We start from the raw sequence: 277,528 nt of genomic DNA on the forward strand, positions 1-277,528 counted from the left end.
GATGACTTTGCCAGGACTGTGCTCTTAGATTTTTATAGTTTGTTTTAAAGGAGTGAGGAAGAGGAGGCTTGGACTCCTGTACCTCCCCAGAGATGCACCCTTTTCCCTTACACCTGTGGCCTTAGGGCAGCCAGCACCACGTGCAAAGGTCCAGGATCCTGCCCTGCCGGCTTCTATTCCAGAGGGCTGCCTTCCCAGCTAGGGCAGAAGAAAGAGAATCTTCCTCAGGCACAACCTGTCCCACCTAACTTACTGAAGGGGTTTCTCAGTATTGGCTCACATTCTCCTTGAGCTTAAGGGACCTGGCTATATTTGGCCATCACAAGTGGGAAGATTTTTGTTAAATCCATCTCTTTCTTCACAACATTCTATCAGTGGGTGTTTTCTGATGACTCAATAAACCCCTGTATAAATTTGCTATGGAACTGAATAGAGATGCATCAAGGGTTTTGAAAGACGACTCAGAGATGCATTGATCTGAAGAAAGATGGAAGCAGAAAGAATCTTAGGGACCATTAGTTTAGTTCTTCAATTTCAGTTTACTTCCCAGAGAAGTAGGGTCTGATGCCCCTGATTCCCATAGGCAGAGTGAGAACTAGGATTCCTGGTGTCAGACCCTCTATTCACTATACCAGTGTTGGAATCCATGCTGCCACAGTGATCTACCACAGGACCTGGCAGGTCACAATGATTCCTGGCCCCTGGGGCTTCATCACTTCTATTTCCTACCTTAGATTAACCTTGCAAAGAATATCAGATGAAATAATGACTGTTCAGTGCCCTACAAATCGCCAAGCAATTTCCCAGTACAAAAAGTGAACTGCAGCTCAGTTATTAGAAAGACAAGCATTCTTAATTAGTCATCTACAGCAGCATTTCTCCAAGCACGATTGTCGCCTACCTGGATAAACATTTTTTGGAATCTGGAGAAGAAGCTTTGCATTTTTGTTTTGGTATGTCTTTTTAAGTTCCCTGGAAACTTGGTTATGGACTGAGTGTCCTATAATCTTAGGAGATTATTTTTAATTCAGTTAGGTATGATAATGGTGTTGTGGTTATGCCCAGGATGTCATTAATTTTAGAAAATGTGTGCTGAAGTATTTGTGGGCTATCCAGGGATTTTGTTTTGGTGTTATGTATCATGATGTCTATAATTTATTTTTAAGGGCTCAGCCATTATGAGTGCATGCATGCGTATGCCCACATATATATGGCAAAAGATTAACTACTTTTAAATGGAGGTGGTGGATATGTTATCGGTGTGGCAGTTGAGTAGATATAGTCTATCTTTCTGTATGTTTGAGAACTTTTATAATAAAACAACTAGTAAAACATTCTCGAGGTGATTCTGATTCTCTCTACTGGTTTGAGAACCATTATGGAGCTGTATTTACCAATGACGGTATGTGAGTGGAAAAGTCTTTTTAATTCCCTCCTTGGCATCTCATTAGAATTGGAGTCACTATTCCCCCTGCAATGCTGTCAAGGTTCTGTTTCCTTTTGCTTTGTTTTGCCTGTGTGAGTCATCTGCAGAGCCAAAATATTGATCTAGTAGGCCATCTTTGTCATTTCCAGGCAGGCCCAGACACATAATGAACTCAATTAGAATATATGGACTAGACCAGTGGTTCCCAAACTTGAGTGCCTAGAAACATCGCCCATGGAATCTCAGCAGGATAAGGGTGAGACACAGCTATTTGATTTAATGGCGATCAGATGTAATTCTTTTTTTTTTTTTTTTAAGATTCTTAAAAAAAGATTTTATTCATTCATGAGAGACACAGAGAGAGAAAGGCAGAGACATAGGCAGAAGGAGAAGCAGGATCCCTGAGGGGAGACTGATGCGGAACTCCATCCCAGGATCCCAGGATCCCGACCTGAGCCAAAGGCAGATGCTCAACCACTGAGTATCTGGGTGCTCAGATGCCCCCGGGTACCCCCAGATGTAATTCTAACATACATGTAGGCTTGAGACCTATATTCTAGATAATAATGACCACAAAGCCAAGGTCATAGATTTGCTTTCCAACTTAAGAGCTGCGGAGCTGCACACAAAGAAAAGTTTTGTCCTTTTATGATATCCTACACACCTTTCCTGTTCTACCATTTTTAAATGAAGGTTTTGATGGAATAAATGAAAAAAAAAAAAGAACCAGAATAAAGAAGGGAAATGGATCAGAGCAATTTATTGTTGCAAATACATATACTATTTCCCCCCTTCTTTTGAGGACCCACTGCATTCTATTGTAGAGGTGGTTGCATTTTATTGATCGGTGGAAAGGGACCTGTATTTGTTGTTCTCAGATTACCCAATGTATCAATGACTTCAGGAATCTTGGATGAAAAGGTAAAAATGTTTTGTCAGCATCGGTGAATTATCATCAAAATGAATGAGACTTTTAATAAAAAACACCTGATAAAAAGTTACCCAGCAAACCGAAAGGAGAAATTGAGTCTCAGGAGACAGAAAAATTAACCACTCCCTCCTCACCCAACTGTCTGTATCGTGAACACTTTCTGGGGGTTCTTTGGTCGCCATAGAGAAGATGGGGAGAACCCTGGATCCTGCAGCAGCTTCCCTTGTTCTTATGTAATACGTCTTTGCAGCTTAAACCTTTAATTAACCAGAGATGTCATCAAGAAAAGTTTGCCAAGGAAGAGGATGCCTGGTTTAATTAAAAAGATCTTTAATAGTTATTAAGGAAATCAATTTGGAAGTCAGGCCTGAGAGCCGTGATGGGGGAAGAAATCACTGAGAGGAACTTTGCCATCTCTCGGGGTAATGGATTTTAACCCTTGGATCCGCATTGCCTCAAAATCCCCGGGGCGGTGGTGCAGGGATGGAGAGGAATGCTTATCAGCACTCATCACTTTAAAATCTACATTCCGGATCCAAGAGGCAGGTCTGCCTTATGGACGAGGAGCCTAACCTTTCTGGAACGCAGTTATCCTGGCAATTGAGGGAAATAGGAAACCTTTATAAATTGAAAATCTCCTACCTCATAAGTATAAGCTATTTTTTTTCCCCAAAGAGATGCATTATTTCTCCCAGAGGATTTGTGCTTCGACTGTACATCAGGCTTCTTTCCATTACTGTGCAAACCCGCCTTCTTCGGATCAAGCTAGAAAAAGGGATTTGGCTCTTTGGAGCACAAGAGAAATATTATTTTCACTTGTCTCATGAAAATGATGACACAAAAGGTGAAATAGCCAGAGGATGGGCAAAATAAATTGTCTGTGTGGAAGAAAACTGCAAAAGGGAAGGAATTTTTATTTTAAAAAACAGCATTTTGCCAACAGGGGGATGATATTAATACTATCCTCTGATGCAGCCCAGTTGAGTTCAAATGCTGAAAGCACTTTTCAAACAGTCTATGTTTAATTAATATTTGTACAGCACTTAGAGAAATTGAAGACAGGTGCAGAGTATGGCTACAAAAATAATTTTCCTGTTGCAATGGATCTATTTCTCCAGTGGACCGAAGCACCTCTACCTGGGACTCCTGTTATTACTCACTGGAAACTCAACAGAGAGGAGGTACCAGGTCTTTGAACACTCGAGCCTGCACCCTAATGGTCAGCTTATACTTTCTTGAAGAGCTGGACATAGGTCTTATATCTATTTATATTCCTCATAGCAAATTGCCCAGAATCTGTGCTCACAATGTGTTTGTTGATTGCTCTGCTGATTACTTGGAGACCTCTGGGCTTAGCAGCACCCCCTTCCCCCAAAGTGTCTTCACTATTTCACTTGAGGGACATCACTTGGAGAACTGAGGGGTCTGGGTAGATACAGGAGAACCTAGGCTTTAGCAATGAACTCATTTTCTTGCTGTAGGCAGATCATGTAGCTTCTTGGGGCTCTACTTTCCTTAATTACAAAATAAGGAGCATTGAACCAGATGTTGTCCAAGGCCCCTTCTGACCCTAACGTAGCAAGATCTGTTATTTCCCTTTTGCCTGAGCTGGGTATATCTGTTCTAAGTCAATAGAACGATGATGATGCATGGGAAATATCAGTGCTTATTAAAACATTTATGGCTGAAGTACAGGTTGTAAACCGGCAAGCAGCAGGCTGGCTCCAGACTGCACACCTGTTTAGTTTAGCCCACCTGATTTTTATATTATTTTTATTTTTGGAAGGATGGAAATTGAATTCGTTAACAATAGTTATGATTCAGGAGATTTCACATAGTTGTCTGGACTTCTGTTTGTGTTGAGAAGTTGGAAGACTCTGGCACCACTTTACCCACGCTGGCAATGATCAGTTGGAACTGCCTCCTGATGAGTCTCACATGTACCCCTACCCGCCCCCCCCCACCGTGTCCTCAGAATGAAGGTTGAATGCCAGTTCCGCTGCTACCACTGTGCTTACACTGTTGTCTCCCTGACTCTATCCCGTTGTACTTGTTCATGTTTCTTTCATGGCCTGTGTAGGTATGTGGGCGAAAGGGAGAGACAGTTGGAGGGATAATTAGAGTCTGATGTCAGGGACCCATGCCCTCTGAAAGGACATCTGTGCCGGGAACCCGGCTGCTTTCTGGAATGTGTGAGCAGCTAGGTGGGTAAAATGCCTTCAGCTGGTAAATGGGATCAGACACTGACTGATGTGGGCAATAGAATTATTTCCTATTTAAAGCTAGCTCAATTTGTCCACCTTGTCTCATCTTTGGATAAATGTCTTGAATATCATTTACTCTGAAAAGTGCTCCACATGAACATTTAGATTATCCTGAGCTCAACACACATACAAAAGAACTTTTAATAGCAAAGACCCACGTGTTTAGTCACCTAAGAAAATCAATCTCATGTTTAGCAACATCACTGGAAGCCCTCCTATCCATTAGAGTGGTCATGTAATTCATTGTCTAAAATAGCAATTTCTTAAAAGCCAAAGGGGGGCTATTAATATTTATGCCAGGAAAATAGGAATAAACTGGGAATTTCTCACGTGAACTGGGGCACGTGGTCACCCTGCTCAATATGCAATAACCACTCATGACTCAATTACAGGACATGCCCCTGGACCCTGGAAGTTGTCCTGGAAATTAGGTTTGTCCCATTTATCCCCTGGGGCATGCTTGGTTCCTCTCACTGTTGACATTCCCAAAAGATTGGAAAGAACCCACCTCAGTTCTGCTCTTTCTGGGATTCCAGCTCTCCTACTCCCTTCTACCTTTCACAAATGCCTCGAAGCTTAAGCCTACCAAGGACTGTCTTTGACAGTCAGAGATGATGCAGGTGGCTGTCAGACCTGGCTGCCTGAAATTCTGGGGACCTGGGGGAGTAAACGACAACTGTCTGAATCCCTCCGTTTCTTCCTCTTGTGTCTTCCTTTTCAGAGACCCTTCTAGGTAATTCAGGTTGAAGAATTTTCCTCTACTTTTCTGTAAGCTGATCAGGTCTCCCCTTCATGCAACTAGAACTTAGCACTTTCTGGATGGGTGGGTGGAGGTGGTGGTTCATGGCTCAGGTCACTGCAAGACACTACCACTGAAGACCAAATCACTTTCTACAACCAGGGAAGACATATCATTGTGGCAAGAATAGTTTTCTATTTTGTATTTGGGTAAGGAACAAAGAAAGTTTGGGGGGGGGGGGCATTTCAAATAGTGAAAGAAGAAGCAGGCTTTTGAAATGCAAAGATACAAATCCCTTTCTAGGAAGCAAATCCTACCTAGGGAAAAAAAAAAGGGGGGGGGGGGGAGGAGGCGTTGAGGGAAGCGGGATGGCGAAAGGAGTTGTTTAATGGATAGAGAAAGATCCAGAAAGGTGATTCTCAGATCTCTTAGATAAAGCCACCCACCTACTCATCAAAGATAGGAGGAAAAGCCGGTTGGCTTTATCCTTCTGACAAAGATGCACCAATGTGGCAGAGAGAGGAGGTAGGGAGATTGGCAATTCTCATTTACCAAGCAGCCTCAACTACTCTATCACTCACTTTATCAAAAAGCCTTGCAAGAGGCTTGGGGCATGTGGTCGTGACCGAATCTATGGTGGCAGGAGAAAGGGAGAGGAACATAGAGGCAAAGGGGCTGATGCATTATTTACAGTTGGAGAATTTGAATGGAGCAGACTGCAGGAGTTGGCCCCAAGACCTGTGTCTGTATGACTATGGAATAAAGACAAGACATCTTTGAATTCTTGGTGTGCTACCTTCTGCTGCCAGGGACCCTGCCAGTGCTGGGCCAGCATGCGTGTGCCTCATCTCTCCACTGGGCTACAATCTGCCCTGCTACCAGTTACCTTTCCGTAAAGACCTCAGCAGAAAGCTGTCCAGGCCTCTGTGGGTAAAATCTCATTCGGTTGGCACAGAGGGCATCTCGCTGGTGGTGACAGGTCTAATAAGCATGCAGATGGAAGACACGCATGCACACACACTCTCTCACTTAAGTCACACAGTGGGCAGAGAGGAAGGATGCAGGGAATTGGATCCGAAAGAACAAAAGGCTGCAGGCTCTGCAGCAAGCTCAGTGAGAATGACGAGAGGACAGCTCAAGGAAGCCAGAAGCAAAGTGTGAAAACCCAAAGCAAAAGCCGCTGGAGAGCATGTGCATTGGACTTCACAGCTTCCCCCCTGCTTCCAGCTTACATTTGCTCCATATGCTGCTTTACACAGCTTTCCGGGGCCATAATGGGTTTTATTCCATAGTTTTTATACTAACATGAATGACTCACATCTGCTCCGATACCCAATTTCCTCTCTAATGTCTTCGGCTGTGAGGAGAGAACAGTTTGCACAGAACCTGCCAACGATAGGAGTGGCAGAAAGAGTCCTAATCCAGGGACAAGGAAGGCTAGGACCCTAGGTGTGTGAGCTGGAAGGGTCTCTGAGAGAGCATGATGTTATGGATGGGGAAACTGAGACCCAGAGAAATGAGGAACTTGCTCAGGAACATCAGGGCCAGAGAGGTAGATCCACTGTGGCGCACCCAGATATTCCTAATTCCTTATTCCTAATGAGTATACTTATTTAATTCATCTTATTTCCTGCCATGTTAAATCTTTTGCTAGGAGCTTTTCCTCCCCATATAAGTCTGTGATGAGAAAAAAGTAACTTGGATTAATCACCAGTGATAGCTAATCCCCCACTGGGATCAACTGTGCTCTGCATTACTTAAGCTGGTTATTAAAGTTTTAAATATCCGGCAGGGCATGGGGGACCCCGTGCTGGGTCCTGGGGGAGACCTACAGGGCTGGGTTCTGTGTGGGGACTCACCTGGCTTCCAGATGTTTGATGTCCCACCTGAAGTGGTTTTCAATCCTGATGAACAGTTACTGGTCCAACAACCCAGATTAATATGCCTTTTGGCTAGATCACGTAATGACACTTGGCAAACTGGATTCCCTTGACAGCTTCCATAGGCCCAGGGAATCTTCTCCACTTCAAAATAATGACCCGAGAAGCCAGCGCCTTGGAAAGCAATCTCTGCTCTCCTAGGCATTGCAGGTCCTGCGTGGAGCTGCCTCAGGATACCCAGGGCCTCGGTTTCCCCAGAAGTCAAACAGAATGAAGCACCTCAGCCCCTCGGCAGCAGGCAGTGTGGTGCCACCGCACCATCCCTAAAGCTTGGCGGTTGTGTAACTGTCTGCCATCTGGTACTCAGAAGCAGCACATCACAAAGCGCTGAGCAATGGACTACGGTGTGGTGCTGCAGCTCCTGCCTGGAGCCGACTGCATCTCAGCGGCTTGCCTGGGGGTCCCCTGCGGAGCCTGCCGCAGCACAGGCTGGAGCCCGCAGGTCCAGGCTGAGGCCCCTGGAAGAGATCCAGGGAGCTCAGGATGCTGCAGGGATGGGCTTTCGGTCTGCTCTCCTTAGTCCTCCCTGGATTTTTGCCTGGCCAAAGTGGCAGCTGGGGAGCCTACCCAACCTTTCAGCATACAGAGTTCTACTAAAAGTGAGCCCTGGACCCCCTTACCCCCAACCTCCTTGGCCCAGTTTCTGTATGATGGTCTGAGAGTTCAGCTGAATCTGAAAATGGGCTGCCAAGCGTACTCAGCTTTTCTGGGTTGACTGTCACCTCTGTTCCCAACCCAAAGCTTGTTACATACAGCCTGGCCAAGGAGTCTTTGGAGCCATGAAGCAGGACTGCCCTGTGGCTGAATGACAAGGCACCAAGCACAGGGAGCTTTCAGCAGATTCCTCCGTAACTGACCCCACTTCTTGGGGGGCTCCATTTTACTGGACAATGAATTCCAGAGCACTGCTTCACACCTGTCCCACCTGCAGATAGGGTATGGGGCTTCCCCTATGCTGAGCTCTGTGAGGAGAGGCAGAAGGATGGTGGCTACACAGTGGTGGGTTCATCCTCCTCACCTACCCCAGCAACTTAATGACCTAAGCACCCTCCGGGTACGGTTGTGTACATTGAAACGGCACAGTTCTGGCAGTCACCGTTCCCCAGGCAGGACAGAGTTTTTAATACCCCTCTTGGAGGGATCAAACGGTCAGAATAACACCAGCACCTTGAATTCAGCTTTCACAACTATTCACTCACTGTCAGAGGAGGTATTTCTACCATCCCCACCATTTACAGATGAAGGATCTAGGGCTAGGGAACGGTAAAGGACTTGCTCAATATTTGCACAGCTGGTTAGGTCTGACCCAGGCCTGGAACCCCCTAGTCCTGTGACAGCACCGTTATTCCCGCGGAGCTGAGGCCTACGTGGGAATCCAATTCCCAATTTGCTCTGCCTCCAGACCAAAACGGCTGGACTCTGCAAAAAGGAGAATGCACACTCCAAAGGCATTTGGGAAAGGCGTCTTTCCCGGGGCCCTTTTCCAAGTACCCCATAGGGTTGGCACACCTTTGGATCCCCGCTTCCTTACAAGCACGGAGCCCCGACGCTTTACAGGGACGGAAAACCCTTCAGGGAGATAATTGCGCCTTAATTTTTAAAAAGAGTTCTTTAAAGTTAAATTTAGACCAGCTCAGCGTTCCATTAAGCAGAAAAAGTTGCCTGGCACCTGCGGGCGGGCGGAGAACCACCCCGGGGAGTCGGCTGAACTCGGCCTGGCGGCTGAAGTGCCCTCGCGGAGGGCGGGAGGCGGGGCAGCGCGGCGCGGGCTCCGGGAGGGCGGGGGCCCTGGGGGCGGGCCCGGGACTGAGCGCCACGTGCAGCCCCCGCGGCGGGCGGGCGGGAAAGTCCTCCCGGGCCGGCCCGAGGGCCCAGCTTGCAGCCTCGGGTCCCGCCCGCCCCGCCCCGCCCCAGGCCGCCCCGGAGCCGCGCGGTGCGCCTCGGTCGGAGGGCGGCGGTAGCGCCCCCTTGCAGGGCCCCGCTCGCTGCCGCCCGGGCTCCCCGGAGTGGGTCTGCCGGGCCCAGGCTCTCGCCGCGCTCCCTCCCCCTCCTCCGTCGTGCTCCTCCCGGGGGGCCCGGCACAGCCTCGCCTTCCCCCCTCCCCGCAGCTCGAGTCCGTTTCCCCGCGGCGGCGGCGGGCGAGGCGGCGGCGGGCGAGGCAGCGGCGGCGGCGGCGGCGCGGGGAGCATCTCGGCCGCCACTGCGCTTCCCCGGCGCGCGCGGGTGTCCGGCTCGGCCGCCCTTCGCCGCCCCCCCCGCCCGCCCCGCCCCGCCTCGCCTCCGCGCCCCTGCTCGCCTCCCTCCCGAGCGCGGGGCGCCCAGCCGCTCCTCGCCGCCCGCGCGCCCGGACCCCGGGGCCGCCGCTCTCCCGCGCTCCTGCCCCGCAGACCCTGGCCGCCAGGGGGTGCCCCCGGGGCGCGGCGCCGCGGAGACGACCCGGCGAACGGGACCATGCGGCGCCTGACTCGCCGCTTGGCGCTGCCGATCTTCGGGGTGCTCTGGATCACCGTGCTGCTGTTCTTCTGGGTGACCAAGAAGAAGTTGGAGGTGCCGCCGGGACCCGAAGTGCAGACCCCCAAGGTACGGGCCCGGGCGGCGGCTTGCGGGAGTGCGCGCAGCCCCGGGAAGCCGGGGCGGGGGTCCGGGTGCCGCGAGCAGGTGGCGGGGCGCCGGGTGCGGCCACGGACCGACGCTTCTGGGTGCAGAGGGGCCCGGGGCACCCAGGGGACCCACGGAGCGGGGCGTGGGAGCGGGCGGAGCGGGGCGCCGAACTTGGGCAGGCGCGGGGGTCCCGGGGCGCAGGGGCGCCGCCCACCAGCCGCGCAGGGGTGTCGGCCGGCGGGTCGGGGCACGCCGCGGGCGGCGGGGGGGCGGGGGCCGGGGCTGGCGCCCGCGAGGAGTCCGGCCGCGGCGCTGACCTGCTTCCTCCCGCGGCTGCCAGGCCCGACCAGGGGAGGCCGGAGGCCCGGGGTGCGCCGCGCCTGTGCATCACGGGCGAGCGCGGTGCCGCCTCCCGCGCGCCTGCTGCCGGGGCGGGGGGGGGGGGGGTGGGCGCCGGCCTGTCGCCACCCCTGCTTCCCAGTTGTCCCCGAGCTCTTCAGCTGCGTGGGACGTTGAATGCGCCCTGAACGCCGCTGAGGAGCACCGGCTCCTCAAGCAGACGTCTTGGTGTCGGTGGGGAGTTGGGGCAAATGAGGATCTAAGCGGCTTTTCCAACTCCTGCCCAAGTGCAGCCACAAGGTTCTCCCTCCAGACTCACTCCTTCCTTTAATTCAGAGCCCCCATTCCTGCGTCTCCTCTTCCGCAGACCCGGCCCTGGGACCCAGAAGGAGGACAGCCAGGCAACATTTGTGAACTGGGAAAAAGCCCTTGGAGGAGGTTGTGGTTTGAAGCAGGAGGCCAAAAAAGGGGCAGAAGGGGGAGAGAGGGGAGTCTCCCCGGGAAGTGTAGCACAGAGGACCCGCTTTGTGCCAGGCACACAGTGGGTGCTTCTTCCTAAGTAATTTTATAAGTTGGGTGGTATCCTAATTTTGTAGATTAAGAAACAGGTTCAGTCTTTGTACCTTGCCTTAGATCCCTCTGGAACTCAGACCTCTGATATTCAGAATCTTTCCACTATATCAAGGTGTCTCTCAGATCCCCTTTTAGCTAAGTCTTCTGGAATCTTGCTAATGCCCAGTTGGGTTCCACAAGCAATGCGCTAGGTGCTGTGGGTCCAGAGATGCAGAATTGGCTCTCTGGAGGTAGGGGATTTGCTCAGGAATGGGCCAGGACCATGCAGTTCGCTGAGGGCCAACGGGGCTCAGTGCTCTGGGTGTCATGGGAGCCTGGCGACTTCCTGGAGGAGGAGGATGTAACAGAACTGAGTTGAGAAAGATGAACAGTAGTTTTGCCAGGAGGTAGGGAGGGCATTCCAGGTAGAGGTTAACTGTACCGAACAGGCTGAGAGGAATGACACAGCAGGTTGTGTGAGTTTGGCATAATTTGAGCGTAAACCACATGGCTGATGACAGGAATGAGGTTGAGGGCAGGTATATAAGGGTCAGATTGGCTAGGACCTTGTGGGTGCTAGGGGCCCTGAGGGGGCGGTTAGTAAGCAGGGGAGTGATGGGATCAGACTGGTGACTTCAAGCAGCCTTTGGAGCACTGGATCAATTTCCTCACCTCACACCTGCACCTGCAGGGAGATCTGGAGAGCTTTTCTTCTTTCTCCCTGGGGTGGTTCTGCTCCTTGTGATGCAGTTAATGATGCCTGCAGGGACGTGAACTCTCTCCATTTTGCCTTGAACCTCATTACCTTGAACCTCATTACCGTATGCTTATTCTTAGTTTACACCAGGGAGCTGGGACAAGAAATCTGTATCCCTCTTTGTGCACTTTGTCTCTCATCCTTACCTGGTGTGTGCTGGACACACAGTTATTGAGTACAGCTAGATGCCAGGCTCTGTGCTAGGTTTGGGGGCTGTTGTGATGAGGATACTGTGTCCTGTTGTGATGAGGATACTGTGTCCGTGCCCCTTTGCAGGGAGCTGGGAAGGCTTTCACGGATTCCTGGTTGAGTCAGAATTATAAATAAATGCATAGTGGATGGGATTGGGGGAGTGGTCTAATAGTGGAATTCTGGGCATAGTGGGTGCAGGCATGGAAGAGGGGGTCTTCTAGTTTTGACCCTTTGCTTTTTGTCTGAACATCTTATTTCTTCTTCCCATTTCCTGTATTCTTTCGAAGCACAATTAAAATCTTGATACCTTTTATTATCAGGCCCCCTTCTTAGTGTATTTCTCCTTTCTGTTTTTCACCCTGGGTGTATGACCTTGTGTGTCCACATCTATGTGTTGTGTGTATTTGTGTCTGGTACATGTATCTAGGAAAGAGATGGAGAGACAAAGAGTCCTTCTTGGCGCCAGAACAGTTTTATTGCTGGGACTGATCTATTTTGGAAATTTGCACATCCTGTCCAGAGGACTGCAGCTGGTTCCCAAACCTGACTGCACGTCAGGATCCCCTGGAGAGCTCATTTAACATACAAGTTTTGGGTTTATTGCAGTGATTATGATTCAGTGGGTTTGGGAGAAGGTTCTAGAATCACTGTCTTTACAAGTGTTGCATGTGAGTCTGAAGCGGCCTATTGATGGGTATCATTTGGAGCTAGATGAAGAATACCAAGTGTGTTGATTTTTTTGTGGTTTGGTTGGCCCCATGTAAATATGGCCGGATTATTTCATTCTTCTTGAGTTCTTCCAGGACCGAGCTCGTGTGAGCATGTGCACTCAGGTGAAATAACAGTAGCTAGCATTTGTGTAGTGCTTTACAAATTCACAAACTCTATTTCATGGCATATTGGCTCACTTGATATAGGGCAGATCATACTTTTATGCAGTTGAGACTGAATGATGAAGTTCTACAATTGGCCCAAGATAACAAGGTTATTACTAAGTGGCAGCATCAGGGATCAGAATGGAATAGGGTCATTTTGGGACAGGCTCCTTCCATGCCGCCATGCTATGTGGACTGCCTGGGTCTGCACTTGTGGCTGATGGGGTAAGGCTAGGGATATTTACAGCCTGTGCTTCCCAACCTACTCTCCAGCGTTTCCATGGCTCATCCCTAGACACTTTCCTTTGGAGAGCTCCAGGGAAGGCAGAGGATGTTGTAATTTGTGAGGGAACCACCTTGGAGGGAAATTGTGCTCTGCCCTTGGAGGAGGTCATCTGGGGCAGAGGAGGCTTCTTTGCACCCCGATGGGGAGGGTTGCATCCAGTGGTTGAAGCACCACTGATTTAGGAATCCTTGCCAGGGCTGATTGTTGCCTCAGTGGTAGGGATTCAGATGGAACATTTGTCTATTGTAGGGGAAAAAACTCAGTTGGAGTGAGTTCACTACCCCAGCTTTTCCTAGGAAATGTTCATTCCTTGTGCGGGGGGGCTGGTGGGGGGAGCTCCTGCCTTGGGCATGTCGAAGCCTTAGGGAAGTTTTTAATCTCGCCCAGGCACCTTCCCACTGTGATGGAGGGGGTGAGCTTATTTTCCAAAGCACGAGCAGTGGGCTCATCTTCCCTTAAAACCATTTAGAGAAGTCAGGGAATTGGTGGAGGGACTGGAGACTATGGCCGGGGTTCCTGGGCCAGGGAGCCCTCTGTATAGATTCCATGCAGCAAGTCACCTTCCCTGGGGTCTGCTACAGGCTCTAGTTCCTGGGTCCTTCCTTGCCTTCCCACCCAGCATTGAAAAGCATCCTCATTCACCTAGTGATGGGATCTCCAAAGTGGGCCTGATAATAAAATAAAACCTATGCCTTGTCACAATCCAACTGATATAGAGAAGGCATGCTGCACTCCTGGTTTAAGGAAATTAATTGGATTTTTTTTTTTTTTTTTTTTTTTTAGTTCCAAGAAGGGCTGGTTCTATTAATAGCTCAAGTAAAGATTTCTTTAAGTTTGACTTTTTAATGTTGATTGGATTCTTTTACCAGGTCCCCCACCCCCAAATTCTGCAGAGCTCTAATTCCTAATTGAAAATCATATAACAAGTTTGGTGTCTTAATTCAAACTGTATTTTAGTGATAAATACTGTACCACTATAAATACCTGAAAAATGTTTTCATTTCTTCTTTCCAATATCGTTTGTTTGCCATTTGGAGAATTATACAATAACTGACAGAATTAAAAAAAAAAAAAAGCAGCAAATTTGTCTCTTACTTCCAAGAAACTAAATTTAGTCCAGGGGCTTAGGGCTTAGTAAAAGAAAAAGAATTTGAGGCTTGAGGGTACTTTTTGAGGAAGGTATTGGAAATGTAAAGGCTTTGAATAAAGTGCCTCGGGCCCATGTAGATGTATTTGTGCTCTACTAGAAATATAGCAAACACTATCAGAAAAGAGCTTGTCTTTCTGTAATATTTGCATACCGCAAATACCTTGAGTATATGACACTGTTATTTTATTCCCCATTTAGTAGATCATTTCTCCCATTAGAAAAAAATCATGAATTTTAGAGAGACCCTATTAATCTGCTGATACTCAGTGCATGCATATTGGACTCTGTCCAGGGAATTTTGATTCTGGCAAGAACACAAGGAGCCCACTGTCAGATGAATGTTGGCCCATTCATCCACTCCTGTGTGCTGGTACCTGTGTCCTGCGCTGGGCTGTTTTTGCCTCTGCGGCGGTTCTCAGAGCAGGTGGAGGGTAGTGTTGCCTTGTGGTCCAGCAGGGGTTGCTGTAAGAGAATGGGAAATATGAAAGTAGTAGGTTGGAACGTCAGGTGTCCAAGAAATGGCATGTCTTTGTTTTGTGGATCACAAGAAGCTACATTTTTTTTTTAACCTTGAGCTCTCCCCCCACCCCCAAAACCTGGGCCTTTAGGTGGGTGAGAATCATCTCTCCATCTTGGTTGGTTTTTGGCCTGCCCTGGGTGGTACCCATGTCCCAGCTTGCTTTCCCAGCCAGCACACCCCTGCAGGGCCAGGCGGGAGGCCCTGTTCTCAGACCTATGGATCTGTTCTGAGGGACTCCCTTTGAGTCACTCTCGGGAGCTGTCTCCCTGAACCCTTGTTCCCCTGAGTGGCCTCCTCCTTTTAGAAACAAAGACCGGGAATCCCTGTCTCAGATGTTCTGGAGGCACAGAACGATCCTGCTCAAATCCGAGAAAACCAAGGGGCAAAATCAAGAAGGAAAGAGAAATTAACGTCCTTGTCAAGAGCCTCCCCAGCCTGTCAAGAGACTATCCTTTTTCAAGGTTGCTGCTGTGTTTGTATCATTTAAAAGTGTTAATTTCCGCAGGGCAGGTCGTTTGTAAACGGCCCAGGGACAGAATGAGGCTGCGGTGGCTGACGCCGAGGCCCCGGGTCTCCACACGGGCCTGGTTCCCGGCCCTCTCGTCTACCTCCTCTCCTGCATCCTCTCCCACAGCTTTCCATCCCAGATTTCCAGAACACTCTTATCCCTTATCAGGCACATTTGAAGAAACGTGTTGCCGTGTCCTTGTTTACTGTCCAACGTGTACGGTTTTGTCCCTCATCCAGAGCATCTCAAAGTCCCGGTGGCACTTCTGGAAAAGCATCTGAATTAGGGAGGAGGGGCACATCCCCGCTCGCCTCTCCGGGCCAGTCTGTGAACCCTGCACCCTGCCGTGGCTTTGGCACATTCCACCCCGGAGCCCCACGTCACGGACTCCCCATCTGCCGGGGGAGTGAGCGTGGCTGTGCCCGCCGTCGCCGTCCTCTCCGGTGGCTGCTGACTCTGCCACTGGTGGCTGCTGACTCTGCCACTGGCTGCGGTGCCCCCCAACTGCCTCAGAGACTCGCTCCCTCCCCTGGGAGCTCCCCAGCCTGCAGTGGGTGCAGCGTCACCCTCTGGCCTTCCTTGTTCACCTGCAGCCCGTTGGCAGAGCCAGAGGTAACTCAGGGGCCTTCCCCTGGGCCCCAGTCTCCCCAGCTGTGAGATGGGGGGTGGGGGCGTGCTGTGGCCCCGCGTCCGTCTCCCACTGGCCCCACCAGCAGTCTCCATCGATTTGGGTGACCCGCAGATCACGCCCAAGTGAGACCTCGTGGCTATAAATAATTATGCCACAGATACTCCGTGTCTCTTACTTATCTTTTAATTATTTTACCAGAAACGCTAGATTAACCAAAAAATAAATCAGTCTCTGAGTCCTCAGATGTTGAGCTGATTAAGAAAGAACCCCTCTGGGCTCTGGAGGAACACACACGGTACTCGGGTGCCCGGGGGAATTCTGCAGAAGCTCCTGAAATCTGCTGGCTCTGGTATTTTGGTATTTCAGAATAAATGGCCTGATGTGACCTTCTGGGGCAGCAGCCTTTGCATTTGGCAGCAGCTGCTGCCGTCACAGGACCTAATGAGCGCCAGGAAGCTGAGGGGGGAGAGGGGAGGGGGCCTCCTGCTGTGAGTGGGGGTCCTCTGTCCTCCTGCGCCTGTCTCCCCAGCAGCTCTTCCCTCCACCACGTTCTCCGTCCCCATCTTTGCGTCTCCTGGAGAGCTGGTGGGGTCTGGAGCACGGAGACCCGGGACCCTGGGCTGGGAGCCCCAGGGAGAGGTGGGGGCCTTGGGGGACAGGAGCCCGGGACTTCCCTGCAGGCTGCAGCCGGGGTCAGGAGCGGCCTGCGGGGTCCGTAAGGCCGGAGGGAAGGGGCTGCCCTGCCCATCGGGCTCGGATGCCCTGCTCCGCAGGGACCGGGGAGCCCGCTCCCCCACTGCCTCCTGCACGCTGCCGCTTCCAAGTACCGCGTCTCTCCCGCTTACCGTTCGCAGAGACAAGATTAGGCACTTAAAAAAATAATTAAATTCTCCTCATGTCACTTGTCTTCTTAACTGTAAGCACTACAGAGATCTTTCAAGGAAATGCAGGAGAGAGCGGCGCGCTCACATGTTCCTGCCATTGGGTTTGAATTCCCAGATGAAGAGAACAGCCACCCAGCTGCCTCCTTCCTAATGATCCCGGCTGTTTAAACCCAATTTGCATCTCATTCGGGGCCAGGAGAGCATCTATAGAAAGGGTGTGACCGCCCCATCTTGACAAGCTCTCTCCAAAGAGGGCTCCCTGCCTCTCTTCCTTGTCTCACTAAGGTTTAGAAATTAGGATTTTCTTCCCCGTGGTCGGGACTGAAGATTTATGTAGCTCCTCTTGTTCCTTGGAGAACACCCTAGTCATTCATTACTCCCCTAGCCCCCACCCCCGGCCCCGCCAAGCCACAGAGAGACTGGTCCAATCAATATTTATGCGCCCATCACTCGCAGCTGCAACACACAGGCATAATGCACGCCAAATTCCTTGATGGCCATTGAAAAATTAGCTGGCACCTATATATCAGGCTCATTGTTTTCTAGGATCTCGGGGAGATCGGAGCACGTGGTGCACAGATTAATTAAGCTGCCCAGATAATTGGCTGTTAATAGATGGCCAATTGATGGCTGCCAGCTGGGTGCTGAATTGACTGAGGTCCTTACCGTGGGGCTGGGGTCTTCATCGGCAGAGGAACTGCCTCAAAGACTTGATTAATTAACGGTGGATCAGGAACAGGACGTTAAGTGGTAGCTCCTTTCCTCCACCACTTCCTGTGATGTTTTATGGTTTACACAGCGTTTGTGTTCACACATACCTCATTTGATCTTTCCTGCAACCACATGAAGTGGAAGTTATTATTATTACTCTCACTTTCTCGAGTATGATGAAGACGAGATTGGAAGGGGGAAGAGACTCTGGCAAGCATCCCCGACCAGTAAATGGCCTTGAACTCACTCTTTTGACTCTAAAGCTCGTCCTCTTTCTATTCTGGCCATGCTCAAGTTCTGGTTAGCTTCCCTTTCTGGGGAGAAATGAAATCTGTTTTATGGATGTGTATATCATATGTATGGTTTCACATGGACAAAAAGTTAATGCTCTTGCTGAGAAATGACTCCTGACCTCTTAAACACCAGCGTTGCTTTTCTGCATGCAGTAGGGAACTGAGAAGTGGGCTTTAGGGGCACCAGAGAGCCCATCTCAAGAAGGCCACTGGAGGGCCAGGCCCTCCAGTGGCCTTCTGGTTTTCTTCCAGGATGGGCCAGGTGTAACACGCCCACAGGCCCTACAGGATTGTTCCACAGGATGCTGCCTTCTGCTGTGGGAAGTGGCTCCGTCCTCATACCGGTGAGCCCACACTCACCAGCCAGGCCCCTCCTGGTTTAGCTGGGGAGGTTGACAGCAAGAAATGAGGCTCTGCTGTCATTCACGAGGCTGCTGTCTCAGAAGTCAACAGGATTGTGCAATTAAGACAGACACCGTTGATTTGAATCCCTTTCATGATGAATGTGGTCCTTAAACAATCAGAAGCAATTCCCCTCTAAGAGGAAAAATGTCATTTGAAAGAACTGAAAACGTCCTACTTGAAATGTGAGGCAGGTACGTGGCGGGGGATGACTCCAGGGAAGTGCCTTTAGGAGATCGGTGGCATCACTGGAACCTTCATCTCAAAGACAGAGGGCGCCCTGCTGGTCATGCTGTTCAGCTGTGAAGACCCTGGATGACTGACCCTGACCTGTAGCTGGGCTGCTGGCTGGACCCAGCACAGGACTCAGCTTCTTTGTGGCTGCTTGGGAGGATGGGTGTGAGTTATAGTTGCTGCCCATGTGCATGTTTCAACTTAGGAAAGGATAAAATCAGGAACTGCTAATGTCTTCCTGGATATTTTAGCTGCAATTCGGATTAACTACCGCAGGGCTCATCGTGGTGCTCTTATGTGGCCTGAATGACAAAGTCAGTGTCTACTCCAAGATCCCAAGCAGACACATGACTTTTTCACTGCTGTCAATTTCCATAGAGCATGGCAACATTAAAGGGAACTGTATTTTTAAAGACCGTGTGTGGAGTAAGAGCAAAAAGAAGTGTAAGCCTAGTAACTCTTGGTATTTTCCCTCTCCACTCGGAGGCCCTAATGATTTTCTAATCATATTTGCTCAATTCTGGATGAGATCACTCCCTGTAATTTCTCCCAGCCTCTCTTAAAACTGACATTATGGTTTCCGCTCCAGGTTTCAGCTTTTCTCCTAAAACTGAGGGTATATTTTTGGAAGTCTTCTTGGTAGTGTCTGTTAAAGCTGAACATAGTACATACCTGTGTCCCTGCAGTTTCACTCCTAGCTATAAGCCCAAGAGAAGCGAATTTGTATTTCAATGAGCATTATGCACTAGAATAGGAGTCGGTAAACTTTTTCTGGAAAGGGCCAGATAGTATTATTATTTTTATTTTTATTATTATTATTATTATTATTATTTCTTCTTCTTCTTCTTCTTCTTCTTCTTCTTCTTCTTCTTCTTCTTCTTCTTCTTCTTCTTCAGGTTATACAGTTTCTGCTGTATCTACTCGATAGTGCTATTGTAGAGTGACAGTATATATAAATAAATGAGTGTGGCTGTGTCCCAATAAAACTTTATTTATAGACACTGAAATTTGAATTCCATATATTTTTCACATCTCGTGAAATATTCTCCCTTTAGGATTACGTATTTTCAAATATTTATACGTGTAAACTGCATTCTTAGTTTGCAGGGTGTGCTAAAATAGGTGGCGGGCAGGCCAGATTTGACAGTGGGATTCTATTTATATAAAGTACGAAAACAGGCAAAACTAATCTATGATGTTAGAAGTCAATTTCATGGGGACTCTTGGTTCGAGTCAGTCACAAGGAGGAGTCAGGGGAGGGGCACCTGAGTGGCTCAGTCTGTTAAGTGTCTGCTCAGGTCGTGATCTCCGGGCCCTGGGATGGAGCCCTGTGTGGGCTCCCTGCTCACCGGGGAGTCTGCTTCTCCCCCTCCCCTACCCCCTGTGCTTGCTCTCTCTCAAATAAATAAATAAGATCTTAATATCTTTTTTATTTATTCATGAGACATACACAGAGAGAGGCAGAGACACAGGCAGAAGGAGAAGCAGGCTCCATGCAGGGAGCCTGACGTGGGACTCGATCCCGGGACTCCAGGATCACGCCCTGGGCCAAAGGCAGGAGCTAAACTGCTGAGCCACCCAGGGATCTCCCTTAAAATCTTTTTTTTTTTTTTTTTTTTAAAGGAGGCAGGGGACATTTGGAAAGGACTGGTTCTGTTCAGTTTCTTGCTCAGGGTGTTAGTTACTCGATGTGTTCACTTTGTGAAAATTCATCCAATGCATACTCTTTTCTATGTGTGTATTTCACTTCAATGAAAAGTCAAAAAAAAAAAAATCTGAACTGCGTGTGTGGCTTCTGACTTAGATTTTAGCACCTCATTTGGGGGTCAGAACATAGTAGCTTTTGTTCTTTTTATAGCTACTGGTTCCTGTTTCCTGGATAAGACTGTCTCTGGAGAAAGGTCTTGATATGTCTTTCCAGTTTCCCAAATCTTACTCCCTTTTATCATCGGGGAAACATTTAACAACTGGCATGGTTGGGCACCAGCCAACCAAAGTATGTGCTGAGTGTTAACCCCTTAGTTCCTGGATCATAGGAAGATGGGAAGGATTCCTGGAGAGTGCTCGTGGTTGCGGGGCCTTCAGGACAGTGGGAACCTTGAGGAGGAGGTTGGCTGCTGTAGCTGTGAACTCTACCTATGCTTCCAGGTAAGAGATGGAGGCTTAAATCCAGAGAATGGAATTATGTGGCACAAGCTGTTAGCTTCAGGAAACAGCTCTTTTCTTTTTTTGTTTTGTTTTGTTTTGTTTTGTTTGGTATTTCGGATAAAAGCAAGGAACTAACAGTCTGAGCCTCTAGTACATGCCCGGTGCTTTGTGTGTCAAGTCACCCATTCCTCATAACAGCCCTGTGCAGTGGGGACTATTCGCTTTGTTTTTCAGATGAGAAACCTCAAGACTTAGAAAGTTAAGTGACTTTCCTCAAGTCCTGCAGCTCAGAAGTGAGGAGCTGGATTCCAGATGGGACCTGTCTGGACCCTGAGCCTACTCTTTTTCCCTTGTTGAGGCCATGCTTCCATCTCTCCCTACACAGTCACACTCACACCAGATGTGCTCTCTTGGAAGTGAAGACTCCAATAGATATTGACCTTAGCCAGTAGCCCTTTGAGCAGCCTTTGTTCTGCTTCTGGGCATTGTACACATCTTGTTTCGACCAGAAGCTATTGGTGCAGTAGTTTCATGTCAGAAGCTAGCTCTTCTAGGACAAGTCATTTTATAACAACATTCAAAGAGAAAACTTTACAGCATTTCCAAAGAGAAATATATTGTGCTTTTGCCACCATTTGACATCCTTATAAACACTTCCCTCCTGCAGATGACTGGGAGTGTTTCTGGTCCCAGGGTTGAACTTTAAAAAAGGATGTCTGCAAGGTATCACATTCATATGAATGGTACGGTGTGCTTTAGGCACACCTCAAGACTGATTGGAGAGGGGACAGTGAGAAGTGATCAACAGATGGGAAAATGCAGAGGCCCTGGTGGATAGCTAACCACTCCCAATATCATCCCTCGGAGAGGAGGAGTTTCTTATCCAGCATAATAGCACCAATTATTTGGTTGTTTGTGCTGAGGAGTTGAAAGCTATCGTGTGCCGGGAAAATACTCAGCATGGAGCAGTAATTATGGATCAGCTGATGATAAAGGATGCATTGGATTGACTGCTAATTAGATTATTAGCACCAAAAACAAATACCTGCTATTAGTACCGTGAATAAGCTGCACTTATATTTTCTACTGTAAATGCATATTCCTTTTTATAATGTGCAATTTCCTTTCTTCTCTTTTGGGGCCAAGACTTCCAATTTCCTCCAGTCATCTTAAACATATTTGTTTATTGAGCTGTAATCTGGTCATTTTCTTGTTTCCTTCCAGACTCAAAGGTAGGGGAGGGTCGGGAGAGCTGCTATGTAGTGAGTGCCACGTGTCATACCCTGAAGTGTGGGAGGTCTTTCCAGGGAAAAAGTCGGGCTATTCCGGAGCAACATCTAGATCTCTTCCAAGGGGACAGCATCTTATGAGGGATAAGGGATTGTAGAGCTTTCCCTGTGAGCTCAATGCTGGAGTTAATTGCCAAAGATATGACATGGTTGGTGGTGGTGGTGGTTGTTTTTTGTGGCACTTTAAGATTTGGTGCTTGTTATCCTGGGTTCAAGGAGGATGGGATGGACATTTGGGTGTTTCAGGTGCCAGCACCTCTTCTCCCCTCCCCACCTTGGCCATCTTTCTACTTTCTACAAGCAAGTTGAATGTGTGTCCCTAGCAGTGTGAGATTTCAGCTGTCTTCCCACCGAGGGTGGCTATGAGTTTCATGGGTAGGACCATCTGAAAGAGCCTTTGGGAGCTTCCTGAGTTGCCTGGAGAGAGATGCTGTCTCCAGCAAGAGCCAAGGGGCAGCTCTGGCTATAACCTCGGTAAGTGATGCAAGTGACTGTCAGGTGTCCTTTCTCAAGTGCTAGAGATTGACCACCATTTGACATCCTTATGACCATCATCATATGCCAGGAGTCTTTGCAGGAAGGAGAGTATTCTGAGGAGAGAGGGGTGTGTGACTATCTTTTGGGAGAAACGCTAAGTGCTTTATCTATAGTAAGTCATTCATTAATTACCACCCTATGAGGTCAGCAGGCTGAGATTTAGCTGGTGTCTGTCAGTACAGTCATGCTGGGAGTTTAAGGCTGGCACCCTTCTGATTACACAGTGCCTGAACCATACAGGTTGTGAAAATGTTCTCTTATAAATATTACCTGTGGATGACATTGATTAGCCTTATTTTGCTAATGAGGGTCTTGAGATTCAAGTTCCAATAACTTGCTCAAATCAGGAGAGCTAGTAAATGGCAGAGCTAAGACAGGTCTGGGTGATTCTGGAGCCCATGTTGGGGTGCCATCAGGATGGTTCACAAGGGACAGTGAGCCCCTTGAGGGAATTTCTCCTTTTGAATGCCTAGCTACCATGGGGTGCCTGACACTGGGCCAAACTCATTGGTTCATCCCTCAAGCCCCTGTGGGGCTGTATGTGAAGCCTGGTGCAGGAGATGTCCCCGCCAGGGTTCTGCCCTCCTTGCCCAGGGCAAATTTGGGGCAGCAGTAGGGTATGGAGCTGTGGCTGTCTGCTGGCCCCTGGCCACTCTTCTCTAGAACCGTCTCCTTCCTGGATTTTATACTGTGTTGTGTATTACTAGAAGGACGCAACTATGTCTCTAGGATGGCTTTTTCACAGTGAAAGGGACTGTAAGATGACGAGGAGTCTTTTCTCTCTTTTGAGTCAAAGTGGAACATGAGGCCAAGGGGATGGAGAGAATCTTTACTCAGGTTCACGGGATAAAGATTTAAGGCGATTGCTTTTGAATGTACTGGTTGTCTTGGTGAGGTTGACTTTCTACCCCTGGGCATGGGACTCTTCTATTCACTCAAAGGACTCTAGGGAAAGTCAGCCTCCTCCTGAAAAGCTGTTTCGCTGAAACAGAAACCTGTTACTCCACCAGGCCTCTTATTAGAAGAAGCAGCACTTAGGATGGTCTTAATTTTAAAGTCATTCCGGTGATCTTTGAAGAAGTACATCTGCTTAGGATCTGCTCATCCCCAAAGTGTTTGCTGTTTGAAAAGCACAACACTGGTGGAGGGAGGACAGGATGGGAAAACCAATTTCAAGATAGAAGATAGGGTGACTGAGCGACCCACATTGATTGAATTTGTCAGGGATGCCTGTTGTGGTTCTGTACTTTCTGGGCACCCAAGACAGGTCTGCCTGTGGGCCACATCTGGTCCCTTCTTCCTGCTATTTTTGTATGGCCTGGGAACTAAGAGTGGGTTTTTTTTTAATGGTTGGAAAAAACTCAAAAGAAAAATAATATTTTGTGACACATGAAAACTACATGAGATTTCAGATTTCAGTGTCCACAAATAAAGTTTTATGGGAACACAGTCACACGCTGGTTCCTTTATGTGTTCTTCGTGGTGGCCTTCACACTGCGGTGGCAGAGTTGTATAGTGAGGGAGAAAGGGTGGGTTACAAAGCCAACATTTTACGGGGTCCTGTAGAGAAAGGGTTCACTAATCCCTGCCCCAGACCTTTGCTTCTAAAAGTGTGATTCCTGGGCAGAGGTGTTGGTGCACCTGGAAGTTTGTTAGAAATGCCAAATCTCAGACCGCCCCTACCGATTTTATGATTTTACGTCTGCATCTAAGCAAAACCTCCACGTGGTTTCTGTGCAATTAAAGTTTGAGAAATGCTGTGTCAGATATCGGCTAACTCTTACAGAAAACTTGTGTGGGACAAACTGAGGTCTAGTTAGTGCCATATTTCCCTACGTATTGTGTATTCCATTGGATTAGACTATTCAAGACTAAACTCCGCCCCCAAGACTAAACTCCCCCCGCCCCCCCTTTGGACTTGGAATTCTACTTAGAGCTGCAGGGAGATTCAGGAGGCTTCCTCAATGCCCTGTAACATGAGAGGAGCCTTGAATCTTCCAGGCATTGTGGTTACAGCAGGAACATCATTGACCAAGCCCTCACCATTGTGCTGCTCCCAGGCTGGTGGGTTCCTTGTGAGGCCAGGACCCCTACACTCAAGAGTCTTGCCTCCCTAGGGGCAGCACCAAGCCATTCCTCTTGGATCCTGCTACCCTCTGGGTGCCCACCACTCTTAGGACTGGCTGCCTCCATTGTTTTTCCAAGTTGGAAGAATTCCCTTTTTTCCCTCACCCTCTGGGCTACTTATTCCTTCCAACAACATTGGCTTTTGCCTTCTACCTTCCTGGAAGCATCGAGTCCTGATTATGTGCTGAGATGAGGGGTTAGTGTAGGGCTGGGGTGGGAGTGAGCATGTGGAATGCAGTTGAGAAGAAATAAAATGAACATCCCAATACATTATCCTACCCTACCTGCAGTATATTATGATGCAGTTGATGGGTCAGCCCATGTAATCTAGGACAGTAGCAAATGTAGACTATCTTCTTGTAGAACAAGAGGTAACTCCTACAGGAATTTAGAGCAAAGGAGATTGTGTAGGTGGCAAAAGCAAGGGAGGTCTTCTGAGGTTCTGGGACTCCAGCAAGAGTGACTGGAGGTCATTGGAAACTAGAAACAGACCAGGTGTAGAAGAGTTTGAAAGTAAAGGCATTTGCTTATTTTTGTTCTAAGATGCATGTATGTCTGAAAGTGAACAGTTGGGAATATTACATCCTACTCAGTGGGGACTTTGTTCAGTAAATGTTTTGGGTTTAAGGGTTTTAATTGCTCAGGGTATGCTTATTGCTCTTAAAGTAGCAATTCTGTGAAATTTTAACTTGATGTTCCCTTTCTTTTATCCTTTTGGCCTAAATAAGAGTCACTGTGTATGTTCTACATTTCTCACCAAGGTCAATTCAGGTTTTTCTTGACCACCTCTTTTCATCTTTAATTTGTGGGGCTGCTCTTAGAGAAATGCTTTATGGAAAATCCATCTTCCCTTTCTATATTCCCTTGAATGAGGCCTTGGTAGGGCTGTGGCCACAAGTCACCTAGATTAGTCATGTCCTTTGAAGGGTCTGCTTGGGGTCCTGAGTCCTGAAAACCTGAGTCCATGCACATGACTCATGATGTACCAAGTTAAAAAAAAAAAAAAAGTAGGATTCAAAATTGTGTCCGTAGTAGGGCCTTGTTTTAACATAAGATGTACATTGAAAAAAACTCAGAACATCCAAACGGGTGATTTACCTAAATGGGGTATTGTCTAGGCTATATTTCTCATTGCTTATGAATTAATTATTTGATTGATTGATTTAGGCTTATCTGCTCCCTAGCTTGCTCTACTTCCTTCTCCCCCACTTAGAAGCAGTGTAGTAACCTAGATATGTAAACTTCTGTATCTTTCTCTGTGCACCTGTCATTAGCACAGAAACGTAGACACACATTTACAGATCTGTTAAGGTCATTCTTACAAAGGAGAGGAGAGATGGATCATGTTGTATATATGTATGTATCTTTGCACCTTAGTAGCCTAGAAATCCTCGGGTCAGCCAGCTTGTTTTTAATGACTGCCTAATATTCTGTGGTATGGATGTGCCTTATTTCATTCACTTGTTTCCATTTGGTGGGTGTCCAGCTTGTGTCTTATCCTTTGTTACTAAACACAGTGCTGCAGTAAGTATCTATGCACACATATTCTCACACATTGGGGCTTTTGCTTCTATGTGATGGATTTTGAGGAATGGGAATTCTGAGTCAAAGGGAATCTGATTTTTGTATTAATGGGTATTTAAGATTGCTTTTAGAAACAGTGTAATAATCCACATTTCCATCAGCAAAGTGTAGGTGCTCTTTCCCCAGCATCCCCTTTAGCATAAAGGTTATTTTCCTTTTGCTAATCTAAAGGGTGGGAAAGGAGATCCTATTGTAATGTTACATTCCCCTGACCATCAGAGGTTGAATATGTTCTATGTTCATTGCTCTTAAGGATCTGGTCTTCTGTAATGTATCTATTCGTATCCTCTGCCCATTTTCCAGGAGGCTGTTTATCTTTTTCTTGACAGTTATTAGAGCTCTTTGTATGTTGTAGACAATGCATATTGGTCATATGTATTACAGACTTTTTTTTCTAATCAATTGTTACACTGTTGATTTTGTTTATGGTACATATTGCCATGTAATTTTTTGCTTGTTTTCATATAGGTGAATATGTCTTTTTAATAATAACTAATGAGCATTCTGTCTTATTAAAAAGATCTTTCTGATATTATATGTAGGTTGTATATCCTAAATTTCCTCTTCTACATGACTTAAAACAATTTTAAATCTTAAGTCCATCTGGAATTAATTTTTACATCTAGTTTGAGGTAGGGATTAAACTCAAATTAAAAGGGCTTATTTTCCTCTAAATGGGAAGGCATTTATGTCAGTATCAATAATTAAAGAAACTATCATGTCCTCTGGTGACTGACATACTACTTTGTTTCCCATAAATACTGAGTTTTAGTTCTGGGAAATCCATTCTGTTCTCTTGACCTATTTATCTCTTACTGTGCCAATATGATACTTTTACTGGATTTTTTTTTTTTTATTAAATCCAGTGGTTACTTGAATAATCCATTGGATTCCCTAGGTATAAAATCATATCATTATCAAAATGAGTTAAATTTCTCTCTCTTTTTTGTATGTTTCTTGGTTATTTCCTTATCTTGTTTTGTCACATGAAAACATTCAAAATGCCATACCATGCTAATATAGGACTTTTTCTTGATTTTGGTACAAATGACTATAGTGTTTCATTATTTACTGTCCACTGTTATGAAATATTTTTATTGTATTTTTAGTCATTTCCTTTTCCTATTTTGCCTCATGTTTTTAAATTAGAAATGAGTTTTTGAAATTTTTCATATTTTGATTGAATTATATAATTTTTCTCTTTTTTGATGCAGTGAATTATTTTGATTCCCTTGTTTAAACCATCCTTGCATTCCTGGGATAAACCGTATATAGTAATGGTTTATTTTTATTTGTATGGCTGGATGATTTTATTTGTTGGTGTTTATTTGGAATTTTAACATTTGTATTCATGTTAAATTGATTTATAGTGTTTTTGGTACTCTATCAGAGTTTATATTTAAAAGTAAACTGTTGCAGAAAATGAATTGGGAAGATATTTTTTAAACATGTGGGGATAGTTAAATAATTTGTATGCATCTGTTCTTTAATGGCCACATGAAACTCAGTTCTGAAATGATCTGGTCCTATTGACTTCTCCCATGGTAGCTCTTGACTACCTGGCATACCTTTTTTTTTTTTTTTTAAGATTTTATTTATTTATTTGAGAGAGAGAGAGAGAGAGAGCACAGCAGGGGAAGGGACAGAGGGAGAAGCACACTCCCTGCTGGGCAGGGAGCCCAGGACTCTGGGCTCAACCCCAGGACCCTGAGATCACGACCTGAGGCGAAGGCAGACACTTAACCTACTGAGCCACCCGGGCACCCCCCTTGCATAGCTATTTTTATTTTTCAATCCAATCTGGTAGTGTTTGTATTTTAATAGGAATACTCAGCATATTATAATTCATGGAATAATTGATATATTGAATATTTACTGTTTAGTTTATTTTTATCTTTCTCCTTTATATTATTTTCACTAGTTTGGCCAATGACCATTTCAACTCCTCTGTCCTTTTTCTGTTTGGACACCTTTCTGTGCCATCAACCGAGTATTACTTTCCTTTTCAGTGCATTCAAATACCTATTTGTATGAAAGCAAGATATCAGCAAGTTTTCCCTGCCAAGCTGTTTTCCTCATTCAGTCATTATCACCCTGATGTGCTGAACTTTGTAGGACAATTTTTACTTCCTTACACTTGCTTCCATTGTAAACAGGTAAAACTTCAGAAGGCTTTTATTCACTTCATGATAGAAATCATCTAATTTCCAGGTTTTGCTAGGATAATTGAATACTTCTAGAACTAAATGTCAGGTTTTTCTTTGCAGAATGCTTCTTCTTTTTCAAGTACTATTATTTGTGACTTACATTACACATTTTAAGCCCTTTACTACTATAGATATAACAACTCAGAGGTTCACACTCACCACTGTGTTTCTCTTGACCTTGCCCATCTTGAGATTTCTGTTTAAATTCACTCATTTTTTGACTGGTGCATTTTCCTCAGATGGATTATCTTTTCTGTGAACCCTTGGTTATCCAGATATTCTGCAGATTGGATGAGTGGGTGAAATCTCGGCTACCTGCCAGTCTGGATGGCTTCCCACTGTTTTCCTGATTCCGGTTTTGCAAATGGCAGGTATACTTGAAGCCTAGTTATGTTTCCTTTGTAAGTTACCTGTTCTTTCTGATTGCAGCATGAGATTTTCCCCTTATTCTTGAAATCTAGGAACACAGCTTGGGGTATGTCCTTTTCCATGATTCCTACAAGAAGCTCAGTTTCATTTTTAGGCTTGGGTCTTTCTTCAAGGGAAATTCTCCGCTTTCTTTTCTTAAGATTTTGTATTTATTCATTTAAGACAGAGAGATACAGAGAGAGTGATAGAGAGCATGAGCAGGCGCAGAGGCAGAGAGAGAAGCAGGATCTCCACTGAGCCAGGAGCCTGACATGGGGGTCAATCCCAGGACCTGGAGATCATGACCCAAGCTTAAGGCAGATGCTTAACCATTTAAGCCACCCAGGTACCCCTAATTTAATTCTTGTCTATTCTATATGTGTTCCTTTTTCTCTTTCTGGGATTACTGTTAACCCCAAATTGGGTCTTTGGGCTGCATCTGTTCTCCCCAAATCTTTTTGCCCTGATTTTTAGGTCTTTGTGGTTTTGCACTAGTGGTGCTATCTTTTTCCATTTGATCTTCCAGGTCACTAATTCAGGTCTCTATAGCAGTGATCCCTTTTCTCAACTCACCCGATAAGATTTTTAGTATGAAAATCATAATTTTTGTTCCAGAAAGTCTTTGTATGTGTGTGCTGTGATTGAATATCATTAAATCCTGTTATTATTTTTGTTTGTGTTGTTCTTTGGCTCCTTTATCAGCTGTTTCATCAACAGCCCCCATTTCTAAGTGTTTCACTTCTTCTTCTCTCTGGCTTCTGGTCCCCTCTGTGGGTGGCTCATTCCCGTTGTCTACTGGATGAGGCTTAGGCCAGCTGTCTTGCTGTTTTCAGGTAAGATCATCAGAGAGTGGTGATGGTATTGTCATCTTGACTTGTATACCTTGGAGTGGTTTCAGTTGGCTGGTGTTGATTCCCTGAGACAACAGAAGGAACCACCTGAATTGCTCTAGCTCCAGGCTACTGAGGACTTGGTAGGTCTGTTCAGCTTCCAGCTCTTGCTCTGGACCAGGGAGATGGAAGGCCCCCTCAGGGTGCTCATGCCTGGGAGAGTTGCCTTTCTTCCTAGGCTTCATCTCACTCTTAGCTGAGCTGTCCATGAGGTTTGGGAGCTCTGCTCTTGCTCGGCACCTCTCTGCTTTTATTCTTCATGCTATCTTTCAGTCCTGCCTCAGTTTTTTCCATCCAGCTCTGCAGAACCTGCGGTCCCCCTCACAGACTCCACACCACACCTGCATCCTGGCCTCAGGGCTTTCAAGGCTCACAAGAACACCCTGTGGTTGGATTGGAGTTCAGAGAGACAGCTCCAGATATCAGCAGGTGCATGCTCAAGACCTCATCCCAAATTGCTTCATCAGTTTCTGAATTTTCAACAGTGAATTTTCAGAAAGTTCCAAGCAAATTCTGTTCTAAGATTTTGGTTTCTTTGAATATAATTAAGTTCTAGTAGGAACATGAGAAGGTGCAGTCTGTGTTAATTTTCGTATTCTTCTACATTCCAGGAGAGGGTTTTTGCTTTAGTTATTGGGAAATGTTACTGTGATTTTATAGCAGCTTCATATAATAGCACCATTGAATAGGCCTAACTCATCTTGACTGAAATGGCTTCATTATGGGGCCATTTGGGAACTTCTAGGCTTAATCTATCACAAAGTAAGAGTTCCAGAAGGAAATGGTGATGAGATTCTATAACCAGACAAAGGAGGATTTGATGTAGCATGGGCATCAAAGTGAAGAACCTGAGGATAGGAAGAATGAGAAGATTTGAAGTAAAATCAAGAACAAGCTTGATGGTGTTGTGGGCCGATCAGCATGGTATTCCATCTTGTTCCATAGAGTAGACAGAGTGCCACCTGGACCCTGGATTGCTAGGAAGCCAGTTGGCCAAGGTGTTATCAGATGTCCTTCCAAGTGAGAACTGGAATGAACAGTCATGAATAGGTCATAAATGTTGGCCATGTTTCTTTGAAGATTATGGCATATCACAAAGATTAGCTCATGGATAATTCAAGAGATCTTCACCTTTTTCAAAATTTATTAAACACCTCTTGCATACAAAATGGTATGCCGAGTGCTGTCCCATACATCCCATTTGATCTCTACCCAACACTCTGTGAGGCAGCATTTTTACAGTTTACATGAGGAATGAGACTAAGAAGTGAGTGACTTATTCAAGGTCATGTGTCAGTAAATGCCTATGGCATGCCTTTATGAGTGATTAGAGGGCCTGACTCAGATGGGACAGTGTTGTTGAAAAGCATAGGTTTTGGAGGCGCCTGGGTATCTCGGTGGGTGAAGCATTTGCCTTTGGTTCAGTTCATAATCCTGGGGTCCTGGTATTGAGCCCCTTGTTGGGCTCCCTGCTCAGCAGGCAGTCTGCTTCTCCCTCTGCCCTTCCCCCCTGCTCCTTCTCTTGCTTGCTTTCTCTTTCTCTCAAATAAAATCTTAAAAAAGAAAGAAAGAAAGAAAGAAAGAAAGAAAGAAAGAAAGAAAGAAAGAAAGAAAAGGAAAAAAAAAACCCCATAGATTTTGGTCCAGGCTTTGCTCAAACAGTGCTTAGAATAAAAAAACAAGGGCAGTATGTTTGCTGTCCTGCGCCTGGGGGCTGGCTCATTGCTCTCGGGAGGAGCATTTCGGGGAACACTTCTGCTGAGTGGGCAGGCGTGTGACTGTTGGCCTTCTCTAAAGGGCGATCTTTTATGGAGTTTGAGACTGAAATGGGAGCTCAGGTCCCCTGTGGAATAGGGAGGGTTACAAAGAAGGAAATACACAGAGCTCTGGGGAGAGGAGGCACCCAGCCCCATGGTTGGAGACAGCCCCCATCCTGTGGGACTGTCCTGTTGCTAAGGTGCTTCTGGTGGCTAGTCAACAAACTTAAAGATAAATAAGCTATGAGAAAGGAGCAAAATAGATGGAGGAGGAGGGGGCGGGAAGGATCAAATGGAAACTCATCTTGCCTAGAAAAAGTTACTGAAACCAGGTGAGGACGTCCATTTGGAGCAAGGCTGTAAGTAAGCCCCTGTTCACCTGCATCCATCTGCTTTGTGTGAAAAGGCGAAGGGCACTCCTGGTGCGCTCACGCTCACAGTGATGCAGCCAGGATTCCCCAGGGGGCTGAGCTCAGGGGTGAGCTCCACACGGCCTGCAGTATTTCGTTATGCTTTACTTGCTGTTTGATGGGTTGTAGTTTGAAGTCCTGGATGAAAGCCACACATGGGGCTTCCACGGGAGATGTCCCAGACAAATGAGTCTGGGGAACCAGCAGACAGTCCTCCTTGCCCAACCCCCCAACTCCCACCTTGGGCTTCTCTGCTGTTGATTCAGTAAACAAATTAAATTCTGCACATGTTTAGCGACTATCTACCGTGTGACCAGTGCTAAACTCCGCATTGTGGGAAGAAAAGTGTAAGCAGGCCCTTTGCCCTGGAGACTTGTGGCATCTTGCAGGGGAGCCACCCCGGGAGACTTCGTCCTGGTGTCCTTGGAGCTTGTTAACGTCAAACCCTGGTCTGCGTGCGGGGCGGCTCAGTTGTGGCATTTCCCCATCCACAATCCCGAAGGTTCCCCCAGGGCTTCAGAGCTGAAGCCAGAGGCAGCGTTGTGTTCTCTGCCTCCCTCTGGTTTGCTGTCTTTGAGGCTCTGGAGCGCCTGCTGTTTAAAATTCTCTGGCTCTGCTGGGAGACCAGAGGGGTGAGGGATAGTTTGTCTGACTCTGTCTTACAAAAAGGGTGTGCACTTGGTGGGTCAGGGATGGGGAGTTCTAGGCCAAGCTCCCATCTATACCTTGTATCCACCTGAGTCTAGTTGAGTTATATCTTTGAAAATCTGACGAAGAATATTTTTCTGCATGAATCTAGTGCCCATGTGAGTTGCTGTAAGTCTCACCGATTCAGTTTTACCCACTCAGAGAAAAAGACCAATCAGCTTGACATTAATTCCCCTGAATTTGAGAACAGATGGTTTTCTGAGCACTTAGGAAAAAAAATGGGGTGATTGCCACGACTAGCCTGGCTCCCCCAAGAACATAGCATGCTTTCTTTCTTGTGAGACTTCCACTGGGAGGTCAGGGGAAGGAGATAGCAAGAGATGGTCAACACTTAGCCCAGGGGCTGTCACTCCCTCCCCTCACACTCCAGCTCTGATTGTCCCATGCTAGCATATGTCCACAGTTTTCATGGAAGCCAGCACATGCTTGGCATCTCCTGGTACGCTTTGATTTTGCTCGTTAAAGATTGCCTTCTGGGTAAGAAACAGGGTTCTTTCTTTTTTGTGACTTTCAAAATCCCTGGCCTGTTCTGTCTCCAAGATGCCTAGTGTTTGAGAGACCTGTCCTCCAGAATCAGTACGAGTAGGACAGCCTTCGACTTGACGAGCCAGTGAGTGGAGTGCCTAGAAATGGAGCCAGGAGGAATCTGTGTGCTTCTTGCATTTATAGGGAATACAAGGATTTAGGAGGTAAGAAGGGGAGAAAGCAGGATCTCGTCTGGCTGTTCAGAGAATATTGTTTCAAAGAAAGGCAATACAAAAATTAAACCTTTTTTTTTTTTTAAAGATGAGACTCCAAGACAAGGAAAGAATGGATTTGTTTTTAATGATTTCAAGTAGAATTGAGGCTGTTCCTGCAATTGTTGGAAATAAAATTGGTTAGGAAATGATGTCAGCAGAGAGTGGGGACTGTGAACCAGGAAAATAAATGAGCTCTGAAATCACCTTCTATTTTATAAATATTGTTTCTGGAGCTGAGAAAATTGAGACAGATTATTCCTTTCTCTCTCTCCCAAGCTATGGGTAGAAGAAGCCTTGAGTATCCCATTTGGACCTTGTGAGGAGCATCTCATCTTGTCCTGGCGCGCTAAGTAGCTTTGTCTGCATTTAGACACACTCCATTTCCCCTTCAAGGACCACTATCAGCAGTAGCCAATTACAAACACACCTCATAACACATTATTGAGACACACTGCACGCAAATAAGCTGGAGAGACGTTTAATGATTGTACTGCATCGCGTCCATGACAATCTGTCCGCACTGCCGTAGGACAGAGGGGCTGGTTCCTCTGTGTGTGTCGCTGTGTATATGTGCTTGTGAGCATTGCATTTGCAGTGTGTCCTAATTAGACATAATTCGAGCCAAACCAGTTTACACTTTCAAGGAAGGAGAAAGGGCATCTTTTCACATTCTGACAGGCTCTTTTGAAGCCTTGGATTCCTTGTCTTTGGTTTTCCAAAGCTATCAGCGCTATTAGCAGCCTGAATTCATTTCAGAATGGGGAGTGATGCATTTTCAGACTCACTGGGTGGCTTCTTTCTGTTATCTGTTTCTCGTGGAGAGGCAAAAGGTGGGCAATTTCGAGAAATGTTACTTAGGCAGTCACTTCCTGGCTTGGTTGTGCAGTGAGAGTTTGCCGGGTTTTATTTTCTCTGCCATTTACCAGTGCTGTTGGTCTTGAAGTAATGACGGCAGTTTTGCCACCGTGACAGCTGCATTCCAGGTCGGGGTGGAGTGGCAGCTGATTCACAAAAGCACAAGGCCTTCCTTTAGGGTGTTTGGGGTCTGGGTTCTGGGAATGAGATCGCAGTCAGCCTCAGGGGACAGACCAGAGTCCTCATTTGTTGAGGCAGGAAGCTTTTGAATTTGTCAGACCTGCTTGCTCCCTAGGTCTGAAGATGTGGACCCTGGGAAAAGGAAGTGACTTTCTCAGGAGTACCCCGCTGGTTTGTGGCAGAGCTTATCTGGAACCTGGCCTCTTGGCCCCTATTCCAAATTCTTTGCATTCTGGTTCCAAGCTAGCTTCTTTTGTGTCATAAAATGCAAGGCTCAGTAGGGAGCCTGGAGCTGCCAGCAGGGAAGCTGGGTGCCTGCTGGACCCTCCAGCTGTGAAAACCATCACAGGAGCATGCAAATGGTAACACTTGTATAGTGCTTGTTCTGGGGAAACTGTTTCCATTCCAAAGAGCCTTCTGAAGGAGGACATGTGATTTCAAAGAATTATTTTGTCAAAGGATTGTTCTCATCCTCATTCTTTCGGAAAAACTGAATGCCCAGTTTTCCTACCAGTGTTGCCTTTCTTGAGTTTTGCTCTGGTAGTTCTGGGCCTTCTTTGAGGACGTAGCAGAGGGAAGAGAGAACAAGCCTTTGTGTTTGCCTGTAAGTCAGCCTGAAATGTTTTCAGCCAGATGGAAAACTAGGTTGGGTCTTCTAGAGCCTGTTTGTATAGTTGAGTGGGTGACGTGTCCAGCCTCCCAAACTTGGAAAAATTTACTGTTCACACTTCATTCATATGTTCCCTAGTCCTTGGCAAGCGAATTGCTTTTGAAGAATTTATGTTCCCATCTGCCACTTCTATTAGTAAGGGTGATATTTGTGACTGATGTGGTGATGGTGAAGTCCTGAGGCCTCGGTGATTTAATGTTGCCTGTCTGCAGCCTGAGACTTTGGGGTTCAGGTGGGGTCAGAGGCAGGAGTCTAGGTTTGGTATTTCCTAAAACACTCCCTGGCTGAGAGAGCCTGTGTTTGCTCACAGCCATGCGGACGGTGCCAAGTAGTGGCACATTCCTACTGTTACTTTTGCAGCCAGCGAGAGAAATGAGACAGGGCAGCCAGCAAATTGGTATTTTGAAGAATCTGCTATGTCTTTGGGTGTGATTGTGGGTGTTGGTGGGGAGGCGGTGAGAGTCTGAGGCATGGGGTACGAGTCTAGTCCTAAAGAACCAGCTGTTTCCTGGCTGATGGTTATGGAAGAGCAGATGCAAAGGGAGAAATAGGATGAGAGGTAAAATGATCAGCACCATGGAAAGCACCATGCTTCTTGGCATTGAGGAGAGCCTTCCGAGCAGCAGGGAGACTTGCCTCATGTTTGCACCTTCCGTACTCAGCGTTGATCATCTTCAGAAGGAGCTAGGGAGAGGGACAGCTGTTTCTTCTGGCAGTTCTGCTCATGGGAGGCTGAGGCTTAAGGGATGACTGGTTTGAGATGTTGTGGTGAGCCAGTAGAACCGGCATACCAGACTTGCAGAATGATATGGTTTGTGCAAAACAACCTCTTTTGCTTTTGCTCTTGGATATCAAACAAGAGCAACAAGGAGAATAATTTAAAAAAAAAAACCCAACCGTCATTTTCAGTGGAATTAAAGAATAGGTATAATCTATGGAATCTGAAATAGGGGCAAGGGCTTGCCCAAGCATCTGGGTTTGCGAGAGACCACTGAGAGAAAGTGTGTGTGTGTGAAGAGGCATAGAAGAGTGGCAGGAGGGCCTCTGGGCAGAGCAGACAACCGAGAGTGCCAGCAAAGTGCATGACCTGGAGGTGCAGGGACATCCTGATGAACTCCAGCTATATCCCTTATTTGCAAACACTGGGCAGGACTTGGTGTGAGCAGAAGTGAGGAAAGGTGCCTTCTGAGTCTCTTTTGCTTTGGAGAAGCAGAGGAAGTGGATTAATACAAAGAATCCTCCAGAGAGGTCTTTTTGCAGGAAGAAATGTCTGTGGCAGTAGAAAAAAAAGTTGTCCCCCTCCTCTCCTTCTTTCCTTTGTTCCTAACATTTTTCTTGATGTATAACATACATTCAGTAAAGTATATGAATATTTTTTTTAGCTTGCCAGAATTTACCCACATGTGTCCTCTTGTAACCAACACCCAGATAAAGATCTAGAGCATTTTTGGCACCCTGGAAGTCTTTCTGGGCCTCTTCCAGATCATAACCCCTCCCACAAAGAGAGCTTTCTTTTATTTTTTTAAAAAGATTTTATTTATTTAAACATGAGAGACAGAGAGAGAGAAAGAGAGAGAGAGAGAGGCAGAGGGAGAAGCAGGCTCCATGCAGGGAGCCCGATGTGGGACCGGATTCAGGTCTCCAGGGTCACACCCCAGGATGCAGGCAGGCATTAAACCGCTGAGCTACCCAGGGATCCCCGAGAGCATTCTTTTAATAATGAAAGTTTGCCCTGCTCCTTAATTCCATCTCACAGGAACTTCCTGCAAAAAACTGGTCCACTTGGTTTCTAAAAGTCCACCTCACATAGTGATAAGTAACAGAAGAGAAATTGGGAGCATTGGTAAAATAGAAGCAAAAATATTATTGTGAAAAATGTCAATGTGGCCACAAAAATTAAGGAACCTCCAAATAAGGAACATTCCCAGGAAAATGTTCTTAGAGAGCAGATGAAAATTGCAATCAAGGATTTCACGATAAATTTAAAGACCTCAATGAGGCAATCATTTCTATGAAGAAAAACTACTAAGCAGAAACAAGAATTCTGGAAGGGGGGACAGGATGGCGAGAGGTGCAGAAACGTGAGCTGTCAGTACTCGAGGAGGAGAAAGGAGGAAGGCAAAGCTAACTCAGAAATGAAGATCGAGTCCGAAGGATCTCAAGGGAATATAGATACTGGAAGATACAGTGTGGGACATAGGCAATAGACGTGAGAAAGGTGGATAAATGGATTGAAATAAGGAAGGCATTCACGAAGATTGGAAAAAAAGTGGTAGATATAGAAGACAAGCAATGGGAATTTGGCATATATGTAATTTTAGTCTCTGAAAGAAAATACAAAATAATTGACTAGAACAGATATTTAAAATATAAATTAGGAAAGCTTTCAGTATGTAAAAAAAAAAAAAAGACTTAAATCTAAATGTTAAAGAACACAAGTTTGAGTGTTGGGTGAGTTACCCAGAACAGTTAACACCAAGATATATAGCCTTCCAAAGTTTTGACATTAAAGATAGGAAATAATCCCCTCCTTCCCTCCCTCCCTTCCTCCCTCCTTCTTTCCCTCCCTTTCTTCCCTTCTTCCTTCTCATCTCCCTTCCCTCTGCTCCCCTTCCTTTACCAGCAGGGTAGAGGATACATGTAGAGGTGCCATGCCTAGAAGGTGGCTAAAATGATTGGAAGATTAGTTATGGGGGCAAATAGGTTAATTTATTGAGCAAGTAAATGAATATAGAGAGGTCAGTAGAACTCATGTTTCTCACTGTTTGAGATTTATAAACATGAAAAGAGGGAAGGCTGGAAAGAACCTGGGGTGCTGGACTGGAATTAGAAGTACTGGTATGTGTGAATTTACATACATACATTTCCTAACCCATTGTGTTGAAACGGTCTAGAAGCAGTAGAATTGCAGTAGCCCTGAGTGCCCACTGAGTACTCAGATCTTGATTTCTAAATAATATCCTCCACTAAAAATTACTGGTACTCCTCAGAGAGATGGCTGACTTAGGGAGCGAGGCAGGGAAAGTATGAAATGAACCTAAAAGGTTCTGTTTTGCAGAAAGTCAGGGAAAGATTAGGACATATCAGAAGGACACAGAAGCCACCTTGGAGTTTCCACAGGCCAAATTGAAGGCAACAAGAGCATGAGTATCAGATGGCAATCTATTGACTAAAATAGAAATCCATAGTTCATACTGTTATAAATGAATGAATGAATGAATGAATGAATGAATATATAGATAAATAGGTAAGTTATAAGTAAATAAGTAAATGGGGGAGAAGGGAAAACTCTTCCTTACTAGAGAGTGCCGACTGATTAATGGAGAAGGAATGGTGGAAATAGATATTCACCCCTTGGCAACTATCATAATGGCAGTTGAAATAGGCAGGAGTTGTCAATGGATGCTAACTCAGGTGGGTGGAGATTTCTTAGAAGGATCACATATTGCTACAATATTGGAAAAGCCTCCCACAAAGTTGTCATCAAATACAATGCAAAGATGGTAAAGTGTAGGTGGTGAGACCAGGCAGATACCACTTTGGCCAGATGACCAAAATCCATGTCACTGGTGGTAGGATGGTTTGACCTAGGGTGCCCTGGATGAGATACACTAACAGCATAACATCTGCTGTATTTCTAGCAAGAAAGCATGGTTTCTGTCTGGTCATGAGGAAATATAAGATGGGTCGAGGCCCTACTGAATGAAAGGTCTATAACTCATTTGAGACCTCTAAAGACTTGAGAAGCAGAGAAGAACTGAGGAAGTGTGCCACACTGGAGCAGACTGATGAGACATGGCAGCTAAATGGAGTATGTGTTGGTGAATAGGATTGTGGACCAAGAAGGAAAACGAGGCATTGTTTGAGCTGTTGGAGAAATTTGAGTGGGTCTGTGGATGGGGCTGTGCTGAACCAGTGTCGGTGTTTTGACTCAGAGGGCTGTATGGTAGTCATATGGGAGTAGGGTTCTTGTCTTTGGGAGGCATACAATGGAGTATTTAGAGATGATATACATCCTGCCAAAAGAGAAATCCCCTCTCTCCAAAGATGGGGAAAATAGACTTACATGTCACCATCTAGAGATGTGGCGTGAGGGGGTGTAAACATTTGTATTATTCTTGCGGGGTTTTTTTTTAGGTTTGGATTTACTTCAAAATTAATAAAAAAGACCACGAAAAAGAATAGTAAATAAAAGGAAAGAATTTACTGGGAATCTGGGCAAAGAAAGTGAGTTACTTGTGGGAAGAAAAATATCAGCTTGGTCCCAGTTTCCTTAGCAGCAACATCTAATGCCCCAAAGACAGCAAAACATCTGAAAGAAACGCAAGGAAAGAAAAGTGTGAGCCAAAATTTATATCCATCCTAGCCATCCATCTTTTAAGTATAAAGAGTTTTGAGCATGCGATAACTCAGAGAATATTGTTCCCATGAGCCCTTCCTGAGCAAACTAGTAGAGGATGAACTTCAGCCAGCAAAGAGGAGACTGAGGTTGAATGCTGAGTATTTCCAACCGTCAATCTACACTAAAACTAAGATGAAAACAAATATAAGCATTAGAGCACCAGAGAAGAATGTCAATGTTCTGTGCCCTGATGATGACGAAATGACACAACCAACAAATATGGGAAGGGCAGAGGGAAGAGTAAATTCTCCAAATGCTTCATTCTGTAATAATAGGGACTCAAAGGATGTAATTTAGAGCTGACAAAAGAAGTGATCTAAGCATAATTATATTTAACAATAAATGGTAAACATTAAGAAAGATATTATTATTGCCTGAAGTCAGGTGGTGGGAGAGAGAGGCAGCATAGCCAGAGGAAATGGTGCCCAAGGGCTATGTCATGCGTTTATCGTCTCCCTCCCCACGTGCAGCTGCCACCGTGTTAACATCTCCATACACTTTCATAACTGCTATCCAGGGGTCTGTGTGTCTCTCTGTCCCCACTCCAGTGATGCCTTTGCTTTGCCTCTGCAGAAAGAAGTGAGGGAGAAGAAGGAAAAATAGGCCAATTTTATCTTCGCTGGTAGTATAGGATTAATAAATCATGTCCAAAGACATAGGTTGAGATTATTATGTAATGTTGCAGTTATGAATGCAACCACTAGAAAAAAACATGAACCCTCTCAGAAGAATCACACAGGAGAAACAATCATAGAAAGACTAAAAATAATGCCAAGAAACCAGAGAACGTGATATAAAATGAGAACCAGGAACAAACCTATTTGTCATGTTGCTAAATATAAATGAGTTTAACTCACCTTTTAAAAAGATTTCCAGATTGGACCACAAATCACAGCCCAATTCTATAATGTCTGTAGAGATGCCCCTAAAATAAAGTGATGCAGGAAGGTTGGAAATACAGGAAGGATAAAGGAATGTGAGAGAAACACAAATAAAGAGTAGTAATGTTGAGCTCAAATGAAGCATAATTCAGGTAAAAATGCATTAAATGAAGTAAAGGAACTTTATAATGCTAAAGTGTACATTTCACAATGAAAAAAACACAAAGCAGCAATATTGAAAGAACCAATTTCAGGAGATGCATGGAGAAATAGACCAAAGCACAATAGTAACAGATCACTTTAATTTACATGTTTCAATCTCTAAATAACTGGACAAAAATAAAAATCAATATTGAGACCTAATTAACATAATAAAGAAGATCTGATTGATAAATAGCAAACCCTGTAGACTAAAGGAAGAGAATACATCTTTCAGGGGCCCATGACACATTCACAAATATTGACCATCTATTAGGGGACAAAGATAACTTCAGTAAATCCCAAAAGGTGGGAAAAAAATACAAGCAGTATTCTCTGATACAATTAAGGTAGAAATTTTTTTTTGGTAGAAATTAATAAATACTAAATTGGAAAAGCAAGAGACCATTACACTGAATGTAAAATCAAATCAAAACATAAGAACAAAATATTTAATGCATGGTTTAAAGAGGAAAATAAAAACTGATATTGCAGATTTTCTGGAAAACAGTGATTAATGAAAACACTATTAAAACAGATGTGCTATAGCTAAAGCAGTACTCAGAGGAAAAATGATGGTCTTAAATGTATTTATGCAAAAGAATAACATAAATTAATCATCTAAGTCAAAGAATTACAATAGAATAAAACAGATTACAGCAGAGGGAAAGCAGAAGGAAGACATAGATAAAAGTAGAATTAATGAGTTAGAAAACAAAACAGTTGAAATAAATTTCAAAGAAACAGTGAAATAGATAAACTACTAGTTAATCCAATAAAGAGAATGTGGGAGCAAGTATAGATACATAAAATAAGAAATGATATGTGGGAAATAATTACATAAATAGGAAATTAAAGGTGTCACAAAAGACTGCTTGACTCAGGTCCATACAAATACGTTTGAAAGCCCAAATGAACGAGATTTTCTTCCAAGAAAATAAAATGTACTCAACTGACCCCAGAAAAAGATCCAAAATTTCCAAAGTGGAAATTAGAATGCAACCTCCCCCCGAAAACTTTCAAACAGATACACTTTGCCTCAAAGAAGAAATCACCAGCCTAAATGGTTTTACAGGAAAAATTCTATCAAGGAACAGACAATTCTAATACGTTCCAGAGCATAGACAAAGAAAAACAGTTATAAGCCTGACAAAGAAGGCACAAAGAGAAAACCAAAGACTAATCCCATTATGAATATCAATTCAAAATTCCAAAAAAAAGAAAAATTTAGCAAGACAACTTCAGCAATACATTTGAGTATCTAGGTCATAATCAAGAGGGTTTTATTCCTAGAATGCAGAATGATTCTACATTAGTGAACATTAGCAGAAAAAATATTCATGGTTATCTTCATAGATTCTGAAAAGGCCTTTGAGAAATTTCATTGATCATGTTTTAATAAAAAAAATACACCCAAGACAACAGGACAGCTGGGCACTTTCTTAACATGCTAAAAATACATCCACCTCAGACTAAAAGCCATCATCAGGCTGAATGGGGAAACAACAAATGAATTCTCACAAAAGTATGATTCATCTTGTGCTAGTGATGCTTGCCAATGCACTAGACAAGAGAAATCAATTCTAAGAGAGAAGTTCAGAAGAGACGAGCGTCACTATGTGTGCAGGTATTGTGGTTGTATGGATGGACAACATAAGAGAAATCACTGCAAAACTAGTCCAAACAATAAAAGAATCCCATAAGCAATGTGCAAAAATCAGTAAACAGAAATTAATACCTTTCATATGCACAGACATCAAATGGAATATACATAGGAGGAAATGCTCTCAGTTACAATAACATCAAAAAACATTGAATGATGAAGAACTTGGCAGAATGTTATAGGCACATACACAATTAGTTAAAAAGGAACAGAATTAATAACCTATAAATAGATCCAAAAGCATATGATCATTTAGTATGTGTAAAGGTGGCATCTCAAATCACTGGAGGAAAATTTACATATGTGCTATTAGGATAACTGGCTGCCCTATGAGAGAGAAATAAAATTGGATCCATACCTCACACCGTATATACATCAGGATAAAATTCAAAACAAAAATGAGATGTGAATGTTAAAACTATAAAAGTACCAGAAGATAGCACAGAAGGGGCCTTTCTAACCAAGATTTAAATCCAGAAACCATAAAAGAAAAATCTGTCTTATGTGATTAGATAAAAATGGAAAGAAAAAAACCCACCAAAATCATCTAGCTAGCAAAAAAATCTACATAAAGTAAACTGAAAAGACAAATGACAAAAGACTAATCATCCTAATAGATTAAGAGCTCCAAAGAGTCAATAAGATAAAGCATTTCAGTCTAATAGAAAATAAAATAGGCAAAGTATATGACCAGATAATTCATGGAAAAAGAAATAGTATGGTTCTAAATGTGTTAAGAGATATGCTCAACCTCACCTCATAAACAATCTAATTAAATCTCTATATAAATACTTTATTTCACCTATCAGATTGCCAAAGGAAAAACAAGATGTAGAACAATGTGTATATAATACTAATTTTATATAAAAGGTGATGGAGTGGGAGTGGGGCAGAATTAGAATGTATTTATATTTGCATCTGTATGCATAAGAAATTCTGGAAGGATATATAACAAACTGAGAGTGGTTTGCCAATTGGGGTGGTGACGTGAACTAGGGATGGACCAGGGTAGAAGGGAAACTTTTCATTGTGTGCCCTCCCTCCCTTTTTTTAAACCATGTAAACACATTTTTAAAGAGGATTAGTAAACTAACAGGATTTTGACATATTCACTGATGTATTTGTCACGGGATGATGCATGCCCCCTTGTCTGCGCATAGAAAAGGGTACAAATGCTTCTACTCCAAGTAAATGTAATTTGCTCAAATTCACCCTCCTCCTCCCCACCCAGTAAGCCGTGAAGGATAGGGGCAGAGCTCCTCGGAGCCCACCATGAGTTTTTCAGGTAGAATCAGCATCATCTCGAATCACTAACTTTTATTAGGCACTAGAGTGTTTGTTTGTAGAATGCAGTGCATTTGCTGAGTTTGCAGTTTGCATTTCCCCTGACGATTTGGTATGGATCTGGATCGAGTGTTAGATGCTTGTTTTGCAGCTTTTTAATAGAAATGTAGGATGGTGATTGATACCAGCTTGAGAATGCTCAGCTCCCTATTATGATGTACATCTGAGCAGCTCCTACAAATGGAGCTTAGGACATAACATGATGGAAATGAATGGATCATAGAGATTGACTCATAAAACTCCCCCAGTTCACTGGTGAGGGGACACTCCAGCCCTTGAGAAGATTTTTGGCTAGCCAATGTGAGCTAGAGCTAGAACCTGAGGTTCCAGTCCTGGGCTCTTTCCCATCTGCCCATTTCCCATGATCACAAAGGTCTTGGCTTGGTCAGTGTGGTGTCCCTGTGTGGGCAGAGCAGTGTGGGAAAGGCTCACGGGGCATGGGGGTGAGTGCCACTTGTGTTAGAAGGCTTGGGTATGACCTACAGGAAACCTGACCCAAGGGGGCTTATACAAAGGAGGAATTAGCTAGCAAAGCTGGAAAGTCCAGTTAACACCTGTGGTTTCTCTCTGTAACAAAGACTCTTTTTTTTTGTTTTCTCATAGCCTGTAACATTCAAGTGTCTTCTTGGATTTGTTTATTTGGTAGCGCCATGACAGCAGGGGCCTCTTCTGGCTCATCTACTCTTTTATCTCCCATATCCAGAGTAGATTTTTATAAATACTTGTGGAAGGAGTTAATTCTCTGCCCTTGGGGTGCAAGGTGGAGGAGGGAGCATGTACATGGTCTGTGTCTGGAGAGAGATTGCTCTCATAAAACACTGATGTGACAGTGGATGCTAGGAGCCCAGAAAACCAAAGTCCACTGCATCTCAAAGACTTGCAGACCATCTTTAGCTCTCTTCTCTTTCCTTGTTTCCTAGAAAATGTCTTCACTGTTCATGTTTTCCCTTCCACTGGGTTTGACTCAGGAGGGCAGAGAGAAGCTTTTGTAACTGTAGTTGGTTGTCCTGTCTCACGGGAGCAGGAGGGTCTTGAGACCACTTAGCCCAATCCTTCCCCAGCTAGAGGCTCCAGACTGTTTCTCCTCATTTAGAACTGAGATTGTGCTAATGGTGTGTAGTCTCATAGCATGAAAGGAGGAACACGGTTTTAGGAGGATGCTTTCCCTGGAAAACATACAGAAAGAGGACAGGAATCCAAAGCAGGAGGTTCAGAGTCCTGACTTGTCTTCAGAGGCCATTGCCTACCATCGTCACAACTCTCCAGTTAGGTCAAGCTGTGCTCTGGCAAATGGTGGTGGTAGTGGCCATCTTCCCTGTGTGTATGTTTCCATGGTATTCAGACAGGTTTTCACATAGGGCATGTGTTATTAGCCGACTCTAATTTGAAACTACAATGGTCATTTGTTTGTTGTGTGATCTTAGGCAAATCATTTAACTTCCTACTTTCAGATTACACTCCTGCAAAGTGGGCATAATAGCACTCTTCCCTGTGTATTTCCCAGGATTGATGTGAGAATTAGACGAGACAAAGCATAGACAGGAGCTAATCTTTTAATGACCTTGTTTTATCCCCCCAAAGTAATAGATCTTAAAGATCTTCTTAGACTAAAGCCCTTGGTTTTAGAAGGAGGAAACAAAATGACAAGAGGTTTGGCCAGGGTCGTATGCTTAGGTAGTAGAGGAAGCTGTTTCTCAGTCTCTCTGAGACAGTACTGCGGTAAATAAAATAATGCTCTCTGTCCACCAGGCTCCCCCTGAAAAGATGTCCCCACCTAATTCCCAAAAATTGTATATGCCCATTACATTATAAAGGGGAATTGAGCTGCTAATCAGTTGACCTTAAAATAAAGATGGGATCCTGGATTAACCAGGTGAGTCCAGTGTAATCACAAGAGTCCTTAAAGTGGAAGAAGGATGGGGTACTTGGCCAGCTTGGTTGGTAGAGCATGCAACTCTTGACCTCAGGGTTATAAGTTTGAGCCTCATATTGCACGTAGAGATGACTTAAAAAATAAAATCTTGGGGCACCTGGGTGGTTCAGTGGTTGAGCATCTGCCTTTAGCTCAGGTCATGATCCCAGGGTTCTGGGATCGAGTCCCACATCAGGCTTTTGCAAGGAGCCTGCTTCTGCCTCTGCCTATGTCTCTACCTCTTTCTCTGTATCTCTCATGAATAAATAAATAAAATCTTTTTTTAAAAAAATACAATCTTAAAAAGAAAGTGGAAGAAGGAGGCAGAATAGGGGCTCAGAGTGATTCAGTGTAAGGACTCTACCCTCTGTTGCTGGCTTTGAAGGTGGAGAGGAAGGAAAGAGACCAAGGAATACAAGCAGCTTCTAGAAGCCGAATGAGGGAGGGAAACCAATGCTGTCCTTAAGCCTCCAGAAGGGATGCACCCTTGTTGACACCTTGATTTTAGCTTCACTGAGACTCCTGTTGGACTTCTGACCAATAGCACTGTAGGTAAATACATTTGCATTGTTTGATGCTACTAAGCTCGTGGTAATCTGTTAGAGCAGTCCTAGAGAATGGATACAGGTACTCCTTTATCCTATTTTACAAATGAGAAAACTAGGCAGAGAAAGGCAGAGACTTTTTCTAAGTCATAAATCTCAACTGCTTTGGGAACTTTTTCTAGAGAAAGAAGTTGATGTGTTGAGTATATTTAATAACAGTTATGAGAGATAGCCTGGAAGAGATTATTAACTAGATGGTCTTGGAAAGAAATCTTCCTCTCTTTCTAGCTAGCCGGTGTTCTAGCCGTGGAGGGTCAAGAGCTTTAAAATCTATTATTTTTCAGTGACCTGGTATAATCATTACTTGTCCTGATGAGTAGGGAGGTTGACTTTCTTTGTTTTTTTTTCAGGACCAAAGAACATTTTAGTGGGAAAGTAAAAAGTACGAAGTTAGAGCAGAAACCATTGTTGGTATAATTGGAAGTGGAGACTTTGGTGTCCATCCTTTTGAAGGATGATTTCCCCCGTGCCCAATTAGCACTGGGTAGGAAGGAGTAGCTTAATGCAGAGCCCGTGCTGTGTCAAATATTTTGATTGCAGTTGTTCTGTTGTTGGAGCTGATGCATATTTGTTAGCACATTTGGGGCAAGGTTGCAATTCCTAGACACTGAATGCCGGGTGGGGTCCTAGTGCTCACTCTCCCTTTTGGTATTTGTGTGCGTGGCATTAAGCTATTAAGGTGACAAATCTCTATCAAAATGAAGTCACCTCTGTGTTGTCTTGACTATGCTATTTATACCTCTTTAACTCAGCATGTTATTTGTACTGTTAGTGACTCAGCTAGAGTATTCTCATTGATTCTACTCCGGACTTGACATTTGCCTGGTGGTTCTTTTGTATCGGCTCTTGGCCTCTTCCTCATTTTGATCTTGATATTCCTATTCCATGGCTTTGACCTTGCTCCTGGTCCAGTCTGCTCACTGGAAAGACAAACCACTAAGGCTAGAAAGAAGAAATGGCCTGCCTGGGGCCCAGTATCTCTGTGGCAGCAGTGGGGCCCGAGCCCAGTTTCTCCTACTCCCTTGCTTGCCCCTACCCAGCACATTCCCTACAGCCAGTCTGTGTAGAATCATCATTGCTGGACCAGGCATGGCCTGTGCCTTCCAATCTCAAAGCCAGCCTCGTGTTCTTGGGGAAAATTAATCCTGAATTTCTATTCTTTCTATGCTAAATGCTGAGAGCAGAGTAGAAGCTGAGACACCTGGGGGATGGCAGTTTGGCATGTGGAATAAAATGGATCAAGGGAGACCCAAGGCCAGAGAGTGATTGAGGGCATCTGGCCACATAGTGCCAAATGTCCAGTTTCTATAGCTCTCTGATCACACAAATAGCTTTGGCCTACAAATGGAGCCAGGTCAAAGCCTGCAGTTGAGTAGATCTTATTGTACCAAAACAAATGTGAATTACCTGCATTCAGTGGGTTTCTAGCCAATCAATATGCTTGAGAAGGGTTTCTCAAGTCCTGCTTAGGGTAGTTGAGTGCAGGCCATGGACTAACCTGGCAGCTTTACTGTTCCGTGCTCACAGATGTTTTTCTTTGTAAGAGGCTTAAAGCCTGTAGAAGTTTTTCAGGCCATTTGCATTCAACACCTGCTGGATGCTACAGAAATAAAATGATGTATACATGATAGATAATAATAAGAGATGTAACACTTGTCATTCGTTAACAGTGCTATTCATTATTCTTTGCGGCAGCGTGGTGTGATAGACTCACGTTATCCTCTTCTTGAAGAGGAGAGACACAAGCAGAGTGTGTGGGAATCGATGTATGATGTCTTTTTACTCCCTCCTCAGGATGTGTGGTTCCAGACTCCCTAGACACTGCTTGGAGAGGTGGCACGGCCTCCCCTCTGGGTTAGCTAGTAGGATCTGAAGTCCCCAGTCCTTGCAGAGCCTGGCCAGGCCCTCATGCTTTGAGCCTCCCCTTACAGTGGTTTGAGCTGTTAAGTCAGAGAATCCATCTCAAGCCAGCTCCTGCAAAATGAGACTCTTGCAGCGGTCCGGAAGCGTGGTGCCAGACCCGAGGCCTCCTGAATGGTCAGGAGCCCAGGAGTGAAAGGCTGCTGGGAGCTCCTGAAATAGTTCTTCCTCTGTCTCATCCTTCTCCTCTCTGTATATCTGCTCTATTCCTCTTCCCGGCAGACCAACACTCTGCTCCTTAGCTCTGGGCAGAAAGGTTATACTGCCAGCCAAACGGAGCTCCCTTATCTTCTCTCTCCTCCCTGACCTGCTCTCAGGTTCTAAGGTAGAAGACCCCAGTGGGCCCAGCTCCAGACAGGAGCCATTTCTAGTCCCCCAAGCCATCGCCAAAGCAGGTTGCACAAACACGCATCCCAGAACATCCTGCCCTATGGTTGCTTGTAGTAAGGAGGTCTTTCCAAGCTGAGTCATCTTCTAAAAGGTGCTGGTCACTGATCGCTACATTTCATATTTATGATGTTGTACACTCACTACCTTGAATATATGTAGTGATAGGGAACTCGTTGCTTGAGACAGCTCAGATGATTCTTTATCCTGAGCTGGACTGGGTCTCCAGCCCTACATTTACTCCTTGCAGCCAGAGCAGAGTCCTTATCTTCTTTCTTCCTGACAGGTCTTGGATAGTTGAGGGCACCCCTTAATTAACTCTCTAACCATTCTTCCTCTGACACATACATGTCTGAATCTGAGCATATGCCTGTTTGCCCTCCTGAATATGATCCATTTTGTCTATAATCTCTCTTAAAGTGGAATTCCCAGCCCAACATCAAATCCCAGTTCATTCTAGATCTTTTTCTAGGAATAGCCTTAAGGCAGGTAGAAAGATGATCTATATCAGGAGTTGGCAAACTTTTTCATTAAAGGGCCAATTAGTTAAATAATTTGGGTTTACACGCCATATGGTCTTCGTCGCAGCTACTCAAGTAACTTTCTGGTGTAGCATGAAAGCAGCCACCGACAGTATGTAAACAAGTAAGTGTGGCTGTGTTTCAATACATTTTTATTTATGGATGCTGTGATTTGAATTTCAGGTAATTTTCATGTGTCACAAAATACTCTTCTTTTGACCTTTTTTCTAACCACTTAAAAATGTAAAAACTGTTCTTCATTCATCTGTCATACGAAAACAGGAGGTAGGTTAGATTTGGGTAGTGGGCCACATTTTGCTGACCTCTACTCTATGTTCTGTAAATAAGTGCCCCCGGTCAAAACAAAGACAGTTACTTTCACCCAACCTGAAATATCACCACTGTTTAAGGAGGAAAACATGCCGTCTGCGGAAGAAGAGAAGGGAGGTCAGAGGGTCTGTTTAAAAATATACCTGAGACAGGTGATGCAGTCTTTACAACTTTAGTATGAATTAGTATTAATTAATGCCTTACCTTTATAAGACACTTACCAGTTTCCAAAACATGCATTATTTGATTTTGTCCTCACAGCATCTGTGAAGTAGATACTTTAATATCTACCTTCACAGATGAGGAGATGGTGCCTTAAAGATTAAGTGACTATCGTGGGGGATGCCCGGGTGGCTTCGTCAGTTAAGCATCTGCCTTCAGCTCAGGTCATGATCTCAGGGTTCTGGAATCAAGTTCCATGTCCGGCTCCTTACTTTTCCCTCTCCTTCTGCCTGCTGCCCCTTTCCCCGCCCCCCCTCCCCACTGGTGCTCACTCTTTCGCTCTGATCTCTCTCCCTCAAATATATAAATAAAATCTTGGGGGAAAAAAGTGATTACCTTGGGCTCCATAGTTCAGACAGAGCTGAGGCTTGGGTCGTGTTCTCTTCCTACCTGTGTTAGCATACGACAAACCATTTCTTAGGCACCCACTTGTGCCTGGCACCCTGCTAACTAAGGAAATACAGATGGATAAGATACAGCCTCAGACTCAGATTGCTCAGATCCTAGTAGGGAAAATACCTGAGGACATTTCAGCCGTTGGTTAGAAGCTCAGAGTTGGGTGCTCCTGGAAGCTCAGGAAAGGGGACACCCCCCAGCCCAGCCATGGACTGGAGTGCTTCTTGAGGGACACTTTGCTCCAACAGAGGGGAAGGGATGGGTAAGCTTGAGTTTCTCATGTCTGGAAATGATGGGAACTCAAGAGGCTAGGTTGGAGGCCTTGAGTTGAGGGAAGGTGAGCATGCTTACCTGTCTTACGAGTTTGTTGGTGGCAGCCCTGTTGCCAAGCAAGTGTTCTCTAGACCAGACCTGTTTTCTCCACATATAACTGGTGGGTGTAAAAGATGGCAGCACAGGACCTTCTGAAACTGACAGGTTCCTTGAACTGAGGCTTCAAGGTACATTCAGCCATTCTGGCTCAGGCAGGGAAGGCCCTTGGGAGTAAGCTCCCTCTGTTCTCCTTCAGGTATAAATAAGATCCGCATGGCTAGGATGGAGGGAGCATGTCGGCTGCTTGTTATTTCTGGGACCCCTTGCATGAAATACAGACTCCCTAGCATCACCTGTCAGATCTGGCAGTTTTTGTTTCATTAAAAATAAAACAGAAAGCCCTCTAAGCAATGGCATTAAAGAACATCTGGAAAATAACCCTCTGCTTTCCCAGGGAAGATGTCAGTACATCCAAGGCAGGATTGATGAAAGAATTTTTGAAGCAGCCAAGAAAAGAAAATGGATCAGGCTTCAGGGAAGTTGGCATAAGAAGGGAGCCTTAAAAGAAAAAAAATAAAAAGCAAACCAGATAACATATCTGTCTTCAAAAACAATAGTTCTGGTGGCTAACTCTTAACAGCTGATCTTGCTTGATTTATTTTGGTCCAATCTGGCTGTCCTAGCAGACAGTAACAATACTTTTATTTCTTGAGCCAGTTAACAAGTAATTAAGCCTCCTTGGCATGAATGTCAGTGTGCCTTTGGTATTGTGCAGGGTTCAGAAGAAGCAGACTGCTTGCTGCCCCCCCCCCCCCCCCCCGGCCCCGTGGCAGAGGGAAGGGGCGAGTAAATCCTGCATCAGATAGTGAAAAGGCTAATCAGGTATTGGGCTGGAGTGTAGATTACAGATGCTGTAGGAAAAGGGAGGGGTCATGGTAGGCTAGAGTCCTTAGCAGAGGCTTTCAAGGAGAAAGTAGGACTTTGTAGAATTTAAATCAGTAAAGAAGAGGCGCCTGGGTGGCTCAGTTGGCAAAACATGTGCCTTTGGCTCTGGTCATGATCCCAGGGTCCTGGGATCCAGCCCGGTTTCGGGCTCCCTGCTCAGCTGGAAGTCTGCTTTGCTTCTCCTTCTCTCTACTCATGCTCTCTTTCTCTGTGTCTCTCTTAAATAAATAAATAAATAAATAAATAAATACTTAAAAAAAATAAGCCAGTGGAGAAAATTAAGAGGACATTTAAGGGAGAGCACACAGAAGGCAGCAAAGTACCCCCTCCCCACTTCCAACTACACTCCCCACCTGTGACCCTGGCTCATCATTCCTTGAGAAGATTGAGTCCATTTGATCTGTTCTTAACCATCCCAGGCTTTCAAACCTTCTGGCATCTGCATCCACCTTTTCTCCTCTTATAACAATAGAGGATGCACTTCCTTGCTTACCTAAGGTCAGCTCCTCCACTTGTCCTTGGGATCTCATCCCTTCTTGCTCTTCGTATAGATGTTGCCCTTCCAAAGCTAGCTCACCTTTCCCAGGCACCCGAATCCTCTTTCATTTCATAGATCATTTTCCCATTAGTATATAAATATATCTGGTATCACCTGTCTTAAAAATAACCCTAATTACACATTTCCCGCCCCCCCTTGTGTCAATCAGCTATATTCTCCATAATGCTAAGCAAAAAATAACCACAGCCTCACAGGGGCATACAAGAAGTATCTGTCTTTTTGCTCATAGGCCTGTGGGCTGGCTAGGGTTCCATGGATCTAGGCTGGGCTCCTAAGTTGTGGTTTGCATTCTAGTCTGCCACGTATCACTCATCTTCCATCATCCAGAGGCTACCCAAAGTATGTTCTTCTCATGGAGGAAGACAGGAGCCAAAGAGAACAAGTCCAATTGGGCAAGCACATCTCAAGTCTTTGTTGAAGGCATATCTACACACCTTGTTGGCCAAATCACATCAGATGTCCAAGCCCAACATCAGCGGGGTGGGAAATACATTCTTCTCATGGAGATTGAGAGAGGGAGCAAATACTTACTGAACAATAACATACCATGTCCTTCCTCTTCAGTGCCTTTGTTCTGGTTCTCTGGATAGCTTTTAGAAGGGGTTGCCCATACATGATGTCTCACTCACTTCAGTGGCTCTTCTACAACCACTCTACCTGGGCCTATCTCGTCAAGGTAAGCAACATCGTCCATACAGTCAAAGCCAACAGATGTGTTTCCATCCTTGTCTTAACTTCCTCCACCTTGTGTGTCACTCCCTCTTTCTGGAATTCCTCTTTCATGACTTAAGCAGCTCCTGGTTTTCCTCCTTCCTCCCTGACTCCTCATCTGGCCCCAGCTCAGTGGTGGCATTTCTAATAACTTGGTCTGGAGTTCCTCTTCTCTGCTTTCTTGAAACCCCATAGCTGTTTACAGAGTTTGTGTACCTTCTCTATGTTGGTGACTCCTGAATGTCTGCCTTTAACACAGGAATCTGATTTTTAGGCTCCTCTACTCTTAAGCCATCTTAACATTGACATTCGGATGTCACGGTCACCCCCTAACTTAGTACATCCAAATGGAATTGTTTTTCCCTGTATAATTTGCCGCTCAATGTCCTCACCTTCAGCTAGACAGAGCACATTGGCACCTGCCTCAGAGCCTTTGTAAAGGCTATTTCTCATGCCTGAGATGCCTTTTGTTTTTCTTCTGCCATCCCCCTGTTTTCCTTCCCATGACTGGTGTCTGGTCATTGTCCAGGTCATGAAGTCAAATGTCCCTAACCCAGAGAAGCCCCCCTTCACCATCCATGCTGCCTCATTTTTTTTTAATGTTTCCTACCAGTTAGCATAATTGGTCATTCTTTTATTTGTTCCCTTGGATGTTTTCTGTGTCCTTAAGTAGAACATAGACTTTTTAGCAGGCGCTCAGTAAATATTTGCTGAATTAATGAATTCGAAAGGCCCTTGGAGACTGGTTCACTGTTTGCCAGCCTGCAGGCTGTGGACCCCTGGAGGGCTGTGGAATTATTACCCTGGGTCCGAGGATCCATAGTACACCAATCATTGCTTTGCTGTTGGATAACTAAGTAATAAATCTCACTCCTAGGTGTACTACTGTTTTTCAAATGATGATATTGTAATGAATAAAGTACAGATTCATTTGAAGGTATTCCTACATTCATAGGGCTATTTTATCTCACCTGTGAACATAATTTGTATAACTTCTGTCTTTATAGCTGTAGAAGGATGAAGGTACTAGCTCAAGGTCACATTCTTCAGCAGTAGAAAGGCCTGGAGGGGGTTGGAAAAGAAAGGTCAGGGGACTGGGGAGCTGCAAAGCCTGGTGATTAAGAGCACGGCAGTGAGGCAGATACTCTGAAGGTACCTGGATCAGCGGGGTATCCCACGCCCATGGGCTTGAGCTGCTGTTTGTGATTGAAAGGCTGTGGCTGGCGCCGTAGTAGCAGGTGTCAGGGTCGAAGAGCTAGTGACTCCGTGGGCCTGAGAACCAAGGGTTAGCCTGGAATAGAGTGTGGTCCCAGTCCAGAGATCTTGGGATGCTTGATGGCCAGGGTTGGGTGTGGTGGTGGCAGAGCCAGTGTCACATGTGGGCAAGAAATGAACCCTTAACATTAGAGGAACAGAAAAAAAGCACAAAACAGCGAAGGGGTCGCAGTCATGTTCAGAGAGGCTGGGCAGTGGCTGCTAACAACCACAGGGGAAGGTGGAAGGGGAATGATGGCCTGGCGAAGAAGGAGGTGTGTCAGAGGTGGTGGGGTCTAGTGTGGGACTTGGGGTTCCCTGGTGAGTACATGGGCATCCTGACTGCCCTGCCTGGCCTGCTGTGCCCCCATGACCCCCGCTCCATTCCTGTTGCTTTCCTGGGAGTAACACTTCCTCGTCATCTTTTGGCTCAGAGTTGAATGGATCTGTGGCTGTTTGAAACTCTGAAGGTCATACTTGAGCACTGGCTCCGTCCTTTCCCTAGAAGTCTCTGTCCTGATCCTAGATCACCTTTCTGGATGCCTGGAAGGTAAGAAGCAAGAAATGGAGACTCCGAGCCAGGCTCCTCATCAGACAAGTCCATCTGGTGTGGCTAAATGCCATTAATGGGGGAGTGGGCTCTCCTTCTTGACTTGTGGGCCTGGCACCCTGGTGGGTTAGCAGATGTCTGCTTGAAGTTACGTTCCCCATGTATGGAGGGCTGTGCTGTGCCCCATGCAGTGCTAACGGTGACACATGCTGCCTTTAATGCTTGCTCACACCAGCTACGGGTGAGTCAGCTTGTAGATCAGAGGCTGAGGTTCAGCAAAGCTACTGTGTCATCAAGGAGCAGAGCCATCGTTCCAGGCCTGATATGTAGGGTGTCTGCACCAGTCTGCTCTTCCCCGCCTGAGCAGCGTTCCCAAGCAGGTCACCTCCACTACCTCCATGACATCAAAGCCCTTAATAAACATGGGGGAGCTGGACACATGCCCTGCAGGGGTTCAAATGCCACACTGGACGGCTGGCCCAAAGAGGACTCTCCTGGCCCTGAGGACTCTGCTTTGTCGCATCAACCATCATTATTAGTTCAGTGCACGTTCTGGATCCCCATCCAGATCCACACCTTTAGGATTCCAGAATCAACTATCTGAGCTTCAGCCAACACACTGAACCACCCAGCAGCTTCCTTGTCTTGATCAGCTCTCTTCTCTGAGACTAGTTTCTTAACCAAAAAAGGGAGGGAGTATAATGCTAGTTATTTTGGAATTTTTGGTTGAGGATTGGAGACAGAGTGTGAGGGGGTGCCTCTGGCCCTGGCTGTCCCAGGGCTCACTCGGCATCTGTGAGCTGAGGCTGAATTGGAGGTCTGGACCAGAACCCAGTGTGCCTTCCCCTCTGCCGTGCTGCATACCAGCAGCCCGTCGACACGGTGAGCCTCATCCATCCCCAAGCCCCTCGGTGAGCTCAGGGAGTGCTCAGCTGCTTCCACAGCAACAGTCTGTCACCAGGATTTTCCAGGCCTTCCTTGCCCCACCCCCCACCCCTCATTTGAAGATTCAGCAGCAGGAAGAGAGGAAGTAGGGACCCAGAGCTGAGTGACTGCCCTTTCCTCAGGTCACTCGTGGGGCTCACTGACAGGGGTGTGGGGGAAGGCCTTGGCCTGACATGGGGGGAGCAGGGCAGCCCGCAAAACCACGGCTTCCTGAGCTTATTCCCAGCCAAGTGCCCAGGCCTTTCCACAGAGGCACGTACAGGGAAGCAGCAGGAGGGAATCCCAGCCCAGCACTCCACTTGCTTACGTGACAGGCATGGGTCAAGTGCCAGTCACCTGCCAGCTCCTGCAGTGAGGTGCTGGGCAGAGGTTAGCACTCGGGGAAAGGTAGGGAGACCTGCTGGAAGTCCCTGATCCCGGCACAGCCAGACCCCACGTCCTCACTATTCCTTCCTTCCTCCTGTTCTGTTTTCTTTAACTGGAACCGTCAGGAGGAAATGATTAGACTGGGCAGCTCATTAACAGTTATCGATTCTCTTCATTCCCTTCACCAGGTGCCTTGAAGGGATAAGCTAGACGTGGTCCTCAAACAAGAAAACCCTGCTTTGCCCTTGAGCAGATGTGATGTCCGGCTTCCTGACTATACTGGCCCTTGATCCCCACAGCTAAAGGTTCTTGGGGCCACCTGCAGCTTCTGTCCCACCCCCAGACTCTGTGATCAGTCTGGGTCCTTCTCAGGGAGGGGTGGACCAGCCATCCCAGTTCGCCTGGGTCTTTCTGGCTTTGGCACTGGATGCCCCATGTCCTGGGAAACCCATCAGTCCTGGGCAAGCTGGATAGTTGGTTACACCAGCAGGGAACACTTCATCACCATCATCATGAGTAATTATTAATACTGAGCACTTCCCATGTACCTGGCTGACCTGTGTTCCACGTTCTAAATCTTTAGGAGGCCACTACTCCCTTCTAGGAAGCTGAGAGAGAAGTTGCAGTTAATTCATCTGGTTAACTACACCACTTCCCTGAACCCCTAACTCATGTGTTGAGCATCAGCTTCCTGTGGGGCCCTTCCAATCCCCTTGTTCTAAAAACTGGTTTCCTCCTAGCTCCTGCCTTGTCCTGGTCTGTGGCTGTCCACCCCTCCTATGGCGGAGGTCCAGGGAGGACAACAGTCCCCTGTGACTGAGACCAGCTTTCCTTCTGACATCCATCCCAGAATTCTACAAGAGTCTGGAGTGTCGCACATGCACTGCAGTCCCTAGGTGTGGCCTTTACACCTGCACTCTAGATCCTGTGTGGTTGTCTTCACCTGTGCTTGCTCATTGACATCTCATGTAATTTATGGAGCATTGAACTGACAGTGAAAAATGGAATGGTTGTCTGGGTACCAGCGTGTTGTAAGTCTGTGGGTGGTTCACCCTTGTGGTCACGTGGCTGAACACCGGCTGTGCTCACTGCCACTGCCCAGCATCACGAGAGCATCGTACTGTATATTGCTAGCCTGACAAAAGATCAAAGTTCCAAATATAAAGTATGGTCTCTACTCAATGCATATTGCTTTGCACCGTGGTGAAGTCAAAAAGGTGTAAGTTAAACCCTCGTAAATCAGGGACTGTCTGTAGTTGGTGTTTGGTTGGCCTTCCCAGGAATATCTGCTCTTTGTCCTGTTTGCAAGGCATGAAGGGAAAAGTCCTTTTCATATCAGCCTCAGCATCCTATAAGTAGGCCAGTAGACCACTGAAAATAACATCATGCACTCCAGAGGCATGTATAAATGACTTTTGGGTAGGTTGGGCTCGATTAAAATCGAATTGATTCAGATCATGATTTGAATCACTAGTCAGGAAGAGTCGATTAAATCAATATTTTCCCTTCAAAAATGCATTCGTTTTTGATATAATTTTAATGCACAGTCTTCACAACTCTGACAGAGATAGATGTGGTTTTCATTTTTAGAAGTTACATACCATGCATTTTTAAGCTCTGATTTATTTTGACATTTCGTTGAATCAATTTTGCAGCCACTTCTGAGTCTTGAGTGATGACTTGGTTATTTTATTTACCAAAGCTAATCAAACAAATGTGTATAATTTTCCCAACAAAATAAGCATGTGCACTTTTGAATGTTTTAACTATTTTTTGCTGTAAATGTAAAAATGTGTCTTTGCCGAGATAAATTAGACTATTGGGTCAGATCCAACCCAAAATACTTATCATATTGTATTTTGGAGTTAATTCAATCTTTACCTTTCCTTTCTGCTTATTTCCATATTAGAAGAGAAAGGGGAGTTTTCCTAGTTCCCAAATGATTTTTATTTTTATCTTTTAAAAGATTTTATTTATTTGAGAGAGAGAGAGAGTGCACAAGTGGGAGGAAGGGGCAGAGGGAGAGAGAGAAGCAGACTCCCCACTGAGCAGGGATCCCGACTTGGGGCTCGATCCCAGGACCCTGAGATCATGATCTGAGCCGAAGTCAGACACTTGACCAACTGAACCACCAAGGTACCCCCAAATTATTTTTAAATTTAGGTTTAATTCATCTTCTTTGGAAGAAATTCTTGGATATATAGAGAAGAAATGTTTGTGATCACACACTCTTAATTAATATTCCTCTTCATCATTGTTGAGAATCCACGTGCTTACCTGCCAACCATCGGCCTGGCTTTCAGGAAGCCTTACCAGCATCTTTTGTGATTAATTGAGCTTTACCTTCCCTGAAACAAATTCTCTTTACAGGGATCAGTGGATTTTATTTTAAGAAAGTATTGTCAGAATAACAAATCATTTTAAGATGCACATTTGGAGTCAGACACAGTCTTAGAGAGGGCTCTCTTATAGAAGGGCTACTTCTCTTCTATCAGCATCAGAATGTTTGAGATACATACAGCTTTAGAGCTCAGATAATGTACTTCGATTTATGAGTTTACCTCTGTCTTTTCTGATCCTGTTTCTGGCTTCAACCCGTGGCATCATCTCTTAGACCTTGGCCATATGCATTCTCTGTCTGCTGGGAAGTCAAGTGTCTGTTGATACATGAATGGATAAAGAAAAGGTAGTATAAATATACAATGGAACATTATTTAACCATAAAAAAGGAAATTCTGTCATTTGTGACAGCAAGAATGAACCTGGAGGATGTTATGCTAAGTGGAATAAGCCGGAGGCAGGAAGAGAAATCTATATGATCTTACTTATATGTGGAATCTAAAATAGTCAAATTCACAGAAGCAGAGAGTAGAATGGTGGCTGCCAGGGGTCTGGGAAAGGGAAATGGAGACGTGCTCCAGATACGAAGGATGAATGAATTCTGGGCACCTAATGTACAGCATGTGACTGTACTTAATAATGCTTTATTATATGCTTGAAATTTGCTGAGAGTAGATCTTAATTGCTCTCACCAAAAACAAACAAACAAAAAGTTAACTATGTCAAGTGAGGGTGTTTTATGTTAAAGAAAAGAAAAAAGTTCTATATTTTCCAAGCTCTTTAGTTTTATGGGTTTTTTTTGGAGGGGGCTTAAAATGTAAATGCATTTTTGTTTATTTACCCTTTTCATATAATCCTAATAGAATAGAATCATAATATTTTAGAGTTGGAAAGAAGACAGTGATTTCCTAGTCCCGTCCTCAAACTGACGCTTTAATGTAAAAATTCAATGACTTGAACTGGTAACAAGCCTGGGATGAGTAACCATGTCCCCTGAGTCTCCCAGAACAGGGTGTTTCCTGAAATAAACCATGCCTGGGCTTGGGGGAATTTCTTCACCTGGAAAGAAATGATTTTTTTTTTAAACTGTTCTCCATATACCAACATCTAACTTTTATTTACTCACAGCTGTCCTTTACTGGACTCTCATAGTGCTGCATGTAGAGGCTAAGTGTGGAATGGTTTCTTAGTAGGGACACCAGATTTAGGAAATAGAAATAGAGGACACCAGTTATATTTGAATTTCAGGTAAACAATGAATACTTTGTTTAGTATAAGTATGTCCCAAATATTGCATGGAACATACTTATACTAAAACCGAACCGAGCAGGGCATCCTATATTTTATCTTGTGATCCTATTCTCCCTGTTATGTGGGGTTCTTTTTTTTTTGGGGGGGGGGGTCCTGTGGTATTTGTAAGATGTCAGGTGACATACATAATCCACCTTACAGGTGGCCAGACACGCTTGAGTTGTATTTTCACCGTATACTTTACTCTTCTGTGTTGTTCATTAAAAAAAAAAAAAAAAACTTATTTTGGTCCACTCTGATTTTGCTACCTGTAACATATGCATGAACGTGCACCACTGCGTCACTTTGAGAAGGGATCCCGATGCTTGCAGAGCTCATCCCCTGCATAAACTAATTTGCTTGGCCCCTGGTTGCAGCCGCCTGGCACAATGCAGGAGGCTGGAGTGATGCCCTGAGCACAGGGCCTGGTCTTCCCTGGGAGCACCGGGAGGTTCAGTGTCCGGGTGACCACCAGAGGGAGCAGGTGAGATGGGGGCCAAGTGTCATGAACCTCACTATGCCCAGAATGGGAGATCTAGACCCCTGTGACTAAAGAAGCCTGTGGAAAGCTGGTGCTGCCTCGCTCCCTTAGCTGGTTGATGGGAACCTCACCAGGAAGCTGATTATTGTTAGATGCATTGCTTTCTATTTGGAGGAGCACCTCTTCTCCATCTGTCTTTCCTCCTGAGGTGGGGGCTTGGGCTGTGGCTCTGAGTTCATATAAGCTGTTTTCCCAAAGGTGTGGTCACCTAGCCAAATATCCTGGTATGCATTTCCATTTCTCCTTTGTGTCCTCAAATTGAAAGTGCTCCAGGGCTGAGGCCTGGGTCCAGCCATCTCACTCGGAAACCAACTCCAGCCCCCCTGGTATAGCTCACCTGGTCTCCCTCTGAGGCCCTGAGATGGGCTGGTTGCCACAGGGCCCCCTGTTTGCAGCCCTGTGCTCCTCTGGTCTGTGAGCCAACCCTTCTCTGCCCTGTTCTCTCTTCACAGCTCCATTCTCTCTGACCTGAATCTTGTCCCTGGCTTTGATTATATGTGTGAGTGCCGTTCCCTGCTGCTTCTCTTGGTGGTCTCACCATACTTTCTGATTTCTGGGTCTTTGCCATGAGCAAAGAGCCTGCCCTGAGTGGGCAACGTGGCCCCCAGGAGCCAGGTCCTATGACCTCCCTGGTTGGGGTGCTGTGCAGGGTTTGGGTGCTCTGCAGGGCTGGGCCCAGGGAAGCTCATGTCAACTCGTGGGGTGCAGGGTATGTGGGACTGATTCCATGAGAGGCCAGGGAGGCCAGATCCTTTCAGGATTGCTTTGATGAGAACTCGAGACGTAGGCCTTTAATACTAAAGTCATATAGTTGGCTTTGATTCTGGACACAGTTTTCAGATAACCTTTAAAATGACAGGGTTTCTTATCAATCTATGTTCCTTTAATGAGAGAAGAGCTGATTGAGACCGGAGTTAGGGGGCAGACCCGGTGAGCTTCTGATGACTAATGTTATCAAACCTAATTACTATTTTCAAAGCCTTGCTGGACCTTGGAAGGTTGTCGAGTAGGATCATTACTGTTCAAGTTTTCTCCTCCTGAGCCTGAGCATCTCCTGCTGGAGCCTGCGCCTGGCACGTTCCGCCTGTTGCTCCTGTTGACTGCAGCACATAATTGGTCCTGGTCTTTGCCCAGCTCTTGGTCTCAGACCCAGTGCGGTGTCCACTGGAGCCAGGCCCCTCCAGATAACCTCTGGTCCTTCCTTTTTCCCTCCTTGTCGCTTCTGCTGTGGCAGAGCGACAGCCCCAGCTCCTTCCAGGGCTGCCCCAGCCTCTGGGTGTTTGCTGGTCTGTCCTGTACCCAGGGTCCCCGTGGGCCTGGTGTGTGCCCTGCGGCCTCTCACCCTGGGCTGTGGCTAGACTGCATGTGCAATGGATGGAGGTTGTGGTAAGCTGCCAATTATGGACTGAAACCCACAGGTGAAGAAATGGAGTGAGAAGTGTGTGTGTTTTGCTGGTACTTAGGGAAAAGCCCGTTTAATTAAAGGCAGATAAGGAGGTAAATAAGGATTTCTGGGGATCGTGGAAGGGGACCTCTGGGCACTTTTGATGTCATTATTGGATGATAGAACTGTTTATTATTTTAAAGTTTATTTTACAACTTAGGCTTTCATTTGCCTTCATACAGAAACTCTTAGACATCAAACGAGATTAGCTGGTGTCTTTGGAGGTTTGTAACAGGAATGGAAATGGGGAAAGAAATATTTAGAGAGAAGGAAAAAGTATTTCCTGAGATAATTGAGGGGAAAAGAGGGACAGATGTTACAGAGGGAAGCAGATGTTAAAATGGAGAGAAGGAAACCACTCGAGATGGCAGGAGCTGAGCTGTGGATGGTAAGAGGTAGGCATGTATATTGGATTTCAGAGCTTCCTTGAGGAATACAGGAGAAAATAAGTAACAAGGGAGCCCACAGTTTGCAATTAAGATTAGGTCCTTTAAATGCAGAAAGTTCTTAAGGACTCATTTTTGTGGCCATCATCATGTCACTTAACCTAAACTCTTTGCACCCGTGTTTACTGTCTGTAAAATGGGCGTTCTAATAACACCCCCCCCCCCATCATTGCAAGATTCCAATGAGATGATGTTTATAATGGCTTAGCACAGTATCTGGCATATCTAATCAACAGAAGCTGCAATTATTATAAGGATTATTCCTGTAATAATACAAATAACAGTAATCATTAATGCATCTGTCATAAGGGATAGGGTGCCATTGTACAGAATTCACATTTGTATAGGACCTGGGAGAGCTGGGACTATGTAAGTTTGCTGGAGCTTGTGACTGCCTAGCTGCTTTAGCTGACCTTACGTCCTGGTTCACTTTGCCAGTCCCATTTATAAGGGTTGTCCCAGTGTAGTTGTTAGCAATGCCTCCTTTCACTTTTTTAAAACATTTTATTTATTTATTAGAGAGAGAGAGAGAGAGAGAGAGAGTGGGAGGAGCAGAGAGATAAAGACAGAGATAAGCAGATTCCTTACTGAGCACAGAGCCCAACTTGGGGCTCCATCCCAGGACCCTGAGATCACGACCTGAGCTGAACTCAGACACTTAACCAGCTGAGGCACCCAGACACCCCCTCCTTTCATTCCTAAGTGTTCCAGTTGGATGATAAGCTGTAGAGTTACTCTGCGTATGGTTCTTGCTGTCTGAATCAGTGAGACAGTATTATTGAATTATTCATTGTTTCCTGTTTTCTCAGAGAGATTTTGAGTTTTTTGAGGCCATTATCTATACATGTATGTGTAAATCTGTGTGTATGTACACACACACACACACACACACACACCTAGTATTGTTTTGCATCCGCACTGGTGCTTCTAAAGTGCCCATCCTATAGGGATGTTGGTGACCTCATCCTTCAGGAGTCATCTCTATGGACCGCCTTTCACTGCTCCATGGGCCTGTCACAGAGAGGGAGTCATCAGAGGATGGTGGGCTAAGAGGAGAGATGGGGAGAGGGTGTTCCTAGAAACAAAGTTGGTTCTAAAGTGTGGAGCCGTGGACAGACCACGGTTTGCTTCCTTTCCTACCACTTAGGAGCTCTATGCTCCTGGGCAGTCAGGCAACTTCTCAGAGTCTCTGTTTATAGAGACAATGTGAGTAACAAATTAGACCTTGAAGGTATGTTAGAAAGGTGCCATTGCATGGAACCTGACTGGGTGCCCAGCAGATGGGAATCCTTGAGTAGGATAGCCCTCTGGATAAATGTGGGCAGCCTTGCATCCCTACCTGCTCCTACTGAGCTCCTTTCTCCTGCCCTTCCAGCTGATCATTATTCACCATGGGTTCCAGGGCTGTGGGTGACCTGAGCATGCTTGAGTTCAGGCAGCTTCTGACCAGGTAGACAGGTGGGTCAGTTCATCCATTCAGTAAGTAGTTATGGAAGGTGCATGTGGGCACAGTCTTGGGCTTGAGGGATGCCCTGGTGAACTGCCGGATGCAATCCCTGGTCTTGCAGAAGTCGTGACTGTTGGGAGTTCTTTGCAGGGTGCTTTAGAAAGCTTTCTTTCCCTGACTCATGAATGTATAGAACTTTCCAGAGTCACAGAGCCCGGCATCTGGGAGGAGTTTTTCTACCATACAGTTTGAACTTCTTGCCTGCCTCGAAGTTAAATCATGTTATTCAAATGGGATATTTGTGATTCAATAATCAATTCAACAGTGAAAGGAAAAGGAGCAGCTTGCCAGTCCTGGCAGAGTAAATCATCCCGTAAGCACATGAGGAGCAGCAGCCCCTAATAGCTCTTGTAAACATGCTGTCACTCTCGGGGTTGGGCCTGGTCCAGCCCAACCTCGCTCTGACGTGCATCTCTGTTTCTCAGAAGTGCTGCTACTGCCCGCTGTGACATATATTCTGCATCCGTCAAGAAGCACTTTTCAAACCTATGTCTCTGGGCCCCAGAGATTGTTTCTGATTGTTCCCAGATCAGTCAGTAAGCCTTTTGGGATGGAGCAGCTTCTGGGCGGGTGGAAAGTAGAGGCTCAAAGATGAGTGAGACACATTTGCATGTGAAAGATGTGTGGGGACAGTGGAACCCCTGTCTTGTGCCAAGCCCTGGTTATACCATCCCTAATGCTCGCAGCAGCTGTCCCTTGTTAGCTTCATTTCTCAGGTGAGGAAGCTAAGACTCAGGAAGTTAGGTGACTTCTCCAAGGTCACAAAGCTGAGATTTGGGTCCGGATCTGACTCTGCTGTGTTCTCTGCTCAGCACACTGTGAACTGAAAATCTCCGTCAGACCCGTCTCTGTTAGCTCTGTTTGCCGTGTAAACCCCAACTGATTATAATTATGTGCAGAGAACTCAGGGCTCATATAATATACAGGAAGACAGGTCGTCTGGGGTAAGGCTGAGGGCCCCGCGTGGCAGTAGAAAGAGAGGGTTCCACCCGATTTTGCTCTTCCTTTCCTTTTGAGTCGCCAAATTTGCTTCTTTTTTTTTTTTTTTCATAGCAAAGACAATTTATCTGTGATTTGTCTATCTTCTGCCTAGAATGCAGGCTCCAGGAGGGCAAAGTCTGTCGGTTTTCTTGAGCAATGTATCCCCTGTACTTCAACCAATATCTGCACACATCCAGCATGAAACAAATATACATATATATATTTAAAGATTTACTTATTTATTTGAGGGGGGTAGGGAGCGGGCATGTGGGCAGGAGGGAGGGACAGAGGGAAAGGGAGAGAGAATCTCCAGTAGACTCTCTCCTGAGCACAGAGCCTGATCCAGGCCTGATCCATGACCCTGAGATCATGACCTGAGCTGAAATTAAGAGTCGGATGCTTAATAGGCTGAGTCACCCAGGCACCCCACAAATACATATTTAAAGTCTCATCTTTATAATGAACATGTCGTGAGTACATATAATATGCCAGGCACAGGGCAAAGTTATTTATGTTATCCAGATCTGACAATCCCCGTGGAGTGAGTCCTATAAATAGCCCCATTTGGCAGAGGAGGACTCTGGAGCATAAAGCGGTTAAACAGCTTGCCCAGAATCCTGCAGCTGGTTAGTGTGGGAGCCGGGGCTGTTTGACTCCAGATCAGAAGCCCTCAGATACTATTCCTGGGCCACCTCTTGCTGCCATTGCTGAAGCAACAGGGGGAGGAGTTTGCCTGGCAAAGGTGGCCTGACCCCCGGGGTTCCTGGTACTTCTTCTGACCTTGGGTGTTTCCCTTATGTCTTCCATGTACCCAACACTTAGCTGTTCTAGTGCAAAAGCCAGTTTCTCATTGTGTGTTGAGAACACGGGGCTCAGATGAGACCCACAGACAGTTGGCAAGCCCAGCGCAGGAAACGTGTGGTCACGGCAGGAGCACTGGGCTAGAGTCTGGTGGGGATGGCTTGTGTCACCCTGTCCCACACACCTCTGCGTGGTGTCCTAGGACGCAGAACATCCCTCACCTTCTTGCCCCATCTAGAGGGCTGAGGGGCAAGTCCCATGGTCCCTGTGTGCTGAGGTGAGCGTTCCTGTCGGAGGGACACACCTGCCTGACTTGTAGAGGGACCGGGTGTCCCTAGGTCTCCTTCAGCTCCGGGAATCTGAGTCCCGTGAGTTCAGTGAGGGGGGAAGCAAAGGCAGGCAGAATTTTCCAGGGAAACCAAAGCAGGGGGCTGTGACACAGAAGTGAGAAGGGAGAGCAAGAAGCAGGGCTGGAGGGGACAGAGAGGGGATGCGCCCCGACTCGGAGGCAGTGAGCATGGGAGAGAGGAAGGCAACAAAGAAACAAGACAAGGGGAGCAGGAAGAGGAAGTAGATGTGCATTTACTGTGTGTATATGAGAGAGAGAGAGAGAGAGAGAGAGAAAGAGAGAGAGAGAGCAGAAGTGAGAGAGAAACACAGTGGAGGAAGGAGCCTGGAAGGAGGTAAATGAGGAAGGGGAAGTGAGCTCTTTCCAGCCTGAGCCCACCACTCCCCCCCCCCCCCACCCCCCGGCATCCCCATGCCATCTGCACAGCTCAGGTTCAAGCCCAGGCCACAATCCTTGCATCCCGAAATGCCCTGCCTGCCCCGGTTCACCTGTTCTTCCATGTGTCTTTCTGGCCCCTCCCGATCCCCTCTGTCCTTTCTTCCCCACAAGGGTGGTCCCTACACAGCAGCCCTTTCTGTCCCCTGGTGATGTCTCCGCAGGGGACGCTAATCGGCACCTCCAGTCTGGACCCCTGTGTCCACGCCGCCCCCAGAACCCAGCTGGCCTCCTGGGATGTGACATGAAGGGACATGGGGTGGTGTGGTTGGTTTCATGCTCTGCTGTTGCCATTTCGAAATTCGTAATGAGCGTTGAACAAGGCACTCGCGTTTTCATTTGGGGGTTAGGCCCTGCCAATTTGGTAGCCAGCCCTGCCTCAGAGCCCAGAAACCCACTGTGGGGCCTGAAGAAACAGACAGACGTCACCCAGAACTCAGCAGTAAGAGGAAGGGAGGCCCAGACATGTCTGGTCAGGTGGGGAGAAAGCAGCAGGGAGTAGCTGGGAAGCTGTGGGCAAATCCCTGGGCCCAGGTGAGCCAGGAAATCCTGTAAGGCAGGAGGCACACCGAGTCTGAGCCTACAAGGCCTCTGAGGCAGCAGTGTGGCTTTGGGTTGTCTGAGTGGGTAAGGAAGGGAGCTGGAATGGCCATAATGACAGATGCAATGTCACTTGACACCAGTTTCTGAACAAAGCTGCTCTGTCCACCCTGGGTCTCATATCTGAGTTGGCTGCCCTCGGAGCTATTGGCTCTTCATTGTGCTCTGGTGTCCTCTGGACTTTGTTCAGAAAGTCAGGTGCCCAGACTTAGGATGATCATCCTTGGTTTGAGTCTATTTCTGCTCTTTTCCAAGTCCAAGGAGGTCATGAGATCTTTCTGCCAGTAAAAACAGCCCTTACCACTCCTGCAAGTGCAGGTCCAGCCCTGAGAAGAGCCTGCCTCTCCCAATCCCTCAAACATCAAATCACCCCAACTTGTAAATCTCCATTTTTGCAATTGGACAAATGATTTTGGATTGCCCGACCAACTCAGAGAGTTGGGCATTTGCCTCCACGCTGGAATTTGGATGCACCTGAGGAAAAAAAAAATATCAGAATTCGAGATGTAGGATTTCAAATTAAAATTAGAAGTGTGGTTCACAGCGCTGCTTGTTTTGGCTGCGCTGGCTCATGGCTGTCAGCCGCCTCCCCTAGAGCACACTTGATAAATCGCTGCTGAGCGTTTTCTTGGGTTGGTGGAAAATGGATGAATCACAGGGCTTTTGGAGCCTAGCTGCAAACTTGTTTAAGGTCAGTGTAAGGGGTGTCTGGGTAGCTCAGTGGTTGAATGTCTGCCTTTGGCTCAGGTTGTGATCCCGGGGTCTTGGGATCTAGACCCCCGTTGGGTTCCCTGTAGGGAGCCTGCTTCTCCCTCTGCCTGTGTCTCTGCCTCCTTCTCATGAATAAATAAAGAAAATCTTTTTTTTTTTTTTTTTAAAAGTCAATGTAAAATGGGCAGGTGGAAGAAGATGACCTTTGAATAGGGACCCCTGGGGGTGGGGGGTGGGGGGGTTGGCAGGCAGGGTACAAGCATCTCTGTTCCTGAAAACAGGACAGCCCGGGCAGGGCCAGCATGGTGTTGCCATTTCTGGCTTCCTTCTGTCATCAGAGCAACATGAGGACCTAACAGCCATCTCCTAGGTTTGTTTATGGGCTCCTTTCAAGACCAGGGGCAAGTGCTAAGCCCATCCTGGATTTATGACCGGTGCTTGGGCAACGAGCGTGTGTATGGAGCAGTTCTCAGTTAGCCTGGGGAAGAAGGCCTTGAACGTGGGTCAGAGTGTGTGTCCTGCCCAGTGGTGGTGGCAGGCCCCTCCTGGGCTTCACTCAGGCTGTGGCTTATGGTTTGTGTCTTTTCTCCTAGAGGTTCTTGGAGGATGCTTTGTGGAGCTTGGAGGGGAGGTACAGAAGGATGGAGTGAAGCTTGTGGCTTTGCTGTTGATTGACTGATTAAGCCAGAGCCTTTACTTCACCCAGGTTTGGGCCAGTGTTGATGGATTTCTCTCCTCCCTGTCACAGCGTCTACTTCTCACGGAGCAAGGCAGTTCATCACCCCATTGGGATGGGGAGACAAATGACAGCACTGATATGAACTGGGGAGGGTTAGATAAAACCAGGGAGCTATCACACACAACAGTGGACAGTCATTTAAAAGGAAATCCATCTCATCGTGGCCTGAGGCCTCTTGGGAAGAAAGAGACATCTTCCTATGGCGAGTTCAGTTTTTACTGCTGGGGGTCAGTCTCCACGAGCCTGGCCCCTCCCTGCTCCTGCAGGTTGGCACGACCATGGATTGCTTCCAGTGCACTCTCCTGGGGTCAGAGGGAAGAGGGAAGACTGGACACTGTGTGGGTTCAGGTCTAGCACCCGCATTCTGGGGCCGCCCTTCCTCGAGGGAGGGGTTACATTTCACTGCTTGGAGAGTCGTCTCATTTGTAAATTGGGGGTATTAGAAGCATTTACATCATAGGGTTGTCATGAAGAATAAGGGAGAGACTGCCAGCAAAGGGCTCAGGATGTGGCTAGGGTGCAGTGAGAGGTGTGATGTGCGTAGGGCAGATTTGAGCTGTCTAGCCTGTCCCAGGACAAGCACACCCTAATAAGCACTGGCCTCACCTTCCCTATGTTGCCTTGGGGTAGCTAACTAACAATGAGAAGGCTTAACGCTCTTTCTGAAATACTGACCTTCCTCCTGCCCGTCTCCAAAAAGGAAGATAAAGTGGGGGGTCATTCTAGCATCTTACTGTTTAAAAAAAAAATAGCTCTATTGAGATCTAATTTACATACCATAAGATTCATCCATATAAAGTATAGACCTCAGTGGTTTTAGTGTATTCATAGGGTTGTACAACCATCACCATAATAAAATTTTAGAGCATCTTCTTTCCCAGAGAGGAAGCTCAATACCCATTACCATTCACTCCCCATGACCCCCCGCCCCCCCGGCCCCTGGAGACTGCTAGTCTACTTTCCATCTCTGTGGATTTATCTATTCTGGACAGTTCATGTAAATGGAATCCTACAATCTGTGGCCTTTTATGACACACTTCCCTCAGTGTCATGCTTTCACAAGGTCCATTGAGGTTGTAGCATAATTTAGAACTTCATTCTTTTTAGTTAGCAAATAGTATTTCCTTGTATGGATGTACCTCATTTTGTTCACCCATTTATTAGCTGGTGGATGTTTGGGTTGTTTCCACTTTAGTATGCATAACCCAGCATCCACTTAATCACTCTGGGGCCCCATGGCTGTTCAGGGCTGCCAAGGGCTGGTGGTGAGCTGCTATGGCCCTGCTTCTAGTTTGTATCCCCAGGGGTTAGGAGGGGAACAGAGGTAGTAACTCAGCACTTCTTGTGACTATTTGAACCAAGTTTGCCATCGGTTACATACCTTTCTTGGGGTGCAGCCCTTGCTGTTCCTTTAGAAGCAACTTTAATATAGGTGCCTGCAGGGCTGGGTCCCTGATAATGGGACCAGTTTGGTTCCAGTTTGGGCAATGACTTGGAGTCCCTGTCTGGGTGGGGCTGGAACAGGATGGGAAGTAGAGGTGCTTGAGCTCTGTTGCTGCTACAGATGGGGAGAATCCACACCCACAAAAGAGAAGAGCAAATTTTGGGAGGGTGCATCCCCAGCCTTTCTGCCTGCATCTCCTCCCACCCCCCCACCCCCAGGTGATGGCACATGCAAACAGTAATACTGTACACTTCCAGACTGCCCGGATTTGGCTTAGCCACAGGGTGACATTGAGCAGGTCAGTGAGCACATCGGAGCCCCAGTCGTTGTCTGAAAAATGGGGAGAGGCATGCCCACCTCATAAAATGTTAATGAAAATTAAGGGAGCTGATGGTACTGGAAGCAGAGCAAGGCGTCCACACGAAAGGTCATTTTTATTGCACGAGTAGGCATGGATTCTTAAGCCCTCCATTTACAATAGGGATAGGCTCCTCTGTCTTTGAAGCTGGTAAACTGAGGCATGGAAAGCAACCTCAGTCTCAGAGCCACTAGGGACAGAGCTGGAGATGCTCCTGGTTTCACAGCAGATCCAGTGGCCTGCAGACCACCCTACTTTCCTGAGCAAATGTGTTGTCTGCCCGTCACAGAAGTCCCTGGAAGGAGGACCCTGGAGAAGCCACTGTCTATGCTTAGGATGTGGATGCAGAAAGCCTAGGTCTCCCTGATTCTGGTTGTGCTGCATCACTGCTGTTGCTGGGGTGGGTGTCCCTGCCCCCAGTGGGTTAGGGCCGGTGTCCCAGGACCTCAGCAGGGACATGGGTGAAGTGAGGGGTGGCCACTTCCCCTTCCAGTGTACCCCTTTCTCAGCCTCACCAGACCTAGGAATTGGATTTCCACAGCCACACAGGGGCTTCCCACTCTGACTCAATTTTCCTCTTCTGTTTCTGGAGAGTGGCCCAGCCTGGGGGAGCCGGTGTGGTGCGGCACCATGGGGGGGGGGGGCGGCAGGGTAGGCTGGCCTTTGGAGAACCAGACCACCAGAGCAGGTGTCCACGGCGACGGTGGGGACCCCGCCTGCAGCCGAACCAGCGGGCCGCACTGCTCTCCCACTCTCCGCAGACACCCGTATTTGCACCCGATTTTCATCTTTCCAGCAGGATCGTTGGCCAAGATGTAGCTGTTGTCCACCCGTGTCAGCATTTCCGAGGAGAAGAGCTCTAATTAAAGGCTTCCCCGCATGGCCCCCTCCCTGCGCGCTCAGCTGGAGTGACATAAATTAGCCCCTTGTTTCTCTTGCACAAGCAAACCGAGACCCCTAAAGGTGGCTGGCCACCGCCGCCTGCCCCCCCCCTCCGCCCCCCGCCCCAGCCAGTCTCCAGGCAGCCACCCGGCATCCCTGGGCAGAGCAGGTGAAAGATGGCCTTTGTCCAAGCCACAGCCGTGCTCCTCTGGCTTCTGACAGGCTCCCAGCTGCTTTACAGCAGGAGAGGGTGCTATGAATTCTCCCTCGGTCTCCCTCCACCGCTGCTGCTCTGGCCCCTGGGGTGGCCTGGAAACAGCCTAGCCGAGGAGCCGATGGAAAGCAGCTAACAGTGGGCACACACAGAATGCAGCCTCCACAGACTGATGAGAAGGGGAAACAGAGTCATGGGGAGGGGGCATATGTGGTGTCCGACTCGGGGCTAGGCCCCTGGCAGCTGTTAGCTCATCTCTCCTACGTATCAGTTGTGCTGGCAAGTTAAGGTAAGCAAGGCTCAGAAAGGTGGAGCCACCTGCCCTAGGTCACACAGCCAGGGAGATGCTGGGGGCAGGGATTCGGATCTTGAGTTGAAAGCCTGTGCTCTGGTCATTGTGCTCCACTGCCTTTCCGTGGGTTGCGTTTTCAGGCAGTTTGTGGGGATATTAGATAAGTCATAAGGCACATAAGGCACGTGTCACAGTTGGAACTCGAACCCAGGTCAGCCTCTGGCCTTTGGCCCTGCTACTCTCCTTTCCCTGGGCACCTGGAGAAGGTCTGGTGGACACTCAGGATTTGTTGAGCACCTAGAGAGGCTGTGCAGAAGGTTTGTTGTTGTCATTCTCAAAGCAGGAGGCTCCCCAGTGCACTTGGAGGGTGATTCACTTTGCAATGCTTCAATTCACATAATTTTTTAAATCCAATACAGTGAGCAGAATCTATAAAATCTGAGACCCGGGAGGGGCCATTACCAAGCTGATGGGGCTGGAAGGTGTGCAGGGGCATTCAGTCATCCAGGGCCTTCCTCCTGGCCCCTGACTGGTTCTGGCTAGCCCCAGCCAGCACTCTGCTGTTGGCACCCTCATCTTGTTCCCTGGGACTGGCCAGGCACGGAGCTGAATGTTTTACCTACGGTGTCTGCTTTGCCTTAATTCTTGTCACTCTGCTGTGAAGTACCCTCCCTATTTTTCAGTGCAAAAATGGAGCTCAGAGAGAGTCAAAGATTCATCTAAGTACACACAGCTATTAAAAAGAAGGGAAGGATTTGGACTGTCTCACAGCAGTACTTTCCCCGTGATCATCTTAGCCTTCTGTGGAGGGAGGAGAGAGGCCGGGGGAGGCTTGAAGACAGAGTGTGAGACATCAGACATCATCTCTGCCCTTAAGGCCCTAGGGACTTAGAGCATCCACCTAATAACAGTTAAAATAATAAAAGAGAGGATGATAAAGGACCAGGAGGGATGCACAGACTGCAAATTTTGTGGGAGTCCCGAGCGGGGTGGCCTTCACGGCTGATCTGGAAGGGAGAGGTCTGTTTGGGGCTTGCTTCCAGCCTCCTTCCTTGCCCCCACTTTTCATCCCTCTACTTGAAGCATAGCCAGCCTGGAAGTGTGAGCGCTTAATCTGCCGGCAATGAAGGAGGAGATGAATCTCTTTAACCGTGCTAACAGTTTTTCATGGCTCTCTCTCTCTCTCTCTCTCTCTCCTCGTCCCTGTTTATTCTGGAGATCGATACAGACAAAGGAAAAGTTGTTCCCTGGGAGGACCTGGCTGGGCAGTTTTTTAAAAATATCCTTAGTCCTTCTTGCCCAGACCCCTTGCCGTTCCCTCATTACATTTATTTAGAGCAGAGCCATTTCGGACAAGCGATATACCAGGTGGTGATATTGAACCGGGAGCTCTGATTGCTGCAGCCTGGCCGGTGGCTGGGCTAGGGGACCACCTGGATGCCAGGTGCATGGACATCTGACTCAAGGAGCTCCTCTCTTTCCCTCAGACAGGAAGGTTTACTTTGTGAGCCAGAAGCAGGAGAGGGCTGCCTTCCAGAGGCAGAGGACCCCCTGGGGGTAGGGAAGGAGACCCCCTGGTGGGTGGGGCAGAGGACTGCCCTCCCTTCTCCCCCCCCACGCCCCCCCCCCAAGGGTAGGTGTTCTTCTGGCTTCAGCTCTTAAGGTGTGGGGGTGTCTGGCAAGATCCAAAAATCCAAAAGATGATATAAAGTGTACCAATCCAACAAGAATCCGTATCCCCTGTATCATATATTTTAATGTGTAAACGTAGCCTCGGCTGTTCTGTAAGCTGGTTGAATGATCCTGAGAATTAGAATAGACATTAACTTGCAAATGTTTTCCCTAGTGGAATCCTTTTAGTTTGATGGAAGTCTATGCCAGGCTGCCAAGGTGAACTAGATAGAGGGGAGCTCTGGGTTTTGGGTAGACTCTACTGCCTCAGTTTCCTCTCTGTGCCCCCATAGCACCTGGGGCTCTGAGGGAGGTCAGGAGGAGTTGGCCCCAGAGGATTTTTCTAGCTCTAATGTTCTAGAAATTGACTATCTTATGTTCTTTTTCTCTTGGGTTTGTGCCTATATCTAGACTCTCTAGGGAGCCAGTGAAAGCTGCGGTGGCCAAGACATTGTCTTGCATTTGCTGTGTGTCCTCACACACAGTAGGAACATGAAAGCAGATTTGTACCCAGTGGAGTTTCAGTCTCCGTTCTCACTAAAATCAAATGTTTGCAGCAGGGGTTCTGGGGAAAGAGCCACTCCTCACCAGTGTGAATGTGACATTGTTCTGAGTTCCGGAGGAGCTGGCCTGAGCCTTGCCATTCCCCCTGCTGCCATCTGTGAGAAGGGGCTTGCTTCTCAGCCCTGTAGGGAGAAAATGAGAACAAAACCCTCATCCCAGACATTTCCTCCTGTAGAATTGTCTTTTCAAATCTTTTCCATCCAGGCAAAATTATTCGTGAGTACTACCAGTCGATGATTCAGTTCATCCTCAAGATCTTATTGAAACCGTTTGGTTTGGGCACTGCACTAAATGCTGAGGGTATGAATAACCCTAAACTGTGATCCTGTTCTCAGGACTGTTCAGTGTAGGTGGTGACAGGAAGCAAGGCGGGGCAGATGGCAGGGTTATAGGATGTAGTCATCAGTGCTCAGAAAAGAGACAGGTGCAGAGTAGGATGTAAGGCTTTACTCTGAGATGGCCAGGGGACTGGGCTTTAAAGTATAAGAAATATCAGAAAGGGAGACAGAACATGAGAGACTTCTAACTCTGGGAAACAAACTAGGGGTGGTGGAAGGGGAGGAGGGTGGGGGGTGGGGGTGACTGGGTGGCAGGCACTGAGGTGGGCACTTGACGGGATGAGCACTGGGTATTATTTTGTATGTTGGCAAATTGAACACCAATAAAAAATAAATATATTAAAAAAATATAAGGGATAATGTACAGAGCGTTCTAGGCAGGGGGGAAGCATGAGCAAACCCTCAATGCCTGTTCTCTTAGGGTTTCCCGGTCGTTTGGAGTTGTCGGGATATCAGGTCCGCTGGGGAGAGTTGCTGGAGGTGCACCTGGCCAGAAAGTTTGGGTTCCAAATGGAAAAGGTCGTATATGCCGCAGGGTGAAGAGTTTGTTTCCAGGAGGAGAAATTTATGGTCACTGCTATTTTAGGCACATGGCTCTTGTGTTTTAGAGGAGACATACTGGAGTGAGGAGGAAGGGGAACTCAGTTGTCCTTGGGGTTGCCCAGGTGGAGAGGGGATGCTTTCGTCTCAAATTTGAGAGAAGAGGATGGATGCCAGAGATATCTGGGAGTGGGATGGATGAGCCCGTCAATGGACATGAAGGTTGAGAAGACAAATGAAGAAAGAGGCCAGGGGTGCCTGGGTGGCTCAGTGGTTGAGCGTCTGTCTTTGGCTCAGGTCATGATCCCAGGGTCCTGGGATCCAGTCCCACATCAGGGTCTCCCCAAGGAGTCTGCGTCTCCCTCTGTCTCTGCCTCTCTCTGTGTGTCTCTCATGAATAAATAAAATCGTTAAAAAAGTAAAAAGAGGCCAGATATTTGGCCTAAGAAGCTGGGCAGAGGGAGGAAGTTGGTGTTGCTCAGAGTCAGGTGCAGAAAGAGCACTGTGGGAGTGGGCGGGGGTCATGAGGTGGCCTGAGTTTGTGGAGTGTATGGGACATCCCTGGGGTGCCCTGCAGGGGGTCTGGTGAAGCCTGGGGCCCTTGGCATCAGAGTGAAGGCCGACTACCCGGGTGCAGATGAGCCATCGGGGAGCACTTTTGGAGGATAGGAAGAGAAACACCAACACTTAAACCTGAAAGGGAGGGGATCCCTGGGTGGCTCAGCGGTTTGGCGCCTGCCTTTGGCCCAGGCGGAGTCCCGGGATCAAGTCCCACGTCGGGCTCCCTGCATGGAGCCTGCTTCTCCCTCTGCCTGTGTCTCTGCCTCTCTCTCTATGTCTATCATGAATGAATGAATGAATAAATAAATAAATAAATCTTTAAAAAAAAAAAAAACCTGAAAGGGAGAAGAGGCAGAGAAGAAATGCAGGGTCCAGAGGAGCGGCCTCCCGTGTTCCTCAGAGATGCGCCCAGGGCTTCTCTGGAAAAGTCCTGACCAGGGGGCGGGGGTGGGGGACGCGTCCAGAGAGGACTCAGGCCCCGGAGCAGAGCCAGGGGACTCCGTAGAACTGGCTCCTTCCGTGCCACACTGGCTTCCCTCGAAGAGAGGTGACCCGCTGGGCGCAGAGCACCGGGACGCGTGGAGAGAGGGCGGTGTAAGGGAGGCGTCACCCGCAGGCGCCCACAGCCCAGGCCCAGTAGAGGCGCGGCGCGGCTCCCCGGGGTGCAGGCTGTGGGGAGCCGCTATTAGCAGCCTTTGATAGCAGGACTGTAGTTAATGGTTAGCAAATGTTTTATGAACAGCTTCCTCGCGCTCCGTGAAGGCGGATCCAATTTATTGGGAACGGAGCTGCTCGGGAGTGCCTGCCCGGCCGCTGCCCCCGCTCCAGGGCTTTCTCTCAGGCGCCGCGGCCGGGTCTGGCGGCCTGTGCCGGTTGCTGGCCCAGCGGAGGCCCAGTGGCCAGCTTGTGGCGGCCGAAGACAGTCTAGACAAGCTCCGCGGTCCTGAGAGATTCTCTCCGGCCCAGGAGGAAAAAAAAAAAATCATGACCGGGGACCTCCTTGGTTCCAGTTCTGGCTGGGAGACCGGTTTCCCCGTCACTCTTGGGCAAGCCATTTAACCTTTCTGCCTCTGGTCTCTCCATCTGTGAAGTGCAGCTAATAACACCTCTCTTCCTCTCAAGTGTATTGTAGGAATTAATGGCCATGAAGCATTTCGAGGGTTGGGGAGAGGAAAGGCTCGGGATGGTGTCCACACTAAGCATTCAGGGAGAGTCAGGAATTCCCGGTGACAGGGAGAGGAAGTATAATTTGACGTTACCAATAAATCAGAGACTAAATTGAGTTTCTGAGGGTGTGTGTTCAGAACAAGTCACACTCTAGGATAAGGGCATAAAGCATTGAGCTGTTTCCGTTCAGAGTAGAAGTGGGCTGAGATTTCTGTTCTTTTTTTTTTTTTTTAATTTAATTTATTTATTTGACAGAGCACAAGCAGGGGGAGCAGCAGACAAAGGCAGAGGGAGAAGCCGACTCCGAGCTGAGCGAGGACACCTGCCCCCACGTGGGGCTCGATCCCAGGACCCTGGGATCATGCCCTGAGCTGAAGGCAGACACTTAACTGACTGAGCCACCCAGGTGCCCCTCTGTTTTTAATTCAAAGAAAATGAGCACTTTTCTCATGGATGCTGAACAGGTGCAGAGGGTAGAGCTGGCTGGCTCACCTCCCCTTTAAAACAAGGGTTTAAAAAAAATGGTGTCTTTTGGGAAATAAAGAGGTTAAGCTTTTTAGCCCTTCAACTTTTACCTAAATGTAAGAGGTTTCTGTGATCTTTCTGCTTTTCCTGGAATTGTTTTCTCTAAATTACACAATTAAACCAGAAACGCTCAATGGCCAGTAGATGGATGACTTCCATGCCTTTTCTGTTCTTCCGTGAAGGGCCTGTCTTTCCAGACAATTGCAGGGTTGTGGTGGTGAGGTTTGTTGAGTCATTTATATCTGCTATCTTAGATCTCTCTGTTGGGAAAGAAATTGAGACGTTTAGAAAATTGGAGAACTAGGTCTGGTTCTGGTACTTAGTGAATGTATGATTTTGGATGAGGCTCTTAATATCTCTGAACTTGGTCTCATCCAAAAGATAAGTGTTGCAAGGCCCACTTTGTGATGTATGGATCAAATGGGGCATCCTCTGTGAGAGCTCTGTGTGCTCTCAGGTGTGGGCATTTATTGCCAGGAGGAACGATGAAGGAAATGAAGAGGACATGTGGAGGGTCTCATCCCCCAACCAGGTGACTCCTCTGGGGGCAGCCTGACCTCCTCCTTTTGTCCTTTGAGAAGTGACCCCCTGGCTGCTGATGCTTGGCCTCTGAGCCCTCTGTGCCACCAAGATGACATCCCCCTTCCCCCACAGAAAGGTTCTGGCCATTCTTGAAAAGGTATATTCTTGACTTGTTAGCCAAGAACAAGCTGCAAGTAACCTGTCCTTGGAGTTCATGGCTAGTTCTAAAATGGAAGGTGACTCCCCTGGCTTCCATGGGCCAGGCATCCTGCTCCGTCCTTTAGGCACACGGCCCACTGAACCCTCACAGCCCCCTGATGATGAGGCAGGTGTTGTGGTTCCCCTTTCCTGGACCGGCAGGCCCAGATTGGTGGGCTACTTTGCTCAAGGTCATGTAGCTAGGGAGCAGTTTTAGCAGTGAGGTTCCAGCAAGCAACAGCTGGCACGCATAGAGACTATGGCCTAGGGGACATTAATGAAGGAGCTTCTTAACGACCTGGGGGCAGGGGAAAAAGGGAGCCAGCAGAGGGCAGAGAAGCCCTCTGGGACCAGGAAGCACAAGAAGCACTTACCCACTAGGGCTGGAGGGGCAGAGGATGGCTCTGTAGTAGTCAGCAGCTGGGTGGGGCACAGAGCAGGATGGAAAGTGTCAGAGACCATATATCCGGGGGCATAGGATGCAAACCCCAGACTCTGACACCAGAATCGGGCCCGTTCTGTTGCACTAAGCTGACCAGTATTTCCTACTCTCGGGTGGGGTGCAGTTGTCATGTGATGTCCTAAGGCTCAATGACAAAAAAGAGAAGCAGCTGGTGATCTTCCTGGTGTTATAAAGATGGTTGTTGTGGGGCGCCTGGCTGGCTCATTTGGTGGAACATGCACTCTTGAGTTCGAGCCCCACCTTGAAGGTAGAGTTTACTTTAAAAAATGAGTAAAATTTAGAAGTTAAAAAAAAAGAGGGGGGCACCTGGGTGGCTCAGTGGGTTAAGTGTCTGCCTGCAGCTCAGGTCATGATCCTGAGGTCTTGGGATTGAGCCTGGCATTGGGTTCCCAGCTCAGCATGGAGTCTGCCTCTCCTTCTCCCTCTGCTCTTTCCCCTACTTGTGCTCCCTCTCTCTGTCTCTCTCAAATAAATAAATAAAATCTTAAAAAGAAAAAAAAAAAAAAGAGGGCTGTTGCTTCTCCTGTGGTGTCCAAGCCAGACCCAGTGCCCTGTGGCTGAGTCGGTCCTCCTAACTGGCCCCAACTTTACATGTACACAGTATAGCTGCTACAGCTGTTTCAAAATGTTTTTTTCCATCTTTGTTACTACCTTGAAATTACAGCAATTATTAGTCTATTGTAGGATCTTGTTGTTGAAAGCATTAATAAAAAAATACATGTATTACTGCATTAAGTTTTAGAAAACATTTTGAAAAACCACATTTGAATATGATTCATTTCCTTTGTATCACTATGCACTTTAGTTTATGCATTTATAAGCATTATTCTGAGAAGGGCTTCCCATGGCATGCATACACACAGAAGTCCTGGGCTGCATGGGGTGACCCTGCATACATTGCTGCCTATGGAGGTACCGGATTGTGGTTGGTGATACCTTGAAGGTCTCAGTCATAGGACCTGACCTGAGTCCCAAGGTCAAGACCCCTGGACCAAGCTTTAGGGTGGTTCTGGCGCTTTCTGTCTCTGGATTCACTGAGCCAAACGCTGATCCTTTCTGAAAAAATCACACTTCTGAGACAGATTGCTTCCCCAGAGTGTGATCTCTTCATCCCCAGCCTTCCTCAGAACCACTGGGGGAGCTTATTAAAATGTAGACTTCCAAGACCCCACCTTAGACCTACTGATCCAGAACTGGGGGGCAGGGCCTAGTTATCTGCATTTGATAAGTTTCTTGGGTGATTTGGGGGCTGCACTGCTATTTGAGACCCAGAGCCACTCCTCTAGATTGCTTATGCTCTGGGGCTTTTAATTTGACCTCAAGTTCAGAATTGTGAATTGAATTTTCAAGAACCCATCCAAGTTTTAAACCAAACTACACTCTGTTGGGATAAAAAAAAAAGCATGCAAGCAAGGAGAATCATGGCTTTTGGCACTGTACATACATGTCTCTCCTCTCATCCAGTGTCACAAGTCTTCTTGTTAGGCCAGGCTGTGTCTCTTTGCTGTCCTCTCCATCTGGGCCACACTTCAGAAGAGAAATAAAGCGCCTAGTCACTGTACTATCAGGGTCCCTTCCGCTGTTGGAAGGTAGGAGAAGTAACAGATCCACTGTTCAGTCTTTCAGGTGGCCAGTGGTAGCCAGGGGCTAGCCAGTGGGGAGCCTGTCTCTTGGCAGTGAGCCTGCTTGAAGTCCTCCTGTTACAAGAGGAGACCCCTTCAATGACCAGGTGGCAGGAATGTGCCCGGGGCTCAGAGAGCAGATGATGGCATCATGGTCCCTTTGGCCTCCAGCAGCTGGAGTATTAGCTGACCTGGGCTCTTCTATCTCAACCTTGAAGTTTTGCATTGCAAAGACCAGGCGGCTAATCAAGTGAAATGACAAGGCTGTGGTTTATCCAGAACCTTTAGTCCTAGCGTTTAGAGCGCTACCCAAAGGTCAGCTTTCAAGGGATAACTGCCTGTGTCATTGACGCCTTTTGAAATATTAGAGTAAGTCAAAAGCAGTATGCTGGCACCTTGCTAATGGGTGTATACTTTCCAAATTTTCATTAGCCCTTCTGAGGATTGCCAGTGTTATACAGATGATCCATTTGATAGCAGTGAGCATGAAGATACATAGTGTCTGTGCTGTGAATAATAATTTCAGCTTTCATTTAAATTACTCCTTTTCGAGAGCATGATTTCTTTTATGGGCGGTATTTTCATGCCTGAATCCTCCTTTGCTCAGCTAGTTTGATGGGCAGAACTCTGGCTCAGAGTTTCCTGCTTCTGGTTCCTATGGACCACCCAGAAGATGGGCAGATAGATATTCCCAGCTGCTCCACCCTGAGGACCCGTTAGTACTTTAAATCTTGCTCAGTGGTTTCCTGTCTTGAAGGATGTTATCCACTAAATAAGTGGCTCTGATGTTATGGTGCTTTTGTTTTTCCACTTTCAGGAACCAAAATATATTTACTAATTAGAGTTTCTGATTGGCATGGGAGCCAGTAATACTGACTGCATTGATTTCATTCTAGTCAAAGGCAAAGAAATGTGACATCTTATTTCTCCTATGGGGCTTTATCAAGCAAATGAAGTCTACTAGGCTTTGGAATATATGCAGACAGCTCGCAGTGCCCTATTACTACATTCAAGGGCCCCTGGAGATTGGGAACCCCTGGGTTGTTGTTGTTCTTTCTGTTCATTCATTTGTTGATTCATTTACAAGAAACTTTTGTGGACCGGGCAAAGTACTGGGTGCTAGGGATGTAGCATGGAGTGAGACAGACCAGAGTCTGCTCTAGGCAGAGACAGGGAACAGATCAGGAGAGGTCAGGCAGTGAGAAATGCCATAATAACCATAAAACAGGATGATGGCCTGAAGAATCGCAGGGGCCAGTTCAGATTAGGCAGGTGGGAGAGCCTCTCAGAGGAGGGGATCTTGGAGACAGGAATGACAAGAAGGAGCCAGCCATGCCAAGATTATCCTTTGTCACGTTGATGGAATAGCCAGAGTAAGTCCACACAGATGTAAATGGGACGTCAGTCTTCTATCAAACCATGGGAAAAAAAAAAATCAGAACAGCCATTAAGGAGACAGCTCACCCCAGAGGACCAAAGCATTTGTCACACTTCCTCAAAGTGGCCAGCCTTTTTTTAAAACCTCTCTCCGTAAATCATGTATGATCTCTTTGAAGGTATTTGCTCTCCTCACATGCACAGAGCCTAACGCAGTGCCTGGCTCAGAGGAGGCCTGCAGTAAATTCTATGCGTGGATGAAGGATGAAGGAATGAATAAGGTTTTCAATCTCCTCGGGCTTTGCATAATGATGCTGTGGTGGGCTTCTGCCTCAGCAGTGACAGGGGCTCAAAAGTGGGCAGGAACTAGTAAAAGAGCTCTTCTTGGCCTTGATCTGACTTACTAGTCACTCGAACACAATGGTCTGAAGACCAGCATGAGAAGAAAAAGATTAGCTCCTAGTGAAGTATGAATGCCCTGCCGTGTCTCTTGTTAAGGAAGCACAGTAGCTAAGAAGCCAGTGTAATCAGAAGTATGATTATCTTTGGCTTCAGGCCACAGATGGAACAGGTGCCTCCAAGGGAAATGATGAAATATCCCGTGTGGGATGGTCCCTAGATGCATTTTTGTGGATCTTATTTTGAAGGGTGGTCCTGCTCGAGAACTACAGCTGGCTAAGATCTGATTCATGGCTGCATTGGAGATGAACAGACACAGGAGGGTGTGACAGAGGGTCCCAGGAAAGTCCTGGGCAGAACACCAGCACAGGCCTACAGGTACAAGAAGTAGAATGCAAGGCAAGGGCCTGGAGCCCAGGGAGGGCTGGTGGGGACCCCTGAGGCTCTGCTTTGGTGTGTGTATCAAACTCAGTCCCTCAGCTTGGGGTTGGGCCTGGGCCTGGGCTGAGTGAGGTGCATTTGTAGTTGATCTGAAATTAAAAATTAATTGGGCATCTGGTCTTTTTATTTGGTAAATTTGGCAATTCTGATTTGAAGGCAAAAGGCAGAAGCTCCCAAAAAGGACCAGATTTCTAAAGCATCTGCTGCTTGGCCGTCCTCTGCAGGCAAAGTTGATGGAGTTGGTGTGTTTCTTCCACCTCCTGAGCACATGTTCCTCTGAGTCAGCAGTTGAGCTGGGGGAGGGGGCCCGAGTGGCTTGGACTGATGCAGAGGGAAGAGGTGTCTTGGCCAAATGGAGGAAGGGAAAACTGATGTCTTCCAGGGGACCAGGCTTCTCCAGAGAGCAGGCTGCTGGTCTGTGCTACCCATCCTTGAACAAGTGAGTGAAGTGAAAATGCTCAACTTTCTACTTTGTTGTTTGACCTTGAGTATGTCTTCTGGCAGCCCCTAGAATGTGACATAGAAGATGTCATGCACCCAGCTGTATGGGTCAATGTTCCTCTCAGGTGAAGGTTCTCTCCTTCACAGAGAGGGGGGCCCAAAGCTCGCAGGAGCACAGAAAGATGAGTGGCTCAGTGTTATGTGGGGTACTGGGAATGCAGCCCAAGCTTGTGGACTCCTGGGTCAGCTTAGCATCCACAGGCCCTGGGCAGACTCGCAGATGCTACTTCTTTCCTCAACTCTGAGAGAATTGCAGGTGGGACAACTTAGAAGGGGTAGCGGCTGGCCCTGGTGAGGTGGATCTGTTGCGTGCTATTGGGTAACTCGACACCTCAGTGAGCACATCTCCCTGGCAGGTGGCATATTTGTTCTCCTCACTGAGGAAATTCTGTTAGCCTGAGGCACACATGACTAGGGGGGAGTAGAAAGTTGAGTGACGTGTTGTTATTTTTGAGTTGAAAATGAGAGGCAGGGGTGGAGAATGTCCACTGAGCTATTTCTGAAGCGTTTGTCACTGTCACTTTTGAGTTCAGAGAGAGACATCCTCCTAAGACAATCAATATGAACTCTTTATTTCAGTGACTGAACTATATAGCTGTGGAAGCACCTGTGATGGGGTGTCACAGTCTCTAAATCCACGGAGGGACGTCAACAGGATAGTGAAGGAAACAGGTGCCTCTGACCCTGCCAGTGATGTTCTGGACTCTCTGCTTCCCTTGTATTAGAGTTTTCCAGAGCAGCAGGCCTGGTGTGTGTGTGCATGTCTTCATATCCACATCTATCTATCTGCCTCTCTGAATGAGATTAATTTTAAGGCATCGGCTCACATGATTGTGCAGCCGGTGAGCCTGAAATCTACAGGGCTGGACATTCAGGTGAGAGCTGGTGTTGCAGCCTTGGTTTGAAATTCATATGGCTGGCCAGGCAGGATGGAAACATAGGGAGGGTTTCTGTGTTGGCCATCTTAAGGAGAATTCCTTCTTCTTTGGGAAACCTCAAAACCTTGGTCTTTGTTCTTTAATTCATTGGGTGAGGCCCACCCACATTAGGGAGGACAGTCTGCTTGACTCAAAGTCTGTTGAGCTAAATGTTAATCTTCATTCAAAGTCTACTGACTTCTATGTTAATTACATGTTTAAGATACCTTCTCAGCCACGTTTAGACTAGTGTTGGCCAAAAGACTGGGCCCCATTGCCTTGCCCAGCTGACACAGAGCATATGCATCACAGTGAGCTTGTCCAGATGTGCTGAGTGTGCCGAGCCAGCCATAGACACAGGTGGAATGTCGGGCACTTTTGGGAGAATATTTCTCTCCAGTAAGGGGCTGGGCCACTGGCTTTTCTACAGGTTTGCAAAGGTCAGTGTGTCCATCTTGATTTCCCCTTCTTTTCTTATTACCCTGTCACATTCTTTTTTTGCTTGGGAGAGATCAGTCTTTGTTCCTTTAAGGCCTTCAACTGATTGGATGAGGCCCACCCACATGGCAGAGGGTCATCTGCTTGACAAAGAGTCTACTGATTGTAAATAGGAATCACATCTAAAACATACTTTCCACAGCAACATCTAGACTGGTGTTTGACCAACTGGGCACTGTAACCTAGCCTGGTTTAAACACAGAATTAACTGTATACCTTCTCTCTGCTTCATCCTGATAATTGAGAAACTCTGCTGTTGCCTGAGATGAGAAGGGTGCACTGCCAGCCTTTCCCTCCCCGGCCAGGGATATTACTCTGCCTTCATGATGAGAATTCCAAACACACCAGCTGGGTAGAGGGTTTCTGTGAAACCCCTGAAGGCAGGTTCAAAAGGATTCCACCGTTGGGCTGCCTGATGTGAGCCCAGAGTATTTAACGTGGCTCAAGGTTTTCTACCCAGTTCATTTTACCCTCTATCCAGGGGTCTTTTCTTGGAATGGAGATGGTTTCTCTGCCCCATCTTCCTGCCTGATTCCTTGGATTGCCCCAGACCCCACTACTCATAGTATGAAGACCCTTAACTTCTAGAAGGGCTGCACATTCTTTTTGTTATTATTATTTATTAAGCTTTTTAGTTTGGAATAATCTCAGATTCACAGAAAAGTTGCAAAGCTAGTACAGAGAGTTTCTGCACACCCCTCACCTAGCTCCCCCTGACATTGTCATCTTATATCCTCTGGAACATTTGTCACAATCCAGAAATCTGCATGGGTGCATGACTATTAACTCCAGACTCTATTTGCCTTCCACTCATTTTTCGGTTCCAGGCTCGGGTCCAGGACGCCGCATCGCATTCAGTGCTCAGGCAGGCACCCGTCTGTGTGCCACTCCTCACCACACCCCACCCCGCTTCTCCCCTTCTCCCCGCTGCAGTCTGCATATCTCTGGTTGAGTGGCCACTGACTGGAAGCTCATGGTGATAGCTGTTGATCGTTGTTCAGAGGCCCAACCGGAGCTTTCTTCCCTCCTGCCCACTGGGAGGAAGGAAGTCACCCTGGCCACTTGGTAAATATTTTACGACATCTAATGGAATCAAATTGTTTACTCTGCAGAAAATAGAAAGGCATTAGTTAAAGAAAGTAACAAGCTGGCTGGTTGCTGACTCTTCAGGTTTAGTGAGAGGCCTGGGAGCCTGAATGATTTCCAGTTAAAGGGTTTTAGTGCTGGCCTGCAGCTAGACCATCCCAGAAGGGGTTGGCTCCTGCTGGTTCTCAAGGCTGTGCCCTAGCACCAGAGCCCCAGGGGCCAGGATTGGGAGCCAAGCTCCTGCCATCTCAGACTCACTAGGGACCCTGCTGGGTTCCTGCTCAGCTCTCTTTTTTTTTTTTTTTTAAGATTTATTTATTTATTCATGAGAGACACAGAGAGAGAGAGTCAGAGACCTAGGCAGAGGGAGAAGCAGGCTTCCTGTGGGAGCCTGATGGGGACTTGATCCCAGGACGCCGGGATCATGCACTGAGCTGAAGGCAGACACTCAAACACTGAGCCACCCAGGCACCCCAGCTCTGACCCCTAATGCCTCACCGTAGACCTCATTACCAAGTAGTTCTCCCCTTGGCTTCTTCCTCCCCAGCTGGACTCTTTGGCCCGTGCCCCGTGGAGGTGACCTGCAAGGCCGTGGACCTCATCCTGAAACTGTCATGTCTCTGCCCTCCTAGGATCCTGGTGAGCTGTGCCCGTCAGCACAGCCCCTCGCCCACAAGACCCAGCCTTCTCATCTGGAAGGAGAAGCCTGGGGCTCAGTACTGGGCCCCGAGACAGAGTGAGACAGCGCAGCTGGTGGTGGCTGGAGAGTGCGAAGGCCTGTGTCCTCACAGGGCTGTGGGTCTGGTACATTTCCTGCTCCTTCGAGCCCCCCACCCCATCTCCAGGTCCTGTGTCTCCTTTTTCATACTTTGCCCCCCAAGAGTTTCATTTCACAGAAGAGTGAGATAAAAATGTTTATTATTTAAACCAAGGCGTATAAAGGCTGTAGTAAATTGTTTTGATGCCATTTACAAGCTGTGCATTGTAGTAAAGTTTAATGTGAAGTCAGAAGGGAATCAGTGAGGGAGGTCTGAGCAGAATCTGGAATGAGGAGGAACTGGGCTTTATAGACCCTCAGGTCTGCAGTTTGCTCTCCTCTTGGCACGCCACCCTGAGAAGGGCATTGTCTGCTTTGGTCCTCCCTGTTTGCCCTGGGGCTTCCTCTGCGCCCCCTCAGCCTGCAGACTCCTCTGCCCTGCACCTCCTCACCCCCCATCGAGGTCCTCCTCACCCCCTGGGCCCCTGCCACATAGGCGCCACAGCTCAGGGATTCTCCGTGACCATGGGCCAGAGAGTGAGCTGCCAGCTTGGTTACAGGGTGCCTCTACCTAGGGCCGTGCTGGCCTGCTGTCCCCTGGTCACCATGGAGCCAGGGCCCGGAGATGGCTCAGCCCTGCCCTGGGGCGTTAAGGACAATTTGGCTGGACTTTGGAGATTTCTGAGGAACCTCGGGTCATCTTTCTTGGTCCTCTTGAACAATAATCATTCCCACTTGGAGCATTTAATAAGTTTTGTGTATGATACCTGAATGACACAGACCCTAACCTGAGAAGGTGGGATCTGAGGCAGATGACACCTGTGTGGGTGGTCAGATGCCCGGAGTAAGACAAACGAGGACTGTCAGGGAAGCAAGCGAGTGGCTCTCTGTAGTTCCGCTACAGAGAGCTGGCTGGATAAAATATACTTTATGAGAACATGCAGCGTTTGCAAGGACAACACAGGATATTTGTAATGGCTGTGCTCCTCCCTTCTCATTTGTGAGGGAGGGCTGGCCAGGCAGGGTAAGGGGAAGAGAAGGGAAGGGAGTGTGGGGTGCTGTGGGCTGGAGGGGTCCTGGTGGGAATGAACAGGTCAGGGGAAGGGCCTAGTCTTCTGTTGAGTAGTAGGGGTCGAGTTCAGCCCTGATCGTGAGGACGGGAGGAGCCTCTTGGGTTGGGGGCAGGGCATTGACCTGGCCCAAGATGGAGAGAGGAATAGCAGGAGCACCGAGTGAAGGAGTCAGCTCAGAGACCTTGTACTTTGAGAAGAGGAAGAGACTGTGGTTCATAGTGGGCCCTTCAGCACGGGAGGGCAATATCAGAACTCCATGGAAGGATGCAGATGTTGGTGTGGGAAGACAAACGAGGCAGGAGCTGGCCTGGGAGGCTGTCCCAGAGCCTGGTCGTCTCTGGCACTCCCACTCTTTTATTTCTGCTCCTGAGGACCTGACCGTTCACTTCATTAGTTTCCAAAGGCTGGTGAGTAATAATTGGATGGAGAGATGGAATTGGGTGGGGGCAGGGAGAGCTCCTCCCTCAGCCTTGGTCTTCCAGAGCAGCTTTTACCCTCCAGTTGCCATTAGTGGTTATCAGCTAACAAAGAAGTAGAGCCCTGACTTCCCTAGTCAGGGTCCTCGTAGGGCAGATTGGCTGGTTGGGGGCACATTGGCCATTCCTGTGTCCCCTAGCCAGCAGGGCCCAGGGTTCCTGATAGAAAGCAGGAAAAACAGAGCACTACGGGTTTCCTGACCCCCACCCTCCCGCCTGGTGTGGACAGCATGTACACCCAGAAGTCCTCCTTGGGTGGTGATGAGGCTACTCGGAGCCTGATCCGGGGCCTGCCCCTCTGGGCCCTGGCCAAGTGGCTTTAAGGCCCTCATGTCTGGGCTGTTTCTCCCAGAGGGCTGGGAGCTATTTCTCGGGTGTTTGGAGGCATCCCACGTGCTCAGCAGCTTTGGATTAAAATGTTCTGAATCTACCTATTATAGACCTTAAGCTGGAGCCCCGAGGGACTGGTGCTTGGCTGCAAGCCTGCACTCCCAGAATAGGTCGGGTACTGGAACTGGAAGCCAGCCTGGAGATGGGGTGGGTGGACAACCTCGGGCTCCCACAGCTCAACCGTGGTTGTACGTGTCCTCTTCCCAGTCTTGGCTAGTAGGAAGCTTCTGTCACAACTGGGTCCCCTTACGCTCTGCAACTCATCTGTGGAGATGGTCCACATGCAGATTCTGAGGCCTGCTTGCCGAGTTTGTGATGTGTTGTGGCCCTGGGATCTGCATTCTGGAAACACTCTCCTGAGTGATCCTGACCTGCAGCCAGACTTGGGGCCCCTTACCCTAGTCCTCCTCTGCTCGAGAAAGGAATCCTTCGAGGTCATTAGGCCAGGCTCTCGAGAATTTGGACATGAAAGGGAGATGGGGAATCCTTGGGGATCCTGGCCTTGTTTTGAGTTCTACCAAGGTAAGACCTGCTACCCGTGATGCCCAGTGGATCTCAGAGAAATGGTTCTCAGGAAGAGCCCGTTCCAAAGCTGTTGGAGCCCAGTGAGTGGCTACAAATGGGAGCCCAGCCCCTGGGACTCCCTGTCTTAGAAAGACATGGTAAGGTAAGGAGCAGCGTAAGGAAGATGAGGGGCTCTAGGGTTGCAGTGACATAGGGTTACCCTAGCAGGTTCACCTCCTTCCGCAGGAGTGATGTCATGCTACAGAAAAGCCTCTAACAGCCCACATGCTGACTTCATGTGAGATGTTCTCCTCGTGCCTTCCTTTCTTGCCTTGCTGGGTCTCGCTGGAGGTGTGGGGGAGGTGGGCTGGCAAGGCGGGCCTTCTCCATGCTCCTCTCAGCAGCCTGAGGCCTGCAGCTCAGCCTCCTGCCTGGCAGGCCCTGCCCTGTTCTCTCCTGGAGGAGTGCTCATTGCCCCAGCTGATGGCTGCCACTGGGCACCCTCTGGTGATCTGTGCTGTGAGATTAGCCCTGCACAGTGGGGAAGACTCATGGACGCCTGGGTGGCTCAGCAGGTTAAACGTCTGCCTTCGGCTCAGGTCATGATCCTGGGGTCCTGGGATGGAGCCTCCCATCGGGCTCCCTGCTCTGTGGGGAGCCTGCCTCTCCCTCTCCCTCTGCCTGCTGCTCCCTCTGCTTGTGCTCTCTCTCTGTGTAGGATAAATACATAAAATCTTTAAAAACCTAACAAAACACCGGGGGACAGACCTGAATGGAGTCTGTTTCCAGCCACACCCCCTCCCAGCATCTGAGCCCAGGTGAGGGGCTCAGCCGCCTTGAGCTTGAGGTTCTCCACTCGCAAAAGAGGATTTAAAAAAAAAAAATTCTCTGTCTGAGATCTGCATCAGGCCTGGAGGAAAAAGTTTCTGTTGTGTGTTTTCGTAAAGAATAAATATGCAAACCCATAAAAAAGAAAAAAGGATTTTAATGTCTATCCTGCCTCCCTTATAGAAACGTTTTAAAGACAAGTGAGCTGAGGGATGGGAGACTGTCTTGAAGATTCTAAAGTAAGGCCTGTGAACTTGAAATGTATGACATACATGAGTGGGCCGAGCAATGAAGAGTGGTGGGAGCAGTGGACTGGAGAGCAAAATCAGATTCGATTAGAAAAAATAGGTACCGTAGGCTCCAGATAATGCAAATTTAAGGACCAAATTTGTCTTGTAGGGCAACAATAAACTACTGTAAAGTGTCATTCGAAAGCCAGGTGGCCATCATGAATTTCCATACCACACTTCTGACGTTTTCCAAACAATGCCCTACAAAGTAGTTTATGGCTGGATATGTTTGTGTTTAGGGGCCATGAGGTATGGGCTCCCGGGTCAGCCTGCTTCAATCCAAAGCGGTCTCTGGTTGCTTGGGCACATTATTTCAACTTGCTCTGCTTTCTCTCTGTCTCTGTCTCTCTGTCTCTGTCTCTGTCTCTCTCTCTTTGTCTCTCCATGTAAAATGTGAATGATAATAGCATGTACTTTCAGTAAGGATTAAATGACATACTCCATGAAAAGCTTAGCCCAATGACTACTTGTAACTTAATCTACCCCCAAAGAGTATATTATTATTTATTATTATTACCGCTATTGTATTGTAATATTATCCCTGCTTTGTTGCACAAAGGATTGGAGTGGTGTGTGCAACAAGAACAGTGTGATGACTCCAAACTCTGGGAAACGAATAAGGGGTAGTGGAAAGGGAGGTGGGCGGGGGATGGGGTGACTGGGTGACAGGCACTGAGGGGGGCACTTGACGGGATGAACACTGGCTGTTATGCTATAAGTTGGCAAATTGAACTCCAATTTAAAATATTTAAAAAAATATTTTAAAAAAGAGATGGAAATAGAGAGTAGGAAGCTAAGAGCAGAAAAAGGTCACCACAGTGGCCGATCCAGGCCAGAGATGATGGTGGTGCCTTTGTCCCTGGGTGCTGGGACATAGAAATGCCCCCCTCATGGCTATAGCTTTAGAGTTCAAGGTGTGGGCCAGTGTTCTCATCCTCTCATGTGTCCCAGATCCTGGGCGATGTTCATAGATTTCAGTGGTCCCATCCTTGGCCTGCACCTGTATCTAAACCTCTCCCTGCACATCCTGGTCATGCTTCTAATCCCAGCATGCAAATAGCTCCTGACGTCTGCATCCTTGAAGCCCTTTCTGAAGGTTTTCTAGATGCTGATTTTCTACGACCATGTTGGTTTGAATGTCCAATGCCTTTGATGGATCAGACACCCCATACTTAGTAACTACCAAGTGCACTTGAGATAGAGTGTAGCCAGAATGTCATTTCTTGAAGCCTCCTTTCTGGTTTATGCATTGTTAATGTAGAGTATTGAAGGAAAAGCTTCTAGAATACAGAAATCATACCCCTCTTTATCTTGCTCTGAATTGCATCCTAGGCACAGAAAGATACTTAATAAATCAATGTCTTGATGAAAATGGTGGTGTTGTCAGTAAATGATAATAATCAGGAATGCAAAAGAGAAAGCATTACTTGATTTGAATGTGAACCTTGGGTTTTGGGGGAAAGCACACTCTATGCAAGTTCCGAGGGGTGCATATTTTAAGGGGCAGTGTGTTGAGTTTGCAACGCCTGTTGCTGGATGAAATGAGCCCTGCGCTATTCTGTTGCTGAGGCTTTGCAAGTATTACTGCAAACTCCAATGCATCAGGACAAAAGGCCTGTCTTTTCCCAACACTGTGTGGCTTTCAAGGGTTTACTAATGGGAACATGAAGAAACAATTCCATGCAGAAATTGATCTCTGAATTGATCTTGGAGTAAGCTGCTAGTCCTTTGCTGTGTTGTTATAGAGGCCAGTATATGAAGTCTGCCGCCAGGAAACTTGACAGCATTCACAGAGGGCGGATCCTCCTGGTACTGCTCTCCAAGACGCAGGGAGGCATCCTACAGCCAGGCAGGCCCATTCCCTCCTCATCCTTTACCTTTGCCCACCCCACCGCTGATTTCATCACTGTTGTGTCTGATTTCACAACACCTTGTAGAGACTTCTTTGTTTACGGGTTGGTCTCTCTGGACTGTGGGAAGAGACTGCTGTGGTGTGATGTTTTATTAATCTTTATATGCACAGGACACCCCCCCCCCACACACACACACATAGTGAGTCTTCAATATGTATCCATTGAATGAATTAAATAATTTTGGGAAAGCACTAAAAATCACATGGTCCCTCCCTTCCTGGTGAGGTGGAGGACCCCAGCAAATTTTAACCCCTTGTCTGGAGTCCCATGGGCAGACTAACCATGCAGGAACTGGATCCTTTGCCTTCTGTCTCCAAGTGCAGCATTTTACACTGAAGTGGTTGAGCTGTGCTTTTTCTCCTCTTGTTTGTCTACATGTTTTTTTTTTTTTTTCTTCTTCATTCATCCATTCATTGACTCATTCCTACGTTTATTTCTCGAACAGCTTCCTTTGAGCTAGGTACAAAACAACACAGATAAAGAACACTAACAGCTTTTATTTTAGCAAGGGAAGATAGCCAGTAAATAATAAGCATGTTCAAGGAGGAAAGTATATGGTGTGTCAGAAGGAAAGAAGTGCTGTGTAAAAAGAAATAGGAGAGCAAAGCAGGGGATTGGAAATACCAAGGAGGGGCAGATGGTAGGCTGCAGCATTTCATGGGGTGAAAGTGACAAAGTGAGGCTTGAACAAAGACTTGAAGGAGGTGAAAGATTGTCTTGCCAATATCTGGGGGAGTGTGTTCCAGGCAGAGGAAAGAACCAAAGCAATGGCTCTAGCATAAGAGTGTGCAGGAGTGCTGGAAGAACAGCAAGGGGCTGGTGGAGCTGCAGTGGATGGGCCAGGTGAGGATAGGGGGAGCAGGAGGGGATGATATGAGACAGGTGACAGGAACTATGTCAAGGAGGGCCTTATAAGCCAGAAAAAGGACTTAGGCTTACACATGGGGGAAATAAGAAGCTACTGGTGGTTTGGAGGAAAGGAATGATATGACTTGACTTGTATTTGAAAAGGACCATCCTGGCTCTTGCAATAAAATAGGCTTCAGGAGAGGATGGTAGAAGCAGTGAGACCCATTAGGAGACTGTTAAAATAATCCAGGTCAAAGTAGTAGAGGCTTAGTTCAAGATGGCAGCAGCAGTGGAAGTGGTGAGAAGGGCAGAGGCTGGGTGTGCTTGTCAAAGAAAGCCTGCAGGGGTTCCTGCTGGATTGGATACAGGGTGCAAGAAAGAAAAGGGTATTTCAAAGTATTTCGACTGGATAGATGGGTGGAGTTGCCCATCTTGCAGCCCCCGCTCCTACCCCTACTAGTTCCATGCCTAAGGTGGAATTCGAGTGGGGAGATACAGTAGGCTATCTATCCTAGTGAGACTACGGTCCACCCCTATTTTTTGTGCCTTCAGTCTTTCTTCCTCACCAATTCAAACACCACTCTTTTAATAATCCCTTTGAAATCCATCACCTCCTTCACAACATCTACCTGGACTAATTTTACCTGGCTGAAGTCTCCCAGTTCATTCCATAGTCATACACGGATATGCTTTACTTTAACACAGTAGATGGGTTTTTGAAAAGAGAGGTGTAAGTCACCTTTCCAAAAAAATATTAAAGCCTATTTTATATTCACCAGGGGAGCTAACTATTTAAAGTACCCTATTATTAATGCTTTTGTAAGGTGAAGAATCCTTTTGTTAGACGACTATGGATCTCCACTAATTTATCAGTTATGAAAGATCAGGGTATAAACGTATAAAACTGAGCACACACTTGTATAATATGTCTCTAGACATGAGGTACCTGCTAAGCATCTCATCGGAGGGCCTCTTGGGACCTCAGGCTCAGAGTACTCTCACCTGAGCTCATCATTTTCCTCCTAAATCATCTTCCTCTTGTACTCCCTGTTTCTTGAAGGCCTGAAGCCCCAGAGTCATCTCTTGATGTCTGCTCTCCTCATTCTCTTCCTGTTCCCAGTTCACCCTCTCCACATTTGTGAACCCCCTGCATCTCCTGCATTCTCTCCATGACCCTCTACTTCTGTTATGGTTCAAGTGCCCAAGACATTTTCATGGACTTCTTAATACTTTGCCCCGTAACTGCTTCATCCGTGTGGTCTCAGAGCACATCCCACATTCAGCTATTCAAGTCAACTGCCCAAAGCATCCTTCTTACCATGACCCTTCTCTGTTTAAACATCTGTAACCTCCCCATCACCTTGCTGTGGCTTACAGTCTAAATCCCTGAGCATAGTGTCCAAAACCCTGCCTGTGAGCAACCTGTGTGCACTTTTCTGATTCCCTCACCACCACTTATCCCATTCATCCTCATGTACTGTGAGGGGCATCTGTGAAGAAGCATGTCCTACACCCCTGCAGCCCTGAGCATGAGCAGGTGGGGGCCTGCACCTGCACCACCCCTGGCCTGCAGTGCCCCTCCGGCCACCTTATTCTGCTCAGATCCTTCCATTTCAGCTTGAACAACCCTTCTTCTTTGTAGCCTTTTCACTCCTCAGACAGAAGTGACCCCTTCTTTCATAGCACTTTATGCAAGTCACTTGTATAACACATATCCCTCTTCTAGTGTTTTGTTATTCTTCCTGTCATGTCTTCTTCACCAACTTACATCCTTCCTGCCCACTGGGTGCTATCATAATCCTCACCTTTTTCTTTCATGCCTTATGTGTAGTGAGCACATAATAAGGATATGTAGCATGACACTATGGCTGTCCTTGTTCTTAGCGTGTTTTATCATTGACATAAGAGGCCCACATTAAATTGTAAGTCTTGAGAAGTCTGGAACTGTCTTTGGCTTTTTTTTTTTTTTTTTTTTTTTTTACCTTCAGTCCTTACCATACAGTCTCCACAGATGGCATTTATTGTGCTAAGTGCCAAATTCTCCCGTTAGCCCTTGTGTTTTAAGGTTGCATGATCCTAATGGTGGAAACTACAGCAAATTGGGAATTCATCCAGGCACTCTGGCCTCTGGTTTGTTTATTTATTCATTCATTTATTTATATCTCATGTAGCAGGAATGAATTTCAGGCCACAACAGTAGGGTGCAAGAAATGTCACATTTCTTTATATCTCTAAATCAAATTGAATCAGTGCCAAGCTTCCACCTGCTGAGCTGGCAGGAAATTTAATTTGTCTTTTGAGAGACCACCACTCCCAACCACTCCCCGAGGATTGTATAAAAGCCTTAGGTTTCTCACCAGTTCTGAAGATCCATACTGGTTGTGTCCTACCCCACATGGTCTGCAGGCCATTGGCTCCTCTACTTCCATATTAAGAGAGCTTGAGGGCCTAAACTGGAAGCATTGGTTTTTTTCTGAGATGCACTCCTGTAGTCCCAGGGACACAGTAAGGAGAGAAGCTCCAGTGTCCACCACTCATGGTACCTTCACAAACCAGGTCTATCTCAGCATCAGAGGACATTCTCAACTTCCTCCAGATGAGAGAGGGAAAATATCTCTTGTTCCCTTTATCCTTTTAGTATGGTCAAAAAAATTAATTACACAATGATTTTCCTATCACACATCTTAATAAAAGGATTTAGGCTCAGGACACATCCTAAATCCATGACAGTAGAAAAATAGAAAGAATTGGGACCAGGGAAAGAATTCAAAACTTCAGTAACTATAATTGCTATAATTAAGCTTCACATTTGACTCTAAGCTTCCTGGTTGCCAAAGTGAAAAGGGAGACATGGTTTCATGATTCTGTTATCAGAAAGGGGAAAACAATGAGTTTCTTAAGCGAAGCAAAGCCTTTTCTATTGCTTCGTTCAAAAATAAATTTCTTATGTGAACAGAAAGTCAAGCAGAGGTATTGCATACAGACCTGTGTATCTTGTAGCCTAAAGCTCTTGATAACCCCTTGCAAGGATAAGTATTCATGGGAGCCTGCACATAGGAGCACTGACCACACACATTGATCTGTACTTTTGCTACCTTTATTTCCTGTTCCAACTTTTAAATATGGCCAGATATTACTGACATCACCAGTGCACCATAGTCTTAAGTAGAACAAAGATTGAAGTAAACATCTGCTAAAGATCATAACTTAAGTGACAGAGAAGTGTGATTAATGTGAACAAGTAGGTTTTGCTCTTGATGTTTCCTTGGTCTGTTGATGGCTTTGGCCGTTACTTTCTCCTGCTGAAATCTCTTTGAGCAAAGGGACTGGGACTCTATATTCATCATTGAATTGCCAATGCCAAGCATGGTACCTGACTTCACAGATGTTAAATAAATCATTGTTGAATTAATATGCTGGTTTATTGCCTCTATTTCATATCTGTAACATGATATTTTAAGTTACTCTCTTGTGTTTCAAGAATAATATGGAGCTAAATGCGAAAAGATTTCCTCCCGAGGCGGACCCTTCCCACCTCATATATGACAGAACTAAGGAAATAGGCTTAATGATCCATCAGTGATTTAGGGAACATGGGAGGAAAAGCATGTATACTGTTAGTGAGGACAGTGAAAACTGGTGGGCTGCTGGGTAGAAAACATGAAGTTGTGGTCTATAAAGGAATAATTATTATATCAAAAAGCATAGGGGATCCCTGGGTGGCGCAGCGGTTTGGCGCCTGCCTTTGGCCCAGGGCGCGATCCTGGAGACCCAGGATCGAATCCCACATCAGGCTCCCAGTGCATGGAGCCTGCTTCTCCCTCTGCCTGTGTCTCTGCCTCTCTCTCTCTCTCTCTCTGTGACTATCATAAATAAATAAAAATTTTAAAAAAATCATAAAACTGGATTCAAGTCTTAGAGTATATCTTTACTTGCTGTGAGACCTTCGTCATATCATTTCATTTTCTCATCTGTAAAATGAGGAGAATAGCATCTATTTCTGGTGGTTCCTTTCTGCAATAAAAAGTCTCTCTATAAACTGAGAATTACTAAGGGGATGTTTCTTATTATCCTTGTTGTTACTTGTTGTAAGTGAGAGATAGGCATCTCAGAGAAATTGTATGAGAGGAATCTCACTGACCAGAATGAACATGATATATTCAAAAGTCAATGATTAAGTTAGAATAAATGAATCCAGCAAAGTTACAGAATACAAAATCAACACACAGAAATGAGTTGTGTTTCTATACATTAACAATAAACACTTTGAAGAGGAAATTAGGAAAACAACTTTATTTATAATAGTATCAAAAAGTATAAAAAACTTAGGATTAAACCTAACTGGGGTGAAAGATTTGTACACTGAGAACTACAAAACATGCTGCCAAAAATAAGGAAGGCAAAAGTAAATGGAAAGACATCCCATGTTCATGGACTGGAAGACTTAATATTGTTAACATATCAGTACTACCCAAAGTGGTCTGTGAATCTGTTGTGTTGGATCTTTCACAATTCCCATCAAAATCCCCGTAACATTGTTTGCAGAAGCAGACAAATCCATCCTAAAAAATTTCATTGGAATCTCAAGGAACCCTGAATAGCCAAAACAATTTGAAAGAGTAGAACAGAATTGGATGAATCATGGTGTTTGAGTTCAAAACATGTTCTAAAGCACAATAATAAAAACCGTGTGATACTGGCATAAAAGACACATATAGGCGAACAGAATAGAATAGTGGGTTCAGAAATAAACCCTTCTGTGTGTGGTCATACGATCTTCAGCAGTGGTGTCAAGACCTCTCAATGTTGAAAGGACAATCTCTTCAACAAATGGTATTGGGAAAACTGTACACCTGCTCACAAAAGAATTCATTTGGACTCTTACCTTACATCACAGACAAAAATGGACCCAACATGGATTAAAGACATAAGATCCTAAACTATGAAACTCCTAGAAGAAAACAGGGAAAATCTTTATTGTGTTGGACTTGGTAATGAGTTCTTGAATGGGGCATGAAAAATACAGGCAACAACAACAAAAATAGACAAAACTAAATCAGCCTTAAAAACTGGTACATAAAAGGACACAACAGAGTGATAAGGAAACCTACAGAATGGGAGAATATTTGCAAATCCTTTATCTCTTAAGGACTTAATATCTAGCATATACAAAGAACTCTTACAGCTTCACACACACACACAAAATCAAATAACCTGATTTAAAAATAGGCAAAACACTTGGATAGACACTGCTCCCAAAATAATATACAAATGGTCAACAAGCATATGAAAAGATACTCAAAATCACTAATCATCAAAGAAGTTAAAATAAAAACCATAGTGAGGTATCACCTCACACCCAGGGGATGGCTACCATAAAAAAAAAAAAAAAAGAGCTCTTACAAAAACAGAAAATAACAAACATGGTTAAGGATGGAGAAGTTGGTAACCTTTTGAGCTGTTGGTGGAATTGTAAAATGGTGCAATCACTATGGAAAACAGTATAGTATTTCCTAAAAAATTAAAAATAGATCATACAATAATATGACCCAGCAATCCCATTTCTGGATACATATCCAAAAGAATTAAAAGCAGGGTCTTGAAGAAATACTTTTGCACCCATGCTCTTGGCAAGCAGTATTCACAATAGCCAAGAGGTAGAAGCAACCCAAATGTCCATCAACATGTGAGTAAAAAAGCAAAATGTACACAATGAAATATATGTATCAGAATACCATAGAGTCTTGAAAAGAAATCCTGTCACATGCTACAATATGGTTGACATTGTGGACATTATGCTAAGGGAAATAAGCCAACATGAAAAGGACTAATAACTTATGATTCCACTTATGTGAGGTATCTACAGTAGTCAAATTCATAGAAATAGAAAGTAGAGGGGAAAGGAGAGTTATTTAATGGGCATATGATACAGAGTTTCAGTTCTGCAAGGTGAAAAAGTTCAGGATCTATTTCACAACAAGGTAAAAATTCTGTTTTTTAACAATTAAAAAATTCTGTTGTTTAACAATTAAAAATTGTTAAGATGATAAATTGTACATGTATAATCTTTATCATGATTAAAATAGCAACAACAACAACAACAACAACAACAAAAAAAAAACCTCAGCTGTTGAAGCACTTCCAAAGGGCAGAGTAGTTATCTCCAAAAATTGCTCTGTCATAAAAACAATGAGAATGCTGGCAAAAATTGCCCAAACCAACTTTTCTAGAATTCTAAAAATTGACGACTTACAATGTTTTTTCAAGAAAAGTGGCTGAACCTTAGTAAGAACAGTGAATTTTGTGACATTTTAACTTGCCCTGTTTCCATTTGCTTCAGCTCTGCAATATTATCAACAACCAACAGTCTAAAAACTACAATAGCTATGAAAACCGGCATACTAGCAGCTCTGGAGGAGGCAGAATGGAGTTGGAACCCCCTCCCTCCTTTCCCCCTGCCGAAGCCCCATCTTTTGAGAATTATCACTATTTGACCTGTCTGGTGGTTCCCTGAAAATGCCCCATTCTTGGGGCTTATGTTTATTTGACCTAACTCAGAGAGCACTCACTGCAAACATCCCTATCATTAGGGCATTTGTAAAAAAAAAAAAAAAAAAAAAAAATAGTGGCAAATTAGTGGCAATTATTTAGTATCATTGTGGCATGAAACAGTGATAAACAGGGAAAATAAGAAGCTGACCCAAATACTTAAAAATCTAGGGAATAAGATATCAATTGGAGGCTGCCATATTCTTGCTAACCTAGAAAGCCACAAACATGTGGCACAGCCACAGAGCTGTGTTCATGGCCAAGAAATACCAGAAGAGGCCTTAATTTCTCACCCTTCATTGATTTTGAGGCTTTATGCAGGCAGGAATGAAGGATGAAGCAGAGTTGTAATGTTAAAGGCATGCCCTAACACACACATACACAATCTCTCAGGAAAGTCACTAAACACACAAATAGCCCTAACAGCGGCAATAACAAACCCTGAAGAGGAGAAGTTATCTGATTTCCAGAGCTGCCACATTGTATTATTTAAATATCCAATTTTCAGTAACACCAAAAATTGTAAGAAATGCAAAGAAATAGGAAAACATGGCTCATACACAGGGGCACAAAAGGAATCAATAGAAACTGTTTGTGAGGAGCTCAGACTTTGGACTTACCGAAGACTTTAAACCAGCAGTTATAAATATGTTCAAAGAACTAAAAGAAATTGTGCCTAAATAATTAAAGGAAAGTATGCAAACATTGTTTCATTAAATAGAGAATATCATAAAGAGATAGAAATGATCTAAAAACTGAATAACCATTCTGGAGTTGGAAAATGTAATAACGGAAAAAATTCACTAGAGAAGCTCAACAGTAGATTTGAGTTGTTATAAGAAAGAATCAGAAAGCTTAAAAATAAGCCAGTTGGGACTATGCAGTCTGAGGAACAGGGTGAAAAAAGAGTTAAGAAGAATGGACAAAATATCGGAGACCTGTGGGACACTGTAAAGCATACTAATATATGAATTATAGGAATCCCAGAAGAAGAGAAAAGAATGTGTCAGAAAATTGAAAGAAGTGATGTCCCAAAATTCCAAATTTATGAAAAACATTAATCTGCACATCCAAGAAATTCAACAAATTCAAGTAGAATGAACTTAAAGAATTCTATACCTAGACACATCATAATCACACTGTCAAAAGTCAAAGACAAAGCGAGCATCTTGAAGGCAGCAAGAGAAAAGAAGAGACTTGTCACATGGATGAGATCCTAGTAAGATTAACAGCTGACTTCTCATAAGAAATCTTGGAGGTTAGAAATCTGTGGTATGAAATATTCAAAGTGTTGAAGAAGAAAGACTGTCACCCAAGCATTGTATATTCAGTAAAAGCCATCATTCAAATATGAAAGAGAAATTAAGATATTCTCAGACAAAAACTGAAGGAGTTGGTTATTAGACTACCTTCTCTATGAGAAATATTAAAGAGGGTCTTTCAGGGTGAGATGAAAGCACACTTGATGTGATTTAAATCCACATGAAAAAATAAAAAGTAGTAAAAGCTGCTATAGTATAAATATATTTTTATCCATTACCCTTTTAGTTTTCTTATTTCCTTTTAAAGACAACTATACCAAGCAATAATTATAAAACCTTGTTGATAGGCTTATAATGCATATAATATAATATATAATTTGTATGGCAAAATTAGCAGCAAGTGTGGGGGGAGGGTGGAACTATATTGGAGCAAAGATTTTATATACTATTAAAAATAAATTAATATTAATCTGAATATGGCTGTTATAAATTAAGACATTAATTGTAATCTCTAGGGAACCCACTAAAAAATAACCTTAAAAAAACAGAAATGAAAGAAAGAAGTGGAGAATAAAAACTACACTAGGAAACATCCATTTAACATAAAAGAAGGCAGAAATGCAAAAATAAAGGAATAAAGACATAAGACATATGGAAAACAAATAGCAAAATGGAGTCATAAATCCTACCTTAACATTAATTACATTAAATTTAAATGGACCAAACACTCCAATAAAAATGGCAAAATGGATTTTTTAAAAATTATTTAACTATATGCTATGTATAGGAAGAACTCAAAGAATTTGGAAGTAAAAGAATGGTTAAAAATGTGACACAAACAAGAACCAAAAGGAGGCATATTAATATTAGGCATAATAGATTTTAAAACAGTGTTATTTAATAGAGACCAAGAAGAACATTTTATAGTAAGAGAGTCAGTTTATCAGGAAGACATAACAGATGTAAGCATATAATCAGAGCCCCCAAATACATGAAGCAATAACAGAATTGAAAGAAAAAACAGTTTGACAATATTTGGAGACTTCACTACTCCACTTTCAGTAATGTCTAGAGAAAGTCAGCACATGACCAAAAAGGAATAGAAGGTTTGAACACTATAAGATCTAACATAGTTTTAGAACGCTTTATCTAACAATAGCAGATTACATGTTCTTCTCAAATGCACATGGGACATTCTCCATGATAGACCAGAAGTCAGGCCATGAAACAACTTCAGTGTGTTTAAAAAGATTGAAATCATACAAAGTAGTTGCCCCAACCACAGTGAAGTGAAATTGGAAATCAATTACAGAAGGAAATCTGGGAAACTATACTCCTCCAAAACCAGTGGGATTAGAGAAGAAATCCCAGAGAAGGTGGAAAATACTTTGGGAAGCATGAAAATGAAAACACAACGTATCTCTGGTGCAGCCACTCTGGAGAACAATATGGAGATCCATATTGTTAAAAAGAAGTTAAAAATAGAGCTACCCTACAATCCAGAAGTTGTACTACTGGGTATTTACCCAAAGAATGCAAATTATGAATTCAAAGGGATATATGCACCTTGATGTTTATAGTAGCATTGTCTATAATAGCCAAATTATAGAAACAGCCCAAGTGCCCATCGACTGATGAAATGGATAAAGAAGAGGTAGTATGTATTGTGTGTGTGTATATATACTTAAATATATATATTCATATATTTTTATATATAAAGGAATATTACTCAGCCATAAAAAGAATGAAATCTTTCCATTTGCAATGACATGGATCAATCTAGACAGTATTTATGCTAAGCAAAATAAGTCAGAGAAAGACAAATACCATATGATTTCATTCATGTGGAATTTAAGAAACAAAATGGATGAACAAAAGGAAGAAAAAGAGAGAGAGAGAGAGAGAGAGAGAGGCAAACCAAGAAATAGACTATTAACTATAGAGAATGAACTGATGGTTACTGGAGGGGAGGTGGGTAGGGCGATGGGCTAAGCAGGTGATGAGGATTAAGGAGTACACTGGCTGTGATGAGCCCCAGGTGATGTGTGGAAGTGTTGAATCACTGTATCTAACACCTGAAACTAGTATAACACTGTATGTTAACTAACTGGAATTTAAATAAGAACTTTTTAAAAATGTGTGAATCCACCTAAAAAAAAAAAAGAAGAAGAAAAAGAAAATACAACATACCAAAACTTAAGAGATGCTGCCAAACCATTGCTTAGAGGGAAATTTCTGGCTTTAGGTGCTTATATTTAAAAAGAAGAAAGATCTCAAACCTCTACCTTAAGAAATTAGAAAAAAAACCAGATCAAACAGAAGGAAGGAAATTAGTAAAGATTAGAGCAGAAATGAATCATGTAGAGATTACAGAAACAACCACAAAGATCAAAAGTCAGTACCTGGAATAGCTATTGGAGCTCAGGGGAGCTCTCCAGGCAGAGCTGCAAAGGACAGTGGGGCCGTTTTGCAGGGCCCTGGTGCTGGACTAAAGCACTATATTTTGACATGCGGGCTGGTAAGAGTCCTTGAAACTTTCTCCTAGAAGAGTAACAACATGAAGTAAGTGCTCTAAAGGATTATTGGGTGTCGGTGTTCATTACTTGGAGGCAGTGTTTGGTACATTATAAGGGCTAAGGAGTGAGATCAGCAAGGTGAAGCAAGCAGCCACTGTGCTAATCCGGGCAGCTAGAGACAAAAGCCTAAGAGCAGAGTCATCGCCATGGAAGAGCATGTTCAGTATAAAAGGGTTTAGGGAGGAAAGTAGACTTCAGAGGATTTTTTTTTTTTTTCAGATTGTATTTTAAGTAATCTCTACACCCAGTTGACCTGACATGGGGCTCGAACTCACAACCCTGAGATCAAGAGTCACATGCTCTACTGACTAAACCAGCCAGGAGTCCTGACCTCATAGGTTTTGGTGGCTGTTTGGGTCTTTGATCTGAGAAGTAAGAAAGGAGAAAAACTGAGTGTATTCTTGGCTCTGTAATTTACTAGCTGTTTGATCTTAGGCAGTTCTTCTGAGCCCTGGTCCCTTTACCTATGAGATAAGAATAGCAATGCTTGTCTGGCCTACATTTCAGGACTTTGTGTATGATTGAAATGGGATAATGGGTATAAAATAGGTGTAGAAGCTACTTGTGAATGCTCAAACTCTTGACAAGTGTGAGGGTTTGTTTGCTATTATCAAATAATGAGTTCAGTTTCTGATGTGCATTTTCAATAATGAGAAACTCTCAGTGGAAAAGTTGTAAGGATGGTTGGAAACGTGGGAGGGAATTCTGCGAGAAATTAGTGCCAGAACTAACATTTGGGCATCACCTGCCTATCTTGGGGAGGGTAGTGGGATGTGGGTGGCTTGGGCAAGCATTCAGCCAGTGGAGAAATCCAAATGGCTAGGGCCAGAGACAGGCCGGGGTGGAGCCAGGAACACAGAACCAGGTTCCCTGAGTTGCAGCTTGCCATTACCCCTGAGGCGTGACGGAGAGGATAGCAGGTCTGGATGAGTGGATGTCTGTGATCTGTACATGGGAGTTTCCTTAGAAAATTAAGCAGGCGAAATAGTATGACCGGAATTTGGCTGGAGAATCACAAGTAAGGAATGGTAGGCAACAGGGATAGCCTGTTCACCCTAAACGATTGGCTTTGGAAGAAAGAATTGGGACAGTTTCAAAGTCTTGTATTGAAATGTCATGGCTTCTGAATTTGAAATAGAAACTCTGTTGTGGTTCTGCTGTTGGAAGTGTCAGGGTTATGAAGGAGGCCACCGGGAAAGATGGGAACCCCATCTTTTCCCTGCTGCTGGTGCATTGCATTTTGCAAGTAGGAGCCATGCTACACAAGATAGGTCAATGGGAACCCCTCTCCATGGAGGCAGGAAGGAAATGCCTGGCAAATCAGAGGTACCCCAGAACCTCAAGACCTCATTCTCTTTTCAGTGACTCAGCCTGAGCACCTGCAGAAACAGCCCACCCGAGCCAGCAGAGCTCATTTCAGAGACCTGATTCTTTTACTGCCATCTGTCCCTTTACGTGCAACACCAGCTAGATTATGCCCAATCTGCTCCCCAACCCAAGGATGTTCACTGATGACAGTGTGGCACTAAGCTTGGGGTGAAGTGTGACTCCAGGCCCCTCCCAATTCAGGACTACTCTGGGGGCTGACTGATCCAGTGGTCCCTTAGGGGTTGGGATGCAGCCTTCCCTGGCACCTTATCCCACAGAGCCCAGCTGTTTTTCCAGCATGAGCTAAGTACAGCTCAAGGCAGGGCTTCCTGGCTCCCAAGTGTGGGACACATCTTCTGCTCTTGACAGCAGATCTGTGGGAGGTTGATATGGCCTTAATCAGCTCAGCTGTGCTGCTGAGCTGTGCTGAGGAGGGGCTTCCTGTCCTGGGAAAGAGAAAGGATCTCGGGGTGGTGACGGCAGCAAGAATATTCTCAACAGCTACCCTGGCAGGAAGATTGCAGAATCCAGTTGTGCACTTGCTTGCACAGACCTCGGGCTACTTCACTTACTTCCTGGCCCCAAGATACTTCTTAATATGCTTGACCTCAGAAGGCACCAGAAAAGTAAAAGGAAGAAAAGTCAAGCCCAGCTACCCAGAACTGCCAAATTCATCGGTTTCTTGCAGCCTGAAATGAAAATTACCCTGCCTTTGGTTGCTGTTTAGGATACCCAGGAGCCCGGTGCTTCCGTCCTTGCACATGTGGTCACTCTTGCTCTCCCTCCACACCGTCCTGATTTTCTCAGCCCCACCCCTGAGTACAGGTGAGGATAATCATTCTGGGATGTCAGTGGCTGAGGGTATCTTGAGTAGGTGACTCCTCAACAGCCATCCCCACCAGTTCGCTGGGGATCACAAGCACAGAAGGCTTCCTGAGAAAAAGCACTCTTACACAGGTTAGGGCTTTGGGCCTGGGCCCCTGATGGGTCACCCACCTCTGGGAGCTGGCCTCATCACCAGGGGCTTCAGGGACTCCTTTGTATCCATGAATCTGGCCCCTGGGTATTCCTCCCAAAATCCCACCATGATTTCAGCATGATCTTCCTGAAGGGCAAAGATGCCATGTTCCAAATGAAGGAAGGTCCCTGGAAGGTGGTATGGCAGGTACAAGGACTTCCTAAACGTACAGGCAGCAGGATCAGGGCACAGCGCAGCAGTGCCAGAGACAGAGCCCCAAACGGGAAAATGCTTACTGGAGAGAGAACATATTGTATCTGATCCATGCTCTGTGACTCCATGAGGGTGCAGAGGGGAAGGAGAAAGCCTCTGTCTGTCCCCCAAGTTGAAATATAGAGCCAAGATCCTCCACCCAAAGCCACATTTCCTTATGGAAGTCTAAGGTTGGTAGCCATTCTCAAGGCTTGGGCAGGACATTCAGAGACTTCCTTTTTCTCCATATAATGTTGTCTGGATGGATTCAAATGTTGCAAATGTGTGCCAACAAGCCTAACTGTTTGGGAACTTGGTTTCCTTAATTTGGTGAATAACATGGGGAGGAGGAAGTGGTGAGCCCAGTAGGGGAAGGTGCAGTGACATTGGTAGATGAGCAGCTAATCCAAGAATCTGCAGGGCCATATGCAAAGGTAGACTGGTTCAAAGTAGTATTAATACTTTAGTGAACCTAAATAGAGTTGTTTCCTCATCACCAGTTGTGATGATGGCTTCATACCTAAATCCAGTCGTTTGAAAACAATGGTCTGGTGAACTCAAAATGAAAGTGTATCCAAGTCAAATGCTTTATTTTGTTATTATTTAGAAATATTTATTATTTTTATGTATTTCCTTTTTTATATATAAATTTATTTTTTATTGGTGTTCAATTTGTCAACATATAGAATAACACCCAGTGCTCATCCTGTCAAGTGCCCACCTCAGTGCCCGTCACCCAGTTACCCCCCCTTATGAGCATTTCCAGTTACCCATGCGAGGCAGTGGTAAGCAGGAAATAATGGAACTTGCTCCCTAGCCCTGGGGCTGCTTATACTTTGGGGCCACATGATGGGACTCCTAAGACCATCCAGACATTCACCCCTAAAGTGACCTCCGGGTGTCAGGACAGGACTTGGATGTCTACAATTTTGAGAAAGGGCCTGGAGTTTCATAACCTGCTTAAAGGCTATAATGTTACATTCTCTGAACTCAGAGTGATCTCCATTATAGGAAACTACGTTCTCATCTTAGCATTGTATAATTTGAGCTCGCTGGCTTGGAGTGTGAGGTTTTGCCAATGTTTCTGGACATCCTCCTGCTAATGGAGACAGAAGTGTCACCTACTCTCTGCTGTAGGCAGCTGAGATCATTGGTGGCAGTTTCCTATAATTACTGCATTTTCTGAACAATAGTAGTGACTTCTTTAACTTTTGTTTTCTAAGCCTTTTCAACAACTTTATAACTTGCTAAATACCTCTGTTAAATCCCTCTTGTTTAAAATACCTGGAATGGGGGCACCTGGGTGGTTCAGTAGGTTAAGCATCTGCCTTCAGCTCAGGTCACGATCCTGGGTCCTGGAATCGCGTCCTGCATCAGGTTCCCTGCTTGGCAGGGAGTCTGCTTCTCCTTTTACCCCTCATCCCACCCATGTTCTCTCTCTCTCTCTCTCTCTCTCTCTCTCTCTCTCAAATAAATAAATAAATACATAAATAAATAATAAATTTAAAAAAATACCTGAAGTGGTCTCTGATACAAACCCTTTGTTTTTCTCTTCTTCTGTCCCACTCTGGTGTCCAGGCTGTGTGATTTCTAGAACTGGGGGAGCAGTATTACTGACAGGAGCAGTATTTCTGACACAGACTATTATGTGTGGGAGACACTGGGGGGAGGGAGTAGGTAATTGCTGCCATGTCAGGGAGCCTCTCCCACATTGGTCACCAGGAATGGCAGCGGTTTCCACAGATCTCCTTAGCTTCATTCCCAGCACGTCAGTTAGGTGCTGGAGACCCCACTGCTTCCTCCTGTGCTGTTCTGAAAACTCAGAATGGGCAGGCCAGTCCGTACATAATTGATTTCTGATATGCTTCTGCAGTGGTGAGGACCCTTGAAGTTGTCTGGTGGGGAATTTATTTGTTCATTTAGCTGTTTTCCAACTGCTCAACGTCTAGAAAACACACATGTGATAAGTGCATTTGTATGATATGTTCTCATAGAGATGATGTGCTGTGGCCGCAGAGAGCAGAGGGCTCACTCTTTTCTGAAAGGACAGTGGGAGGCGTATTAGTTAGCATGTGGACTGCAGCAAAGACACCAAAAATTGTAGTGGTTCAACCAAGATGGAAGCTGCTTCATTTCTCTCTGTATGGTCCAGAGGTGGTCCGGGTTGGTGGCACTCTGCAATCTGAGGTCACATGGAAAGCCAAGCTCTGTCTCGTTGCTCCTCCATGCCTCAGAGTGTTGTCCTTGTCGTTACACTCACATCCCAGTCCAGGGGGCAGAGGGAGGATTGAGGGATAGTCAATATCCTCTTTAAAGGTCAAGACCTGTATGTAGCCCACACCACTTCCACTCACCTTTCATTTGTTATGTGGTTCCATCTGGCTGTGGGGTAGACAGGGAAGTACAGTCACTAGCTGGAATCCAGGGTCTCTGTTACCAAATGGATGACGTGGGGCAGGATTCAAGGCCAGGGGGCTTCACTGGGAGAGGACGCAAGAGCTGCTGCTGCCCTGCGTGAGGCTGGCTCCATGGAGGGCCCGTGGCCAGTGCTACTGGTGGAGGCAGTGGGCTGATGCTGGTGGCCGAGGCAGTGCAAGGGTATCAGTTTGTGTAAGAGCCTCAGAGCTTGTCTGTCCCTTCATTTTACAAATGACAAGATGGTTGCAGAGACCTGATGTGACTTGCCCAGGTCCCCCTGCCCAGTGGGTTACTGGAGAGGAACCGTGATCCCACCGTACGCGCTTCTGGGCCTGTGGTCTCTGCAGCCTGCACGGTAGCATTTTTTGTGGGTGGGGCATTTCGATTAGTGGGGGTCCAGGAGAGCTGAGGGGAGCACGTAAGAATGAGCAGGGCCCTCATTCCTGGCCCTCCGCCTTTGTTCTGGAAAGCAGCATTTCTGTTTCTGATTTTGTTTTTTTTGGTTTTTAACCTGGCCAGTCTGTCCACCCCAGGCCCCTCCCGGCCATGGCTGTCCTGGCCTGCGAGCTGTCCTTCCCTCCTCCCACCTCCCCTTCCCCGCCAGATAGCGCCGCAGTGAAATACCACCTTGGCTGAGTCAGGGCGTTTGTCATTTTTACACCGCCACGTCCTAGTGTCTTCTGCTCCCGGTGACAAATAAATCCCTGGGCTGATGGCTGGCCCCGGCCATTCATTAAGCAAATAAAGCCCCAGTGTGTGAGTCGGAGACTCGTAAATAATCCCTGGTGTTTTATCCCAGTCGCCTGCTGCCTCCCTGGCTTTGCATATTTATAATACAGGAGCAGTATTTCTGACACAGACTATTATGTGTGGGAGACACTGGGGGGAAGGACGGGCCCCAGCTCTAACCTGGATGGAGCTGGCCTGTTAGCAGCCTGGGTGTGGGCAGTGGCCCCAGAGCCCTGAATCTGCCGTGGTCCGCCCATAGCTGGTCCCGGATGGACTACGTTCTCATCTGGCTCTGAGTTGAGGTGAGGACAAGTGGGGAGACCTGGGACAGGTGGCAGGTCCAGCCTGTTGTGTCGTGGGGTAGGGGACCATCATCTTGGATGTGGCTGTAGAGAACATCAGAGGCCTCCTTAGGCGAGGTAAGTGGTCAGTGAAGGACCCATAGGGATGTGTCCCCTCAGAGGGGCCAGGTACCCTCATGCCTGTCCCTCTGGGCAGGCTCCTATGTCAGGAAGTCAGGCTTCTGGCACCGAGGAGCCGAAGAAGGATGAGGAAAAGTTCACGCTAGTGACAAGGAGCATGGTGAGAATCGTTAACAGGACCATTTAACATTAAAGGTGGGGTTCACGTGTACAAGCATATTCGTATGCGCTATGCACCTGACTGCATATGGCCATGAGCAGCAATCCTCATTCACCTGAGGAAGATGCCACAGATGCAGCCAGCTTGCCCCCAACATGCATGCGTGTGCTCACGCACACATGCACACACACACCATGGCTCTCTTGGCATGTCATACTCCTCAGGCAGCAGTTGTTACCCAAAGCCTTCCAGAGGCAAAGATTGGTATTTATAGAAGTGTACGTACGGCCTACATGGCTACGTGATGGGGGATGTGAGTTTCATTTCGACTCCCATTTCACCGCGTAGGGAGGGCATGTGAAATTGTGGTGATAAATAGAAACATAGATCATGGGCATCTAATACTTCATCCCAGTCCCGAAAGGAATACTGTTAACCCACTGGTATCTGTGTGCCAGGTTTCTTCCTAAATTTGCCAAGGGTTGGGCAATCCCACTCGTCAGCACTTTTGCCTGGGATCTGTGTGCCCTGTGCTAGGACCTCTGAGGCCTGACTGAGCCCCATAACTTCTTAGATAAGAAAATACTGAAAGCAGAACCTATCTTTAAGCCCCAGTGTGGGGGTCTGGTTCTCCACCAGGCTTAGGTAGTGTCAAGTGGACCAGAGTGTTTTTTTTTTAATAAGGATTATGGTGCATCAGTGAATTGTACATTTTTAGGTGCCAGACAGAATGAGAATGTATTACAAACAGAAAGGGCGAGTGTCATTCATAAAAGGTGAGTCTCTCTTGTATTTATAGGTGTAGATGCTGTGTAGGTGTCCTGGTCTCAGTGCAAAATGTATTTCTCACCTTAGGTTGCACTGGAAAAAGTGGACAGCATGGGGAAGACAGGAGAGGATAGGGCTCTGGACTCAAGAGTTGTGGGTCCTGGGTTCGATTCCCACAGAGACAGGACTGGAGCCTGTTGTGATTCTTGGGGCAGGCTCCCTTCTGATAAATGATAGGCACAAAGGCCTTAGGAATCTCCTTAGAAGCAAACATCTCCATGCGGCAGCCAAGATGACCTGGTGTCACCTCATTCTAGGCCCCATTCATCTCTGAGCCAGGGCAGGGTGGCCACTTCAGCCATCACGGGCCACACTCCAGCATCTGTCTGGAGAGAGAAGACAAGATACTCTGCATCCAATTAAAAGCAACAGGAGGGTGTCAGGGAGACAGAAGTAGCTCTCCTTCTTGGAAGCCAGCCAAGGCATCCTCGTGCCAAGATTAAGAAGGATAATAACAACAGCCATAATAGTGGGACGAAAACACTTCTACAAGGCCTCAGGGACTGGCAAAGTAATAGGAGATGGGAAATCAAGATGGACACTCTGACCCTTGCAAACATCCTACAGAAAAGCCAGTGGCCTAGCCCCTTCCTGGAGGGAAGGGTCCTCCTGAAAGTGCCTGATATTCCACCGGGATGTCTGGCCAGCTCTGCACACTTGGCACATCTAAGGACAAGCTCACAGCAATGGTTAATGCTATGTGTCAGCTGGGGGAACCTGTTGGCCCCAAGTGTTTGATCAACACCAGTCTAGGTATTTCTGTGAAGGTATTTTGAACATGCGATAGGCATTTAAATCAGTAGACTTTGGGATCCCTGGGTGGCGCAGCGGTTTTGTGCCTGCCTTTGGCCCAGGGCGCGATCCTGGAGACCTGGAGACCTGGAGACCTGGATTGAATCCTACGTCGGGCTCCTGGTGCATGGAGCCTGCTTCTCCCTCTCCCTGTGTCTCTGCTTTCTCTCTTTCTCTCTCTCTCTCTGTGTGACTATCATAAATAAATAAAAATTTAAAAAAATAAAATAAAATAAATCAGTAGACTTTGAGTCAGGCAGATTACCATATATCATGTGGTTGGGCCTCCTCCAGTTGGTTAAAAGCCTTAAGAGCAAAGAGTGAGGTTTACTAAAGAATTCATCTCAAGATGGGAATGTAGAAACCTTATCTGAGTTTCTGGTCTTTGGATTCCAGACTGCACCATCAACTCTTGCTGGAGCCAGTTCCTTAAAATCTCCCATCTCTGTCTCCTATTGTAGAATGTTAGTGATGGGAGGGCTCCCTGCAGATCCTGATGCCAGCCCCTCTCACAGAGTAGCAGAATAAGGTGGGGAGGGACGCCAGCTCTGGAATCAGACTTCCTGTGTGGGGATCTAGGCTTGTCAGCTTCTTAGCATTATAATAAATCTGCCTCAGTTTTTTCACCTTTGCAATAGGTATGATAGTGAGTTGTGAGAAGGATTAAATGTATTTAGCCTAAGTACTTCAACACTATTAATTTTATTATTATCATGCAATTTTTAAAAGTTGCCCCAAATGGATGAAGTGTCTGGCCTGCTGCACATGGAGTGTCTGTGGCATAGCTGAGCCACATGTTATGTATTTTGACTTCCAGTCTAGGAACTCCTGTACTGCTCTAGGAGCCTGTCATCACTGCCGGGAAGATGGTCCCAGAACCTTCTGTGTGGGATCACTCTCCTCAGAGGTTTTCAGTGGCTCCCCACTGCTTCTCCAAATAAAATCCATATTTTTGGGCTTGGTGCTTACTCAGAAAATGTTTATTGATAGAATAATGTACCAGACTCTGGACTGGGTGCCTGGGATACCCAATGAAGCTCCTGCCCTCATGGGGCTCACATTCTAGTGAGAGAAGATGGAAAGCAAAGGGATACATAATCTGTATGAATGAATATGTAGAAAAACAGAAAAGAATAAGGGGAAGGGTGGTCTAGATGAGACCTCTAAAGAGGTGAGGTAAGATCTGGACAGAAGGGAGTGAGCTGGGCAGATACCTGAGGGAAATGCATTCCAACTGGAAGGAACAGCAGGTGGAAGGATCCTGAGGTGGGAGCTTGATGGACACCAGAAAGGAACAGTGAGGAGCCCAGTATGATTGGAGTAGAGTGAATAAGAAGAGAGGAAAGAACACAGGGATCTTTGGACCACTGTAAGGACTTTATTCCTGAGTGAGATGTGCAGCCAGGAGAAAGTTTTGGGCAGAAGTGCAATGTAATCTGACTCATGTGCTTAATGGATGACTCTTTTGGTTGCTGTGTGGAGGATACCCTCCGAGGAGAAAGGGAAGAAACAGGGGAGACCAGTTAGAATTCAAGTGAGAGGCTCAAGTGAGCATGGGCACAGAGGTAGTGATGGAATCACCATAATCACATGGGTTATATTGCAAGTTTATGACAGAAAGGAAGTGAAGAGTGAGACGGAGGAGGATAGGATTTATGTTGAAGGCTGCAGAAGCGAGATGAATGAATTTGCCTCTTACCAAGTGGAGAAAGCTCAAAGGAGCAGGTTTGGAGAGGAAATCAAGACCTGTGTTGGGGACTTATGTCAGGAAATATTTTAGACCTTCCAGTGGAGGTGCTGTGTAAGCAGTTGGACATGAAAAGGGAGAGAAGTTGGAGGTAAAGATAAAAATGTAGGAGTCATCTTTATGGTGAAATCCTTGATGCTAGATGAGATCATGAAAGGAGTGTGTGTGGATACAGTGGAGAAGATGGCAGGGTGCTTTGGCATTTAGCAGGGAGGAGACTGAAAAGGGGTGGCCAGAGAGGTGGGAGGGAACCCAGAACAGAGCAGTGTCCCAAGGCAAAGTAGAAGAGCACCCCAGTGGGAGGGCTGGAACTACCATGCAATGATGCTGCTGGGTCAAGCATGAGAGAACTGAGAATTATGGATTGACTTTAACCATGTGGAAGTCATGGATGACCTTCATAAGGGCCATTCATAAATCATGGATGACCTCCATAAGAATCATTCATAAATCATGGATGACCTCCATAAGGATCATTCATAAATCATGGATGATCTCCATAAGGATCATTCATAAATCATGGATGATCTCCATAAGGATCATTCATAAATCATGGATGACCTCCATAAGGATCATTCATAAATCATGGATGATCTCCATAAGGATCATTCATAAATCATGGATGACCTCCATAAGGATCATTCATAAATCATGGATGACCTCCATAAAGGCCATTTCAGTGGAGACATGGGGAAAGAGCCTGATGGGCTGGAGCTCAGCAGAGAAGAGGAAGAGACAATGAAGGCAGGACTCTTTCTATAAAGACAAGCCAAGAAAGGGGGGGTATTTGTTGGAGAGGGATTTGGGGTCAAAGGAGGGTTTTTAAAAATAATTTTATTACTTAAGTGCAGTTGACATACAACATTATATTAGCTTCAGATGTACAACACGGCAGTTCAGTTCTATACATTATGTAATGCTCATCACAGTAAGTGTAATCACCATCTGTCACTGCACAACATATTACAATATTATGAACTATTATTTCCAATGCTGTACTTTTCATCTCCCCATGACTTATTTATTTTATAACTGGGAGTTTGTACCTCTTAATCCCCTTCACCTCTTTCGTCCATCTTCCCAACCACCGCCCCTCTGGCAACTATTAGTTTGTTCTCTGTATTTATGAGTCTGTTTCCATTTTTTCATTTGTTTTGTTTTTTTAGATTCCACGTATAAGTGAAATCATGGTATTTGTCTTTCTTTGTCTGACTTATTTCACTTAGCATTACACCCTCTGAGTCCATCCATGTTGTTGGCAAGATACTATTTTTTTAATGTCTGAGTAATATTCCATCATGTATCTCTCTCTCTCTCTCTCTCTCTCTCTCTCTCTCTCACACACACACACACACACACACACACACCCCATATCTTCTTTATCCATTCATCTATTGATGGACACTTGGGTTGCTTTCATATCTTGGCCATTGTAAATATGCTGCAATAAACATTGGGGTGCATAGGCCTTTTCAAATTAGTGTTTCCATTTTCTCTGGGTAAATACCCAGTAGTGCAATTACTAGATCATATGGCATTTCTATTTTTAATTTTTTGAGGAACCTCCTTACTGTTGTCCACAATGGTTGCACAAATTTATGTTCCCACCAGGAGTGCGCAGGGGTTCCCTTTTCTCCACATCCTTACTAACATATGTAATTTCTTGTCTTTTTGATACTAGCCATTCTGACAGGTGTGAGGTGATACCTCCTTATAGTTTTGATTTGCATTTTCCTGATGATTAGTGTGATGTTGAGCATCTTTCCATATGTCTGTTGGCCATCAGTATGTCTTTGGAAAAACATCTATTCAGGCCCCCTGCCCGTTTTTAACCAGATTATTTGGTCCCTTTTTTTTGGGTGTTGAGTTATAGAAGTTCATTACATACTTTGGATATTAGCCCTTATATCATTTGCAAGTATCTTTTCCCATTCAGTAGGCTGCCTTTTGTTTTGTTGATAGCACAAGAAAGATCTTTGAAAGATGGGAAATACTGTTCTAGGTTTGTGTGCTGATTGATACAAATGATCCAACAGAGAGGGGAAATGTGATGATGTAAGACAAAAATTATAGGAAAGAATTCCTTGAGGAAGCAAGAGGGGATGAGATCTAAATAGTATACTTGGTAGCTAAGGCCTCCCATACTCTACCTCACTAACATTATTTTTCAGCCACCAGAACCTTTTCCAGGCAAGGTTTAGAATTTTACCATTCCTTCAATCATGTCTTTTTTTGTTTTCCCTCCATAGTTTGGCCAGACCCTTAGAAAACTGTCTCCCACATCTCAATCTGTTGAAATTATCCTGTTCTTCAAAGCCTGACACAAATGTGCCTCTGCCATAGCATCCACAAGTCCCCTTTCAGAAGTGGTCCCTCTTGACCATCTGTGCCCTTTGCTAGGGCTCTCTAGAGCACTTAGCATCATTATTGACCTCTCTGCTAAGTGGACAGCTGCATAGCAGGGCCACCGGTGGCAGAGGAGTGGGAGGAAGAGGTCAGCTCCCATAAGCTTACCTAGAACTCTGCCATTAGAAAAGCCACAGGGAACCTCTGTCCATTTCAGCATCCATGACCCCAAGCCAGGTAGTATGAGAGGGCTGGGGCCCAGCATCCCATCATCCCCCACTGAGGGGACCCCTGGGGGCTCAGTGGCCATATTTTGGACCTGGCAATGTCCACATTATAAAAGAAAGCAGACTTTGATTTGCCAGCTGTATCAGTATTTCACTTGGTAAAATCAAGTCGGTGACAAAGAACAGCTCTCCCTTCATCCCTCCTCCCCTTCCCTTTCTAACCCACACCTCACGCTTATACACATATTTGCAAAACACATGCAGGGTCTCTGAAGATACCCCAGTCTCCAAGAACCAGAGGGCGAGAACACCTACTTACTTGCTGACGCACCTGCTCTTAAGGCCTTCACTGTACACACAGCCTATCCAATTTTTACTAATTGTGGCAACAACCCTGTAAAGTAGATACTATATCCCCATTTGATGGATGAGAAAATCAGCTACTGATTTGCAGAGGAGTGCAGAAAGCTCCCAAGTGCACATAGCCAGAGCAGGACAGAGCACACATTTTATCTCAAGTCTTCCACTTCCAGGCTCAGGCTCCCGTGCCTTTTCAACTACACCAGGGGTTGGCAGACTTTTTCTCTAAAGGGCTTGGTAGTAAATATTTTAGGCTTTGCCGGCCATATGGTCTCAGCTCTGCTGTTGTAGTGAGAAAGCCATGGACAGCGTGTTAACGAGTGGATGTGGCTGTGTCTCCATAAAACTTTATTTATCGGAGCAGGTGGCAGGCTGGATTTGGCCCACAGGTGTAAGGGAGAGGACGTCTGACCTCCTCCAAAGCTGCCCCTCACCTTGATGCCCTTTTGTGGCCACCGCTTCATACGACCCCTGGAGTTGTTCCTCCCTCGCCTGCACACCAGCTCATCTGTGCCATGCCTGCATGTTTTTCTAGCTCTCGCATGAATCTCTCTTGGCTCCGGGACGGGCATTCATGCTCCTGCCTTCCCTCCAGGCCCATTGGCAGGTGATTAAGAGCCCGGCTATACATTTCTGACAGCAGTGGCTGGCAGGAGGGACCGTGCGGCTGAGATAAGCAAGTGTGTGCTGGGGAAGGGGCCAGCCATGTGGGACGTGGGTTTCATTCCTGGAGAGGAGTAATAAGCATGTAATTGGCTTTTCAGAAACACTCAGGCTGCTGGAAAGCCTGTTTCTCCTGCACACCATGCACTCTTTAGAGTGGCAGAGACTGGCTCACCCAGAGCAGGGATGAATTCTGGATCAGCAGGTGGGGCTGCCTTGTCCCAGATGAGCACTATAAGCTGTATGATGTTTGGGAGCCAAGAGGCAGAGTAGGACAAGACAGAGAATGTAGGCTGGTCCTGCTGGGAGCACACTTCCCCTCCCCAGCGGGGGCTGAAATGCATCTCCGGAGGGCTAGTCCTAGACCCAAGGCGAGGAGTGGAGAATTCACCAGAGGCCGCACTGCCTGCAATGTGTAGATGAACCCATCCTCATATGATGCCAAGGTCACCTTGAAGTCCAGGCACAGGTGGGAATGGTCCAGCCTCCAGCCTTGTGCTGCCCAGAGGGGTGTTCTGATGGTCTCCAAGCCAAGGAGAGCAGGGGCTTCTGGTGGCCCCCTGCTTCTTTCTAAACCCCTCTGTTCCCTGCAGTGTAACTGATCACATGGAGGTATTAAAACCGGTAGCCAGGTTTTAGACAGAAGGGAGACAGAAAACTCAGCTTCTACTTTAGGTTTAGTCCCCTTTTAACACACACAAATGAAATGCACAGGTCTGCAGATTGAGTCTGTCTTCACGTCGGCGGTAATGACCCAGCACTGCTTTGCTGTGTGGTAGTAGCAAGACACATCCCTGTGGCACGCGTGTTCCTGGGTCCCTGGCCGTTTCGCTCGTCCGTTCCGCAGCGATGCTGCTCGTGGGGTGGACTGCCTGAGCACCTCCGCTCCCTGCGCCAGCCCAGCGCCGTACTGCAGTTCTGGCGCAGAGTGTCCTGTGTACTGCTCGGTTGCCAAGGTACCTTTCCACGCGTCCTTCGACGTCATTCCCATAGTGACCCTGTGCCCTAGGCGGGTCAGGTGTCATGCTTTCTGTTTTACCGAGGAGGAGGGAACGGAGATCACAAGCTCAGGATTCGTGGAGTCACACAGGAAGCCGGGGCAGAGACGGGCCAGGACTCCAGCACTCTTTCCTCTGCCCCAGGCTGCCATTGTCACCACGGTCGGTCTGGGCTCCAGGCTGGGGTGCGCGCTCCTGGACAGAGAGCAGTAGCCACGGAGGCAAGGAACCCTTGCATCCCCTGGACCCACCCAATCGTGACTGTCATGATGTGTTGCTGACTGCAGGCTCCCGACACTGGACTGGGCTGTGTGGTCGTGTGAGGAACCCTGCAGCCTCTGGCCTAGCCCAGACCTACGGGGCAGAGTCCCCATGAGCGGTCATTATATGAGCGAATGACAAGTGACCCGGGCCCTCACAAATGACGGCAACGATGGGAGCTAGTGGCGTGTGTTAGGCTGGGGAGTGTGTCAGGCGTCAGATGCTGGGCACCGCAGGTCCTGGAGGAAGGGTTCTTTACCATGAAAATCAAAGCCACTCAAAATAAGCCAACGGATTCTCAGCCTGGGTCCCTTTCTGAATTCAGGCCACACGGTCTTGTGTTGACCCAGAGCGTCAGCTGAAGGGAGGCCTGGCAGTCTCCGCCTCTCCTATCCCTCTGTCCTTCCCCGGTGCCAGAGACAGGCGGCCCCTCCATCAGCAGAGTGTCCCCTGGGGCTGCCGGGCCACCCGCACCCCACACCCTGGCCATGCTCCTGAGGCCACTGCTCCCCGCCCATGGGCATCCAGAGTCGTGCCGCCCCCCCGGGGCCCAGGGCCGCAGGCAGGGTAACCTCACCCTTGTCGCTGTAACTACAGCTGCCCTTATCACTCACCCAGACGGCTCACCGTTGTTTAACAACATATTAAACCATTAGTCTCTATGCCAGCGGGTTCAGCTAGTTCACAGTGGCAAGAGCTGATCATTAAATCCCCTTTGCCCTGCTTAATCTCTTTTAAATTGGTTGCTTTTTAATTTCATCAAGTGCCCTCTTTCTCAACCATTCTGTCACCCACCCGGTACAGCAGCGCTGGCATAGTCCTGGTGGGAGGGGGAGGCCTCAGCGTCTTCCCAAGGCAGGTGGGATCTCCGTGGCTGTGGGGTCACCGGAACAGAGCCTGAGCAGGATCCTCTCCTTGCAGAACGGGCCTCCACAGCAGGTGCCACGAACAGGTTATTGGTCCCACATCCCTTACGCTCACCTCTGACTCACTCATCAGGATTCTGATCTTTGAGCCTTTGCTTCATCAAGAACCTGGGTCCCCTGCAGGTAGAAACAAAAATCTTGTGTCTTCTCAGGAGGAAATTTGAATATTTATAAGAATGGAGAGTGTGTTATGGATGTTACCCCAGTAACTTCACGTGTGGTTGAGGCTGTCCGGGAGTCCGGAGAATCCGTATTGCTGGGCCTGTCAGAAATGCTGGCGGCAGGTGGGGAAGGGAGGTGCAGGAGGCTGAGGGTCCGGTGTTACTCCTAGCAGGCCCTGTGGACCATGGGAGAGTGAGGTCCAGCTCTGGAGGTCCCAGGGCTCAGGGCATGGGGATGGAGGGACCTAGAATTTTAGGAACTCACTGAAAATGTGGAGCCAGAATTGATATGTTGAGATATCAATTGGAAGTGCCATTAGCAGGATGACCATGGGGCCAGACAGTTTGGGGTTCAAACGAAATGCCTGCCATGGTTAGCTTTGAGTCTTTGCTCATCCAGGAAGTGGTCATCAAGTTACTTGCTTGCCTGGTTGCTAGGAGGGGTCAGAGCATAATGCACATAGTGCTCCTAGCCCGGAGCCTGGCACTTTCCAGTGCCGATGGCTGATGTCCAGGGAGCATTTACTGCATGCCAGGCACTATTCTAAATGAGACAGGTATTACCCGTGTCTTGGGTCAGGATCCACAATGCAGAGCCTCGTCAAAGTGATGTGAGTGAGAGCACTCCGAGGAGCAGGGGCATGAGGGAAGTGGTAGGGCGGAGGAAGGGTAATTGGCCTTGCCATGCAAGGCTGAGGCCTTGGAAGCTAGCTTTGGCCTGGCCCCCTGGGGAGCCCCAGAGCAAAGTCAGCTCCGCCTTGGCACTGGCTGCTCCCTGGAGCTGGGGATGTAAGCTCCAGGAGAGGCAGGTCCTGCTCAGCAGAAGGCAGTTCTCTGAGGAAGTCTGGCAGCCAGTGCTCTCAGCTGCTGGGGGATGGGGGGACCGGTACAGTGAATGGGATCTGGGAGGGGCCCCAGTGGCACCCACCACAGTCCACCATTCCCTGGGGTACAATCCATACACCATCCAGGAGTCTCTGGGATTCATTCCGGTTGGGTGGTTTCTAGGGAAACCTGTGAGGGGAGGGCTAGCAGAACAAAACGTGGCTCCCGATGCTACAGTTGTTCCCAGGGCTGGACCCGATCCTCACCAGCCATCCTGGATCACCACCCCCCAACCCAACCTGCCCCGAGGGCCTGTCTAGGTGGCCTGCCAGGCAAGGTGATCCAGACTCTCCTCCCCAGTGCCCTGCTTACTGTACCTCTGGCAATCAGGACTTGCAGTACCTGCTTATTATCCAGTCGTGATTGAGCCAAGACATGCTCCAGGGAGTCCCCTGAATGCCAAGCATATGCCTCCCGCCTCCATTACACAGTGGGCCCACCTCCTCCCTACACCTCAGTCATCCTTCTGTTAGCGGTCTTCTGGGCCTGCTGCTCTACTGGTACGAAGAGTCAAAACTAAAGCAGTGGCAGCCATAGCTTCAGGTCTAAGGGGACTCTGTCCTAGTAGGTGGGTCCAAGAGGTAGAAGTGTCCCCTCTGTGGGGCCCAGGAGGAAAAAAAGCACAGACTCCCTGAATGTGGGAGTAGTGAATAGGTCCACTCCTACATTTACTCCCTGGTACTCAGGCCCATGAATCTCCCCTGCTGTCAAGCACCATATCCTGGCCACCAGCGCATGGCAGCTCCCAGAGGGATGCTGCACTCTCGGGGCATTATCACTAGGCTGCTATCGTAGCAACATGCCACCGGGCTGGCAGATTCTGGGTGGCATAGTGTGTTTTAGGACTGGTGGATCTATACTCTTGTACCTACTACTTTTCCCCCTGTCTGACATAAGATGGGTCCCCTGGTACCAGACAGTGTTATGGAGAATTCCCGATGATGGGTCGGACTCCCCGTGAGCTGCCTCTACTGGCATCTTTTGCCTTGCGAGGCAACCCTCGGCAACGGACCTGCTATTAACGAAACTACGGTTTCAAACTTCACCAGTGTTTCCACTAATGCACTTTGTCTCTTCTGGGACCCAATTCCAGGTCCCACGTTGCATTCGATTGTTCTATCTCCTTGGTCTCTTTCCATCTGTGACAGTTTCTCTGTCTTTCCTTGTCTTTCATGACCTTGATAACTTCGCAGAGTGCTAGTCAGTTATTTTGTACAATGTCTCTCAATTGGGTTTGTCTGCTGTTTTCTCCTGATTAGATTGAGCTTATGTGCTTTTGGCAAGAAGGCCGTGGAGGTGATGCTGAGCCCTCCTGAGCACATCATTTGGGGGGGGATTTGCAATATTGATGTCTTATTACTGTGGTATTCACCTCAACCGCTTGGCTAAGGTGATGCCTGCCAGATTTCTCCATTTAAAATTGTCATTTGTTCCCTTTATAGTTAAGGAAAGTCTTGGTGAAATGTACTTTGAAACTGTGCAAAAATCCTGTTTCTTTTCAAACTTTAGCCCACCTCTTTTAAGATAGATGGATGCAGCTTTTTTTTTTTTTTTTTGGATGCAGTTTTTATGCTGTTTTATGGACTCTTTTTAAAAATTTATTCATGAGAGACACAGAGGAAGAGGCATAGACACAGGCAGAGGGAGAAGCAGGCTCCATGCAGGGAGGTCTCTAGGATCACATCCTGGGCTGAAGGGGAACGTTAAACCGCTGAGCCACCTGGGCTGCCCTATGGGCTCTTTCATAGGTGGTGTTGACTTCTTTCTACAGTGCTCCTGTTGAGAGTGGAATTTGGGACACCCCATGCAGGGGGAGGCAGCTACCTCTCTGCTTTCATTGGCAGGGAATACCCTTCCACCCTGCCCAGGCTTTGCTTCCTGAGTTCTTTTCTTACTCGTTCACTTGCTAATTTACACTCAATCTCCTGTTTCTCTTGCTTTTCTCCCTCTTTCCTTCATTTGCTTGTTGAATTAATTGTGGTCCAAAGACTTCATGCTAGGGATGCAGTCACCTCTGAACTCTGCACTCTTGGGGTGTCTGGGATCGACCCCCATATCAGGCTCCCTGCTCAGAAGAGAGTGCTTCTCCCTACCCCCATAACTCATTCTCTCTTTCTCTCTTTCTCTCCCTCTCTCAAATAAATAAATAAAATCAGGGCACCTGGGTGGCCCAGTCAGTTAAGCATCTGCCTTTGGCTCAGGTCATGATCCTGGGGTCCTAGGATGGAGCCCCATGTTGGGCTCTCTGCTCAGAAGAGAGTCTGCTTCTCCCTCTCCCTCTGCCCCTCCCCCTGCTTGTGTTTTTTTTCTGTCTCTCAAATAAATAAGATCTTTTAAAAATAAATAAATAGGTAGATAAAATGTTTTTAAAAAAACACAAACTCTGCACTCTAGGCATGTGGTAGACCCAGAGAACTTGGGAGACCAGTGACCCCATCCCCATATTTCCCTGATAAGGAAATAGACCCTGATTTGTGAAGAGGAGCAGGTGGGTCCAGAGGAAACCAGTGCCAGATCTAGAACTCGGCCTCCTGACCTGTGTGTGCTGTGTTCCCCATGGTGCCCCATTCCTCAGGGCTGGTCAGATGGAGACTCCCTCCAGGCCCCCAGCTCCTCGTAGGAGGTAAAGTCTTACTTCCCATTTAGTCTTGAGCTTCTCAACCTCTGTCCTGAGGAGAGGGGTTGCTCTATGCAGGGTTGGAATTTGGGAGCCCCACACCCTCCCTGGGGAACGCTTCTCTCTGCTCTGACTTGTAGCATTGGGACAGTGACCTTCATGAGAGCCCAGATATCCCCTGAGCTCTCTAGACCCGAACGGTGGATCCTTTTGCCTTTTTCCTGGTGGGGGGAGTTGGGGTCCTTACTTCCATTCTTGTTTTTACCCTCATCTTTGTGAAATGTTTACCTTTCTTTACCATCTTTACCTTCACCTCTTAGTGAAATGTTATGTGCAAGGCACTGCTTTTTGCAGGGGTGTTTTCATTTAATCCTTAAACCCTAGAAGATGGGCACGATTCTCCTGCGTTACAGGTGATGAGGCTCAAGTAGGTTAAGTAGCTTACTCCAGATACATAAATGGTAAGTTTAGTGACCATTCCCATAGTTTTTTGGGTTTGTTTTCATAATTAAATAGATTCGGTGCTCTACTGGTTCTTCTACTTCATTCCCAGACTTTTCGTTTTGAACCATCCTTTCACTGGCCGGCAGCAATCATCTAGCAGATTCTTCCAAACAGCTTAGGTGCACTGTCATCCCGGAGTTCTCTGATGGTGAGAACGTCAGCCTCTCGCCTTCACCCCTGAACAACACCCTCACGGGGTAAGATGCTCTCAGGTCACATGTGGCCTTAGCCTCTGTGGCATCCATTCATTGTCCTCCAACGGTGAGTGTTGCTCTGAGCAAGTCTGAGGTCAGCCAGTGTTTTCCCTTTTGTAGGTGACTTATTAGGTCGGCCCGGATGCTTGCTGACTTCTGTCTTGATTTTCCGAGTTCAATACCTAAGCCAGGAAAGATCGCTGCGCCCATTGTCCTGTATCAGTGTTCCATGGAACGTGGCCCGCTCTTTTGTTGCACACGTCCAATTCTTGATTCATTTCAGGAGTGTCATTTAAGAAAAAGATGAATGCCTTTTGTGTGTTCTACCTATGTCTCTGCTTCATGTCCACCAGCTTTCTGATGTTGGCTCACCTTTGCTGTTTCTACATGGCTTTTTTCTGCTCCGGTGGCTTTCATCATGGAAGCCTTTCTCCTGTGCCATCACAGCCGGTCACCCGGGGACCTGCTGCTAGCAGGTGGCAGACCAGAACCGAGACCCTTTAGTTGATATAATTAGATTCTCTGCTGTGTCTGCTCTGCTTCTTGGAATTTCGACATTTCTTTTTGTTGGTTCTGCAAAAGTGTGTTGTGGTTTTCAACAGTATAACCCTTCGTATCATGTCTTTGTTTTATTATCTAATCTTTTGGCTCTTGTTTTAGTGAATTCACGTTCTTAGATTGTTCTAGAACCCGAAGCATTTTCGAGTAATTTATTTTTGTTCCTTAGATCATGCTTTCTTTCACACTGGGGTTTCTGGTGTGTGTGTGTGTGGGGGGGTATATGTTGTTGGTGGTTTATTATTATTATTATTTTTTTTCATGCTCTGCTCCCTTTCTTTGTTTTTGTTTTCTCCTTCCCAGCAACGTGACTGCATTATGGCCATTCAGTTGATCTTCATCTTGCCTGACCTCCTGACCCCAATTTAGGGCAGGGCAGTTTTATTTTTATTTTTTATTTTTAAAGATTTTATGGAGACTGAGACAGAAGCAGGTTCCCTGGTTCCCTGTGGGGAGCCTGATGTGGGACTTGATCCCAGAACCCTGGAATCACGACCTGAGCCGAAGGCAGACGTTCAACCACTGAGCCACCCAGGCGCCCCAAGGCAGGGCAGTTCTTGACCTCTTTCTTAGCATGTCTGAGCCTGTCCACTTCCCCCCACAAGGCGTAGTTTGAGGGCTGGGAGTTCTGCGTTCCACTTCCTGCAGTCTGAGCATGTTGGCCGGGGGAGGATGGAGAGGCAGAGCTGGTCTAGGGCTGTGAGCCATCTCCAATAAGGCACGCCACCTCTATGAGATACCAGAATCCACAGAAAAAAACCACTCTCCTACCTCTAGGGCATGTGCAGTTTGGACAGGAAGGCCTAATAAGCAGATAATTATAGTAAGTGCTATGAACTGAAGGGGACATTTTTAGATGCTGGGTCATAATTTTCAACTTTCTTCTATTACAGGTGGTGGCAGTTTAAGGATAAAGATACCAGTAAGGATACTAGAGTGGAGGGACCAGGATCAACCAATGCAGCTCAATGCAGCTGAAGTTCAGGGAAGGACTTGCAGCCCGTGGGAAGGGATGGGACTCAGTTGTATTTTAGCAGTCATTTCAGCAGCAGAGTGGAAAATTAAATGCAGATCTAAAGACTTATATCCCCAGAGCACATCTTTGGTCAGCTCTGCAAAGAGGCCAAGGAAATATATTTCTTACTCGAAACTGAAGCAGCAAGGAGTAGAAGAGTTCCTGAACCTGGCTGACATCCCCCCCTCCTTATCCTGCACCGTTTCAAATACCCTCAGCTTCTGGGCAACAGCTGGAAGACACCCCGCTTTCTCTCTTGGGCTGTCTCATGGACCTCTGGAGAGGTTTTCCAGGGCTGCCCAGATGGCAGCCGGGGCTGGGGGCTGTACATCTGGATAATCTATCTCAAAGTTGCTGTCTTTTTACGGCATAGCACAGGAAAGGGACCAATTATGGGGTCCCTCTGCACAGCAGGCCTCATTACTGTGCTCAGCATGAAATGGGCAGAGGCTGGCAGAGCTGGGAAACTGGCTTCTGCCCCCGAAAGGGTAGCTAGGAAGGGAGGCAGAAGGGCATCATTGATTTCTTCTCCTTCAGGCCATGTGAGCTCATCTTTTCAGGGAGGCACCCACGTTTCTACACTGGACTTGTCAGCCAGGTGCCTTCTGGGGCTCTGGGTAGCACTGGCTCTTAGATACTGGAAGCAGAGGTTTGCATCTGTGAATACAAGGATGTTGTTCTGGGGAGGAGGGCCATGGCTTCCATCACACTGCAAAGGGGGCCGTGCCTCATCAGAATAGTTAAGAATACCCTCTCTCTCTCTCAGCCCTACATTTGATGGGTGGGGGAACGAGCCAGAGACCCAGAGAGCAGAAGTGACTTCCCCAAGGACCCAAGATGTGGTGGCGGAGGCAGATCTAAAAAGCCAGATCTCCTGGCTCCCTCTAGGACATTCCTCATTGCCTCCTTGGTGACATCACTTCCTGCCCTGCAGACACTGAGTGTTTTCTTCACTTTACTAACAAATAAACATGGGGCTGCTATTTATTGAGTGCCTGGTGTATGCACAGTGCAGCACTTAATATTTTATAGTATTCCATTAGTTCATAAACCAGCATCATGGTTTCACAGAGTGGGCAGCTGTGATGTTCTCCATTGCCAAGGAAAGGTCAAATCACTTGCCCAAGGTCTCAGAGATAGAAACTGGGGGAGAAAGATGGCAAACCCAGCCCTGCTGGGCATATACTCTTCCCATTTCCCCTGGCTCCCTCTGTATGAGACTCCTATCAGCCTGGCCCATCCCTACAGGTCCAAGCTGGGACTTGCATGCTTCCCAAAGCATTCTGACAGGCCTGGCCCCAGGTGGCCTTCCCTTCTCTGGCCTTTTTTGTAGGCAGATGACCCTGATTCCCCAACCAGTCCTGCTCCTTCCTTGCTGGCTACCTTTGGGCATATCTCCTTCTCTTCCTCTAGCCTCTGCTTGTGTCTGACATAGGAATCATAGTATCCCAATCCTGGGGCTCTCAATGAGATAATTCATGTCCATAGAGTCATTTATTCAACAAATATTGGAGAATCTACCATGGGCTAGGAGCTACCCACACAGGGTATCACCTGCACAGTTTGCAAGGGTGAGTGAGAAGACATGGCTCTGGCTTTCAGGACTGCCAAGGCCTGGTCAGAGAGGCAGACAGGAAATAAAATACTTAAGAGTTAGCTGGTGCAGGCTGGGGTGTCCAGATGCTTTGAAGGAGAGGTACAAAGTTCTAGGAGAATATAAGGAGAGGGACACTTGGGTAGCTAAATGGTTGAACATCTGTCTTCGGCTCAGGTCATGATCCTGGAGTCCTGGGACCGAGTCCCGCATCGGGCTCCCCATGGGGAGCCCACTTCTCCCTCTGCCTGTGTTTCTGCCTCACTCTGTGTGTCTCTCATGAATTAAAAATGTATATATACAAGGACAGACTGATTCAACCTGACGTCCATGGAAGGCCTCTTTAAAGAAGCAACACTATGTTTGAGGCTGATGGCAGAGTAGAAGTGAGTCAGATGAAGACTGTTCCAGGGAGAGAGCCCAACAGGCATGGAGGCCTGTTTGCTAGGGCTGCCATAAGAAAATACCACACACTGGGGGTGGGAGGGGCTTAAACAACAGAAATTCCTTTTCTTGCAGTTCTGGAAGCCTGGAGTCCAAGGTCAAAGTGTTTACAGTGTCATTTTCTCTTGAGGCCTCTCTCCTTGGCTTGCAGATGACTGCCTTCCTGCTGTATCCTCTCATGGCCTTTTCTCTGTGTGAGAACACCCCTGCTATCTCTGTCTTTTTTTTATAAGGACACCAATTGTGAGGGATTAGGGCTTCACTCTGACGGCTATTTCACCTAACCACCTCTTTGAAGGCCCTATCTCCAAATACAGTCCCATGGATTACACCCTGCGCTCCCCACCAGATGACGTTATTTAACCCTAGTTACTTCTTTAGAGGCGCTATCTCCAGATACGGTCATATTTGAATCTTGAAGGGAAGAGAGAACTCGGCCTATAAACAGACAGGAAAGATCTGATCTTGATTTAGAAGCTGAAGAGGTCAGCGTGGCTGGAGTATCATGAACAAAGAGGAAAGGAGAATGGGATGACACTGGAGAGTTGGCAGGGGTGAGGGAGCCAGAGCGGAGAGGGGACATTATTCTGAGTGCAGGGGGAGCCACTGGAGAGGTTTGGATCTAGAATGGGAGAGAGAGGATCAGGTGTGACTTTCAAAAGATGATTCTGGAAAATGGGTGGTTGGGGCCAAGAGTACAAGTGCAGAGTGGGGCTAATTGCCATTAGTGGTGATGGGGCACAGCTGTAGAGATAGGGGAGGGCAGGGGGATGGATGGAGACATGTTTTAGGACATGGTGATGGGTTAGATATGTGGGGCGAGGGGTTCAGGCTAAAGGCAAAGGTGAGAGAGAAACATCAGAAAGAAAGACTGTCAGATTCCTCTGTGAGTCACTTACCCAATTCCTTCACGCGGGAAAGTTAGGAGGGGATGCTAGTTGGGACGGGAAGGTCAAGCATTCCATCTGGAACCTACTCGGGGTGAGACACCCAAGTGAGCATGTCAGGTAGGCCTCTGCTCAGTGTAGAGGTGGAGCTCAGCAAGGAGATCCAGGCCGGAAAGCTAGGTGGGGAGTTAGCCACCTGTGAGAGGGGGTGGAGGCACAGGAATAGAGGTCACCAGTGGTAAGCAGGTAAGGAGACGAGAAGAGGAATCAGGATGCAGCCCCTGAGAATGCCAACATTTCAAAGCCAGGGAGGAGAGGAAGCCAGCAAAGGAGATGGAGACGAGGCCAGAGCGTGAGGAGGAGCCTGAGAGAGGGGGGTGCTCCTAGAAGCCAGCAGACATTGGCTGGTAGGCACCCAGTCACTGTGGATCCCTTTCCTTGCCACTCTCCTTCTTACTGAATTTTGTCTGTTTCTGAATATCTATTGGCCCTTTCCCTCAGGTGACAGAAACTCAAGAAATAATGAGTTAATGGATGAGCACACACATGCGCAGAGTGAAGGAAGAAGGGCAGCTCTTATGGGTGGGCCTTGGTGGTTGGGGGAGCAGAGGGTGCGGGGGGACATGTGTAACTACCCTCTCTCGCTCCTGCAGCCCTGGGCATTGATTCTATCCGAGGGTCTAGGCTGGGTGCAAGTTTCCTGGAAACCCATGGCCCTGTGGAGCCGCAGGCCCTCTGGGGAGCCACTTCTCATGCTCGGCAGGCATCCTGGCCTGGTCGGGACTGAGCCAGTCCCCTTGGCTGCCCATGCAGGGAGCCGCCTCCCCCAGCAGGTCGCCAGAGTCCCTGTCGCCTTTCCTCCCCTAGCAGTGTCGACTGCACTGTAATCACACAATTATGATGCCATTAAAATGTCACATTTGGAGAAATCCATATAAACAAAGCATTAACAACCACTTGAAAATTGCAGTCTTTACCACTAATGACCTACTTTCTCTACACACCGCGCCCTCCCGCCACCCCCACTCGTCTGCCTCTTTTCCCAGCCCTCCTTTCAGAGGCACACCAGAAGGTACAGTCTGTCTGTCGTCTCTGCTGCCTGGAAATCCTTGATGTCTAATGTGCTGGAAGAAGCTTTTTGATGGGGCCCAAGACATCGAGACCAGGGGAGCCCATCGCTGAGCCACTGAGTGAATCAGGCAAGAGGAAGCTACACCTATGTAGAGCTAAGGTCCTGATGGACGGGCCCCCAGACAGAGGCTGGCTGGCCCTTGGAAAGTTGAAGAAAGAAGATGGTGCTGAAAAGTCTGAAAGGTGGCTTAATGCCTTGGCTGTGACCTTTCTTCGCCATCTTAGGAAGCAGAGCTGGAACCAGAGATGTAGTGGTCACATGCTCACAACATAACACAAGTTATGAGTTAGACAAGTGTCCTGCTTGGGGACTGTGGGCCAGGGGGCTCTGGATCCCTGCTGCTGTGAGTCCAGGAGAAGCAGGTGGGCTGAGCAGAGAGGCACAGGCCAAGAGAGCCTTGATAGTTTTAACTTCGTTTCCCAGAAGAGCGCTCTGGGAAATCTCAGATACTGAATTTTCTTTGTCACCAGAATCTGATTTTAATGCATGAAGAAAATGGATTACTTAAAGGAATTTTATATATGAGTGCTCTTATAAAATAAAGTGAATGAGTGCTCTTATAAAGTAAAACATAAACCAAAACAGCTCTGGCAAGTAATTAATCTCTTCCAATGTATCTGAATTGCAAATCTGGATTCCCATAGAGGTCCCGGATGTGATTAAAGCGAGAGTATGCCTAATTCTGAAAAAGCGAAGAGGAGGCCACCGTGGATAAAAGAAGTTGAGTTGGTGTGTAGGCGGTATTTTAAATAGCGCTTCTGGTACTTCCCACCCCCTCACAGTTCACAACTCACCTGCAGAAGGGATCATGCCACAAGCACTCTGATGAATGGGCAAGAAAGGTTGGTGACCAGCACGTCATTTGGGGGAGCAATTATTGGTGTTTCCTAAAGTGAGGGAAATGGGGGTCTTGTTTATGAGCAAGTGCATCCTAAGCCCCTTTTAATAGTTGCGTGACATGGTATGGACCACATTCCCACTGTGTCATAAAGATGGCCAGTGTGTAGGACAGGCTCTGGAGGATCTCTCTCTGTTTTTCAGCCCACTGCCATTATCACTCGCTGTGCCACCTACAGTGCTAAATTTGCCCTTGGCCGAGGCAGGCCTCCCACCCTCACCCGGATTCAGCAGGCAAGCCGTCCGGGTACTCTGGGTCTGCTTTTGACATAAAAAGAGCCAGCCAGCGGCCCCCATGGGGTCCTGCCAGATAAAGTCATTTCAAAGTCATTCACTCCAACCCACACCTACATATTCAGCAGCTGACCTAGTTTTCAGGGAGCTGGAGGGTATCTGGATGTCACCTTATTTACAGAGAAGATAGAGAACGCGCTAAGCTCCGGCCTGCGCTGCACACGGTATCTGGGGAGATCTGGCCTCCACCTCGGAGGTGTGGAAAGGAAGGGAACAAATTCTCAGCTGAGAGCTTAAGGCTGCTTGCTAATGTCACCTTCGGGGAGTGAATGACAGGGCTTAGGGGACACTTGAGTCTGAAACTTCTTTTCTAGCCAGAATCTAGTTTAGTGTGTGGATTAGGAAAGGTGTTTCCAGGTAATGTAGTAGAAGGTGTATGACTGCATCTGGCCGTATTGCCTCCCTTCTTCCTCATCCTGCTCTAGGCAGGTGCTGGCACAGGGGCCCCTCTGCCCGTGACCCCCTGCCACTGCGGGTCCTGCCTAAGGACCCAGCAGAGCCTACCTGTTTGGGTTTAATCCCAGCACTTCCACTTACTTGGCTAAATCCCTTTAGACTCTCAATCCTCAGTTTCCCTTCAGTAACATAGGGTTCGTCATAGCACCTACTTCTGTCTTGTCCTGAAGATGTGATGAGTAACATTTTTATTTTTATTTTTTTTAAGGATTTTATTTATTTATTCATGAGAGACACAGAGAGGGAGAGAGAGACAGAGAGAGAGACACAGGCAGAAGGAGAAGCAGGCTCCATGTAGGGAGCCCGACATGGGACTCGATCCCCGGGTCTCCAGGATCACGCTCTGGGCTCATGTGTTCAGTGGAAGAGAGGGGTCCACCTCAAGCAGGGAGTCCTGACGTCCAGGTTCCTTGGCTGATGGGAAACCTGAAGTCTCAAGCAGGGTCAGGCTTCTGACCTCACCCCTGAGATTCCTCAGGTCTCTCCCCAGAATCACCGGCACAGCTTCTGTGCTGGCCTGTGTTCCCACCTCCACGCTGTACAAAGGGACTTAGCTCAGAGGCCCTGCAAAGCTCAATTTATACCACCCTAAGCTAGAAGTAACCCTTAGCTATTATGCTTTTTTTTTTTTAATTTTCGCAATGAATCATTTTATTAACTCAGAATTTTTGCTGTATCATAATTTGGAGGCTGTACGTGTGTCCTGATAGGGTTTTAGAAGAGATAGTGGGTTGGAATCATCTATATCCATGGTTCTCAATGCTTTCCAGGGAACACTGTCAATGTTTGGATGTATTTTTAATTTTTATGACTAGAGAGATGAGTGGTGCTTGCGTTTGTGCTACTGGTATTTAGTGGGTAGCGGGTAGAGGGCTAAAAATTCTATAGTGCACGGAGCTATTACACGTAAGATAGTTTTACATCGTATCATTTGCACGGCCCTGAGCTCAAACCCATGTTTGAGATATGAACTTTTGCGTAGGTCCGCCCTGCTGAGGGTCCCAGGACACATCTGGTTAGTAATGACCTGTGCTTTTATCACAGCAGACAGTCAGGTGATGCAAACAGTCACCTGTGGATGCTGTCAGAGACCGCATTTCTGCCACAGGAAGGAAGAAGCTAAACATAAATTGGCTGGCTGTAAATTGCCTTTTCTCTCCATTAGCATTCAGTCCCCAAAAGAAATAATAGTGACTGTAGCAGTGTTGACCATAATAATACGTTACATATGCATTATGTTTTGCCAAGAAATTTTTCAGGCTGTGTCTCATTTCTGAGATCTAATGTGGGCCTGTAAAGTGATGTGGGGTAAAGATTAGTACTGCCCTTGAGACGAAGGGAAAAAACTGACCACAAGTAGTTGAAAGGGCACATGAAGTAGACCGAGGCTCGGACCCAGCTTTTCCTGACTTGCGTTCTCTTCACGACATCAAAGGAAACTTGGAGAAGGATTACAGGGTCATCCCTGGTGCAGTGCTCCCCCCTCTCTGCCCATCTCCACCTTCTCACACGCAAACACTCTGGCAGCTGTAATTCTGCTGAAATTCTACTGATTTCCAGTGAAATCAGGCTGAAATGGATAAGGGGCTCCCTGAAGGAGAAAAGTCACAAAAATGGAACTTGCGGTGTGAGCACTGTTCCCTTCCCATCAGCCTTCCTCCTTTATCTTTCTTTACCATTCTCCTTTTATTCCCCTACTGCCCCCAGGGTCACAGTTTGGTGGCCTTCAGGCCAAATGCAGGCCTGTGGGCATATTTTGCCTCACCCAAAGGGGAGATCTAAAGAGTGGTAAGTAGTAGGCAGGTGTTGTGCGATACTTAAATGATACTTACTGGCATTTCTGTTCTCAGTGACCCTAAAGGCATGTCCAGTTGTGACCCCTGCTAGATACCTGGGTTCAGTAGTGCCCCTGGACAGTTGCTTGGCTCCATACCTATTCCTTGAGGCAAAATTGCTTTCTGATGATCCCTAAAGATACTTCCCAGCTCTGCGCAGGCAAGGAGGGAGGAGGAGTCTGACTTTGGGGGAGAGATTTCTTCTGTCTCTGAGAAATGCAAATCTTGTTTTTAGTGCTTTATTCTTTCCTTCTCGAAGTCGCTTCCTGTGAGGCGTGGGGCAAGACCCTAACCTTGAGGCCCCCTCTCAGTCCTGCCAGAGGCCACTGTGGCCCAGTTGAAAGATGTCTGCAGCAATCCCTTGCAGGTGCACCCCCAGTCTGAGGAGGTGACCGCTCACGCAGGGTGGCTCACTGTCCACACCAGAGATGGGCTGTTGCAGCGTCCTGCTCTGTCCAGCTGGAGGCTTCCCCTCCTGAGCCCACTTCTGACTGTTCTCTTCCGAAGTACAGATTCTCTGCTTCGTCTCTCTTGGGCACCGATTCCATCCCTTAGAGCATGTTCTCTTTCCAGCATCCGCCTCCTGGTTGGGGGCAAATGCATCTGCCTGTGTCACCATGTGGTCCACCAAATCCTCTTTCTCCTGAGCCCCGTAGGGGTACCTGGCTCCCTGCCCTCCCCAATCTCTTGCTCCCTGGATTCCAGACCTGGGAGGGACGAGGCTTCTGGTGTTCGAGCAGTTGGCTTCCTGCTCCAGTCTTTGAACACAAGAGGATGCAGAAATGAATGCTGTGGGTAGAGCTAGCTCTCACCGTCCTCATGCCTACCAGCAATCAGGGGGTGTTCTTTATGCCAGCTGTAGCAATTTGAGATGCCACTCCAACTAAAGGGGGGGGCTCTGGGTTTCGTCTTTAGTGAATTTAGTGAACTTAGGAATTTGTAGGACTTTGAGTAGGAAGGGAGCAGACACATCGGCATTAGTGCTCAGGCACCCTGGCACCTGCGGGGGAGCCGGGCCCTCTTCCCCATTCTCACGCAGACTTAAAAACTTCCCCGGTACCTCCCTGTCATGCTAATTAGTAAGCAAATTAATCTTCATATAAGGTCCAAATTGTGTGTGTTTCTTCTTTTCTATTCCAGAAACAAAAGCTGGGCTTCTGTCCATTCTATTAATCATATTATATTTCACAGTTGGGGTTTTTAGGCAATTAGAATAATGATCAGAACTTCTCCTCTTCCAGAAAGCTCAAAGCCTCTCCCAAAGCTGTATTTGTGTGATGTGTTGTTGGGATACAAGGTGGTGTGTGTCTGTTTGGGGCAGTGGCAGGGAGGGGAGAGCTGGGCAGTGGAGGCTCTTGCTGTCAGAGCCTCAGTGAGATTGACTGGAGGACTGGAGAAAAGCCAGTGTTAGGGTTTTAGGCTTGGCCTCCAAGCTGGCAGACTTTCCCGGGGCTCAGAGAAGCCGCAGCAAGCAGCTCCCAGCAGACCCATTTTGTAGGTGCCTGGCTCTAGGGTGGGATAGGGGGTGAAAAGTAGGGAAGAAATGGAAGGAGCTAGAATAGAAGAATAAACTCATCCCTGCTGATGACATGCTACCTCATTTGGCCCAAGAAATAGCCCTTTCCTCCTCCATTATATGTCCATTCCATCCTCTACATTCTTTAAGGAGTGACTTTCGTATAATTAATACTAACCATTAAACTACAGCATTAAAGGAGCAATTGCCTAATTCTGAGGAAAATTTAAATTTATTACCAGCACCCGAGATAAAATGAATACTGAAGAGAAGGAGAGAAAACCCTGCAGAAGATAAATAGAAAGCCAAGTGGGATATTGACTTGATCCTTCTCCAGTGCAGGGTAATTTGGCTTCTAAAGTGAGTTAGATCATAATAAATTAAATTTAGATTTCTGCACATCAGTTAAATAACTCCCAAGACAGAATTCCAGTGAGAGGAAGAGGTGATAATACATGGTGGAAATATTAAAATGAAGATCTTATCTAATAATCCATAATTGATGTGCTGTCCCTAGATGAGGGAAAAGGATTTTCCAGCTCTTTCCTTTGCTATGAGCCCAAGTGAGCTGGCTGGCCCTTCCTTCTTTGTTGGAGTTTGTCTTGCACGCTGGGGCAGAGGGGGCCAGGGGTGGAGGGAATCCATTCTCAGGGTCCTTCCTTTTCCAGACCTTTCATCCTGGGCAGGACTTACATAGAGATTGTGCCGTCCTCTTCACTCCCTGGACTGGCCCTTGGAAAAATAAGATCAGTTCCCAGCTGGGCAGACATTAGAATAATAGTAATGTCATTGGGTGAGCAGATACTTCTCCATTTTTATGACTGCCCAACAAGGGGCTAAAAAGTGGCCCTGGATGAATGAAACATTCAGTGATGTTGAAGGAACACAAGCTTTGAAGCCAAAAGTCCTGAGTTAGTCTCCATAGCGAACTTTTGATCTTTGTGGTCTGAAGCAGGCTCCTGTTGTTTCCTTAACTCTCAGTGTTCTCATGTGTGAAATGGGAACAACACAGCTGGCTTGCCTACGTCACAGGGGTAATACAAATGCAGCATTGTAGTGAAAAAGCTTTGGAGGTAATAATAAGCTTTTCTGTTTGGCCTGTTTGATACTGACCTTCAATCCTTATTATACTTTTTCATTTCTAAAAGTTATACTCAGTTCTTTTTCAGTGAACTTTTGTTCTTTGCTAATTTTTTATTTCCTGTTTTAACTGTTTTATCTACGGTTATGCTTTATTTTGTATCTGTAATTCCTGCCTCTGAAGTCTCTGGAAGATCTAAATCTGTTGTTTGTAGTTTCCACTAACTGTCACTCCCATGTGTCTGATTTTTTTTTTTTTTAAGATTTATTTTACTTATTTTAGAGAGAGCACGCAGTGGGGGAGAACCAGAGGGAACGGGAGAGAGAAGCATAAACAGACTCTGTGCTGAGTACAGAACCTGACGCAGGGCTCAATCTCATGACCCTGATATCAGACCTGAGTTGAAACCAAGGGTTGGACGCTTACCCGACTGAGGCACCTGGGCACTTCTGATATATATATATATTTTTTTTACATTTTATTTTATTTCTTTTAATAAATTTATTTTTTATTGGTGTTCAATTTACCAACATACAGAACACCCAGTGCTCATCCCGTCAAGTGCCCCCCTCAGTGCCCGTCACCCAGTCACCCCCACCCCCCGCCCTCCTCCCCTTCCACCACCCCTAGTTCGTTTCCCAGAGTTAGGAGTCTTTATGTTCTGTCTCCCTTTCTGATATTTCCCACACATTTCTTCTCCCTTCCCTTATATTCCCTTTCACTATTATTTATATTCCCCAAATGAATGAGAACATATAATGTTTGTCCTTCTCCGATTGACTTACTTCACTCGGCATAATACCCTCCAGTTCCATCCACGTTGAAGCAAATGGTGGGTATTTGTCGTTCCTAATGGCTGAGTAATATTCCATTATATACATAGACCACATCTTCTTTATCCATTCATCTTTCGATGGACACCGAGGCTCCTTCCACAGTTTGGCTATTGTGGCGATTGCTGCTATAAACATCGGGGTGCAGGTGTCCCGGCGTTTCATTGCATCTGTATCTTTGGGGTAAATCCCCAGCAGTGCAATTGCTGGGTCATAGGGCAGGCATTTTTTATTGTGATTTCACCTTTTGGTGAGCTTTGTAGGAATCCTGGAGATCTGAGTTGGAGATGCTTTTCTCTAAATAGGATTTACATTTGCTTCTGACAGGCAACAGGTTCTGCTTCAATATTAGAAGGAAATTTCTAGAAGTTGCAGGCCTTTGAAGCTTGGAGTGGGCTCCTTGGGACCTCTGTGTGCCTGGATGGACCCAGGAGGGACATCCCACTGGACACTAGAATGTTTTGCTGGGATTTCAAGTATTGGATGGATGGATGAATTCTATCATCTTTAATAAGTTGTATCATTGCTTTCAATTCTGATCTCCTGTGTGTTAACCTGGTGTATTCCAGCCTTCCTGCAGGAATCTGCCTCTGGACTTGCACCCTTCCTACCCTGGCTGGGGGGAGACTGGGTACCCAGAAAGGAGAGTCATGGGCTGGTGGGGTGATAGTGAAGGGGGCACAGAGATCCTCTGAGGGAAGAAGATCCCGAGAAAGAAGTTGGCTGAGAAAAATGATGGGAAACATGTAGATAGTCTTTGAAGATGACCCAAGGAAATAGCAGGAAGGCTCTGGGAAGACAGTGTCATCCAATGGTCGGGAGCATGGGAGCTGGAGCCAGACTCCATGGGTTTAAATCCTACGTCGAGCACATAGTACCTGTGTGACATTGAGCAAGGCACTTACTCTCTCTATGCCTTGGTTTCCCCACTTGTAAAATGGGATTGGTAAAATTAGCATCTGTGATTGTGAGGATTAGATAGATGCAGATGTTTATGACACATGATAGGTACCCCCGACGTGTTACTTCTTTTATCACAGGGTAAGTTTGAGAAGTTTTATTAAGGATAAGCACAGTTCAGAATAGGATAGAAGCCTCCTCGTGGGATAGAGACTTTCTCATTCTAATGGGGCAGGTTGTAGGTCAGGGAAGAAGAGACCTAGGGCAATGAGAGAGCTAGTAGCTGGAGAAAGAAGACAGGGAGCCAAACACATTGAAATCATAGAGAGTCACATAATCAGCTCTAATAGTATTAGAGCTAAAGAGCCTGAAAGTGGAATGAGAGGAACAGGCCAGGGAAGGTCAGAGGAAAGGGGACTCAGGGTATCTCCCAAAAGCATGGTGGGAGGAAAGAAATGAAACCACTTAGATGTGCTTCTAAGCGTTCATTTTTGGTGCCAAACTATTTCAATATTTAGTGCCCAGGTTTGGCTGACTTAATCAGATATATTCCATGGAAAAGATGGTCTTTGTTTTCTGTGCGTGGCATCGTACTTAGGGTTGGAAACACACGTGCTCTAGATTGAGCAAATTCTGGTCAGAGATGGGACACCTGGGTGGCTCTGCGGTTGAGCATCTGCCTTTCACTCAGGATGATGGTGGTGGGGTCCTGGGATTGAGTCCCATATCGAGCTCCCTGCAGGGAACCTGCTTTTCCCTTTGTCTATGCCTCTGTGTGTGTGTGTGTCTCTCATGAATAAATAAATAAAATCTTAAAAAAAAAAATTCTGGTCAGAGAGTCAAGTGAGATCTTGCTTGGGGGCCACGGGTGGTGGGGGCCCTCCTGTGTGGAGGGGGCACAGTCTTGAGGTGGGTTTAGGTCTCCCTTCCCACCAGGTTCGATTACAGGTCACCTTCCAGCTGGGCTCCTTGTGGCAGTCTCTTCCTTCCACTTTGTTGTGCACATGTGGCCAGAGACCACCTCCACCTGACCTGTTTCATATAGACCCAGCCGTGTTCCAGAGTTTTCTTTCACTCATGTGCTCTTTGCAGTCCACACTCTGGCCTCCCCATTCCTGAGCTAGCTATGCCCTGAACACATTCTCCCTCCTCCAGGTCTTCCTGCCTTTTGTCTGGGTTTTTCACTACACGTGTATACTCCTCTCATTTCATTCCTAAGCAAAGCAAACTGTGTTCATCATTCAAGCACGAACTCATTTGACACTCCTTCCGGGAAGCCTTCCCCACTTCCCTCATTCCTCTGGTATAGGTGTTAGAGATGTGTTCGTGCATGCCTCTCTGCAACTTTGCAGCCTCCTCGAGGCCTGGGGCCTTCGATCTTTGCATCTCCCCTCCATAGCACCAGAGTGCTCTAGGGGTCACCACTGATTTAGAGGATTGCAATGAATCTAATTGGGAATGAGCCAGAGGGAGATGATACAGGGCCGTATGGCCCTTCCCTGGACAGTGAGATGTCAGGGTCACCCTGTGGTGATATTCCAAGTATGGGTGACAGGTGTCAGGCTGTGACATTGCACAGCACACGCAGGGATCTCACACCACACCCCCTGTGTAGCAGCAGTATTCCAGGACATTAATAAAATCAATTATTGGATAAAAATCACTGGTTTCCAAAGCTTCATTTTGTGCTATTAGCAGGAGAATGCTGTTTCAAAGGGAGATAACAGAGAGAGAGAGAGATCAATTACCAGATTAGATCAAGTGGTGCGTGATCTAACTGCACACTGGCAGCTGCCCCCTGTGGGTAGAGCACCTGCCCTGCCATCTGTAGGGCCTGCCCTGGGCCTTCCTGTCAGGTTCCCCACGTACAGAGGGCATCCTGGTCAGCGATGGGATGGGCGGTACTCAGGCAGCTTTTCATACTTGCACAGTGACTAGAGTCAGTAGCACATGAGTGAGCATCTCATCCTTGGGGATATTGCCAGCCCCGGAGCCCCAGTCCTCACCTTCCAGGGCAGAGCCTGGTCAATAGGTTCTTCCCAGAGATACAGAGTTCTTTGTGCTTTGATGAACTTGAAAGGTCTGAGTGGCTCTCCCTGGGGGTGAAAATGTCAGCATCCATTCACTGGGCAGTGGCCACTGAGGGAAGCGTCCAGCGTGGGGAGGCTCTGAAGCCCACAGCCTCCTCTGGCTGTGCGGAGAGTCTCTGCTTGGGTGCTGAGCTGGTGTGGGCGGAGTGATGAGGCAGCCTGGCTCTGGGCAGGAGCCACCCCCTCCTGCCTTGTCAGTGGCCTCACCTTCTCTGCTGTGTGAATGCCCTGGAGGGCCTGGGAGACTGAGCTCTCCTTTGGGCTCTGCCACTGGCCCACCTGTGCAGACAAGCACATAACTTCTGTGAGAACGTGTCTTCCCAGCTTGGCACAGAGTCTGGGGAGGATGAAACAAGATCGTGAATCCAGAAGCTACCTTATACATTCTAAAGTGCCATGTCCAGGTACAGTGAGGGTATTACTTGTTCCCGCATTGATGCTTTGGAAAAATAATAGCAGATTTAGGGGCACCTGGGTGGCTCAGTCAGTTAAGTGTCCGACTCTTGATTGTGGCTCAGGTCATGATCTCAAAGATGGAACCCCGTTCCATCTGCACTCAGATGCACTCCATCAGGCTCTGCACTCAGCACGGAGTCTGCTTGGGATTCCCTCTATCTCCCTCTCCCTCTGCCCCTTCCCTCTGCCTACTCTTTCTCTCTCAAATAAATAAAGAAACCCTAAAAAAAATAATCACAGATTCCTGGGTTGGAGGAAGAAGCGAACACACAGGCGTCCATCTGGTGGGTCGCACACTATCATAGATGGATCGCCTACTTCCCATCTCTTCCTGTGGCATAGGGGGAATGACAGTCATTTGGTACCTGTTCTGCACCAGCTACTGTGTCAGCACTTTTCAGCCAGGTGTTCTCAAATTGCCCTGCTGAGGTGGTCCATGGGGTCAGGACACTAGAACGCAAGTCCCAGCCCTGCCACTTCCTGATGGTGGGATCCTGAGCAAGGTATGTAGCCTGCGGAGGCTGTTTTCTTGTCTGTGTAGTGGGCCTATGATCCCTGCCCACCTTCTAGAACTACCAGGAGCAGCGAGTAAAGATTCTCACATGGGACCCCGTACAGAGCGCTCAGTAAGCAGCAGCTGTCTTCATTGCATTGTTCTGTTTGTTACTATCGTTGCTGGTGGTTTTCTTAACATCCTACCTCTGGCTCCGTCTTTGGGCTGAACTTTGCTAGACAGACCTGTTCTCTGCAGTTGGGCGGTGACACGCAGAGGAGGCTGGTGGAGGGCTGGGAGCCATTCTCACTGACTTCCCATTTGTGCCACACAGACTTTGGAGGCTGACTGGGAGGACCTGTGGGACCAGTTTGATGAGCGGCAGTATCTGAATGCCAAAAAGTGGCGCGTTGGTGACGATCCCTATAAGCTGTATGCTTTCAACCAGCGGGAGAGCGAGCGGATCTCCAGCAGTCGGGCAGTCCCGGACACTCGCCATCTGAGGTACTTCGCCCCTACTCCCCCTTGTCACTCTCCCCCCTCCCCGGTGGTCATGACCGAGCAGCAGCAGGCTGGGTTCGTGCGGTGCCCACGCCAGGAATCGGGCAGATGTGCCATCTGCTGCCGGCTGGACGCTGAAGGGTCTGTGATGTGTAGCTCACACGCTCTGTGCCGCTCACTGCTGGGGCCATCCCCAGGCACTTCCAGGGAGAAATGTGTGGGCACCTCCTTCACCTGCACCTGGCCCCCCCCCCCCCCCGCACCCAGTGGCCACCCTGAAATCCTGGAGCACTGAAGACCCGATGGCCTGGGCCTGTGTTCCTGGCAGATCCCCATGGCATGGCCTGGCTTGGCTTTCAAACGGAGGGAGGGCAGGATGGCCAGACCCCTGGGAAGGCGGGTTGGTGGCCTGTTCAGTCACTGGTCGTTGGAAGGTCATTTCCTCTTGCAGCCCGAGCACGTTTTGTTGTGCGAGATGAACAACCAGAGGGGCTTCTTCACACGCCTCTGCTGTCTGCTTCGGAGCAGCCCGTTCACACAGGCTCGTTCTGCTATCTGCCACCCAGCCATGCCTTCCAGTGGGCTGCAGAGGTCAGGGCTGAAACACTGCAGAGAGCTTTATTTCTCAGCGGAAAGGGTCTTTCTGAAGTCTTTCTCGTTGCCTCATTACCAGTCCTTCCTAGAGTCAAAGCCACAGGCTACTTTGAGGTCTGAGTGAGCAGGTCTGTCTCCACCCCACCTCCTCCATGCTGGCTTCCCTGACTATACCTGCGTAGTCCAGCTGTGCCAAAGGCCCCCTGGGGGGTGGGTGTCTTTCTGCCTACTGTGGGAAATCACTCAGCACCAGCTCCCAAGAGCAGCCTGGCACGTTTGGCATGGAGAAGCTCAAAGGCATTGTTAAATTGAGAGGCTAGGGGACTGGTGTTAGCTTCCTAGCTTTCTGTCTCCATCTGGGTCTGTGGGTACCCGCTCGTGGACACTGGGGTTTATGAGCAGGGTGGTAAGAATTTTGATGACTTTTGAGGCTGGTCAATCTGAAGGTACTTTAAGCAGGCAGTCTGTGAAGGCCGATGGACTCTGTTTCCCCAACTAGGCTGTATAGCTTAGAAACCTTGATGCACATAATGTGTCCTGTGGAGGGGCTGAAGCCGTCCTTGTTAGTCACCACCATTCATGAAAGGAACTGGAGTCCTGGTTTCCCCATAGAAATAATGCCAGGGCAGTGAGCTGGCTGTAAGGCATCTGTGGCTTCACAGGTCTTCAGAAGAAGACTCCAAGAGTCTGCAAACTTAACCCTCCCCTTGAAATACCCATGAGACTCTTCTTAGCAGCACAGAGTCCCCCACACAGAGATCCAGGGCATTGGTTGTACCTCGAACATTCCCTGCTACTGACCTGAAGGCTTCTTAAAGTCAGAGTCTTGTATTACAACTATCAAAATTCTCCAGCACTAATCCTGGTCCTTGGCATCTGATAGAATTTTCTTTAAAAATTAGGTAATTTGGGGCACCTGAGTGGCTTCAGTGGCTTGGTTAAGCTTCTACCTTCAGCTCAGGCCATGATCCCAGGGTCCTGGGATGGAGCCCTACACTGGGCTCCCTGCTCAGCGGGGAGCCTGCTTCTCTCTCTTCCTCTGCTCCTCACCCTGCTCATGCTTGCTTTCTCTCTCACTCAAATAAATAAATAAAATATTAAAGAAAAAAAAAACAATAGGTAATTTTATTTCCTTGAGTGGAGACTACAGGTAGAACAGGGAAGAAGGAGAGAGAAGAAGGCTGAGAAGCCCCCCTGATCTCAGGTGGGGTGGTCCTTCCCCTGTCCAGAGTCCAGACCGTGAGACCCTCCAGAAGACAAAGGACAGCCTCCTGCCCAGGAAAGGAGCCAGTGCATCTGGGCAAGAGCTCTGCCCCCACCTGTAGAAGGGAGGCAGGAAGTGGGGGCTTCACTGAGCTGGCAGGTGCAAAGGGACATCCTGAGCCGGACAGATTTCTGTGGTCAACCTGGTCTGTGATCTGAGAGGCAGAAATGAAAGCAATTTACAAGGGCCAGAAATACATGCTGGTTGTGAGTGAAGAACTGACACAGTCCCCGAGGATCCGAGTTTCCCAGGTCCTGTTTGGGGCTCTCACGCAGTCTGCTGTATCTGTTAAGTAAGTGTGGTCCGCTGGCATGGCAGCAAGAGGGAAAGGAGGACTTAGACCAAATCCAAGGCACCCTTGGGGAATCCAGAGAGGAAAAGTCTATCTGCCATATGTCTGCCTCCGGGCACTGACCTTGCCCAGTAGGAGCTGGGATTGTGTTACTCGGAGGATTTCAGATTTGTGGATCCTGATTCAAAAGAGCAGCAAGTGGAGAGGACAGGATATTGGGAACGAAGGCAAGCACATGGGACCAGGCAGCCGTGGTAGGTCTGTTGAGCACTGACTGTGTATAAGGCCGTGGGCTAGTGCCAGCAGAGGCCAACAATTGAATTGGCCATCTCCAGGCTGACTTTGATATGGGGCTGACCCTGTGCACACATCACTCTTGTACTAATGAGCATTCCAGAGACTGCCAGCAAAGCCCAGTGTTCCTCTCTCAGATGGGCCCCACTGGGGTTGACCTGTCTACTACTGCCAGCCCTCATCTCCCAGGGAATCTGTGTCTGTGAGGTGAAAACCACCAGCTAAGTCCCTTAATCCTAGGATCCCAGCCTCCTTGTATCCCGACTTCATCCTGACATAATGCCTGACTTCAGCCAGCCAGTGTGCCTGGGCTGCTGAAGCCCTAAAGCCCTTCTTGGGCCCTGCCTACCCCAGCTCTGAGCAGCTGGGGCTGCTGGTGACCTGTCTCCTATAACACATCAGCAGGATTCTGTCAATGGCTGGCATTTGGACCTGGATCATACTTTGCCCTGGGGGCTCACCTGTACATTGCAAGCCGCTGGCCAGCATCTTTGGCCTCTACCCACTAGATGCCAGTAGTACCCCCCCCCCATGTTGTAACATTGCCAGATGTCTCCTGAGGGGCAAAGCTGCAGTGAGAATGAGCCACTGCTGTAGAGTCAGCCCCACTTGTTACCTGAGTTCTCGAGAGTGAAGTATCAACATGAATTATCAGCCCCAGCAACAGAACGAAGCCTTCTGCCCTCTAAGGGGAGCCGTCTTTGCTAGCATCTACTACAGTGCCTGGTGTGTGATAGACGTTCAAGAAACATTTGTTGAACAAATGTGAGGGAAAGTAAATCTGCAGACACTTGACTACTTTCTCCCATCTGTCTTCTGTGCAAAGAGGGAAAGAGGCCTGAGAGGCAGCCCCCTTACACCTCTCCCTCCATCTTCAGTGGCTTTAGATGAGGAGGCAGGAGAACAGACTCAGTGAAAGGGGAAAAAAGCATTTTCCCTTAAAGAGTTCTCATTACTGGGAAGAGAAGAGTGAAGAAACAGCATGGGGGAGTGGCCTGTGCTTATTAAATTTGCTTCCAATTTTCTTACCACAGTAATTGGATTCTGATTTATAGGACATGTGTGGACAAGCGCCTGAGACAGAACTATTAGCTGAGCATTAGAGCACACGCTGCTGGGCGGCTAGCATTGGGGACATCGCTCAGGAATCCAGAGATGCTGTGAGGCTGGAGGAGGCAGCAGGTGGAGGGAGGAGGATGAGGCTGTGGAGGTTTTCACCCAAAAGGCAGCTGGGCTGATGGAAAAGCCAAACTGCACTGGCAGTATAGAACCCCTCGCAAGCCTGTCGTGGTCCGGCGTCGTATGAAAGCAGCCCCAGAGAGGCCAGGGATTTTGTTTCCCCATATGGAATAGAACAGTCACATTGTTTTCTCAGTCCTCCTGGGTGCCCGGGGAGGTGGCTGGATTGCCCTAGAGAGTGGAATGACCAAGGCAAGGAGGCAGGCTGGGAACTCCCCATTCCCAGGCTTTATGGGGGGTGGGGTTTAGTGAGTGATGTCCTCATCTCGGCTACTTTAGAAAGTATCTGTGGTTTCAGATAGATACCCTGTACATTCACCCTTTGGAGTTGACAAGCGAGCCTTCCCATGCCCACCCACCCCTGGCCTAACATGTAACATTTTCACATGAGATTGAAGATTGAGATTGAAACCTGCTGTCATCAGCCATTAGACACATCTTGGCCATGACTCAGTTTCCTCATCCCTGATCCGGGGCCTGTGGGAGGCGTGGGGATCAGGTGAGAAGCCATGGCCTTCCACGTGTCCCCGCTCCTTTCTCAGCTTTGTTCTCTCATTGCAGTTGGACTTGATAGCCTTGAAGCTTCCTCGGTACATGAGTCACTGCAGTTTGCACATTAGTGCACGCTTCTGTGGTTGGTTTTCTCATTCTAGATGTATCCACATCCATGCACTCAGCTCTCCTGCCTGCCTCCCTGGGAATCTCATGACTGCACTTGCATTGGGGCAACCTAGTTCCACATTTTCCCCTGAGATCCATAATCCTGTTAACATCTACGAGAGCCTGAACTCCCAGGGCACCACCAGGGTCCTCTGGGGTCACGAAGATGAAGACGTGGCTGTCTGTATCACGGTGGCGGTAGCATGCCATAAATAACTGTTGAAATGTAAGGAAGAGACCACATCTAGCTGGGGTGAGTGTGAGATTTCCCAGGGGAGTTCTCCTGTTTATCCAGCACTGGCTGGTCCAACAAATCGTCCTCATTTTCCAATTGTGCCACCCCCACCACTGTCGCCACACATTTTGGTGACAACAGCTGGATTTGTCATCATCCAAGTAGCCCATAGAACATCTGGCAGACAAGAAGCCATTAAACGGAGGCACACCCCTCGAGCAGGGAGGAAATATTTTGATAAAGCAAATGTATATTTTTGCTGTTGCCTAGCAATACTTATTATGGGATTGCTTTGATTGCAGGGGAGCAGGTGGCAGGGTGGACCGCGCCCGTGAGCCGCGAGCTGGAAGGCGTTGCATCTGGGAAGCCTCATTAGGTCACTTCCTCCTGGCTGGCTGGGTTTGATTGTTCCCCTCAGAGTACCGTCCCAGCCTTTGTCCAGTGCAGTGCTAAATGGTTCAAACAGTGGGATACCCATCGCTTGCCTGAAGGGAAAATTCTACACTTCGATACATCTCACCGGGAAGACATTTTTCCTTTGCTCCTTTTCATCCTGGGAAATGAAGGGGCAGTGGCCCAGTCTGGGATTGCATGTCTCCCTCCTTGTATTTACTCGGTTGGAATGGCTGCCAAAGATCATCATCATTTCTCTCCTTGTACTCGTCACTTAGCAGTAATAGGATAAAAATCTTTACGGCTGGAACGGCTAAGCATAAAAAATGTTCATATTCCCTCAGAGTCAAGGCTCTTCCACTAGCTTAGCACAGAGTTGGTGATTCCACATCAAGGCAGAGGGGAGGAGAGAGGAAACCCATCACAGACACTTAGCTTTTGCAAACATGCTCTCCCCATCTGCTACGTTCTGGGCCCTCCTGTGCACCATTTTTCAAGACAAGAGTTTGTGAGCCTATTGATAGTAGCTCTGAGTGCGCTTCACTCCAGAGCATCGTGGAGTCTCAGGGATCCTTGGCAGGAGCCAGGGGGCAGCAAGCTGAGTTTCTGAACATCCTAGAAGCGGCTCTGTAGAAGAACAGTGTCTGCTGGCCTGGGGGTGGCTCTCTGAGTACCAGGTACATGGCATAGAAGTGGGTTCTCACTGGGGCATGAGGGCAAGGGAAACCACAGAGGCTGAGATGGGAGGTACCTCTTAGGCCGGATTCCTTCCACTCCTGGTCCCCTGGGTCCCTGCGTGCTGCCCCTGTCCCTCTGCCACTGCCTGCTCTGTGAGTTTCAGGCAGATTTCCCAGAGTGGTTGCATCTCAGCCTTTGAAAGGGGACCAGTCAAGAAAATTGCTGATGAGAATTCATCTGAACAAAGCACCCTAATTGATGTTTTCACACACCTTATTTAAGCTTTGACATTATGTGTCTCATTCATTCGTTTTCCCATTCTTTCACTCATTCATCCACTCAACACATTTATCAAGCACTAACCACATGCCAAGCTCTGTGTTAGAAATTGGTCTCCACTCTCCAGGAGCTCATGGTCTATGGAGAAAATGGGACTGACTCCTGATACTCTACTGTGGGTTGCTCTGAGGCCATATTTTTGATTCTGGAGCTAATGCATGGGACTTCCTGTCCCCGATTCCCAGGAACCCATCTCCCGCCCCGTCCTGGTTTTGGTGTCGCTATTTCTGTCTTGGCCACGGAGCAAGCCATACGAGTTACGAGCTTTCCTGTAAAAAAGTCAGAACGGCATTAAGCTGGCCTACCCAGGAGAAGGCATTTATACTTGGAGGGGAGGCAGAGGCTTTCTGAAGGAAATGGCATTTGAGCTGGAATTGGGGGCGACAGGTAGGATTTTAGCAGGTGGCAAGCATCCCAGATTGAGGGAGCAGCATACGCAAAGACGAGGTGGGAGAGCCACATTGTTTTGCAGGAGTCAGTCCAATTTCCTTGGAGTGTGGGTGATGGAGGGGAGAATAATTCTGGATGCAAAACTGGGGGTCGTGTCATAACAAAGTCTTGAATTGAGGATAAGGAGCTTAGAGTTAGTTCAGTCAATGTTGGAATGCTTGGACTTTCATTCTGTCATGGCCTCATCATCTCAGCGACCCCAGATGTCCTAAGCAACATGTCCCTGCCCAATGCTGGGTCAGCGGAGCTCCTGCTGGTGGGGAGTGAGTGGAGGGCATAAGGTAGGACTGAGCAGAACTGTGCCAGGCAGCAGTGATGCACTTCCCGCCCCCCCCGCCCCCCAAGGAAGGATAGACAATGGTAGGCAACCTCTAAAAGCAAGCTTAGCCTGAACTGGGGCGGACCCAAGGGGGTAGAGTATGGTATGGGATCCTGGCCTTAAGGCACTGGCCTCCTCAGGGTGGGGGTGTTGGGTCTTACACTGGGGAGTTTATTCTGGGGTGAGGTGGGAGAGATAAGCAAGAACTGGTCTGGAGGGAAAAGGAGCTGGTGGGGACCTGCAAAAGGAGTCTGTCCTTGACCCGCGCCTGACTGTTGAGTTTAGGATTGAGCACCAGTACTGGCTATAAAAAGACTTGGACAGAGAAGCAAGACTAGCAGATTGAGCACATACCTAGATAGAGAGATCCAGGCTCAGAGAGGTTAAGGGACATGTCCAAGATCACACAGCTAGTCAATGCTTAGCCAAAACTCAAAATCAAGTTTTCAGATTCTAGGTTTATAGATATATAAATATATTCTGTCCCCAACATAAAGCCCATATTATGTCCAAGTTCACTGCTGTGTGTATGTGTGTGTGTGTATGTGTGTGTTTTACTGCAGCTTATAGGGCAAAGAGAAGAAATGCTGCATGAGGATTTTGTTTCCCAGTTAAGGTAGTTTGATATTTCTATTTCAGCTTTGCTTGGAGGCATGGGTGTAGCATAGTTCAGTCAGCTAACAGAGTCAGTTGTTTCTTGTAGTGTTCTCTCAGCAAGACCAAAGAGAACCCATGTGCCTTTGAAAGGCACTAAATGGCTTTAGTTCTGGAGGCGTGTTTCTCTCCCCCCGCCCCCGCCACGCATCCCCACCCTGGTTTGCCTCCTTTATTACACATTGCCCGAGGAAGGAGACAATGCAAAGAAATGTGGAAAGACACGGAGAAGTGTGTTCAGTGCCTAGGATTGGGAATTTGATCTGGAACGAACTATTTCCCCCACAAAATTTATCCTGCTGATTATTGAGTATTATGTTACTAGGTGTCAACCTTCAAAATTAAACAATAAAGGTGGTTGAGCAGCAAATGAGTTTGGCCAGAAAGAACAGAGAAATTGCATTTTGGGACATACAAACTATGGGGGATTGTGGGCAAGTCCGAAGAACAAAAGGTAAAGCATCCTTCGTAGGTGAAAGGAGGGGTTTGGAGAGGTCGTTCTGAACAAACATTCATTGGACAAAAATGCAGTGGTGGCGGCTTCTCATTGGCTGCAGGCCAGGGCAGCTTCCCGTTGCTGGGCTGAGAGGAAATCTTCCTTCTTCCTTCTGGACTGTGTATTTTGTTGTTGGGTTTTTTAATATTTATTTATTTATTTATTTATTTGAGAGAGAGCGCGCGTAAGCACACAGGAGTCGGGAGAGAGGGGTGGAGGGAGAAGCAGACTCCGCAGGACCCGAGATTATGACCTGAGCCAAAGGCAGATGCTTCACCGACGGAGCTACCCAGGCGCCCTTGGACTGTGTGTATTGAATAAGGCTTCCTTTATTCATTTTCATGTAGGGATATATCAGTAAACAAGCAGTCCAAACACTTGCTCTCATGGAGCTTATTGGATTCAGGTAGGCTGCCTGGCTGGGATCTCCTTGCTGCCCACCGCAGGTTGCCAGTACCTTCTCAACAGTGGGCCACTCACCCTAAGAGGAAGGTTCCCATAAGCTAGCCTTGAAAACAAGCCCTAGCGCATGCACTTGGAGCTGGTAACACCACAAAGGGAAGGTGGCATCATTTCTCTTTCCTCTAATTATCCTTTTTTTTTTTTTTTTGTTCATTGATTTTTGGGACCCCACAGTGTTTTGGGACACATTTAAGAAGGCAGAAGGCTAAAGAGGAGACCCTGGATTTGCATTCTGCACTGGGTGTTCTCTTTAGTGCTGTTGGGGTCATCAGGACAGCTGACATGCTCAAGAGAAGAGATGGGATTGGTGAGTTTGGCTGTGGCTCTTGCCCATGTTATGGGAGGTATTGAATTCTTCCACTTTGGTGGCTCTTGAAATATCCCTGCAAGACCAAAATATGCCCGAAGACTCAGAGCCTCTCTTCATCTTAAGTAAACTTTGAATCAGAGTACCATATACGTACAGAAGAGTTGACACTTCATTCATGTACACTTGAAGAAATTTCCAGGGAGAGCCCACCCCCATTCCTACATCAAGCACCTCCATCAAGGACAAGATGACTCTTGGTGCAGAGCCACCCTAATGTCCCTGCCCCTTCCTCCCCACCGTGGAACACTCTCCTGACTTCAAATGCCATAGACTAATATTGCTTGTTTTTGAACTTTTATAAATGGATTTAATACAGTATGCTCTTGTGTGTCTGGCTTCCCTCAAAATTAAGGGTATGAAATCCAGCCACACTTTCAAGATGCGGTGTGTTCATTCTCACGGCTGTAGAGTATTCCTTTGTATGAGTATATTGCCAATGATATATATGTTCTACTGTGAATGCTCCTTTTTGGGGTTTTTCCTTTAATGAATCTTGTACTTGTCTTGGTGAACATGGGTCTCCACCCCACCGGCTGTGGATGCGTCTGGGAGTTCCAGGGGCTCTTCGCCTTTGTCATCAGTGACTGGCTTTCGTGTGTTTCACTTGAGCCTTCGAGAGCCTGAGTCATGTTATCTTCCTGTGGTTTAGGTTTGCCTTTCTTTGGTGATCAGTGAGGTGGAGCACCTTTCAGAAGCTCACGGGCCACTCTGGTACCCCATTGAGTGTTTTATACCTGCTCTCTTCACCTTCCTAGGCCATTTGTCCAACAACCAAAGCACAAAGCCTGATTTTTAGTCTGCCCTCTATAACCTTCTGAGTGTTTTGTACATTTTCTCCCACATAATGGCAGTGCAGTGAAGGAGAGGGAAGCTACTGGACAGAGCACGAGAAGCCGTGGGTCCTAAGATAGTGCCCAACCCTTCAGCTGTCAGGGTGTTGTCTCCTCACAGGTAAGAAGAGGGAAGTAGCTCAGGGATGCTTAATAAGGTCGCTTTCGAGCCCTGTCTGCTAGATGAAAATACCTCTGCTGGGAAGAATGTGCAGGAATGATTTATGGAGTGAATCTGATTGGAGGCGATTTCCATTAGCAGGACTCCCTCCAGCTCAGGGGCACCTCCCCTCCCCTGTGGCCCCGGAGGATTCCTTCCCCTCATACACTTCTCTTCCTGAGGGGACTCAAGAGGCCATGCGTGCTGTCCTTATCACCACCTTGTCCATTTCTGTGGGGCCCACGTGCCTTCCCCTGGGTGGAGGTCACCAGACCCCCCTTCCCAGCTGGAGACGCCAACGTCAGCTGCTTTAATGGCATCTTTGCACTTCTCTGAAGGCCCCTGGGATCTCTTCAACAGCAAAGCAGTTTGGCACATCACACAAATGGCAGCTTGAGTGAAGACTGGTAACCTGCCCAGTTTTTGGTGTAGAATAAAGAGTTGTAACATAGGAACCTTACCCCTTTGTAACCCGGAGCACTGTCATGTTGGGTTACCATTCCCCCCTAGCTCTGCAAAGAATGATGGGCTGGTGTGATGTGCCACATGCGTCTCTAATGACAGAAAGGAACGGAGCTAACAGAACAGGCCTGGGGACATCCTGAGAGGCTTGGGCACCTGGCATAATTCCTAAGTAAAATCTGAATGTCAGCAGTCCTCAGAATAAGAGCAACCACACCCTCCAGCTCTACGAGACATCACAGAGGCTCTCACATCCCCTTCCCGGGACTTTCTTAGCGACCCTTCAGGTGAAGGGATCACTGCCACCTGATAGGGGAGGAAAAGGAGCCCGGGCACTGTAACTGATTAACTGTGAGCTTTGAGATAGGGCATGTCTGCCAGTTATCTGCTGCTCCTCGGGTGAGTCATTCAAACTCCTCGAGCCTCGATTCCTCATCCTGAAATGGGAATGATCATGGTAGCCAGGGTTGCTGTCAGGGTGAGGCGAAATACTCCATGCTGAGCACTGAGCGCAGTCTTGAACCCCCAGTAAGCACTGTTTGAGCTGTGGTGAGGTGCTGATGAATCGTCAGATGGGTTTTAGTTCCAGGATTAGCATGAGCTCCCCGCCAGGCCCTATGATCTTTCCACGGCTCCGCAGCAGGTGGAGGAGGCAGGGCCGAGAGGGGGCCGACCCCGCAGGAGCAAGGAGCCATGTGAATGGGTTTGCAGAGGTCCTGGCTCTGTGCCCGCTCCCCCACCTCTGAGTTGGGGCACGTTCCAGGAACAAGGTGGTGCGGGGGTGGAGAGGGTGCGGGCAGAGAAGTTCTGCACAGAGCTTCCTGCCTCAGCCTTGGCTCCTGGCGCCCAAACACTTAACTTGCCTGAATGTCAAACTTAACTTTAAAAACCGGAGCGCAAAATAAGCAATGAGGCAATCGCGATGCCACGTCTGGTGGAATGTGTACTTTTAAAATAGTGGGGATGGAAGCCAAGGCCAGCAGAGGGAGTGATTTCGGGGCCGGGCGCCAGGAAGTGGAACTGAGTCTGATAGCAGATGAAAAGAGCAGAGGAGGTGACAGCTGTGGGCGGGCGGCTGTGGAAAGCCGGTGCTGGCCAGGGTGACAGACAGTGGGATGGAGTGACGTGAGCAGTGGGCCTGGGGGCGGCTGGAAAAGCAGCTGAAGAAGACACCATGTGACCGAGGAAGGGGGACCCGTGGAGTCACGTAGCAGCCTCGCAGCCAGGGCTTCGGTGTGGGCTAGCAGGATCGGCCAGTGCCCCTGTGGTCATCCTCGGTGTCCCTAAGGCCGCAGGAGCGACCCTTCTATGTGACAGAAGCCCACGGGTCCAGCTCTCACCTTCTGCCCCCACCCAGCCCCCACCATGACCTTGATCCCAGCCAGAGCAGACATCGTTCCATCTGCTCTCCTGCTTTCCTGCTTCTCCACATTTCCCCCTGGTTCGTCATATGAACACATCATTTTTAAAAAAGATTTTTTTTATTTATTAGAAAGAGCACTCGTACAGAGGAAGGGACAAAGGGAGACGGAGAATCTCCAGCAGATTCTGTGCTGAGCATGGAGCCCGATGACGAGGCTCAGTCCCATGACCCTGAGATCATGACCCGAGCCAAAATCAAGAGTCGGATGTTCAATGGACTGAGCCACCCAGGTGCCCCACTGGACGCATCTATCATTTATCCCTTACCCCGAGCCTCACTGAACCTGCCTATACTACCTCTCGAGAGAGCAGGCCGCCTGCTTTGCTCTCACCTGCTCCATCTCAGGACAGGTCCTACTGTTCACCTTGGAGCCAAGCCCAAACCTTTGGAGTCCCACATGGCCCACCCTTATTCTGTTGAGTCTGCCTCCTAGAGAGCCCGTGGTCCCTGGCCTTGCTTGCCATCCTCAGTGACTATCCCCTGTGGCCTGGGTGACTATGGCAGCCTCTACCACCCTCCAGTATGGTTCTGGCCCCTTACCAGTCCATCCCCCACTCTTTCTCCATGGAGAGTTTTCCAAATGCAGACGCTTCGCTTCCCATCTAAAACCTTTCAGATGGGATCCCTAGGTGGCGCAGCGGTTTGGCGCCTGCCTTCGGCCTAGGGCGCGATCCTGGAGACCCGGGATCGAATCCCACATCGGGCTCCCAGTGCATGGAGCCTGCTTCTCCCTCTGCCTGTGTCTCTGCCTCTCTCTCTCTCTCTGTGACTATCATAAATAAATAAAAATTAAAAAAAAAATAAAAAAAAATAAAACCTTTCAGATGTTGGCTCATCATTGGCTCACATCTTCCAGAAGGCAGGTCCACCCAGCCAGTTGGGGCTGTGGCTGCCTGACTGTGCTCGAGACTTCATGCCTCTTTATCTTTGCTGCTCTGTCTTCTCAGGGCACTCCTTCATCTTTCAGAAACCTGGGGCAGTTGTGTGGGGGGGGGGGGAGGAGGGAGGCTGTCCTCCATGAAGACATCTCACCCCCTCGGGCTAAGGTCAGCAGCTCCTCCTCACTCCTGAGCTCACTTGTGAGCCCTCATTACCCTGAGGGGCACACATCAGTCTCCCCGCTGAGACCTGGAGCAAGCTGGGGCCGGTGAGGTGTGCCAGCAGAGTGCCTGACACTGAGCCCCTCATCGGTACCGGCTGAGAGACTGTGCACCCGAAGAGCACTCACTGGATTCACTGTCAGAACCGTCTACTGAAGACATGAGGGTTTGGGAGTGCAGGTGTGGGAAAGCATCCTTGAAACAGAGAGAGAAATCAAATCATGGGAAATTTAAAACCACCTTCACTCAACAAAGAATTCTCTGTTAGCACATAAATCCGGGACCACAATCAGCCAGTGTTTATTGATCAAACAGTTCTCCTGACGTGTGGTAGGCACCTTGTCTATGTTTTCCCAGCTAAGCCTCCCAACATCTTCTCTGTGATTCCGATTTAGAGATGAGGACGTTGACTCACTTGCCCTTATGAGCATCAAGAAGTAGAAAAGTGGGCCCTGGCCCATGGAGAAAACAGCACAGCTTTGCAGGCAGGGGAGTAAGTCCCATGAGAAGCGTGGTGGCGGAGTCTGCTGTGAGTGGCACAAGGGCTATGATTCAGGCAGCCCTGGATGGGAAGGTGGAGGCATGGGGGTGGGGAGGCATGTGGAGGTCGTGTTGGAGGGAAGTGAGTGGACTGGGGTAGTAGAGCTGGAAGGCAGGGGAACTGCGGGGCAGGGCTGGGGGTCAGGGTGATGAGGAGGCCTTGGGTTATAGTCTGGTTTAGCTTCAAGGAACCAGGCGAGGGTAGGGAGAGTGGTGTGTGAGCGTGTGTGGAAAGCAGCGGGGAAGGAGATGGAGGGACAGTTCTGCAGGCTTAGAACAGTCAGGGGGCTCTTGTAGGGTGTGGCCCTGGCTTGGGGGGGGGTGGAGGTGAGAATAAAGGAGGCATGAGGCAGAAGGTGGTTCAGGACTGACTTGGAATGGACGGATTGGACTGATGAGACGTGCACGGGTAGGTATGAGAAGACCTGGCTTTTTACCTCTCCACTTGAGGGACAGTTGGCCCTCAAGCAGGCCATTTCTGAGCTCAGCGGGCTGGGCCTGGCTGCATCCCTGGACTCACTAGGGCTACAGGTCTTATCTCAGCTGCTTCAATCTGAGGATTGATGGCAAAAGGTAAAAGGAAGCCCTGACTATTCTCTAATCCTTTAGCTGGAAAGTCTGAGAAATATCTGGAAATAGCTCAGAGAGCATCAAAGGGAGACACCAGTCTTTAGCAGTGAGGGACAGCCCAGACTTGTGGTTTTCCATCTTTCCAGAACCTTCCAGCATGTGCCAGGGCCAGTGTGAAATAAAGGCCGAGAGCCAGCCAATTGGATGACCATCCAGGGGCACCCCAGGGGAGCGAGTAAGAGCACAGAGTCAGGAGCCAGCTCATCTGGTTTTATCTGGAGGCTCTGCTGCTTACTGACCTGCCCTCAAAGTCCCCTCCACAACGAGAGGGGAGGAGCCCCAGCACTACCTCAGAGAATCTTTGCGCAGATCTAAAGCTCTTGGAAGAAGACCTGAGCCAGAGCCAGGGGTCAGTAGGTGTTGTCTGTTATTACTATTGTGTAATGTGATTCACGCAGGGCTAAAATAAGACTCGAAGGAGCCCTTGTCCCAGACACCGAGGCATCTTTTTCAGAAACATTGCAAAAATAGGCCTTGGCCCACCTCCGCACTTCCTGGTCCCAGCTACGCTCTGCATTTGCCTTTTGAGAACATTCTCCCCTGTGTTGTGTGCACGCACACGTACACGCGTGCACACACACGCACATGGTTGCCATCTGGGTGGTGCTCTGTACCAGCGCACACAGATCCTGGCGGCATCCCAAGAGAAGCCTTTTTGCTGCCTGCTGAGAGCAGTTGCTCTTCCTGGAGGGAAGGTACTGCTGCCTATCTGTGGTTTCCCCAAACCACAGGGTCCCACTCATTTCAAAGGAGCTGATAAGCAAAACAGCAAAATCGGTTCTCCGGGAAAGCAAGAGGGTCCTGTACAGAGGGGAGCAGTGGTGGGTTCTAGGAGGCCTGAGCTCAGCCCGAGCTATCTGCCTTCCCCAGTCAGGTGCATTCTGGGTCAGGTTGCACGGACAGCCAAAGGCGTGAGGAGATAAATTGGGACCAGGGATCAGAAAAACCATACCAATGTGTTAGGTTCAGCAGCACCAAGAATGGACCTGAGGCTGCTGGTTCCAGAGCAAAGAGTGGAGATGTCCTGTCCTCCACGCTTGGTGTCCATGGTGTGGGGGGTGGGCAGTCAAATACAGGCTCATCATAGTGGATAGACCTTTGAGCTGTACTTTCATGTGTGAATTAGTGCAAATCTGATCCTTGGTGTCGGAAGAGAGGATACCATGAGAAAGATGTTCTTAAAGCTTAATTTTACAATTTAAAGGGTTTTTAATGATTCTGAAATTGCAGCCTTTTCTAATGTTTACACACCATTTTATGAAAGGATGATGTTAGATGGTGGGATTTTTAAAATATGTTCTCTCTCCCACAAAATAAGATGTTGCAATCCTAATAATGGTCTTTATAATTTTTTAAGTTTTATTTTACTCATACAAAAGAACCCTGCATCTAGAAATGATTGTCTGGCACTAATGCTGATATTTGAAATTGGGCTGTATACAAGCTAAGGTTGAGTAATATCTAGGATGTCAATGTCCAATAAAAATAGATGTAAGCCATGTAGGTAATGTAAAATCTTCTGGTAGACACGTTTGAAAAAGCAAAAGAAACAAGTGAAATTCTTTTTAATAATATGTTTTATTTAATTCAGTTTACCCAAATTTTGTCACTTTGACATACAGTGAGTGTGATGAGCTATTTTACATTGTTTTTCATACAAAGTCTTGGAAATCTTGTGCATATTTCACACTCCAATACCCAATGGCTATCACATCAGACAGCCTGGGTCCAGGCAAAGAGGGTGCCTGAGTCGTGCCTGGCAACCCTGTCTGGGTAGGATTGTCTCTCGCTTCTCACTTGAAAGAACAACTGTTCATCATCTTTGAACAGGTTTGATGGACACCTTGATAATACCAGACACTGTTCTTCTCCCTAGGACTTTGCTAATCAAGAACATTCTGGCCCTTTAAACATAGCTGGGTATTTCTGGTGCTACAGAGAATGTGTCAGAGTCTCCACAGGCACCAAATGGCTGTCTTGGATATCTCCCAGGACAACCTTTACCCAGGGCTCCCTGTTTGTGCCACTATGGCTCCATATTCTAACTTCAGTAGTTTTAGTGATTTGTTTGGTCTCTCTTCTCTGTATGACTGACCTTGGCACCTTGCTCAGTGTATATAGTTCAGCAGATTCCTTGAGCTGGTGTCACTCATACCTTGGCAAGGGACATTGTCCCCTCTGGCTTTGCCCCTGTGCGAGTGCCCCTGTTTCCTCCTTCATGCATCCACTCATTCTTCAGAAATGTATACCTACTGTCTAAGCACTGTGCTAGGTTCGGAGGTCGCAACACAAAGGAGTCCTTGCCTCGCTAAGTAGAGGGGAGAGAAAAATAAGTTCACAATTTTTGGTAATCGATTACGGAGATGTCCTAGGAGAGCGCACTGGGAAAACCTTGAGAGATCAAGAAATACTTTCCAGGGAAAGTAACTTCAAAGCCAAGATTAGAATAAGAGAAAATGGCCCAACCTTGGAAGAGAAGAGAGTGCATTTCAGACACATGGGAGGGAGGCCGTGGCTACAGAGGTCCAGAGAGAAAAGAGTGGGTCAGGCAAAAGGTGGCCGGATCTGGAGCATGCGGGGTGGGGAGGAGTCAGAAGTGGTGCCGGGTCACTAGGAGAGGAAGCCATAATTAGAAGTTTCAATGTCATTTTGTGAGCAGTTAGGCAGCATTGAAACATGTTAAAAATTTGCAGTTTGGAAAGATCATTCTAGCTGCAGTGTGCAGGCTAGATTGGAAAGGGATAAAGCCAGCTTGGAAGTTGCTGCAGTAATATAGAGAAGACATGATGGGAATGTGAAGAAACAGCCAGGTCGAGAGATAAATTAAGAAGGATTGACAGGACTAGGCCTTTCATTAGATTAGGAGGCCACGGAGAGGCATGATTCGAGAATATCTCTTGGATTTGAGTACACGGTAGATGGTAGACTGGGGAAGACAAAAGGCATAGCAGGCTTGGCTGAGGTGCTGGAGGCAGAGGGTGGGTAAAGAAGAGGTCACCTCATGGGGATATCCCAGGGAAGGTGCTCATCAAGATTAGGGATAGGGTTGGGGTCATTAGCAGACAGATAGAAAATTGAAGCCTTGGAAAAAAGTTGTGTCATCCAAAGAGAAGGAAGACTGAGAAGAAGTGGTTTAGGAGAATTTGGGTGGGATTGGGAACACGAGAACTTCAGATGAGGGAAGAAGAGGAAAACCCAGGAGAGGGGCACCTGGGTAGCTCAGTGGTTGAGCGTCTGCCTTTGACTCAGGACGTGATCCCAGGGTCTTGGGATCGAGTCCTGCATCAGGCTCCCTGTGGGGAGCCTGCTTTTCCCTCTGCCTATGTCCCGGCCTCTCTCTCTGTGTCTTTCATGAATAAATGAATAAAATCTTAAAAAACAAACAAACAAAACTCAGAAGAGACAGCCTAAGAGGATAGCCACACTAAGGTGACTTCGCTAAAGCCAAGGGCAAAGAATCAAGTATCGAATAAAGTGTGTGACTGTCAATGTCAAGTGCTACAGAGATAACAAGTAAAGACTGACAAGTTTCCACTAGCTTAGTGACACTGAGAAGTGATAGGGACCTTGGTGGTAGGATTTGGTGGGGAGAGGGGAAAATGGGGCACTGGAAAGCAGAGGTGGGCAGTAACGCTCTATAGACTGAGCCTGAGGCCTCTCTCTATCATCTGACTGGGGCCCCCAAGCTTGGTTCCTTGAAGGAAATAGCAAGTTCAGTCATTAAGACCCAGAAGATCTTAGACCACTAACTAGCAGGGTGGCCTTGGGCAGGTCATTTCACTGTTCAGGGCCTCAGTTTCCTCATCTGTGAATAAACAGGGAGCTGGAACCAATTTTTTCTAAACCTGTGTCCCACAGAATTCTCTTAGGTAAATGCTATGCTTTACTCACCATATATCCAGTAGATATGTGAGTTCCCACCATGTGTAAGGGATTGTCTGCTAGGAAGAAGGAAGAGTGTGAGGGTGGGGAGGGGGCAGGTTTTGAGGTCAAAGCTGCATAAACAATAGGCTAGGAGAAGTCTCAAAACTTGTAACATATTCATGTGTATTGGTGGATCACCAGAAGGGTGATCTAGTATTTTTCCAGTATTTCTCATTTGTCCAACTGATTTGACTTGTCTACACTTTATTCACGGAGCATGCATAGTCTTCTCCTGGAGACACTGTCCACCAGCTGGCAGTGTAGGGAGTGATTAGCCAGATGCTCTTCCTGGTACTTTCTACTGTTATAGCAAGTCAGGGATTTGAGGAGGGAGATAGAGAATCCAAAGCAGCCTCCACGCTGAGTACAGGGCTCAGTCCCATGACCCCAAGATCATGATCTGAACCAAAACCAAGAGCCACCCAGGCCCCTGACACCATGGCCTCTATATAATAGCAGCCTTCTTCCCCAATTAGCTTCCCAGTTTGTCAGCAAAGACCCCTCTTGGGCATTCTTACATTGCCAGGAAAATGGGCTTGCAGAGCTGTTTTCTGGGAACACTATTCTGATCTATGGGCTGCAATTAATCTGATGGTGGAAGTGCTCTAGAATGGTCAAGATGTAGGTTTCTTAGAAATGTGATGCTACTGAGAGTAGCTGGCTGAGAAATCCAGGAGGATACTTGGGAGGAAGAAGTGAACTGCAGGCCCCAAGCTGGATGACAGAGTCAACGAGGAATATGGTGGTGGTTGGTGCAAGGGAAGGCATTTGTTAGCCTAAGTAGGCTCACCCTGAGATCAAGTCTTCTGTTAAATGGCCTTGTGTTCCTGGAGGGATGTCAATGATACCATCTAGGTCAGCCTTTCTGCAAGAGAATTAACCCTTTAAGCCCCAGAACATCCACTATAATGAAAGGAATTAACTTCTCCTTTACCCATGTGGAAGGGTACTCCTGTGAACCATCCATGGGAGAAGTGAGCAAAGAATCAGACAATGTTCTTGTATTGTATGGTTCATATTAAGAACTCCTGGGATGCCGGGGGGGTGGGGGGGAGGTCACAGCTGTTGAGCGTCTGCCTTCGGCTCAGGGCATGATCCCAGAGTCCCAGGATCGAGTCCCACATTGGGCTTCCTGCATGGAGCCTGCTTCTCCCTCTGCCTATGTCTCTGACTCTCTCTCAGTGTCTCTCATGAATAAATAAATAAATAAAATAAATAAATGAATAAACAAACAAACAAAATCTTAAAAAAAAAAAAAAAAAACTCCTGAGGGAGTTGAATCTATAAAGATTGGAACAACCCCAAAAGGGACTCCTGGAGAACTTCTCTGTGTATGTAGGGTCCCCGGCATCCATAACTAGCATCATCTTGAAGAATGGGGGCCATCAAAGGGTCCTGTGGGGGCTCTGGGAGCACGTCATTTGGACAGCCATGATGCAGTTGCACAGCTTTTCCATCAACTGCCCAAGAGGATTTACCACTGACCCCAGGGGTGTGAGAAATGCTGCTGACCTTGTTTCTTCAGGTAGCTAAGAGTACCTTGTCTGTTGCTGCATAACAAATTACCCACAAATTAGTGGCTTCACAGGACATTTATTATCTCAGTTTCTGTGGGTCAGGCATTTGGGTATGGCTCAGGTGTCTCACAGGCAGTGAGCCGTGGGTCAGCTGGAGCTACTGGCATCTCAGGACAAAACTGGGCTGGACCCTCATCCCAGTTCCTTCTTGTGGTTGTGGGCAGGATTCAGTTCCTCACCGGCTGTTGACCTGAGGTCATGCTCCGTTCCTTGCCTTGCGAGGCTCCCCAACATGGCAGCTTACTTCACCCAAGAATGCAAGCCAAAAGGACAGATGTCCCGGTCTTTCCTAACAGAATCTCAGAAGTGGCATCCCGTCACTTTAGTTGTACTCTGTTCCTGAATGTGTCAGCCCACATTCCGGGGGAGGGAACTGCACAAGGCCTTGGGGGTGGGAGACCATCTACTGCCCACCAATAGTACCCAACCAGGTTTCTAGGCAGCTCACTGTCCTGCCCTGGCCCACAAACCCCCTTCCCAAAGTAAAGGATTTTAATAAATTGTTCAGCAATTAAAACCTGGCAGCATAATGGAGTAGCAGATCTCACTGTTATTCTAAGTATCTTTCATGAGATGTAGAATTTCTGTAATCCTAAGTGAGGACAGCTGTTGAGGCAAGACCTAGGAGCAGTATATATTTATGTGGATGAACAAATTAATCTGCATGTGAAATCCCAGTGAAATTGACATGAAATAAAAATTTCATGCCTTACAGTGTATCTGTGTTGCCCATGAAATGAGATTAAAAGGAATTTCTGACTTTACAGTTGTCATACTTTTCATACTGCTTGCATTTTTCCTCTTCTAAAGACTTGAATTTGGACCTAGAGGCCAGACACAAGCTTGGCATTTTATACCTTTTGGCCACCTTCCTTTTCCTCTTGGCTGGGAGCAGGCTTCCTTACATAGAACTAAACCGGGAACATATTAGATGTTCTCCGCTCTAAGTACAAAACCTGTGACTCTAAACACTGGCAGCGTGCTCACTCCCTGTCCCAAGGCAGCTGACATACTGAAAAGGTCGGTCGGCCAAGAGCTTAGCCCCCCTCATCCTTCCTCACACACATCAGCTTTGTGGTGGGTGTTCGTGTCCTGGGGAACGAGGGGAGGACTTGGTGGTCTCCCTGAGACCTCTTCAGGGCTGGAGCCATGACGTGGTGAGATGAGACGAGAGTGCAGGAGGGATGGGGGATGTGCCCCCTTACCCCTGCACCTGGAAATCCACGGATTGTCACTCCCTTGGAGGCAGTGTTCTCCCAGGAAACGGGTCCCATCTCTACTTTATGCCTGTGTTTCCCTTGGCCCCTGTGCCTGTAGAGTTCAGATATGGAACGTACAGAGAAGACAGCCCATTCACTTTCTCTGGCTGAGTCTGGCCTCTGCTGCATGTGCAGGAAGCAGAGGGATGGGCACAGCTTTCTGTTTAGGAATAGATGTTCATGAATTGCTCCTCCCAGGGCCTCACTGATACCACACCTTTGCTGGCTCCAATCTGGGCGGTAAGTTGGAGCCCCTGTAGGGACTCCCCAGTGGCAGCTTAGCCAGCACTTTGCCTGTCCTCCTCTAAACTATCCAGGAGCATCAGCCTGTCCTTCCCCTCCAGGAGGGTTGTTCCAAGAGCTGAGTTCCAGAGCTCAGTGGAAACTGCTTCTTGGGGGGCACCTGGGTCATTCAGTCAGTTAAGCATCTACCTTCAGCTCAGGTCATGATCCTGGGGTCCTGGGACTAAGCTCCATGTCGGGCTCCCTGCTCCATGGGGAGCTTCTCCCTCTCCCTCTACTCTTCCCCACTCTGCTTGTACTCTTTCTCTCTCTGCCTCTCAAGTAAATAAAATCTAGACACAAAGAAAGAAAAGAAAAGAAAAGAAAAGAAAAGAAAAGAAAAGAAAAGAAAAGAAAAGAAAAGAAAGGAGAAAGAGAAAAAGAGAAAAAGAAAAAGAAACTAACTGCTTCTTGGGTTGATGACTTGAGTGGGAACACATGTGTCCACAGGGCACATACAGGACCAGAACAGCAGCTGGAGACTCATGGATACCCTAATGCTTGGAACACTGCTGGCATGGAGGTGTTGTGGCATGGTGACAGTTGTGGCATGGTGACAAGGACGTCTGGCAGGCCTGGGTTTGAATCCCCGCTTTGGCTGCAGCCAGTTATTTAACCTCCCAGTGCCTCAGTTTCCTCCTGAGTGAGTCCATGAAGCAGTGGCCCTTCATAAGGTTATGGTGCCCATAAGGTTATGGAGCATTAGATATGCAGGGTGCTCAACACAGTGGCTGGTAGCAGGGGCCACTGTTGAGAGAGAGAACATGCGTGTGTACACAAGCTGGGCAAGGGTATGGCAGGAGGCAGAGGTGGAGAAAGAATCCCAAGCAGGGGCCATGCCCAGCATGGAGCCCAGCATGGGGCTGGATCCCACAACCCCAAGATCGTGACCTGAGTTGAAATCAAGAGTCAGATGCTTAACCGACTGAGCCACCCAGGCGCCCCCAAAGTAGTTTAATTTCATCACTGTAAACTAGAAGCTAAGGCTTAGAGAAGTGGAGTCACTGCCAAGCTCCCGAGTGATGACACACCCAGGGTGTCCCCCCGCCCCCAAGGCCTGCGTGATCTCCATTACATCTTGCCGCGTATTTGTGTGACCTTTCCCCTTACTGCCTCAGTCTCCCCTCTGGGATGCCAGAGCCCTGCTTCAGGAGTGTGTCTTATCACACTATTGTCTGCGTTGTCAATGGCAGGGGAGTGCAGTGGCTTTCTTTTCCATCAGTGTGTTGGTAATAATTCTGCTCTCCTCTGCTTCAGAATTGCTGGGTCGGCCTCTCCATCACTCCCTCCTGTTTTGACACTCCACGATAAAAACCCACATGTTTATAATTTATGACCATGTCTCTTCTTCCGTAGGGGTGGAGTGCTGTAGGAGGAAGAAGTATGTCCAGAAATCAAAGGACCCGGGTGCCAGCCTTAGCAGGCACACTTGGGGCCACTAGGAGCCTCTGTTGCCCACTGATAAAATGGGGATGATGATGATGACGATATCATAACACTGCTTACAGGCAGCTGTCACTTTCATGAGCTTGTGTACACGGGATGCCTGGGTGACTCCGTCAGTTAAGCATCTGCCTTTGGCTCAGGTTGTATCCTGGGGTCCTGGGATGGAGCCCCATGTCGGGCTTTGAGCTCAGAAGGGAGCCTGCTTCCCCATCCACCTGTGCCCCTCCCCCCTCCTTGCGCATGCGCTTTCTCTCTCTCAATAAATAAAATCTTTAAAAAACAAAACATGTGCACATTATATTTCAATGGTAACAGCGACCACCACTTAGTATGTTTCTGACATACCCGCGTTGGCACCTGTTGGGGTGCAGGGGTGGGGTAGGGGAGCAGTGATTGGTGTGGAGAGACGGAAAGAGATGGAGGAGGGAGAGGCTCCTCCCTGTGCCCTGGGGCTGGCGTTGCAAACCTCTGTGGGAGCGTCCTCGGCCGGGAAGTGGCACTGGACACTCAAGAAGTTGGTGGTTCAGGAAGCACTTTGAGACACACCTCAGCTTGGGGAAATCAAGAGTCTCTGTTGAGTTTTTCAGGAAAAAGAAACCAAAAAACACAGAACAACCAAAAAAAACTACACGTGGGAAATGAGCTCAGCGGAGCATCCGTTACTCAGGAGGTGTGGGGGCCGTCAGGACAGCAGCCCGGCAGGCAGGCTCCCCGCACGCTGGCCCGCCCTTCCTCCCCGCTCTACCCCCACAGCGATCTTCCCTGCTCACTGGCTCTTCTCTCCAGTAAAACCCCTGAATCTTTAATAAATTATAAACATGCTTTCCCATCTGTCTGCGGCGCCAGATCTCAGCATTGGTAGCTTTTGACATTCCCCCAGTGTCCCTAATAGATCTTGCCATTTGATTAATCTTTTAGATCCTTCTCCCAGAGAGCCCACCATCCGAGCTGACTCTCCTCAGCGTCCACCTTGAAGGATTTGTCTCCGCCTCTCTGCCTTGTACCTGTACCTCCCAGTACCTGCTGCTCATTCCCAAGCAGGACTGCAGGATGCTAGGGACAGGTGGCAGTTAGAAGTCACGGGACCTGGGTTCAGCTGGCCTGAGCCACTCACCGGCCGTGTGACCCCTGAGTGAGATTCTGAGCCTCTGGTTCTCCTCTTGTGTGGAGTAGAGGTTCTCAGATGCTGTTGCGAGGGTCAGATGAGACCGTGAATGCACTGTGACCAGGGGCAGGAGGAAGGCACCGTGAAGTCCCCGGAGCCAGGCCACCCAGGCCATAGGGTGCAAGGCACTGTCCTGCTGCCTGCCCTCCGTGGGCCTTTGCACGCTGGAGCTCTTCGGGGTTCCCCGCCCCACCTCCAGAAGAGCCCCCTGTCCCTTATCCTGCAGGCTCATGAGGCTGGAGGGGAGTGAGGTCCAAGAGCACGACCACCCAGGCTCCTGCCAGTGCCTGTCACACCACCACGTTCTTCCCAGTTTAGGAGGTTGGACTGGGTCATCTCCAAGACCCTTTCCTTTTCACAACCATGAGCTCTTGGTTCTCGTCGGAAAGCACAGAACGTTGCGTGGAGGCTGGTTCAGCTACTAGAGCCATGATAATAAGAATTCCAGCTACCATTTACTTGGCATCTGTTTTTTTTTTTTTAAGATTTTATTTATTTATTCATGAGACACCCAGAGAGAGAGAGAGAAAGAGAGAGAGAGAGAGGAAGAGACACAGGCAGAGGGAGAAACAGGCTCCATGCAGGGAGCCCGATGTGGGACTCAATCCCGGGTCTCCAGGATCACGCCCTGGGCTGAAGGCGGTGCTAAACTGCTGAGCCATCTGGGCTGCCCTACTTGGCATCTGTTAAACACCTGGTGCTTTGCCTGCAGTCTGTGGTCTTCACAAGCCTGCAAGGAAGGTGTCTGTCTGCATTTTATAGGTGACACGTCCAAGTTCGGAGAAGGCAAATGATGTGCCCAAGGGCACACAGCCAGTTTTTGTCAGAGTCAGGATTCTGGCATCACAGCCCAGCTTTCTTTCTCTAACGCTGATGCTGCGTCCTTTGCTCTCCCCCACCTCCTCTTGCCTCTCAGAGCCCCTCGCCCTCTGTCGGACAGGACAGAACCGCCCAATGGGAGGAGTAGCCTGCACATTTGAACTGGATGTTGAAGATAATGGTCGTGACAGTTTTGTCAAGCACGGACTGTTGCCTAACAACATAGTAATAATCTAGGAGGAAAAAAATCTCCTAGTTAAAAATTGTTGTCTCCGCTTTCCAGATGGAGAAACTGAGGCTCAGAAAAGTCCATTCGACGTCCAGCCACACAGTTGAGCCTAAGCTGCACAGCGGTCTTTGTGAGGTTCTTTCAAATCAGCCGTGTTTATTCGGTGTCAGCTACCATGGAAGCTTCTGATTACTATGCTGTAGGACGCTTAAGCAGGATCCTACATGATGAGCAGTCAGCGGACTGGAGAGGACGTGGTTGGTCCGTAGTCCCACAGATGCTCTGTGGTGTACGACCCCCGGGTGAATATTCTATGAACTGTCTCACGCAGCTCTCGGTCTCAGGGTTGAAAACCGTGCCGGGACTGGGACGCTGTGCCTCATGTCTCTCAGATCATCCCTACCTCGTCCAGCACCTCCTCATCCAGGAAGACTCCACCACCCCAGGTGGGGTACGCCTGCCTCTTCTCTCCGAGCCCTGTGCGTGTGCATGCTGCTGGGTCATTGTGCCCATACACGCCTGCCTCCCAGCTGGGTATGGCTGAGGCAGGAGAAATGACCCTCTGTCCCCAGAAGCTCTCTGAACAGCAGCTCCCCGTACCCTCCCCCCCGGCCCCCTGCACCAGCCGACCCTAAATAACTTACATCACCAAAACTAGGATTTGGGGTCCCTTTGCCATTCCCGGGACTGTCCCCAGTGCCTGACCTTTGGCACAGCCCTGGCAGTTGTGGTCTTTGAGTCACTCGATTCGATCTTTCTTTTTGTCCTCTCTCTCTGACAGAGACAAGGAGGTCCTGCTAATCTCAGTAGGTGAGATTCACTGGGAGCCTTCGGGAAGGCTGGCTGCCACACGTTTGAAAACCGTCAACTCTAAGTCACCAGCTGAGCTAGGAAGGCATCTCCCAAATTTCTTTCTCCCTTTCTCCGTGAATGGGCATCTGCTCTGCACAGTTCTTGTTTTAGGGACATGGAGATAGACAAGGATCCTTCCCTAGAGGAACTCATAGTCAAATGGGGAAGCCAGCCCATTCTCAGAAAGTTCTAGAAGAGAGATATGTACAGAATTACAGGAGCACAAACAGCGGGTCATTATTTATCTGGGGGAGTATGGAATGCCTTCACAGCAGAAGGGACATTTGCTCTGGGTCTTGAAGGATAAGTAGGAGCTCATTGGGTGGTGAAAGGAGGAAGGACATTGTTCTGTACAGAAGTCATAGTGTGAGCAGTGGTGGAGAGTTCTGGCAGCAAACGATGCTGTCACTGTGGGAGGTCTCGAGGGCTGTGATAGGGACTTTGGACTTTCTGCATCAGGAGCTACTGAGGGCTTTGGGCCAGAAGAAGGCCTGGGCAGAGTTGTGTGTTAGACAGGATAGGAGTGTCAGGGACGGAGGATGGAGGCAGGAAGACCAGGCAGTCAGGAGGCTGCCACAGGGATCCCCGAGAGAAGCAAGGACTCTCAGAGCGGGACCCACAGGGACGAGGGGGGAGGAGTGGATTCCGGAGGGTTTTCTTAGTAGGTGGAGCTGACATGATAAGGTGAAGAGTTGTCTCTGCAGGCCTGAAGGCCTGAAGGTCATGACTCACATTTCTACTGTCCCTTCCCCTCGTTGGCCTAGGACTGAGATGAGGTGTTTTCAGCCACAGACTTCTTTGAGAATCTAGTGACAACTATGAATCATCTTCCCAGAGGGAAAAAAACCAAACAAAACCACAACAAACCACACATTTGCATACACTACTTTGCAAACAATTTCAGCGGGCTCCTGGTCCCCTGGAAGGCCAGCCTTGGATCCCTGGACCCCAAATGCAAAGCCTCGAGCTGAGGACGAAATTGGAAAATGAAGAGAAGAAACATTTGACTCACCAAATGTCTGTTATTTACTTCCTCGTTTAATATCACTCCCCGTAATTGGACAGGCCCTGAAAGAGCGAGTAACAGGAGGAAGCACTTACCCAGGGATAGTCCCCGGTGGCACCGGCATCACTTGGCGGGTTTATTTTCATTATTATAGTAATTTTCGGGCTGCGGGCTACAATTTTCCCTTGCAGCGAGGTATTAAATTGAAATTACCCCAGATGTAATTGTCATACGAAATGATCCTGGACACGTGGAAATGAATGCTTTTTCAGGACGGGGTTTTATTGTCTCTGCCAGGGTTTTAGGGCTCTGCCTCGTTAAGCATGCCGGATTTCCACGTGTGTGCCAGGAGGTCGGGGTCCGCGTGGTGTGGTGGGCTGGGGCTGCCGGCCCAGGACACGGACCAGGGAGCAGAGCCCAAGACTTGGCGGTGGCACCGTGTGGCTGCTAGGACCCGCTGTGCATTAACTTGGGCATGCAAGAAACCCCACGCTGATATTCTGTACACTAACTTAATTTGGATCCGAGCTCAAGTTCCCCTGAGGAGATGGGAAATCTAGTTTCGCTCATTTTGGGAACCCCCCTGCCCTGGGGGTCTTAACCCAGGCTGTGCAGCTGGGGCAGTCCCCGCAGACAGCAGGCATCCCTCTGTGCTGGTGACTTCCACAGTGCCCTTGGTTCCAGCCCTTCCGATCCGCTCTGCCCCCTGAAGGTCTTACTGTCGTCCTGCCTTTCCTTCCCCAGATGTACCATGCTGGTGTACTGCGCGGACCTCCCCCCCACCAGCATCATCATCACCTTCCACAACGAGGCCCGCTCCACCCTGCTCAGAACCATCCGCAGGTAAGACCACCTTCCTGGGCCCTCCCAGGCCTGCCCTGGGAAGAGGGTGTCTGCTCACGGTGGCAGGGGCGGGGGAGGGGGAGGCTGGCCCTGTCATAAAAATGTCAGGCATTTCTGACTCTTAGGACTTGGCTCTGCCAAGTGCCGTGGGCCCCAGCACCTGCATCGCCACAGCCTTCCACGTGGCCACAAGCCACGGTGCAAATCCAAGCAGCCCGAAGGCAGTGGCTGACATTGACTTTCCCAACCACCCACCTTCTGTTCCAACCCTGATCCTGCTCCGCCTCCCCACCAGCCCTCAGCACCAAGGCTGGGCCCCATTCTTGCTCTCACAAGTGCATCCTTCCTTTGGCCCATGGCCTGTGTGAATCTGGAACATAACAGAAGTTCCAGCACCAGCTCCCAGCAGAACTCCCCTCAGAACACAGACGGGACCCTGGGGACTTGGCCCTGGTTGTTTTGGCTCCCCTTCCCCATGCTGTGTCCTTCCACAACTCCGAAGCTCTCTCCCCATGCCCATCCTCCCCTCAACACCATCTGGCCTCCCCTTCGTCTCTCAGGTCTCCAGCAGCATTGGCATCTCAGACGGTGGCAATGGCAACCATCAGTCACGAGGTCCCCTTATGTGCAGACATGCCACAGCTCATGCTCTCAGCTGGGGAGGTGAGAGGCCACTGCTGTACCCACTCTATAGCTGAGGAAACTGAGACTCAGAGACACTAAATCAAAGCCTCCTGTTGCTCAGCTAATAGTGGTGAAGCTGGGTTCAAACCCTTGCACTCTGACAGTTCTTCTCAGCAGCCTCCATGGGCCAGGCTAGTCTCCCAGGTGGTGTTCAGCATCCCTGGTGTTGGGGCTGGCCCTGGGATAAAGTGCCTGCATACTCCCAGGGCCCTGGGACCCATGGCCGGCATGAGCCCGTCCCTATCTGGTAGGCAGCACAACACATGGTCGCCTGATCCCACAGAGAGGGAGGCCCTAGGATAGGACCACCAAGCATGGCAAAGTCTCTTGTCATTTCCCTCACTAAGCCATACCTTCCTCTGCCTCGCTGTGGGCAGGCAGGGAAGCTCCAGGTGATGGGAGGGAGTCAGCAATAGGCTCACCCTGACGGCAGGCACCAAGTCTTGGGTGCCACCTGCCACTTAGGACGAATGTTTGCCGTGCAGGGTCCGTGTGTCCCATATAAATGCAGGGAGGGACCTGCCCAAACACGCATCGTCTCACCCCTGTCCACCGGGGCAGCTCTGTCTGCTGCCCAGATGTCCTTGGCAGCCGGCTGGCTGGTTCCTTCTGCCAGCTGCTTGCCCTGACTGTCCTAGCTGCTGTATTCGCCCCACAGATCACCAGATTCACATTTGATTTTCCAGCAAGGCTTCAGTTCTTGGTAAGAAAATGCCCTGAGTCACTCACTGTCAGGAGTCACTGAGAGTCTCACATTAGACTAATAAAGTACCTTTCTGATTTGTAAACCCGAGCAGGTATGTGTCGAGGAACACGGGTACAAGATGATCGGATTTACCTGGGTCTTTTCTGGTGAAGGGAGACTGTTGTTTCTGGGCCTTGCAGATTGAGCAGCCGGGCAGTGGAGCAGAGGTGGCTGCTTTCAGAATGCCAGCCATAGCCCCACTGCCATCATGATCTCCTTGGCACTAGGTAGGCTTTCTGGAACAAATTTAGGGCAACCTCTGCCTTTCCCACAATTCAGGGTGGCTATTCCACAAGGTCATGTCTGGGCATGTCTGCCAGATGTTTCCATGAGGACACTATAGGATCAGAGAATGGCTCCTCGCCCTCTGGACTGGCCTCTCTTCTTCCTGAAGGAGTCCTCTGACATCATACACCTCCACCGCCTCAACACACACACACACACACACACACGCACACACACACACACACACACAAAGGCCTTCTGATGGGCTCCTTTCTGCACATCTCAACTCTAGCACTTAATGCATTTTTCCCAGATGTAATCTTCAATGAATTCCATTAGGGTAAGGACTACATCTTGTTCATCTCTTACCTGAGTTCCCTGTGACTCAGTTGACTGATCAAGGAAATGGGCATAATGACCATAGCTACCACATAGAGTTGCTTTGGGTTCAGTCAGGTAAGGAACCAACAACCGTGGCCAGCATAGCCTGGGTACTTGAGCAACATGAGCTATGTCTGTGTTCACATCTGCATAGTTGCTGAGTTCTCAAAAGAAAAGAGGCTGTGGGGGTACCTGGGGTCACAAGACCTATGGTTAATTCCTTCCCTTATAAGGCACTTCCTAGCCAGGTGACCTTGTGTGGGTCACTGACTGCATCCATAAGGAAAAGGATAAAAATAACTTTCATGTTTCCAGTGTTCCAGTTCTATCACATTTCCCACAAGAAGGCATTACCTGGGGACATGTTATAATATGTTATAATATCCTGTGGGGCTCCCAAGTCCCCGCATATTTCCCATATAGGGTCACTCCAGCTGCTGCCTGTAGACTCATCCCTTTCAGCTATAAGACATATTTTCCTTTCTCTTCCCACTGCTCCTCCATCTCTTTATAATAGTAATAATGACACTTTATAATAATATTATTAATATTTTAAATGTATGTTGAGCTTTATGGTCTCCAGAACATATTACATCTCACATCAGTTGGAGTCCCATCCGGAACTTGTGAAGTCAGAGGTGCATAAGGTGAAGGGAGGCCCAAGGCCACCAGGCTGAGAAGCACAGGAGCCAAGACTGAGGCTTCTGACTTCCTGAGGGAATGTGGGGGACAGCTAAGGGTGCAGCCCCAGCGCCACTGTCCACCACCCTGATGAGGGCTGCCCTGAGGCCCCAGTGCCCTATGCTCTGAAAGGGGACTTGAGTCCCAACCATTCCACTTTTCAGAAGGCACCGCAGAAGTGCCAGACCATACACCAAACTGCTAGGCACTTTGCCAGGAGACCCATGGACCCACTTCCTGCCTCTGGGGAACTTCTGACATAGGCCAGGCCCCCTGGCTCAGATCCAAGTGTGATTATGTGGAAACAGCAGAACCTGGGGAGAAGTGTGTGTGGACTGACAGGCTTTTACATCATAAGTAGGGTGAAGGTGAATTTTGGGGATGGAAGCGAGGAAGATTACTTCTAGAAGTTTCCATGGCCCGGTATTATTTGCCCTGGGATTTGCTACCTTCCTCAAACTCCCTATCTCCATGCACTAATAAATCACTGGCCCTGAGATGGACCTGAATGAGGAGCACTTCCTATCTCATTTTGTCATCAATGAAAGGATCTTCTCTAAGGTATCTTTCATCTTTAATGTTCCAGAATTCTGATGGCATTGGTGTCAGGCTCTGAAAAAAAAATGCTCAAGGAGAGGACTGAAGGTACCCTCTCCCTCCCACCCCCCAGCACTTGGCCAAGCTTTCGTCCCTCTGACCATCCCTACCCAAGCCCTCTGGCCCCCTGGCCCCCTGAGCTCCCGAGGTAGCTAGGGGGCTGGGGGCTGGAAGGACACACATGGGGCACTCAGAGCCAGGCAGCAGCCTGATGGGGGTGGATGATGCGGGGAGGGAAAGAGCCACAACCCAGATCAGTGAGGGGACTTCTTTCACTTCAGGAGAGAGAAAGCAAGCCCTGAGGAATCGTTCATCCAGTGGGTCCCTGTGTATGCGTGAGACCCAGGGCCATCCCCTTTCCTTTCGGGATCCTTCAACCTTACACCTCCCATGGGGGCTCTAGCTCGGGTGCAGTTGATCTCTTTATATCCTGAATCTCCTTACTGCTACTTTTTTGTAAAATCCTGGATTTAGAAAAACAAGTTCTTAGGTTAGGGTGGATAGGAAATGGGACTCTGGAGTGAGATATCCCTACTCTGCTACCAACTGTGTGACCCTGGATAAGCTCCTGTACCCCTCTGCCTCAGTTTCCTTTTCTGTAAAACAAGAACTACTGATAATTACCTCATATGATTATGGAGAAGAGTGAGTACAGATAGATAAAGCCCTTGATGCAGTGCATGGCACCGAGGGAGCCTGTACAAGTGACAGCAGGCGCCGTGATGCCCCTCCAGCCAGGGTAGGCAGCAGTGCTGTGGCTCTCACACTTGAGCCCACATCATATCCCCTGGAGATTCCCATCCTAACTCAGGTGTCCTAACTCAATAAGGCTAGTGGGGCCCAAGTATTTACATTTGCAACAAGTCCCCGGGTGATGTAGATGCTGCTGGCCCTGGGACCACGCTTTGAGAACCAGAATCATCATTATTGCCAATACCCGGCTTCTGAAAGCAGCCACAGCGCTATGCTCAATGCTAAGCACCTCTCATGCAGCCGAGAAAGGTACTGCAAGTTCAGCACCTAAGTACCTCAGTACTGAAGCTCTGAAGCCAGCGAATAGCAGATATGGGGATAGAGTACTTGAACCCAAGTCAGCCTGACTCCAGAACAACTAACCTCAACTGTCAGCCTGCCTCAGGTCTTCATTCAACTGGTATTTATGGAGCATTTGGATAAACCCTGCCTGCATATAGCACCTCGGAGTTCACAAAGCAATTTCAAATACATTTCCTCATTTCATACGCACAAAAGCCTGTGAAGTAGGTCAAGTATTAATATCTCCTGCCTTTACAAGGAAAATGTAATTACAGATGAAAACGAAGGCTGGGAGCAGCCTGGCGGCTCGTTCAGGATTGCATAGCTAGTAGATGGTGGAGGCCACCCGGCCTCCCACGCTGCTGACATGGCCTTGCCCGCCGCCGCCTCCCAGGATGCTTTAGTGTCCTGCTTTAGTGCCCCACCGTCGGGGCCCAGTAGCGGAAAGTAGAAGGTGTAGGTAGACGCTGGCTACACAGCTACCCCTGGCAGAGAAGTGAGCTGTGTGTAAGGAGACTCCATTCTAGAATACTTCCCGGGAAGAGTACGGTCCGGGTATGCCCGTGAGGTGAGCCCTCGCTCCCATGCTGAGGCTCTAGGGACGGAGCATGGAACAGCCAACAGCCATAGTGGGAGAGAGGCTTATCCTAAGCTGGAGGAAAAGGAGGGCTGGCTTTGTGGTAGAGGGGCTGGTGAAGTGTTCTGGTGGACAAACGGGGGTGATGGAGCAGCCAGGGTCCAGGTGGTGGGAATGGCAGCGATATGCAGAGGGGAGGGCCCTGGGCCAGGCCAGGTCCCCTGGGCTAGACCTGACCTTTCTCCTCGAGCCACCCTCGGAGCCCAGAACACCTGCCCATCTCAGGCCCTCCCAATCCTGAGCCACTTTTCCTGGAGCCCCCCGCTATCACTCCAATTGCTCTGATTAGAGGAGCAAAAACAAGCCAGGTGTTACCAGGAAATGGTCTAATTAGCACTTAGTGCTGACGATTTCGGAGTTGTTTTTTTTTTTTTCTTTTTTAAACCCTGGACATTTTTTATTCGCTAATCATCTCTCAGTTCAACTAGCACAGAGCTGCACGCGATTTACCTTTTGATGTTCACAGAAGAAGAACTCTTGAATTTCAAAGAGCCGGCAGGGATTTGGGGGGAATCTCATGCAGAAGCTGCAGCCTTAATCAAACCTCATTAGAGGGTATTCTTCAAGCAGGTTTTCCTCTCTTGCTGCCTCCCTCCCCGCTTCCCTGTCTGATTAGGGGACTGGTTATTGGGTTGGTGTGTGTTTTCTTTGGGACTGTCAATTGATCCCATGTGGCGAGGGTCTCCTCCCACCACCCTCTGCCCCTCCCTGTCTCCACCTCCCAACCAAGAGCTCAGGGCTTGGAGTCAGGGTTCCTCTCCCACCTTATACTAGTTGCCATGGTGAGAATTAAGGCTTCATAAATAAAAGTAGCTCCAGGCAAAGTTCTCCTCCTAGAGAGTCTCTTCATCCTGCTTCCACAGGGTGGCTCACCTCAACGGTTCTCAGACTGGCCCTCCTGAGAGGAGAACACTCAGTGCCTCCACCAGCACCATCTGAACCCCTCCCCAACCCGCACAGGGCCACGAGCATCCCATGGTGGGCGGGGTGGCCCTGGAACGTGTCTGAGGAACTGTGTGGTTTGGGATGTTCAGAGGTTGATTATGGCCTGAAACCCCCAGAGGAACATGGAAACCCAGCCTTGCCTTATGAGTACAGATCCACAGCATAGGCTGACATGTGAAGTCAATCCCAGAATCATTACTGCCGCACAAAAATAGTGGTAATTGCCACTTCAAGCTAGACATGGTGCTGAATGTTCTAGAAACATTTTCTCTCCAATCCTCCCAACGGCCAAGTGAGGTAGATACTACTGTTCTTATTCCTGTTGTGCAGATGGGGCTACTCACTACACAGAGTGGTAGAGCCACTTGCCCAGGATCCCACAGCTTGTAGCAAGTAGCTCCTCGACTGCCAACTTCTGGCAGGTAGAACAGGCCTTCCCTTTGGTCCTCGTAGAACCTAAGCATATAGTAGGTGTGCAGTACACACCCCTGGAGGGACTGATGGGCCACAGCTCTGGGCTGGCCTCTGGTGACACAGAGAGTACTGACAAGGACCCTGCCCCCAGAGATAGGACCATCTAAAGGGGCCGGCAAAACCAGCCCTCAGAGTCCAGCATGGAGAAGGCCGCAGGATAGTGCTCACTGAGTAGCTGGGAAGCTGTTAGGGAGTAAATGTGTTGAACTGGTGGCAGAGGAAGGGTGTTTCATGGCATCAGGGGTGACCAGGCTCTTGGTTATGAGCAAGCAAGATGCCACCAAATCAGGGCCTAAAGCATGAGGAGGCTGGGAACAGGGGCCGTGTCCAGATTGTGAAGAGGATGCTGAGGGTTTGAGTGTAGACAGTGGCGAGCCACTGTGACGTTTTGTCAACTTATTTGTTTGCATGAGTGAGGAAAGTCACACTTTCCAGAGATCAGACCTAGGCTCCAGAAAGCTCCCTCTTAAGGCCCTGAGAGGATGGCCTGGACAGGTCAAGGCAGCTGCAAAAAATGAGGCAAAAGTTGAGCTTCTATCTTATACAGAGGTATAAGAGTTGGACACGGTTTGAGGGACCTTTTCTAGTAGAACCAGGAGGTCTTGGTCACTGATTGGATACGGGGCTTTTGGGTGGCAGCGAGGGAGGGCAGTCATTGAGGATGACTCCTGGGTTCCTGTCTCGGTGCCAAGTGCATGGGTGGCATTCCCTAGGAGAAAGCGGGGTCATATCCCAGGGGCTCCCAGGTGAGTAGTGTGACGGTGCAAGCCCTTTGGTTGCTCTGAGTTTTCATTCCTCAAATGAGATGGTGTCTAAAGCTCCGGTTAACACATACGTTTGCCACTAGAAGTCTTAATTATCTCCCCTCCTTCCACCTCACAGCGTATTAAATCGCACACCTATGAATCTGATCCAGGAAATCATATTAGTGGATGACTTCAGCAATGACCGTAAGTATCTTGGCCCCCTGGCTCTGTGGGTACAAGTTTCTGTTCCCAGACCCCGAGTAACAGGCAGGGGCAGTCCACTGGTTCTCCAGGGATGGAGGAAAGCCTGGGTTTGTAGCAGATATGGAAGCCTTGGAGTGTCCATGAGGGGCTCGAGAGGGAGATAAGCCTTATATTTTAAAAAACAATTTCTTGGGGCGCCTGGGTGGCTCAATCGGTTAAGTGTCCTTCAGCTCAGGTCATGATCTCGGGGTCTTGGGATTGAGCCCCACATCAGGCTCCCTTTCCAGTAGGGAATCTGCTTCTCCCTCTCTCTGCGCATGTGTGCTCGCTCACTCTGTCTCTGTCAAAACAAATATTAAATAAAATCTTAAAAAAAAAAAAAACAGAAATACCCCCAAATTTCTTGGATTCTCTGCCGTGAGTCTTTGAGGACCTATGCAGTAAATTTAGTAGATCCTTGATTGGGTTGGGGGGGGGGTGTGTGTGCACACACACGTATGTCACTGCCCCCTAACCAACGTTCTTGGACATGGAAACCTTCAGAGGATTGACCCTGGGACCCAGAGCTCAGAGCAATTTGTATCACTAGAGGTTCCTGACTTGTATCTGGGGTAATCTGCTAGTCTGAGCCGAGTCTGAAACACCCTCTCCTTTCATTCCTGCACGAGGGCTGGGTGGACTCTGGGGGGGTGCCATTGGGACATCCCATCACCTGGCCATGCCCAGTGAGTAGCTGCCTTCTGACCATCCAGCCAATGGGCACTTTTTCCTAGCTACCCTATTAAAGAACCACATCTCCTTTCCCCAAGAAGAGCATATAGGTGTCTTCAGATGTGTGTGTGTTAAGTTTGACGGACGTGACAACTGTAGAAGCATCCTCAGATGTCAAGTGTTGGTAGTACTGACTCCTCTGAGAGCCATCATCCCAGCAGCCTGGGTACAGTTCCAGTCAGGACCAACTCTTCCCAGTGACAAACCAGGGGGAGCAGGCAATGGCCCTGGGGACAGTTGCAAGCCCTAGGAGAAGAGTCTGTCCCCACCAGTGCTGATGCTGAAAAGTAGGCATAGGAGCCACTACCACCCCAAAGTCTGCTATAGGATGGCTGTAACCCACACCCATGGCATAGCCTCAGAACCCTGGAAGTAACGCCTAAGTGAGCTGTGCACCGGGTCCAGAGTACTAAGGTAAGACTCTGAGTACTGAAACTCGGTGATCTCCCTTCCCTAGAGAGGAAGGAGTGGGAGGTGGCCTGGCACTGAAGCTGGAGAAGCATAGACTGCTGGATTGACTCAGAAGTGGAACAGCTTTGTGAAGCCAGACTGCCCAGCTTCAAACCCAAGACTTGTCACTTATGCACTGGCTATGTACCTCTGCCAGAGGTTAACTTCCATGTGCCTCAGTTTCCCTGATGTACAGTGGAGATCATTATAATTATATGGCTTATGTAAGGATTTAGAAGTGTTAACACATTCAAAGTGCTGGAACAGTACCAGGCCCAGAGGGAGCCTCTGTGTCTTTGCTATCACTCTGTAGAGTCCAGAGCCAAAGAGAGGCTAAGGCTGGTAAACCAGTGAAGCAAAGCCAACATGGTGGTGTCACAATATAGAGTTTAGAGGATTGATAAATTAAGCAAGTGACAGGGCAAGCAGGCAAGCCAGAGGATGGTGTGTGTGTTAAGGATGCTTAAGATGCACCTCCTGCCCATCCTGGCACATTCCCCCGAACAGTGGAAAGTTAAGCCAGCTCTGTGTGATGGGATACACTGGACAGATCACTTAACATATAAAGTCCCTAGTTATCAAAAGTCCATGATCAGAAAGGAAACTCTGAAATCCATCTCATCCATTGTGTGGTCTCCCAGCAGTTTTTGCTAGACCCCACTAGAGTGAGCAGGACTCTGTCTCATGTTTTTAATTGTCTGTGAAAAAGGAGAAGAGTCTCCAGGTGACCATACCAAGAATTCCCATCTGGAAGTGTGTCCTAGTAAGCGCACAGGTGCTGCTGTGTGACTGATCTGCTTCAAAGAGGCCACCTTGGGGCGCCTAGGTGGCTCAGTGGTTGAGCGTCTGCCTTTGGCTCAGATTGTGATCTGGGGGTCCCGGGATCAAGTTCTGTCATCAGGCTCCCAGGAGGGAGCCTGCTTCTTCCTCTGCCTATGTCTCTGCCTCTCTATGTCTCTCATAAATAAATAAAGAAAATTTTTGGAAAAAAAAGAAAGGCCCCCTTGAGGCCACTTGGCATAGACTGGGCCTCGTATCTCAATAGAAGTGGTCAGTCTACCTTGTCCAAAACCCACAACCACCCCTGGAGTCAGGACAGGGCTCTGCAGTTGGGGGTGGGGACAGCAAGCTGGGCTGTCTCACCTACTCTTCCGGTTCACGTCCATCCCGGGGTGCTCATGCCACATAACCTTTTATCTTCACAGCTGACGACTGCTTGCAGCTCATCAAGTTGCCCAAGGTGAAGTGTATACGCAATAGTGAGCGGCAAGGTAGGTCTGTGCAGGGCGGCAGGCCCCTGGGGCGTAAGTGGGGGGGGGGGCGGATTGAGGGTACGTGTGTGAGCATCTGGGTGCGTGTTTAGTGTGTAGGGAATGTCCTATGGCTCCTCCATGAGCTCTCTGGGAGATGGAAGGACAGGGGCACAGCCTTGTCTGTTTGTCCCTACCACAGGTCTTGTCCGGTCCCGGATCCGGGGCGCTAATGTCGCCAAGGGCACCACTCTGACTTTCCTGGACAGTCACTGCGAGGTGAACAGGGACTGGCTCCAGCCCCTGCTGCACAGAGTCAAAGAGGTGAGTGGGGCAGACTGTGGGTCAGGGTGCTGCGTCCCCACCTCCTCTCAGCTCTCTCAAGCCAGTATTTCACGTATGCCCCCCGGGACCCTCTGGGAGGGAGCATGGCACTGATTCTATCCCCATGTTAAAGATGGAGAAACTGAGGTAGAGCAGCCTGCCCACAGTCACAACGCAGGCAGTGGTGGGGCAAGGCCAGGGACCTGTTCTTTGTATCACACTGTCACCGCAGTAGGCCTGTGAGTGGGGCTTCTGGCAGCAGCTGATACATGGTGCGTGCAGAACTATTTCTGCCAGACAATAGAAGATTCCAGAAAGGGAGCCCTGATGAGTGCCATTTGTGACAAGGAGGCAGCGGAGTTAACTGGGCCTTGTCACCCAATTCCTGAGGCTTTTGTCATTACCTCCACCCATGCATCACCCTTGCCCAGAGGCCAAGGCAGGTTGGCAGGATGCGAAGAAACCTAAATTCCTTGCCTCTGCCTACCCTTGAATTGCTCTGGAATTCTGTATGCTTTCTCTCTCCATGTCTCAGTTACTCCTTTTGAAAGTGAAAAAACCTTTCTCTGATGTTCCCACTGTTACTTTATATTCCGCAAAGACCATCCTCCCTGGTCCTGACCTGCAGACGGCACTGTGCCTTTGTGCAGGTCCCACCCTCCCTGAGTTACGGATGGACTCGCACGGCTGCTACGAGGTCGGGTATTTTTCACATGCCCATTTCTCAGACAAGGACACAGAGTCGGGGGAGTGGTGGGACTTGGGCTGGTTTTCCTTGGCTGGCACCACCCGCACCAGGGCCCCCACACCATCTCCCCTGTGCTGTGGTGATCTCCTTCTCCCCTTTTTTCCTTTGTGGTAGCCACTCTGCTCCTACCCACTAATGGCTGTGTTGAGGATGAAAGAATCAGTATATATGAACTGCTCAGAGAAGTGGGAAATCCTTCCTGACTTTGTTCATCCTGATGAGAGACATCAGTGGGTTTGCAGGGCTCTCGCACATGGGCCCAGACGTTCATACCCATCCTGTGACCGCTGCCCTGAGATTGAGGGATGCTTAATGCTGTTTAGGAAAATGCTCTCTCTCCCTCTTTCTGGCACAATCCAGGTGAAGAGGTCTGCATTGAGGAATAGTAGGTTATGAACAGACTGTTTAGTTGAAGGGCTTGGGACTGTTTAGTTGTAAGGACCTGGCCTAGAGGCCCTTACAAATCCTCCCCTCACTGTCCCAGAGAGGAGGGGGTTGGGGGTGGGGCTGAATGTGCCAACCCTCTATCAGGTGGTTTGTCCACTGCCCCCCCCACCCCCGTGAGCAGTCACCTCATTAGCATAAACTCAGGTTGGGTGAAAGGATTACTGTATATAACAAAGATGCCCCCCCCACCCTCCCCCCCGTCACCATGGAAACTGAGGAAATCCCAAGGTTTTTAGAAGCTCTTGTGCAGTGGATCAGGAACAAAGGCCAGGTGTATATTTCTTCTTATATCACAACATCACAGTATATACCATATTTTTAATTAATCTTTTAATTTTAATTCCACTATAGTTAATCTACAGAGTTAGGTTCAGGCGTACAATATAGTGATTCAACAATTCTGCGTATTACTCATCGCAACAAGTGTACTCTTTTAATTCCCTTCACCTGTTTACCCATCCGCCTCCCACTTCCCCTCTGGAAATCATCTGTTCATTCCCTGTGATTAAGAGTCTGTTTCTTGGTTTCTATCTCTCTTTTTTTTTTTTTCCTTTGCTCATTTGTTTTATTTTTTAAATTCCACATATGAGTGAAATCATATGGCATTTGTTTTTCTCTGACTGATGTATTTCATTTAGCATTAAACCCTCTGGATCCATCCATGTTGTTGCAAATGGCAAGATTTCATTCTTTTTATGGCTGAGTAATATTCCTCTTTATCCATTCATCAGTCGATAGACACTTGGCAGCTTCCATGGTTTGGCTATTGTAAATAATGCTGCAATAAACATAGGAGTGCATATATCCCTTTGAATTAACATTTTTGTATTTTGGGGGTAAACACGTAGTAGTGTGATTACTGGATCATAGGGTAGTTCTATTTCTAACTTCTCAAGGAACCTCCATACTTTGCACAGTGGCTGTACCAGTTTGCATTCCCACCAACAGTGCAAGAGGGTTCCTATTTCTCCACATCCTCTCCAACAATTGTTTCTTGCGCTGTTTATTTTAGCCATTCTCATAGCTGTGAGGTGGTAACTCATTGTGGTTTTGATTTGCATTTGCCTGATGATGAGTGATGTTGAGCATCTTTTCATGTGTCTGTTGGCCATCTGTATGTCTTTGGAGAAATGTCTGTTCAGGTCCTCTGCCCATTTTTTAATTGGGGTTTTTTGGGTTTTTTTCTTTTTTTTTGGTTTGAGTTTTAGAAGTTCTTTATATATTTTGGACACTAACCCTTTATTAGATATGTCATTTACAAATATCTTCTCCCATTCTGTAGTTTGTCTTTTAGCCGTGTTGATTGTTTTCTTTGCTGTGCAGAAGCTTTTTATTTTGATGTAGTTCCAATAGTTTATTTTGGCTTTTGCTTCCCTTGCCTCAGGAGACCGATCTAGAAAAAAATTGCTGTGTCCGATATCAGAGAAATTACTGTCTGAACACCACATTCTGTTTATCCATTCCTCTGCTAAAAGATATTTTGGGTTGTTTCCACCTTTTTTACTATTGAGAATAGCGCTGCTGCAAACATTAGTATGTAAGTTTGAGTACCTGCTTCCAATTCTCTGGGGTGCATACCAATGAGTGGAATGACAGGGTCATGTGGCAATTCAGTGTTTGACCTGTGGGAACCCCCAGGCTGATGGAGCCCTGCAGGATATGTTGGGGGGCCTTGCTTTCAGACAGCCTTAAAGAACCCTTTCCACCCCAGTGCCTTGGAGGCTGTCACAGAAGCCCTCTCTGAAAATTGCTCTCATTTCTGCCCCCCTGGCCAGCTTCACCTGCAGATCAGAGAAGATTTCATCTCCTCCTTCTTGCATGGGAGTGCTCCTTACAGCCCCGTGCTCCTATGGGAGTCATTTGGCCCTAGGGTAGAGCTCACCCTTCCAGGCCGAGATCCCAGTCCTCACCACTGTCTGACCTAAAGCTCAGTAGCAGAGGGCTGGTCAGACAGACCCAGGGTTGTGGTCCAGCTCTGCCCCTTGCAGGGGAGACAGCAGCCTCCATGGGCTGCAAAGGTTTTTACAAGACCCTGATTCCTATTGATGGCATGTTTCCCTGAGACATCCCCTTCAGGACAGGGATGTGGGCGTGTGTTGGCCTCTGTTAACACATGTCTTTGTGTCTTGTCTCCGAGTAGAACGTGATTTGATCTTGTGAGTGGAAGTAGAAATTTTAAGCTGTAATTGGAGTTTGGGATTTTCAAAAATAGAAAGAGATAAGAAAGAGCTGGGTTGGAGCTGTCAGAAGCCGTCCTCAGCTGGTCTCATCCACATGGAACCCTCTCAGTGTCCCGTTTCTTCCCTTCAGTTACGTGATGATACTTGAAACAAGCACCAGGTTGGTTTTAATTTTTTTAACAGAGGCCTCTTTTTTTCCCCCACTCCTTATCTACATATTTCTTTAGTTGGAAAAAAGATTTTAAGAAATTTCAATCCCAGTAGCATTTGGTAAATTTATATAAATAATGGCTTACATATGCTTCAAAGCCTTTCACACGCCTCCCTCCCTTATTCCATCCAAAAGCCCTGTTAGGAAGGCAAGACAGTTTGGCAAATAATAATTTGTCTTCACTTTATAGATGAAGAGACAGATCCTCAGTGTGTGTTGGTGTGTTTAAGGTGACATGTATTCTAGATGACAGAACCAGAACTAGAACGTAGATCTCCCGTCACCTCCTCGAGGACCCCTCCTTCTCCTTCACCCCTCCCTCTAGGCTGCCGTAGAGGCCCCATCATAATCCTCTATCCCCTGTCCCACACCTTCCCTAGACTGTGAGGCCTTACTCATCTTTGTACCCGCCACACTTCTGAAACTATAAGAGGTGCTCATTAAAGCTGGTTGACCAAATGAGTGAATTATTTTCTTAGGAGGTTTTTTTAAAGAAAATTACTATTATTTTTTTATTATTTTTTTAGGGGGGTTAGAGAGGCAGAGGGAGAGGAAAAGAGAGAATCTTAAGCAGGCTCCATGCCCAGCACAGAGCCCAATTCAGAGCTTGATCTCACAACCCTGAGATCATGACCTGAGCCGAAATCAAGAGTAGGGCGCTAAACCAACTGAGCCACCCAAGCACCCATCTCCTGGAGTTTTTTGAGTGCCTGTTCACAGTGTGGTTTTAATGATATGAATGGGTAGAGAAAGGAGGGGTATACTGCAGGGATGATTGATGGCCACTGGCTGGTGCATGCAGCCTCTGTCATTGCTGCCAGTGGGGCAGGGCTGGAGCTCAGATTTGTGTTGGGGAGGAGAGGAGAGGGGATGCAGTCCTGGGTCTGTCAGGGATTACTCCAGCTGTCTGAGTCAGCCTACCTCTGGGCCTAGCCTTAAAGACCACCCCCCTGGAGCACTGGGTATGGTACTCCACACCAAAGAGACCCAGGTGGGTCTGGGTATCTTTATGGAGAGTCAGTCCCTCTATCCCCGAACCTGCAGGAGGAGAGGTCATCTTTCTCAGCTGTAACTGGCCCACCTGCTTTGCTGCCAGCCACTGACATAGTGCCCTCAGAGGGAGCTCAGTGACAGTCTTTTCAGCCAGCGCAATGGAACACCAGGCTGAGGGCTGTAGGAGTAGAGCAGTTACGGACTTCCTAGTCACTCACAGAGGTTTGTGTCCTGGCCTTAAGGGTTATGTATATAAAGTCTCCTGCAGCTTCTTTTTAAGGTCCTGGTTCCATACAGCACTTAGCCCCAAACATCCCTCGTTGCCTATGTGGTCTCCCTGCCTCTAAGCCGACACTACACATGAACCGTGACAGGAATAATAGAAGGGCAGAAGCCCTCAGAACTTACAAGGAGAGTCCTTGGGTGGCTTCTGGGGAAGACTGTGGCCGAGATAAGCAACCAGCATTTTGCTTTGTCTTTCAGTTTCCAAATATTGAGGAGAGATTTTTTTAAAAATTAGGATTACATTTCAGGGGTCCCCAAGACCACCCCCAGTTTCAATAATTCACTAGAAGGACTTGGAACTTAGCAAAGCTGTTACATTCATGATTACTGTTTAGGATAACAAATGGAAACAGGTGAAAATCAGCTGGAAATAGGGGAAAGTGCATAGAGAGGGTTTTAGGCAGAAGCTTCCAGTGGACCAGCCCCAGTGGGGCTGTACAGATAGCCCTTACTTCTCCCAGCAAGGACGTACAACAACACGCACAGAGCACTGAGAAACAGGGAAGCCCACCCTAGCCTTGGTGTCTGGGCTTTGTGCTGCTGGTCAGCCACGTCTGTGTGACTGACCCCCCATGGTCTCCACGCTCCTCCAGAGGTCAGACGGAGCTGGTACAAGCCCAAGGCCCTTGCTGTAAGTCACGCTGTTAGCATAGACTATCTGGCATATCCCAAGACTCCCAGGTAAACAGAGACACTCTTAGAAACAGGACATTGTGCAGGCTTAGACGTTGCTGCCCAGAAGCCAGGCAAGAGCCAAACATATTTGTGGGCAAGATTAATCCTTTACCATACAAGGGTCTACATCAGGACTCAGTGAAGCTACAGAGACCTAAAAACTCAACAAGCAAAGGCGAAATGAGAACTGTGTCGGATTCACAGAAGAAGTTCAGTCTCTGAACTTCTGAGAACATGTCAGAATTCAAGTCACAGGAATATCTTTGGGGTTGTGTCCATGGGTAGGTATTGGTGTGGATGGCTAGGAGTGTGCATGCAGTGTGCCCCGCCCCCCAACACACACACACACACACACACACACACACACATACACACAGATTCAGGATGACAGTGCCTGAGGAGAAGAGCCTGGAGAGCTGTGGCAGCTGGGCAGGTGCCGTGTTGACTGCGGAAGAAGCATCTGTGCACGTCCCAGAGGTAGAAGCAATGCATTGAAAATGAGCATTTCTTTCCACATGGGCCACTTGGCTTCCAAGGTACCTTGTCACTGTCAGGATGAGTCACATGTGGAAGCTGAGGGCCAAATGAAGTCTGTGAACATAAAAGCAGGCACCCGGTGAGTCTGAGCTTAAAATAAGAAGACAGCCTCATTTGGGAGAGAGATTGAACCAGGAAATGAAATGGCTGCAAGGAGAAACAGGCTCCGGCCTATGCCAGCCAGGGAGATAGGTGTGGAGGATTGCAAAAGTGGCCCTGCCTGATTTCCCCACACCTGCTGGTCCTCCTAGGCTGCCTGATTCCTGCTTGGCTGTGGAGTGTTCTTTCCACTGCCCCAGTCCCTCCTCCTGCAAGCCAGGTACAGGGTGTTCTACCCAGAGTGTGGAAGACTTTCAAAATCTGTGCAATGCCTTGACAGCCCCCAAGCATGGTGACTATGTCTTACATATTTTGAAAACATTTCCTGGGTGACTTTGATGTGTGGACAGGGTGGCCTGAGGGATGTAGCAAGTGATGAAGCTGGAGAGTGAGATACCGGCCTATTGTGGATGGTCTTGAATGCCAGGCTAAAGAGTTCAAATGTATCTTCCAGGCAGCTCAGGTTTTTAACTGCTGAGCTGCAGAGTGAGATTTTCCCATCAGAATGACATCTTCCCTAGCCACCTAAGGGAAGAGGGTGAGATAAGGTTAGAAGTCCACCGCGGTATGCCAGGTGTGAGAGAGGAGAAGCACAACACACTCAGAAGAGCAGTTTCCGAGTTAGAATCGGTGAAGCTTCTCTGTTGGGGAGGCAGGGCTACACAGCGGTTCTGTTTAGCAGAAATAGGCAACTGAGGGCAAGGAGCACCTGTGGGGAGAAGAGTGTGAGAGCATCACTGAAAGTCCATGTGAAATCCACATGGAAATGGCCACTGGCATAGTGGATCCAAGTCTGGAAGCAAGGTGGCAAGTCAGAGCTGGAGGCACAGATCTGTGAGCGTCCCGGGCAACATCTGAAACTCGGAGTCCCCAGAGATGCTATTCATCAACTTGCCTATAAACATAGGCACTGAGGACACCTGGGTGGCTCAGTCGGTTAAGCATCTGCCTTTGGCTCAGGTCATGATCTCAGGATCCTGGGATTGTGCCTCAAGTCGGGCTTCCTGCTCAGTGGGGGATTCTGCTTCTCTTGGTCTCTCTTACCCTCTGCCCCTCCCCATTGCTTGTTCTCTCTCTCTCTCTCTCTCTCTCTCAAATAAATAAAGTCTTAAAAAAATAGATTTTGAATGAAAATATTTGGAAATTCCAAGATGTTCTTCCTGTGGGTGGGTGGCTTTCCTTCATGGGACTGCAGGCTGAGGTCACCTGTGACTGTGGCCTCCGCCTCCCACTAGTGGTGAGGGACTCCCAGAGCCTCCTCCTTCCTATCTTTCCCTTCCTCGGTGTTGTCACTCTCCAGCCACCCCTGCTGTGTTCCTGCCATGCTCACATGGCCGTTGGGGCTAACAAGGCCACCAGGAGTCAGATAAAGGCTCTTAGCATTTTAGGTATTAGAACTAGAGAAGTCATAGCATCCAGTACTCCATTTTATAGATGAGAAAATTGAGATTCAGAGATGGGAGTGCTTGGTCAGGGCCACAAAACCAGCCTGGCATTACAAAGGTGAGGCCCTCCCCAAGCCCACTGATTCCCAGCCTGGCTCCTTGATGCCACAGACTGAGCCTGGAGCCTGCTGTCTTACAGGACTACACGCGGGTGGTGTGCCCTGTGATTGACATCATCAGCTTGGATAACTTCAACTACATCGAGTCAGCCGCAGAGCTCAGAGGGGGTGAGTGGAGCCAATGCTTTCTCCCCAACGAAGCCTCGCTGCTCCCCCTGGTCGGCACTTTCTAGGGGGAGAGTGCGGAGAGGTCTGGTAGTGTCTGGAGTGTCCAGCCCTGCATCCTATAACATCAGTAGCTCTAGTGTGGTGTTGCCCCCGAGACCATGGATGGGGTGGCCAGGATAATGTGCAGGGCATATCCAGACCCCAGAGCTCTGGCTCTGATAGGAGCTCACTCTGGGACCTGAGAATAGGGGGGAAGCCAAGTACCTTCTGGCTAGACAGGGCCTGACCTGTTCTGGCACCTCAGCATCGGGCACCGCGCTCTCTCTGAGGCCCACCACGGTTCTCCTCAGGGCCTCATGTGGCCCCCCAAGACTGATTTGAGGTGATTCAGCCCCTTAAAAACTCGCTCACATCTTCCCAAGGCACCTGGCCGAGGGCCATTCCTGTAACTGTCCATCCTGTCCCTTTGGGCTCTGTCAAAACTGACTCTGTCTTCTGCCCTTTATCCCCTACCTCTGCCCAGCACAGAAGGCTCAAAAGGCAATAGGAGGTAGAAGGAAACTGTGAGAGGGAAATCCGATGGCCTTCTTGCTGCTCGGCCTGGGTGATACCTGCTGTCCCCAGGACGAACTTACCTGGAGTGTTTATGAGCTTCTAGAAAGGGATGTGTTGTGCAAGTCAACTGAACGGGCGCTGTGTTCTAGGGTTTGACTGGAGCCTCCACTTCCAATGGGAGCAGCTCTCCCCAGAGCAGAAGGCCCGGCGCCTGGACCCTGCTGAGCCCATTAGGTAAGTCAGGGCAGGGGTGGGTAGGCAGGTCTGTCACTACTGGGTCCTTCCATTGCTACATGGTATAGGAGGCATTCCACATTAGACACCCAAAGGATTGGGCAGAGACCAAGAGCACCCTTGGCCAGGCTGGCCCCACTTTGCCCTTACTTGAGGAGTTTCTGTCTTCAAGGAGACTTCACCTAAGGGGACAGAGGTCTGGTAAGACCTGTACTGAGGATTTGCCCAGTGTGGTCCTCCTATACACATGCCACCATGTACTTATACTTCCCATTAAATGTCAGAGGGTCCCAGATGGTCCAGATGGCTTGGACCTCTGATGGGGGGAGGTTGGTCCCTTTGTCAGAGCAGAGCCACTAGGTCTTGGATGTCACGATTCAGCCCAGGAAGGTCAGGTCAGCATTGCTGTAAAGGGAGAGGCCTGGCCACTGCCGCTTAGTAACAAACACGTCTGTTCTGTCCTCTGTGAGAATGTGACAGTGGCATTGAATCTGGGCTCTTTTGTAGTGCTGTAGATGCTTTGTCCTGATGTGTATTCTCCCTTCATGTGGGAGACTCACAGCCTGGGGTTGGGAGCCTGTCCGAGGGCCTGGAGTAGGATAGAGCATCGTGTCCACCCAGGCAGGGAGCCTGGGTTCTCAGCTTGGGATGTTCCTACCTAAGACTGGCGCACGTGTCCCAGAGCTGTTGGTGATCTCCACGTTGACACTTGCCCACCTCAGGTGGGGTGTCAAGAGATAAGAAGTGCTTGGAGAAGTATGGAGAAGGCCACTGGGGTGCAGTTTCTCTCACCAATGACTTAGGGATGCCCTGGATTCTTCTTGAATATCTCTATCTCTAGACCTGCCATGTAGTAAATGTTTGATTATTTGCATTGAATTAACTTAAGTCGGATGGAGAACCAAGGAGCAAGGAGGAGCCAAACGGTGACACTTCGATAGAAGTGTGTGGTTAGAACTCTTCCAGGGACCTGTCTCACCCACCTGCTTACCCCTGCCCCCTCCGCCAGCCTTCATGAGCTGGAGTGATGCCAAGAGGGAGATTGGAGCTGGACGGTGGACCAGCTAATGTGCTCTATTTCTGAACCTTCTTACCACACCTAGCACCATGCAGTGCACAACAGCTTCTCAGTTACTCTCCAGAGGTGGCACCTGATGTAGTGGTGGACCGAGTCGAGGACAAAGGTGGCAGTGGCAATGGTGATGCAGCCTCCTCAGGGATTTTCCTTCTCTGTCCCACTGCCAGGGTCCTCAGGGCATGTTCTGTTCCTGTGGGAATCCCTCTCTCCTCAGAGAATGAGCGTTTCCCAGGAATAGGCCAAGTCTCAGAACAGCATGGAGTTTGTGGCACTGTGGGAGACCTGGTTTCTTGACCTGCTCTCTACCAACTAACTGACATGGGGGAAAAGTCCCTCGGCCCTCTGGGCCCACTGGATGGGAGGCCAGGCCCCCGAGGGCTCGCCCACCTCTCCCAGCTGTCGCTCCTTATAGATACTCATCCTGAGGCTCACTGGATTATTTGGTTGGACTCTGCTGTCCTCACCTGCCTTCTTCAGCACCCTGTTCCTTTCCTGGTGGCTTCTCTGGCATCTCTCTCAGCAGTCAGAGGCAGGACAGGTGGAGATAAGATGCCAAGGAAAAAGACAAAGCTGAGGGTGTGTTAGTTTGTGGGGGCTGCTGCAGCAACGTACACACACAGTGGCCTATCGATAGAAATGTGTGGTGTCCCAGATCTGGAAGCTAGAAGTCCAAAATCAAGGTGTCAGCAGCATTGTTTCCTTCTGAGGGCTATGCTGGCTTGCTTGCTTGCTTGCTTTTTTTTTTTTTTTTTTTTTAAAGAATTATTTATTTATTTGTTTGTTTGTTTGTTTGTTTATTTATTTATTTTAAAGAGAGAGCACACGTAGTGGGGAGGGACAGAAGGGGAGGGGAAGCAGAGTCCCTGATGAGCAGGGAGCCCGATCCCAGGACCCTGAGATCTTGACCTGAGCCGAAGCCAAGAGTCAGACAGTTAACCAACCAAGCCACCCAGCCACCCCTCTCCTTGGCTTTCAGATGACCTTCTTCTCCGTGTCTCTTCACACTATGTGCTCTGTATGCACTTCTGTTTCTCTGGCTCAGTGTTTCCTTTTTATTAGGACACGAGTACGTGGGATTGGGGTCCACCCTAATGACCTCATTTTAACTTGATTATCTCTGTAGATACTCTCTCTCCAAATTAGGTCACACTCTGAGGTACTAAGGGCCCTAGAACCCCGATATATTATTTTAGGGTTACATAACACCTCACAAGAGGGGTAAAGAAGAACAAAAGGGGGAGAGCCCAATCTCAGGAAAAGGAAGTGCCATTAACAGGTACAGCCTCTGTCCTTCTCCTCTTCCTGGTCAGTGGCCCACTGCCTGGGCTCCCGTAAGTGGAGCCCCCCAAGAGAGCCACACTGGGCAGAGCCTGTGGGAGAGGCCAGGGAGGATCCCCTAGGCCCTGAGAACAGTGGGCTTCTGAATGAGACCCAGATTCTGCCCCCAACACCCAGAAGGCATGCTTATGAGTAAATTAGCCTGTTTTCAAGATCAGATTTAAAATCAAAAGGGAAACCCCCGGAGCACGTTTTAGGTAACACATTGGCCCTTTCAAAGAGGAAAAGCAGTGGGGAGAAGAGAGCGCTGAGTTCTGTGCTGCCCTGGCAGATGAATGTAATAGTGATCCCTCCCTCTTTTCCTTTCTCTACCCATCTTTTCCTTCCGAATGCCTAGGACTCCCATCATAGCTGGAGGGCTCTTCGTGATGGACAAATCCTGGTTCAATTACCTGGGGAAATACGATACAGACATGGACATCTGGGGTGGAGAGAATTTCGGTGAGTCCCTGTGTCTACGTCCTGGGGCCGGGTGGCATCTCTATGTCCTGGGACCACATGCACGTGGGGAGTAAGTCACCCCTTGGAGGTGAGGCCAGGTGGGGCACCAGAGGAGTGTTGCTGGGAGGCTGAGCACCAGGAAAGCCTCCCCAGGGAAGACCACCAGGGGCAAGTAAAAATGTAGAAGCCAGGAAGACTAAAGAAGAATAGCACGCTCAAGGCCCAGAGGCAGGCTTGAGGTGGGAGTGCTGAAAGGGGGGATTTGGAGGTAGAAGGAACCTGGGCATGAGGAGGATTGACAGTGACCCCTGGAAAGCTTGGTAAACGTCTGTTGGCTGCTCTGTGCACATAGCACTCAGTGCCAGTAATGAAGAGGGCCTGGGGTAGTTACCACAGAAGGTTGGAAGCATCTGGGCCTTCTCTTCTGGTGAGAGAGAACAGGGTGAGGATGGATGAGGTCACAAGTTCCCGGACTGCAAACACGTGGTGTCAAGATGCATTCTGCAGCTCTAGGAGAAAAGCAGCCCGGGACCCGCTCGTGTGGGTCAGTTATGAGTGCCTCTCCTCCTGCCTCATGTGTTAGAAGTGTAACTTGGGGGTGCTTCTTGGGGTTGTTGTGAAAATCCATGGAGCTGGATCTGTAAAACTCCCAGCACCATCCGGGCACGGCAAATGCTTGTCTCCTTTCACTGCTTCTGGCAGGCGGGACCCCCAAAGGTGACTAGAACATGGGCTGCTCAGGCAGGGATTCGGCTCTATTCTGTTCCCAGCCATCTCTGGTGCTTAGAATCGTGCCCCTGTGAAGGAGGCTCCCGTAAGTACTTGTGGAACAAAGCACTGGAGGAGAAGAGCCAGAGGCCAGAGTGTCACCGGGGAGCATTTTGCACAGGCTCCCCGAGAGGGGCGCGGCCCAGAGAATGCATGGTCCATGGGGCTCAGCTGGGCACTCAGCAGTAATCCCATGCATTGTCCTCTGCCATTGTTTGCTCCCGTCTCTGCCTCCAGAGTGTTTTATGGCTTTCTTCCTCAGTCACTAAGAGTTATTTTCCAGAAATTTATGGCTGCCAGCCTGACCTGCAGCATCTGTTCTCCCAAACTGGGCAGTGGAGAGAAATCCATCAGAAAAGTACATCTTTTGCCATCCCGGGGGCTGGACCAGAAGCTCAGCAAAGAAGCAGAAAACCCCAAACCCATGAACTGGAGTGATTCCCCCTCCTGGTACCCAGTCCTGGAACACAGCAGGGAAATCGGGTCCGGGTTGGAGGGCAGCTCTGCCTGCACGGGCCCAGGAGAACTTGGAACCAGGTAGAGCCTTGTCATTCCCAGTGGGGACGAAATTTCTGTCTCTCTAGAGACAGCCAGCGGGACATGCTGTTCATTCACAGTGCCTCTCAGGATCCTTAGGGCTGTCCTCCGGCCTTTCCTCCCATCATCAAATGAATCCTTTCTGCAGCACTTCTGATAGATAGTAGTCATCCTGTCTCTGCTCCAGTGCTGTTGATGACAATTGTGTTCACTGCTTCACAGTTGAGCACGTTCTGGTGCTGTGAATTTTCGCATTGAATTGTTAGAAGATTCTTCTAGGGTGCAGGACATCTCATGCTAGCCTCTGCTGGGGCTTCCTCTGCCCCCTTGAACCTTACAAAGTGAGTGTGATCCTTCCTCCACATGGCAGTCACGTTGGGATTCAGGCAGCATGTTATTTTTAATGATGGCACATTCTGGTCCAACCTACTGGTACCTCCTGTTTATGGCAGTGTTGACATACATCTGCTCATATCAAGTGGCAATCTCAGCTAGTTGCTTCCTGGTGGTTCGACACTCATGAGTGCTGATTTGAATGGGGAAGGAAGGAGGGGCTTCTGAGGAGGTGTAGGAGAGGCATTTTACAATCCATCACAAATTTTTTTAAAATACCCCCCAAAAAAAAAACTACCGCAGGCAGCTATCCCAGGAGACACTGTTTTCTCCCATCCTGACATTCCGTTACGTTATAGCTGGCTCCCAGCACTTTGAAAGCCATTTCTGGATTTTTTTTTTTTTAACATTTTATATGCCAGAAGGCGCAGTGCTTTTCCAATGGTACATATATCATGCAGAGCAGCCCAGCTCTGCGGGTGAGCATAGGTAGGCACCAGAGTGCATGAAGGTGGGGATCTGGAAAAGCCCATCAGGATGGGGTGATCAGGGTTTGGTGGAGTCAGGGAACACTCCTCTTCAGAGGAGAGATGATAGCGAAGGAAGGGGTTCTTGCTCCAGAGAGTGACGGAGGGGACCCTCCGCACCACCCAGCTCACCACATCCTGAGATCCACCCCTCTCTCCATCCCCAGGACTATTCTGTTCCCCTCAAAGCCAGCCTCCCTCCGGGCCAGAGATCACTGTCTGAAATGCAGGCTTTCCCATTTCCCAGACCAGGCAGCCGTTGTGGCTGCTGCTTGGCCCAAGGTCAGGGCCCACACTCCTCAGCCAAGTCCCTCCTGGTCCTTGCCCATGTCTCCACCCATCAGTCTGGAAGCATGAACAGAACCTCCAGCAGTGCCCAGACATGCCCGACCTTCTGCAACCACCTTGCCTCCCTTCTCCACCAAGTGCTGATTCTGCTGTGCAACAGAGCCCTGCAGCAGCCTCCCCCCAGGACCAGGACACCTTCCCTGCCCACTCTCTTGCCCACCATCCTCGCTCTATACCCCTCAGCAGCTGGTTCTCCTCTCTACGGGCTACTGAGCTCTTTTGTGTATTTGTGTTCATTCATTTGTGGCTGCCGCCTGCCTGCTACTAAACCCAGCAGAAGGCGAGAAGACTCCTCCAACTTCTAGTCCTCAGGGCTCAGAATACCAGAAACTGCTGGCTACCTGTGTGTGTTCAAAACCAAGAGCTGGGAGCTTGCAAGCAGATTCTTTACTTTTCTTTTTTTTTTTTTTTTTTTTTTTAAGATTTTATTTATTCATGAGAGACACAGAGAGAGAGGGGCAGAGACACAGGCAGAGGGAGAAGCAGGCTTCCTGTGGTGGGAACCCGATGCAGGGCTCGATCCCAGGACCCTGGGAATACAACCTGAACCAAAGGCAGACACTCAACCACTGAGCAAGCAGATTCTACAGAGGAGCATGGTCTGCTGATACCTCGATGTGGGCCTTGTGAGACCTTCAGGAGGGAGCCAGCCAAACCCACACACTAGGTCCATGTGTCCTTTGTTACGGCAGCAAAACAGATTCCCTTCCCTATCCCAGGACTGCTCTAAGTAGGCGATGCACATGCCCCTGCTTCCCCTTCAGATCCACTCAAGCAGCACTTACTAAAGGGGCATCGTATCTGACTTGCTGGTGCACCTTATCCCCCGAAACTTCTCTTTCTGACTCTCCCTCTTCGTGCTAGATGGTTCAGGGTAATAGAAAATGGCTTCTCTGAGAAGAGCATCCAAGTCTGATGAGAAGTCCTCTTTCCTTGCAGATAGGGAGCTAAGCTAAAGCAGGCTGCTCTTCAGTTCTCAGTTCCTCCTCTGGGCTGCTGCCAAAGCCCAGGCAAAGTCTCCCAGGGCCATCCTCTCCCACTGCTCCTGAACTTCCCCACATCTACTCAAGGCCCATCAGAGAGGATACAGATGGCTTCTTTTCTGTAAGGAGTATGGAAAGTTTAGGGCACCATCTTGGCATTTGCAGTTGGATGGCCATGGGTGGCCATGGTGTCCCTTTGGCTAGTCTTTGTTCAACAGCTTGGGGCCTGGATACCGCGTGATTGGCCCAGATGGTACAAAGTACAATTTCGTGGACCAATAAGATGTTCTCTACCCAAGTCCACGTGTTCATTGAAAACTAATAACAGAACTTCCAGGCCCAGGAGGTCCTGAGACCTTAAAGATCATTAAACGGAATACTCTGTTGGCACATTTATGTGTGTGGACTTAGGAATAACAGAAGCCATGTAGGTGCCCACCATTGCCCACTCCACTTCCCCATCTTGAGTGGGTTTCATATGGCCAGAGATATAGTGGGTCATGCTGCTGTGTGTACAATGTGTGTTTGTGCACGATACATGGAGCTCCATGTAAAACAGGATCATTGTATTCAGTGGAGCTCATGTCTAAAGCTCCTTCCACCTTTGTTCAGAAACCAGATATGAAATGAAATTGGAACCTTGATGGGTCTGGCTGAGCAATGGCGTGTGAAGAGCTGTGGTTTGGCTTCTGGGGAGGAAGCGTCCCCTTTCCCATCCAGCAGCCATGGGCTTGTCAGGTAGACGCTGGTCTGGGAGCTGGGGCTGTGCAGGGAGGCCCATGGAGCCCTGTTAGACAACCAGTGGGTGGGGGAGGAGACAGGAGAAAAGAGGTGAGGATGGAGGATGGGGAGGGCAATTTGCCCTCAAGTGTGAATCTGACGTCTAAAGAAAATAAGATACCAGTGCCCTCAATGAGCGTGGAATAATTACAGGTCTCCCTGCCTGGAATTCAGAGTGGATTAGGGCCTGCATGACAGTCATCGCTGGGGAGATCGTGCGGGCGCTGACTCAGCGAGAACCCCCTACAGATTCCCTACATCATCTTTTCGCTCCGTCCTCCTCACTTAAGAAAGTGATGACTTTGCAGGAGCCGCCGACAGGGGGGCGGAGGGTCTAGGTGGTGCCTGGGAGGCCTGCTGCCCCACGCCTCCCTGCATGTGCACTTCTGATGCATGAGCCCTGCCGCACGGCGCCTCTGGATGTCAAGACTTTCCCAGGAGTCAGCACATACCTGTGAGGACAGTTATCCTGACATTAGTGGTGTAGACAAGGGCAGGGGAACTCCACGTCCGGGATGCTAAGTATCCCACACCGTATACTGTGACCCATCATGCTAATCTGCTCACTCCAGGCTGCGCCACCCAGACCTCTCAACTGTGGGGGCAGCACAGCAGTGTGGGTCTGGCCCTGGGTCTCCGATCACCTCAGTTATAACACTCAGGACCCTGGAACACAGAAGCCATTACTGCATCTTGGGCTGCAGGCACCTTGGGGTGGCATCAGCAAGACAGAAGGGGCACGAAGACAGACATTTGTCAGGACTGAATGGATGAGCAGAGGAGGTGCCATGTGGAGGCTGGTCATAGAGGAGGCTCTCGTGTTGGCCAGTAGAAGCCTTGAAGGCAGTGTCTTTGCAGCCATAGCCGCGTTGGCTGACAGTGGCTGTCGAGTGCTGAGGGCGGGTGGAGGCAGGGTGAGGGCTGCATTCTGGAGTGGGGAGATGTGCTTCTGCCCCCAGGCACCTGCTGGCAGGTGTCAGGTCAGAACCGCTTCTGCACCATAAAATGACATCCGCAACCATGAGCGGGGTTGTTAGGATGACTGAGACGCTACCACCTGAGAGAGGAGGACTGAACAAAGCACAGCCCAGGGGGAGATGAAGAGGTCATCTTCCTCCCATGGCTCGTGTTTGCAGAATTGAGATACGTGGCGGTTTTTGGCCAAAGCACCAGACTCAGGAAAATGAGGAGAGGGAGAGCTGGTTTTACAGGTGGAGGCGAGGCAGCAGGCTGCAGCGGGCTGTGGAAGGGTGGCAGGGGCAGAAGATACACCGCCTCTGCTGGTGTCCACACTCCTTTGCGGAGCATCCCACAGCCCCTGGAAGCTGGTGCTGGAGCCAGAGAGAGCTGGGGCTGGTGGCATGAAGGCGAGCCCTCAACATCAAGTGAACCGCGGGGTCAGCTGAGGAAACGGTGTCAGGAGGACACTGTAAAGACAGAGCCTTGGATGGAAAAATGCCAGGAGACCAGAAGGAAAGTGGAGAAGGACCAGGGTCAGGTGACTGCTTTGCAAGGTGGGGACCTGTCCACGCAGTGGCAGAAGGGCAGGATTCATAGATGCAGAGGGAAGGAAGATTCTGGGCAAGGGGAGCCAGAGGAAGAAACAGGTGGCAGGGGTAGGAGGGGGTGGGGAAGGGAACCGAAGCATAGTTTAGAGGGATTCGCTTTGCAAATGAGGAGGGACATATGTCTTATTTGAATACATGGAAAGGAAGAGACTGTAGCCAAAACGTATGCATATTTTTGGAAGAGGGCTGGCACAAAATTTGTAGGTTATATCTAGTAAACCAGATCTCCGTCTCTAGTTTTGAAAGATGAGAGGGTTTTCCTTTTTGGGAACTGGAGCAGACCGTATTTTGAGATCCTGGGGAGGAAATGATTAGAACACAGTAGACTTTTGGAACACACTGTTAAGGAGGATGTCCTGAGACTAAAGTCACACACGCTCTAACATTTCCACAGCCCGACCCCTGCAGCCCCTCCGCGCACTCACTACAAGGTGGAGAGGCGGGTGGTAGCCATCAGCTAAGCTCACTCACTGCTCCCTGCCTGCCCCCCACCAACGCCAGGCTGGGGGGGAGGATCCCAACAGCACCCCAGCCCAATGCCACATTGCTGTGTATCGGGGACCTTGATGGAAAGTCAAAATCTTGAATGCTAAGTCCACAGATTTCAAGCGGCTACTGATGGCAGAAGAAGGAAGCTGGAAGCGGGCACAGGAGGGCGGTGCTAATGGGGTCTGTGTTTCAGAGACTGGCTTAAGGGGTGTCTGACCATGGCTCTGGCTCATTTTTCCATGTACTTAAGTTTTCCCCATGTTCTTAAAATTCTGTTTCATTTGATGTGGACAGCAACCCTGTGGAGGTCTTTTATGATGTTGGCTTGACATGTGAAAAAGCCAGCCTCAGTGAGGTGAAGCAGGTTTCCCCAGGGACATGGCTACAGACTCCAGGCTGTGGACCCCAAAGCCAAGCTCTCCCATCTCCTTCCCTCCCTGTTCTTGCCATCGTGTGGAAGCAATCTTGAGAAGTCCTTTCTTTATGCTAGTGCACACATTGTCCCCCACCCCCGGTCCCCGAGCCTCCTGGAAATGAGCTGTAGCCCATTCGGGGCAGCACCTAGGCAGGCAGAAGGGCAGGTGTAGAGAAGGTGGCAGCAGTGGGGTTGGTGTCAAGGGAGCCTTGTCTGCAACTCAAGGACATGGGGCAGGAGGCAGGTAGGTAAAGGCAGGCTGAGGACAGGTGAGTGAGAGAGCAGGTGAGGATGGCAATGAAACCTCGTGTCTAGGCACTTGCTCAGAGAACTGGAAAGGAGACAAAAGAGGAACTCAGGTGAAGGAGCCCAGGGAGGTGGGACCCAAAGTGCTAGAGATTGCAGGGCATGTATATGGTACGAAGGTACTAGAATACTCACATCCCCATTCCCCACTCCTGGACCCCAACCTGCTTCCACATGCCCCCCGACACACCCCCACCCCCAGCCACCACCATCAGGAACAGTCACCCATGGACATGGATTTCTCTTGAGCCAGCCTGCCCTCCTCATATTTGAGCTTGATTGCAGAAGCATGGACAAGATGGGAATTCCCGAATGAGAAGCCGGCATTTCCCACCCCCTGGGGTGCGCGGGGGAGCCTGCCCTGGGTGCAGTCAATAAGGAGGTACACTGTCTGTAACAAGTTAAAAGCAATCACAAAGCTTTGAAACAGCCATTCAGCTGCTCTAAACAACAGCAGTGATAAGACACTCCCCTTCACCAGGGTGGCGTGCCACTGCTTCCATCTGGGGCGGAAGCGCCGCTTCAAGCCTGCTAGAACCCAGCCCCAGGGGAGAAAAGCACACCCCAGCCTACTCCCAGCTGCCTCTGCGGACTCCGCTCCTCCTGCAGCTGCAGCAGCCGACCAGGAACAAATGGGCCTGTGTGCAAAATCCCCGCCCTGGGGAGCAACCCCAGCAACAGCTTAAAATCTTCCAGCATTTTCTACAGCTGCTCTCGGTTACTGCCTAGGCTGCTTCCTCCGGGGCTAGGATTCAGGCACCCTTACAGAGTGTAGAACTGCAGTCAGGGTGTTGAGGGGTGCTCTGGGCACCTTGTCCCGGTGCTTCCCAGGAATCCTGCCCATGGGGGTTGCTAGTCTGTCAGAGTGTGACACTCACTCCCTTCATGACAGCCCCTTCTGTCTGGGCCTTAACGGTTGGGGAAGTTCGCCTGTATTCTTTTTTTGAAGATTTTATTTATTTACTCATGAGAGACACACAGAGAGAGGCAGAGACACAGCCAGAGGGAGAAGCAGGTTCCCCATGGTGAGCCGGATGTGGGACTCGATCCCAGGACCCTGGGATCACGACCTGAGCCAAAGGCAGACGCTCAACCACCGAGCCGCCCAGGCATCCCTGCATGTATTCTTGAATGGAAACTCTTTCTTCTTGGTCCTGATTCTGACCCTCTGGGGTCATAGGAGCATGTCTAACCCATCTTCCCTGTGTCCAGAAGCAGCAGTCTGGTCACCCCAAGGCTTCTGTTTTCTAGGCTAAATAAAGCACTGCAGCCGGGCCCTGCACTGTGCTGTCCCCCAGACGTGGCCACCCCAGGAATGTGCTCCTCCAAGCCAGCCTCTGTTTGTGTCCATAGTCACTCTTGTCACCCTCCCAGTTAGGAGTTCTCCTCATCCCCATTTGCAGAAGGGGAAACTGAGGTGGCACAGCCAGCAGAGCATGCAGTCTGGCTGTGGATCCAGCTCTGAACCCCAAACCCCGGGCTGGATGCAGCCGGCCCTGACCACCTCCTTGGACCTGCTGCCTCCATGCTGCCACCCTGTGTCCCCTCCCCGTCGGGAGGGCACAGAGCAGTGATGAGGGGGGCACGGCTGTCTTGCAGAAATCTCCTTCAGGGTGTGGATGTGCGGCGGCAGCCTGGAGATTGTCCCCTGCAGCCGAGTGGGCCATGTCTTCCGCAAGAAACACCCGTATGTTTTCCCAGATGGAAACGCCAACACATACATAAAGTAAGTGCGAGTCCCGGGAGTTCTATGGGGGCAACAGAAAGCCCAGGGCTTTCCTGGTGGTGGGCTGTGGCTGCCCCATGTTCTCTGCTAGGTTGCCTGAGTGTTCTGGTTGCTCAGGAGCCACACGTCACGCTCCCTAGGGGGTCTGCCAAAGCAAGAGGTGGTCGGGCTGGCCCACCCAGCATTAGGAGGAGGCCTGAAGCTCTTCTCCACCACTGACTTCCCCAAGGCTTGACATGGCCCACAAATCACTGGGTGGCACCGTCCTGCAGAGCTCTGGGTGTTTGGGATGGGGGAAGAAGATGCCATTTTTGCCTCCCAAATTCTAGAAGATCCTCCACTCACACGTTGAGGCTGGGTCACCAGGGGAAAGGTCGTCCGGAGGATTTGAGAGTGGGGACACACAAGTGGCTGAGCTCACATGCCTGCCCCAGGGCCCTGCAGGTGCATAGACAGGATCCAGGCTAGGGCAAGCCCTGCACCCTGGGCTTCTTCCCTAGGGTGTTTGCACCTCCTGCTGAGGGACAGGATGATGATCCCAGGGTCTCAGTGAGCGGGTGGCATCCACCTACTTATTCCTGCTCCATACACCTCCTGCCTTCATACACCTCCTCCTGTGATTCCTCCTGCCTCAGTCTCCTCTTCTGTTTCAGAAACGTTTCACATATGTCCCTCTTTCCTCCAGCTTCTTCTCACCCTTTCCCTTATCCTCTGGTCTCTCGTCATCTGACAGCCTCACTTTACCCATTTGTCCTCCTTTTCCCTGTTTTCTGTCATTGGGTCCATTTAGGGGAGGGAGAGGCCAAGCACCTACCTCTCTTGGTGCTTTTCTTCCTTCAGGGTGTCGTTTCCTCATCTGTCGGCACACGTATAAGCAGGTAGGGGCCACGTCCTGACACAACCGTCTCGAGGCTGGCCTGGATTTGAGCAGGTGGAAAGTTAACACCTTTTGCAAAAACTGGGTGGGCAAGGGTAGGGTGGTGAGAAACCCAGCAGACTCCCAAGATAGGGCTGCCTCGGCCTCCTGGGTTTCCAGGAGGATAGGGGAGTGGGGGACAGCTGGTAGAAAAAATGATGTGGGCCCTCCTAGGGGTAAGGGGACAGACCTGGGCTCCAGAACATTCACCGTGTTCAAGTGTGGGCCCTGGCCCTGGGGTTAGTCAGTGGTTGGAGAAAGGTAGCACAGGTGTCTCCTGAGCAGCATCCAGTTTGCTGATGGCTAGGCCTGGGCAGGGAGCCAGCGAGGCACAGGTGCCTGCCTTCTGTGCACTGAGAGCGGGCCACGGGTGAGTGACTGTCATTTTGGGCCCAACAGCTTGGAAGGGCTTGCCATCGTCCCCCACGGAGCGTGTCTGCTCTGACAGAACCAGAAGTGGATGGGAGCATGGCCTGGTTAGCGAGGCCCCAAACTGCCTGACACCCCCAGGGGGCGGGAGGGGGGCTGCTCCTACACTGCCCCTGGCGTCTGACTTTCCGATGACCTCTCCCTTGCTCTGGGGCTCTTCCTGGCTTCTCTGTCTCCCTGCCTGCTAAATTGTGACAACCTCCATGTCAGTCCCTCTTTCTCTCTCTGTTGACCTTTGAGGTCAGACCCAGAGCAAACACCTGATGGGAAAGACTAGCGTGCTGGCAAAATGTCTGACAGGGGGCTTAATGACTCGATTCTTTGCACCCGCACCATGCTGAGTGCATGGGCCCTGGGAAGCCGGCATGATTGGCTTCCCTGCCTTGAGCTGGGACCCCAGCACTTCCCCTGCATCAAGGGGGAGCACCTGGAGTAGGATGGAGGCAAGATGACCACCACAGGCCCTGCCTCTCTCCTCTTGGTTGCTGGCAACATGGGATTTGTGGGCTCCCCTCTCCCTTTTCTTTTCTTTTTTCTTTCTTTCTTTCTTTCTTTCTTTCTTTCTTTCTTTCTTTCTTTCTTTCTTTCTTTTTTTTTCTGAGCTGCTTAAGTTCCATCTCTGGTACAATTTTTTTCTGGTATGTACCTTTTGGGGAAGAGCTCACCCTTACTGCTAAAGTCCTGTGTCTTGGAGTCAAGGGCCCTTTGGAGATTGGTTGGGACTTGGCTAGACCCAGAATCCACACAAGAATGCTCTTACTGGATTGTGGGGGGGCCCCAGCTGGGTCATGCTGCCTGCGTGTGCATTTAAACCACAGCGGGACACCCCGTATCTCCCCAGGAACACCAAGCGGACAGCTGAGGTGTGGATGGATGAATACAAGCAATACTACTATGCTGCCCGGCCCTTCGCCCTGGAGAGGCCCTTTGGGAAGTAAGTCCCCCTTCTGGCTGCTTTGTGCAGAGGGCCAGGAAGAGCACCAGCTCCTGACAGCCTCGCCACTTAGCTGGTCAGCCAGTCTCCAGTCTCTGCAAGGCATAGGCTGTGGCTGCTCTCCTCTATACCCCCTCTTGCTCCTGCCTTGTCCTGGGCTTGTGGGGTTTTCGGCAGCTCTTGTGGCAAATGACTGTGGGACCAGTGGTGCAGGGGGGTGAGCTGTGCCTTGCACAATGGAGCAACATTTCTAGCTTTTTACAGGAAGGTAGGATGTGGGACACGCTGACCTTAGTCCCTCCGGGTCAGAGCTGCTCCTCCTCGTTCTGAGTCACCCAAGCCCAAACCGCCCTCCTTCCTTGGAGGAGCAGTGTCCTACAGGTATCCCCCAGAGCTGTGTTCCAGCTTCGTCGGAGTAGACGAAGACAGGGAAGGAATTCTGTGCCAGATGCCGTAAATACAATCCTGTGAGTGCTCCCCAAACCCTGAGAAACGGGTTTGATTGCCACTATGTTGCAGGACAAGAGATTGAGGCTTCTGTAGGGTGAGGTAGGTACTTGCCCTGATCACATCTCGGTACCAGGGGGATGAGGCTCAAACCATACCCGTCTATCTGATCCCAAAACCATATAGGTTGCATTCTCCAACCCAGAGCTGAGAAGGGAAAAACAGAAACCTCGTCTGTGTTGTCATCTGAGGGCTTCCAGGGGCAGCCAGTGGCTTTTGTCCTGCTAACGTCCCTCGGTCAGACAGGCTGGTGAGCAGATGGGTGTCTGCAGCCCGTCCCTGCTCAGGAGGATTAAATCAGACACGGCCAAAATGGCTTGCATCTGAAATTATAGACCCAGGCTGTCCCCCCAGTTCAGTTGCTCAGAACCTCACAAGGAGTGAGGAGAGTCCTGAATCCACATCAGACTTCCAGCCCACTGACCATGGCCATGCACCCCGGCCTTTCTTTACCTTCCTCCCTCCCCAGCTTGGGTTCCGCTCTCTTATTTAGAGAGAGGGCTTAAAAGACCTTATTCTCAGCATTTTGCCCTGTTGAGCGTCTGTCAGGACCTCAGGCAAGTTTTCTCAACCCTGGATGACCCTGACTTTGTGCCTTCCCCCCATCCTGTGCTCAGGCTGCTGAAGATTCTGGAAAGTATCAGCCGATGCTGCTAACATACTGTGGCCATCAGTGTCAGGCAGGCCTGTAGTAGGGCTGTCAGTCCTGCTCCCTTTCCTGGCCATCATTCTCCCCAGTCTCCGTTAAACCTCTCTATCCAGGATCTCTGGGTGGCTCAGTGTTTTGGCGCCTGCCTTTGGCCCGGGGCACGATTCTGGAGACCCAGGATCGAGTCCCACGTTGGGCTCCCAGCATGGATCCTGCTTCTCCCTCTGCCTCTCTCTCTCTCTCTCCCTCTCTCCCTCTGTCTATCATGAATAAATAAATACATCTTTTAAAAAAATAAATAAACCTCTCTATCCGCCCCCCTCCGAGTCTACCCGTCATTCACGGCAGCTGTTTTATAGCTGAAATAGATGGCATCGACTTCCCCAAACCAACCGATCTGGTAACTTGGCCCTACTGGCTCCCTTCTTCTTCCATCTCGAAAGATAGGTGTGCCTCATGTCGTGTTAGACCAGCCGCCGACCTGTGCTCAGGATCCACCTTTCATCTGCATTCATTCGTAAATCAACATTTATCAAGCTCCCTCTGCCTGGATTCCTCCCTTTCCTGCCTCCTGGCTCAGAGCTTCTTAAACTTTAATGTGCACACGGATCTCCTGGGGAATCTTGTTAAAATGTGGCTGCTGATTCCGTAGGGTTGAATTTCTAATAACTCCCAGGTGGGTGCCATGCTGCTGGTCTGAGGGCCTGTCCTGGCAGAGCAGAGCTCTAGGGCAATGCCTCCCAAACTAGCCTGCACGTTGCAGGCACCAAGGAGCTTCAGAAGCTACAGATGCTGCTCCCAGAGAGCTGATTGGGTCTGGGACATGGCCTGGGCTGGGCTGGGGAATTTTTAAAAGGCAGCCCCCCACCCACCCCAGCCCAGGATTCTAATGTACAGCTGGTGTGGGAACCACTGCTCTAGGGACTCTGCCCTCCACTTCCTCATCCCTACTAATGTGTCTTTGCTGATGCATGGTCCCCATCAGCTTTTAAACTGATTCAGGGTCTTCTATCTTAAAACCATTTAAAAAGGGAGAGAAGAAGGTGCCTCGTTAGCACAGTAGGCAGCGCATCAGTCTCATAAAAAGGAAGAGGAGGAAAGGAAACAATCTACAAAAACTTTTCTTCAACCCAGTGTCACTCGTCCCCTACACCTGTCTGCTCCTGTGGGGCCAAACGTCCTAAAGCACCTGCCCGCATATGCTGTGGGCGACCCACCCCCCTGGGCCCCTTACGCCGTCTCTCCCACCCATCCCATCTGGCGCAGCTCCAACCATGCTGTCTGTGCCTGCGGCTGTGGTTGTACTGCTGCTCAGGCTCCACCTTCTCGGTCCATGGCAGCCTCACCTTTCTCTTTCCTGCCATGTTTGTAGTCTTTTTCGAGGGCCTGTCATCACCGTCTGCGTACTGTGTGTTCTCCCTGACGTCAGCCGCCACTTCTTTGGCTGCTGACTCTTGGGTCTGTGTTCCTGACCTGGGCCTCCCCCCGGAGCCACAGTCCCTTCAATCCCAGTAGGAACTGGATATCTCCACCTGGACGCCTCCCAGACTCCTCCAGTCCTAAAAGAAACTCATCTGCTTTGCTTCTAAATTTGCTCCCCATTCTGCATCCCCCATCTCCATGAACATGCTTCCTCGTGTCCTGTTGCCCAAGGCAGAAATCTGAGCAATCTTCCCTCCCTCCACCTTCCCATGTCAAACAGTCCCCAGGTCCTGGTGCCACTGCCTCCATCATGCACACAGCACCCAAGTCTTTGCTAAACACTGAACGTGGCACTTAAAAAAAAAAAAAAAATGACGTCATTCCTCTGCCCATGTTGCTTGGAGTCTGGGGAGGCAATGTGGTTAGTGGGAAGGAAGATGTCCTGGTGGTGAGAATGCCTGGTCCAGTGTGGAGCAGAAGGAGGTGAGGCTGGCCTGACCAGAGCCAGTCCCCTGTGCTCACCCAGGAAGGACAAGGTATATAAATGGAGCCAAGAGGGGTGGTGGCAGAGCAGCTGAGAAAAATGGAGGGACTTGGACCTATCACTTCTCTCCATTCCACCCCCCCCTTCCCTACCTGAGAGCACCCTCAGCACCTGGGCTTCTACAGCCACCTCCCAGTGCTCTCTCTGACTCCAGCTTTGCCCAATCAGACCCAATCACCACCAATAAGATGCTCTGGAAGTTCAGGCATCACCATGTCATGCTTTGCTTAGAACCTGCCTGTTGCATCCATTGCCTGAAAGTCCAAACTCCTCCACTGTGGCCTCCCAGACCCTATATGGTCTGTTTCTTCATCTCTCCTCCTGCTCACTTCCCCTCTGCCATCCTCCACATACATACATACGTTCATGCACGCACATAGTGTAACCTCCGCGGCACTTCTCCTACCATAGGACCGCTCCTTTACATGGTCCTATCTCCCTTTGCTGTTCCCCAGCCTCTACCGGAGGCCCCGACCTCACCCACTTTTTGGTTTGTCTAGATAGTGTCCACTTGTCCTTCCAGATACCAGCTTCAGCCTTACCACCTTGGTGACTGCTGACTTGACCAGCAAGGGTACACCTCTAAGATGCTCCCCACAGCCCCTGCATGCCCACCCCACATCCAGGGTTGTGATTGCTTGTTTTTCCTTACCTTTCCCTATTGTTCAAAAGCTCACCATTCATCATTTCCCACCTTGGGCACAATACCTGGCACATAGTAGGGGCTGCATAAATATTTGATGAACAAAGGCATCACCCGGCCCCAGAACCAGCCAAAGAACCTGCTGCTTTGAGGGTGGGGTGGTCCGGAGTGGTATTTTGTCTACAGAATCCAAAGAGAAATGTGTGGGTAAGTAGACTCAGAGCCCCAGTGGTGTATTATTAACAACACACTGCATGTTCTTGTAGCCTTGTTTTTAATGAAAAGTAAAAACACCCCCAAACTCCATTTTCAAGTAAAAGCACAAATCCTTAGTGTCATTACCACACCAATGTGAGCTATTGCTAAGTGTTTTCCATAGCTCTGTCTGGAGCTCTAGAAACCTCTCCTGGTTAATTTCTCCAGCGCCCTCAGGAGAGAGGTGGGCATGGCGTGGGCACAGCTTGTGCTCCGTGTCTCTTAACCTCGTACCTGTCTCTGACACACAGCTGTGCTTTTGTCTTTGTGCCTACCCCTGCCCCCCTCCCCCCAGCATTGAGAGCAGATTGGACCTGAGGAAGAATCTGCAGTGCCAGAGCTTCAAGTGGTACCTGGAGAATGTCTATCCAGAACTCAGGTACCCGCCCTACCTTTTGAGCCTTTGCCTGCTGTGAGGAAATGCCATCGGCTGACTTGGTCTGGAAAGAGGACATCCCGTGGGCAACTGGATAAAGGTTTTTAAGTATAGGGAGGTCTGTAAAGACCAGTTGGCTTCCCTTATTCCTGAAACCAGGAGAGGAATTAAGTTAATCAGTAGCATGAGGGATGGAGGTTAGCTAGTAGCAGCATTTCTCAACTGCTGGGGTTTGAGTCCCAGGTGTGACCTGAGGCTGATGCTATCTCCAAGCCAGGTTCCATGGGTGTCTTCTTGCTACCTTGTTCCTAGCAGGAGCCCCCACTCCAGCACAAGTCGCTGTAATGCCACCCCAGTGAGATGCCCCTCAAAACACTGCCTCCAGCTCTCCAGCTGCTAATGCCACTAAGCCAGAAAGCAGCCGGTTCTCCTCTCTCCTCTGGTTTTCCTCCAGAATCCCCAACGATTCCTCCATCCAGAAGGGTAATATCCGACAGAGACAGAAGTGCCTAGAGTCTCAAAGGCAGAAAAACACAGAAATCTACGACCTCAGGTTAAGCCCCTGTGTCAAGACCAAAGGCAAGGATGCAAAATCCCAGGTAAGGAACAGGCTGGGGAGAGAACGTGTACAGGGACTCAGCCTCTGTCACCTGCTCTTATGTGACACCAGGTGTCCACTTACACCCAGAGCCTAGCAACAGAACAGGAGAAGTATGATTTCCCCTCACTCTGGGACTGGGTTCACTCCACTGGGTTTCCACATGTGTGGACATGTGTGCGGTTTCTCTGGAAGATCTCTTACCAGGCCACATTGTGCCTATAGGAAGTCACCATCAAATTAGCAGGATCTAAGGAGTACATCATTGGCGTCCATCCTGCTGGCCAGTGAGGGCTAGGTCAGGCAGGGCAGGGCGAGCAGCTACCTGGAAAACATGAAATGCTGATGGAAAGAAGCGTGCCTCTGGGTGACGCTGGTCCAGGATGACATGCCTGCTCTGAGGCTCCCCGCCGCTCTAACTCTGACTTCTGGTGGGCACATCGGGTCTGGTAAAACCATCGCCGTCATCCACCGCCCCCATCGCTGGCAGGGGCCTCGTTCACCTGCGCCCCATCCCCACTGCGTCCCATCCTCAGCAGGCCTGTGACTCCACCTGCCCCAGGCCTGGAGGAAGCACAGGAATCCGTTCTCAGAAAGGTTGCCTCGTGCCTGTGCCTTCATCCATTCATCCACATGGCACGCCCACGTCCCGTGGGTCAGTGTTCTCCCTCTGGGGATGGAAAGCTTTTAAAGGTCACAGGCAAACCCACAGTCTGTCTCTGCCTCTGTCACACTTGCCGGCTGGACACGTTAAAGCACATCCAGCGCATAACTTCCTCCTGGTCCCCACGGCACAGCTGGATCTCTCCAGCATTCCTGTTCTTTCTCTCTCTTCTCTTTGCCGGCTCCTGTCCTCCTCTTTCCTGTGCTCGTGGGGAATATTACCGGGGCTTTTAGGTCGCTATTCTGTTCTCTGTAAATGGTTTCTTGTTTCATCCAAGCTCCCAGCTTTGGCCACATCCTCTCTTTCATTGATTCACAGATTCTGGTTTTCATCCCCCCACGAATTCACGCATTCACTCAATAACCATCTCTGTTCTCTGCTGTGAAGACACGGAGATGAATGACTAGGTTGCGCATCTCCGTGGTCCCCCAAGGGATCTAATGCAGGAAAAAACAAGTAAGCATCTGTTCTGATAGAAGCTCGGTCCGGGATGGAATGCGGTCCAGGCTGCTCTAGAAGCACTGAGGGATGGTGTCCACCGTATGCAGGAGAGTCAGGGACGTCTTCCCAGAGGCCTTGAAAATGAGCTGCATCCTGAGAGCAGAGTAGAAACAGGCCATATCAGGAAAGGGAGGAGGAGCAGCCCAGGAAGCACAGCACGCGTGGAGGCCTGGGCTGTGGCTGGGGGACCAGAGCGAGCCTACAGCCGCCACAAAGTCATCCATGATGTCTGTGATTCTAGTGTACGGACAGCGACGAGCAGTTGCCAAGTGCCACAGCCACCTCCCTGGCCCACTGCTTCCCTCCATGTGACTGCTCTCTCCCAGGCTCCACGGCTCTGATCCCATCCATCTGCCCTGGCTCCTCTTTCTCCTGGTCCCCATTTCTGCAGGTCCTGTCCCTTTTCTCCTCAAATAGCTCCCCATGGACCCTGCATTCATTCCTCCATGCCTGATCAGCCTTCCTCAGCTTTGGCACTGTTGATGTTCTGGGCTGGATGAGTCTTTGTGCTGGGGACTGCCCTGTGCTCTGAGGTCTGCCTAGAAGCATCCCTGGCCTCCACCCATCAGATGCCAGTGCACCCCACACGCACCATTCATGACAATCAAACTATCTCCAGGCTACACCAAACGCCCCTGGGACATAAAACCACCCGGACTGGAAACCGCTGTGTTAGGTTATAGCCATAGCCTCCAGCCCCCACCCCTCATCCCCCAACATGTCACATTCAAACCATGGTTCCCCACCTCAGTACAGCCTTCAGTGGCTCCCTGCTGCCTGCCTCCAGAACCCACACCCGCAGCACCAGCCTCTCACTTAGAGTGGCTTTTCCCAGACCCATTTCTCTGCTCCAGCAGGACATGGGAAGGGCTGCCTGAGTTAGACAGGAAAGAAAAGTCAAGCAGAGGTGTCAATTTTGCTTGAGGTATGGCGGCCTGCCTGGGAATGACACCATTTGCTCAAGTAGTATTTTGTAAAATGTTGTGACTAGCTGATGCCCATCCCTCTCTTCTGAACCTATGTGTGGGTGCTATTCATAGGGGATCCCAATGGCCAGAATGTTGTCACCATCTTTTCCCTGGGACAAGAGTTTGCTCAATCTATCTTCAGTGAAACAGCATCTTTTCTGGTACTTAATGTCTTTGGCTGAATAAGGAAGTAGGAGGAGAGGAGCCATGGATCTCTGGGTATTGGAGAGGGTTCTCCAATGGCCCAGCCCTGGTGAAAGATTGCCAAACCTTCGTTTGACTGGAGAGTAATAGTACCTATTCCAGCTGACCTGCTAATGGCAGAGAAAGGGGAGGAAAAGCAGTCATCTGTGGGAAACTAAGGGTGATCATAGTAACAGTCTTTGAGCCAAAAGGTCTTTCTAGAAGATAGGGCCAAGCTATCACTCCTTCCCACTTTGGCAAGAACAGTTGGATTTGTGTAGCAGCAGCATGAACTCAAGAAAAATGGAAGAAGACTCTGAGATTGGAGTTTCACCAGCTTCCACAGAGGACAGCGAGTGCCCATGGTGCTCCTGGTCCGAGGTTGCATGCCAGGTGCTGGGTGGAGCTAAATTGGATTAGACACAGCCCCCCTCCCAGCAGTAGGCCTGGGATGCACGTCCAAGTCTTCTGAAGGTGTGAACCTGCTTCAGACAGATAGAAGTCTACATAACTATTTCAGCTGGAATAATCCCCAAGTGTGCATGTGTGCACGTATATGCATGTGTGTAAGACATACACCCTTGTAGCACTGACTTATGTTACCTTTCTTGTCCTTTCAGTATCTTTCCCTCCTTCTTGCATAAGAAAGGGCTTTCTTCTACTGTGTTAGGGCATCCAGAGGTTCTCTCCTCTGACCCTGCTCTGCCTCTTTGCCCCTCCTAACGTTTCCTTTTCTTCTTGGTCTACCTCTTGGTCTGTCCAGAGGGGGACCACTTCTGCCCCTCACACCCCTTCCCATAACTCTTTCCACCCTCTCTCAGGCTGCCTCCTCTTTTGCCTGAGGGAAGCCATATCAAGGAAGGAACACAAGAGCCCTTTTAAAGAGGTTTACTATTATCCTAATTTTACAGATGGAACCAGGGCCTGGAGAGATTATCCAAGGTCCTAGACTAGTAAGTGGTGAAGGTAAGAGTTGGAAAATCTGGCTACCACGGCCTTGTTCTGCTATTGCTGCCACTGCCAGAGCCACAGCTGGTTCCAGAACACTTACCTTCAAGTTCAGTCATGAGAGGAGATGCCTGGCACTGATCCCTCTCCCAGAGACAAATATTGTAAACATGAAAACCATATAGATCAGCTCCATTGTGACAGCAGCGAACTGGCCAGTTCCTACTGGCAGCCCCTGAGAAAGGCAACGGGTCACACCCTGTGTCAGGCCTGGGGAGGAGGCAGGCCAGACAGGAGACCCCCCTGCCATTGATGGGACTGAGGAAAAGGATGGATAGGGGCCCATGGACTCCACACCAGAGCAGAGGGCACACATAGCCCTGGCTTCCAGCCTGTGCCTATCCCCCTTTACTCCTGCCCTGGCTCTGTCCCCCTCTGTGAACTCCCAGCCTTCATATCCACACTCCGTCACTCCCCTCTAAATGGCCCCCTTTGCAGCCAGCTGTGTATAGTAGGGACACAGCCTACCCTTGGGAGGACAGACCCAGGGTAGGATCTACACAGATCCTGAAATCTCCAAGGTTCAGGCCATTTGGGTAGAGGATTCAGGGGTTCCAGATATCTGGAGTAAAAGAACACCAGCAGGTGGGAGCCACGAGCTCAGGGTTCTGCTTCCAGCTGGCTACATGCTCTCCAGGGGGTGCGACCCCAGGCACATGGGAGTCTTCACTGTTGAAAGGAGACAATCATATCCTGGTTGTTCTCTGCTGCTGGCTCACGTCCCTGCCCCACCCCCAGCCCAGCTATCCTTCACCCTGCCTTACCTCTCTTTCTTGGCCGGTTTGTCAACCTTGGGAACAAAGTGTTTAATCTTCTTGTGTATTGAAGATGTCGGCAAGCTGATGCCTTGGGTGAAGTACAAGAGAAATACATCATCAGTTTGCAAACGCGCAAAGACCAAGAAGCCTCCAGGTTAACGAGTTTCCTCTTAACTTTATTGGATTCTCTAGAAAAATATTTGTGTGAAAGATGGAAGGAAGACAGATGCACCATTCTCCTTGCTATCCCAATTTAAAGAAAGGGAGAAAAACATAAAAAGTTTGCAGTGTGTCATTTGAGGCAGTGTAGGCTACTGGCTTATGAAGGATGCGTGTAGGCTGCTGGACGCTTGGGTGGGCAAGAGAAGCTAAAAGCTCTCCCCCACACACACACCTGCACTCCCCTTGGCACCTCTAGGTAAGTCTGCCTGCAGGACAGGTGCCCAGCGTGTTCACTTCCCCATCTGATACTACCCTTCCTCCCCATGCTTTCTCAACACACCATTGGGAAAGGCCCCATCATAACTGCCTCTCCAGCAGATCTCCTGGGAGGCAAAGCAAAGGCAGTTTTCCAAAGGAAGCTCTCTGGGCCCATGTCTCTTCCTGTTGGCTTCCTCCATCACCGCCGTCAACGTGCAGACAGTAATTCAGCACTTGCTCTGTGGACAGCACCCTCCTGACCACCACCCTGTGGGAACCCAGGTGCCTTACAGTGACCCTCCATGGCCAGGACTAATGTCACCACTTCACATTTGAGGGGACTGAGGTACAGAGTTCAGATCTCACCCAGGTTTGCAGGAGGAATAAGCAGAAGAGCCAGGACTCCAGCCCCCGCAGCCACTCCAGGGCTCCACAGCAGGACCCAGCAGCAAAGGTACTGGGTGTGGGCTTTTGATCACATGCATATAAAATGTATCCTGACAGCTTGGGATGAAGGGACAGGATGGACTTGGAAATAGAGAAAAGACCCTGGCAGTGAGTCCAGCAAAGTTCTCAAAAGCAGGGAGCATGTCTCCGAGGCTGCCAGGTCACCCTGCTGCCGTTAGTCACCAGGGAGAGGCTGAAGTCTGTGTCCCTGTGGCTGAAGGAGGTGTGCCAAGCACGGCCAGGCAGTGCCTTTGGGTGATCCTTCCGGGATGGCTGCCCCGAGAAGTCGACGGAAATAAAGTGTTGCTTGAGTCTGTTCGTTTGTGTCTGAAGAGGCTAAAGGGTCGTGTGTGACCTGCAGTGTGACTTAGGGGGCAGTGGCCCTGGATGCTCTCAGCTCAGATCCAGTCTCACCAAAGAGGCCCTGCATTCATAGTCAACCCTGCGGTCTGCTCCCAGAGTGACCTCTGACCTCTCTTCCCTTCCATAAAGTCATACTTGCCTTGCAGGATCACCGTGATGATGAATAGACTATGAATATAAAGCATCTAGAACCAGGAGCCCTCATACATGAGTTAGTTTGCCCATCCAACCACAACATAACCAGCAGCACTGCTTGGCACTTGGGCTGTCTCTTTAAATGGGGAGCTCACTGCCATTAGTAACTGACATAGGATTCTGTGTTCATGAAAACACAGCCCCTACCTTCTCTCCACGTGTGAATATCTCCTCACCTGACCATTGCACCTCCCACAGGTCATCAGAGTCCTATTGGTGGCCACTGCACCAAGGCTAGCCCCTGGCTGTATGTTCCATAGGCATCATCTAGATTAGTCATCACACAACCCCATGGGCCATATCCTGTTATCCCCACTGTTTCACAGATGGGATAAGTGAGGCTTAGAGAAGGGATGGGCCAGTGCTCCCCAGGTCATACACAAGTAATGCTGGGCCTGCTGCTTCTAGGGACCAGGCCCTTCAGGCTAGGCTACAGGGTCTCAACCTCAGTACTGTTGGAGTTAATACCAGATAATTCTTTGTTGTAGAGACTGTCCTGTGCACTGTAGCTGTTTGCCAGCATCCCCGGTCCCACCCACTGGATGCCAGTAACTCACCCACCTAGTCATAGTAATCAAAAAGTGCTTCCAAACACTGCCACATGGCTCTTGGATGGATGGATGGATGGATGGATGGATGGATGGATGGATGGATGGATAGATGATAGATAGATAGATAGATAGGAGCAAGATCATCCTAGCTGAGAGCTGCTGTCCCAGGCTGGTTGCTTCTCTCCAACTAGTGGTCACCCGGGGCCATTTAAAGGTCAGCCCCTGGGCCTGGGCCCCTACCCATCTCATGCCTGCCTCTTCCAGAATTTGTCCCCTTTAGACATGCCCCCTTAAAAGCATCTTTCTTCTCTGCTGCTCCATCCAGTGCAAGACAGTGAACCCAAAGCTGGCTGCTGTGGCCTGTTTCATTCCACCCCTCAAGGCTGTGGCCAGATGGGCATTGCCCAGAGTCCCCTACCTGCCAGGCTGCTCCCTTCTCTATATGCAGGGGCTGTCCTCCAGAGACCCCCACTAAGCACAGAAGGCTGTCGATCCTGGGCCACCCCCTCCTCCTCATCAGTTCCCCTCTCCCGGGGCAGGAACAAAGGGGCTGGAGGGCCTTCTAGATCGTATATCAACACCTGAGCCCTTTTAATTGCCTCATCCTCCTTAGTCCCTTACTGGCCTATCCCTGAAGGAGTGGTGCCATCCACACCACCTCTGGGTTACCTTCCCTGGGTATGGCTGTGTCTGTGTGCACTGGGGGTGGGAGCTGTGACTTGGCCAAACCCCCTTAATGGAGCTGTCAGCGGATGGCCCAGCGTACACTGCTGTAGCCAGGCCAGCCTGAGCAACCACTGCTACCTTCCCGAATCCATTTCTGACTCCAGGATTCATTTAATAAACCCATTCATCACCGGCCGTTCTGGAAGTCTGACAGGCTGCAGAATGGGAATAAGAAACCTCTTCTCCCTTCCCGCCCCACCTGCTTCTGTGATCTGCTTCCCTCTCTCCTCCCTTGCAGATCTGGCCAGAGAGCTGCATTCCTCTGAGAAATTGTGAGGCTGAATTATTTCAGTGCCAGTAAAACACCAGCTAATGCAAAGTCCACTTAGCGTAAAGGCTTCGATCCCTCATCCGTGCATGTGCACATTCTCCCCTTGGGGATCCTAAGGTGGTTTCCTCCGAGCTCAGCCCCAGCCGGGTACCATATGCGTTCCTTCCCGAAAGGCATTAGTGGACCGGCATCTCAGATGTCAAAAGAGGCATCAACCCACCTCCTGCCCTCTCATGCCCTCCCCAGTACTTGCAGTTTTTAATGCCCCTAGGGTATTACAAAAGAAGAAATGCCAAGATGAGCTTTCAGAAATTGTGTATTTCAAGTTTTTATGTTTAATTAGTTAATACTTTTAACATAAAAAATACAAAGTTAGTGTATTGTGGTAATGAAAATAATTGCAGGATTTATTTTTAAGATGCCAATTCATGGTTCACAGCAGCTGTGTGGGTGGGTAATGGGTCAGAGAGATGGACCTTATCTTCTTTCCACATCACTGACTGTATGTTTAGACTCATTTCCCAACAATGGCAGAAATCTCTAGCCGAGGCCAGTTGTATGGTGGGCTTGGGCAGTGGTTCTCTGGCAGCCCTGTCCTTGGGTTTGGGCCTGGGCTTCAGGCCTTTCTCTCCCCTCCCCACATGGAATTCTCAGGACACACATCCAAGACCTGCTCCCACCTTCTAGATCCCACTCCAGATGTCTAGCGCCCCAGAATCCCTTGCCCAGATGGCCCTAGCCTGATGTCAGGACCTGCATGGATCTCCTGAGGGTAGACCATGTCCCTAGCACACACCTAGACCCAAGGGGGGTGCCATTTAAATGGCAATAACCAAGTGAGCGTGGATATGCAGATAGGGGAGTTCATGATGGGGGACAGAGCCAGGGCAGGAAGTAAAGGAGAGCAGGCACAGGAAACCAGCACTGTATGTACCCCACTGGTGGAGCTCGTAGAATGTGGACCTCCGTTCATCCTCTTCCCCAGTTCCCATCAATGCCAGGGAGGGGCCTGCTCTCAGCTGCCCACTCCCTAGTGTCCTACATGGAGTGTGACTTTTGTCCCCCTCCCCGGCCAGTGGGAACTGGCCGGCTCTCCAATGTCACAGTGGAGCTGAGCTCTAGTTTCCATATTTACAACCTGGAAGAGGGCTCTCAGGGACTCTAGACACTACTTGTGATTAAGCTTGATTAGGAGGAGCTAAGTCTGTGGCAGCAACAGCAAAGGAGCCAGAGAGTTGGTCAGAGAGCGTTGGATAACTTCTGTGAGCCTTTCATCATGTAGAATGGAGACAATAATAATAATAACATATCTAGTAGGATTCTTGTGAAGACTAAAGCGATCTGTGCCAAGCCCCCAGGACAGTGCCTAGCACATAGTAAGTGCTCAGTAAATGTTGGCCGTCAATAACAGGATCCTGATTGCTGCATCCCCTCTGTGTGTACAGATGTCTTTCCCTTTCCCTTTCCCTTCCCTTATCCCGAAGGGAAGCGAATGGCATGTATAGGATGGTGATGTTCAAGGCCAGAGCAGCACTTCTTGATACATCCCAAGGAGGACATTTCATTATATTTATTATTTTAAAAATTAAATATATATAAATCTAGAAGTAGATGGAAGAGTATAAAGAACCCCCTGTAGCCATCCCCAAGTTTCAAGAATTCTTATCTCACAGCCAGTCTTTTATCCATCAGTAATTTCCATCTGCTCCCAAGAGAGTGCCTTCTGGTCTACATCTTCTCCCAACACCAGCAGTTTGAAAAGGGACACAAGCATCCACTCGCAGGACCCAACCCCTAGGGGACAGCGGCTTCCACTGGGCTGGTGGCCCCATCCAGGTGTCCGGAACAGGGAAGGTTCCAGATCAGGAGAGGCAGTGCTCTGCCTGCAGGTGGTCTGGTGAGGCAGCAGCAGGACCTGAGCCTGCGGGCAAGGAGGGGACAGGCCAGGGCACAGAAGGACGCTGAAGATGTCACCAGTTCGTGGAAGTCAGGAGAGGGGCCAGGGCCGGGAGGTGGCTGCCAGGAGCTAGGGAAGGTGCAGAACAAGCATGAATGCCGGCTCAGCTTATGGGATACATGGTCTTAGAGCGGGGGTTGGGGGCCAGCCAGGTAAGGACAGGGCTCAGGCCCAGGAGCAGTAGCTGATGAGCAGCCTGGTCCAGAGGCTGAGGGTCAGCTGGCTAGCAGGGGTGGAGTAGAGAAGGGGTCCAGCCCTTGTGACAGGGTGGTCTCTGCAGCCTCCCCCCGCCCAGGGCATCCAGTTCACCTTTTTTGCCCCATGATGAGGCCTCTACCAGCTGGTTGCTCTCTGATCTCCAACATTTTGAAGACTGGGCGAGGAACATCCCTTGTCATGACCTTTCCTCTCCCCAGCCTCCCTGTCCGTTCACTTGTTCAGCTTCCCTCCGTATGGGAGCTCTGGGGCCCAGAGATGTGTTGGCCTCTAGTGCTGGAGTGCACGTACCTCCTGGGGTCATTTCTGGTCATGACCTTCTGTCCCTCCGCACCTCTTCTCCTCCCCTCGGCACACTCCCTATTCCCTTTGTTGCACCATCTGCCTCTTATTAGAACACTCCTGTTTTCAGGACGCTGATTGGATTCCTTTTCAAAGAAGGGACATCCTAAAGACAGCTGGGGCTGACCTGCCAGGTAGCTGCTTATGGTGGCAAGTGTGGGGAATAGACATGGATCCAGACAGAGAAACTGGAGACTGCATAGCTGGGCTGGGGTGTTGTCCAAGCTTCCCCACCTCAAGTCCAGAATTGTTCAGCACCTCCCAAAGGCAGCCTGCATGCCCAGGCCAGGCCCCTTCCTGGACGTGGAGATGGAGACTTCAGAGGGGGCATGACCTGGGAGTCTCTGGCTATGGAGTCCCATTTTCCAAGGTGATTTTGTTGACGGTCTGTTACTGCTAGGACCCCTGGTGCTTTTTACCCAGCTGCACTAATGATCACACAGCCCCAGGAGTGTCCCACCAGGCTTCCAAGGATCTTGATGTGAACCCTCTGGCCTCTTCCCCTCCAGATATGGGCCTTCACATACACCCAGCAGATCCTCCAGGAGGAGCTGTGCCTGTCTGTTGTCACCGTGTTCCCTGGCGCCCCAGTGGTTCTTGTCGTCTGTAAGAATGGAGATGACAAACAGGTGAGTGCTCAGTAGGTGCACCTGGGGCATGGCTACCTTCAGTGACGGATGAGACTACCTGTGTAGGTCTAAGTCCCACCTGCAAGACCAGGGAGAAACTTTAGAAGCAGAGGGGTGGATCAGAAAGAGGCCCTTCTGGTTAGGAGAGGAGGGCAGGGATGGTGGCAGCAGTGGTTGGCTCACATCCGGATGCCTGTGGACCTGGTTGAGCCACTATGGACACGCACATCTTGTACTCGCTTGTCTGGCTCTGACACCCACCTGGCATCCCAGAGCTCTACTCCTCCGGGGCAAGGCCCTCAGAGCCACAGATTGAGTAGTACTCAACTCCTGGCCTTCAGGGGCCTTGGGCCGTAGCAGGGTGTCCACCAAGATTCATAGCACTCTGGATGCACCCATGTGGCCAGCCGAGCCCAAGTCATTGACTCCACACAGCTTCCTGCTAACTGCTTATTGGCATTAGAGAGATGGACATTTGGATGCCCTTTCTATAGCTCACTAGCGGTGTGAGCCACGGCAGGTTCCTGGACTTCGGTTCTCTGAAGTTGAAGATGCCCGCCACACGGGGCAGCTGTCTAGAGTGATTAACTGAAGTGGTCTGTGGCACCTGCGCAGTGGTGGTTCCCCCAAAACATGTTCGTTCTTCCTTCCTTGTCCCGTGAGGTCAAGTCTGGAGAGTAGTGGCATCAGATTTCTTGCCCCCCCCCCCAACCTGGGCCCTTCATGTGCTAAAGCACTTTTGGAGGAGCACAGGTTTGTGGTGTTGGTGTTGGATGCTGCCTGGAAGCCTCTCTGCCCTCCTGCATCCCATCCCCCAGCATCCCATCCCCCAGCTCGCTCTCCCGAGTGCACATCGTTTCTCTGGTTGCTCCTGTAACTAATGTGCTTCCCATTTTCTGGCTTATTGCTTGGAAAGTTATTGCCTTCTAATGAGTTTTCCTAGCAAATATATTGATTTTTCCTTTTACTTTTTTATCCGGAAAAAAACCCACAAAAAAAAAAATGCAGAAACCAACAATAATACCTGGCAAAGCAATTAGTTGCAGCTTTATTCCTCTGTGAGACCATGAAGTCAAGTCTCTGGGTGACCCTAGCCACATGGTGTAAACATGTCTGATTATTCTGGAACTCCTGATATTATCAATAGATCCTGGACCTTTAGCCAGAGAATTTGGGTTCATGCTCTCTCCTCTCTGTCTTCTCAGCAATGGACCAAGACTGGTTCCCACATCGAGCACATAGCATCCCACCTCTGCCTAGACACGGACATGTTTGGTGATGGCTCTGAGAATGGCAGGGAAATCGTGGTCAACGTGTGTGAGTCATCACTTATGAGCCAGCACTGGGACCTGGTGAGCTCTTGAGGACCTGAGCCAGAACCAGCGGGGCTGTGGGTGACATTTCCCCAGATGAAAAGCAGACTGGGAATCAGGCTACAAGCAGCCCACAGCTACTGTAGATGCTCTGAACCGGGAGGTGGAGGCAAAGCCCCCCCGGATAGGAGCAGATGTCTCAGGGAGGATGGAGGAAGGGATTGAAAGCCAAGTGGGGCTCAGAGACAGATCCTACATGTTCTCCGTGCTGTTCCAGTTCCAGTCCTGGCCCCATCTGCCCTTCACTGGAATCTGGGGAGAGAGATCTCGTGGGGAGTGTTTATGTTGTTCCCTTTCTTTCAGAAGAGGCCAGAGAGAAAAGCCTTTTTTGTCACTAGGCCAAGACTAAATTGAGAAATAAAGAATGGAGGTTGTTTTCAAAACAAATAAAGGAACCTTGGAAGTTTTCTCTGTGCATCTCTTACTTTGTTTTGACTAATGCTAGCTTAGTGCCGACCTGGGTTCTCCATTCAGAGGGGATGCAGGAAGGTTGGGCCTCTTGGCAGAGTAGACAAAGAGGACAGGGAAATGGGAGACCTGTGCCCTCATCCTGGACTGCCACCCATAGGCTGTGTGACCTTAAACAGACACACACCTCTGGCCCTTCATCCTCCAATGTGTCACGTGGGGGAGCAGAAGCAGATCCATGGTTCTTCCCCAAGGATAGTGTCCCATCCAGAGAAATCATGTCTGTGCAGCTTCAGGAGCTCCTGGTGGGGTCCAGGCTTCCCAGCTGATTCTGACGCCCCTCTCTGGCTGGAACCACTCCCCTACATGTCTCTCTGGGCCCTTGTTGCTTTATAGCCTGTGGCCACTAGCTCGGGAGTTTCCTACTCTAGTAAATCCCCAGTATGCCCTGGGAATTAGGTACTGTGTTTGTCTTTATCTATTAACTAGAGTTTGAGAAAAGAACCAATCCAGGGGCACTGGAGTGGCTCAGTTGGTTAAGCATCTGCCTTCAGCTCAGGTCATGATCCCAGGGTCCTGAGATTGAGGCCCATGTCAGGGCTTGCTGCTCAGTGGGGAGCCTGCTTCTCCCCTGCCCCTCCCCCCTGTCCTGAGCTCACTCTCTCATTTTCTCTCTTTCTCTCTCTCTCTCTCAAATAAATAAAACTCTTTAAGAAAAAAGATAACCAATCCGTATTGTTTTAAAATTTCCACATAGGCCCATACATTCTCTGCTGAGGTATGTTTGGTGTGAGCTATTTGGTAATGGTGTTAGTTATCTACTGCTGAGTGACAAATTATACCCCAAAACTTAGCAACTTAAAGCAATATAAGTTTGTTATCAAATGGTTTCTATGGGCCAAGAATCTAGACACAGCTCTGCAGGGTCTCTGGCTTCAGGCAAAGGCTGCAGTCAGGGTATTGTCAGGGACTCCTGTCATCTCAAGGTTCAACCAGGAGGATCTGTCCCAGGCTCACTCAGTGGTTGTTGGCAGGATCTGGTTGTCACAGCCTATTGGCCAGAAGCCACCCTCAGTTCCTTGCTATACAGGCCTCTCCAACACAACAGCTGACTTGACCGAAGCAAGCAAGCCCAGAAAGCAAGGGTGCCAGCAAGATGGAAGTTATAGTCTTCTAGAACCTAATCTCATAAGTTACTGTCTATCCCTTTTACCACCTTCTGTGTGATAGAAGCAAATCACTAGGCTCAGCCACCACTGAAGGGGAGGGAATTACACAGGAGAGCTGATGCCAGGAGGGTGGACCATTGGGAGCCATTTTTGATTCTGGCTGTCCCAGTAACTACTATGCCCTAAATAGGTATTTGTCTCCCCTTCACCCAGAAAGCCTTTGGTGAGGGCCACTGTTCAAGCTCATCATTACTGAGGATACTGCAGGGGTAGGAAACCCAGGGCTGAGCGTTCACACCCAGAATCTTCTCTGGAGGTTGTATTTGTTTATGCAATCCTCCTATTACCTTCTTTAGTTATGATTTGTCTCTTTTTGGGGGGCTATTTCATTCACTGCTCTGAAAAGGAGAGGAGGCCATGGGATAGATAAAGACATCTATTGTAGATGATCTGATGGCTTTTAGAGCTGTGTCCACAGGGTTTAAACTGGCCTTGCAGAGAAGAAGGAAAGACCAGATAGGTTCACCAGCACCCTTTCCCCTGAGAGGGGAAACAGGCGCTGCACTAAAATAACTCAAGGAGCCGAGGTCCTCCCCTATTCTCCCTCTGTATCTGTGCCTGTCCTTGAGTTCCCTGGTGGCAGGAAAGCTGTCTCTTGCCTTGCCTTATCGCCATCATGGGGCTGGACACGTCAAGCTCTTAGTGAATGTTTTCCTAAATGGATGATTGGCAAAACTATTCCTTGTCCAAGATGAAATAACTTTACTCACATTTTACTAGCCCTGTAGAGTCACAGAGTGTAGGTGGCTCTAGGTCCCTTCTTGAACACCCAAGGAAATGGGGAAGCAAGAATGAGGCCTCTGTCCCAGGAGGACAAACATCTTTAACCAGGCTGCTTTGATGTGGCTGGAGAGCTAGCACTCAGCAATGCCATTGACTTTAGCAATCCTACCCACCCCCTTTTACTAGTGAAAGGACTTGGGGTAATAGTGAAGAGTAATCCACTAATGGAGACACAGACAGTTCACATGTGAGCTATAGGGCATATGTCTTAAGGCTTCTCTAGCGGGTTATGGGGGATAACTGATGAGGTGAATGAGAATCATGACAACCATGGAGAGTTATCCACCCTCTGTTCACTAAGCTGATGCTGATGATGCCAAAGCAAGAGTAATTTGTGATTTGAAGTCAGAAATAGCAATAGTACCAAATGTCTCCTAACTCAGGACAACACTAATGCCCTGATGGAACAGGGACCCACTCTGGGACACCTTGGCCTGCAGTCGCACAGCAGAGTGAGGACGCCCAAGCTTTACATGGTGGTTACATCTTTCAGTGGGTGCTGAATCAGAGGCCTTGGTCAACTCCGATCATTGAGTCTGAGTGCCAGATTTCAGTAACCTGGAAAAGCTCACTTCTTAGTAGACCACTAGTAGTCATGTGAAAGTAAAAATTTGTCAGATTACGTCAGCCTATGAAAAGAGAAGGGACCTACACTCTTCATATTCTAAGGACTCAAAAAATTGAGACCCCTAAACTGAGCTTGGAGTCACTACCCTGGAGCGGTCTTACCACACTGCCAGGTGAGGAGGTGGCCAGTTGTGGTAGAAGCCCCCTCACCTAGGATCACATCTAGCTGGTGGGCTCAGCTACAAACAGTAAGGGCTCCTAAGTATCTTAAGGGTGTGATGTGCAAATTCAGTGGAAGAGATTTTATACATACATTTTTTATATATACTGGAAAGAAAAGAGGCAGGGGCTCTGGGCACACTCCAGGGTCTGGATTAGTGTTGGAAAGATGATGATCGAATGGACGGGCAGAAATCAGAACTTTTGGATATTTCTAGGAGCAGCATAGGTGACCAAGCTGGGTGCCATGTTGAATCTGAGCCTTGCTCTCTTGTCAGTTTATTTCCTTATATGCCATATAACTCCTTTGTATGAGCTCATTTTCAGCAGAACTCATTTTCTCTGGGCACCACGTGCCCAGGTTGTGGAGGCATGTCTCAGAGAAGATTCAAATCTGCTTCTATTTCTTCCCATTGATTTTAAACCAGTCTATACATTGATTTCTCCAATTGTGGTTTCCACTCTGTGAAAGTGATAGGAATTTGGACCCCTCATCTACATTGGGCACAAGCTTGGTTTTCAATCTTTTCTCCACCCAAATTATTGCCCTGCTGTCATGGCATCACCATTCACCCAGCTGGTAAGTGGGGATTGTTGGCCCTTTTAAGCAACCAACTGTATGTAGGGTCTTGTTTCTGGTTTCAGCCACCCAGGAGTCCATGGCCTTCATATCTTGCCTTTTCTTGGAGGTTTGGAACTCCAGCCATCTGGATTTGATTCCCCATCAGTTCACACTCACCACCTTGGCTTTGAATTCACATTCATTTTTTGGAATCTGGGATTTCCCCTTCCTTTCAAGTGCAGCTGTGATTTCAAATTGTTTTATTGTATTTTATACAATATTTACATATGTACGTGGGAGGGGACTTCCTATATCAGCTCAGACCAAAATTCCTTAGTATTGTAATTAGCTGTCACCACTGTCTTTCCCAATGGCTGCGGGACACCATATCTTAGTATAGACACTCAATAAATTTCTGTGAATGAGTGAGAGAATAAGCCTGTGATTCTTTAGTACCACTTCCTAATTACCTCCTGGCTATAGCTATCAGACATTAGGGTTTTAAAAAGACAGCAAAGACAGAAATGGAAGACCAAGAAGACAAATTTATAACAATGAAATCTTGTTATAATACCCATAGATTTAGGGATCATGCATATTTTACTTCGTAATGACAGAATTTAATACTGAAAGTGCTAACTGGAAAGAACTATCAGTAATGGAAATCTTTAATACTGCAGGAGAGCCCAGCAAGAGAGAATCTGTTCTCATAAACTCTGGGGGATGGTGACAGGAGAGTAGACGGGCAGCGTTTGCATTTCATCTACAAGAATCTCAGGCATTTTTCCCTGGTATCTGGCAACATCAGTCCTGGCTGGCCCTCACGGAGAGACTCACCTTTACCTATGGTCCAAGTAGTTTGCCTATGCTGGATTTAAGTCCCCTGCCTTCCCCGACTCCACAGGCTGAGCCAGTGCCTACTGTGCCCCCAGGGAGCCAGTGCCCTAACCTGTCCGTTCCCTCTGCACGGTGACAACACCTGGGCAGCATCCGGCACCCAGAGGACACAGTAAAGATGTGAAGGTTCCAGGAAAAGTCTAGCAGCTGTGTGGACACAGAAGCCTCTGGGGCATCGCAGGTGGCGCGTGGGAGCCTCTTCTCTCCAACACGCAGAGCCAACCTCCCAGGCTCCCTGGTGGTCTGAGGTCTCAGGCAGCGCGACTCGGATTAGCACAATCCCAAGCTCCGAGCGCTTTTCCATTTGCCATGGAGCCGACTAATTTAATGAAGCCGTCACAGCGCACACCTCAGGGCTTATTGGAAAAGGACTGGAGCACGACATTATTTCACAGCGGTAGATTGCATCATTTTCATTTCACGGCTTTCCAATGGGAAATAATAAAACAAAATTACAAACATAATGAAGAAAGAAAGGAAGGACAAAAAAAAAAAAAAAAAACAAACCCAAAACCAAAACCTTGGGTGAGAGACACATCCTCTGTGCTGCGACAGGGCTGGTTACCTTATTCATTTGAGCCAGTAAATATTATCTGGCTTTGCTCCGCAGGAAGGAGCAGCCCCGGATGCCTCCACCTGCTGCTGGAGATAACAGGCTGCAATAGCTCACTGTCCAGCGCGGCGGGGAGCGCGGAGCACCCCTGCCCAAGGCTCCCTGCGTGGCCTCATGAGAAGCTCCAGCCTCCCAGGGCACCTCCCTCCCAGGGTGGCTGCTCTGGCGAGAAGGGTCCCCCGACCGGGGGTGGGGGGGCCCGGGGGAGTGCACCAGGGCGCTCTGCCTCCCAACTCCCGCTTGGCACATCCCCAGCACCAGGAGGGAAGCAAGGAAGTCCCTGCCCCCATCCTTTTCTACAGGGCTTGGCTGTGACAAGGTGAGCTGACAGCCAGAGGCTAAATAGGAGACAACAGACTGAGGGAGCTGTGTTCCCAAACTGTTCTCATTCATGGTGTGGAGGCGGAGGTGTGAGATGAAGGGAGGCAGCCGGCTGAGCTGGGCCTTTTATTCTTTCCCGGCAGGCCTGTCCTTCAATGTGATGAGGTGCCCTGGGCCTGTCCCCACATGGAGGAGACTGAACCCCTTCCACCCACCCCTCCTGTCCTGTACTGAAAATGACTCTCTCCTTTGTGCATGCAGGAGCTGGAGGGGCCTCCTGCAACCTTCTCGCTTGTGCAGTCAATGCTGCCCCTTGAGCTGGTCCTTCCCCATTCACTGCGCAGTACCCTAGTTTCTCCTGCCCTGATTTAGGGGGAAAAGCCTTCCCTGAGCCTCTCCCCCTTTCCTTTGATCCACATGCTTCTCTGGAACACAGTTGTTAGCCCCATGGCCTTGGGGCAGCTACTGTAGGCTCAGGTCCTCCTCCGTTGCTAGCTCTGTGACTAGAGACCAATTACTTCACTTCTCTGAACTCGATTTCCTCTTCTGTCGATGGGGCAGTCGTCATAGCTATCTCAGAATTTTACTGTGAGGTTAAGGGAAATGTGGAGTTCTCAGCACAGAGCCAGGAGTATACTCTGTCTTTAAAGATGTTTGTTGTCATTATAGTTTTATTGTGAGGATTGAACGTGGACATCTGGAGCAGAGGGCAGGGCTCATGAGTGTCAAAGGCTGAGCTCAGCCCTCAGAGGTCACTTAGAGGTCAGGCTGGGCCTGAGACTCCCCCTGTGTGGTTGCCTTAGGGTCACGGAGGACCCACCTCCCAGCAACACTGCTCTCTGGTCCGGAATTGGGGATGAGGGAGGGGAAGGAAGCAGAGAACAGTGTGGCCACTGGGGATCCTCTCACCAGTCCTGGCCCTTTGTTGCCTGCAGCTTTTCACTGTTTCTGCCCTTGGTGCTTGGTAAGTCTCTGTGTTCATTCCCCACCTGCACCCACTGCTCCGGTCTGTCACCTGCATACTGACCCCATGTGTGCCACAGTCCATGCTGAGCCCTGCAGGTTGTGGGGGGAAACCAGGCGCATCTTGATCCTGATGGAGGAGAACAGAAGATAAGCATGCACATAACAGAGGCTAGCAGAGCAGGTCTGGCCTTGCCCAGACCCCCAGAAGCTCCCCCTCGAACTCAGAAACAGTCATGCCACACCCCCAACACCCAGGAAACATCTCAGCTCTGCTTCCTCCCCTCGGCTCTTATATATGAGTTCTGCCTCTCTTCACTTACCAGCCCAGGACCTGCATGATTTTCCATTTTGGAGGCACCTCCAGATGCTATCAGACCACTGCACCCAGCACCCCATGCCCTGGGCTTGTACCTTCCTCCTGTCAGGGTCCCCAGCTCAGGGAGTGGGGACTGATCTCTCACTAACTGGGGGGCAGTAGTTCTAGATCCACTAATGATCTTATAGGACACTCAGTCTTGAACAAGGAGAGAGGATGTCGAGGACCCAAAGCAGTTCAGACAGAATGTTGGATCAGAAAAGACTTTCAAAAAAAAGGACTCTGCGTTTCAGAGGAAGAAAAGGCCCCATATGAGATGAACTTGAAGCATAAGCCAGGTTTCAAAAAGATGGAGTGGGGAAGCATCCCTGGTGACGAGAGCAGCTGAGCAAAGGTGCAAAGAAGTGGGGGAAAGGTGGGTCTTTTTCAGGGAAAGTGGAGCAGGTCAACCAGCCTGTGGTGCAGAAGACATGGAAGAGAGTGTGGGTCAGAGAGGAGAGAGGAGGCCTCAAATGCCAAGCAGAAGATTCTGGCTTGATTGGGTAGGTAGCTGTGAGCCACTGAAGGTGTTGGAGCAGGAGAGTAATATTGACCAGAGTGCAAGAAGAGGAAGATGGGTTAAGTCGCAGGACGTAAGGTGCGATTCTGTGAAGATGGGCCTATTAGAGTCTTCAGAAATAGTCCAAGAGAGAGTACGAGGCCTAAACCATGTCCCTGTCCCTCAATGTGGAAGATAACACAGTGATTCTGAGCAATTGTGGTGGCAGACGTGACATGGGAGGGGGGCCAAAGGTGGGGAGAGCAGGTGGGGCCAGGGGGGAGAGGGGCCTCAGTGCTGAGGGGATCCTGTTCCGTCTGCTGAACAAATGCCTTCATGGTCCCATATTTAATTGTTCTATTTGAGTATCTGATAACCAGGCTTAATTAGTTAATTATAAAACATTTTAGACACACAAAGGAAGAATAGTAGCATAGCAACCACTTACACAGCACTTAACTCTGTGCTCGGCATTGTTCTGAGAGCTTTAAAGATTTTAACTTAGTCAATCCTCATGAAAGTAATAGCTATATGATAATAATACCACCATTATCTCTGTCCTACGAGTGAATAACTCGGGGGCCAAGAAGGTTAAGTCATTTACCCAAAGTCATGCAACTGGTAGTAGAAGTGAGATTCGGGTCCAAGGAGTCTTCTCCAGAGTTCGGGGTTCATCACCACTGGGCTCTGCTGCTCCTCTCCATAAGGATGAAAATCACAAATATCCTGCATTCCTGCCAGAAAGAAAATGACAGATGAAGCTTTAAATTAAGTATTTCTGCACGTTTAACTACTGGTTAGCCACACTGACCTCAGATTCATTCACCCACCAACCATTTGTTAGGTGAAGAAGGGAGAAAGGAATTAGCACTCAGTGAGCTATTATCATGTGCCAACTGTATGCCGACGTGCTCTGCCTTCACTGTTTTATTAGATGCTCGTAGCCGCCTGCTGAGGTAGGTATCATCCTCATGATTTCCCAGATTAGGAATTTGAATCTCCAAAAAGTTAAATAGCTGGTCAAGGAGGCCCAACGTATACAAGTGGCAGGCCTGCTTCTCAGTGACCACGCGGCCTCCCAAAGCACGTGGCAGTTCAGCCCCCCGGATGTAGATGGAGATCGCCAAGCAACAAATATTTACTAGGTGCCTGTTATATGGCCGGCATTATGCCTGGCCGCCAGGCCTTGCCCTCAAGAACAGCAGAAGAGAGAAACAGGTTTTCTTTCAGAAAGATTTGGGACAGGAGGACGATGTGCTCCCAGCTGTAGCAGAGGTCACTAGAGTGCAAGGACCACCAAGGAGGGAGGGGGAAAGCTTCTCAGGGGATGGGATGGCTGGTAGGACAAGAGGAAGACAGGGTACAGCCCCAGCCCCAGGAACCCACTTTTGCTTCTCCACACTGTCTTTCAGTGCCTGCCTCAACCTGGCTGTAGTAAAACGGACTCATTATCTTGAACTTTTGGCCATTTGTTCTGTGGTTGTAGAACATGGAGCTGAATGAAGGCAGAGTCAGCCCCTAGGAGGCCCCTTCCAGGCCCTGCAGGATGAGGGGTATGGGGAGGCTAGCTGTCCCCTGCATCCCCAACGGTCGGTCCCCTTGCGTCCTCAAGGAATGTCTCACATCTTCCTGTGCTCCTGTGTTCCCACGGCCCCCTCTGCAAAGCTGCTGGAGCCCTTCCTACATGAGCTGCACCTCCTATTTATGAGTCCCCCCCCAACACCCACTGCCATTTCTTTGCAAGCTCCTTGAAAGATGGGCCCCGCACGGCATCCAGCAGGGTCTGGCTCTCGAAGTGTGCTTGCTGAACTGAATCGCCCCGAATGGACCGAACCAGGTTTTCCACACAAAGCCACTCCTTCCTTTGCTCCCGTGTCTGGTGCCAGCAGGGACCATATACATCTTTCTTTCCAGAGCAGGCCCTGGCAACTTGGACAGCACAAACAGGCCATACATAGTTGATTCTAACCACCAAGAATTCTTTCTGTTGGATCACAAAGCAAATGAAAACCTCTCAAACCAGCCTCTGTTGATGGAGAATGGGGAATTGATGCTACAAATTTAACAGGAACCTAGAGCACCCAGAAGCTGCCTTGAGGGAGCTCCTGGCTGTCCGTAGGGTTGTATGGCCTCCCTGAGCAGGACCGGCCCATCTGAGAATGGCAGGGCAGTAGGCAGGAGTCCAAAGGATGACCACTGACTGCCATCCCCTGCTACAGTTGGCTTTGGATGACATCCTGACCAAGTGGGTTTCAGGGTGACAGCCTACCTGTGAAGTGGAGTCTGGAGAGGGTACCTCATAGGGAGGCAAGGTGGGCACTGGCAAACATGTTCCAACCATGGGACATAGTTCACATCCCGGAACCAGAAGCTCCAGTGTGAGAACACGTCTTGGAGATTAAGTCCCTGTGTGCTGGAGATCCAGTGTGGCCAGACGGAAATTCTCTGTGATAAAACAAAGTCCTACCTGGGAAAACCGGTTTGATGACTGTGCCTCTTCTCTGGCCATTCTTTCTCGTTACAACAGCCCAACAGCATGGCCTTGAGTTCTCTATTTCTCTGGTAGGATGGAAGAAAAATCTAGACTCCTGAGCACGAACAGAACTTTGAAGGAGCATTTCCAGTCCAACTCCAAATTCTTGGCAAACCGGTACCCAAATCGTCGCAACCACTTGCTTCCATTTTGAAATGTCTGTAGAAATTGCTCTTAATTTGCTCAAACCAGTACTTGGCAGGTACCTACTTCATGCAGGGAGCCAGGTCTTCTGAGGCTGCAGTGAAATAAAATGCCCACACCCTGCCCATAACTACCTTACAAGGGAAGTGTTGGTTTTCCCATCCACAGAGCAGGACTCCGTGTTCCAGGGCAAGGTAGTAACTTGTCCGAGGACTCAGTGAGCCCTGACAGCCCGCACAGCCGGGCTGAAATCCACCACTTTCGGCTCCAGATCCCAGGCCCCTGTTCTTGTTCCCTTTATTTCCAAGAAAGTTTACCTTTTGAAAACCTAGTCAAGAAAAACAGGAGCATGATATAGTATAAGTAAGAAGTTCAAAATGTAACACATTTTCAAAGTTATCTTTTCTGTTCATGATGAGAAAAGCTGAGGTTTTGAATTGATAACGGCTAGGCCAGTCAGATTGAAAGAAAAAAAAAAAAGATTTAGGCCACCACTAAGGGCTGTTACCAGCTATCTTTGTCTTGTTAAAAAAAAAAAAAAAAAAAAAACCCACCTCAAATTTACATTTAATTATTTGTTATCCGAAGAATACTTGTTTGAAGTCATGTTTACATACAGAAATCTCCTATTCCACATGTACTCCCTTTCCCCAGAGGCATCCATCCTTCATACTTCTAGGGTTTTCCCCTGGCATTTACCTCTATAATTGAATATTATACAGCTGTTTCTTGAAATATCAATTTTAGACATTATCTATTGACTTTGTGCCATGGGAGATAAGGACTTAGTTTTTCCACACCACTGCCCACATTGCTTTATCCCAGTGGCAAATTTATAAAATAAATTTTGGCAAAATCAATAATCAGCACTTATACACCGAGCCAAATGGTGAATTACAACCAAACTCCTTTCTTGTACAATCTTTTGTTTTTCCTAGAATTAATCATTGCTTCATCTTTTTCATTTCTCTGGTTTTCTGTGAATCTCTCACACTTTTCTCTGAATTTCCCAACATGTCATAATACTACTTGCTATGATCTCAAACAAATCCTCATTCCTTTTTTTTCTTCTTTCCTTAAGAATTTTCCCTCAAGAGGCTCTCTGTTCAGATGTTCCAATGTTACTGGTTGTTCTCTCTGCAGGTTGCCTGACATCCTGGCAATTCTCTTCTCTGATCTCTAATTTTGGCTCCCCTCTTTCCTGGGTCGTAGTTCCTATTTCTTCATTTTCTTTCTTTCTTTCTTTCTTTCTTTCTTTCTTTCTTTCTTTCTTTCTTTCTTTCTTTCTTTCTTTCTTTCTTTCTTTCTTTCTTTTTTTTTCCTAGACAACATCCTAGAGTATGTTCCTAAGAAAGGGGGGTAAACTTTTTGAACTCGAATTTGTAAAGGTAAAATTCTTGAATTGTAAGAATGTCTTTATTCTACTTCACATATCTTCTGTACTTTGGTTGTATATAAAATTCTAGGGTGAAAGCATTTTCCTTCAGAATTCTGAAGCCATCATTGTCGGAACTGTCTGAGATTTTGCCCTTCTTGCTAGCGACAGGCTGGCCTGCCACAGTTTCATGGAGGCTGCCAGAAGACACAAGACTGCTGGGTCAGAGCTAAAGGATAGTTATTACTCACAGTAACGGGAGGAGTCAGAATGTCTGCACATTTTGCAGTGATTCCCCTCACCTCCGTTCTCATAAGGGGCAGAAATAGGGCCAAGTGATACCTGCCCACACACAGGGAGTTGGATTATAGCAGGGGAACCCTGAGCTTAGGGAACCTAAATCTTTTATAATGGGCATGTCTGCCTTTTGCTCTGGAAGGAAACACTATTGCCACTGTCAGTGCCTCTCTCATAAGACATTGAGAAATCCAAGAGACACAGGCAAATCATCTGCCGAAATTTGTTTCCTTGCCTCTAGCTTCTGCTGCCACTTCTGAGCTTCCATTGATACCAGCAAAGGTTTCTTACCTTACCTTCTTATTTCCTCCCTGAGAGACTTTGGACCATCTCCTTATTCCTGGTCTTCTGATATTTCCAAATGTCAATTTGGAGACTCTTATAGCCTACATTTCTGGAGATTGTTCTAGTGCTATTTCTTTGGTTGTTAGATGGTTTCTTTCTCCCTTGCACCCCCTTATGGAATTCCCTAGTTTTCTTTGCATTTGTTTTGTTTGTTTTGTTCTCTTTTAGTTGGGAGGATTTCCTCAATTTCCTACCAACTGTGGACATAAGAGTAAATGTAAGAAGGAGACACTAAACAGCCTAACAGTCTGTGTGCATGGGCAGGACTTGCCACCTGGTGAGCTGAAACAGAGTGATCACAGGTGATCTGGCCTTTTCATTGTCGGGGGGATCCCCATGGTCAATATCAGTATGTGTTTGTTCTTGGTTCCTCCTATTTCTCTAAAGAACAATCTGATGTCAGACTTGAATTTCTGGACACAAGTCAGGGGAAGAGAGCTAAGGCTACCACAAGTCAGCAAGCATATTTTTATGAAGGAAAAGAAACTTTTTGAACTTCACATGCCATGGGAGATAAGGACTTAGTTTTTCCACACCACTGCCCACATTGCTCTCCTTTTATCCCAGTGGCAAATTTATAAAATAAATTTTGGCAAAATCAATAATCAGCACTTATACACTGAGCCAAATGGTGAATTACAACCAAACTCCTTTCTTGTACAATCTTTATTGTACAAGAAATATTTTTATGAAGGAAAAGAAATATGCATGATAAACCAACTCCCCATGACCTTTGTGTCCTCACAGTAGTCCTACCCGCATTCCCACTGTCTCAAGGGGTGGACCTTAGCTTAGTTACAGCTTATTATGGTGTAGAAGAAATTCACTAGAAATTCATCAAATCAGCGGAATGTATGATTCAAATACATACTGATGAAGTCCCAATAGTTCATTTTTGCTTTTGTTTTTCTTGCCTTCATGGATGAATCTTGCAAGAAGTTACTGCGGCCAAGTTCAAAAAGGGTGTTGCCTGTGTTCTTCTCTAGGATTTTGATGGAATCTTGTCTCACATTTAGATCTTTCATCCATTTTGAGTTTATCTTTGTGTATGGTGCAAGAGAGTGGTCTAGTTTCATTCTTCTGCATGTGGATGTCCAATTTTCCCAGCACCATTTATTGAAGAGACTGTCTTTTTTCCAGTGGATAGTTTTTCCTCCTTTGTCGAATATTAGTTGACCATAAAGTTGAGGGTCCACTTCTGGATTCTCTATTCTGTTCCATTGATCTATGTGTCTGTCTTTGTGCCAATACCACACTTGCATGATGACCACATCATGACCACAGCTTTGTAGTACAACCTGAAATCTGGCATTGTGATGCCCCTAGCTATGGTTTTCTTTTTTAAAATTCCCCTGGCTATTTGGGGTCTTTTCTGATTCCACACATCTTAAAATAATTAGAGGATGTGGAGAAAGGGGAACCCTCCTGCACTGTTGGTGGGAATGTGAACCTGTGCAGCTACTCTGGAAAACTCTGTGGAGGTTCCTCAAAGAGTTAAAAATAGATCTGCCCTATGACCCAGCAATTGCACTGTTGGAGATTTACTCCAAAGATACAGATGCAATGAAACGCTGGGACAACTGCACCCTGATGTTTATAGCAGCAATGTCCACAATAGCCAAACTGTGGAAGGAGTTTGTCCATCAAAAGATGAATGGATAAAGAAGATGTGGTTTATAAAAAAAAAAAAGAAGAAGAAGAAGAAGAAGATGTGGTTTATGTATACAATGGGATATTACTCAGCCATTAAAAACGACAAATACCCACCATTTGCTTCGACGTGGATGGAACTGGAGGGTATTATGCTGAGTGAAATAAGTCAATCAGAGAAGGACAAACATTATATGGTCTCATTCATTTGGGGAATATAAAAAATAGTGAAAGGGAATAAAGGGGAAAGGAGAAAAAGCGAGTGGGAAATATCAGAAAGGGAGACAGAACATGAGAGACTCTTAACTCTGGGAAACGAACTAGGGGTGGTGGAAGGGGAGGTGGGCGGGGGGTGGGGGTGACTGGGTGACGGGCACTGAGGGGGGCACTTGATGGGATGAGCACTGGGTGTTATTCTATATGTTGGCAAATTGAACACCAATAAAAAATAAATTTATAAAAAAAAAAAACAAATACGTACTGATTCACACTAACTGTGCTTTCTCACACAGACATTGTCAGTCTTCCTGGGTCTGTCTGTGGGGAGGGGTAGGTAGTAGATCTGGTACAGGACATCAAGAGAGATTCTGGGGTCCTGATGACAATATTTCCACATGGAACTTCCTGAAGAAAATGACCGCTTTCCTTTCTCGTTTTATGTCATTTGACCTTGGTTTCTTGATCTTCAAGTTGGTGTTTGCCCTTCTTTTTAAGGATTTTTCTTTGCCTAGTGTTTGTGAGCTAGTCACTCTCACTTTCTGAACTCCTGGTTCCCATGTCTTGCAGACCTCTTACCTCTTGCCAAAACTTCATTAAGTCTTAAGTTTCAAGGTCACTTCCTTTGTCACCACCTGCACATGCGCTCGTAGAACAGGAAAGCCCATAATCTCTTCCAATAGTGCATCTGACTTACTCTATCCAAATCTCAGTGGCTGGAGCCTGGGAACTAGTATTTTGAGAAGATACCTTACATGATTCATTCTGATGTCCTCCTAGTTGACAGGGATTTGTATACTCTTGCCTGTCATGACTAATGCCTGAATTTGGAGTTCTGACATCCTCCTAGGCCACGTGTCTCTGGTGCAAACCTGTGCACTCAAACCTCTGCCAATCTACTGCCCTGACTGGACAGAGTCTAAATGCCAGACCCTAAACTTTGCATCACCCCCCAACTCCCCAACTATGGTCCTCCCACCCTGACCCTTTCCTGTCCTCGCCCAGGCCCCTGGTCTCAGACTGGTTTGGTGGGCTTACTTGCCCTTGCCAAGACCCATGTCCTTCCACCATCTCCCCCACTACCCCCCACTCCCCATATGCCCACATCCTGGAATCTTGCCCCACTCTATGTGCACCATCCTGATCTGCCTGTGCACAGGTCCCATAAATAGAAAGGATGCTATTGAGTGTTACAATAGTCAGTCTGAGGAGAAAGCCATGGCTTCCAGTTGGCATTGCAGGGGGTGTCACATTGAAACAGGATTTCAGCCAGGCTTTTTGTATATTCCAAGAGGAAAGTAAAGTCCAATCTAGAAAATACTCACCAAAAGCCTCCTGCTGTTACAACACAGGTACAACTATAATTACTATTCCTACTAATCATCATAGATTTTATTGAAACCCTACTCAAAGATAAACCTTTCATATGTATGTGTGTATGTATACATACATACCTTGTATATGTATTTACATGTATTTGAGATTTTTCAACAAACCTACAAGGCATGATTATCCCCATTTTAGAGATGTGAGCAATTAAGCACAGAGAATTTTTCTTCTCAAAGCAAGAAAGTGCTAAAAGGAAGCCTGGCAGCCCAGTCTCCTGACTGGTTTCTTTTCCCCTTGCCATGTGCTCCCGCTGTTTCCCTGTAATTAAAGAATCAGCTCCTCCCTCTGAGAGGACCAGCCTCCGCTTTCTCTTCCCAGGGAGACATCTGCAAATAAAACTCACATCAAATCACTGTCTCCCCCTCAGCATGTAGACCGCAGACTCCTCCCTCTTGGGGGTCCATTATTTTGGGAGGTGAAGTGTGGCTAATAGTGATATTGATAATTGGTGACCAGGAAAGCTATCTGAAAGGCAAGGTGGCATGGCAAAGCTGCAAGCCCATTTCACTTGACACCCTTTCTTTTCATTCCCCAGAGCTGTCTGAGGCCTTTGCTCAGAAACTGAAAACATTCATGGTTCGATGCAGCCCCAGATCTGAATTACTCTGTAAAAATTAAGTGCTTTTAGAGTTAGGCAAGCAAGAAAATATTTGACTTTTGTTCTAATGAAAGCTATTGTTAACATTTAAGATACAGAAAATAACCATACATTTGCACTTCAGACTCTAGGATTTGCCAGCATGCTGGGGTATGCAGACTTTCAAGTGTACCATACATGAAAATCTAGGTTTCTGGAAAAGTTAAACTACAGGAGATTATTTAACTCTTACAAAAATACATTTTGTACAGGAATTCCAACAATTTGAAAACCTGAATCTTTCATCAGGCCCTGCCACCTACTGGCAGAACCTCTCTGCCCCTCAGTGTTCATTTCTGTAAAATGGGGAGATACGGGATGAGGGTGTCTCACCTGTACTACAATGCTGGTATGAGAATCTAATGAGATACAGAGTATAACACAAGAGGGGCTGTGGAAAGAGAAGGTACATTCTACTTGAGGGAAGTAGAGGGCTGGAGGAAAGGGGAGGAGGAATTTCTTTTCCAGAAGTGATACCCCAAGTTGTTGGGAGACCAGTCTCCACCTACATAAACTGCGAACAGTCTGCTCTTAGCTGCCAGCAAAATGCGAGTTGTTCCATTATCCTGCACAGTATCACCTTGCCGCCCTGCTATTCGGTTAAAAGTAAAGCTCCTGAGTACATTTTAATTTTGATCATTAGTTACAAGATTTTCTTGTTAATTCTGATTCAGCAGATTTTGCTGAGACAGCTCTATTTTTTTCCCTTTTATTTTGGTTGTGCTGCACAGAGCCTATTCAGACAGACAATAAATCCGGGTAGCTAACCTCCCTCCCAGGGATGAATCATCTGCAACTTTGGAAAGGACACAGCCATGAGGATGGTGAGGAGGGTCGTCCTCCCAGGTTTCTTTACAGGTAACTCTGGGGGACCTTTGTGATTCTGGCCCCAGGATACAAACCTGCCACTGGATTACAACAGGGATAACAAGACTCCCCCCAGAGCTCAATAGCAGGCAAATCAGGGGGAAAAAAAAATAGAACAACCCAGGACACTCAGCAAAATCAGTTCCTGCTTTCTGCTGCTTTTATTAGATCACAGGTATCATGTGTCTGAATTTGCTGTAGATTTATCTAACCTGGAGGCACCAACAGAATTTTGCAACCAGCACAATTGGTTTGGGAGCCCTGTACTTCCCCCTCCTTTCCTTCCTTGTGTAACTCTCCATGGCCACTGACATGAGTAGGTTTATTGTTCTCTTTGGTCTGATAGGTAACCTCCCCCTGACCTTGAACCTAGGACAACAATGAGCTCATCCATGCTAGAATGTTGTTCGGGTCAGTTGTAATACCCTTCCCAGGGACCGGTGGTATTTTTAGACATTCTTGAGAAGAGCTAGCACTCATGGACATTTTAGCTTGTGCTAGGCACTTTCCATGACACTTTTTATATATTAACTCATTTAAATGCCATCTCAACCCTGTAAGCTAGGTATAATTATTATCCTCAGATACAGATGGGGGAACAGAGGCACAGAAAAGCTCAATAGCTCTCTGTAGTTGCCCTTGTTAGTGAGTGCAGAGCTGGGATTTGGTCACCAGTTCCAGAGTCCATACCCTTAGATATTACACTTTATTGGTGAAACTTGATGTTGTCACAAGATATTGCATGGAGTGGCCTGATGGCAATAGCAGGACAGCTCCATCTCAGGGGAGAGAGCAGGCCTGGGTCAGACCTATGACAGGAATGAGGCTGGAGCTGGAGAAACAGACCTCGTTGATTGGCCCAGAGGAAGTCCTGTCTAATGGCATCCAATCCAGGGCAAGAAGTAGCATCTCAGTCAAGCAGCCCACATCATGGAGCCTAAATAGAATGGAAAGGTGTCCCAGACCAACAGATAACCCAGGAGAAGAAACACTGGGCCATGCAGCCATCAGGGATAATAGCCAGCAGGCTACAGAACCCAGGTCAGACCCCAAGCTGAGGTGGGCTTGAGAGCAGGAGCTAAGAGTAAGTTAGGAATCTCTGCCTCACCTCATAGACAAAAATTAATTCAAAATGAATCAATGACATAAATACAAAGGCTAAAGCCATAAAACTCCTAGCAGAAAACATAGGTTAAATATTCATGACCTCAGTTTTGGTAATGACTTCTTGCATATGACACCAAAACCATAAGCAACACAAGAACAAAAAGTAAGATAACTGGGACTCCATCAGAATTCAAAGCTTTTATGCATCAAAGGCCACCATCAAGAAGATGAAGAGACAACCTACAGGATGGTTGAAAATACTTGCAAATCATAGATCTAATAAGAGCCTGGGATCCAGAATATATAAAGAACTCTTACAACTCAACAACAGAAAGGCAAACAATCCAATTTTAAAATAGAGAAAGGAATTACATCAACATTTCTCCAAAGAAGGCCTACAGATGGCTAGTGAGCACATGAAAAGATGCTCCCCATCACTAGTCATCAGAAAACTACAAATCAAAACCACGAGGAGATAACCCTTCATACTCCCTGGGATGACTATGATCAAAAAAACAGAATAGAAGTTTGGACAAGGATGTGGGGAAATTGGAACGCTCATACCATACTGGTGAGAATATAAATGTTCAGCTTCTGCAGAAAACAGTTTGGTCTTTCCTCAAAAAGTTAAGCATAGAGTTTATGGTAAGACCCAGGCATTCCACGCCTGGGTATATACCCCCAAAGAACTGCAAATAGTTACTCAAACAAATATACGTACATGCCATGCATATTCATGGAAGTCCTATTTACCATAGCCAAGAGTGGGAATGATAGGAATGTTCAGCAATGGATGAATGGATAAATAAATTACGTTTTATGTGTACAAGGAGATGTTATTTCACGTGAGAAGGAGTATAGTGCCAATACACGCTACAATGTGGACGAAACTCAAAAACATCATGCGAAGTGAAAACAAAAAAGCCCGATGCAAAAGTTCTCATATTGTGTGATTCCATTTATATGAAATATCCAGAATAGGTAAATCCATAGAGACAGCAGATTGGTGGTTGCCAGGCAATGTGGGGAGAAGAAAATGAAAAGTAACTGCTTAATGGATATGGAGTTTCCTTTTGGAGTGATGAAAATATTTTGGAACAAGATAGTAGTGGTTATACAACATTATGGATGTACTAAATGCTACTGAATTGCTCACTTTAAAATGGTGAATTTTATATTATGTGAATTTCACTTCAATTAAAAAAAAAAAAAAGAATAAGTTAGGCCCCTCCAATACTCTTGGCACCAGGCAGGGACCAAGACAGGTTCCCAGGTAGTTGAGCAAAGATATAAACAACAGGGCGAAGTCTTGGGCACCAAGCAGAGCCCCAGGATATTGGGTTGGGGCTCCTGAGCAGGTATAGCCCCTGGGTTGGGGGCAAAGCCAGCAGGAGAGATGGACTGAGCCCAGGGCGGGCAGGGAGGAACCTGGGATCCCTTTCCGGGTGGGAGGTTACCCCCAGCAAGGAGAGCAAAAGGGAGTAACCATGGGACACAGGGAGCTTCTACGATTTGGGGCATTTCTGGCCTCCCTTCCACAAGTTGCATTAGCCTGGAGCTTCAGATGAATGCATTTGGCGGATAATGGATCCCAAACAGAGAAACAAGGGGGAGGAGTGGTGAAGGAGGGAATGTTCTGTTGTTGTTTGGCAAATGAACAAAACAGCTGGAGGTAAAGCTTTTGTTACAGGCTGCCATCTCTGATTCATGCGCCTTTATAATCCTGACTACGATTTGAGGGAGCCAGGAAGAGTGATTATTACCTCTCTGGCTGCACCCACCAGCATGGGGTTTATTAGAAGTAGACGGCCGTTTAGCAATGTCAGGGGCACGTCGTCGTTATGAAGAACAGGCCCCTCCTGGGTGAGAGCCACCGCTCCTCCTTGGATGCCCAAGGCAGCGTGCTCAGGAGTGTGAGGCCAGACTGAACTCTGGCTGCTAGCAAGGACCTGGGGCCTAGGGGAGGGGGCGGTTGTTGAGCCTGAAACGTGGGGCAAAGCCTCCATGTCTGAGTGAAGCTTGGTTTTGAGGGTAGGGAGTGGAATCCCTCTAACTTCCCCTCGGGCCCTCAACTAGAAGTAGCAGGAAAGGCCAGGAATTTGCGGAAAGGAACAATAGGCCTTTGACACCTCCACCCACACCCCACCCTGGGCTCCTCCCCTACTCCTTCCTATGCCTCTCCTTCTTCTCCTGTACCCTCAGGCTGCCTTTTGCCCACTGAGCTCCCCAAAACTGTCAACTTCTCTACCTAGACTCTAAAGCCAAGCTGAAAGCTGCTGTTCCAGGAGTAGGGGGTGGTGAACTCAGGCCACCTCTTCCTGGGACTTCACTGCTCCCTCTATGGTGGGCCTTTCTCTCCGTCCCCACCTGCCGCCATCCTACCCTGCCTGGAAGGCCAACTTGCGTGACCTCCGTCTTGAAATCTGTCTTGGCTGCCCACCCAGATGTGCTGTCCTTCCCTCTAAATAACCTAGAACCTGCTTGTGTCTCTCTGAAGGCTTGTCCTATTGCGTCTCGCCTGGTGGTTATTTCTGGACTTGTCTTGCTGCTCTTAGGTAAGGCTGTATGTCCACCTCTGAATCATCTCCTAGGGCCTAGCATACAAGAGATGGTGAATGCTTGAATGAAGGAATACAGAGGTGAATGAATCCTTCCAACCTGATTATGTGGAAGAGTCTCCAAGACACTGCTGACCCATCCGGGAATCTCTGTGCCACCAGCTGTGTGTCATGGTGCAGAGAGCCCAGCTATAGCTTTTCACTGAGCAAGTGTGTGGGAAAGAAGAAGGGCAGAGGCTCCAGAGCCAGGCCCTCTAGCTCTCTGGGGAGTACCCTGGCCTTTTGCTATCCCATCAAAGGGGCCTGCACTGGAAAGCAAAAATAAAGGGAGTCCCTTTATTTATTCTTTGTCATCTGAATCCCTTTTTAATTTATTATTTATCATCCGAGTCCCTTTTTTATTAAAACCAGACTGAGTCCTAGACATGCCAGGACTTCAGTTACATAAGCCACTGAGGAAAGGGAGAGAGGCTGGAGCAGGTGAGGATGAGGGCAGGCAGCAGGAGTGCTGGGGACAGCAGCACAGTTCCTGTCACCTGCCAGGGTTGCAGGAGAAAGCCAGGTGGAGTTGGCAGTCCACAAGGCAAGGAAATGGCTTGCAGGATATTGGGCCCCCAGCCAGGTGAGCCAGGCCTTTTGATTGGGACTCAGCACAGGCAGGTGCTCCTCTTCCTCATAGCCTGAGCAACTCGAGCAGGCCAGGGAGGGGCCGGCGCCAACACGCCAGTCCAGGCAAAGGATTTGCCCTGAGCCCAGGCAGACACCTGGTAAGGGTGGGCAGGTTAACTCCTGACCCTGGGGAGCCAGTGGCTGATGCCGTGTGCCCCGCTGGGAGTTAGAACTGGTTCAGCTCCGACGGGGCCAGGCTTACGCTCTCCTGGGCTGCAGGTCTGGAGGGCTGGCGAAGGCAAGGATTGCCCCCCAGCACCCATTCCCATGACTTTTCTTCCCTTGAGCCCTCTTCTCCCACCTTGAATTCCAAGAAACAAAGCAGGAAGGGAGAGAATCGAACCAGCCAAGGAGGGGTGGGGGCAGGGGCAGGGAATGGTAGAAGTAACAGGGGCGGATGGAGGTTCTCAGTACATAAAACTTGTATACAATTTGGCGGGCTCATGTCTTAAAACATGACAAATGCACATAGGATATGGAGCCTTGCAAGCAATCATGCCAGAGAGTGACCTAAGCCTAAACTCAATTCCCCACCCCTTGTTGCACTTGCACCCCCACCCCCACCCAGGAAGTCAACCTTTACCCAGTCTGGGGCAATTGTATAGATGGAGTGGGGGTGGCGTAGGGGCGGGGGTAGAGCTAAATGTCCAGGAGAAGTAGAGGCAGCCGCTTCCCAGCTCATGTCTCTCCTCTCTGAGGAACCTGGCTGGGCTCCCCAGGCTGCCTCCCACCCAGCCTCCCCCCTCTTCCAATTAAAACATCTATTCTGTATTTCCTGCATGCAGCACCCTTAATATTAGGTCTGAAAACAATTTGCAATCAGTTGTACTAATTAATCTAATTGAATTTAATTTCCCTTTCTTGGTGTTAGGGGTGAGCGAACTCCATATGCTGACTTATGTAAAGCAATATGCAAATTTGTATCTTGAGCCCAGAGCCCTGCAAATGTTTTTGATTACAAAAAAGGCTGTGCTGAGGCCCTAGAGAAATGAACCACTGCCATTTCTGGCCTGACACCCCTGTATTCCAGCTGCCTGGGCACACTATCCTCATGCTATGCCACCTGTGGCTTGGTCACCCTTCTTCCTGCCCCACACCACACTGTTGGGTTCCTCCAAGGGGTTCTTGGAAACCCAGATACCATATTTTCACTTTAACTCTTCAGAATCTGGGTTTCTTTCCTTTATTATGCCGCCACTCCTTCTCCCTCAGCCTCCCATTAAGCTCAAGGATGGATTCTAACTTTGGCTAGAAAGTCTGATGAGCCCCTGGTTGGTGAGACATTCAGTTGGGGAGGTGGTGGGTAGTGCTTTCCCAGCTGCCCCAGATCCCTCCAACAGAGGCCAGTTGTAGGGTTTGGATGGGGAAGCCCCCCATCCAAGTGCAGGGACACCAGGCATGTCGCCCTAGCTAGCCCTCAGCTCCCGTGGAGAGGGCCTAGTATCACCCATTGATGACAGTAGAGCAGAGGGTTGTGAGCCGGGATTAGCCGATTAGCCGATTAGTCAAGGCCATGTCCCGGGTCCCTTGCAGAGCCCTGCCCCCAAGAGCTCCCCCACAGAGAAGTGCTGAGGACAAACATGGGTACCAAGGCTGTCAATCACCAAAGAGCTTGTGTCCCCAGTGCTTTCACTCTGTTAAAACCCAATGTCTTGATTTGGGGTTGGCTTCAAAAAAACCCAGGATGGGGAGAGGGGGATGGTGCAGAGTAGAGAAGAAACTAGAGGAGCCCTGAGTTAAAAATTGTCGAAGCCATGTAATGGCTCATTGGGGTTTATTATACTTTTCTATTTCCATACATGTTTGAAATTTTCAGTTCTAGCTCTGAAGCTTGTTCTAAGAGTTGCCTTTTTGCTTCCACTCGAGTGGAAGCATATAATGGGAATGAGAAGAACAGAGGAAGCTTTACTGTCAGCTCCTGCCACACCAATACCAGTAGGAACGGAGGCTCTATCCTCTCACCTCCCCAGACAGGGTAAGGGAGGGAGCTCCTGTCTGAGGTGGGGGTGGGGGTGGGGGTGGGGGTGGCATCGCTGTTGCAGCCACCTGCTGGTCTCCAGGCTCTATAGATCCATTAATTTGGTGGATCCTAGCAGCAGGTTTCAAACGGTAAAACAGCAATGAAAGGGACCAGGCTGTGGAGGACAGGTTGGAAAAGTAGGAGGCTGGGGGGGCGGGGGGGAGGAAGATCCATTCTGGGGGTTTTACAAAGTTTTTGCAAGAGAAAAAAAAATGTGAGGTTTGAATAGAGCAGAGCTAATGGCTATGGAGAGGAAGAAGACAGATTAGAAATACTCTCAAGAGCAACCCATCGCCCATCTGGGAGAGATGAGCAGGCAGGAAGCATCCAAGATTGCTCCAGTATGCCTAAACTGGTGGTAAAATCATCACTTGAGACCAAAAACATCCAGGTTGGGGAGAAGATTAGGGAATGGAGAGGAAAAGCAATGTTGTTGTTGTTGTTGTTGTTGTTGTTGTTGTTGTTTTCTCCATCAGGGGCACCTGGGTGGCTCAGTGGTTGAACATCTGCCTTCAGCTCAGGATGTGATCCCGGGGGACTGGGATAGAGTCCTACATCGGGCTCCCTGCAGGGAGCCTGCTTCTCCCTCTGCCTATGTCTCTGCCTCTCTCTGTGTGTGTCTCTCATGAATAAATAAATAAAATCTTTTTTAAAAAATTAATTTGGGGCGCAATAAGAACCCAAGCTATCTAAGAGGTTGGGAATATGACCCTGGAGCCCCAGGATGAAGCAAGAGCAGGATGGAAAGGCCTGGAAGTCATAAGCAGATCAAGGACAGACCTGTGCATGAGGACAGTGAGCCAGCCAGTGAGAAGATCCCAGGGAATTCCAGTGTTCACGGGGCCAGAGGAGGGACTAGAGACAGCAGGCTAGGAGAGAAAATCAAAGAAGCACTTCAAAGTGGAAGAAAGAGAATTGGAGCTCTAATGGTGGAAGGCAGGAGAGGAGAGAATTCCAGAAAGGGAGTATAATGATGCCACATCCTGCAGAGAGGACTCATAAAATGAGGTCTGCACAAGATTTCACACAAAATTAGTGCACTGGATTTCCCACAAAGAGGTCACCATCGACTGTGGCAAGAGCGAGAGGAATTTGTGTGAATGCATATCCCTTGCACTCAATAGTTACATAATACTTTAAAAACCATTAGAAAAAAGTAAAAGCAATTTCCAAGCCTAGGTCTGTTGTGCATGAAATCCATATTATTTCTAAATCCAACCTTCCCTCCAGTCTATAAAATACACCTGAGGGGATCCCTGGGTGGCGCAGTGGTTTGGCGCCTGCCTTTGGCCCAGGGTGCGATCCTGGAGACCCGGGATCGAATCCCACGTCGGGCTCCCGGTGCATGGAGCCTGCTTCTCCCTCTGCCTGTGTCTCTGCCTCTCTCTCTCTCTGTGTGTGACTATCATGAATAAATAAATAAAATCTTTAAAAAAAAATACACCTGAGACATTATTCAGAATTCTTCAGGAACACTGAAGACTTTTCCAGCTTAGCCTCTGATGGGAGGGAGAGTTTATTAGGAAGAATCAATCCAATTGAGAAGGTACAGAGTGGAAGACAAAGACTGATGAGTTAAGGACAATTTAAAGGGACTCCAAGGAGCCTTCAACCCCTTCATCCTTGGTATAGGACTTCACTGCACCATTGCCAATTTTTGTTTTTCTTTTTTTAAAAAAAATATTTTTATGAATTTATTCATGAGAGACACAGAGAGAGAAAGAGGCAGAGACACAGGCAGAGGGAGAAGCAGGCTCCCTGAAGGGATCCTGATGTGGGACTTGATCCCAAGACCCCGGCGGGATCACACCCTGAGCTGAAGGCAGACACTCGACCACTGAGCCACTCAGGTGTCCCCAATTTTTGCTTTTCCTACACATCGTTCAACATTTCATTTAACCAAAATTTATTAAGGGTGCACTCTGTGCCAGGCACATACCACATGCTGAAGATTAAAAAAAAAAAAAAAGTGGTTAAGACATATCCTAGCCATTAAGGAGCCAGCGTCCAGTGGGGAATTAGGAAGCCTGTGTGGGGATTTTATCACAGAGGCACAGAGGTGTGAGATGGCGTGGCTGAGTAGACCAGACTGAGCTGAGCCCCAGTCCCCTGACCTAGCCAGGGCTCCCCCTCAGGACGTTACTGCCTCACCCAGCCTCTCAAATAGAGGCTTGTATTTCACATGGGCATCTTACCAGGAAATGTGCCAAGGCTTCAGAGGAAGCCAGGTATAGGCATCAAAATCCATGCCTGCTTCGGATGCTACCTTGCTGGGAGTAGAGTTTACCAAAGGCCCTTTATCAAAATTTCTCACTCTTCTCTGCCCTTCCCCAGACTGTGTGGGTTCTCTTATCTTTTCCAAGTAGGAAGCAAAGCGTCCCCCTAAGGCAGCTGTGCCATATGTGGGACAAGGGGCGTTTCAGCCAGATCTGTGGGGCCACAGAGGGGCCCTCTGCTGCCAGGTGTCTGAGAGTCTGGATTTCTGCTCTGTTTTGAAGCCGTCCATGATTGCTGGTCTCTGGGGATGACTGTGGTCATCTGGCTCCTCTGCACTCAAGAGAGATCAGAGGGTGGAGAAGAGCCCCGTCTCTGCACATACGTCGTGACACACCGAAAAAAGCACCCGGGGTGGGAGAGGGAGATTGAAATTCTTGGCAGAAAAGGAAAAGCTGAGCCTTCTCCAACTTCCTACCTTTTGAGCCACATCTCAAAATTGAAAGAGGGTAAGGGGCCCAAGGGGCAGTGCTGCAACTGGTGTGGGGGGAGTGAGGTACTTACATCTGGCACAAATTTTTTTTTCTAAGATTTATTTATTTATTCATGAGAGGCACACACAGAAAGAGACAGAGGCGGAGACACAGGCAGAGGGAGAAGCAGGCTCCATGCAAGGATCCCAGTGTGGGACTCCATTCCGGATTCCAGGATCACGCCCTGAGCCGAAAGCAGACCCCCAACCACTGACCCATCCAGGCATCCCAAACACAAAATTTAAGGGTGTGCCAAGAATTCAGTAATCAAGATAAATCATATTTTAATCAACATTAGAGAAATATCAAAATAGAAAAATTCACGATGAGGAAAAGATGAAAAATTTAAATAAAGACCCGATCTGTCGGATAGTGAGAATTGCCCCAAACTAGATGGGAAGCGCTGCAGGTGTTCACAGGACAAGCACTCTTTCTAGCCATAAATCCCAGTTGAGTCTCCTTCTCCAGTTTAAACCTCCCGTCCTGTTCCCAAATCCAGCAAGACAGCTCTTTACCACACACCTCTGCCTCTGCCATTGCCCCACACCCTCAAGCCTGGGCAACCTCTTTCTGTTCCCAGAGTACATGATCTCTTCCCTCCCTCAGGCCCTTTGCACCTGCTGTTTCCTCCATCTGGAGCTTCCACCAACTCTTTTTATGAAAGACTTATCATCATCCTTCAAGTGTCAGCCCAAATGCCCCTTCCTGGAATACGTCCCTACCCACAGGATTTAAAATAGGCCCCTCCCCCATGTATGGATAATCGCACTACCCTCTTTACTTCAATTGCACATTTCACGATCTCTAATGATCTTGTTTACTTGTTCACTATCTCTGTGGCTCAACTGGAAGCTCCCTAAAAGTGGGAACCTTACTGTTATCCCTGTGGTACCGCCAACCTGAACACGATGCCTGACACATAGCCAGTACTCCCCAAATATTTGTGATCTGAATGGTTGAGTGAAATTCCAGTTCGGGTATTTCCTCCTCTGCTGAAGCTCCCAGGATATGTGTCCTCGCCATGGCCATCACAGAAGCCACCACTTCATTCTCTGTGTCCACGGAACACTCCGTGGACATTTTTATTATGTCCAGCTGGAGGCACACACAGCAGCTCCCCAGTAAATGCTGATCTCTGGGAGGCCAGACACTGAGTCTTAATCACCACCATATCCTTGAGCCCAGCACAGTGCTCAGCACAGTACCTGACAAGAAACGCTCGAATAAGCGTGAGGAAATGAATCTATGTCAAACCAGGGTAGCTAGGTTCACCACAGGTGTGTTCTGGAAAAAGTGAGGTATGAGTAAAATTTTATAAATTGAATAACATTTTAATGGCAGTAAGGGAGCTCACTGCCTACAGGAACCTGATGGAGGGTCTGACCAGTAAGAGAATCACCAACTCTTCGTTATCATTTCATTTTTAATTCTGGAATTTTTTGGAAGCTACATGAGGACTGTCCTGTGCCCATGTACATTTTCCAAAGCTTTCAGATATATCCTCAGCCCTACAGAGTTTATTGTCAGACCCTAATGAACTTGGTTATTACCTCCATTTGTGTATTTGGGGGGATCCTTATGATGATCTGAGCTCCCTGTATTTTTTTCTTGCCTGTGAAAACACAAGCGTATGGGCATTCTTTTGTCCATGGAGAGGCCTGGTTTGGTCTCCACTCACCAGAAATAGCTGGCATCTTAGAATGAACCACACACCTATGGTTTCTGAACTGACTGGCTCAGTGCCAGGAGAACTGCGTCAGACTGCCACGTTCGCAGCACCCACAGTTCACTGTGGTCTTTATGTTACTTTTTGGACCCCTTGGGCCTTCTTCTCTTCATTTCAGGGCTCTGACCTTCCCCTCTCTTATGGATTGAGTTGTGCCCTCCTCCCAAATTCATAGGTTAAAACCCTCCCCTCAACATGACTATATTTGGAGATAGGGCTTTGTTAGAGAAGGCAATAAAGATTCCATAAGATCATGAAGGTGAGGCCTTAATCCCATAGGAGTATCGTCTCACAAGAAAAGGACAAAACCACAGGGCCTACTCTTTCTTTTCTTTCTCTCTCTTTTTTTTTAGGGCTTGCTCTTTCTATCTGTGCACACACAGAACAGAAGTCATGTGAAGACACAGCGAGAAGGTGGCCCTCTCTAAGCCAGGAAGAGATGCCTCACCAGAAACCAATCCTGACAGTGCCTTGATCTTGGACTTTCAGTCTCCAGAACTGTGAGAAACTTAAGTTTCTGTTGTTTCAGTCACTGTCTGTAGTATTGGGGATGACAACTCAAGCAGAGTGAAACACCGTCCCACACTGTCCCCAGTGCCTTAAAGGTCAGAGAGCTGGGGGAAGTAGGGAGGAGAGCTGGTGCTCTAGGTGTCCCACCTAAGTGGATTTCTTTCCCAGCACCCAGATATCACCCCTACCCAGGGCAGCACTCAGCTCAGTGAGTGCAGACGAACAAGGTGGCTTTGTGACAGATTGTCCCGAGTCCCCAGTTTCAGTTCCGTGTGGCCCATTGGAAGATACTTGCAAAGCAGTTTAGATTCAGACTCAGATATTAGGATTCATGGAGTGCCTCTTATAAACCAGGTACACTGGCAGGCATATCCTTGTGTGTGAAAATGCTTGGCATCATGGGTAAGATAGGCCAGAAATTGAATCCAAGCCTCACCATACTAGCTGTGTCCAAGGCACCTGTATTTATTTGCTGTTCCTGTGGTAATTCTTTGCAATAGACCATCTGAAATGTAATGGGCTAGAACAGTAATCGATATTGTTCCAGTGAGCAAGTGCAAACTGTAGCGGTTAGAGGAGTCCAGTCCCAACTTCCCACCCTCTCTTCTCTCTCCTGTCACCATACCAGGCTGCTACCTTCACCCACATGCACATCTTTCCCATGGTATAATCTGCAGCACTCGTACCCGAGAGCCTTCACCTCTCTTCTCCATTTCTGGACAGGTGAGAACTTGAGAAAGAACTCAGGTTCCACTTTTGTTGAGCTCTTCCTGTCACCATATATCATGCTTGCTGGTAATTTCACCCACCTCATTCTATCCACAGCACAAAACCCTTTCATTGTGACTGTTTTACCCTTTCATTGTGACTGTTTTAAAGGTGGAGAAACTGATTCTAATAAATGGACTATGATGTGATGTGACATAGATGTGACTGTGATGACCATGATTACAGTCTAGGTCTCTTGACTCCATGCTTAGTGATGTTTGTTCTATAGACACAATGGTGAGAAAGTCTGTGTTAAAATCACGTGTAGAACATTACAATAGGAAAAATAGCCTAAGCGAATTGGTCTGGAGATAGCAATAGTTGTGTCATGTGTAGCCAGCAGTGAGGTGACTACAGATTCTAAATGCAAAGGACTTTATAGCAGTGTGAAGGTAGACACCACCTTGAAGGGATTTCTAATTCCATATTTAAGTTTGTTCTTGATCCATTTGTAAATGTCCTCTTAGGCTATCCTTCATGTTCTGTTTCAAGAGTGTGAAATAGGAGCCATTTTGCCAGTCAGTTCAAATAGGTCATAAACAGAACAGATGTGGAAATGAGTTCAGGAAGAACAGTTTATAAATTAATAAGAAAACATAAATATGTCAATAGCAAAAGGGTGGAAGCTGTAAAACAGGCAATTTGCACACACAAAAATACCACTGGTTTTGGTTTAGGTAATGGTAGGGTATCTTGTCTTAGACTAATCGTACTTCGGGTAGATTTATAAACTCCAGATGAACAAGCAAAAAGCCATTGGAAGGCCCTGGAAAATGATCAAAAGGAGGCGGAAACTGAAGGATTAACCCTTGCAAGAAAAGAATTGTGCTAGTGAGATTCATATTTATACAGCTTTTCACCTGATAGCTCCTCCCCTACACCCCAAGGCCAGGATACACAACACAGGGAGATACAGCTCAACCAAGAAGCCATAGCCCTACAAGCTTAAGGAGCCAGAGGAGTTTTTTTAGGGCTGCCAGAGCACTTGGGAAGTGAAGAGGGAAACTTGGGAAGGAGGGAGACACAAAATATTCTTATAAACTCTGCCCAGATTCTTAACTGACCCCTGAATTGTACATGTGCAGAGGTTTCTCCAAAAAGCCCATCTGGAAAGTTAAAAGAACTGAGCATATGCTGGCCAACAAACTAAATCTCAATATACTTCATAAGATTGACTCTTTCAGATTATGTTCTTTAATGACAACAGAACTAATTAGGAATCCAATATAAGAGACATATAAAAGCATTACATATTTAGAAATTAAATAGTACACTTCTAAATAAGTAATGGGTCAATGAAGAAACCACAAGAAAATGAGGAAATATTTCATACTAAGTAGTAATGAAAATACAACATATCAAAACTCGTGTGACACATCCAAGACAGCACTAGAGGGAAATTCACTGCTATAGTGTCTCTATTAGAAAAGAAGAAAGGAAAAAACAAAAGAAAGAAAAGAAGAAAGGTTTAAAGTTAATGATCTAAGTTTCTACCAAAAGGAAAATGAGCAAATTAAACCCTAAGTACATAGAAGAAAGAAATTAATTAAAGTTTGAATAGAAATAAATGAAATACAAAACAAACAATAAAGAAAACTAACAAAACCAAAAGTTGGTTCTTTGTAAAGATTAATAAAATCAGTAAAACCTCTAGCAATACTGGTCAAGGAAAAGAGAGAAAACACAAGTTACTGTATATATCAGGAAAATACAAATAACCTGTAATGAGGATCTGTTATGACTAGAGCTCCCACAAACATTAAAATAGTAACAAGAACATATTACGAACAAGTTTATGCCAATAAATTTGATAGCTTAGATGAAATGGACAAATTACTTCAAAAACAAAATTTACCAAAACTGACACAACAAAATAGAAAATCTAAATAGCTCTATCTATTAAAGACATTAGATTTGGATCCCTGGGTGGCGCAGCGGTTTGGCGCCTGCCTTTGGCCCAGGGCGCGATCCTGGAGACCTGGGATCGAATCCCACGTCGGGCTCCCGGTGCATGGAGCCTGCTTCTCCCTCTGCCTGTGTCTCTGCCTCTCTCTCTCTCTCTCTGTGACTATCATAAAAATTAAAAAAGAAAAAAAAATTAAAAAAAAAAGCATTTAAAAAAAAAAAGACATTAGATTTATCTCAAATCTTTGCACGAAGAAAACTCTAATTCCAGATGCTTTCACTGTTGAAGTTTACCTCTGAAGATTAAGGAACATGAAATGTCCATCTTCTACAAATGCTTTCAGAAAATAGAGGATGAGGGAACGTGCCCCACTACATTGTATGATGTCACCATAGGCCTCCTACAGAAATCTGACAAAGCTTTTACAGAAAAGAGAATTACAGACAAATCTCCCTCATGAACATAGATATTAAAATCATAAGCAAACTATAACAAGTCGAATCCAGCAAAAAGGATAATCCATGGTGACTAAGTGGGGTGTATCCCAGGAATACAAGATTATTTCAACCTTTGAAAATCAATATATTTGATCATCTCAATACATGCAGAAAAAGGATTAAACAAAATTCAACACCCATTCATGATTAAGATACTCAGAAAATTAAGGAAAGGAACTTCTTCAGTTGAATAAAACACATGGACAAAAATGTTATGGTTTACATTATACTTAATGGTAAACATGGATACTTGTTAAGCAGAGTCTACTGTTCTGCAGGGAACTTTCCAGTAGAATCCTACTGGGCTATGGGGCAGTCGTTGGTTGATTATTTAAGACTGCAGAGGGAAATGCTCTAAACTCATGTTCTTCAGCTAAAGTGTTTGCCTCTTCTTCAATTGAAGAGAGATATAGTACGGAAAGATTCCACATGAACGATGACTCTGGACCGAAACATTGCTTCAAAAACTACTATGAACAATGAGGCCACTTTAACATGCTCATGTCCTCAATCAAAAACATTGACTTCTAGGTTTCTAGCCCACAGAAATAGAAATAGTAACAATGCACAAGGAAGATCACTGTAACATTATCGATAATGGGGAAAAAATCTAGAGAAAAATTAAATTCTATCAATAAATTTTCCTTCTTACTATACAATATTGTATAGCCATTAAAAAGAATGAGTGCAGTAACGTGAAAAAATGTCCAAATACAGTGTTTTTTTTAAAAAAGCAAGTTGATTTATAATATATATAGTCCAAGCCCACTTTTATTAAATAAAGCTCTTTAGAGTTTATGTATATAGTAAAAGCCTAAAAGGATACATACCAAAATTCTGATCATACTTCGCTTTGGTTGGTGGTATTATAGGTGATTTCAATTTTCTTTACACTCTTACTTTTACATTTTTCTGCAAGAAGCATTTTTTAAAATGTGAGCCACCAGTTGTGCAAAATGACTGCAATTATTCCCCTTACTGGGAGGGAAGGGGTGATTCCATTAGAAGCCCAGCTGTGTGACTTTGAGCAAGATATTTAATTTTTCTGGGGCTTTTACCTCATTTCCAATGACAATTATGATAATAGTACATTCTAGCAAAGCATAATTGTGAGCATGTGTAAGTCCCTCTGCGCTGATATACATACATATTCCTATATGGGTCCCAGAAAGTCTCATGTGTCCATCAGTGAAGCTGGCAGAGCTTGAGACCTCACATACTCCTTGCATGCACATGTACTAATGATGGTTGAACACCTGCCAGGAATGGAGTCCTGTGCTGGATGCTTTACATGTATTATTTCTAATCCTCCACAAAGCCCTGAAGGACAGGCATAATTCAGGATGCATTTTATGTATACAAATTCAGTGATCACCTACTATGTGCTAAGCACTTTTCTAGGTGCTGGGGATACAGCACTGGATACAAATGCTAAAAATTCCTGTCCACCAAGAGTCAAACATTCTCATGAGGTGAGACAGGTAATAAACATAATGAATACCTGTAGAATAAGTAGTTAATAAGTAGAATAAGTAAGTATCTAGTATAGTTGAGGGTGGTATAGGCTAAAGGAAAAAAATAGAGTGAGATAAAGCAAATTGGAAAGATCAGAGGGAGTTGAGCTTGCAATTTTCAAAAGGATGGTGAGGGTAGGTTTCCTTAAGAAGGATTATTGTAGCATTATTTACAATAGCCAAGATATGGAAGCAACCCAAGTGTTCATTGATAGATGAATGGGTAAAGAATAAGTGGTATTTATATACAAAGAATATTACTCAGCCATAAAAAGAATGACATCTTGCCATTCACAACAACATGGATAGATCTAGGTGGCATAATGCTAAGTGAAGTAAGCCAGTCAGAAAAAGATAAATACCATATGATTTCATTCATACATGGAGTTTAAGAAACAAAGTAACTAACAAAGGAAAAAAGAGACAAATTAGAAACAAACTTAAATACAAGAACAAAAGGGGGGAGCCCCGGTGGCTCAGTGGTTTAGTGCCACCTTCGACCCAGGGTGTGATCCTGGAGTCCCAGAATCGAGTCCCACATTGGGCTCCCTGCATGGAGCCTGCTTCTCCCTCTGCCTGTGTCTCTGCCTCTGTGTGTGTGTGTGTGTGTGTCTCATAGATAAAATCTTTTAAAAAAAAAAAAAGAACAAAAGAGTGGTTGCCAGAGGGGAGGTGGGTAGGATGGGTAAATAGATAAAGGGGATTACACTTATCTTGAGCACTGAGAAATGAACAAAATTGTTGAATCATCATATTGTACATCTGAAACAGTGTGTTAATTATACTTGAAAAAAATTAATTTAAAAAACACTTAAGGGAGATGAAGGAGTAAGTCAGGCAAGCATCTGGGCAGAAGAGGTTTCCAGGCAGAGGGAACAGCGAGTGCAAAGGCAGTGAACCACAGGGAGAGGCCGAGAAAGCTGAGTAGAACAAGCGGAGTGGGAGATGAGGTCAGAGAAGGAGTATATAGTATGGAATATATATAGTACTTGGTCCTGGGAGGCCTTTTAGACATCACAAAGACTGGCTTTCTCTAAGATATGGAAGTCATTGAGGGGTGAAATACAGGAGCGTACTCCAACTCTGACTGAAGAGGGGTAAAGGGAAAAGCAGGAGGTCAGGAGGATATTGCAATAGTTCAGGCTAGGACAGAGTCATAGTCCCATTTAAAAATCAGGAAATTGAAACTCAGCGAGTTCCTGTCTGGCCCGTAATCACACAGCTAATAAGCAACTGCACTGGAATTTGAATCCAGAACCATCTGATTCCAAACCCAGTGTTCTTTTGCCCAGAAGAGAAAAATGGGCTCAGTGATATAGTGAGAGTTTCTCATAACACTAGTGTCCTCATACATGGGGAATTCTTACCTCTGCCCCATTTTGTGCCCCTCTCCCACCCCCTACTCTCTTCTTCCAACTCTCCTGCCTCCATGAAGCCTCTCTGTGAAAATGTGGCTCATGTGGGCATTCACCAGTGCTACAAATGCCATCTGACATCCTAATGTTGGTTTAAATGTTTCCCCAACACTTAAACGCCCAGGGTGGCAAGTGACAACATTATAGTTTAGGCTAGAGAAACTGAGGCATTGCTAAATTGAGAAAGCACCCCAAAGTCATGCAGCAGGTTGGAGGTAGAGCCTCTGCTATTCCTCCTTCTTGTCTTTTTAGCATCTCCTGCCTCCTGGTCTAGACACTGGGTGCTGAATGTAGGCAGTACTCTGTCCCCGGTGGCTCAGTTCCCAAAAGGATGCCGGTGCGCCTTGGCAAGGGTGAGCACCACAGCAATCCAACAAAGCTATGGTGAATAATTGCTATTTCCTTGCACAACATCCATCAGGAGACAAGCCCTGGCATTTATCTAGCAGCAAGTGATCGTTATCTGGTGGCAATGTTCTTCCCACTGACAATATCTTCTAAATAAGGGTCAGCCATCCAGCGGTCTGTCTGTGGCTGATTTCTTCCTGTGAAATAAACCACATTCAAACCAAGGCAGTGGGGGCCCTGAGGCTGGGGAGCAGGGGAGAGAAGGCGGTCAGGGAAGGTGGTTCTTCAACAGTTGAGACAAAGAAACTGGCCTAAGCTTTTGATTCCGACAAATATATGTTGAATGAATGTTTGGAAGACAGAAGACAATACCAGGGAGAATCTTCATTTCCACTTTAGCCAACCATCATATATAAATGTAACAGAGCATCCAGTAAGTTGCCCAGATGGTGAAGCTCTGGGTGTAAGGAAGGTGAAAAAAAAAAAAAAAAGGCCCTTGTGGCTTTTGATCTCTGTTGCTTTTCTTCCTGTCATCAAACCAGGATCTGGTTTGAGTCACAGAGCTCAGAACGACCTGTCATTGAACTGTGGACTTGGCGTCAGAAGACTTAAGTCCAGACCCCACCAATTCCTGGATCCTGGATCTAAACTTCCCTGAGCCTTGATTTGCTCATCTACCTGATGAGAATGGGAATGACCCCTTTCTCACAGGGCTGTTGTAAGGATTACAGGAGATAATAATACATAAGAAATGCTATGTTGACTATAAGATGCTCTACATGTAAGCTACTACTGCCTGGTTCAGGTCTAGCAGTTTTGTTGAGGTTTTTGACATGGTTTGCCCTGAACTGCCTCCGAGCCTTGCTGCCTTGAAGGCTAGCCTTCTTTCTGTTGTTCTATCTCTTATGCTCTTAGATTGATATACAGTTCAAATAATGAGCCCATCAACTAATAGAGAGCCCTATCTAATCAGATGCTACAGGGATTCAGGAGAAATATGTGATTTAGTCTGTGTACCTTCATGGGATTTATAAGGTTCACATTTGGACAAATTGAGCCCAGTAGAAGCCAAGGTACAATTAAGAATATCTCTGTAGTGGATCATATTTATGAAGAGCCCAACATGTGCTAAACAGTGCCAGGTGCTTCCACATCATCATATTATTTAATATTACATTCTGAGTACAGAGTGCCCTCATTTTACAGATGAAAAAACTGAAATTTGGAGAGCCAAGTGATCCACCCAAGACCAACCCAATGACAAGATAGTGATGAGGGCCATATCTCTTTATTCCCAAGTCCAGAATTCTCTCCCTAGCCTCAACTAGAGTATAATCTGGTGCTTTTAAAAAAAATTATTTATTTATTCATGAGATACACAGAGAGAGGGAAAGAGAGGCAGAGACACAGACAAAGGGAGAAGCAGGCTCCATGCAGGGAGCCTGATGTGGAACTTGATCCCTGGACTCCAGGATCACGCCCTGAGCCAAAGGCAGGCGCTAAAATGCTGAGCCACCAGGGATCCCCTAATCTGATGCTTTGATGCATCTCTAAGGAGAAACAAATTCCAGGCAGTTGAGGCTCTGGGAGGCTCCTGCACATGGATACTGTCCCATCTCTGGAGACCTTGCCTCCATAGTGTAGTAGGACGAGTAATCTCCTCTTGAGGGATTTGGATATTTAAAACGCCAGGGATAAATGCAAATCAAAACCACACGGAGATACCATTTCACATTCATTATCATGGTTATTGTTTTGTTTTCGTTTTTGTTTTTTTTTTTTTTTTTAAGCGTAAAATAACAAGCACAAGTGAGAATGTGAAAGAATTAGAACTCTCATTCATTGCTGGTGGGAATGTAAAATGGTGCAGCCGCTGTGGAAAACAGTATGGCAGTTTCTCAAAAAGTTAAACATAGAATTATGACATGATCCAATGATTCCACTTCTGGATACAACCCAAAGCATTAAAAGAGAACTGAAACATGTATTTGTATACCCATGTTTACAGTAGTATTATTCATAATAGACAAAATGCAGAAACAACCCAAGTATCCATCAATGGATGAATGGATAAACAAATATGGCTTAGCCATACAATGCAATATTATTCAGCCTTAAAAATGAAGGAGATTTGGACACATGTTACAACATGGATGCACCTTGAGGACATTGTGCTAAGTGAAATAAGCCAGATGCAAAGGACAAATACTGTATGATTCCACTTATTTGAAGTACCTAGGTTCATCAAATTCACAGAGACAGAAAGTAGAATGGAGGTTCCCCCAGATTGAGGGGAGGGGGCAATGGAAGTTATTGTTTAACGGGGAGAGAGCTCTATTTAGTATGATGAGAAAGTTCTGGAAATGGATAGTTGTAATGGTTGCACAACATCGTGAATATACTTAATGTCATTGACTTGTACACTTAAAGTGGTTAAAATGGTAAATATTATGTTATGTATATTTTACTACAATAACAAAAAGCCCTCAGGGACAAATTCTTCAGTTGAAGGAGAGGAATGTTATGCTACCAAGTTCTGTTCGCTAGTGAGTCCAGGACAATCATAATGTTTGTTTGGAAATCATTAACTGCTTATCAAAGAAGGGGCAGCCAAAAACACTCAAGAGGTGACAAGAGAAGAGAAATAGCTCTACAATGTCAGCATAAGTCAAGAGGAAATAAGGATTTGATTTACAAAAACTGTTTTTCTGAGACTTTCTTCAGAGCCCACCTATTGTCCAACACAAATACCCTGCATCAGCATTCAGAGGAGCTAGAAGAAAATCCAGTGGAATCTGACCACAGGTCCCTTTAAGTCATTCAAAGATGAACATTTATGCCACATGTTTCTTGGGCTTTTAAAAGGCAATGTTCTGTGCTGATGGTCCCCCCGGCTGTATAGATAATTGTAAAACAAACTCCATATTCCACTGACACCCTTTCTAATTACATCTCACCTTCATTAGGCTATTAAAGTGATAGATGGTGGCAATTACATTGAATCCCACTGAAAACTCTCTATCTGTGACGCGCAGTGACGAGAACATGAGTTATTTACCCAGAAGCCAGGAAGAACTTGGCTGCCTTGGCCACACTGGGGAAAGAGAAACCCCATGCGGCCATTAGCAGCATATGGATTCCAGGAGCAATGTCAGGAGGCTGGGTGGCGAGTACACAGTTGGCGTTCATTTTTCTACAGACCTCACCATATGCTTAGATGGAAAATAGAAACTATTATCAGGTGTTATAGAGTTACTTACAAACAATTTGAATATACTCAGAAGAGAGCCTGCAAAATACTTAATTACTCCTAGCCAATCTATGTAGGGAATAGTTACTGAAGCAACTGAAGCAACCAAAGAAGTTGAACCTAGAGAGAAGAAGACGCAAGAGTGAGGTTGGGGGGTGGCTATCTCTAGACATTCTAACATTAATTAGTTTTGTTACATCTACATGACCCAAGAAGGACAAGTCCACTAGTGCAAATAACAGAACACCCTACTCTAATTTTAAATAACTAGAACATTTACTAGTTGACATAGCTTGGAGGACCAGAGGTAGATGGGCTTCAGGTCTGGTTGATTCAGGGGCTCAATGATACAGTCTAGGTCTCAGATTCTTTTCATTCCTCCACTCTGCTACCCACAGTGCCAGCCTTATCCTACACTGGTTGCTGTAGAATGCTTGTGATGGCCACCAGTAGCAATAAGGGCTACATGCTCTCTTGATCACCTCCAGTAAGAAAGCAAGATCTGACCTCCCATAATTCTCAGAAAAATTAGGTAAACCAATAGCTCTCAGCAAACATTCCTGGTCACATCTCACTGGCTGAAATGGGGTCACACCCTCATTTCTTTTCTTTTTAATAATAAATTTATTTTTTATTGGTGTTCAATTTGCCAACATACAGAATAACACCCAGTGCTCATCCCGTCAAGTGCCCCCCTCAGTGCCCGCCACCCAGTCACCCCCACCCCCCGCCCTCCTCCCCTTCCACCACCCCTAGTTCGTTTCCCAGAGTTAGGAGTCTTTATGTTCTGTCTCCCTTTCTGATATTTCCCACTCATTTCTTCTCCCTTCCCTTCTATTCCCTTTCACTATTATTTATATTTCCCAAATGAATGAGACCATATAATGTTTGTCCTTCTCCGATTGACTCATTTCCCTCAGCATAATACCCTCCAGTTCCATCCACGTTGAAGCAAATGGTGGGTATTTGTCATTTCTCATGGCTGAGTAATATTCCATTGTATACATAAACCACATCTTCTTTATCCATTCATCTTTCAATGGGCACCGAGGCTCCTTCCACAGTTTGGCTATTGTGGACATTGCTGCTAGAAACATCGGGGTGCAGGTGTCCTGGCGTTTCATTGCATCTGTATCTTTGGGGTAAATCCCCAACAGTGCAATTGCTGGGTCGTAGGGCAGGTCTATATTTAACTCTTTGAGGAACCTCCACACAGTTTTCCAGAGTGGCTGCACCAGTTCACATTCCCACCAACAGTGTAAGAGGGTTCCCTTTTCTCCGCATCCTCTCCAACATTTGTGGTTTCCTGCCTTGTTAATTTTCCCCATTCTCACTGCACACCCTCATTTCTAAAGTAATCATTGTAGTATGGGAGATGGGATGACTTTGGTCAGATGATCGTGTCCTAACCTGGAGCTGTTGCAGGGAAAAACAAGGACCAATAGTTAGAAGCAGTTGACTCATTAGAAAGAAGAGCTTCTAGCGTGGGGGTGAGGCTGGGGGTGCAAATATGCTGCATCCATTCCACAGCTGCCCCTTCAATACCAATGAAAAACAGTTTATTTATCTACCATCTACCACTGAGCCTGGACAGCCTCTACATCCACCTTTACTTGGTCCTCCAAGCAGTCACTAACAATAAGTTAGGGACAGCTCTCAAAAGTTGTTCTATTAGCTAGGCCAGCCTAAAGATGGAATGGGCTAACATAGGAGGGAGTGAGATCTTGGTCACTGGTGGTGTCTAAGCATGGACTATGTGACCTGTGTGCAGAGGTGTTGCTATGGGGATTTGATCGTAGGTGAAAGTTGGAGCCCGACTGTCCCTAGGAGTCCATGGTTACAGATGGCTGGGGAAGGAAGCTGGAGCATTGGGGTAGGTTTCAGATTAGTAATAGAGGAAAGATTTGAGTGCCTCATCCTTGCTTTTTGGCTTCTTCTCCATGGTCCTCAAGCTTCAGATTCCTTACATAGAATAGTACCCAAGCCATTGGCAGTTTTTCTCCAGAGGTCCCTTCCTAGTCACAAAATGCCAATATCTGCCTGGGGCTTAATTTGTGTGCAACTAATGCACTCACCTGAGAGGTTGATTGCCTCACCCAAGATCATGCAGCTGAGTGAATGGTAGGGCTGAGATGGGACCTTGGGTCTCCTCTCCTCTTGCCCAGAACACTCTTCTGGAAGCACCAGCTGTGGAGCTGAGGGGTCCTCATTTGGTCTACACATGAGAGAAGCAGAAAGGACCAGATGGGCCTTACCACTTGAAGGGTGGTCCTCATGGTCCATGCTGGCTCCTGCAGGAGGCTACATACCGGTAACGTAAGTGTGACAGGTCTCCTATTACTATCTGGGCTTCACTGCCTCCAACCACCTCCTCACCTATGTCCTGTAAATAGGAAATGCTAGTATGACTAAGACGGCACCATGTGATGTGAAGGCAATCCCTCCAGCTTCTCCCTCCAGAGTAGATTTTCCGGGTTCATCTGAGCAGGGTGGGAGTCCCTGTGGCTATGTCTTTCCATTGGTTCCTGCAGTCTGTAACCTCACTGGGCGAGCAGTGGGAGGGGTGGGTAGAGAGTTTAAAGTCCCGCCTTGCCCAGACACAGAGCTTCTGTATCCCCGCTCTGTCTCTCCTTTAAGCCATTTTCATCTTGCAAAAATTGTAAAAGACCAGAAAAATGTGAGAGGAAAACCAGAAAGGAGTTCTCTGGAAGGAGCTCTTTGTCCCCATTGGCTAGTTGCGTGTTGAGCCCCTCTGGGTAGTAAACTCCATGGAAGGCACTGAATGCACAGTATCTGAGAATTTCTTGCTGGCAGTGCTGTGACACCCTAGTATATTTCAATCAGGTCTGAGGGATGCTGCTAGAAATTCAGTGGAACCTGTTTTCATGTTCATAGTCTGTAGCACAGTACCTAACCTTAGTAGGCATTAAAAAATAATTAGCTAACAGACTGAATGAATGATGAAGACCATTTTATAGATGAGAAAACCAAGGCATGTGATCCCTAGTTGATAGGCCAAGGCAGCAAAGGAGTTTTGGCAGAGCTGGGACTACAGCCAGGTCTTCTGCCTCCTGGTCTGGTTGAGGGCAAGACTAGACCATCTCTCATATCCCTCTGTGCCCTCTAATATATGGGGACTCAGCAAATTCCTCTCTAGACCAGTGCGATGAAGTAGAACTCTTCCTGCAGCGATAGACATACTCTAGAGCTGTGCTGGTACAGTAGCCACTGGCCACATGTGGCTTTGGAACACGTAGAATGTGGCTGGTGTGACTGAGGAGCTGAATTTTTACCTCCTGTGGCTAGTGGCTAGCATGTGGGAAGGCACAGCTCTAGCATTCTCCCTCCCCCAAGGCCCAGCACCACAGCCTCTGCCAGACATTGATGCAGTGGAAGTTTGCAGTTGGCAATGGCACTTAGAGAAACTTCCCCTATCCCTTGGCAAAACCCACCAACCCCTCCCCTCCAGATGCACCCGTCATTCTTCAGTAGCTGTGCTTCTATCTACAGAAGGGAGATGAAAACAAAATTGGGAGAGTTGAAGCAGAAAGACTATTGATTTTTAATCCTTTTTATCATCCAAGAATTTCAAGGTGTATTCTTCATGTCATTCCATTCCTCACCTGGGAGCTGGGAGAAACTGACCCGGAAGACGTGGATGGCGCCAAGTCATGTGAATTAAACACACTTTAAAGGAAACCTCTCTGGTCAACATCACTTTTTCTTAGCAAAACATGTGGCTCTTTACTACTATCTCCTGTTGGGCTCTTGCCAGGAGGGGATTTTTTTTTTCTAGATAGATTAAACCATGAATCCATTAACCACTGATTTAATTTCTGGGCCCTCGTTCTTCTAAATTGTTATCATGTCACATAATAGATCCATGGCACATCTGAACTGGAAGACAATTCAGGCAATCTCCAGTCTGTAAAATTAATGAGGATAGGACAGTCACTGCTTATCCAAGCTTGTGCAATCACTAGACTGTGTTCTCTACACCATCATTGTAGTCATCACCATGATCCTCTGGGCTATGTAAAAATTTCCCCCATTTCACAGGTAGGTGAGTAGCCGAGCTAGAATTTACCTGGTAGTCTGGCTAGCTCCGAGGCTGGGACTCTTCCTCTGTACCCTAAGCTTTCCAATCATTCAGTAGATAAGGACCCAGAGACCCAGAGAACTGTAATCACCCAGCAGTCAGGGCCTGACCCCCTGACTTTGTGATCCATTCAGTTGTAACCTTCAACCTCAGGTATACAGCCCCACACCCAGCTTGCACGTACTGCCCTTCATTTCTCTTTAGCAACACCCTTTTACCAAGAAAAAAAGGTCAAAGTACCTAGAGGTATTATTCAAGGCCCTCCACTATTTGGTCCCACTCACCCCTGCAACGGCGCCCATTGCCACTCAGGGGAAGTGTCTGAGCAAGCCCAATGTGTACACTCCATCAACACTTTCAGAACCAAGCTTTTTCTCTTGCCACATTAAAAAAATTAAAAACAAATTACATACCTATATACTGACAAAGATGTTTTGGCATTAAAAATGTTTATTATGGCAATGTGCATTACAGTGAAAAGTGCAAAGTGAAAACAGCATACATGGTCAACCACAACAGAAATGTTAAGAACAGAGTCATTCAATTCTGTAGATTAATACAAAGCCACCAAAATGGAAGTAGGAGCCCACGACGAGGGAGCATTCGGCTGCCCACACTGGAAAGACCCGAAGGAGAATAGATGGGATCTCTCTGAGGCCTTGTGGACATATATGGCATTGTGCAAAACCAGAACTAGCTGAACTGGACCCCATAGTAATAATAATAAAAATAGTGATAATGTGGGTTAATCAACTTCGCATTAATTTCTAAGTTCAAGTTTCCAATGCTTGTCAGCTCTTCCTTGAAGCAATCCCTTGGGTGTTGGGAGACAAAAGCTGGGAGACAAAAGTTACAATGGACTTGGAGTCCAAAACCATTAGTCCAAGGCTCAGTAGGGTCACTGAGACCTCAGTGTGTCCATCTGTAAAATGGATTGGATTCTATCCACTATAGGCAGCTGCGTTGAGCACCCCTGGCAGACAGTGGCGCTCCCATTAGTGTGGCCCCGCTAGGAAGCAACACCATTCTGTGCTCCTTCGAAGCCCCAGGGAGAGTGAGGGCCGCTCCACCAAGGCACCCCAGGGGAAGATGGGGCCAACCACTGCTCCTTTTGGACTTGATGGCTTCCCAGGCTCTTCCTTGACTTGAATCAAATTGATTTGCAGCTGTCTGTCCACAGGGTGGCAGGAGTGGAGAGGCAGGAACCCATCATGGCTCCCCCTCTGGAGTCCTGCTGTGTTTGTGGCTTCTGCTAAACTGGAATATTAGAAGGTGGCCTAACGGCAAGGACGGCACCCCCCACACAAACCCCGGGGCTTCTCGTGCTTTAGCAACCAATCAGAGGGCTGCTTCCAGACCCCAGTCAATGCACAAGGCAATTACCTGTCTCCATGGAAGATGGCTGTCACCAAATGCTCTTGCGAATTGTTGGGTTCCACAGGATGTGTTAGTGGAATGATTTCATCTCTATGCTTTTGTGCTTAAACAGCCTGGAACCTGCCCTCCTGGGCCACACAGGTGGAGGACAGGATCCCTATCTGATCTGATTTTTCAGCCCCTAATTCAGAATTGTATGAGATGGCTAAGAACAGTGGCTTTTCAGTTTGTTGAACAGCAGAATGTTTTTTTCCCTCAAATGAAATCTCATCTGAAATTTATATATTTATTTTGTAATTTCTAATTAATAATATTTACTTTTTTTTACAGTCAATCAGTGACAATAATGAGGTTGTTTTGATTAACAAATAAGATTAGATCAGGAACCAGGGATGACAGTTGCTTTTTTTTAATACAGCTTCAGCTTCTGATTTATATCTGTATTTTATTTTGCTGGTATCATATTAATTATGCATAATCACTAATACTTCAGCGCTGCTCTGAGTGCTTCAAACATTTTAACCACTTAAGCCTTAGAATTCTAATAGATAATATTCTCATACTCATATGAGGAAGTAGAGGCCCAGAGACCCGGAGAGGTGGCCCAAAATCACACAGCTAGGGAGTGGCCAGAGCTGGGGTTCAAATGAGGCAGGCCAGCTCCATTGCCTATGATTGGAATAACTATTTCCTTCTGGTTCTCAATGAAAAGCCTAATGGAGTTGATCCTTGAACAATGTGGGGGGGTGGAGTTAGGGCGCCGACCCCCTGACACACTAAAAAAAATCCACATATACCCTTTGACTCCCTGAAAAGTTACTACCAATAGTCTACTATTGACCAGAAGTCTTACTGATAATGTAAACAGTCGACTAACCCAAGTTTGTATGTTATATGTATTATATTCTAGATTCTTACAATAGACTAAGCTAGAGAAAAGAAAATGTTAAGAAAGTCTAAAGGAAGAGAAAATACTTTAACGGTTCTGTATTGAAAAAAAAAATCCGGTTATAAGTGGACTCCGTGCAGTTCAAGCCCATGTTGTTCAAGGGTCAACTGTATATATATAAATATGTAGTTATAAATGATAACTTTTTAGTTACCTGCCCTGCAGACGTGGGCTATTCTTGAATTGAATTTGGAGGGCAGAAGTTTTATTCCATGTCCTAACACAAAATAAATAAATAACCTAACCCTTGAAACACCCCCATTTGGATTCAGGGAACAGTTTGAAAATTCCTGACCTAGAGCACCAGGGACATATTGGAGGGACAATCAGTCTGTCAAAACACACGTGCAGAGAAGCCTCAGGGTGTAGTAGAGACAAAAGGCATTGGCTGGCATTTCACCAAATGGAACTCTCTCTTGTCTCTGGCACGACCAATAGTCCCCATTACAAATCTTCCAGCTGGTAAACAGAATGATGCCACTGACATTTAATTGAAATGTCAGCACATTTAGAAAGAGCCCTGATGAAACTGCCAAGTTAAAGTTATCGCTGATGACTTAAGCTAAATGGAAACAGAAAATCACCACTAACATCCCTCTCCCCGCCCCCACACACAGTATCGCATCAGACAGAGAGAAAGCAGAGAGCTTTAGCTGTCCAAGAAAAAATTTATAGATGGTTTTTAAATGGAGTTTTATTTTCACTATGAAAAACCATGGGGCAATTGGAAAAACTTGTGAAAGTAATCAGGTCCAAGACAGGCCAATGTCCATGTAAATCAATTCAACAAGCATACACTGATTAAATTGCCTTTGGATGGTAATATCACCTTACATTTATTTGCATAGCTTACAGTTTATAGAGGCCATGGTAGATGGCAGAAATGGTCCTAATTCTGCACCCTTCCCTGCATCCTCACTTCATGCTACTGTAACTCAGCAGTGCTCTCCCACTCTGATGCTGGGCTTAACCATGGGATTTACTTTAGCTAATAGGCTGTTTGGAGGACATGACAGATGCAGAGTGTTGAAAAGCACCTGTGTGTTGGGTGGCTCAGCAGGTGAGTGTCTGCCTTTGGCTTGGGTCGTGGTCCTGGGATCCTGGGATTGAATCCCACAACAGGCTCCCTGCAGGGAACCTTCTTCTCCCTCTGCCTACATCTCTGCCTCTCTCTCTCTCTGTCTCTCATGAATAAATAAAATCTTTAAGAAAAGAAAAGCACCTGTGTGTTTCTACTCCTCCTTCCCTGTGCCATCTCCACTAGAAGAATGTGCCCATGGAACAGAGCCCAAATTGTCCCAAAGCCGTCCTAGATCAGCAATAGCTAGCCAAACCTCAGTGATACAAGAGAGCTTAGTCCCCATCCACAGAGCCAATCAAGTGACTTGCAGCTGACCACGGGTGCTTGAAGAAGCACATAGCTGGGAGCAGCTAAGCCCAGATCACCTGGACCCTACAGATAACGTGAGCTAATTCAGTGTTTATTACTGTATGCCACTGTGGTTTTGAGAGTTTTGTTAAGGGTCACTATTGTAGCAGCACACATCTGATGAAGAGACTTGCCTTGTATGACCTCCTGTGTCTCCTCCCTACGACGGAATGGTTACCTCACCCACTTTATAAATGAGAACACTGTGATTCATACAGGTTAAGTGGATTGGCTTTATTTCCACAGCTTCTTCTGATGCCTCGTCTCCATTCAGGCTCAAGTCAGGCAGCCTCTCTGAAATACTTAACCAACAGCATTAACCTAGAGGCTGAATCCATTTTTTTTCTTTTAGATCAAGGAGGCAGTTTTTATAGGTTGAAAGCGTAGAGGGAGCGAGCAGATGTTTCAGAAGTCCTTGGGCCCAAAAGGCAGAAGCTGCAGAAGCGTTTGGCTCTGTAGGCCCCCTTCCACTCTCTCACCCTGGGACACCTCTCTCCTTCCCTGGGTTCTACTCTGCTTTGAAGACATACCCGACACAGTCCATGGTAGCTGTATGTTTCTCTTACCATCTCTCTGTGGCCAATTCCATTCACAGGCATTCTGAAAATGCTTCACAGAAATCCCTTCCAGGTAGGGAGGGAAACCACTGGGGAGTTATGGAGAAATGATCAAAAATAATTTTTTTGACCCTACAACATCTTAAAAATCTATTCTTGCTTCCAATGTCCCCCAGCTAACTTCCAAACTCACGTAAGATCCTTTATGGTCTGGACCAACCTATAATTTGAACATCACTACTGCTTCCCACTTCCGTCCCCAAATTTCTTTCTGTTTCAGAATCAGAAATGTCCAGCCTTTTTTGGATAAGTGGCCAAGACCATACATCTAGGGAGTGGCAGCACTGGTCTTCGAACCCAGGCAGGCTAGCTCCACAGTCCATGATCTATGACTCAGGCAGCATTTTGAACTTTTGCCTCTACTTATACTCCCCAATCTGTTCTGCATTATCTTCTCTTCCTTTTTCTTTACCTGCTGAGCCTCTTTTTTTCCTATAAGATGACATTCACTTCTTTAAATACTTTAAGGACCCACTCACATTATGTATTTGCTCATGCATTTTTCTTTTTATCTGCCTGAGGCTGTGAATTGTCCTGCTGCTGAAGCCACATGGCGGCCAGGGTCATGCAGAGAGCCCTCAGAAATCACAAGGAAATAAATAGTAGACTTTGTTATACTTCTGGTTAAGGGTGAAATATGAAGGGCCCCAAGACTGTAGGCTTTACATGTGGAGAGGGAGGGACATGACTACTCCTCCTTAGAAACAGGAAATTCTGAGGGGGGCACTTGGGATGAGCACTGGGTGTTATGCTATATGTTGGCAAATTGCACTCCAATAAAAAAAAATAAAAAAAAAAAAAAGAAAGAAACAGGAAATTTGAAACAGACCCATTACGTTATGTGGGTCTTAAACACCTGCTCACCAGGAGCCTTCATATGCGCTCACAGGTAAGATAAATCCCCAATTCCTCTAGCCTGTAAAGGTACCAATCACATTGATTACAAGTGCCTCTTTTCACTGATCTACTCGCCCACTTGCTGTGCGCTCATCAAAAGTAGATTCCCTCTTTTGTTTACGTTTGTATTTCCATATCTGCCCTTCAACTTCCTCACCCCAGCTCCAAGCACTAGCATAATGCCTGGCATGTATTACAAACACTCAGTGCTTGCTTGCAGAAAAGTGAAAACTAAAACGGGCTATTGGGCAGTAGACCCCTAGGGGTTCCTCTAAGAAGTAAAGGCACCTCCTCAGAGCCTTTGATGAATTCTCCTAAAAAGCTGGGCATGCAGAAGAAACAGCATGTGCTCCGGAGTCAGAAGGTCCTAGGAAGATCAGTTAATTTCATTGATCTTTAGTTTCCTAATCTGCAAAATGGAGATTAGTATATGGTATTATTTTAATGCTATCACTGGGGGGAAAAAGAAAAGGAAAGAAAAGCTCATTTTTCCAGAATCCATGATGCACTGGGGAGGAGAGCAGGGTGGAGAGTGGCAGGCATATGTATTTTGAAAATCTCTCCCCAAAGGATTCTGATATAGTAACCCACCCCCCACGTCTGAAGAAAGGAAAGTTGGACTGGGATGAAGGCGCACATAGAGTTCTGGGAGAATTCAGAAGTTCAGATGGTGATAAATGGAGAGGAGTTGACTCCCAGAAGAGGGATGATGACAAAAAACACGTAGAGGTAAAGAAAGACCACAGCTGGATGTCTTTACTATCCATATAGAGCAGGAATAGATATAGGAAAAGTCCATTAAGATATCATTTGGATGTCTCATTGACCTGGCCTGTCTTTTGGGATTCCATGGTCCAAACTCATGGAGAATGTCAGAAGGATAGGAAGGCATACTCAGGACAATGATGGGGAAACTGAAGATGCTTTCGTTTGGCCCTGGTCTTGTGGGAAAGAGAGAATCCAAGAAAGAGGAACAGATGTTGGCAGTGAAGCAGAAAACCAGCAGGCCGGTCACCCAGTCTGTGGGAGAAAAGCCAAGCAGCAACACATCCAAAAGAGAGCCCAGAGAGGATGTCCCGGCAGAACTTTTGAGAGATGCTCAATCCCCTAGGCTCTCACATTGATTTAGCCAAGGTCTTAACCATGTCTTTCCTGGACCAAAGCAGGAACCTCTCAACTGGTCTTTGTACCACCCACTTTTGCTTCCTGTTATCTGCCCAACCACTACCACCAGAATGATCTTTTTCCCCTGCTCTGTTTTTACAGGGATATTAAAAGTATAATCATATATAGATTTATGTATTCAATATATGCATATATACTATACTGCTCTTTGTAATTATTTTATTAAAAGGGGATTGATTATATTATACATACCCTTCTGTATCTTTTCTCATCCAATAAAACCCATGGAATTCCCTCTAAGTCTGCTGTCAGTTTTTTGTGGTTATGTAATATTCCACAGTATAATGTACCACAACTTCTTCAGTTTAGGGTCACCATAGACATCAATGGACAATTCAGCAAATTATGAATTCATAATAAAAAGATATTGATATTGAAAAAGATATATTCAACTGATGAGAAAAGATATATGTCATTCATATGAATTATGAATTGGCCATATATACAAGTATATATATATGTATATATATCTCTGTGTTTGTGCCCTTAGAAAATATTATTTTCATTTACATCGGATAGATTCACAGAAGTAAGACTGGTAGGTCAATATATGTACTTTGAATCTTAATAATTGTTGCTTGCCAGCTTCTAAAATAGCTATAACTATATCACTATCCTGACCAGCAATGTATGAGAACCCTCTGTTCCCCAGATCCCTGCAAGCAATAGATATGAGAGTGCTTTTTAATTTTTGCCAGTCTGATGGGTACAAAAAGATATCTCATTGTTATTTTAATTTAGACTTCTGTGACTATCAGTGAATAGAGTATATTTGGTGCCGTTTGCATATGCCCTTCTATGAATTGTATTTTGATATAATTTTTTCTATTTATTATGATTTAGTCTTTTTGTCAATTTGTGATTTCTCTCTGCAGAGCAGAGGAATTAACCCTGTATCTACCATCTGAATTACAAACATTTTTATGAATCTACTGCATGTCTTATTACTTTGTTTTTGTCAAAATGCATAACCTAAATTTTTTGTTGAGATATAATTTGCATGCCATAAAATATACATTTTTAAGTGTACAAGTCATTAGTTTTTAGTGGATTCACAAAGTGTGTGCCCATCACCACTATCTAATTCTAGAACATATTCATCACCCTGGAGAAACCTGTACCCATTAGCAGTCACTCCCCATTTCCCTCCTCCCCTCCCCCAGACCCCGACAATCACAAATCTGCCAGCTGTCTCGGTGGATTTGCCTATTCTTCACATTTTATGTAAATGGAATTCTACAATATGTGACCTTTTGTGTATGCTTCATTTACTTAGCATGATGTTTTCAGGGTCCATTCATGTAGCATGTGTCAAAACTTTCTTATGGCTCTGTATTCCATTGTATGGATCTACTATATTTTACTTATTTATCAACTGATGGACATTTAGGTTACTTCCAGTTACTTCCACCTGTGGGCTACTGGGACTATGTGCTATGGGAATATAAACTGCTATGAACATCATATACAAGTTTTTGCACAAATGTGTGTTTTCGTTTCTCCTAGGTCTATATTTAGGAGTGTGACTGCTGGGTCATATGCTAATTCTATATTTAACTTCTGAGAAACTGCCAAGCTAGTTGTTTTCCAAAGAAGCTGCATCATTTTACATTCCCCCAGTAATGTATGAGGGTTCCAATTTCCTCCCTAGTCTAAGTCTTGGAAACTGTTTGTAAAGGGTTTTAGTGCTAAGTCTTCTGTATAACTTTGGTGGAATTCACCAATGAAGCCACTTGATCCGGACTTGTCTTTATAGGATGTTTCTTATATTACTAATTCAATCTGTTTACTTGTTATAGGTCTACTCAGATTTTTTATTTCTTCTTGAGTGAGTGTAAATTCTTCTAGAAATATGTCCATTTTATTTGGATCATTTAGTTTGTTAGCCTATAATTGTTCATAGTATTCCTTTATAATCCTGTTTATTATAAGGTCAATAGTAATGTTCCCTTCTGCATTCTTAATTTTAGTTATTTGAGTCTTCTCTCTTTTTTTTTTCATCAATTTGGTTAAAGATTAATCAATTTTGTTGATTTTTTACTTACTTATTTTTGTTTTTTCTATTTTCTATTTCATTTATTTGCATTCTGATCTTTATTCTTTCCCTCCTCTGCTCATTTTGCATTTTGTTTACTCTGATTTTTCTAGTTTCTTAATTAAGGTAAGTTAGGTTTTTGTTTTGAAATCTTTCTTCTTGGGGCAGCCCTGGTGGCACAGTGGCTTAGTGCCGCCTGCAGCCCAGGGCGTGATCCTGGAGACCCTGGATCGAGTCCCACGTCAGGCTCTCTGTATGATGCCTGCTTCTCCCTCTGCCTCTCTCTGTCTCTATGAATAAATTAAAAAAAATCTTAAAAAAAAAAAAAAGAAATCTTTCTTCTTAGAACACCTGAGTAGCTCAGTCAATTAAGCATCTGCCTTTGGCTCATGTCATGCTCCCAGGATCCTGGGATCAAGCCCCACATCAGCAGACAGATGCCTGCTTCTGCCTATCCCTCTGCCTGCCACTCCGCCTGCTTTAATGGATTAAATATTAAATGTAAATTATTAAACTCTAATCAAAAGGCAGAGATTGGCAGAAGAGATTTTAAAAACCCCACTATATACTACCTACAAGAGACACACTTTGGTTTTTTTAAGTTTTGGGTTTGTTTTTTTTTAAAGTAATCTCTATACCCCACATGAGGCTTGAACTTATGACCCTGAAATCATGAGTCAGGCGCTTTTCAACTGAGCTAACCAGGCACCCCAAGGGATATTTGCATTAATTACTAATAAAGCATTTACACCTGCCACTATGCTATTTTTCGTACATACATGATTAAGCATATTTTATAGTGTGAATTTGTAGTAAGGGTGGTTAAATATGAAAGAATCTTCTAGTATACCTTAATTTCTTTGTCACTTCTTTTGCTATATATTTTGTAGTTATTTCCAAATAGTGACCTGGTGGCTGTCAGGCTGCTGGTTTCCACTGTGACAGTGAGATGTTGGTTTTCATAAATACTGCATGGGGAGAGGGAGATGAGAATAGGACAAGTTAACATGTTTGCTGTTCTTACTAAATGTTAGCCGTTTTTCTTATATAAATGCCCATTGAGGGATGTCTGGGTGGCTCAGGGGTTTAGCACCTGCCTTCAGCTCAGAGTATGATCCTGGAGTCCCGGGATCGAGTCCCACATTGGGCTCCCTGCATGGAGCCTGCTTCTCCTTCTGCCTGTGTCTCTGCCTTTTTCTCTCTTTCTGTGTCTCTCATAAATAAATTTTAAAAATCTCTTTTTAAATTAAATAAATAAATAAATGCCCATTGAATTTCTACTAGCCTTCAGTTAATTTTCAGAGCTCTGAAAAAGTTGATTCTGAACATTTGCTAGTGTTATTACTACCTTTATAGGTAGGAGAGAATAGAAAGAGAGAATTTTAGAGGTCTTTACCAATTTCACTGATATCTCTGCTATATCTTTCTTTTCATGTAAAGTTAATCTTAATTTTTATTTTAATATAAAGGCTTACTTCAATTTGTATATAACCAAATATGTCTATGCCATATTTTGTTAATCCTCAGTGTCCACTTTCATTAGTAGAGTCTCTTCAACCTTAGATTGTAGTCTCTTAGGTTAATGTTCATAGATATAGATAAATACCAGGTATATTAATACCAGATATATTATATATGTGTATATATATAAGTATATTTGTATCTATGATACACATAAACAATATACATCATATTTGTGTGCATACATTCATGTACATATTAAATTTATTGATATAATAATATATAATGATATAAGGGTTGTAATTGATAGATTCTTTCATATTAAATCACCCTTACTTGTAAAATCTGCTTAATCATAATATATTATTCTTTAAGTCATTGCCAAATTCTATTTGCTAATAGTTCGCTTAGAATCTGTACCCAATTAAGGCATTAAGAACTCTGTACCTAATTAAGGTATTAAGAATTACATGATATTGGGGTATGGTTTTCCTTCTTTGTTGTCTTTGTCAAGCTTCTTTCTAGCATCTAGAATAGTTAAATAAGAATTATCTATTTTTTTATGATTTTATTTATTTATTCATGAGAGACACAGAGAAAAAGAGGCAGAGACACAGGCAGAGGGAGAAGCAGCCTCCGTGCAAGGAACTTGATGTGGGACTCAATCCTGGATCCGAGGATCACACCCTGAGCCGAAGGGAGACACTCAACCGCTGAGCCACCCACGTGTCCCGGAATTATTTATTCTTGAATATAAAATCCCCGTTTCTAAGCCAGGTGATCTTTCCAATGCAAACTCACTTATCAGTTTATTTCTTCTCTACTAATTGGTCAGGTCAAGATTTCCATTCCCTTTTAAATCAATTTTAATATGATATGTTTTACCTGGAATTAATACATTTACTCTAAATTTTCAGTTTTGTTAGTATGCAATTCAAGCATGTAATGGTGGCACATGTCTCCTTTTTCACTTTTATCTATTTTTATATTCTCTTCTTTTCTTCCTTAATAAGCTTGCAAGAGGTATATCTGTTTTATTGGTTTTCTTGAAAAATCAGGTTTTGGATTTATTTATTCTTTCTATTTTTAAAATTTCCAGTTCATTGATTTCATAGAGGAAATTAAAAAAGAAATGACTTACTACCGACGTGCCAATGAAAAATGTAACACTCCATACAAAAACAACAGAAGCCACTATACAAGCAGCACTTAATTATTAAAGGACACTGAAAAATAAAATGAAACCAAGCACTCATCTTATACTAGAACCATGAAATAGACCAATCCGAAAAAAAAAAAGAATCAATAAAGAGAAAAGCTTAAATCAAAGAGATCTCTCAAAACCCCAAGTCCTCCTTACTTATATCTTTTATCTCCATCTACAAAGTGAAGACCAACTTCTTAGCCTAAAGCTATTTATGATTTGCTCCCTATTTGCCTTTTAGCCCCATGCACTGGCACTCCCCCACACACTTCATGCTTGTAGTTCCCAAAATACATGACCTTCTCTTTCTTCCCTTCATTTTATTGCACGTGCTATTCTCAGTCTCTGGAATGAATGTCCCACCTTCATTCACTTGGCAAAATCCTTTCAATCTTTCAAAATCCAACTTTATGGCACCTCTGCAGGAAGTTTCCTTGACTACTCCACCAGAGGGGATAAATTTTTCCTCTTTCCAGCTACATCTTCCTTCTCTACCTCATCTATCTATCTATCTATCTATCTATCTATCTATCTATCTATCTAGATATGTGTATACGCATGTTTGTGTATTTCTTTCTTTGATTCTAGGACATCATTTTCCCTGAGTATTCATCCCAAATTTCTTCACTCACCTTCTGCATGAGTTTCATCAGTGTGGCGTCTTCTTCCTTCTTTTCGGAGTGGACTCATGTATTATAATGACTTCAATTTATACCCCTGGATTGACAATTCTCCGATCACTAGCCCCAGCTATGAGACTAAAGCTGACACTGCTGACTGTGAACTTACTAGTTGTCCCATAGGCACCTCGAATCCAACTGTGTGATTTTCCTTCTGTATTCTCTGTCTTCGAGAATGGTATAAATAGTTCCCAAGTCACTCAGTCTGTAAATGGTACCATCTTTGCCTCTTTCTCATTCACTGCTCATGTCACCAGATCTTATTTGTGCCTCTGAAATGCCTTTCAGATCTGTCTCCTTGTCTTCATTACCACAGCTATGGCCCTACGTCCGTTCTCATCATCTTTTTCTTAGACTACAGTAATAACATTCTAATTGCTTTCTCAGCAGCCAGCCTCTTTCATGCTAATGTATTCTTTGCTTGGTTTTAGTTCTAAAACATAAATCTGGTAATGTTTCTACACACACACACACACACATACACACGCACACACAAAACCCCACAAAACTTTGTTAGTTTCCTACTATCTACAGGACAAAGTACAAGCTCCTAAGTGCTGCACATATGACCCTCCACAATCTTTAAAGTTTGTATTTTATCAAGTTCATGTCCAGTTTTTCCGCAGTAGGCACCCCACACTTCGGCAACATAGGATTGTCCATTTCTTAAGACCGCCTTACTCAATGATATATTTGACTGTTTAATACCTGTCCCTACCCACTTGTCTGTAAGCTCCATGACATCAGAGGCCTTCTTATTTACTATTGCATCCTCAGTGCCCCAAACCATTTCTGGCATATTGGAAGTGAATGCACGCACTTCCATACTTCTTCACCTCTGCTGTTCCCTTTATCTGCCCTCCTCCCATTTTCTTAGTGGTGAATGTCTCTTCACTTATCTCCAAGACCTTGCTCAAATACCTTTGTCTCCATCAAGCCTGACCTGGACACAGCATTCCCCACACAAAACAAGTGACTTTCCTTCTATATGCTCCATAACACTTTCTCCAAAGTGCCAGTTTAGCATTTACCTCTTATATTATAATTATTATTTAAGTCTGAACTCTCAGTGGGGGAGGAGAATGGGTCTCATTCAGGTGCAGTTTCAAACATTGAATTTCCCATGGAATAGACAGGTGTTCAATAAATGTTTGACCTGAAAGAAGGTAGATTCAGACTTCTGCCTTTGCACAATGGAAAGTCTTATTCCCAATTTGGACAGGGATACTCCTCTGTAGAGCACCTCTTGTGACTATCTCTCTTGTTCACCTACTATTCTTGTTCACTGAAGCATCAAACTAAAGTGTGAGAACTGGAAGGGGAAACTGAGGCCCTACCATTGAAATGACATGTCCAAGGCCACACAGTAAAGGTAAAAGCCAAGGCTAGTATCTGTCCCACTTTGCATCACTTCCAACCAATTGTCTCCCTAATAGGAGATAAGGTGAAATGTCAAGGAATGACAGGAAATCCGCAGGCAAAGGGTAAGTAATGTCATGAAGTGTGTATGTGTGTGTACGTGGTTAAGATGACAAGAATCATCTTTCTAATCCACCCACAGCCCTCTGTGTAGTTGCTCTGGGCTCCAAGAAGTAAGCAGAGAAGACCTTGATCTTGACAGGAGCTGTGAGGAAAGAAGTTATCACTCATGACTCTTCCCAAATCACTCACCTTCTAGAAGATGCCCAAAACTCACCCAACATCAACTGTGACATGCTGTACCACACCAAGGTCAGAGGTAAGCTCTGAACAAGAAACCAAACAGCCTTATAATGTCACTGTCACCAGGAACCCAGATCCCCAAATAGCATGGACAAGCCTGTGGTACATGTCACTCCATCACCCTTGCAAACAGCGAAATGGCAACCTTTGACCTCTGCTCTGCTCTGGACCCCTATGACTCAGACAGCAAAGAATAGCTCAAAGGGGTGTCAAGTAGCAGCATCCACCAATATTAAATTAAAAAAAAAAAAAACTACATTACCCTCAATAGACATGGTTTTATTGTAATTGCTTGGAATTTGAATAGCATGCCATAACCATCCCCATAAATTGGACTTCTTTAGATTTATTAAGCTATTTATTGAATGGTGGGTAATAAACATTCAGGATTAACAGCTCTGCAACTGCTCTGAGCCAGTTACATACAGAGTTGCTAAACTCCCATAAAATAATTATGAATCAGTTACCATGTTGACAAACCATAATTGTCAAAAGTTCAATGCAGACTCAGGGCCTTATTTAAAAGTTTGTTCTTGTTTTCAGTTTTGAATCTCATTTTCCTGTCTCCTGACATTATCTTTCATTTCTCTTTCTCTCCATTCCTCCCATTCCCTTTCCCACCATCCTTCCTTCTTTCTTTCATTTAGAATACATGATGGGAGTGTGACATGAAGGAAAGAGCAGAGATGTGGGGTCAGAGACATCTGAACTCAAGATAGGGGTCTGCTCTGGGATTCTGGGCAAGTCGCTTCCCTTGGCCTTTACCTCTTTAGACATAAATATGCAGGCATATATAGAGCATCCAGGATATAAGAGGCTTTTGATAACTTTGGCTTCCTTCACTTCTCCTAATCCAGCTCAGTTCATCCAGGGCATGACTGCCAGCCTGGCTCTCCTGTAGTGCCACCTTCCCCTCTCTTCCCCACAGTTCCTCCTACCTAACAGCTCAGCACAGCTTTCAAGACCTTGCATAACTTGGCCCACTGCTTTCCAACTTAATCACCAACTTCATCACTTTAACTGGGACCTTAGTATTATCTGGATTTTAATTCAAATCTGGTAAGAGTAATTTTTTAAATTGTGGTAAAACATATGACATAAACTCGGCCATTTAAATCATTTTTTAAGTATACAATTCAGTGACATTAAGTACACTCATATGGTTGTGCAACTTTCACCACCATCCTTTCCAGAACTTGCAAAACTAAAACTCTGTACCCCTAAACATTGATTGATCCCTCCTCCCAGCCCCTGGTAACATTCATGCTTCTTTCTGTCTCTGCAAATTTGACTATTCCAGGTACCTCCTATCAGTGGAATCATACAGTATTTGCCCTTTTGTGACTGGCGTATTTCATTTAGCATACTGTTTAAAGCTCATTCATGTAATATATGTCAGAATTTCCTTCCTTTGAAAGGCTGAAGAGCATTTCATTGTATATATATAACTAACATTGTATTTATTCAGTCATGCATTGATAGATAATTGGGTTGCTTCCATTTTTGGACTATTGTGAATAATGCTGCTATAAACATGGGTTACATATATCTGAGCCCCTGCTTTTAATTATGTCAGGTATGTGCCCAGAATCAATTATTATATCATATGGTAATTTTATATTTATTTTTTTGAGGAAATGCCATACTGTCTTCCATTGTGGCCAAAAATATTTTTGAATAGCTTTTCCTTAATTGCAAGGATAATATACATATTTTATTAACAATTAAGAAAATACAGAAATGACTAGAGAAGAAAATAGAAGTTACTCCTAATATCACTATTCAGAGATAAGTAGTATTTACATTTTGAAATAATTCTATCTAATCTTTGTTCTCTATAACTTTACCCTCATGGGCTTAGTCTGATTTGATTTGTGTTTCTCAAAAAGAATTATTTAGACAGCACTATCTATGCAATTATACTTTATCTTCTCCATATTATACTGTGAGCATTTCCCAGTGTTGTTAAATGTTATGAGTGTGTGTGTGTGTGTGTGTGTGTGTGTGTGTGTGTGAATGGCTATACAATATTCCACTGTATAAATGTTCCATTATTTATAGGGCATAGCTAAATTAGATCAATAAAATCATCTATTAAAATCTATTCTTGTATAAAAGTTTTTAGCTTTATTAAGTTATAATTGACATAGAAGATTGCAAAAGTTTAAGATTTACAAAGTGTTGATATGATACATTTATATATTGCGAACAATTACCACTGTAGCATTAGTTAGCGCTTTCATCAACTCACATAATTATATCATTTCATTTTTGTGGCAAGAACATTTAAGATCTAGTCTCCTAGCAACTTTCAAGTGTATGTTACAGTATTGTTAACTATAATCACCATACTCTATATTAGATCCCCCAAATTTATCTGATCCCCCAACTTTATATTAGATCCCCCAACTTTCAAGTGTATATTACAGTATTGTTAACTATAATCACCATACTCTATATTAGATCCCCTAATTATAACTTTATAATTGACAATTTGTACCTTTGACAAACATTTCCCCATTTCTTCCAGCCTGCAGCCCTTAATAGCTACCATTATACTCTCTGTTTCTGTAAGTTCACCTTTTTTAGATTCCACACATAAGTGAATATTTGTCTTTCTTTAACTTCTTTAACTTATTTCATTTTCCTTAATGGCCTCAGAATCCATCCATTTTGTCACAAATGGCAAGATTTCCTTCTGTGTCATGATGGGATATATATATATATATACACATATATATATCACTTTTATCCATTTATAGGGATTTGGGATGTTTCAATATCTTGGCTATTGTGAATAAAGCTGCAATGAACATGGGAATGCAGATAACTCTTCAAGATCCTGATTTCTTTCTTTCTTTCTTTCTTTCTTTCTTTCTTTCTTTCTTTCTTTCTTTCTTTCTTTCTTTTCTTCTTTCTTTCTTTCTTTTTTTTTTCTATACCCAGAAGTTGGACCTCTGGATCATATGGTAGTTCTCTTTATAACTTTTCTGAAAAACCTCCATACTGTTTTCCACAATGGCTAAACCAATTTACATTCTCACCAATGGTGCACATTTTTCCACATCCTTACCAAGACTTATCTCTTGTGTTTTTGATGATAGTAATTCTAACAGGTATAAGAGGATATCCCATGTGGTTTGGATTTTCTTTCCCTGATAATGAGTGATGTAGGACATCTTTTTGTACCTATTAGATGTTTTCTTTGGAAAAATGTTTATTCAGTATTTCTGCCCCCTTTTAAATTGGATTGTTTTGTTTCTTGCTATTGAATTGTATAAATTTTTTATATATTTTGGATATTAACCCTTATCAAATATATGATTTGCAAATATTTTTTTCCTATTCAATAGGTTTCCTTTTCATTTTGTTGTTTCTTTTGCTACATAGAAGCTTTTAGTTTGATATGGTTCCATTTATTAATTTTTGCTTTTGTCTCATTTGCATTTTTGGTGTCATAGTCACCTCCAAAAAATCATTCCTAAGTCCAATGTCAAGGATCTTTCCTCCTATGTTTTATGCTAGGAATTTTATGGTATCAGATCTCATGTTTAAGTCTTTAATTCCATTTCAAGTTAGTTCTTATGAATGGCATTACCAATTTCATTCTGCATGTGGTTATTCAATTTTCCTACCACCATTTGTTGAAGAGACTATCCTTTTCCCATTAAACATTCTTGGCTCCCTTGTCAAATATCGTTGGTGATATTTGTATGGGTTTATTTCTGGGCTCTGAGTTCCATTGGTCTATGTGTCTAATTTTATACCAGGACCATATTATTTTTATTTCTATCGCTTTGTAGTATGGTTTGAAATCAGGAAGTGTAATGTCTCCAGCTTTGTTCTTCTTTCTCAGGATTTCTTTGAGTATTAGGTGTCTTTGTGGTTCCCTACAAATTTTGGGATTATTTTTTCTATTTCTGTGAAAAATGGCTTTGGCATTTTGGTAGGGACTGCATCAAATCTATAGATGGTTTTAGATAGTATGAACATTTTAACGTTAACTCTTCCAAGCCATAAACATAGGATGCTTTTCCATTTATTTGTTTCTTCCCTGATTTCTTTCTGCAAAGTCTTAACAATTTTCAGTACACATATCTCACCTGCTTGATTAAATTTATTATTAAGTATTTTCTTATTTTTTGATACTATTGTGTGGGAACGGCATTGGAGTTTTTTATTTCTTTTTAAAGATATTTTGTTGTTAGTGTATAGAAATTCAACTGATTTTTATTTCTATATGCTGATTTTGTATCCTGCAACTTCACTGATTTATTCTAACAGTTTTTGGGAACAGTCTTTAAGATTTTCTACATGAGATCCTATCCTCTGCAAAGATAATTTTATATCCTTCCTAGCTGGATGTATTATATTTCTTTTTCTTGCCTGATTGCTCTGCCTAGGATTTCAGTGCTATTTTGAATAGGAATTGTGAGAGTGGAAATCCTTGTCTTGTTCCTCACCTTAGATGAAAAGGTTTCAACATTTCACCATTGAATGTGATATTAGCTGTGGGGTTATCATATATGGTCTTTATTATTTTGAGATGTGTTCCTTCTATACTCAATTTGTGGGGAGTTTTTAACATGAAAGGATGTTATAGTTGTCAAATGCTTTCTCTGAATCTATGGAGAGTATTATATGATTTGTATCATTTATTCTATTAATGTAGTGTATCACACTTATTGATTTACATATGTTGAACCATACTGGTATCCCAGGGGTAAATTCCACTTTATCATTATATATGATCCTCTTAATGTGCTGTGAAACTCAGTTTGCTAATATTTTGTTGAGAATTTTTGCATTTATATTCATGGGGGATATTTGTAGTTTTCTTTCTTTCTTTCTTTCTTTCTTTCTTTCTTTCTTTCTTTCTTTCTTTTTTTGTAGTGTCATTATCTGGCTTTGGTATCAGGGTGATGCTGGCCTTATAAATTAGTTTGAAGTGTTCCTTCCTTTTCAGTTTTTTGGAAGAGTTGGAGAAGGACTGGCATTAATTCTTCTGTGTTTGGTAGAATTTACCAGTAAAATAATCTACTCCTGGGCTTATCTATGTTAAGAGATTTTTTTTTTTTATTACTGCTTAAATACCCTTAGTCATTATTGGTTTGTACAGATTTTCTATCTCTGGTTCACTCTTGGTAGGTTGTATGCTTCTAGGAATGTATTCATTTCTTCTAGGTTATCCAATTTATGGGTATATAATTATTCATAATAATCTCTTATGATCCTTTGGATTTTTCTGGTATCAGTTATAATGTCTCCTCTTTTATTTTTTATTTTATTTATGTGAGCTGCCTCTCTTTTTTTCATAGTCTAGCTAACCTGTGTTAATTTTGCTAATCTATTTAAAAACTAACTTAGTTTGGTTATCTTTTCTATTATTTTCTGTTTTCTATTTTTTTTTCCTGCTCTGATCTTTATTTTCTTTTTTTTTTAATCTTTTTTTTTTAATTTTTATTTATTTATGATAGTCACAGAGGGGGGGGGGCGCAGAGACACAGGCAGAGGGAGAAGCAGGCTCCATGCACTGGGAGCCCGATGTGGGATTCGATCCTGGGTCTCCAGGATCGCGCCCTGGGCCAAAGGCAGGTGCCAAACTGCTGCGCCACCCAGGGATCCCTGATCTTTATTTTCTTCCTTTTGCTAACTTTGGGCTTTGTTTGTTTTTGGTCTAGTTTTTTGAGGTGTAAAATTAGGTTATTTTATATTATATCATCTTGATGAATTGACCCTTTCATCATTATATAATGACTTTTTTTATCTCCTGTTACCATTTTTGGCTTAATATCTATTTTGTTTGATAAAAGTATAGCTAGTTACCCCTACTCTCTTTTGATTTCCATTTGAATGGAATATATTTTTCCATTCCCTCACTTTGAGCCTATGTATGTCCTTAAAGCTAAAGTGAGTCTCTTATAGACAACATATAATTTAATCTTTTTGTTTTTTAATCCATTCAGCCACTCTACTTTTCAGTGGAGAATTTAATCCATTTACATTTAGAGTAATTATTGATTGGTAAGGATTTATCAACACTATTTTATTGTTTTCTCAGCTTTTTGTAGTTTTCTTATTCCTTTCTTCCTCTGTCACTGCCTTCCTTAATTAGTTGATGATTTTTCATAATGGTATGCTTTGATTCCCTTCTCTTTACCTTTGATAAATACTATGTTTTCCTTTTGTAGTTACCAGGAGCTTACATAAAACATCTTATAGATGCAACAGTCTATTTTGTACTAATGACTTAACCTCAATCCCATTAAAAACAGTACATTTTTTATGTCACAATTTACCTCTTTTTATGCTGTGTATCCATTAACAAATTATTGTAGCTATAGATACTTTTAGTACTCTTGTCCTTTAACCTTTATACTATGCTAGAGTTAAGTGGTAAATATAGCACTGTATTAGAATATTAGGGTATTCTGAATTTGACCATATACCACCTTTATCAGTGTGTTGTATATTTTCCTAAGTTTTCATGTTACTGATTAGTGTTCTTTCATTTCAGCTTGAAGAACTCTTTTCAGCATTTCTTGTGGTTTAATAGTGATGAATTCCATCCTTTTGTTGTTGTCATCATCATCATCGTCATCATCATCATTATCTTGCTGTCTTGGCTCTCCTTCATTCCTAAGGATAATTTTGCTGGATAGTATTTTTTGGTTGGCAGGTTTCTTCCTCTCAGCACTTTGAATACATTAACCTACTCTTTCCTAATCTGTATGATTCCTATTGAGAAATCCACTTATGATAGCTTTATGGGGCTTCCCTTGAAAGTTGAAAGCATTTTTTTCTCCTCTTGCTACTTTAAGATTTTCTCTTCGTCTTTGATTTTTGCCAGTTTTATTATAAAGTGGCTTGGAAAGAAGGATCTCTTTATGTTGATTTCATTTGGTGGTGACCTATGAGTTTTGTAAACCTGGATATCCAAATCTCACCCCAGATTTAGGAAGTTCTCACCCAGCATTTCTTTATTTTATTATTTTTTTTATTGGAGTTCAATTTGCTAACATATAGCATAACACCCAGTGCTCATCCCATCAAGTGCCCCACTCAGTGCCCATCATTTCTTTAAATAAGCTTTCTGCTCCTTCCTCCCTCTCTTCTTTTTTTGGAACTCCAACAGCTTGCAAATTGGTTCATTTGAAGGTGTCCTACAGACCATGTAGGCTTACTTTACTCTTTTTCATTTGTTTTCCTTTGTTCC

The 277,528-nt window shown here is 47.1% G+C and overlaps 1 protein-coding gene and 1 long non-coding RNA gene across 4 annotated transcripts; one reads left to right on the forward strand and one right to left on the reverse strand.

Annotated features, from left to right (window-relative positions):
* The first annotated feature begins 9,678 nt into the window (after window positions 1-9,678).
* GALNT14 (polypeptide N-acetylgalactosaminyltransferase 14) lies at window positions 9,679-215,157 on the forward strand. 2 transcript variants are annotated; one of them, XM_072770626.1, is made up of 15 exons: window positions 9,685-9,880; window positions 138,031-138,200; window positions 165,385-165,483; window positions 172,770-172,837; window positions 175,264-175,329; window positions 175,511-175,632; window positions 183,392-183,479; window positions 184,184-184,268; window positions 187,022-187,125; window positions 195,779-195,905; window positions 198,092-198,184; window positions 202,500-202,583; window positions 203,035-203,179; window positions 213,258-213,377; window positions 214,583-215,157. In XM_072770626.1, the coding sequence occupies exons 1-15, from the start codon at window positions 9,752-9,754 to the stop codon at window positions 214,739-214,741; spliced, it is 1,659 nt and encodes a 552-aa protein (XP_072626727.1). In that variant the 5' UTR covers window positions 9,685-9,751; the 3' UTR covers window positions 214,742-215,157. The 2 variants fall into 2 exon arrangements, with proteins under 2 accessions (XP_072626728.1, XP_072626727.1); XM_072770627.1 differs by lacking the exons at window positions 202,500-202,583; window positions 203,035-203,179 and having other exon boundaries at window positions 9,679-9,880.
* A 4,812-nt stretch (window positions 215,158-219,969) lies between these two features.
* Window positions 219,970-225,183, reverse strand: LOC140600714 (uncharacterized). 2 transcript variants are annotated; one of them, XR_012003877.1, is made up of 3 exons: window positions 224,637-225,183; window positions 222,774-222,903; window positions 219,970-221,442 (listed from the first exon to the last, which is right to left on the reverse strand). It is a non-coding gene; the product is annotated as an uncharacterized lncRNA (long non-coding RNA). The 2 variants fall into 2 exon arrangements; XR_012003878.1 differs by having other exon boundaries at window positions 224,439-225,183.
* Between the last annotated feature and the right edge of the window lie 52,345 nt (window positions 225,184-277,528).

The sequence above is a fragment of the Canis lupus genome, chromosome 12 (assembly GCF_048164855.1).
Source record: "Canis lupus baileyi chromosome 12, mCanLup2.hap1, whole genome shotgun sequence".
NCBI lineage: Eukaryota > Metazoa > Chordata > Mammalia > Carnivora > Canidae > Canis > Canis lupus.

Excerpts from the sequence above, each read along its gene's own strand:
- GALNT14 (XM_072770626.1), top strand. The coding sequence starts at position 9,752 with ATGCGGCGCCTGACTCGCCGCTTGGCGCTGCCGATCTTCGGGGTGCTC. Across the intron at positions 187,126-195,778 it reads CTGGGGTGGAGAGAATTTCG|AAATCTCCTTCAGGGTGTGG; the intron begins GTGAGTCCCTGT and ends GCTGTCTTGCAG. Across the intron at positions 198,185-202,499 it reads CTGGAGAGGCCCTTTGGGAA|CATTGAGAGCAGATTGGACC; the intron begins GTAAGTCCCCCT and ends CCCTCCCCCCAG.